Source organism: Carassius auratus, chromosome 43, assembly GCF_003368295.1.
Source record: "Carassius auratus strain Wakin chromosome 43, ASM336829v1, whole genome shotgun sequence".
Lineage (NCBI taxonomy): Eukaryota > Metazoa > Chordata > Actinopteri > Cypriniformes > Cyprinidae > Carassius > Carassius auratus.
In genome coordinates this window covers 10,168,758-10,457,115 of record NC_039285.1, presented here as the reverse complement: position 1 = coordinate 10,457,115, position 288,358 = coordinate 10,168,758, and the positions used below count along the sequence as shown (strand labels likewise).

Genomic DNA, 288,358 nt, shown 5'->3' with positions numbered 1-288,358 from the left:
AATCAGGAATACATGGCTCTACTCCAAAAATCAGAAGTTGTACAGAATGTACAGTATGCATGGAGGCAAAAAGCCTGTTGCTCGCCGAAAGAGCAACGGGAGTACATCTGTCAGAGGAAGTGATGAATGGAGAGGTCAGCAGCGAGTCACAGAATAACCTGCGGAAAAAGATTTACAAGCATCGGGACAATTTGGCACACAAAAGAGCGGTTGAGATTTCAGAGATGAAGGAAAAGGATGTGCTCCCAAACAAGGTAGTTGAAGTAAATGCTAATTTAATGCAAGAAACAGCTACGTCTTTCAGCTCTGCTTATATGGTGGCCAAGGAAAAAATGGCCTACAGAAAGCTCCCTGCTGTAACGTCCCTTCAAAAACCTAATGATGCAAACGTGGGAAATCAGACCATGTTTGTGCTTAAAAAATCAGACATATCGCCAGTGAATTGAGAGCTAAATTTGTTTAAAAAATAAAAGACCTGGGATCACGAATCAGTATCACGATATATGAGAGCACAGTTCATGGCCTGGCTTATATGATCATTTATGTGCAGTATGACATGAGAGGAACGGGGGAAGTGGATAATGTTTTTTTAGATATCGTTGAGCTTTCAGAAGGCACGGATGCCGAATCGATGTACAAAAGTTTGAGGAAAAGCTTGAGACAAGTGGGACTGGATGATGAGTTTCTGGGAAAAAATCTCATCTGCATTGCAACGGATGGAGCAGCGGTTGGCGGACTCATCACCAAACTCAAACAAGATTTCCCCAAAGTTCAGTCAATAGACTGTCTAGCTCACCGACTTGAGTAAGCTGTCAAAGACTCACTTAAGGAAGTAGCTGGATGTAACAAATTTGAGTTTATCTCAAAACTTTACGCCCTCTATAACCAGTCATCAAAAAATGCCCATTTGCTCCAGGAGGCAGCTACAAGTTTGAACATGCAAATCCTAAAAATAGGTCAAATCTTTACAATTTGTTGGGTGGCTAGTAGTTTTCGCACTGTGAAGGCAGTATGTAACGATTATCCTGCACTGGCGCACCAATTCAGAACAGCCATGGAAGACACATCTTGTGAATACAAACAACCCAAACAGCTCCCCAATGCCCCCCATCCACATGTTGTCACGTTTGGTGATAAAGAAAACATGGGAGAGATCCAAATGCGGGTGTGAAATTTTATTAAGGGCAAATCCAAAAGGGTAAACAGTCCAGGCAGGGTCAAAGAAAATCCAATGAACATAAAAACCAAAACAAGAAGACACGGGAAGAGCAGACTCTGTGAGGTATCACACATAAGACAAGGACTCCGTGACAAAGACTCAGACAGACCGGGTATTTATACACAGAAGGATAATGGGGAAACAGGAGACAGGTGGGGGAACAATCAATTAACTAAAACAAGGAGGAAGGTGACCAAATAAGGGAACAGGAAGTGATAAGATGACAGACACCGTGGGAACGGAGGACACCTAGTGGACACCCAGGGAACACAACCCAGATACTGTGACAGAACCCCCCCTCTATGGAGCGGCTTCCAGACGCTCCACGATAGACAACACAGAGACCAAGAGGGAGGCGGACAGGCGGAGGCTCAGGGGGAGGGACGGAGGGCCAGACTAACAGAGGGGAACAGAGACAGGAGTGAAGACACGCACGCCCCTGTGGTTGAGGCCGGAGTCCCCCAGGGCGGAGCAGCAGACCACCCAGTGACTTGACTTGACTCTGGAAATTCAACGGTGACCCGCCTTGTCTCTGGAAGGTCCCCGGTGACCAGCCCTGGCTCTGGAGGGTCATCGGTCACTGGCCCTGGCTCTGGAGGGTCATCGGTGACTGGCCCTGACTCTGGAGGGTCATCGGTGACTGGCCCTGACTCTGGAGGGTCCGCTGGCACCTGACTCGACTTTGGAGGGTCCGCTGGAACATGACTCGACTCGGGAGAGTCTGCTGGAACCTGACTCAACTCGGGAGGGTCATCGGTGACTGGCCCTGACTCTGGAGGGTCATCGGTGACTGGCCCTGACTCTGGAGGGTCCGCTGGCACCTGACTCGACTTTGGAGGGTCCGCTGGAACATGACTCGACTCGGGAGAGTCTGCTGGAACCTGACTCGACTCGGGAGGGTCCGCTGGAACCTGACTCGACTCTGGAGGGTCCACTGGAACCTGACTCGACTCTGGAGGGTCCGCTGGAACCTGACTCGACTCTGGAGGGTCCGCTGGAACCTGACTCGACTCTGAAGGGTCCTCTGGAATCTGACTCGACTCTGGAGGGTCCACTGGAACCTGACTCGACTCTGGAGGGTCAACTGGAACCTGACTCGACTCTGGAGAGTTCACTGGAACCTTACTCGACTCTGGAAGGTCAACAGGAACTAGCCCTGACTCTGGATGGTCAACGGTAACTAACCCTGACTCAGGAGGGTCCATGAACACCTGACTTGACTCAAGAGGGTGAACCGGGAACTGACTCAACTCTGGAAATTCAATGGGCACCTGACTTGACTTTGGACTGCCTGTGGAGATGTGAGACACCTCGGCTTCGGGCACCGCCTCCGGAACAGCAACGGACACCACCTCGGCATCGGGCACCACCTCAGCCTCCGGAACAGCATCGGGCACCTTCAGCATTGTTGCATCCCACTGAGCACGATGGTGAAGGTAATCGGTAAACCCCCAAAAGTCCAGGATCTCCAACCCCTTCATCTCCCATTGAGGCAAAGGATCATCCAGGCAATTTTTAACAAGTGTTTTAGTGCTGCATCATTGTAACCTAACCCAACTGCCAAAGTCCAAAACAATTGCGCCAGGCCACCCACCTCACTTCCCTTTTGACGAAGGGTGGTTAAGTTCCGGAATCTCCCCCTCCGTTCCTCCATGGTGGCTGGGGAACAGATTCTAAATCTCACACCGCTGGATCTAGGCATGACGGAGTCCTTCTGTCACGTTTGGTGATACAGAAAACACGGGAGAGATCCAAATGCGGGTGTGAGATTTTATTAAGGGCAAGTCCAAAAGGGTAAACAGTTCAGGCAGGGTCAAAACCAGAAAATCCAATGAACGTAAAAACGAAAACAAGAACACACGGGAAGAGCAGACTCTGGAAGGTATCACACATAAGACAAGGACTCCGTGACAAAGACTCAGACAGACCGGGTATTTATACACAGAAGGATAATGGGGAATCAGGAGACAGGTGGGGGAACAATCAATTAACTAAAACAAGGAGGAAGGTGACCAAATAAGAGAACAGGAAGTGATAAGATGATAGACACCGTGGGAACGGAGGACACCTAGTGGACACCCAGGGAACACAACCCAGACACTGTGACACATGTACTGGACCCCAACAAATTACCATGCAACCAGACATACTCAGATATGAGTCTGCAGATTCATACATATATAATTAAAATATCTAAATAAAATAAAATGACATCATCAATAAATAATAATAAAAAAAAATATTTAAAAAAATATATACACATATCCATTGCACACACAATTGGGTTACATAGACATGTTGATAGCTGCCGTGCCTTCTACAAAGGAGATAAAAGGCTGCCAGATTGTATAGAATTTTCTAGTGGACCCTCTTACAGTGTATCTAATTTTTTCTAAGTGAACATAACTCATAACCTCCCTAATCCATTGGCCATATGTTGGGGGGAGAGCATCTTTCCCTTTGAAAAGAATAAGCCTCCTAGCCAACAAAGAGCAGAAGGCCATCATATTTAGGTGGCGCCCAGAAAAGGTGGCATCTACTGGAGCCACACCAAACAATGATATCAAAGGAGATGGTTGTATTGTTCTTCCACATATTTCAGAGAATGCCTCAAAGATGGACTGCCAAAAATTATGCAGCTTAGGGCACAACCAAAACATGTGTAATAGTGTGGCAGGAGCCTGTCTGCACCGATCACACGTAGGATCAATACTCTTTTTAATTCTAGACAATCTATCTTTGGTCCAGTGAAGATGGTGCACTATTTTAAATTGAACCACAGCATATCTGAGGCATATAGAGGAAGAATAGATACGCTGTATAATTTTTTGCCAGGTTTCTTCTGAAATCATTTCATTTAGGTCTGTTTCCCATTTAATTCTAAGGCAATCAAGACTATTCAAGTTATACATATTGAGCAATGTATAAATTCTGCCTATTACTTGTTTTATGTTAACTTTACATTTTAAAATTGTTTCAAGCAGAGATTCAGAAGGCCTCAAAGGAAAACAGTCAGAATTAGATGCCACGAAACCTCTAAGCTGCAGATACCTGAAGAAATGTGATTTATGGAGACCATACTTCTGTTGCAATTGTATAAAGCTGGCAAAACTATTCCTAATGTAGAGGTCAGATAATGTACCTATCCCATTTCCTGCCCAAACACTAAAGTCTTCATCCATCATTGATGGGACAAACATACGATTCTTTATCAATGGTGCATCAAGTGAGAGATCAGTGAGATTAAAGGTCCTTCTAAACTGATTCCATGTTTTAACTGAATGGATAACAACTGGATTATTGGTGAAGGCTGAGATAGGCTTTTTTAAAGGTAGTTTGGAACATAATAAAGCTGCTGGGGAGGTAGAGCCAATGGATGCCCTCTCTAGCGCCATCCAATCAGTACTATTGACATCCGTGAAATCATTTCTCAACCAATACAGCAGTGCTCTCATATTAGCAGCCCAATGATAATACATAAAATTTGGAAGTGCCATACCACCCATTGCACGGGGCCTGTAATATATTTTTATTAATCCTGGGCTGCCTTTTATGCCATATAAAGGATTTAATCTGACTGTTTAAACTGGAAAAAAAAGATTTTGTTAGATAGAGAGGAAGACATTGAAACAAATATAAAAACTTATGGAGAATATTCATCTTAATCGTATTGATCCTCCCTCCTAAGGAAAGAGGCAGAGGGTCCCAACGCTCAAGGTCTTGTTTAAGGCTGCTTAAGAGGGGATGATAATTAGCCTTAAAAAGATCCTTGTGGTTATGTGTGACCCATATACCTAAATATTTAAAAATATCTAAATTTAAAAGGGGTTGACCCAAGATATGATCTATCTACAGAAGAAATAGGCATAAGTTCACTTTTCTGAAAGTTGACTTTATAGCCAGATATTTTTCCGAACTTTGTGAGTAGACTCGATAATTCAGGAAGCCTGGAGAGGGGATCCAATATGAATAATAACATGTCATCTGCATAAAGTTACACTTTATGCTCTGAACCCCCCTGGTGTATCCCCTTGATGGTGGGGCACTGCTTCAGGGCTAATGCTAGTGGCTCAAGTGCAACGGCAAACAAAAGTGGTGAAAGAGGATACCCCTGCCTTGTGCCCCGCTTCAGTTCAAAGTAGGTGAATAAGTTATTATTGGTGCGAATTGCAGCCACTGGGAGTGTGTATAGGAGTCTGATCCAGGAGATGAATTTAGGGCCAAAATGAAACGCTTCTAAAGTCTTGAAAAGATAGTCCCACTCCACCCTATCGAATGATTTTTCAGCATCGAGGGATAACATCACTTCAATATTGCCAGAATCATGTGGAGTGGGACAATATAGGATATTAAATAGATGCCTGATACGAAATAATAGAGGGGATAATATTTTCAAGACGACGCGCCAAAATCTTGGCAAGAATCTTTGCATCTGTATTCAGCAATGAAATAGGGCAGTACGAACCGCAATTGAGGGGATTTTTATCATTTTTAATTAATAGAGAGATTACTGCTGTAACGACAGATAAAAGAGGAGGAAGCAATTGCAGGCAATCAGATGTAGTTTATTGATAAAGAGTGTCCAGAGTGTTGGCAATGGCAAGGAAGGTCTACGGTGGCGTGAGAAGAGCGGGATGGTGAAGTCAGCGGTGCAGGTGAAGGTGGTCAATGGTTGGAACCAGGGACAGACCGGAACACTGACACGCGGACGACAACACGAATCCAAACCAGCACACAAACACGGAAGACGATAATCCAGCTAGTGCATGGAGACATAAGAGAGGATCTGACAACAGAGAGAGAGCGAGGTGAGTATAAGTAGCAGAGGTATGATGACGATCAGCTGGAGCGAGACAATCAACACCCAGGTGATGACAATCAACTAAACGAGCACATGGAGACAACGTAAGTACAAAAACAATAACAAAACATGACACGGAGGAAACACTGGATTTCCTACCGTGACAGTACCCTCTCCCCTAGGACGTCACCTGACGTTCCCAGCCTGCTTTACCTGTAGATTGTAATCATCTATAAGGTGGTGATCCAATATGTCCCGAGCAGGAACCCAGCTCCTCTCCTCCGGACCGTAACCTTCCCAATCCACCAAGTACTGAAAACCGCGTCCCCTCCGTCTAGAGTCCAGAATACGATTAACCAAATAGGTGGTTTCCCCATTAACGAGACGAGGCGGGGGGGGAACCGGAGCAGGCGGATTAAGACGGGAAGAAATCACCGATTTAATTTTGGAGACGTGGAACACGGGATGAATCCTCCTGTACGCCGGAGGAAGGCTAAGACGCACGGTAACCGGATTAATAATCTTGGTAATAGAAAACGGGCCAATAAATTTGGGAGCAAGTTTGTTAGAAACGGACCGCATAGGAATATTCTGGGTAGAAAGCCACACTCTTTGACCGACGACGTAACGGGGAGGCTTCGACCGGTGGCGATCGGCCTTAGCCTTGGTGCGCGACCTAGCCTGGAGCAGAGCTCTGCGAGCTCTGGTCCAGGTGCGGTGACACCTCTGGACTAATGCGTGTGCGGAGGGGACCGAAACCTCGGATTCCGTACTGACAAAATTAGGTGGTTGGTACCCTAAACTACACTTAAATGGAGACATGCCCGTAGATGACACTGGCAAAGAATTGTGTGCGTACTCCACAACTGAGAGTTGCTGACACCAGGACGAAGGATTATTGGAAACCAAACATCGCAAAACCCTCTCGACATCCTGATTGGCTCGTTCGGTTTGACCATTGCTCTGGGGATGGAACCCGGAAGAAAGACTAACAGTCGCTCCTAACAATTTACAAAACTCTCGCCAAAATTTGGACACAAATTGGGGACCCCTGTCAGAAACCACGTCTGTCGGGAGGCCATGTATGCGGAAGACGTGGTCAATGACAGCTACCGCTGTTTCCTTGGCTGAAGGTAATTTGGGCAAGGGAATAAAATGAGTCGCCTTCGAGAACCGGTCCACTACGGTTAAAATCACCGTATTGCCTTTAGAGGGCGGGAGGGCGGTGATAAAATCTAGCGAAATGTGGGACCAGGGTCTTGAAGGGACAGACAGCGGTAAGAGTAACCCATCTGGAGGTCGATTGGAAGTCTTACCAATAGCGCAAACTGAACAAGCCAAGACGAAATCGTGGACGTCACGAGCCATACCAGGCCACCAAAATCGTTGCTTGACCAGAAATCTAGTTCTACTAACCCCTGGGTGACAAGCAACACTGGAACAATGACCCCACTGGAGAACGTCTGACCGTAACCTCTCCGGCACAAACAATCGGTTCGGTGGGCAACGAGCCGGGGGCGTTACCCCTTCTAAGGCGGTCAACACCTTCGATTCGACCTCCCACCTGAGCGCGGAGATAATGATGGTCCCCGGTAAAATGGGCTCGGGAGTAGCAGTACGATCGGAACGCTCAAAAAGACGGGATAAAGCATCGGGTTTGATGTTTTTGGAACCCGGCCGGTAAGAAAGTGTAAAATCGAAACGACCGAAAAACAATGCCCACCGAGCCTGCCTGGAGTTAAGTCTTTTGGCGGTTCTAATGTATTCGAGATTCTTATGGTCCGTCCATACAATGAAAGGTACACCCGACCCTTCAAGCCAGTGACGCCATTCTTCCAGTGCAAGTTTGACTGCCAACAACTCTCGATTGCCAATGTCATAATTAACTTCTGCAGGAGATAAACGGTGAGAATAATACGCGCACGGATGCACCTTTCCGTCCGAGGATGCGCGTTGGGATAACACTGCTCCTACCCCCACCTCTGACGCGTCGACCTCCACTATGAATTGACGTGAGCGATCAGGGGTGACGAGAATGGGAGCTGAAACAAAGCAGCTTTTCAGTTTGGCAAACGCAGCCTCAACTGCGTCTGACCACCTGAACGTCAAACTAGGGGAGGTCAAGGCGGTCAGAGGAGCGGCTAGTTGGCTGAAATTGCGAATGAAACGCCGGTAAAAATTGGCGAACCCCAGAAATCTCTGCAGGGCCTTGCGAGACTCTGGGGATGGCCAATTTACCACAGCCTTAACCTTCTCAGGATCCATGCGAACACCCTCAGTCGAAATGATGTGTCCTAGAAAAGAAACAGACTGTGCATGAAAAACGCATTTCTCCGCCTTGACAAACAATCCATTCTCTAGCAACCGCAGAAGCACTCGTCGTACGTGTTGCACGTGTTCCTGGAGAGACGAAGAAAAGATCAATATGTCATCCAGGTAAACATATATGAACAGATCGACCATGTCTCGCAACACGTCATTAACGAGTGCTTGAAAGACTGCCGGCGAGTTGGTTAGCCCGAACGGCATAACGCAGTACTCAAAATGGCCTCTAGGGGTGTTAAAGGCAGTCTTCCACTCATCCCCCTCCCTGATGCGGACCAAATGATAAGCATTACGTAAGTCCAATTTAGTGAAAACGGACGCTCCCTGCAACCTCTCAAAAGCTGAAGACATAAGCGGCAAAGGATAGGTATTCTTTACCGTTATGTTGTTCAGCCCTCGGTAGTCAATGCAAGGTCGCAAGGATCCGTCCTTCTTTCCCACAAAAAAGAACCCCGCCCCCGCTGGAGAAGAGGAAGGGCGGATAAACCCCGTTGCTAGAGAACTGGATATATATTTCTCCATGGCCGCCGTCTCTGGAACAGACAAAGAATATAACTTGCCCTTAGGCGGAGAAGTACCTGGCAATAACTCTATCGCACAGTCATAGGGACGATGAGGAGGAAGAGAATCAGCACGAGACTTACTGAACACCTCCTTCAGGTCGTGGTACTCCGCGGGCACGCTAGCCAAATCCACTGCTTCCCCCTGAAACACAGACTCAGAAACATTAACACCAGCAGACAAAAGACAAGACAAATGACATTCCTCGCTCCAGCTAACCACAGATCCAAGGCGCCAATTGATACTGGGGTTGTGTTTCTGAAGCCAGGTGTGACCGAGAACGATGGGGGATGAAGGTGAGTCCGTAATGTAGAATGATATCTCCTCAGTATGATTGCCAGATGTGGTGAGGGAAACAGGTAAGGTGGTCTGAGTGATGACTGGTAGTCTGTGTCCATTGAGAGCAAAGGGTGCAATGGGGTGTTTGAGGGAGGTGAGAGGAATGTTAAGCTTACTAGCGAACTGGAAGTCCATGAAATTACCCTCTGCCCCAGAATCCAACAAGGCGTGATGCTCGAGTGCGTGGGTGGACCACCGTAGACTCACCGGAAGGAGTGTCGATGTAGATGAGGTCTTTCTGGCAGAGATCCCACCCGATAGTAGCCTCCGTCTTACTATCGGGCTTGGTCTTTTACCGGACAACGCTGGATGTGATGTTCTTGACTGCCGCAGTATAAACATAGTCCCAGGGATCTCCGCCTGATCCTCTCCTCCCGGGAGAGCCGAGCTCGCCCCACCTGCATGGGTTCAAGATCTCCCGGTGGGCTGACCGCAACATCTGAGCGCTGATACTGAGCCTCCGGTCTGTTCGCGAGAACTGCTCTCCCCCTCCGTCTGGTGGCTTGATCGAGTCGATTCTCCACTCTGATGGTTAGGTCAATCAGACTGTTGAGAGAAGTGGGGAGCTCGACGGCGCGGATCTCCTGTTGGATGCGGTCAGCCAACCCATGCAGGAAGTGATCCCACTGCGCCTCCTCGTTCCACTTACACTCCGCCGCCAGGGTGCGGAACTCAATCGAATAATCGGAAACGGACCTTTCCCCCTGACGTAGGTCCGTGAGAAGCCAAGCCGCTTCCCTCCCGGCGGCGGAGCGGTCGAAGACCCGTCTCATCTCTTCCGAAAGTGCGTGGAACGAGGCACAGCAGCTGTCTTGGTTCTCCCACACCGCCGTCCCCCAGAGGGCAGCCCTTCCCGTAAGTAGAGATAAGACGAATGCCACCTTCATTTCCTCGGTGTAGAACGTGCGGGGCTGCAGGGCGAAGTGCAGAGAACAATGAGACAGAAAAGATCGACAGAACTCTGGCTCACCCGCATATTTCTCCGGGATGGGGAGGCGTGGTTCGGGCTGGGAAATCCCCCCGGAGACGATCGGCGGTGTGGGTGGCGTGGGAGGCGCAGCGGGTGACGATTGTTGTTGTTGTTGCGTCTGGAGAACGAGCTCGGACACCTTCGTCACCATTGCTTGGAAGGCTCGACCCATCTCATCTATCGCCTTGTCTTGGCGATCCATACGACCCACAGCTCGTTGCAGAAATTCTTCGAGATGAGATGGGGAGCGATCGCCTGCTGCTTCCATGATGGTCAGATCCTACTGTAACGACAGATAAAAGAGGAGGAAGCAATTGCAGGCAATCAGATGTAGTTTATTGATAAAGAGTGTCCAGAGTGTTGGCAATGGCAAGGAAGGTCTACGGTGGCGTGAGAAGAGCGGGATGGTGAAGTCAGCGGTGCAGGTGAAGGTGGTCAATGGTTGGAACCAGGGACAGACCGGAACACTGACACGCGGACGACAACACGAATCCAAACCAGCACACAAACACGGAAGACGATAATCCAGCTAGTGCATGGAGACATAAGAGAGGATCTGACAACAGAGAGAGAGCGAGGTGAGTATAAGTAGCAGAGGTATGATGACGATCAGCTGGAGCGAGACAATCAACACCCAGGTGATGACAATCAACTAAACGAGCACATGGAGACAACGTAAGTACAAAAACAATAACAAAACATGACACGGAGGAAACACTGGATTTCCTACCGTGACAACTGCTTGACGTGTGGTTGGGGGCAAAGAGTTGTTGGCTAAAGATTCTTGATATACTAACAATAACAGAGGAGATAACTCCTCAGAAAACTTTTTGAAAAATTTGGTTGAGAAGCCATCTGGCCCTGGAGATTTGCCACTTTGCAAGGCACCGATTGCTGACACTATCTCCTTAACTGAGAGATCCCTTTCTAGTTCAGCTGAGAATTCTACACTTACAGAAGGCATTTTTAGGAATCTAAAAAAGTCTTCTAGGAGAACAGGATTGTTGGGCCCATCTGAAGTATATAACAATTGGTAGAATTTTCTGAAACAGGAATTTATTTTCTCATTATCAGTGCATTTTAGACCACATTCATCATTCATTTCAGGAATTGTTTGATTAGCAGTTCTTTGGCGCAACTGGTGAGAAAGTGCTCGGCCGGACTTTTCCCCATGTTCATAATGACCATGTCTTGATTTGGAAATAAGGTATTCAGCATGTCTGGTAGACAGGAGATCAAACTCTGTCTGAAATGACAAGCGTTTCTTAATTACATCTGCTGAAGCGGAATAACCATGCAGCCTGTCTAACTCCAATATCTCATCTGATAATTTTTTAATACGTTCAGTGTTGGCCCTTCCTTTATTTGCACAGTATGAAATAATTTGACACCTTAAATATGCATTTAGCGACTCCGAAACAGTAGATGACGACATCCCTGGGGTTTGGTTTATGTCTAGAAACACTTTAATTTCAGATGATATGAACTTAGTAAATTCATCTTCTAACAGAAGCAGAGGATTAAACCGCCATGCACAATATGTAGATTGCGTATCAGGAATGTACATTTTCATGATTAAGGGACCATGATCCGAGATGACCATATCCCCGTAATCACATTCTTTCCTGAGATGCAGAATTCTTTTATCCAGGAAAAAGTAATCAATACGTGAATACGTCTTATGCACCGGGGAAAAGTATGAGTACGCACTAGAGGTGGGGTTACGAAACCGCCACACATCCGCTTCACCATAGGTCTTCAGGAACCTGAATGGTGTGAGCTGACTTCGTCAGGGATGTCCTCTTAGAAATACTCCTATCTAAAAGAGGAGAAAGTACCGAGCATAAGATGATGTGATGATAGGTCTGGTAAATGAGAAAAAAAATTTGTGAAGAATGTAGAGTCATCCCAGATCGGGACATAAATACAGGCTAAAATAACTGGGAGCGAGTATAATTTTCCTACCACAATGTCATATCGCCCTGCAGAGTCAGATTGCACATGAGATGCCGTGAACTGTACTTTTTTAATTATCATAATAGCAACACCTCTAGCCTTTGAGCAAAAATTTGATTGATACACCTGGCCCGCCCATCCCCTAACCAAGCGAGAACTATCACAAGCACGTATATGGGTCTCTTGTAAGAATGCAATATCTGCACTGATCTGTTTTAAGTGTGAGAATACTTTTTTCAATTTCACTGGATGATTAAGTGATTTGACATTCCAGCTTATGAAGTTAACAGGGCAACCATCATAACCTCTTGTATTATTTATATTGGACATATTGTGTATACAGAGAGGTGAGCACCATATATGAAACCCAAAGACACAAGAACATAAAAAACAAACGTACACAAAAATAAAATAAAAGTCTGGCAAAGTAGCATCAGTTCGTAGATCGGTCCAGTAGTCCCACCCTCCCCCTCCCCTCCTCATCACACAAATGAACAAGGTGATCACAACAACCCTCAGAAAAAAATCCACACATTAAGTGCTTGTGGTTGGGAACGCTAAAGCCAAGCACTCGGGCTCCCGTCGAGCCTCCAACAAAAATAAAATAGAGATGGTAAAGTGTAGAGTAAAACAATTCAGTACCATGCTCGGTAAACTTATACATAAAATATATTTATCACACTGCGTATCAAGACTAAACTGCGTTAACTTCCTTAAATAACATTAAATCAGGTGTAAGACTCTTTACAGAAAGCCATCTATGACTGACATAATTAACCTAAAAAAAATGATCAGGAACAGAGGCAACGTGCCTTTCATTTTAGCTTGGGCTAAACCAAGCTGAACCAAAAAAGATAGTATGTCAGTCTATGGGCACATAGTTCAAGGTGGTCAACATTGGGACAGTATACAGAGAAAAGTAAACATTGTGTTGTGAACTTGTACCTCATGACATCTGGCATAGTAATATACACGTTTACCATACCCGTAGAACGTCAGAGGTATTATGCTCAGTTGAAAATATCAGTCTCATGAACATTCTGCGGCCTTCGTGGAAGGGAGAATATTCTTCTTGACATAAGTCATAGCTTTGTCCGGGTCAGTAAACTCCCTGTCCTCCCCTCTGTAGGTGACCTGAAAACCCGCTGGAAACAAAATCCCGTACCTGACTCCCTGTCGGTCGCGAAGCAGTTTCCTCACCTCTGTGAATGCAGCCAGAGCTTTAGCCACAGTTGCCGTGTAGTCCGGGAAGATGGTAATTGGTTCCCCGTTGAAACGAAGCAGACCCCGGGTGCGAGCGCATCGTAGTACCTGGACACAATCTTGGTAATAATGAAGCTTAGCAACGATGGCGCAAGGTTGTCTGCCCGGCTTCTTCGGCCCTAAGCTCTGGTGTGAGCGGTCGATTAACGGCTCTTTATCCAACTGTAGCACTTCAGATAGCAACTTTGATACAGAGGTTGTAGTACTGGACTCAGGAGTTTCGGGTACACCGATGATTCTTATGTTACATCTCCTCATCCGCCCTTCCATATCCTCACACTTCGATTTCAGTTCTGCCATTTCTGCCTGCATCTCACTCACAGAATTTTGTAAAGCAGCCACTTCATCTGACCAAGCTGACAGCCCCCCCCCCTACCTCCTTGATGCTAACTTTCACCTGGTCGATCTCAGACTTCAGTGCCGCGGTGTTATGTATTATCTCCGTTTTCACCTCCTTCAGCTCATTCTTGAGCATTTCGAAGTCGTCAGTGAGAGCATTTTTCAGCTCTGACTTTATCACCGCTGAGATGTCCGCTTTCAGAGAGAGAAGGATTTCTGATTTCAATACTTCTACGTCCATCTCACACGGCACAGGTGAGGGCAGGGTCGCTTTAGCTGGACTCTTGGCAGCACTCTGGTCCGAGGAGGTATTGGGCCTTGTTTTGGAGGTTTCATTATACTTAAATTTCTTCAGCCTCGTGTCCATCAAGGCCCCGCCGTGGACTTGTTCCACTATCCGATGGAGTTCAGTAATAATTCACTGTTTTACGGAAAGGAATACACCTTACGTTTTGGTTAAAATAGAGGTTCAACGGGAGCTCGCGTCAAACACAGCCTCACTCCATTGCGGCCAAGCCACGCCCGAAGCACAGGTTTTTTGGCTGATTTGACATGTATGAAGGATGTCCTGCGAGAAGTGCAAAATCTGTGGCTAAAACTGCAATGCAAACAAACATCTTTAGTTGATGCAAGTTGCCACATTCAGCAAACCATTGACGTTTTGACAGCCATGAAAGCAAGTGGAGGAAAATCCACACAAAAAGCCGAACAACGCATATCCACTGGCCTGTTCAAAGATGTTGAGCTTTCAGAGAGCAGGCCGAAGATAAACCGTCTTCAGTTCAATCAGTCTATTATCAACAGCCTAAAGAAGAGACTGCCCGAACAGGACCTTGTCCAGATGCTGAAATCGCTGGATAAACGCTTTTGGCCACAGCAACATAGCGCCCGTATCCTATATGGGGAAACTGAGGTTCGAGCATTGACAAAAACACTGGGAGAACCGGCCCGAGAGGCTGTTGAGGAGTTCCGGGACTTTAAATTGCAAAACAGAGCACTAGGGAAAACGCTTGTCAAACAGCAAGTCTGACTTAGTGTGAGAGGGGATTTTCTGCCGTGAATTCTACTGACAGCAAGTATCACAACAAGTTGCGTGAACAAAGCCTTTCCTCGCTTCTCTTCGTGGATCTGAATGGACCCCCTTTTGGAGCAATTTGACCCTTTGCCTTTTGTATCATCTTGGATTAAAGCCGGTCACCGACCCTCAATATCCTGGTTTACAGGATGGAAAGCAAATACAGAAGACCCCAGGCCTCTGTGGTCACTTCTGATTTAAGGTAAGAATCATGGAATTACTTACTTGTGAGGATTGGCTCTAATCCTATTTAATATTGATGTATTTTTTTATGATTGTTATGTGAGTTATTCTGTTTTTTTATCATGATATGCATGATGTAGGCCTAAGCGCGGTTGACCCAGAACCGTGGACAGAGCTGTTTGCCCTAACACTGACAACAATGACTGACGCTTGCGTTTTAAAGAAAATGGTTTACTAAGTAAACAATAGGCTTACTGTAAACCTATTGTTTTAAATGCCCTAACATGCACCAAAAGCGTTAAAGTCAGTCAGGGAGGATCGGAAAATAGGGCTCCCCCGAAAGCCACTTTGTAATTCGAACCCTGAGTGACGCTAACCCTATAACACTATAACTCTGCTGTAATGTATGTATTAACAGTGTCTGACATTGTAATGTAAATTAATTATTAAATTAAATTAACTTGGGATAGTGAGAATTTTTTTCGAGAGAGTTTATTTATTATAAGTACACTTATTTCTTTAAATGAGGTTTAAAGCAAGGCTGTAACGATGAATTTATCAACATTATTACTCCAGTTACTTCCATTATTACTTTGATGATTTAAGATTTATCGATGTTGGAAACAAAAGACAACAGTGTTTATTTTTTAAGACAACAAGTCACATAACAAGCCTAAACAGTGTTTATTCAAAATATACATATTGTACAATACACACTACTATGCAAAAGTCTGGGGTCTGTAAATTGTTTCTTCTTAAAAAAAAAAAGAATACTTTTATTCAGCAAGAATGTGTTAAATGGACAAAAAGTGATAGTAAATATGTATATTGTAAAAAAAAAAAAATTACTATTTTGAATGAATGCTGTTCCTCCACTTTATTCCCTTTCCCAAATTACCCTCATCCAAGGAGACAGCATTGACCGTAGATCACGTCTTTCGTTTACATGGCCTCCCGACAAACGTGGTTTCTGACAGGGGACCCCAGTTTGTGTCCAAATTTTGGCATGAGTTTTGTAGATTACTGGGAGCGACTGTAAGTCTGTCCTCAGGGTTTCATCCCCAGAGCAATGGTCAAACTGAGAGAGCCAACCAAGATTTGGAAAGGGTGTTGCAATGTCTGGTCTCCAAGAATCATTCCTCCTGGAGCCAACAACTGTCGATGGTGGAGTACGCCCACAATACATTACGTATATCAGCTACAGGGCTATCTCCGTTCGAATGTAGTGTAGGGTACCCCCGCTACTTCTGCTAATAATAAAGTAGCTTTGATACTGGATCCCAGCAATATATTACTTCAAAACAATGAGGTAAAATCCCTGTTTTTAAGTAATTAAACTGACACTCTTTTTTTCTTTTTCTTTTTTGTAAAAAAACAGATGCAGGTAATTCACAAACACATCGCTCTTTCATCACTTTCATCGCTCTCAAAATGGCTATATTTCTAACGTAAAAAACAGTTGACTAATATTAAATGAGTTGTAACTTCCATATCTTACATCGCTGTCTTTTAACGTTAAACTGATGCTTTTTGCACTGGAAATCGCTGTTAGACTGCTGAGGCAGAGCGCTGGATGAAAATATTGTCATCCTAACAAGAGCACTGCGTAATGGAGTGCAGCAGATCAGTGCAATAATTCTTTAATATTGGGGTGGGGGGTGTAGTTTGGCCACTATTTTAATTATTGGGGGGGGGGCTTGTCCCCCTCAATATCTATGGTGGACACGACCCTGGTTTAAAGCCTTCTACGCGCTGCACAATTTTAGCAATCCTATAAGATGTTGCTGGTCACACCGTGTGACATGGATCTAATAAGTTTGGGTACGAAATGCAAGTAGACTGTCAATAATGACACCTATTGACTCTTATGATGCATTCACACCAGATGTGAATGAAGCATTAAAAGCAAGTGATTTACGTGTTAAGTCAATGCAAAGACGTGAATAGACATCCTGTGGCGTGATTCGCGTGTATGTGGTGGCGCAAATGACACGGCATAACACGTGATTTGCTTGAGTTGAAAAATCATTGGCCAGAATTTTCATCGCATTAACCAATCAAGAGCTTGCTCTAGTAGTGACATGATTACGACGTAGCAGGCAGAGGCAAAATCCAAAACAACAATGGAGGAATTATATTTTATGTTTAACCACAAAAGAGACACCAGAGCCAGCGGCAAATGTCAGAATGACTAGACGAGTCAAAACTGCTCTTGTCAGTAACATGAGCACTGAACTCTCGCTGATCACGTAGAGCTGATCGTATACGAGATCGGTGAAACACATTTTTAAATAGGCGCTGTCTTTATAAATAAACCACATATTTCAGTTAAAAATAACTACATTGTCGCCTGAAATACTTTTAAAACTACATTTCATGACATGATAACAGTAATATTTTGAAAATGATCCGAATAAAGAATTGTGAACTGAGTTTCACGTACGAATGAAGCGAGTAAAATTCAATTAAAAATGTTCAACATTAATGAGAAATTGAACAGGTGTTCCTAATAATCCTTTAGGTGAGTATATATATATATATATATATATATATATATATATATATATATATATAAATTATTGGTAGGGTTAGGTTTAGGGGTAGGGATTAGGTTAATTCTATATTTTTGGACATTAATGTTAATGTAAGATGTTTATCCAGGAATATGTCTTACTTATGCAGCCTACCTGCCTCTGTCCTACGACAGTTTTCCGGCATCCCTCCTCCACCCCAACTCCTAATATATTTTCATCCCATATTAGGGATGTGGGAGTTATCGGGGTTTGGTCTCTATTCTGGGGCTGGAGTTCTCTGCCAGGATAGCATACCAAAATATGCTTACTCTTTGCTATCAGATTAAATGTAAAGGTGAACTCATGAAGTCTACGGGGCTAAAAGGGCCTATAGTTAAAGAAAAGCTTTTGTTTTTTAGCCAAAACATTTTATTTCATCACAATATACAACTTCTTTTAAATGGTCATCAAAAGATAATAATGCTCATTTGCAGCCAGATGGTGTAGTTACAGTGTCTACCAGCCAAACCTTGATGCCTTAGTAGAAACTGTTCATCTCAACAACAGAAACCAGGCCTCATCCAGCACTTTGAACTCAAACCTCAGACCCCAAATACTCTGCTTCCATCTCACTGCACCATCAGTGTCTCTGCTCTGAAGGTTTTCAATTAGTATAAATAGTTAATCTAAATGAACAATGCCTGATGTCTCTGGTTGAACCTCCTAATAAGTGTAATATGTTTTTACTGTTGCCCTTGAGCCAACTTGTATCAAATTATTGTTGGAAGGAACATCGATTAGCCAGAATTGAGGTGAAATATGACACTATGGTCACTCAGTGGAGGGTGTAATTTAACAGTCCTCTAAAGTGATATTAATATTTCAGTAGATTGTCAATGACCCATTCCCTGTTAAACACAAATGACCTATACTTTAGCTTTAGATTGAATGTACACAAACATCTCAATCATGAGTAAAAAAGGCCAGAACAGAACTAACAGAGTGGAACTATTATCATCACATGTCCTTTGTATTTCACACTTGATGTGCTCTCAGTATTAAATAAACAGCTTTCATTCCTTTTTGTTTCTTTGGTAAAAGTCTAAAAGCAATATAGCAGCCCATGTGTTGTGCTTTTAATATGAAGGCTGAGGTTTCATCTTCTGTGATGAATAAGAAGTCATATAGCTTTAGATCGATTGTGCTCACGCTGGCCATATGCTTGCATGTCATGATCAAATCATTTGTGGACATAATTGGGAAATTCTTTCTTCACCAATGCACTCTTGACTTTTTATGAAAAAAATAATTAAAATCTCATTACCACCAAATAACCTGTCACATCTTATAACATCCCATTCAAAATCACCTTTTAATATCTTTTTCATTATCTCTCTCAGCAATAATGGAGATGGAGAAAAGGGTCTCGAGTTTAATTTCAAGCACTTTGTCAACAACTGCTTAAGCTGTTTTTAGTTGTCTTAAGCTGTTATTTATATAATATATATATATATATACAGTCATGGCCAAAAATATCGGCACCTTTAAAGAAGGCTGTGAAAATTAATCTAAAATTTTTAGTCCTTTTGATCTTTTATTTAAATAATTCACAAAAATCTAACCTTTTAATTGGATAATATCATAATTATTTAAAATGGGGAGAAATATCATTATGAAATAAATGTTTTTCTCTAATACTCATTGGCCACAATTAACGGCACCGTTTTATTCAATACTTTTTGAAACCTTCATTTACCAGTTTAACAGCTCTAAATGTTCTCCTATAATGCCTGATGAGGTTAGAAAACACCTGACAAGAAATTAGAGACCATTCCTTCATCCAGAATCATTCCAGACCCTTTAGATTCACAGTCATGTTGGTGCTTCTTCTCTTCAGTTCACTCATCTCATTTTCTATAGGGTGCAGGTCAGAGGACTGGAATGGCCATAGCATAAGCTTGGTTATTGTGTCCAGTGACCCATTTGTTGTTTTTGAGGTTTGTGTTTGGATTATTCTATGGTTGGAAGATCTAAACATGGCCCATTATAAGATTTTTAAGAGAGTAAGTCATCAGTTGGTATTTGATAGAATCAAAAGTGCAATTTGTCTGATCAAGACGTCCAGGACCTCCAGCAGAAATATAGGGCCATAATAGCAGAAATTTTTCTTGAAACCCTTCCAAACAACATGTGGTGATGTAGGTACTGTTTGGCCATTTTTTTTAAGGTTTTCTGACCCCGAGACTCAACTATTTTCTGCAGTTCTCCAGCTGGGGTCTTTTGAGACTCTTTAGCCACTCAACTCTCCACACTTCACCATGCAATATATATATATATATATATATATATATATATATATATATATATATATATATATATATAAATATATATATATATATATATATATATATATATATATATATATCAAGTTTTTCCAGCAGAGAGCGGGAGGGGTGTCAGAATCGTGCTCAGAAGAAATCAGCAACATGATAATGGTAAATGGAGGGGAACTAAGGCTTTAATCACTGGAAGTACAGACATGATTTCATTTTTAAAGAAAGAAAGACACAGGAAAAATGTCACATTTCAGTGTAAACTCTGACTAAGGATTAATTTGCTGTCCACAGAAATCTTTGACCTAGCAAAGTTATTGCTTGGAATTTCATGTTCTTTAAGGCGAGACACTGCAGGTGAATAGGGATTTTTCTTTAAACATATTAACTTGAAACTTTACCAATAAATTAAATACATTATTATTAAAAAAAAATTTAATTGCAAGTTTCCTGACAAAACATGTTTGTGAACTTTTGTCATTTTTATAGTGTCCCTGTTAAAGAAGACACATTACCATATTCTGAAAATCAGCAAAAAACTGCATAATTTCATATTTACAGATTAAAAATTACACTTTTTTGTAACAGTAACTCATTAATCATTTTCCCCACAGCTATACTACATAAATGAATACATATATAGCCTGTATGTGACTTCTTTGTGTGGTTTTTATTATAGATAGAGATGCAATGAGAGGGGGACAAATCGAGGAGAAGTGTAGCAAAAAGAGGATAGGAGTAAGAGGTGGAGAGAGGAGAGGCCCCAACTTATTCTGCCATGCCTGCCTCATATGTTGGCCCTTCTTTAAGCTCTTGCTTGTGTCTTTTGACCTTCTTGTCTATGTCACAGCTCTTTCTTTTATATTTTGCACAAGCAAAGGGTCACAGAATCTGCTTTTACTATCCGAAGTTTGTCTGCACTTTTGATTGCACTAACCGTGACCTCTGTGGTCTCAAGCCACAATTTGTCCATAACAGATAACATGGCAGATATATATATATATATTTTGTAATGTTGATTTTTCTTCATTGTTACTACCTTATGCACTTCTAGTGTTTTGAGATGAAATATTTGACCTGGAAATTGTCTTTAATATATATTAGCAATGTTAATGTTGTGAGTTTCATCTTCTTTAATATTCATTTTTGTAATGTTGTTATTGTTTGTCTTTTCCTCATTGTTACTATGCATTAAAATGTTTTGAGATGGATAGAAATGTCATTGCTGTGTGAATTTAGTCTTTTTCAAAATTCATGTTTGAGTTTTTACAGTCATATACACTTCCATTTAAAGTAAAGTAAATATGCTTTAAAATTATAAGATGTGATTTTTGTTTAATTTAGTGTTACTAGCAAACACTAACAGCAATATACATTAGTGTTAGTATATTTGTAAGTATTAACTGTCCATACATTGCACTTGAAAAAGTTCAACTTTTTTTTTATCTCAAGCCTCTCCAGTCTCATCAACCCAGTATACAGTATGTCTCAAGCTGCTCCACTCCAACCAACCCAATCTCAAAGTACCTTTCAGCTAGGTCCACAAGCAGGTCTCCTACTTGAGCCTAGACTTCTAGCTCCTGAAATGTATGAAGGGAACCCAGAGACGTGCTGAGGGTTTATTACCTAGTGTACTGCTGCTTTTCAATTGCAGCCTAACAGTTTCCCTATAGAGAGTGAGCATGTATGACAACCCTTCTTGTAGGAGTAAATGGGATCAATGAGCCCTGAAAGCAGCATTCCATAGTGCCCTATCACTTGAATTATAGGATGAGCTGGCCTACAGAGACCCATCCCCTGATTTGGAGTCTCTGATCGATGTTGCCATCGAATTGAACTACCGCATCTGAGATAGTCAAGGTAAAAGTTGACTTGAGACTCGACTGCCCGAGATCCACACCTCCATTGGTTCTATGGACCCTTCCTCACTTATTGGGTGTTCTGAGGAGCCAATACAGCTAGAGAGGACCCAGTTATCACAGGCAGAGAGGGACAGGTGTATGATAGATAAGTGTTGCCTGTATTGCGATGAGTCGGGTCACTTCCAAGTCAACTGCCCAAAACTGGAGCGAAAAGGTATATCTTGCCCAATAAGAGGGGGCCTAGAATGAGTTTAATTACTTAACCCTAACAAGTAGCTTCTGGCCTTTTGACTTTATGCTGCCACATAGTTAAAGATTTAGCCTATCACTGACTGTTACCACATTGGATGGGAGGCCTCTAGTTTCTGGCCAGGTAAGTCAATGCACCACATTCCTCAACTTTCAAGTGGGTTCTCGTAGAGAATTATTTTATTTTTTTTCGTAATGAATTCTCCTGAGTTCCCTTTTATCCTTGGGTATCCTTTGCCAGTTCTGCATAATCCATGAATTGATTGGTCTTCCAATCATATAAGCGAGTGGGAGCCTAACTGATCTGTGTCTGGCTTTTCTCTTTGTGATTATCTTGAGTCACAATGAACTTTCCCAAAACTGCATCATGCATCTTTTCTTTCAGGTCACCCTGGAGTTACAAGAACTTTAAAGTTTAACTAGAAACGATTCTGTTGGCCCAGTATGCAGGTCAGATGTCAGAACATTTTTTGTCAGGCTGTTTTGTATGCACCCAGAATAAAGAAGCTAAGGCCAACCCTCAAGCTCTACTTCATCCTGTACCTATCCTGAGACATCCATGGTCTAACATTTTGTTGGACTTTGTTTCTGGACTTCCTAAATCACAAGGTAACATGGTCATTTTGGTGGTGGCAGACAGATTCTCTAAAGCATGTCATCTGATACCTCTGCCTAAGATCCCCACAGCTTGTCAGACAGCAGACCTCATGATGCAGCATGTCTTTAGGATCCATCGATTTCCTCAGGAAATGGTCTCTGATCAGGGGTCGCAATCCACTTCTTGGTTTTGGAAGGCTTTCGCTGTTTAATTGGAGCATCTATCTTCAATCTGTTGGTCAGACAGAACTAGGACATCGAGAAGATCCTCAGGTGCCTGGTCTCCAGTAATTAAAGGGGGGGGGGTGAAATGCTCGTTTTCACTCAATATCCTGTTAATCTTGAGTACCTATAGAGTAGTACTGCATCCTTCATAACTCCAAAAAGTCTTTAGTTTTATTATATTCATAAGAGAAAGATAGTCTGTACCGCTTTTTCCCGGAAAAACATGACCAGCTGGAGGCGTGACGTGTGGGCGGAGCTAAAGAATCACGAGCGCGAGTAGGCTTTTGCGTTGAGAGCGTTTGGAAGCTGTGACATTACCGTGAGGACAAAACCAACCAAAACAAACCATGGCTAACAGTCAGATTCAGTGTATATTTATGATCCAGAATCAGATCCAGAGGCTGAAATTTAACAAGAGCAGCATCAGCAACGACGTCTCTTTGGTATGTACTGAAACTGTATATATTTGCTTAGCGGTTTTGGAAAATGACTAAGTTCCACTTTTTCATCTTTTTTTTTTTTTTTTTTTTAAGCTGTACATGTGGAAAGTGCAGTTTGATGACAACATCGCATGTTGTTTACTTGATGTGCTTACGTGCCGATAGCTAAGTTAACAACACAGAGATATTTGAAGCAGTTTTACTCACCGCCTGTGGTTCCAACACACGATCGTGACCCTTTTTCGTTGGGACTGCATTATCCTTAAGAAATAAACGATGTGCAAATCCGGCGTTAAACTGGGCCTTGTTTGTAAAACAAGCATCTTCGAAATGCAGGGAACAAACAAAAACACTTGCACTACTCCGTTGATGCTCTGTAAAAATAAACTCCATCCACTGGTCCCTTAATGCTGTTTTTCTTTTGGTAATCTGTGCAGGGTTGTCTTGCCCTGGCAACCAAAAACACACTCCTTTTGTGACATTTCGCAACGCTCTCGCTCTGATCAGTGAATGTCTGTTGTTCTCTCAGTGCTCTGCTATACGGGAGCGCACGCTCTTCCGGCAGAAGTGCCCTTAGGACCCATATAAGGAAATTCCGCTCCTTCAAACGTCACACAGAGCCATACTCGAAAAAAACTTTCCGAAACTTGTGACAAACCGGAAGGAGTATTTTTGGAACAGAAATACTCCTTCAAACATACAACTTAATTTTTGAAACTTTGTCCATGTTTAGCATGGGAATCCAACTCTTTAACAGTGTAAAAAACTCAGTATGCATGAAATAGCATTTCACCCCCCCTTTAAAGCACCTGAAGCTCCCATCTGATCTGGGATGAGTTTTCTCAGAGCACACTACACATTCATTGTTGGGCAGGTCTCCATTTGAATATCAGGTTTACCCCACCTTTGTTTCTTGAGCACGAAATGTACCAAGTACCAGCCGCAACCCAATTAGTCCAGAGGTGGTTTCAGGCCTTGTCGAAAGCATGTACAGCCTCTGTAAGAGCGTTGCAACAGCAGCAGAAATAGACAAACCAGCACCGTAGAATCGGGCCAACACTACATCAGGGTCAGAGGGTGTGGTTGTCAACTAACTTGGGAGTCTCAAGAACTGGTACCCTTATTCATTCGTCCTTTTTAAGATCCTTAGGAGGATTAATCCTACCGACTGCTTCCACCCAGGTCTATGCACCCCCCACCCACCCTCACTTCACATTTCACATTTCACCTTTAAAGCCTTTTGTCTACTCTCCAATACCTAGTGGACTGAGTCCAATAACTATTGGAGGATTATAGTCCAGAGGAGCGGTCCTGGGTGCCAACTGGAGACATCTTGAATCCAAACCTTATCAGAGAATTAACCAATGGAATATCAGGAGCTATGTAAGTTTGGCAGTTTATTTGAGTTGTGTTCAATCCTGAGCCTACCCTTTAAGGATTATCTGAGTCATAGAAGTGCTATGTGTTGTTCCTCTGTTGGCATTTGGTTTACTTTGTTTTTGTTTTGCAAAGCTATGACTGCAAAGCTATGAGTTTTTTATTTGAAGACTGAGACCAAATAAAGAGTGTTTATATATATATATATATATATATATATATATATATATATATATATATATATATATATATATATAAACTATCTGGGACTCCTGGTTTACCTTTCTAGACAAGAGGTAGAGAAGTAGTATACTCTGATTGGAAGACCCAGGTTCAAGACCTACCTTGGACACTTTTGTTATGTTCTGTTTTGACAGTTCACCAGTAGTTGTTGAATTTCAGAGAAAACATGTAAAATCTGAATGTTTTTTGTAAATACAGTGGTCAAATGCTGTGTGGCCTCTTAATTTTCTGTGTAATTATAGCAGCAGTTCTCAGTTCCAGTCCTCACGCCCCCCTGCTCTGCACATTTTGTATATTTCTCTTATCGCTTCAGACGTTTGTTCTATTCAAACGTAAGTGCCCTGCGAAGTGGCCATCACAGCTGAATATCTGAATCAGGTATTAACAAAGAGAGACATACAAAATGTGCAGATCAGGGGGGCGCAAGGACTGAAATTGAGAACTGCTAAATTATAGCCACCTGACTAGTGACTGGTCTTTGTGTGAATATCCATAAAACTTATGAATTTATATAAGCAGTAGGCTATTTTAGAAAGAAAAGAAAATATATAAGGAGAATAAACTATGAATGTAATGCTATTGTGTGAATAATACATTATCATGTAATCAGTGCTACTGTATTCTGATTATTATGTTTTTTTTTAATTTTATATAATCTAATTACAAGTATTAAATTTTTGGAATCTGATTACGCAATCCAGAATACATGTAATCAGGTACTAACCAGTACTGTGCATTAATTGTACTTGAGCTTTTCATAAACAGCATCATATTTCTAGAAGGTTTTATGGTTTAGTCTGACTGACTCATATCCCTGTGAAGATGAGAGAAGTTTCTGAGGGGTTTAGTCATGCTGCTTGAATCTCCTCTCTGCCACAGTATGAGGTCAGGAATCTGTTTGATGTCTGCCTAGCCTATTTCAGGGAGAACCCTGATCAAAGTCAGTAAATGTGCAACTCTACCCCATTTTTGGCCTGTGCAGAGAGAGATGTATATGTCAACCTACTGTACCTGTGCATGCATCTTTCATCTGAAACTTTTTGTGGATTTGTAAAGCGAATTATGACAATATGTCGCAATTTTAACATCAATGTCAGTAAGTGATACATCTAGCAGATAATACATATAAGGTCAAACCACAATTTTATTTCTTCAGTTAAGGGGATAGTTTACCCAAAAAAGAAAATTCTGTCATTTGCTTTCTCTTATGTCTTCCCAAATCTGTATGACTTTATTTTGTGGAACAGATATTTAAATCAATAATACATAAGCAAATGATGTTGTACTCAGCTGATATTCCTTTGTATAATTACACCTCTGCGGTGATTATTCATGTTCCTAGAGGTGTCACTTATATTATGACACTGAATAAAAAAAATTGGTAATACAACTGGATGTAATGACTGAGCTATACTGACCAACTGTGTCATCTTCATTGTTGTGTTGATGGGGGATTAAAATTGTTTTGACATTCATTGTTTCTTCTTCACTGCAGCATGCAGATGCCCCGTCTGCCATTGTGCATGCCTCACTGTCCCCTTCCTTTCATCTGTGTGCATAATGGATGTCCATCTGTGAGACACTTATAAACAGAAGAAGGAGATGCAGATGTTAGCAGGACAATGCAGATGGCACACATCACTCTCGCCATCGTCGCATATCTGCCCTGCTGGCCCGCAGGCTGACCACATCAGATCAAAAACAGCATCTCTTTTTAGGTGAGGGTGCTTTTGAAAGTTTTGATTGAACTTGATTGTAGGGGTTTTTATTTTATAATATTCAAGATGGTTGATTATTGTTTATTTGCAAGCAGATTACAGATTAAATACATATGAATGCTTGTGCTGTTTGCACTAATAAATGAATTGCATTAATAATTACCATTGATTGTCAAAACAGGAATAGAAAATATTTTCCATTGCTAAACAGCTATCTATCTATATATCTATCTATCTATCTATCTATCTATCTAATAATAACAATAATAATAATTATAACCAATATAATTTTGAAACTCAAGTTTTCGATTTGGGTGAGCCCTAAACTTGAAACATGATGGAGAAGAGTACTGTAAAGTTTTATAAATTTTTACTCCTGCCATTAAAGTCATTTATATTTATGTATATAAATAACCATTTGATGCAAACTGTACACAGTGAAAATTGCATTTATTTGACTGAAATTTAGGAATCATCAGCCAGGTGAATATATAGATAGCGCAGTGAATGTTTATATGGTTACCAATGAATGTGACGCTAAATTTTTTCAAAACCTGTTGGATATTGACTTAATATCTTCTTTACCTTTTGGCTTTAGTGAGATTTCCAAAAGAAACAAACAAGAATGAACTTGTGAATGGGCAGTTTATTTATTTATTTATTTATTTATTTATTTTGAGTCATTCAGGCTACTGGCATTTTTCTTTACTTTTGTAGTATTACCTATTTTTATTTATTTATTTATTTATTTACACCTGCAATGTAGATTTTTGATTCTGAAGAAAACAAGTTAAAAACCACTAATTTAATATTTCATGTCTATATTACATTCACTTTAGTTTAACTAGTTTTTGAATTATGTTTTTGGCAAATAACATGTATTTCAGTCAAAGACTGGAATTTATGTAATTTGTGCAAAACTGTTTTATTGCTGTAGTACAAATAGGACCGTTTTGGTAGTGTTCTGTAAGGACGCATTGAGTAGAGTACAACATTTTCATTTGATTCAAAAGAGAAATGCTTATATGCAGTAAAAGGTCATATGAATTCAGGAACGAATGACAGTGACATCAGTTAAACTGTCAACATGTCAGCGGTAACCTTTTGGAAGAAAAATATGAAATTAGAAAATTGAGGAAATATTTCGGAGCAGCCAAGTATGCAATCATTGATCATTAATGAAGACCTTAAACTGTCCAGAGCTTTTAATTTGTAGGGGCCAGAGAGCAGCAGAGAGCATCTGTGGGAAGCAAATTGTTATTCACATCCACATGTTTGTTGAGAAATTGTTTGCATGATTTGATGTACTTTGAAAAGGTCGGTGTAGATACTGCTCACAGCAAATATAAAGTCAGGATACTGACAGGCACGTTTACAGTGATTTTAACAAATAGATGTATTTACCTTACAAATGACTTCACATCTGATGGATATGTGAAGATATTTGCAGGAAAACTCATTGGATTTAACTGAATTTCTACATAAATTGGTCACAAAAACAGACAAACACAGTCTGCTTAACCACTTAAAATGTACTGGAACCCATTTGTGATGGATAATAGCATTTCCCCAGCAGCGTACTGTCACACATTTGTGCTTTGAGAACAGTTTCACATCACCATCAAACTGAAAATTCAATTGGCTTTCACGTCGACCCAGAGAGGCAATGTTCCAGAGAGAATGAAAGACCATCTGTCTGCCAACTGAAGCTCAGCAGAAGTTGGGTGATGCAACAGGACAACATCCCAAAGCACAGTGAACCAGAATCGTTTGGAGAGGCCCAGTCACGTCTTGATGCTTGGCTTGAGCTCAAGAGAGAACTTCACACCAGATATCCCAAGAATGTTGCTGAAATTAAACTGTATCGTAAAAAGGTGCAAAAACTTCCACTATTTGTGGAGGTTATTACTGCCAAAGGGGGTTTAACAATTATTAAATCCAAGGTCTTTTCATGCTGAACTGTGAATGTTTAAATATAGTGTGTTCAATAAAGGCAGGAAGCATTACTGGTTGTGTTTTATTTAGTTGAGGCTGTCTGTGTTCCTGTAGCTCAAACAGTAGAGCACAGTGTGAGCATCAAAAGCGTTGTGGGTTTGATCTGTATAGGGAAATGTATGATGTGATCTGTTTAAAATACCTTAAAGCAGGGTTTCCTTAGGGTTCTGTGGTTCACAAACACTTAGGGGTTCGTAAGAGGCCTGCAAGTTCATCGGATTTGTGAGTTGATGAAAAGATGAAGAAATGTATTAAATAGTAAATAATATATATATATATATATATATATATATATATATATATATATATATATATATATATATATATATATATATATATATATATATATATATATATATAAATTGTTTACCTGTCATACTTAACCAACATCTGAAAAAATTTAAACATGCAAATATGTTGTTAAATTATTGAAATATGTTATCAATTTCACGCTTGGTTATTGTAAACAGCACACAAAGACAAAGGGACTCTAGGAAACAGTCTTTAATTCAATAATCCAACTCAGAAAACACCAGGAAATGTAAAAGAAAACACAAACAACAAGTGAAGACACAGAGCAAAGAACTAGGAAACACCAAGTTTAAATAACGAAAAGAACTCATGAAGAGATAATAAACAGAACAGGTTAATGGAAACAGTAGCTGTTCAACTCATGACTGGGAGATAGAACTGAACTAAATCAAAGTTTTTTTTTTTTTTTAATTGAAATAAATCATTGGTATTTTTGGAATCCTTGCCTTAGAGGGAATATTCAACCAAAATTTAAAAAGAAATTCTCATCTTTTACTCACTCTCAGGTTGTTGCAAACCTGTATGACATTGTTTTGTTTTTGTTTTTTTTTTGTTTTTTTTTAGATTTATTTATTTAAAGTTAATTGGAACCCAGTGATTTTCACTGTATAGAAGAAAACTATCAAATGTTCTTTTCCGTGACTAAAAGCTGAGAGTATTCATTTTCGGATGAACTCTTTAAATGCAGTGCCAGTATCTGCCAATCTATGTATGCATAAATCCAGGTAAATCTTGATAATATTTCTCTCTCTAAGCCACATTTGCTTTACACATCTGCTAACCAGCAACATGAAAGCTGCCTCACTAATAGTTTTTCAGTTCTGAAGGTCAAGTATATTTTTATTTTTGAATAAAATGCTGTCAACTGACCATTGCTTAAGAGCTTGTCAATTTTCTCTGTGTTAGGTTTGAGCTATCCGAGCATAATGATGGTTTCCTACTAATGTTGTTTTCATACAGAGCATATTACAAAGTGCTTAGATATGAAGATTGGCCACCAGGGATTGTTATGTTCTTTCATCACATCCCAGCCTCAGATCTTCCCCATGAGTTAACAACAGAGGAGTGTTATCTACCAAGGTCTGAGACATTCTCTGGCCCCCTATCAATAAAAGTGATGAACCATAATGAGCACCAAAAGTGTTGGTTGTGTACAACAGCTCATTATATTGAAATGACCTGGTAACACCACCACCACATGTATTCTGTGAGTGTCAGTCATTTATTGAAACTCTGGTATGCTGTGCATGACTTTCCATACATTAAATAAGAGAGACAGAGCAGCATGCACTACTCTGAGTATAGACTACAGCAGAGCAACTGGATCTCTTTTGCTAATGGATGTCCAGTTGTTGACATGCTAGGAGGTGTTGAAATTCTCTTCAATTTTGTGTGAAGCCGAGAGAACCTTTAAGCAAGGGTTTTCCACATTTGTCAATAAACCTGGTTCTGAAGAAATTAACACTCATTACGAAATGCAATTGCACTGTCTGTAAACAAGCTTCTCTTTTTCAGTGTATCTACTGAATCGGTTCTAAAATCACTGAACAATTTATTTGCTAATTGGATTGATTCTGTTGCAACTGTTTTTGACAAATGAGTGACAAAAAATTCAAAATTCAGATCTTAGGTGTCCAGGTAACAGATGGTACCCAAACTAAGTTAGTAATACTGAACTGCAGTACTGACTATTGAAAATGCAAATCATATTTAGGTCATTATTTGTGAACTAAATATAATTTAAAGTGTCCCTATTACACCATTTTTAGGGTATCTCCTACAATAGTCTTACATGCATGCAAGGTCAAAAAATGCTTTTCTCAAAATAGTTTTCTCAGAATATGCATTTAATATCACCTAATTTCCCAACTATTCTCAAACAATTTGTTCAAAGCAGTTATAAGATTCAGACTTTCTAAGCACCTAATTTCCTTGAGCATACTCTGCTCTGATTGGTCAGATGGCCCAGTCTGTTGTGATTGGTCTACCGCATTCATTGTGTGTCGAAAAAAATATACACCTATTTGCCATAGCTACATGTTTTGAGTGCTTAATAGAAAATATAAACATCTATTATTTATTATACTTACAGGTTGTGATTGAGTGGAGCCAGCTGGTCCAAATAAACTGGGTAATGAGCCATCTTTCAAGAGCAAGCATTTTGTGAATCCCAGGTTGAACCACCCCCCCGAGATTAGAGAAGCAGTCTTCGGTAAAATGACAGAAAAAAAAAAAAAGGAGTAGTACTGATGTGGTACAGTGGGAAAAAATCATTTTAACCACTGATTCTTTTCAGCCTTACCCTTTGCAGCGTAAATAAAACAAATTTATAGCGTATGGCACTGCATCTTTTCCACATGAAGTTAGCCACACAAACAAGCTACATTGTTTGAGGGCAGATCGAGTTGTTTGTGGACGGACAACGTTGAACAAAGGCCATCACGGAAGTGGGATTTGAATTACTGAAGACTCATTTAGGCTGTTCAGAGTCTATTCTTTCTTTTAGAAAACAATCAATTTATTTATTGTGCACTTTCGCTTTACAGCTTTGCAAATCGTTTACACTCACATACATTACACATTGCATGAAAGGCAATATTCGTAATGCCATAATAGAGGCACTTTAAAGGGGCAACCATTCTATGGCATTGTATATATGACTACAAAAAAAGTAAATTATGAAACACTGAAAATAAAATGGTATAGAAGCATTTTACTCAAAAATTGCTAACACATTTCACAAATAAATAATTTACAAAAAAAAAAAAAAATTATAAGAATCAGCAGCACAAGTTGAAGTTATAGCAGCTTCTCAGACCTTTTCATGTCCACTAGATTTTCACATTTTCTATATTTTCTGGTGTGTGCCCATGCAGAACTTACCATCATGATGCAAAGATGTTCTGAGTGGTTGTAATATGTTTCTATGCAGTTGCAAGGGTGTTTTGGCTGGTTGCTTGCAGACTCATGTCATAAAAAGCCTGCACTGCAAGATAGACTGTTCTATCATATTCTGGTCTAGATGTGACCAGTCCCTCTAAAAGTGTAAGCCTATAGGATTTTTTGTTTAATATTTAAAGGGTTTTGAAATAGTAATAGTGGTTTGACTATAACAAGTTAATCTCCCTGTTTATTTGTGGATCACAATCTATTTATTTTAAAGATGAACCAGTTCTAATCCCACATTTCTACAATCTTCTTGTCCAGCGATGTCAACTCAAGGATGCAAATTTCACGATTTTATTTATTTTTTATGTCCTTGTCCTTTCTTTCTCCAGGCATAGTTGCCAGTAGAACCATGTTGAAAATATCTGTGACTATTGTGTATGTCGGCTATGAAATTGGTTTGGATGCTGATAGGGTGGCAGCTCAACAATGGCCCAAAAGAAATCTGTGAAGTGTCATATTACAATTGAGATGGCTTTTGTTTCTACAGCTGCTTTATACTTTCCCGTCTGCTTAATTAGAAACACAGCCTAGGACAACTTCGCAGATATTCCCATTACAAAACATCATGTATTTTATTTCCGTTTGCTAATTAAAGAGGGCCAGTACAGTCTACTTAATTAAAATAATCTGTTCTGAAGTGTGAACTCTGCAAATAAAGCATATTGTGATTTTAAAGATGTTTGGTACAAGATTACAATATTTGTTTTAATTTTTAATTTTTGGCTCAGTCTGCCATATGTGACTTTTAGATGTCGTCAGTTCTGAAATGCAAATGCAGATTGGATGTGATTGTACAATCAGTTTGTTTATTCTGAATGAGTGCAGTTGCTGAAAGATCCTAAACAGCATTCTCAAAGCTGATATTCGGTGAATTTCAAGATGAATCGTGATATAATGACATGCAACCACAGAGGACCGGTCTGTTTGTTTCACTGCGTATCCTGCTTGAGCAAACTTTGTTGAAGGGTGGCAGAACTTTGAACTTTTGTGCTACTTCCAAGGACAGCCATATGCTCTCACATGAATATTAATCATTTCCCTGTGGGGTTTCATATTCTACTTTCCTGACATAGTTGTCACCAGCCGAATTCATCCCCACCCTTGATATCCCCTGTTAACTAAAGAAGGAAAAGCTTTCAGGAGGCCAGTGGGCAGTGCTGATAGTGGCTTGAGGGCTGGACCATGACGGGACCACAGGCGAGGCCTGAGACAGCCCTGTTCCACTTCGTGCCCTCAGATAATTCCAAGACATTTGACTTTGGAATGGATTTCACAGTTGAAGTATAGATTGGCTTACGCTTATAAAAGCATGGCAATCTCAAGCTTTTTTTCACTGCAGCCAATGGTTTAACAACTGTTTCCCTTCACAGGTTTGGGTACATGAACCATAATATCATGCTATTTCTTAAAGATTAAATAAATCATTACTTTGGAATATTTGCAGGAAATGGTGCAAATGTAGGGTAAGATGGAGAAATATGCTTTCCTGGGTTTTGGTCCTCTACCTTAAAGATAGTTCACCCAAAAAATTTAAATTCCATCATCATTTACTCACCCTTGTGTTGCACTAATGCCCTATGCTCTTCTTTCTTCTTCGTACCACAAAAGGACATTTATATTCATTCATAAAACCTTATACCTCCACTTATAATGAATAGATTAACAAATTTGACAAATTTGTGTAAGATGCTCCCATCAGAATTTGCACAAAAGGCACCAAGTGGAATGCTGTTATTTATTTTTTATATATGTATCTATATATTGTAATTAATGTGGTTATTATTCAGTAATTACATGAATTAAATATACATTTCCGACATTTACTCTATTTATTAAAACCTAATTGTATTCCTAATTGAATTCATAGTGTAGCTATCATGACATATCTTCAGTATATTCAATGTAAATATGTATATGTATATTCATGTAAATATTTGCGTGCCTGTATTTAAGACAATGAATAAATTTACCTTTCAGGCAAATCGCTTTTAATGTGATTCTGCTTTGTCTGTCATCAGTTATTTAATTATTCAACCAAACTGTCAAAACAATTTTAGATAGAATAGTTGATAAATTATTTTAAAAGTCATTTATACATTCTGTGAAAATTAACCTGAGGTGGGCTTCTTGCCCCAGTTATGAATAAATCTGCTTTTATGAATAAATAGTAACTTATTTATTTCCCTTAATAACACATTGGCTGATGCATCATCATCCTACATATACTGTATAAAAAATAAAATAAAAAAAATTCAGTGCATGCTAAAATATGTTAGATTTCTAAATGTTACAGTTTTAATGTAAATTCACATTGTTGTGAATCCAGCATTGTTATTATCACCATGCTGTCCCATGGAGCGTGCAATCAGTTTTACATCTCACAATTTCGTATTTGCAATGCATCATTAGATGCACCCTGACTGTTTACATGACACTCCACCCTAAAACGACTGCAATATGCAGCTCATATTAGGGCCGTTTTAGTGTGGAGTGTCAAGTAAATAGTAATCATTAGATTGGGATCATACAGCATGTTCCTGCTGGTTTGATTTATGATGGCCTTATTGCTGTTTGTGTCATTTTGTTTGCCTACATGATCGAGCTGTCAGACCCAGGCATGATGAAGAGCATGCAGTAGGTTGGACATATCTGCTGGGATTTCCACTGTCATGTTCAAAGAGCTTGTCTCTCTCAGAAACTGCTCAATGGTTTATTGCCTGCCTGCCTGTGAAATTAAATCTGGGGCAAAGACACACTCTTTCTGAGCATTAGGCCAACAGAAGTTTCCAAACAGTGATACAGTGCAACTGTCTGAGCTGCTAAAAACGAGTGGTGCTCTGGTATGTCTTCTGAAAAATAAATAAATCATAAATATTTACATACAGTATTGATAAGGATGATTTACTAAAATGGAACCATCAATGCCAATAAAGATCCTTTACTTTTAAGAGTGTAGGAAAACATACAACACACAAAACAGTCAGTTTAGCAGCAAGATGAACATAGTAATAAAATTACAGTTATACTAAGGTTTAAGTTCTCTGAAGTAGTCTAAACAAAAATTGAGAACTGAGCTAGATGGCACCAGATGTTTTCATAAAATATGAAAAAAAAAGAGAAAGCAAATGCACAGTAAAAGGGGACAGCCATTTGTAGTGGCATAAAAATCCATAGTCGACATTACTTAGCATTATAATCCCATGATGCAGCTCACTAACGGGTGTAAAACTGATACACAATTAATGGCTAGCCAGTTGAGAGTGCTGTAGGCATGATGTATTTTTGTAGGTCAAACCGCAGAAAGCAGTCAGCATTTTAGCAAGACCTGTGCAGATAATCAAGGGAAACCAATCAATAAAGGAAGTACAAAGTTAGACACAAGAAACAGGAGTCAAGTCAAGTAACCTTCATTTGTATAGCACTTTATATAATACAGATTGTGTCAAAGCAGCTTTACAGTGGCAAACAGGAAAATAGTAAGTCAATAATGCAAGAGGCAATAACAAACACAAATTTTTCAAGTTAAAGAGCCACACAGATGGGAAATCAAAAATTACCTGTATTACAGTGTATGATGTAGCTGTCCATCAGTGTAAACAATGTGCAAAGTAATTAAACCAAAAAGTACACGATTTATAAAGTTATTGGCTTCTAAAGTAAGGAGTCGACTCTGAATCGCTGAAACGAGTCGTTATAGATTTCAAATCTTTTGCCCATCTCTATGTACGTCACTAGAAACACTTTGCATAATAATCTCCGCCTACCGTCTCGGGAGAAACAGAACTCTGACCTGCCCCACCCCCCACACACAGACGCTCTGGTTGGTGTGATAGCATCGTGTCGAGGAGACAGTGTGTTTTTAATTGTAAAGGCAAGTTTGTTTTATTTTCACTGCCAAAGAATGAGATCAGAAGAACCAATGGCTAAAATTCATTTTTACCACAATAACAGAGCAGTACAACAAATCCCTTTTGTTGTGTTCACAACATTTCACTGATGACTGCTTTTCTAATCTCGGTGAGTACGGGATTTTCAAAGTGTTTGGCCATAAAAGAGGGTTCATTACCAAATTTATTTAGAACAACGAAAATCTCCGAATCACAACGCGAAGTATGATTATGAAGTTATGTGTCTGTTTTCTCCCAAGCGTCTTATCAGTATGTGTGCTGTCTTCAGCCTGTCTGCGCTGATCGTCATGTACAAACACCTCATTAAAATGAAGTGTAACTCCGTAAATACTAAACGAATTGACATGAGAGAGATATCTATAGAAAGCTTGACATGTCTACTTTAAAGCTAAACAAGTGCTGCCGAAAACAGATATTCTGTGATAAAGTAATCCATATGAAAACAACGCGATTTCCGTTTTTCACGTCTCCCTTCATTAGATCTAATGAGAGGAATAAGACATAATTCACCCCAAACAGATGCTAACGCATAGTTTACCGTGGAGGTGTGTGCGGAACAACCAATCAAACCTGACTATGTTAGTTGACCAATCAGAACACAGTATGCTACCGAAAGGTGGGGTTTAAGGAAACTGAATCTTTTGAACAGCTTCACGTAGTGTCTATGTAATCAGTCAAGCCTCCCCAACTAAGCAAACCAAAGGCAATAGTGGGAAGGAACCAAAACTCCATCTGTGACAGAAATGTAGTAAAAACATTGGGAGAAACCAGGCTCAGTCAGGGGGCCAGTTCTCCTCTGGCCAAGAAACCAGCATTGCATGGATTGATTCCAGGCTGCAACACAGGTCAGATTGTGCAGAGGACTCGTCTGGTGCTTGTGATCTTGTCATGTTGGCCATCTAGTTGATGCAGTTTTAGCAGTGAAACGAATGCGTCGGGTGTTATGGAAAGTGTTCCCGGTCCCTCTTGACCTAATTAATGCAGCCTAACAATCCTTTAACATATTTGAGTTATAGAAATGTGAAAGTGTGTTATGTGCCAGGTTAAAGAGATGGGTCTTTAATCTAGATTTAAACTGACAGCGTGTGGTTGCCTCCCGAACAATGCTAAGTAGATTGTTGCACTGTTTGGGCGCTAAATAGGAAAATTATCTGTCACCTGCAGTTGATTTTGATATTCTAGGTGTTACCAAATAGCCAGAGTTTTGAGATCACAGCAGACGTGAAGGACAATAATGCAATATGAGCTTGTTCAAGTATTGAGGATCTAAACCATCCAGGGCTTTATAATCAGTAAAATAGTATAGTTAAAAATAGTAAAATAGTATAATAGTAATCAACAAGATTTTAAAATGTACATGATGTTCAATAGAGAGCCAGTGCAGAGTTGATAGAACCGAGCTAACATAGTCGTACTTCATTGTTCTGGTAAGAAATCAGGGTGATGCTAACTTCCAGGCTGGCCTACAACAATACATCCTCACCACAGCGCTCTCAACCCATTTACTGTGACCCTGTCCCAAATCTCACCCTAAACACTTGCCGACCACACTTTCATCACTTAATGACACATTGACTGTCTGGTAGAGGTATACTGCAGAACTCACCTTAGTGCAGGTTCAGCAGAAGTGCATTAGTCCGAGAGTGGACATGAAGTGTGCCATTTGAGAAAAGGCCTATGAGTTTCGCATCCAAGAAATTCCTGCATCTCTCTAGAAGACGACATATGCAGCACTTCCGGCACATTCAGTGTCTTAATTCACTCACTGGGTTTTATTCATTTATTCAATTGACTATATTAGTAGAGTAATGTCGGATTCCGGATAAAGACCCATTTCAGACAAATTTGTGGACCCATTGATTTTTCTCTACTTCAGTTTACCTGAACAATCTTAGAAACAGAGCTGCTATGGACGATGATGAATATTAGTAAATCTCACCACTGCAAGACACTACAGACCAGTCTGAATCTACACTGTAAAAAATTTCTTGTTGTTTTTACAAAAACTTTTTGGCAGCTGTGGTTGCCAGAATAATTTTGTAAAAATACAGAAAACTGTAAACACATTTACGTCAAAAACTGTTAATTTTACAATATAAAGCTGTAATTTACAAACAAGAAAATGTGAATATAAACCAGTAAATTCAACAACACACAAAATTAAATCTGTTTTGTACCTTGAAAATACTGACAACCACCATAATAATAAAGATGGTACTGTATAAGAGAAAGCCACATGAAGTATCAAAGCTCATCACAAGTAGCTTCACCACAAGCAGAAGTATATATTAACATATAGAAGGTGCACATTTATGGAAACACAAAACACCATCATGGTAACACACGTGATACTTAAATAATGCAAAAAACTTTCATTAAGCAACAGAAGATGTAACATAAAGCTCAAATGTACATAACTGATAACAAGAACTATTTAAAAACATGATTATTTAAACAAAATACTTTCAAACGTGGAGTGTCACGCAGGGAATTCTGGGAATATCAGTTTACAGTTTTAGACTGTAAATTATACATTGATTTGTTCTTTTTTTACTTCTAAAAGCTGTATAATTAACAGAATTTTACTGTAAATTTACATTAAATGCTTTGTTAGATCTTTTACAGTTTTTCCCTGTATATAGTACGGGAACTTACTGTTAACCTATTATCAGTTTTTTTCCGTAGCATTTTTACAAAATTTTACAGTTAAAATTACACTTATTTTTTACAGTGTAGTATTTCCGAGATACTAGAAATAAAAACTATCCATTTGATCTCAAGTTGTGGCTACAAAAAAAGGAGAGATACATAAGGACTCCTTTAAATCTCTTTAAGATGCTATGAAGGAGCAACTGCAATAGCACTTTCCTCTGGGTGCACTCCCAAATGTGCTCTTCTCTGCAAAATCATGTTAATTATACCTACAAAGACTTCAGCTCTCCAAATACCTGTCGGCATGATGAAACAGCTTAGCAATTCTTACAAAATTTTAAAACAATTACAGACTCATACTCTTTTAAACAACTTCACATGAAGCCTTAAAGGAGTGTTCCTTTAAGTACAAACAAACATGGACTCATTTAAGCAAGCAATCTCTCCTTTCATCATTAAGGTTTGCATTTAATCAAAGGATTGTTCACCTTAAGTTGCTGGTCACCACTGATTTCCACAGTATGAAAAAAAAGAAATGAAAAAACACTATGCAAGTCAATGGAGAACAGAAACTGAAAGTGAACTATCCTTTTAAGTCTTAGTGGGTGATGGCAAAACTGCAGCAACAAAATCTAACTTCTCATCTGCCCAGAAAGTGTATCAGGAAGAGTGAGTATGAGAAATGGGAGGAGGGAGATAATTTAATGAATTGTGATGGCTACTTCAGCTCTAATTAATGTGTGTTTCTCCAAAAAATATATATATCTCGTCTACTATGTCATCAAACGTGGCTGAAGATCCAATGGAAAGGATCCTTGAAAGGCAGCCATCATTTTGTGTCCTTCATTCAGCTGAATTTGAAGAATCATACTGTATGTGACATAGCCATGTGCACTTACTAGACTGTCTCATTCTAGTGTTTAATGCAGAGGAGGACTCTAGCCTACAAGCCTCCACAGGATTGAACTAGATGCAGCCTCAGATGCAGCCTTTCCTTTAAGAAGCCCCTCTTCTCACTAGTAGCGGCTGTGCAGCATCATGTGGCTCTCTTACACACATTGCTGTCATGTGAGCTCCCCCTGCTGACCAGGAGTCTAACTGCAGCTAGTAGATCAACCATCAACATGCATCTATCTATCTTTGTACCACCTCCAGCTTGATTTTCTCCACTCCATAACTCACAACCATGTGCTCCTGCAGTTTTAATGCAGTCCATCTTTGCTGTTAAAACAATGCTTTATTTTATTAATGCCAGCCCCTTGTTTTATGTTTGAAAGAACTAAATCATTTAACACAAGCTGGGAACTTCACCATCCATTGGAAAGGAGAATCTGACCATCTAAATTGTGACAGCCACATAAGAATGATAAAAGCAGCCTTAATTTATTATGAGAATGACCTGAATATGTCATATTGGCAAGATTTGTCATAAAAGTCTATTATTCATAAGGAAAAATTGCAGTGACTTTTCAGGACACATCTCTGGGTCACTGAATGCATCACGGCAGATGCAAAGTGCAAAGGCTACATTCAAAAATAATTTAATTAGCAATGCTTGTCATCAGAGAAGAACATGGAATGAATCTCAGGTTAACATCAGCAATAGAGATTACATTGACTAAGCGATGCGTATAATTAAATTCCACCCAATTAATGAGATTTTTGCTGTCAGTCTAATTCAGTGCTGAAGTCTAAAGTGTTTATATTCTTTTTATTACAGAATATCTTGTGTTTGCAGATTCTAATTTTACTATATGTATTTTTAATCTGCACTTATGTTTCTTCCTTTGCACTGAGTGTTAGGAAGATCAAAGGTAGGCAAATATGGTATGAACTCATTCTTTTTGTAGATATTATAGAGCATTGTGTCTATATTACTGCCTGATTCAAATGATTTACAGTTTTCTAAAAAAATATCAAACATGAAAATGTGCAGAGCACAGCATAGCAAATTATTAATTTTCTAATATTTAAAAGATTTGGTAAGCAGAAAAGAATATTATGTGCATCTATTTTATTTTTCTTATTATATAAAAAAAATCAGACTAAAACTGACAGGCAATCAATCAATCAAATAAAGAAAGAAAAATAAAAAGTAATAAATAAATAATAAAGACAGAAAGAAAGAACACAGCCTCTGGACCAGAAATTTTATTAATGATGCTAAAATGATTACAAGCTGTGTTGAATTGATGCAGGAAATAGGTGTAAAAATATACGGCTCCTTAGATGCTGGTCAGTTAGAAGACAGTTTGTCAAATTAATACGCATTTCTTCAGTCTCAAGATGAATCGAGCTGACGTTCAAGAAACTGGCAGTTGTTCAAGTACACAGTTCATGTGCATCTTAAAGCCATTTAATAGATCAGCATGCTTGTGTTAAAATTCAGGCCTTATGCTCTCTCTGTCGTCTCTTGATTTATAATGCTGTAGTACTCAATTAAAACGCTAATGGTCATCACGATTGCTCGCTTTGCATTTAAATTTTCTTCTCAAATCATTCTTTTCTCACCTTCAAACTGTTTTCACTATCCATTATGAAGGAAACCACAGTAAAATACATCAGTCCTAGGTAGAATGTTATTCTTTATTTAACAAAAATGGTATGAAAAAAAAAGTGTACTAGTGTAAAAAAAAATAATAATAAATACAATTTCTGCATAATATATTTTTTAATCTTCTTTTGGTCTGGGGTTTCTCCTTCCCACACTGGCTTGCCACAATATATATATATATATATATATATATATATATATATATATATATATATATATATATATATATATATAATTAATAATATAACTATATATAATTTAAAAAGTATAATATGTACATAAATGTTCATTTTAATGTAAGCATCTTTACAATGCAAGTAAATAAAGTAATATGGTACTAAATACATGTCACTATAGGCTAAGCATGAAATGCAATACTCAAATTTATTAACATTCAATCCCTGCCCTGTCGCTCTGTCCACCAGGGGGTCCTTGTCTTGAAAAGGATAAAATCCCCTTGTTTGCCCTACAAAATAGAGGTACAAATTAAATATTAGAAAAGTGTTTTTGAAAACATACATTTTGAATACACTTTGAAATGATACTTTCAAAAGGAAGGACTGACTGCTGCGAGTTTTTATTTTACAGTGACCACTGGACCTTGAATAAATGTTTATTTCTTAAGCTAAGCTAGTGTGCAAAACATCTCCATTAGCTGTAGTCCTAAGCACATTATTTTTTATTTAATATAAAAGCAACTGCCTTTGCAGTGCGCTTTAACTTGCTCTAATGATCCTAATTATCCAATAATGACTTCACTGACCATTTGAATCCCATGTTTCGTCATCCCTTCCCACTGGGATTTTTGACTAGCCGATTGATCAAAAATAATTTCTGCTCTCCCTGCCTCTGATTATTTGTATGCAAAGCTTTTATCTTGAATGCCATCCCATCAGCTGTAATGATGTTGCAAAGTTAGGCAGTCAATTAGCCTCTGCAAGAATGAAATTAGACTGATGGGATGCCATGTTTGTGTAATGTATGCTAAGATTATGAAGTGGGTCACTGGTGTCTGTATCTATTGACACAGCCTGATTGGTGCTATTTTTAGTCATGGATCTGCATGCAAATTACAATGCTGAAAATGCTAATTAGACATGAGACCAAAATAAATATGAATTATAGATATTATTCATCCCAATAAGCAGGGCAGGATTTAAGGGGAATAGGGCCCCCTGGGATTGAGGTAATATTTGGGCCCTATACCACTACAATACCACTACAAATGCCCTCAGCTAAAGCATCATTATGGAGTAAAATAAAAAATATAAATATGCTTTGATGTTCATATATAGTACAATTAATTAGCAACATGTCTAGCCTAGTCAAAGTTTAGATGTAATATTAAATAGTCATTACAATACAATAAACAGGGTGTGTTCTCTCAGTTGAGAGATCAAAATCCTGAAAATACACGGAGAAGAGGTAATTATGACTTTGCTACAAAATCTGGTGCGGAGTTTTGCGCATCGTATATGTGTGTGTGTGTGTGTGTGTGTGTGTGAGCAAGAGAGAGAGAGAGAGAGAGAGAGAGAGAGAGAGAGAGAGAGAGAGAGAGAGAGACAGGGTCACACAGTGGAGTCAGCTGTCTTAACTGTCCGTAGTTTGTGTACTGTAAACACATACAATCTTCATCACTGTGTCTATCACGCCACTCTGTTCCCCTTTCGGGCTTGAACTAATGGTAAAACTAAGGATATAATTAACTGTCTTTACATTTATTTTGAAAGATGAAGCTTGCGATTATGGAAAGGGGTATTATATCATCTTCAGTCAATCACTACAAAATACACATAATGAGTGACTTACAGGCATCATTAAGGATTATGAAAATTTTGAGTATTTCACTGGAACTTGGTCTTCATTTCACCATTTGCAATTTTCTTTTTGTTTTACTTCTTTAAGTATTTATTTATGTTCAATGTCAATTGTCATTTATTAATGTATTCTGCTAATAACTGTTAGAGCACTGTCATTTTTGGTACAATTCACATGTCATTAAAAAATAAAAGTACCTAATTGACACGTTGTTGTTTTTATGTAAAACCCTAACAGACACTGCATGATATTGTAATACCAGGTAGATAGAGTTAAAAAAACAATATTAATAAATAATATATACAAGTAATATTAATAATGATATAAATATGTTAATATACTAATATTAATGAAAATAAAATATAATTCAAATGTTATTTATAACACCATTAAGCATCTAATTTCTAGTCTTACTTGATCTTAGTGCTGCGTTCGACACCATAGATCATGACATACTCATAGATAGATTACAAAACTATACAGGTATTCAAGGGAAGGCTCTAAGATGGTTTAGATCCTACCTGTCCGATCGCTACCATTTTGTTTACTTAAATGGGGTGTCATCTCATTTATCATCAGTAAAATATGGAGTGCCACAAGGATCCGTCCTAGGTCCCCTTCTATTTTCAATATACATGTTTCCCCTTGGTAATATTATTAGAAAATACGGAATTAGCTTCCACTGTTATGCTGATGATACTCAGCTATATATCTCAACGAGACCAGATGAAACTTCTAAATTATCTAAGCTAACAGAGTGTGTTAAAAATGTTAAAGATTGGATGACAAATAATTTTCTCCAATTAAATTCGGATAAGACAGGAATATTAATTATTGGACCAAAAAACACTACACAGAATCTTGTAGATTACAATCTGCAACTAGACGGATGTACTGTTACTTCCTCTACAGTCAGAAATCTGGGTGTTATATTAGACAGCAATTTGTCTTTTGAAAATCATATTTCCTATGTTACAAAAACTGCATACTTCCATCTTAGAAACATTGCCAAGCTATGAAACATGTTATCTGTTTCTGATGCAGAAAAGCTATTTCATGCATTCATGACCTCTAGACTGGACTATTGTAATGCACTTCTAGGTGGTTGTCCTGCTTCTTCAATAAACAAGCTACAGGTAGTCCAAAATTCAGCAGCTAGAGTCCTTACAAAGTCAAGAAAATATGATCATATTACCCCAATTTTACAGTTTCTGCACTGGCTACCAATTAAGTTCTGAATCAGTTACAAAGTATCATTACTTACCTATAAGGCCCTAAATGGTTTAGCTCCTGCGTACCTAACTAGCCTTATACCACGTTACAACCCATCACGCTCCCTAAGGTCACAAAATGCTGGACTTTTTGGTAGTTCCTAGGATAGCAAAGTCCACTAAAGGAGGTAGAGCTTTCTCACATTTGGCTCCCAAACTCTTGAATAGCCTTCCTGATAATTATGCAAAAAGTCATTTTCTCTGCGTGCTGTATGTAAAATGAGTGTTACCCTTCCTTTAATTGAAAAATATGATTCTCAATGCACACAAACTTCCCAGACTACTGAGTGCCTTGTTGGTTACAGTGTTTACCTCCTTTTTAATTATATTTTTTATTAAATATATTTTTTTTTATTTGTGCAAAAAACCTTTTTCATGAAAAGTATGTTTATTTTTCACGTTTATTTTACACATTGATTTTACACATTTATTCATCCATTTTCAAATGATTAAAATTTTCTTAAATAATAATAATATTAATAATAAATTATATCAGTTTTATATTGCCTCCCGGCCCCCTGCTTTCCAAGATATCGGCATCGACATCAGCTGTCAAAAAAACAATATCAGTCGATAACTTGTATAACCTGGGCTTAAACAGAGTTGAGAGCACCTCAGGCACATAACCCTGTCTTGGCTTGATTGGCAACCTTACTGTCATTAGTTCCAAATTCGAGACAGGAAGTACTGACTGACAATGCCTGCAGCTCACCCATTCGCTTGACCGAAGCTTAAGCCAAAAGGAGGGCAGTCTTAAATGACTTAGACCACGAGTCGGCCGAATGGAGTGACTCAAAGTGACTCAGGACTATGGATAAATCCCAGATCGGCACGGTCTGGGGACGAGGAGGATTCAGTCTCCTCCATTGCTCTTCAAGAACTTAATGACCAAGCCATTTCTGCCAACTAACTGGCCAGTTTTGAGGTAATGGTTCACTGCTATAGCTGCCACATAAACTTTGAGCGTAGACAGGACCGCCCATTGTCCAAACTATTGCAAAACAGTTAGCACATCACAAAAAAACGGGTCCAGGCTTCATGCTACACACCAGTCACAGAAGACTGACCATTTAAGAGCATAGAGCTGTCTCGAGGAAGGCGCTCTAGCCTCTAAACAGTATGTCTGCACCAAAGTTCAGACTGCCCGGCACATGAGCTGCTCTGATTGAGAGGAGTCTGCCCTGCGCCCAAAGTACGAGGTGTTGAGTCATCCTGTAAAGGGAACATGACCACCTTGGTGGTTGATATAGGCTACCACCGTCATGTTGTCTGACTGGACCGGAACATGATGCCCTTTTAAGGCTGGCAGGAATATTTTCAGGACCAAAAAAACGCCATCATTTCAAGGCAATTGATGAAGCTGCCACTCGTGGATATGCCAGTGTTCATCTTCAGTTCTCTCCTCACAGCAGTTCAGTCAGTGTACTGTTTGAGTAAATGAATTACTCCGGGATATTGGTTTGTTTGAACTCAGAGGGAGTGTCAGCCACATTAAAAAAAAGTTAACAGCTTAAGTCATTTGTGAATTAATGTGTATTAGAGATACGAACCGTTTAAAACGATTCAGTTCGATTTGGTGAACTGAATGATTCGTTCGCGAACCGGATATCCAGACTGCTTTGATTTGAACTCTCTCTCACAACAGGCACGGAAGAGAAGACAATGCTGAATAAAGTCATCGTTTTTGCTATTTTTGGTCCAAAATTTATTTTCGTTATTTTCGTTGCTTCAAAAAATTCTAACCGACCCTCTGATGTCACATGGACTACTTTGATGATGTTTTTCTTACCTTTCTGGACATTGACAGTATACCGTACACACATCTTCAATGAACTAACCCTTTAAGACACTTTTGATCAAATACATCAGACATTTGCTACACATTTGACTATCTCTATGTGTGTAAGTACAGATCATCTCCAGGCTGTAAATTGTATTACTATAATTAAAAACTGTATGAACTTATTTGATTTATTTTGATAAAATAGATTACTTCATGAAATATAATAATATTTGGGTAGCAAACTACAATTAGCTTCAAGCTAAACATGACAATTTATAAAACACTTTTACTTAAAAGTCACTATCAGTCACAACTGAGTGTTTGTAAAAAATTTCATACTGCATCCAATGTAGATTTTGGTCAAATGATGAGGCAGAAATATATTGTTAGTAATATTTTAGAAAAAAAAATTATGGGGTAGGTACACAATTAAAACTTCTGTGGGGCTGAGAAAAAGTAATGTAGTGTAACTAATTACTGTTGCCAGATAGTAATAAGTAATAAAATTACTTTTGAAAGGAGTAACTAACGAGTAATTAAATTTTTGGATTAACGAACCTAACTGTTTATGATATAAAAAAAAATAGCATTGAGCTATTCAATTAGCTTGTCAGCCTAAAAAACGCCTATAATGTATACAATTACACTGATACGCTACGTGTTTATGAGCCAGAGTGCGCCCCCTGTAGGAGAATTTAGATTATCAAAAACAATGTAATAGTCTACTAGCGCCTCAGTCGGCAGCGCGTGCGCTCAGCTGGGAGGCGTGTCAGCTTGTATGTAAACGATCAGCCTTTTCCACATGGTGACCGACGTTTGTGTTTTCTGTTAAGAAAAATCACACTATACGTATTGTAAACATAAACAGGTAATTAATTTTGATTCTGGAAATCGCTAAAGCCATTTGGTGACGGTCACACCACTTCATTGTCAGCTGTTTTTTTTCTTTAACGCTGGCTATAAAACATAGCCAGTTAGCATGCTAGCCTTACCCGGTGCGCTAGCGTTTTGCAATACTCTTACGTTAGCTGTAAATCTTAATATTGCATGCAGGTTGCACGAGCTTTTTAATGGACAGTCATTGAAGTGCGTTTATAAATGCAGTATAAATCAATAACAGAATTGATATGTTTGTGGTATTTAACGTTAGCCTGGCAGGTTTTAGCTACTTGGCTATCATTTCTTTTTCTTACTTTATTTTGTTACCGAGTAGATAAATATGCGTGTTATGCACTAATAATGTAAAGGTCAAGCGTTTCTACCATTCTTATATAGTTTTTATGTCATTTATGTAGCAAACATAATCCTCTTTTACTCAGAACCTGTTAAACTTTTTGTAACCAAGGTTAGTTAATCTGTAACCCAAAAACAACTTTCCCTTTAAGTGTTTGTATATTTTGTATATTTTGTGTTCAAGAACATATTTTATGTTTCACAAGTGTCATGTTTTATTGTATAGTTATTGTAGTACTTTACGTGAAGTAGGGAAATCCATAGAGTATAAAATAATTTAGCATAATGTATTTGGTATGGGTTTTCTAATGTTAAAATTTACTTTTCTGTAAATGTAAAGATGTACAAAATTCTGATTCAGAATGGTATTATATGTGGCAGTTAGTGTGGGTAGGTTGGTTGATTTGCACCTTCTGTGTCCCCTAGAAGCAGCCCTGCCCCGACGCGCCCCTACCCCAAGCGGAGCAGTCATGTGGCAGGAGGCCCGCAAACATGAGCGCAAACTGCGCGGGATGATGGTGGACTACAAGCGGCGTGGAGAGAGACGCAGACAGTACTATGAGAAAATCGTAAGTCGAAGAACAGAAGTCTGTGACTTGGACTGCACTTTCATTCTTTGTTTTTTGAGCACAGCTTAATCTTGGTCATGGATAGAAGTTTTAAATGAACAATCATGCATCATGCTTCTCTCATTCTGTGTAGAAAAAGGATCCAGCCCAGTTCCTGCAGGTACATGGCCAGGCATACAAAATCCATCTGGATTCAGCTGTAGCCCTGGCAGCTGAGAGTCCCGTCAACATGTATGTTACTAGCATATGGATCATCGATTTGGGAAGAAACCATGTTGTTTGTTAGCTTTGCTGTGCACAATGTATTATATATGAATATGGTTCTATGATACTAATTATTATTGGAAAGTAGAAGATAAGCATTTCTCATAAAAATATGCGCTATAAGTATAAGATGGTTGGCGCATGTTGAGTTCCTATATGCACAGTAAATTAACCCAAATTCAGTGCAGAGGCAGAGAGAAGTTCTGCACTGGTGTTTAATGAGCTGCTTCCATTGCTTCACTCTGAAACATGCAGTGCATATCATCTTTTAGTTTAAATCACAGCCTTTTGGCAATTTGATAATCGCGCCAAGCCATATCGCGATTTGGGGTTTATTTTGATTAATCGTCCTGGAAAGTTTGGAAAACTGTCACAACTTCATCCTTTGTCCTAACAGGATGCCTTGGCAAGGAGATACCAGCAACATGGTTGATAGGTTTGATGTCAGGGCACACCTGGACTACATCCCCACCTATACACCACCTCTCCTAAACACTACGTGAGTAGTCTGATCTTAATGCATCTGCCTTGTAGGAAAATATAAAATAATCAACTTGAGTATGCAAACAAACAAGTGTGGTTTAATTTTCCATCTGTTTTTTAGTTTAACCCTCTGGTATTCCTCCTTTAGGGAACAATATATATATATTTTTTTTTTACTATAGTTTATCCAATAGTATTTGTTCTGTAATATTTTGTTTAGAGGGCATTTCATGCTAGACAATATCCATCACTAAAATATGCACCATTTATTTCTATATCCAAATACAAATATTAAAAAATATAGATTTATTTTCAATTAATACATTGTTAAAAGTTAAAAATAGAGTAAATGCATTTAAAATCCAATGCATGGAAGGCAGATTAGTGCCATTTGGTAGGAGAAATACAGGAAATCATTTAATTCCATCATGGTGTAACAACTAAATGTCTGTGTAGCCCAATATATGTAGGCATGTATGTTCTCTAAATCCTTTATAAGAGTACTTGTTGATACAACTACATATTTTTATTAGATTTTGCATTTGAATATATATTTTTACATGATGAAATAAAAGAATGCTCTGTATTTATTAAATTTTCCATTCATATACTATATGTGGTTAATGGTGTTAACTTCTATTTTTGTGTTCACATAGCAAGTGCCATTAAAGTCACTGACTTTTGTGACATTCTGATGAAATAAAAAAATTCAGTCTAAAACACCTGAAGACCTACCAGGGGTTAAAGAGGCTTTGATAAAATTATGCTGAACTGGTTTCTGTTTTGTGTAAATTTTTGATTAACTTCATTGATTTGTATCGTAAAAAGCGCTCAAAAAAAAAAAACTTGAATTGTTTCTGTCACAGCACCACAGAGCAGGAATCAGAAGAGAGGAAGTGCAATTACGAGCGCTATAGAGGTCTGGTGCAGAATGACTTTGCGAACAGTGAGTTTCTTTAGATTTAATTCTGCCTTTTTTACTTTAACAGTTGTGATCCTTATAATATTACTGATAAATTTGAAAGAATCCACAAAAAATGTTCTTGTCCCATTATAGTCTCAGAGGAACAGTGTCTGTACCAGATCTATGTGGATGAACTCTACGGTGGCCTACAGAAACCAAATGAGGATGAGAAGAAAAAGTATGAACTTGTGCATCAGTACTTAAAACAAATGTGGATAAAAGTACATTCTGTTAGAAGGATCACATCACATTCTTTTTTTTTTCACTGTTAGACTCTCTGAGAAGAAAGCTCAGATCGGTTATACATATGAGGACACTACAGTGACTGAACCAGAAGAACAGATGGAGAAGGGAAATGAGGATGACTCAGAAAACAGCGAGTCTGAGGAAGACGAAGTCATCCCTGACATTGGTGTGTTTTTCATAAACTGCACACTTCCTGTTAGGATATTTCAGTTTAAAATTTAGGAACACTATAGATATGTCATTTAATTTAATATAGAAAGTAATACCCTTACAATATGTGTGTGAATGCTTTCCCAATTTGTAGATGTTGAGGTGGATGTAGATGAACTGAACCCAGAGCAGGTGACGGAGATTAACAAGATGGGCACCACTTATGGCATGGCAGAAGGGGACTTTGTGTGGTTTGTTCGCTGATTCTCTAACAAAATAAATGAAATGCAAACTTATCAGAGGAAATTCACCACTTGAGCATATTTGGAGAAGATATCTGAATAAATGCATTGTAATGATCTTGTACTTTTTTTTGACAGACACGAAGTGTAGATAAAATGCAGTTTTTCTTTATGTTAGGATGTTGAGGAAGGACAAGGAGGAAGTGGAGGCCATTAAGCATGCAAAAGCACTGGAGGCAGAGAAGGCCATGTACTCTGTATGGGCAGAATCTTTTCAACTTCCTCCCATGTATGCGTTTGATTATTAGTATTTGTAATAGTAATGTTGTTCTGGTTCCTTTAGGGCCGGCGGTCTCGCAGACAGCGGAGAGAGTTTAGAGAGAAGTATATGAAAGGCAGGCAGATCAGCCCACCCAGGTAACAGCCCATAAAATATAGCTACACATTTTGTGTTTGTCACTGACTACCCAATAATTAACTGGCATGTAAAATTTTGTGTTATTTGTGTGTGTGTGTATATATATATATATATATATATATATGTATGTGTGTGTGTGCGCGTGTGTGTGTGTGTGTGTGTGCGTGTGTAAATGTTATAATGTACACCAGTTGCACACATTATTGAAATTGATTAACTGAATTGAAAATAAATAGAAATTTATATTTTTGTACGTTTCAAAAACAGCTATGCCAGAAGAGACAGTCCTACATACGACCCCTACAAACGGTAAGTATTAATGGATTGATACTTGGCACATTAGTTTTGAATTTATAAATTGTCATATTACAGGGTTAGTTCACCCAAAAATGAAAATTAGCCCATAAATTACTCACCCCAAAGTCATCCTAGGTGTATATGGCTTTCTTCTTTCAGACGAATCCACAGTTATATTAAAAATTGTCTTTGATCTTTCAAGCTGCAGCATCGATCTATTTAAAAAGTGTCTTATGTTTTGAATATAGATATTTATCCTACAAAAAGAGAGATTGCCCAATATTGAGATTCTATCCAATATCTTTAAACTGATTTTCATGTTGCTGATATGAATCATTAAATGGCCAGTATTAAAAAGTCAAATAAAATATTTAACTGTTATTAGTGTTTTTAATTATTAGTTTTGAGTGTTAGAGGATGGCAAAGGTAATCTAAATGTCAAAATAGGATAAATGAACAGGCACAATACAGACTAAAAATTAAACAACTGAATGCACTACCTGACCAAATGTATTCATAAATTGATAAAGTGACACTAAAATACATTTATAATGTTACAAAAATTTTCTCTTTCGAATAAATTCTTTTTTTTCTATTCATCCTAAAAGTGGTTTCCATGAAAATATTAAGCAGCACAGCTGTTTTCATCATTGTTATTAATAAGAAATATTTATGGAGCACCAAATTAGCGTATTAGAATAATTGCTGAAGGATCATGTGACACTGAAGATTGGAGTAATGGCCCCAGACTTTTTAATAGTAGTGTACATCATGTATTAAAAATGTTTCTTACCACTCTTATTTTCCCTCCTTTTTGTCCCAGGCCAGAGTCAGACTCAAGTTCAGAGTCACGCTCTCGTTCTCGAACTCCAGGCAATGATAAGATCACTTTCATCACCAGCTTTGGGGGCAGTGATGATGAGGGAGCCTCAGCCACACAAGCCCCGCCTGCAGCTGCGTCAAGCCACACCTCCTCCAACACCGCAGGTCATAGCAGGGGCTCCCGGTCGGTAACTTCCCCTTTCTACTTTCTGGCTCATTAGTGGCTTTTTTCTTCATTTATTCATAAGCTTGTTCAGCTGTGATAACATGTAGCCAGTGTGCTAAGAGAACGGTCATAGGGTGAGCTTTAAAATTATTGGTGATCATTTAAAATAGATGGGAGACCAACCATGTGTTGCCCATTTAGTATTAGTTGATTAATTTTGATTCAGAGATAAAACCGGTGTGGAATAATTTACATTTTGACAGCTCTGCGATTAGATTAGGCTTGTATTGTCACATTAATACATTTTTGTAGTTTGCTCGTGATGACATAGCACATTGTGTATTTCTCTTAGCCGAAGACGTTCTTCCTCCAGTCACTCGTCTTTTTCCTCCCGCTCCTCTTCACACCGGTCCTCACGCTCATCCTCACGTTCCCGCCGGAGTCGTCATTCTCGTGGGGGCAGGGACCGGGACAACCGTTACTCCAGATCTCGCTCTCGCCGGCGGTCTGACTCCCGTTCACGGCAACGCAGTGGAGGCTCGAGGAGACGATACGACAGGACTAGGTCTCGTTCCACAGATCGGGGTAGAGACAGAAACCTGGAAAGAGACAGAGACCGGGACAGGGGGAGGCGCTACACAGGCCACAGACGAACCAGGCAAGAGAGCTTGCTAAAGAATTTCAAACCCTTGTTAAGAGCTTTCTTTTGTGAAATTGATTGGATGAAACACTCTCTCCATTAGGTCTCGCTCGCGTTCTCGTTCAGGTGATCGTTACCAGCGGCGGAGTCACAGCTCAGCATACAGGAGGGGCGGGAGCATCAGACAAAGCCCCTCCCACTCACCTGCAGTGAGCCGCAGCCTTTCCCCCTCCTCCCATTCTGCTCCACTTACACCTGCTTCTGCAGACAAACTGAGAAAGTAAGTGGCACCAAACCAGTAAGGACTATAGATAGACTTTACATAAAAAAGTCAGGGATGGGATTTTCCACCCAGAGAAATAAGACCCATGTATTTTCCATAAATTTTAGATAAATAAATTTGTGCCAAATGGGAGTCAAAATTGGCATTAGCAAGTAAATGCAACTGTTATTCGCCAGGTTGCTGTTTTTGCATTGGTTTTGAGAATGGGATATGGCCTAGTGCATTAATCAAATTGAAAAAATTATATTATTTATATTCATAAAACTCATGCAAACGTTAAAAGTTCATGCCAAGCCACGAGCTAAAGGGAGATGCTTGTAGAATTATATTAAAAGGCCCCTTACTTGCTAAAATTGTATGAACTATCATATGATATATGGCATGTATTAGATGTTGTCCAACATGTTTTTCAACAAGGTTTTGATTACGGTTGGGCACAAACATTTGAATATTCGATCTAAAATTAAAACACTATTCGAATTTTACTATGTGTTGCTTTGCTGGCTGATAATGCCATGAATCCATGATAAATCCTAGACATGCAAACTAGAAGTCAGTCATAATTAAGTGCACTGGGTGGCGCTGTGGAGCATGAATAACAAATTGATTTGTATTTGATCACACAATAAGTTTAGAATTACTCTGACCAAAATAAACTTACAAAATAGAATTACTTTTGATCAAATAAATCAGTGAAACTGATTTTATTATAATTTATTTTATTATAATTTATTATAAACTGAGTTAATATAATGGCACCACCATAATGAGAAATCACATGAAATCCATACACCAGTCGAGTGAGGAAATGCAGCTGTCCATCACTGCATTCACGACTGCAGGTAAAGCCAGCTGTACCCCGATTGAGCAAAGGAGAGCATCTGATAGAGAAATGATCCTGAGACACATGCTTCCTTTAAGTTTTCTCGAAGGAGAGTATTTTGAGAACAGAAAGCACAAAGCGCTGTAAGAAACGTTGTCTCTGTGGAACGTCTGTTCCTATTGTTAGCAGACTGAGGAGGCAGCTATCATGTGGATATTATTGTTGTACTGTAATTGGCATAGTCTGCTTTATTTTTTTTATTTTTTTTTTCAGTTTTTCCGGCTTGAGCTTGAATGCTTTTGTTCTTTATATATATATATATATATATATATATATATATATATATATATATATATATATATATATATTTTATTTATACATTTTTTATTAATTACAAAATTTTTACCTAAATTAAAATCTTGAGCTATCGTAATGTTGTAGAACATTGTTGTTTATGATGCCTAATCATAAGCTTGTTCAGAAAAGCCAAACAGTTGATTATTTAGCAAAAAAAAATCTCGTTAAATGTCATTTAAATAAATGAATATTCAAATATTTGTTTTTTCATGAGTCCAAATATTCGAATAGAGTATTTTTGAAAAATACCTATCCTTAGTTTTGATCTCGTCGATGCCGGGATAGAAACCAGGAGGAGACGCTACACAGGCCACAGATGAACCATGATGCAGTAGAGTTTATAGGGTTAAAAAGTATTCGTTTTCCAGTTTACCTCTGTAAATTATCGATATTATGTTTTTATTTCTTCTTCTCATTAATATTTGTCACATGCCTAAAAAGTGACAACTGACCAAAAATTCTGTATCATTTTTTTCTTCTTCCCTAGGCCTGAAAATCCGGGTGGTAAAGAGACTGGAGCTGCCAAAGTCAGTAAGAATTTGATGCATCTTAATTTTTTTGCTAAAGACTCCGCCTCCCTCACCCCTGACAGGCTGAAGCAGTTAACAGTCAAGCTGGGGCTCCTGCCCATCTCTTGGCTCCTCAGAGAACTTTTGTTCTCATTTTAGATGGGTTTTTGTTTATTTATTTTTATTGGCTGTACACTTGGTGATCAGCTGGCCACCTTTTTTTTTTTTTTTTTTTTTTTTTTAAGAATGAGGCAGGGAGTGACCAACTCTAGCTCTAAAGGAGCCAGATATTTCTGTGTGCTCTTCTTTGGAACTGCTGTAGATTTGTTTTCTATTTGAGGAAATGATACATGCACTTCTTATTTATCTAAGTATTATCTGAATGATGGGTTGTTGATGGACACCTGTGAATGAACGTGAACTGATGAAAGGAAAACATCAAAGGAATAAAGGTTCTTAGCAGGTTTGCTTAACAGTGAAACAGCTCAGGTGTTGCTTCTGCACTGGGCTTGTCAAGACAGGCAGAGCAACTTCATTCACACAAACACACCTGTGTAAGTCAATACAGATTGTCCTTGTGTGTAAAGGTTGAACAGCTTCAAGGCAGCACCTTCTGAAATGGCTACAGTAGCTCCCATTTTGTAACCGTTCCATCGAATTGATGTAGCTGACCTTGTGAGAAGAAGAGTGGACGTAGCCCTGTTCTGTTCTAAATGGATGCCCTCTTTTGTCTGTTCACATTTTGCACTTGTCATATACCTAAAATGCATCTATAATGGAAACATCTCAGGCATTTCTTTGAAACAGAAGCATGTGCTGCTGTTCAGCATGCAGCATATAAATGATCACTCTGATCCTTCTGCATTACATGACACAAGTTTAACCTAGTAAAATAGATTCCTTGCTGTCAGCTGCTATTCTTTGCAAAAACTTTTTTCTGTCCTACTTGTTCTAAAGTCTTTGTGTACATTGCAGCCCAAAATGACGCCACAAGAGAAGCTCAAACTCAAAATGCAGAAGGCTCTAAACAAGCAATGTGAGTTACTATTTCAGGCATCTATGAATAATCATCTTATTCCATATTTATGCTAGGCATGTAGAGTATATCGGTACCATATCAATTGGTAATTATTATTTTATTATATATATATTTATCAGTCAAAATTGGATATTTAATAGTGCATGCTCATTTCTGTCAGTTCTTATTTTTGGCATCAACTGCTGCTCAAAGGTTTTAAAAACACATTATTTTAGAACACTGATAAATGTAATCTTTAGCAAGTCTCAAAATAAAAAAAGTAAATTAGATTGGAATTGGAAAGTAATTAACACTTAATTTTTTTTGTTTACTGTCTCTTGCACAAAATGCATTAAGGTTTCCACAATAATTTGTATTTTTTGTTTTCAGCATTGATTGTTTCTTGAGCACTAAATCGGTATGATTTTTAAAGAATCTTGTGGCTGCTCAGCTTTGCCATTATAGTAATAAATTACAAGGTTTTTTTTTCTTTTATCTCTATAAACCGTCTTATCTCTGTTCCTGACGAATGTGAGCCCAGCACATTTACATGTACATGTATACAGTTAATGATCATATTAAGTTAAAGGCTTATTCTGTTCAACAGCTCTGATCACACTTCTTGTGCCGCCTTTGTTTGACCAAAAATACAGTCAAACAGTAAAAAAAATATATAATTTATTCCTGTGGTAGCAAAGCTGAATTTTCAGCAGCCTGCAGTAATAGCTTCAATAAATGGTCTTGAGTGTCAACCCGAACCTTCAGAAATCATTTTAATATGTTGATTTGTTGCTCAAGAAACGTATGTGCATCTTAATATTTTTGTGTAAACTGTACTTATTTCACATGATTCTTTGATGACTAGAATATTAATCTTATGTAGTATTTTAAAACCCTTTGATGTCACTTTTGGTCATGAAAATATTAATGTCTTTATTTTTACCGACCTCGGTTTACATCATTAGTGTACATAACTTTCCATAGCTGTCTATTTTATGGGAAAGACAAGTAAAATATAAAAGCCTGTTGACCCTGCCTCACCTTCTGCTTTCACCTTCATCAGCCAAGGCGGATAAGAGGGCAGCACAAGCCAAGATCCAGCAGCAAGAGCACAAGCGACAGGTACAAGTGTGGGTGTACGGTTGGTGTGTGTGGGTGATTGGGTGGGGTGATTCCAGGTAGTTATGAACTTTTAACGCTCTAGATATTTTTTTCCCCCTCCCATCACAGGAACGAGAAGGAGTTCTTCGTGCAATGGCAAGGAAAATACGCATGAAGTGAGTCCGAGCATGTATATGCACGTTCGTGTTGTGAGAACTGTCCTCTCAGTTTGTAAAGAAAAGGATACAGTTTGGTCATTGTTTGGTCTTGTAGGGAGCGGGAACAGCGCGAAAAAGAGAGAGATGAATGGGAGAGGCATTATGGACGTCAGAGTCTCTCGCCCTCCCCCAATGCCAAACACGGTGAGACTCCCACCAAAGAGCTAGTCCTGTTTTTATCCTCATAATGAAATGTGAATGGATTGAATTATGCTTTATTATTGACAGTGATTCTATAGATATACAGGCTGGTAACAATTAAGACACATGCAAAATCTAACCCATGAAGAAGATTCTAATCATAAATCTTGAACACCCCACAGGTCGAGACTACAGCTCATCCAGAAGGTATGCTGAAACCAGTCTGCACCAGGCACACTTGTCCATTACATCTAAACGTACTGTTGTTGAGGCTCATTTCAGTCATTTCTGTCTTCCTCAACAGGAGATCACGCTCAAGATCACGGAGTCCTCATTACCGGTACTGAGGCATCTGCCGAAAAACTGTCAGGCCACAAGACGTCAAACAGATGTTTCAGAAGTGAATGGGGACCATGATGGCAAGAGTTTACATAGTTTTTTGGGGAAAACAGTATCAATAAGATAAATTTCACTCACTTCTACATCTTCTAAAAGATGCAGTGGAAACAAAGTCATTTCTAAAATTAACACCATCATGCTCTGAGAACACTTTTCCTCTGCCATTCTTGATATTACACCGCAGGTTTGCCACAAATGATCTGAGCCACTAGGATTCTAATAAACTTTGCAGATTATTTTGAGTCGATCTGTTTAATTTTATGACATAAGATTAGGATGAACTTTATTCTTTCTCTTGTGTCCCCATTAAAGAGAGAGATTTTACCTCATTGTCTATAATGCCTCAAAGAGTGATGTGGAATTTCTTTCAAAGAAAATGTAGATTCAATGCCATAATCTTTTTCACTCGGCACTGTAAGTATCTGGTAGTTTTTATTGTAGTAGAAACAATCATCAGTGATCACAGATTTTGACATTGAAATAAAAAGGTAATCGATGATGAAAAATAACCTGGCTCCAGTGTTTTTTCCTCGTAGGTAGGAAAAAGCCGTTGCCTTCTGTAACCGCCAGATGGCGCGCTTCACCATTAGAATAACGCGTTTTGAATCAAAAATAATTATTTTGAATGGGCATTTGACCACTTTATACACGAAGACACATTTGAACAGTCCTCGCGTGGCTGCATCTGCCTGCACTATCCACAAAAGAGAAGCAAGTGTCTGAAAGTGAAGCGACAGTTACTTTGGGTTTCGAAAGAAGCCGGACAGCAAAACAAACACCTGTCTCAGTCGACCTCGATAAAGCCACTTCCTCTTTACCCACATCCTTAACCAACACATTTTATTGGTGTCAGAGCAGCAGCTGCGCGCCATCTAAGCGACTATTTACATAATTCTCCTATACGATAGATAGATAAGGAATAGACAGAGTTTGGATCATTTAAAGCGCTCCTGCTGATGCTGTTACCTAAGCGGAGTTGTTTAACGAGGTCAGCTATGATAAGACAGAGGGCTGATGAGGATGAGGAGGATGATGATGGGCGGGCTGAAGGGCTGGAGGCGTTGTTCGTGCCCTCCTCCTCCTGTAAGGCCAGCAGACAGTGTGAACTTGAACACTGACGGGCACGGCACTGAACGACAGTCACGTCACGCATCACTGCCGTTGTATGAGGTTTATAGTGTCCTCTTAGTTCTGGTGTAGTTTCAGAGGAGCTTCTCTCACTATGTCCAGACGTAAACTCGGTAGCAGACCGCAACACCTGAGCGCAATGCAAGGTAAACTGGATTTAAGAAAACTTTCTCCACTTTTAAAAGCTAAACCGCAATATATTTACGGAGAACCGAGTATGGATCATGAGGGAATGAGAGTAACGTTATGAGTGATCAGTAAGCGATAACGCGTGAACAATGTAACGTTAATCACTTTTCACGTGGTTTGTGGCTCTCTCCTGTGCGTGTAACGAACTTGACATTGAAGTTGAAATAATAACCTACCCTCACGTTTTTATCTGTTCGTGTTTCTGATTAGCGTTCAGTGTGTTATCAGTAGCCATTCTGTGTCAGATTTACATTTACAGGCTGTTTAAGAGATTTTACGGTTAAGTTTCTCAGACCGAGTTGGAGCAATAACATCGCACTTCCTTATTGCATCTTCACAATATCTCTGTTTTGTGTCGTCACTTTCATACCTTAACGTCAACTTCTTAATTTTTCCATTAGGTTTCATTTTATTTACACACGTTTTCTGACTGTACTGAACACGTTGTTTTACCCGTTGACAAGTGCGCTTCGTCTGAATATAATTTTGTTTATTCATATAAATATTTGATTGATAAACACAGTCACCTTAAAGCGTGTGCGTATACATATTGCTGTGAAATATTGTTTTGATGATGACAGGATCTTTTTGTTGTTTGTTTTATCTTCTCTAACTGTGGGCGGCTGTGCGTGCTTCACCTGACCACAAGACTTGAGTCTAGTTTAATGTGTGTGTTATTGTCCGAATCACTGTTCTTTGAGTTGGATTTGTTCAATGAATCGGTTGAGTGGAGGATTTCACTGAAAAGTAAGCAAGCTACTTTAAAAACCGAATAGCGGAAATATAAAAAAAAAAAAAAAAACTTTGAAAATTGAAATGTGATTGTAGCTATTTATCAACACTTATACGAAACGGTTGGATTTGCGTATTTAATCTTTTTTTAAACATAGGCTACTAAAAATGTTTAATTTTATATAAATAATTAAAAAAATAATAATTCTAGTATTGTTTATAATACAAAAATACAAATTACATTTACTTTCTAACTGACTTTGTTTTTATTAGCTAAATCGTGGCTAGTTGAACTGAGACACATTAAATCACAGTTAACATCCACATTAATACAAAACAATAATAAACCGCAACGTGTGCCTATTAATGGATTTCCCTCAGCGAGATGTTTTCACGTTATCACGTGGTCCTTGATAACCGCTAAACGCTCGAAAGAACCGAATCACTTAAATCAGTCGGACTTCCAGTTACTTGTGTGTGTGTGTGTGTGTGTGTGTGTGTGTGTGTGTGTGTGTGTGTGTGTGTGTGTGTGTGTGTGTGTGTGTGAAGAGCAGCCGCGCCTTTTGCGTGTCGGCACAAACAACCAGAGCTGCTGAAACAGGAAAGGTGACATTTTTGAGTAACCACTGGTGAAATCCTCCCTTCCCCGGGACTGTCTGTACCTGCATCGGCATGGACAGCCTAGCCCGGGCAGGTGGATCCAGTCCAGGCTGTAAGGTGTGTGTGTGTGTGTGTGTGCCCTGGAGTCCATGATCACAGCGGCACCCAGGCCAAAGGGCAAGTTCCTCTCTGAACTCGAAGTCTCTATACAGCCAAGTTAAAGGTGGTTGGAGTAGTAAACTAAAAGTGAAAGATGCAGTACAATTATGCACAATTGATCCACCTTTAGTGGCCATGATGCTGATTTATTACAGGATGAATGAAATGCAGCAACATTGCATCATTGTCTTTATTATTTGAAAGTAGCTATATTTTAATGTTTCTATGTCCATGAATTCATTTTAAAAGATTAATTTGATAAAAAGAAAATAATTCTCTGCGTGTATTTTTTGCAGCATTATTCTGTTTAAATGCACTTTTTGCAGAATATATGCAGCTTTTTTTGCCACCTTGCAGTGTAAAAATAGCATTGCTTTCACTAAAGTACAGCATATTAAAGTGACTTCCAGTTTAGAGACAGACACATTTTTTTAAAGTTTGTTTGCCCTCTCAAAGTAGTTTTTTTTTTTTTTTTTTTAATTTTTTTTAAGTCTTGTTTGCAAAATCCTGTTTGGCTCAGCTTTGGCCTGGCTTGATTTACATACTGAATCGCTCATTCGCCACAGCGGTTATGAGTGGTGTGAAAGACACCTTGTTTAGATCAGCAGACTTGTGAGTGTGGTAGGACGACTACAGTGCAATGTGCCTGATATATCAGCATGCACTAATGGGCGAATTGCTCAAGCGGGTCGGAGCTGCATCGCGCTGCTTCCTGTGCAAAGCAGACCTCGGTGGCAGAGACACAGGAAGTGGTCAGTATCTGCTGACCAGACAGAGCCGTGCTGATGATGACAGTTTAGCAGTACGCCGACGAATGCAGAGAACTGAAAGTAGCACATTAGAAGAGAAACGAGGCTTTTGCAAAGCCACTCACTTGGGTCATTTCAAGAGTTACAAGGGAGTCTCTGAACAAAGAGTGTGTTTGAAGCTTTTTTTTGTGTTGTTCCGCTCACAGACGCTCCGGATCCCACAGTTATCCCCGCCGACTCTTCGCCATCTCCAGAGCAGGTGCCTCAGACTGATGATGGAGGCCGTGACCTGTTGACATGTGGCCAGTGTGGTCAAGCCTTCCCATTGGCCCACATCCTCACCTTCATCCAGCACAAACAGGGCGGGTGCGGCACAACTAGAGCCAGGCCTCAGGTCCACACCCCTCCCTCTCCGGCCAATCGGACGCTGCGATTCGGCCAAGGAACGCAGGTGGAGGCGGGTTATGTGGAGCTCCGGCGTATGACAGACGAGAGATGGAAGGAAGAGCCAGGTGTGAGGGTGGAGGCCAACCAAGCTGGTGAGTTCTAGGTGCTAATTAGTGTCTTTTTTTTTTTTTTTTGTAAAACTGTCCCCTCATTTAACGACCTTGTCCCCAGTCCGGCTCATTAGGCTGTCGTTGCTGTGGCGCTGAGGGCTTGGTGAGTTCAAGAGTTAGAGATGCCGGGCCTAATTGTGTGGAAGAGATAGGTAGTTCTACTACACACATGAGCAAACGTACACTTATACATGCGCCCTGGGGGATGGCGGAAAGGCACCTGAGCACACCTGAGCATCTCCTTAGCTCTGTCTCTCAGGTGAAGTGGCCAGGTAAACATGGCACAGTCAGGTCACCAAACTGCACAACTCCCAGAGCTCTTGCACGCACACACACACACACACACACTTTCCTCAAAGCCCTCATTATTCCAGCAGTCAGTCTGAGCAGGTGCTGACATGGTGTTATTCCCAGAGTCCTCTGTGAATTGCTTCGGTCCTGTCCTCTTATGGCGCTATTCAAAATAGTCTCGAAATGTGATGTTTTTCCCTGTTGTTGACCTTGAGGTATGAATCTGTTGCCTGTGGAAGCACCGCAGCGTCTTAAAAATAAAGGTTTTTTTGCAAAGACTTCATAGAAGAACCATTGTGGGTTCCCAAAATAACCTTTCATTGAATATATTGTAACCGTTTGTTTACGCATCCTCATGCGGTCACAGGTCTATATGATTTTCAATCTTCAGATGAACGCAAACAATGACTTTTAGAGAACTAATCCATCTCTGTGAGTCTATGTAATGCAAGTGTAGATGAACGCTAAAGTCAACGTTACTAATACGAATACGAATCCAGTTAATGAATCAATGTCTTCTGAAGCAAAACAGTAGGTATGTGTGAAATAAAAACAAATAAATACTAATTAAAGAAAATGAAGTGTAAACTGTCACTTCCAGCCGACCGGTCAAATGCAGGTTTTAATAATTTAACATATTAGTAATCGAAATAGAAAATGAGTTTCTGTCGATGTTGAAGGTTCTTTGTGGAAGCAAAGATGGCAATAAAGAACCTTTATTTTTAAGAATGTAGAAGGACTGTGGTGAAACCTTGAATTCTTTTGACTTTTAGACAGGATGTTGGTGTGTGTGTGTCAAAGCTCCTTCAGTGTTTTTCAGTAGTTGGCCCTGAAGGGAATCGTCGGCCTGTGCAGGTGCTGGTGTTTCTCACCCTGATGTTATTGAACCATGACCTGAACTGCTTCCTCGTATGGGCAGGATGCTTTCACCCTACAGCATGAGCAAAGCAAACATTTATTAGTTTCTAAATACAGAGAGTTTATAGAGGCAAGCAAATGATTATGATTGATCGTTATCAACAAGACATCTATTTGCTTTCAGGTCACTCCCTCCTGTACGTACACATGTTTGTGCTTCCTTCCTCTTCGTGCTCTGCTTCCGTCAGTCCACATTTCTTGCTTCTCTGGGGTTCAGCCACTTTTGTGTTTTGTTGTTTTGTGTCTGTGTGTGAAGGTGTATGTTGCTGATAAAGGTGTCAGGGTTGAGAAGTGCAAAATATGCTAATGTGTTACTTCCTCACTGTCAACAGTCTTGGGTTATTATTGACGCAAAGATTTTGAGGCTTCAATGACAGGAGAATGAGAACGAGAGATGGGGTCTGATAAGGAACTGCCTGAAGAGTAAACGGTGTGCTTGATAGACAGTTCAAAATGAGTATGTGTTATTCGTGTAAGTGAATGATGACTTGTTTTAACGGACCGGTCAGGGTTGCCAGGTCTGTCGTATTTCTTGTTATTATCAGTGTTCAAAATGGTTGTTGAACCGCATTTATTTGAAATAGAAATATTGTACCAAAGTTCATCATAACCATAGAAAAAAAATAACCAATGTCATTTTTACCATGTGTAGTTTACTTGTTTTATGTGTATATAGATCTGTTATATTGGTACCATATCACTTATCTTTTGATATTAAACTTTGCTTTTAGTATATTAATAACCCATACTGGACACTCATATATACTTTAAAAACTCAAATAATTTAATAACTATTAAAAGTAATCTTTAGCAAATCTCTAAACAAGCTTGTATCGATTTAAAAAGAATTACAAATGTATTGGTTATTTTAAAAAAAACTGTATTTAAGTCATCCAATAAAACCGAAAAAACTAAAACAAATCTATAGGTGGTAAAGATTAAAAGTAGCCCAATTTTTGGCAAATCTTGGATACCTTTTTGTGCTGCTTGGGTGGATGAGGGCGTTTTGTGTGTATGTTGTATTTGCGCTTTCATTTTGACTCATCCAATGAAAATTCAGTTAGCCCACAACCCATGAGACAGGAGTGCGTGAGTGTGTGCTTATGTGTGGGTGTAGAGGTGACAGAGAGAGATTTTGGATACCACGGTGCCGTGGTTATGGATTACTGAATTAGTGTAGACAGTGTGTATCAATTGTCTTATTTTTATTTCCTCCAGCTTCTCTTAGCTCTTCATTTCATCTCTCTCTCTCTCTCTCTCTCTCTCTCTCTCTCTCTCTCTCTCTCTCTCTCTCTCTCTCTCTCCCTCTCCTTCTGTTCCCCAGAGAGAGTAGATTCTGCCTGCTGCTCGTTAGCGCTCTCAGCCAATCTGCATTTTTAATTAGCGGTTATTGCTTCTGCTTAATATGCAATTGCTACCCTGGGCCAAATGGGAATCCTTACAAAAAAGAGTGAGGGGAAGAATGAAAGCGAGAGAGGTTGGGTATTGTGTTTCACTTCAAGACCCTGAGACAAAAGCCCCCCTCCACCCTCCTCACACTCTCCACCCGAGGGAGAGATTTGGGAGCAGAAGGGGTGTTGTTTGGAGCGGGCCAAGGTGCAGTCACAGGGGCGATGATTTTTCTGTTGTTTTTCATGACCTGTGCAGCTATTTCTTTTTGTTTTTAAATTGAACACTTGTCGTCTTCCTTTCCCCTTTTTGTCCCTGTTTTAACCTCCGTCCCCAAGGCTCAGAGATCGACTTTTTGACTCCAGTTCTTCTCCAGGCACAGAGTACAAGAGAAGAGAATAGGAGAGGCTCTTTTTAATCTTCTTCTTTGCTCCCTCCCAATAAAATGCAGAAGGATTTTGACTTGAGGAGATGTAAAGAGGCTTACAGCACTCTGCTTTGAACCCTTTGTAAGAGAATGGAAAAAATGAAATGAATTTTCCTCACAGTTTTGGGATCCTCTTTGCAGACAGGCCCCATTTATCAAGGAGGCTGAGTCAGAACTAATTTGCATAAAACCTTCGTTTGCCCCGTTCTGCTAATTAGCAATTTGCAGCTTAATTGGCGAGCGGATCTCTGAAATGGAGACAAAGCTAACCATGTTTAAAAATATCACCAGAGCTGCTAAAGGAGCCCATCCGTGCTCATTTGCTTCTGTCTCAATCTTTCGCTCCGCAGTCATCCGGCTCTCCTGTGAGCACACCTTTAATCATGCAAGACTTCTGCTCAGGTCTGACTCAACACCGGCGCTATTACCAGCTCATTATTACTCTGACACCTGCAGGGGTTTGCGACATGCAGCTTTTCTAAAGAAAAATGGCCTGGGAAATTAGACAAATGACGAAAACGTGTTGTTGTGAGGTGATTCAGTAGGTCAGAATGATGAGTTTTTGTCACTTGTAGACTGTAGCATACTAGTAGGACTAGTTAGCAGGATGGAGATGTAACGTTAGATGATTAGCATGAAAACACGTCCAGGTCACATTTCATTTGAAAATGAGAAGGAAAAAAAAATGCATGAAAAATAATGAAGATTCATTCAAGATTCAACTCAAGTTCTCATAACCATAAAGTTACACAAAGTGTCACAATATAAAAAAATCTTAATGGTCCGAAAAATTGGCTACGTTTTCAGAACAAAACAAAATGTAAGTTCTACTTTCTGGTAACTCTACTACTTTTGGCGAAATGTACTGTTTGCAGCAGGAAGTCATATTCACCATGATTTCTCGTTCTTGAATACTTTATTGGACTGGTGAAAAATGACATTTATACACAAAATTTGATTGAAAACTACTATATAAATTAAACCATATAATCTCTAAGATGTCACCGAATTGAGCATGCATTGTATTTAGGTCATGTGACAACATGGTATGCTGAATGCAACAACAAATATTTCAAACAGCTACAGTTTAATTTTGTTTTTAGTATTGGGTATTATGCATTGTGAGTTGTGTAATATCCTGGAAGAAGCATGTTAGTATTCTTTTCTAATCATAACCTTGCATTGTACCTACCCTGTTTTCACATGTATTTGGGGGTTTACCTGTTTTGTTCCGCTTTCTGTAAATGATCGCCTGCAGACTTTTCTTTTTGATGTTTCATTTTCATGTCGTCATGGTGTTAGACATCTTTCCGGTGATACAGTTTGAGAAAGGCTTTGTTTGTCTGCATTTTGAATCTTCTGAATGTACTGCCATCTATAAAATGCCCTCTGTTTATATGTTCTAAGTAATTATAGCATGTAAATGTAGCTTTTAGGTTGTTTGACTAATAAATAAATTTTCTCTTTCTTTCTTCCTCTCCAAAACAGAAGAGCCCTCCATTTTCACCTGCCAGGTGTGTCAGTGTTTGTTCTCCAGTGCATGGACTCTCCTCCAGCATGCTCAGAATGCACATTCTCTCAACATTTACCAGGTGGAGGATGACACCATCACACAGACGTCTAAACCGGCAGCCATAATGGATCCACGTCACCTTGGTGCCACACTGGCCTCTGCGTTCCAGCCATCATCTCGGCGATCTACCCCCCTTCACAAGCCTCCACACAGCTCCAGCCATGCACCACGTGACCTGCAGGGCCTGAACTTCTCTATGTGTTTGCAGCGCCTGGCAGAGGTTAGCTGCAACAACGGCGGAGTAGTACCTTCCCCATCCCAGTCTCCACCGGCCGCTTCACCCTTTCCCCACTGTTCTCCACCACTCCACGCAGCCTTCTCCTGCGAGCTTTGCGGCCAAGGTTTTCAGTCTCTGCGCAGCCTGTCTGCGCACCGCCGCACACACGCCTGCGATAGGCCCTACCATTGTGGTGTGTGCCAGCTCACGTTCTCCCAAAGTGGCGAACTGGCACGACACATGAGGAGTCACCGCCGCCCTGCTGCTGGACAGGAAACTGATCCCAACTCTGCCAGCGCAGACGAGGACAGAAAACTTTCTGGACAAGGGGATAATGATATTTCCAGTGGTCATGGAACAAGTACAGAGGTTGGGAAGCCTTCAGGAGGTACTATCCTCATCCTGACATCTTCGCAATCCAGAGCTGTTGATCGCAATCTGCTGCGCTACTATCAGCATCCGAGAGAAGCAGATGAGGAGGGTCAAGGTGAACCGCAGCAGCCATCTCCCTATGGCAGCCCCTCAGAGGGCTCTCTGGAGAGCGGAGATACAGGTGGAAGTGGCGAGAGTGGGATAGCCAGCGGCAACTGCACACCAAAGCGTCCAGAACGGGAGGATCGCCCTCAAGGCGAATGGGACGGAGAGGTGGAGGCCGTGGAGATGGTCCAGGACTGGCAGGGGGAGAATGAAAGGAGGCAGGTCACCAGCGGAGGGGGCAAGAAGAAAAAAGAAGAGGCTTGCGAGTTCTGCGGGAAGTGTTTTCGCAACAGCAGCAACCTGACGGTCCACCGACGCAGCCACACGGGCGAAAGACCATACCGCTGTGGCCTCTGCAGCTACGCCTGTGCGCAAAGCAGTAAACTCACGCGTCACATGAAAACACATGGCGCCCGTGGGACCCGTGCCCCTTTTCAGTGCCACCTATGCTCCGTCCCGTTCACCGTCTATGCCACACTGGAGAAACACCTTAAGAAGGTGCATGGACTCACTCACGCCAATGGCGGCGCCTACAGTCAAGGCCCGATTGCTGATTACAACAGCCTCAACATCACAATGGAGGACGACTCTGTCCGTGAACAATCAGGAACACCCATCACCATGCTCACAGAATCAAATGCGGACCTATCAGAGCAGCACAAAGAGGATGACCCTGACATGAGGGTCAGCGATGATGAGCCACCTACCTCTGAGGAAACAGATAGCACGGTGGTGTTAGGTCAAACCGCAGTGTAAACTAGCATATGACCTCTACACGATACTCTGATCTTGACCTAAACCACCAAGCTTGATGATCTTTTGCCCGCAACCCAGTATGTACATCTTATCAAAAAACCGAGAGGACCTTTTTCAATTTCACCACAGTACTTAGAAATGCTGTAGGGTTGCAACGCTGAAACTGTCCGAAATTTGATCGATTTTCATATCGGTGCAAGTGCCTACTGTTAAATCCTTACATGCAATACTGGAAGACTTCTGAACCCTTTGGCCCAACCGTCATTGTCAAGGCACTTCGAACCCAGAATTGCGACTAGTAGAGCACTGTCAGAGTATATGGAGACGGTCGCGAGTCAACCTTTTATTGAGCCCAAAAGACAATCGTACAAAAAGACTGAACAACCTGCAGGTGATCTGCCAATGCGATTATGAATTCTACATTGCATTTATGAAGTGGACACCTTCGGATTACACTGTTGTGGCACTCTTCTGCAGAGCCTTAAAGGTTCATAGTTTATAAAAATCTAAATTGGGAATGGTCTACATCAGGGGTGTACAGTCCTGTTGCTGGAGGGCCGATGTCCTGCAGAGTTCGCCTCCAACTCCAATCAATCAAACACACACCTGAAAAAGCTAATCAGAGTCTTCAGGACCTTTACTAAAAGCTTTCAAGCAGTTTTGTTTGAGTAGGTCGAGCTAAACTCTACAAGAGATTGACCTTCCAGAAGCAGGATTGTATACCCTTGGTTAGTTTAATAGTGTGATCTGCACAAATGACAGAAGTCAGATTTGAGCTTGTGTTTTCCCAACTATCTGACAGGGTTTTTTGATACTGTATATTAAACAGGACTGATTGGGTCTGTGGCAATACATGTTCACTGTCACTTATTACTGTTAAAGAGAATTTGTTTGCCATTGAGAATGTCGGTGTGTAAATATATATTTTAGTTTGTGCTGACATTTTGTAACGCATTCCAAGAAAATGTATCACATATTTGTTAATATAGCCACTGCACAACAGATTTTTTTTCCTTGTATTTTGTGAGCCTGTTTAGTCTGTTTACAGACTATTGTTCTACTGCCGAGTACATAGAAATGCTATGATTTTTTTTTTTTTTTTTTTTTTGTCAGTGGTTTCTCCAGGTTGTGTTTTGTGGTCGTGTGAATGAAAAGCCTAATTTCTGATGAAAGACTGGCTAGGAAACAAAAGCACTGACCTTGTTGAGTGGTGGACCCTTTGAGAGAGCACTTCTGTATGTGTTAAAAAGACTTAAGAGACTGGATATATGATGAATCTATACAGGGAATGTTTGCGTTGTTACAGTTTTTTTTTATGATCATAACCATCAGGGAACTGTTATGTTACAGTTTATGTTTGTGTGGTAACAAATATGGTAGAAATGTATTAAAATGTAATAAGCATTTATTTTATTTTTTTTGTATTAACAAATGTGAAAATAGATGGGCATCCAGTTGTGTCCGTTTTTTCAGGGAGCAGCGAAAACAAAGCTCTTTTGTCCTCTTGTATATTATATTAATTCTGTTGATTGAAATGTCATGTATTATATGTGGTTTCTCCTAGAATTCCCTGTGTAGCTCACAACTTTGCGGTGTATTTTGTTTTTCTATGCCTATTTGTATGGTAATTAAAAAGACCGAGGCAAAGTCAGAGGGTGTGTGCGTGAGTATGTAAGAACCAGAAAGTGTGACTGCACGAACGGTGAAGTTGAACCTGCCACTACATGTCTCAGATCGCATCACGAATTCACAAGTATTTGCACAGATGAACCACTCTTCTCTAACGGCTATCGTTGAGTCATAGTCCGTTAGTAGTACAGTCATATCTGACTAAACTGCTGGGTCATTCAGGTTGGCCTTCAAAGACTAGGGTTTGATGGAACAGATGAGATTGTCAGGTACATTACGTGTCCAAAAGGTGAGATTATACATCTGGAGAGATGAGGAAGACCAAGCCTGAAAAGGAGTGCTGTGGCTGAAATTTGCAGGAACCTGAGGATATTGAGGAACCCGAGGGGGAGCGGAGTCATCTTAACAGTTCTCTTCTTTTTTTAGTGGGACAAAACCTTCACACTGGTATCTCTGGCCCCTCTAATGAGTGGGACGCTCTAAGATCCCTATATCTCATTAACAAGCTACCTTTTTAATGAGCTTTCGGCCTGGGCTGGGGGAGGTTGGATTGAAGGGACCATATGTAGCTCTCACCCCATCTCCAATTATCGCCATATCGGAGAACGGGAGAAAGATGGCGAAGCATAAGGGATGGGTCTGAAACTTAATTTACAACTCGGGTTGTTCAACTAAAATTCCCCAAACTCTGAATCACAGGTGATCGCCCTGGGACCTGCATCGCTTCTTCTCTATCAAAACCTTATACACCCACCCTAGCCACGCACCATTTGGTGGCCACACGGGCCCAATTACATAATGTAACACGAGCTTCTGCGAGCTAGACGAAAACATTCCCAGGTGCCCTTTGTCTCTTTTAGGCCACCTCTCTGCACCTTTTCTCAAAGACGTCACCCTTCTGAGCTGGGACTGGCCCGTGTTTCTCTTTACTGGCCAATCGCGGTGATGCATTCCTATCAGGGTGTGGTGAAGGGGGAACTGACCGCTCAAAACCTGCTGGTGCGTGTGGACTTTGAGATGTGTTTTGAGTTCGAGCACAAACCACAATAAATCCCCCACTTACGTAGCACTGCTACCTAGGTGCAAAGGGAAAGTTTGTGGTTTTAGGGTCTCAAGAAATCTATATCTGAACCTGCGCTGCTTCTCAGGGTGAGAAATGTCTAAATGCATCTAACCATAACCATGTTCATTATGAATGTGTTAATATGAATGTCTTCACAATGTTCTCCATACATTGACAGAAACATCTAAATCAGGCCGAGGACCATTTTTAGAGAGACAGGGCCAAACAGGGCACTGTTATATTGTGAAAAAAAAAAGATCTGTCTAATAACATGCATATAGTACCATATTACATAATGTGTTTATGTTTAATAAAATTACATAAAATTGCATTTGCATTAAAAATAATATTTTAATACATTAATATAAATATTAATAAATTTAAATGTTAAATTAAATTTAATTTAATTTAATTAAATTAAAATTTAATTTTGATGTAATTTTTATTATTATTTCTAAATGTTTTTTACATTTGTGTTATGAGGATTGCATATGTATAGAAATAATAGTTTATATCCATGATGATTTATCAGCTGTATTGATTATGGCAAGAGTACATTTATTTTGTTCAATTTCTCATTTAATTCTGCATATTTTTATTATTTACAAATCTTTTACCTTTGCGTTTTGGTGCTTAAACTGCATATACATTAAAATAGTATTTTTATCCATACTAATTTATCACCAGTTTTGTTTAGGGTAAGTAACATTCCTTCATTCATTTGTAAATGTTTATGTTTATTAAGTGAGTTATGATGATTAAACTGCATATGCATAAAACATATTTTTTGTGTATATTGATTTATCACCTCTATTAGAGTTAGGGTTTATTTTATTTCCTTATTTTATATTTTATATAAATATAAAAAAACAGCATTTAGCTAAACCTTTAAATTAATATTATTATTATTTTTTTTAATAGATACAATATTTTTTAGGCCCCCTGCAGTAGTGTAGCATATTCCCTCAGGTCATGGACCCGTGTGTTAACTGCCTGCAATCACTTTCCTTCATGGCAAGATCAAAAGATGCAAAACCAGTTCTCATGAAACATGATGTGAATAGTCAGACGGTTAGTGGTTTTCAGGCTGGTGCATTTACAGATAGTAGATCAGATCAGACGCACATCTGTAGACAATTAAATAGCTGCATATCATTGCATTATTAGGTGGGTTTTGCATGTACAGCCCTTTATGTGTACTAATAATGGTTATCTTTGCACTGTAGGCCAAGCTTAATAGAGACAGCATATATGAACATATGGCATATAATTATTCATTTGAAGAATTATTCAAAATACATTTTATTAAGAAGTGCCACTGAATTCCTCATCTTTATTGCTACAGGACCATTTCTGCTGTCATAGTATCAGTGAGACGGAGGGAAACGAGGGAGGGAATGTGCAAAGGAAGGTTGTGTGAATGAGATAAACCACAGAAAAGCTCTCTAGTGTTTCTTTATCCTCGCTCCCAAGCCTGCTTCCAATACCATCCTCCTCCTCCTCCTCTAGTAACGTCCCTCCTTTCTTCCGCAAAGACCACTGAGAGAAACTTGAACCCTAAAATTAACCCCCTGCTGCAGTGATGTGTTAGTGGCCTTGCATGGGAGAGGAAGACAACGGTCCAGCTGTCAATAAACAGTCTGTGTGGGACAAACAGGTGACAATTCCACAGTGCCATGGAGGGAGAAGCCACAAATATGGGTTTAAACATTACCCATCTCACCACAAAAAAACAGGGTGTTAATCCTGTTACGACTGATACTCCATAACGTTCCCAGCGGCTGTGGTGGAAGTGGTTTGGCATTTCATGTTTTCATTTCAGTGTGATCATTTCTAAAGCAAATTAAGCAGATGTTTTGATAGAATTATTTGATAGCTGTTTGAAGTAAACTGATTTTAAAGGACCAGTTTTCTCAAAAATGAAAACACAGTCATTACTCAACATCATGAACCAGTATGCTATTATATTTTCAGTGGAATTTTTTTGCAAATATATAGTTGAAAAGAAAAACTAAAACTTGAAAATCAGTGTTCTTTGGCCTACAACAGCAAACAAAGTGCACTCAGATTTTTGAACCTGAACATGAACTGAGAGAATGTATATACAGTCGTGGCAAAAGTTTTGGCAGGGAAATACATTTTTTTTTTTTTTTGCAAAGTTGCAACCTGATCAGATGCAATTTACTAAAAGCTTCATTGGCCAAAATACTCACAAAAATGTTACTGTTTTTTGATTCCGACACAACATGGCCAGCAAACATTAATTGACAAATCATATCGACCGCCCAATTTCTGTCCCCAGTTGCAAAGTCTTGTGTTTATGGTGTTTGTGCTTTTGTTGCTGAGGTGTTTTTTCGGTTCCCATACTGTACTCCCAAAAGGAGCATAGTCTGGGTGTTGTTTTTTTTCTCCTCACTTCCCTAATGTTATGCTGTATTTCTTCCTCAGTTCCCTGTCTTCGTGTTCTGTCTACCCCATTGTATGTATGTTGTGTATGTTATGGACAGGTTTAAGGCTAATTTCGCTGGTACTTGTGACTAGTGACAATAAAGGGCTACTACTACTACTATATCGGCAACACATGTGAAAGTGTGAATAAGTACTAGTCAGGTTAAATCACTATCATATTAATTAGACTGTAAGAGCAGACTGATTGCTATAAATGGAAGGAAGAAGCTCTTCCAATCATTGTGATCTTGTCAGCAATGGTTACCTCCATGAAACATGTGCAGCCATCATCGCTTTGCATCAAAATGGCCTCACATGCAAGGAAATTATTACAAAAAATATTGCACCTGAAAGAACAATTTACCAAATCATCAAGAACTTCAAGGAGAGAGGTTTGACTGCAGTGAAGAAGTCTTCAGGACGTCCCAGAGTGTCCAGAAGTGTCAGGACCATCTCCTCCTCATGTATCCAGCAGTGCAGAGCTTGCTCAGGAATGACAGCAGGTTGATGTGAGAGTGCCTGCGCACACAAGTGAGGACAAGACTTTTGGACAATGGCCTGGTTTCAAGAAGGGCAGCAAAGAAACACTGGAACACTGTACAAATTGTGAGTGAAAAAGGAATGGAATAATTTACAAATGTCATAAACTTAAATTTAATCACAATAGAATATAGACAACACATCAAATGTTGAAAGTGAGACATTTTGAAATGTCATGCCAAATATTGACTCATTTTATGAGAGCTACACATTCCAAAAAAGTTGGCACAACTAGCAATAAAAGGCCAGAAAAGTTAAATGTACATATAAAGAACAGCTGGAGGACCAACTGGCAACATGATTGGGTATAAACATAGCCTCTCAGAGTGGCAGTGTCTCTCAGAAGTCAAGATGGGCAGAGGATCACCGATTCCCCCAATGCTGCGGCGAAAAATAGTTGAGCAATATCCGAAAGAAGTTATCATCATCTAAAGTGCATAATATCATCCAAAGATTCAGAGAATCTGGAACAATCTCTGTGCGTAAGGGTCATACTGGATGCCCATGATCTTCGGGGCCTTAGACGACACTGCATCACATACAGGAATGCTACTGTAATGGAAATCACAGCATGGGCTCAGGAATAATTCCAGAAAACATTGTCGGTGAACAAAATCCACCGTGCCATTCGCTGTTGCCAGCTAAAACTCTATAGGTCAAAAAAGAAGCCATTTTCTCTGGGCCAAGGCTCATTTAAAATGGACTGTGGCAAAGTGGAAAACTGTTCTGTGGTCAGACGAATCAAAATGTGAAGTTCTTTTTGGAAAACTGGGACACCATGTCGTCCGGACTAAAGAGGACAAGGACAACCCACGTTGTTATCAGCGCTCAGTTCAGAAGCCTGCATCTCTGATGGGGTTGCATGAGTGCGTGTGGCATGGGCAGCTTACACATCTGGAAAGGCACCATCAATGCTGAAAGGTATATCCAAGCTCCAGAACAACATATGCTCCCATCTAGACGTCATTTCTTTCAGGGAAGACCTTGTATTTTCCAACATGACAATGCCAGACCACATACTGCATCAATTACAACATCATGGCTGCGTAGAAGAAGGATCCGGCTACTGAAATGGCCAGCCTGCAGTCCAGATCTTTCATCCATAGAAAACATTTGGCGCATCAAAAAGAAGAAGATGCTACAAAGAAGACCTACGAGAATTGAGCAACTAGAAGCCTGTGTTAGACAAGAATGGGACAACATTCCTATTCCTAAACTTGAGCAACTTGTCTCCTCAGTCCCCAGACATTTGTAGACTGTTATAAAAAGAAGAGGGGATGCCACACAGTGGTAAACATGGCCTTGTCCAAACTTTTTTGAGATGTGTTGATGCCATGAAGTTAAAAATCAATTTATTTTTCCCTTAAAATTATATACTTTCTCAGTTTAAACATTTGATATGTCATCTATGTTGTACTTTTAATAAAATATTGAAATTTGAAACTTCCACATCATTGCATTCTGTTTTTATTCAAAATTTGTGTAGTGTCCCAACTTTTTTTTGGAATTGGGTTTGTATTTAATTTTTTAATTTTTTTAATCTTTTTTTTTTTGTGTGTGTGTTTGTGAAATATTCCTTAAAACTAGAACCAGTAATGATTGGTCTATAGAATTAAGGATTATTATATTTATACAAGAAGTCTCTTCTGCTCACTATTTCAATGAACTAGAAACATTAATGATCAAATGATAAACTCATAGGGTTTAAAATAATATATAGATATTTCTTACCGGTATACTGTACTTCTGACTAAATAAATCCTTTCTTATTGGACTTTTTTAATGTAAAATATATACATTTTGGATACAGTGAAATGTGAAAAGTAACTGTATTCTACTTTAATATATTTTAAAATGTATTTTTTTTTCTGTGGTGCAAAGCTGAATTTTCAGCAGCTAGTACTCCAGTCTTCAGTGTTACATGATACTTCATAAATCCTTCTAAAATGCTGATTTGATGCTCAAGAAATATTTTGTATTAACACAAATATTTACATAGTTGAAGTTCTGGCACAAATGAGGCACAATAAGGTCAAATTAGCTAACAGGAAACCTGTGCAACACCTCTGCCTTCCCACATACATTTTCACACACACACATACAACAATTCTATGCCACTCCTTAATAACCTCCCAAACAAGCTGTATGTGATACTGAGAAAAGGGAGGGAGGAAATCGCACAGCACCTGGTGACCTCTACTCTCACACAATGTGCGAGATACAGGTCAAAACAGCCATCTGACGGCGAACAGACAGACTGGTTGAACTAGCCTTTACTCCAAAGAAGAGTTTGCGGGTTTCGTTGTCATGTTCCCAATGCTGTGACCAGTCCTGAGGGATCAACCCATACTTAGAGTTAACTGACTTGTCCTTCGCCCCTCAGAAAATAAAACCTTTTCAGTTTCTTGCACAGAATGCAGTGTATAAGAACATAGACTGGGAAAAGAAGGAAAGTCGTGTAGATGTGCATAATGCATAGTGTGCATTATGTGATTGAAAAGCATTTCCACACAAGTTCTTTCGTCATGTATGCGTTTAAATAAAGAAAGGGAGTAGTAGGGTGGCACAAATGTAAAGAGTTGGTTAAATAGAGTGCGACATATTGAGGCAGAATAGTTAAATAGCATGATACAGAGTAATTGTCTTTCTATTCTTGACCTCCCGACCTTCTTTCATCCCATTCTAATGCATCCTTGCATTGGCCACCGCAGCAGTGCCTGGGAACCTACTGGTGTTAATTGATGCCTGTGAGCAGATAGGCTCTGGGTTTGGGTTGTGGGAGCAGTAGGGGTCGTGGACGTGCCGGGAGTGTGATAATGTTCTGGGCGGGTCAGCGACCTTTGTCATTCCGACATAATCCGCTCTAACTGAAAGACCATATGTAGCCTACAGAACATGGGCATCAATAACAGAGTTAATCGTGAGCAGTCGTTCACATCCGTCTCATTATGAGCTGTGTTTATTTAGCCCCTGTAAGCTTGTCTGAATGTCTTTGGCAAAGCGTGGGCCGCTAGTGAAAGAAAGGCAAAGTTTCAAGGTCAGTTGGTTTGATTGGTACAAATGTGTTCATTTATGTTTATCTTCAGTTTAATCTTAATATCAATGCTTACTTTTGTGGCCAACCTTTAGTGTGTTTAAAAAGTTTCTAAAAATATATTTGATGTTTCATAATGCTGTGTGTGGTTTGGTTAGTGGAAAGAATAAAATCTGACAGAGCAGTTGGAATGACTAAATAAAATAAATATATTTTTATTAATAGTTTTGAATCTATGACTCCATCTTTACCCAGAAATAAACACTGCAGTGATTAATAAATATATTTTCTTAGTTATCTCGAAAACTCACCTGACTTGATTGAGGTAGCTGTCTTCGGTTTCTGACAATGCTGTCTGTCAAAACTCGTTCAAGAAATAAGTAAAGCGTCATTATATGTACAAAATTTTGTTATTACAAAATATCATTTGTTTTATCTACTTTTTACAGGATATTATCTGCAAGCAATGAGCATTTTTCGACCCTGTAGCTGTATTTTTTATAGAAAAGAGTGTCGTTGATAATCCAGTGAGTAAAACATAACTAGGAAGAAATTGGCGTTAGTGTGTTAATTTGATTGACAATCCATAACTGAGAAGTAGAGCTAAAACTGAGGTAGTGGCATCGCAGTGCCATCTAGTGCTGAGTTCACACACACACACACACACACAGCTACATATTATATACTAACAGATGTTGATTTTTGTTGAATTTAAATTCCATGGTGTATAAACGCAGAATATATATTTTTTACAGAACGTTAGCGATTCAGCAACACCTACATTATCTTCTTTTTTTCAGACAATTAAATAACAGATAATTAACTTAGGCTGTCTAAATATTAGCAGTAAGACTCGAGTAAGATTTAGATCGGTTAACGTTAGCCGTCCAGGACAGTTAGCCAGCTAGTCGGACATTATCAGACACGTCTCATGTTTCTACGCCTCCCAGGGGCAGTCAACTCGAGAGGGTGGGAATAGGATGGGATGTGCTGCTGCTCCAAACTTTTCTAAAGCTCAAAAACGTCAGCACAGGTTGGGACAGTACTACCACATCTGATCCTACCCACTGACCTAAATGTCTGAGTTAGGCTCCTTTGACAATCCGGTTAAATTCAAAGATCAAGACTATGACGTCCTGCTGCAGAAGTGCATCAAATCTGCAGTTCTGTTCTCAGACACGGTGTTCGCGGCGAACCAAAGCTCCCTCGGTATTCCTGTGGATCCTGACCCTAAAAAGGCAGTGAAGTGGCTGCGCCCAAAGGTAGCTTCATATATATCTTAACTTATTTTGTTGTTGTTTTGTTTTTTTGTTTTTTGTCATTAGCATTATTAGTTGCATATGGACTTTTTTTTACAGGTTTAGATTGCATACCGTGAATTTACAGCTAATTTAATTTATAAAAAATGCATAATAGCATTCACCAACAGTAATTTCTGACATGTGACAATTAGTTACTGTTTAATGAAAAAACGCATCAGAAGATGGAGTACTCAACAGGAAGAATTTTCATTGAACAGTGAACACTAGTAAGATTGCTTGACAGAATTAAAGGTGATGATGCACCTCAAATAAACATTAAAGCAAAAATTTTGCAAAAATTGGGGCATTTATTGATGTGAAGTTGGTCAATAACAATAACTGAAAGAAAGATTGTCCACACAAAAATTTAAATTCTGTCAAAATGTACTTTTACCAAACCTTTAAGCATTTCTTCCTAATGCTAAACAAAAAAGAAGATATTTTGTAGAATGTTTTCAGCCAAACAGTTCTAGCTCCTGTTGACTTCAATTGTATGCACAGAAAATACAATAGAAGTTGTTTAGATATTTTCAAATTATCATATTTCGTCTTCCACAGAAAAAAATAAATAAATAAAAAAAAGTCATACAAGTTTGAAATGACATGAGGGCGAGTAAATTATTTTTCATTTAATGGTGGATTATGACTTTAAGACAGAAATACCCTATACCTGTATATTTCTTGTACATATGCATGTGTTTTCCAATGTCATCAGTCCATCACATGTACTTGCAAATGGTTTTTGGGCTCACACCCATCTTCCTTCCCCAACTCTCCCCCGATTCAGGAAATCACAAGTAATGCTGTCTTTGTTGAGGGCACCATGGGCACCACCGATATCTGCCAGGGCCAGCTGGGTGAGTATACGCCCGTGTTAGCGCATGGTTGTTCATATTTTATGCCAGGATAATGGGATAACGCCTTACTGCACTTCTCAGAAACCAAATCACCCGAAAGCACCCTCAAGGCATGAGCGCTATCAGTGAAATAACTGTCTTTGGCAACGCTCCCACTCTTCCTCTCCTTATCATGCAGATGCCCTTCCCCCCCATCTTCTTCCTCCCAGATCTTCCTCATCATGCTTAATGTACCATCCCCATTCTGCCCCTGTAGCCGCGAGACACTGCGCTGATCTCAGAGCCTCCTGCAGAGTCCCTGCTGAGAGATGCAACATGGAGCCGCCGCAGGCCACTCACATCAAAAACACGACAAATGTACTAGAAACAGAGAGGGATGAAAGCAGAGGGAAGAAAGAGGGAGCGAGAGGTCGGATTGGCATCATCTGTACACCCCTCCCTCTCCCGCCCCCCATTTCCACCCACCTTAAGAATAACAATTATTGTGCACAGCGGGTATTGTTTTATTGCTTTGCCTTACCCCTCTTGCTCCCTCTCTACATATGCGTTGATTTGGTGTTGATGGAAAGTGTTTTTGTTGATGTGCAGTGTTGGCGAGATATTCAACGTTTACAGGCTCAGCTGTATTCTATAGTTTGCCGTTTCCCAACCTTTTTTGTCTTAGATACCCCCAAAGTCCCATGAGAAAGGGACAAGTACACTTTTATCAACACCAGACCATTAATCAAAAAGGTATACAATATTTCAAGTGAAATAATAATTTACATTAATAAGTCAATATGACGTGAAAGTCTTTGTTACAGAAATAGGTTTAAATCAATAATTTAAAAAAAATTTATCATCATTATTGCTGAATGAGTTAAGTGTTTTATTTACCATGCATTTTGATGCATGTGCCATAGCAAGGTACCCTTCACAATCTAAATATCCCCTAAAAGGTGCAGTATGATAATATATTTATATTTAATTTTCAGTTTATTCATTTACAGTTTGTATTTTTCCTAAATAACATGTAAAATATATGTACATATACATATATGGCAGATTCTTTTTTCAAAAGCATATTACATTTCAAAATTGATTTTATTAAAATTTAGGCCAGCTCACTCATTAGCCACTTTCCCATGTTAACCTTTGTAAATGAAAAAAAAATACTGTTGAGATGCCATCAACTCCAAAATACAGATAATCGCCAATAATCGAGAATCACTTTAAAATTCTGCACCGTTTTGTTAGTCTGCACAAAAGCGCTTTACTTTTAGTTTAATTGATGTGTCTTATATTTCGATGGCTGAACCCTGGAGTGGTCACATTTGTTTGGAAGCATATGTCAAAAGTGAAACACAAAACACACAAAAAAAACAGGAACACTGAAACACTCACACACACACTCACACACAAACATTCTTCTTCACACAGAACCCTTCATGCATCTCAAGTTTTTAAACACAAAATCACATTCTATATGACAGCCCTAACATATTTTTGCATTCCACTCCGCTGCTTTTCCATTGTTTTTCTATGTAAACATGCAAACTGACACATTTGATCATTGCGCTTGCATTTTTAACAGTGTCAGAACTTTATGACTCGCCTAATTCAGACTTGTTACATCAATGTGTCCAAACCTTGTATAGGCTCATACCGGCAGTATTTGTTCACATAAAGCATCAAAACTGTAATTTACCACAACTTCACATTCCAGCAAACTGCCAGACTGGATTTACCAGTATTTCCCAAAAGGTCCTGTTCACACATGATCTTTAAATGGTCATTTATCGTTAATTTTCTGCAAAGGGCTAACTTCCCTTTTTGAATCCCCCGAGGATACAATACCATTTAAGGGGTATCCCTCGATACTTGAGTTGAAATACCAAACAATATCCTTGTCACAGCAACATCTGGCTATCATTTATTGCGAAATCCAACATTTCAGACTTTTCTTGTGTTGGTGAAACACACATGCAAAGAACTTCAGACCTCTTGCATCAAAGCAAGCTCATGCTTTGCTTAAATCATGGAGTGTGCATTTGCCACTTAGGATTTGGATGGCCTCTCTAAATAATATATGAACATCGCAATGCATCACTAGAATAACAAACGCATGTAAATAATCTCATTTGAATGGAAATCTACCCAAATAATGCCTTATTCTTTGCACTTCAAGCAGAAATTTTAATCATTTGTTTTCAAGTGACTTTCCACATTAGCGTATCCAGCGGTCGGAAGATTAATTGGACGTATTCCATTGTAGAGCTCTGTTTGGTGTCATTCCTATGGGAGTTGCCTTGTTAAGTATGTTTTTATGAAGTGTTGTCACGCCGAATCCATTTGTGTTTCCCCCACACGAGGCAAACTGACAGCTGTTACCTGTTACAGAGGAATGTCACTGTGCGTGAGATAGACTGCGTGTCTCTTGCTTCTTCAAAGCCTGGATTTCCCCTTTGTGTTTGAGGCTGTGGTCTTCTGTCATAAATATTGATGGAAATGATGTGTTGTGTGACAGAGCCTGATGTCATTTCCTGCTGCAGGTAACTGCTGGCTGCTGGCGGCACTGTCCTGTCTCACCATGCACCCGACTCTGTTTGTGAAAGTGGTTCCATCTGGACAAAGCCTGAGTGAATCCTACGCTGGCATCTTTCGTTTTAGGGTAAGGGCGAACAGGAATCCTAGTTTAAAAACACGACACTTCTGAATTTAAGAGGTCATTCTTTAGAAATAATACAATATGTCATTTTTTTCATTCACAATTGCGGTTTAATCTTATATTAAACTGAAGATAGTTAAAATGTGTATAGAGAAATCATGAGAGAACCCATACACTTTCCATTTTTATAGTCCTAGTGGGGGTCTGTGAGCGAGTCGAATCCGTCCAGAATTGATATCCTCGTTCGAATGCCTTTAAATTATGCATCTGGATTTACTTCTAACTAGCGATGTAGTACGTCCAGGGGAATGGTAATTAGAATCAGTTGTGTTTGACCTTACCATCTCTAACAGCCGAGGCCTTTTCCAGAAACAGCTCCTGTCATCTTCCTTTTGTCCCTATGACATGTACGTCTGCATGCCCCTCCCCCTTTAAACACACACACATGCAAATTATCATAATTCAGCTGTCTGTTTTTCATTCACAGAGAGGGAACATTGCGTTTCTGTTTGTTCCCATGTTGTTTATTTGTTGCAGACCCCTTCAGAATCAGCTTTCACCCTCTAGCTATCATCCGCTCGGTCCACTAATGATCTGATTAAAACCATGCCGGTCGATTAAAGCCAACGTTTGGAATGACCACACCTCTTAAAATGATCTTGGAGTTGCAAACTCCCATGTATCAGTGCTTGCCTACACATATTCCACAATTACAAAAAAAAAAAAAAAAACTGATGACCAGAATAGTCTTTATTTTGTCCGCCTCTCAGGAATCCTGTCAGCCTTGTTATTCAGCAGGAACCACCAGAGGGATACACTTAAAAAAAGAAATCTGTGCTTATAGCCTGAAAAAAAAGTGAGGCTGAGGCACTGTGAGGCTCAAGACAAAATAAAAGTTAACTGATTTACTGAAATCAAATTCTATTTGTTTCAGAGAGTTCACCTTGACAAAGCGTGCACTACAACAAGCCACTACAGCTCTCGTGGCTTGTGTGTGTGGTTGCAAACTGAGGTTAAACTTCTGTGATAACAGCACAGTTAATTAAACAATCAAAATATATTTACACTGAAGAGCTCTTATGGAAGGACGCTCAGCGTTATGTAATTGTTATGCCATTCTCATCATATAATTTCCTTCTGCCTGCCATAGTATTACATTCAGAGGCTAAACAGGTATGTGCAACATGACTTGACCTGATCCAGGAGGGTTAGAGAGGACAGGAAAGAAAGAAGACACATCAAAAACTGATTGACAGGAGAGAAATGAGAATACAAGGAGGTAGAGGACTGTTGATTGGTGGACGATTCCTCAAATGTCTAAACTTGTTACTGTAGCCCAAGGAAATGGACACAGACACATGGACATACACATGGTGCTACCTGCCTGTCTGATATCACATAAATCTTTTGAATTCACATTTACGTTTTTTATTATTTTAATAATATATATTTGTTTAAAACCAAAACGTTCATCATTTAGACCTCCACAACTATCTTTCACAGTTTTCCGCTGTGTGTGTATGACTCTTAGGTAAATTAAAGTGCAATACCATTTGAAATAAATTAATACTTTTATTCGGCAAGCATGCATTCATTTGATCAAAAGTGGACATTTTTCTAATGGTTCAAAAGATTTCAATTTCAAATAAATGCTGTTCTTTTGAACTTTCTATTCATCAAACAATCCTAAAAAGAAAATGGTATATCATGGTTCCCACAAAAGTATTAGTCAGCACAACTGTTTTTAACAATGAAAATAAAAAGAAATGTTTCTTGAGCACCAAATCAACATTTTAAAATGATTAGACAGTATTTGCTGCTGAAAATTAAGTATGCCATCAAAAGAATCAATTATATATTTTTTAATCTAAGTAATACAGATTTGGTGAAAATAAGATATATATATATATATATATATATATATATATATATATATATATATATATATATATATATATATATATATATATATATGTACTGTATATAATAAAAGACTATAATTTTAACAAATCTTACCGAGTCAAATTATTTCCTACAAACTCTTTTTTACATGTTTTCATGCAATGTACATCAAGTGTACACCTTTAAAACAGAGGAGAGATATACTGGTCCAAATATTGCAGGCAGATACAGAACCGTAAATCAGTCCACTTTTTTGGGGTGCATTAACACCCAAATATGCTTGAACAGAGCAAATGTAACCCTGTTCTCTCTCTCTCTCTCTCTCTCTGTGTAGTTCTGGCAGTATGGTGAGTGGGTGGAGGTGGTAGTGGATGACAGGCTGCCTGTGAGAGAGGGCCGTCTGCTTTTCAGCTACTCTCGCACCACCAACGAGTTCTGGAGCGCATTGGTGGAGAAAGCTTATGCCAAGTCAGTTCCAGCATATGTGTCCTTGACTGTGTGGCATGTGTGTGACTGTTCATTAGTGACACCACTCACGTGAAGGCCATTGTTCCTTTGTGTTATTTAATTACTGATATTTTTGGGAAAAAACATCCAGTTGTGAAAAATGATCAAATGCCATTTACAGATGTAGAATAATTCATGTGGAATCAATTGAGGCCCATTGGTAATATTTCTGTGTCTGTCTGTCTGTTCTTAAAGGCTGATTGGTTCTTATGGCAGTCTGAAGGGGGGAATTATCTCAGAGGGAATGGAGGATTTTACGGGGGGCATTGCCTACTCCCTCCACGTGTCTTCTCGGCCCCCACGCATGCTCTGGAGAGCCATCACAGCTGCCCTGGCCAGGAGCAGTCTGCTCAGCTGCTTCATACAGGTATAGACTCATATTCACACAGGCACACACACACACACACTACCTTTGAAATTTTGGGGGTCAGATTTTCTCTTTTAGATTTTCTCTTTTAGTTTTAAAGAAACTAATACTTTAACACAGCAAGGATGCATCAAGTTAATCAAAAATTGACATTAAAGACATTTATAATATGACAAAACCTTCCTATTTTACTAACATTGGAAATAATAATAACCAGCATATTTGAATGATTTCTAAAGTATCATGAGATACTTAAGACTGGAGCAATGGCTTCTGAAACTTCAGAACTAAATTATGCTTTAAAATCTATTATAACAGTTGTTATAATATTTCAAAAATATTTCTGTTTCCACCTTTTACTTTCTAATGTGGCTTTAGTGAGCATGTAAGATGCATGCAATATAAAATATACACGACTTTTTTTACATATTTTAAACACAAATATGTGGTGTTTTGTGTGCAGGCTGCGAGTGTGAAGGAGATTGGCAGTGTGACTTCAGAGGGTCTTATCAAAGGTCATGCCTATGCCATCACTGATACAGATAAGGTATGAATGGAATACTAGTGATTTTAACAGCTTTTGGCAAACACCTCTGCATGTTAGTACCCTTGAGAGCCTAATATACACAGCATATGTTGTCACAAGCTGTGTGTGTGTGTGTGTAGGTCCAGAAGGCGTCTGAAGAGGTCCTGCTGCTGAGGCTGCGGAACCCATGGGGGTTTGTTGAGTACTGTGGACCCTGGAGTGACAAGTGAGAAAGACCTCAACAGCTCATTTTCTTACCATCTCAGAGTTGCATCTCAGCACTGCTTAAGACTGCACACTTGTGTCGGTGTGTGCAGGTGTCAGGACTGGGATTTTATAGATGATGCTCAGAAGGCCAGACTTGAGTTGGCCAAAGTTGAAGATGGAGAATTCTGGTAGGTAAATGTACACTGTACATAATTGTTCCTGATTTCCATAACTCACACAATCAGAGTCTTATCTTGGGACATACATAGTAACTTTATTGTTTGTATATGAAGACATTTCATGCCAGATCAATCACGAAAATAAAATGGCTTTAGTAGCTCTGCAGCATGCTAAAAATAGAAACAGGCTGCTCATCAACTGAAGACACAACTGGTGCTTCCAGTGTAGACAGCACCATTGATTTTATCATGGGAGTGATCTCACACACACACACACACACACACACACACACACACACACACACACTTCTCTATCACCGTCTCTCTCTATTGTTGAGCACTTGCCAAACAGGAATCAATTAAACGCCAAGAATTATATAACACTGCTCATACGACTACTAATAATAACTGCCACTGCAGTCAGCGCATCCCGTAATAGGCCATTTAGTTAAAGAAATAGTTCACCCGAAAATGAAAACTCTGTCATCTTTTCGTTTTTCCAAGGCTGCATGAGTTTTTTCTACTTCTGTTGAACACAAATGAATATATTTTGAAAAATGTAACCAAACAGTTACCATTCGTCGATTTCCATAGCTACTGTAAACTGTTTGGTTACCAGCATTCTTCAAAACATCTTCGTATGTGCTCGACAGGAGAAAGAAACTCATACGGGTTTGGAACAGCTGGAGAAAATGTTCATTTCTAGGTGAACTGTGCCCTTGAATCTGCCTGTGTCCGGACTTCATAAGCATTTGTGTTTTTTAGGATGGGAATAGAGGACTTTTGCCGGCTGTTTAATACAGTGGAAATGTGCAGTGTGAATCCGGACTCTATGTCGGGGGAGGCGAGTGATGACACGGACACCCCGTCCTGGACACTGAGCTCACATCAAGGCACCTGGGTCCCCATGTGCTCTGCTGGGGGCAGCCGTCGTTACCCAAGTAATTGCATGTTTGTTAACAAATATGTCTGATTTATATTATATGATATAACAATATTACGTGACATACAGCCAAGTATGGTGAGAATATGGTGTGCTCTGCATTTAACCCATCCAAAGTGCACACACACACAGCAGTGAACACACACACACACACACACACACACACACACACACACCCGGAGCAGTGGGCAGCCATTTATGCTGTGGGTCCCGGGGAGCAGTTGGGGGTTCGGTGCCTAGCTCAAGGGCACCTCAGTTGTGGTATTGCCAGCCCGAGACTTGAACCCACAACCTTAGGGTTAGGAGTCAAATTCTCTAACCATTAGGCCACAACTTCCCCCTTTCACTATTATAATATCATAATAATATAATAATTTAATATACAGTTCAAAAGATTTCCACAAAACTACTGTTCCAACAAGAAAATATAATACATTTAGGCAGTAATAAAGTAGAAGTATTTTTATTTTATTTTTCACAATTATTTATTTGCTTCCTTAGCGTGCTTCCTCATCACTAATTTTCAATGCCGCAGGATCTTTCTGGAAAAATCCTCAGTTCCAGATGATTCTGTCTGAGAAAGATGTGGATGAGCATGATTATGGAGAGGATGAGGAAGGGGAGGAAGGAGACGGAGAAGACGATGAAGAAGGTGTTGTGGTGGCTCCTGTGAGCAAGACTGAGAAACAGGGAGAGAAGAAGAAGAAGTGCACGGTCCTGGTGGAGCTTCTCCAGAAATACCGCAGACAAAAAGATAAAGTCCACTTTCTCTACATCGCATTTCACATCTACAAGGTGAGAAATTAGGACCCACATTTACATATCATATAAAACTGAGAGGTGCATTTAAGCCAGGCCTTTCATACTTTATGATCCAAAGTCATTAAATGAATCATTATTCTTGTATAGAGTGATGCAAATGAGTAATGGCTGCAGATAATTCAGCTTTGCCATCATATTATAAATTAAACTTTAAAATATGTTGATATAGAAAACAGTATCATATGCTATTTTAAATTATAATAATACTTCACAATATTACTGTTTTTACTGTATTTTAAATGTAATTAATGCAGCCTTTGTGAGTATAAGATACGTCTTACAAAGACATTTAAACAAAAATGTGTGTGTGTGTGTGCAGTATATACAAAAATATACAAAAAATCATATAGACACATACAAATAATGTCACATATGTTGTGTTTCGTGTGAAGGCTAATAAAAATATTTTAATAATAAAATAAAAATGATTAAATTAAAAATAATTTGAATGTGGGAGGGACAATGAAACAGTTAGCTCCATTTTCATCTTTGTAACTTTACCTTTTTTTATTTGTCTTATGCATATTTAAATGCTTCTTTTTATTGCAAATATATTAAGCCCTTTTTTCCTCTCTTGTCTAACCTCTTCATCCTCTTTTCCAGGTTCCCCTTGAGGTGAGCAGCTGAATGAATATCAGCTAGCAGCATTAAAATACAGATACACACTTATCGAAATCATTTCTTGATACATGACTCTATTAAAATACAAACACGCTTTCACATCTTCTCTCCCCTTAGCTGCAGGACAAACCAGGATCTCTGGACCAGCACTTCTTTTCCAACAACCGTTCAGTTGCTCGCTCTGGAAAGTACCGTAGCATCAGGAGCGTGTGGCGGAAGGTGCACCTGGAGCCTAGCAGTTATGTCATCGTAGCCTCCACCTACAGGCCCAACCAGCAGGGGGAGTTCTTCCTCCGTGTTTACACCAAAACCGGCAACATACAGGGGTACAAAGAATGAAAGACACCTCGTCTCTATCTGTTCTGCATTGTGATTTTGGCACAATGCTGTTTACAGTAAGTCTGTCCAGCGGTTAACCATATAAAAGTTTCAAATCTGCTTTATAGGTTCCAGGATTTCCCCTGCACCAACAACTACTCTGTGGTAAGACATACTGACTGAAATGAGAAAGAAGAACAACCGTCTGTGTGTATGTGTGTGTGTAAATACAGTATTTTATATTACTCTCACCATTAATGTGTGTGTGTGTGTTGTTCCATAGGTGGTAATGTCAAAGCCGGTCTTACCTGAGGATCTGTTCAGAGTGCAGAAGTGGTTTGATGAAAAGGCCGGATCAGTAAGCATCTCAGTCCCTTCCAGACACATTCTAGACTGATTTGTGGGCATCTGATGAATCGTTGAAGAAAGCAAACATCTCCAGATATGCGTTTATGTTTTTCACTTTCCAGGATGACAGAGTGAATGCTGTGCAGTTTATGAATCTGGTGAACTCAGGTCAGGGTGAACACATTTAGTACAAGCTGTCTGTCACCACACGGATTGTTCACACACAGCATTAATCAAACACACTTACTGTACCACAAGTGGCCACAAGGTGGAAGTATTGTGTAACTTCTCTTACAAGGTAGTTAAATCGGTGAGATCAATTCCAGCAGCATGTTGCTGTACATTCATATACTTGTATGCATTTAGAAAAAAAAAAGAACACTTTAAAAGTATAAATAAAAAAATTACTAGTGCTGCAGAAATAATGTTTATGTAATACATAATTGTTTATAATAAAATTATTTCCACATGACAGTAGCATTCATATCAGTAACCTAAAGCTTTATTTTTTTTTTCTTGAAAGGGGTCACCATGTCATAATACAGGACTCACTAAACGTTTGCTTTTTGTTCACACTTCTTTTTGCTTTAATTGTGTTTTAGTGTTGGAAAAAGAATATGAACTTCCTCTGGAGACCTGCAGACAGCTCATCTTTGGGGAAGATGTATCCTTTTCCCAGTAGCTATATACATACATATATATATATACACACACACACACACATTCAGTCATTTAGCAGACTCTTTTTATCCAAAGCGACTTACAAATGAGGAAAATAGAAGCAATCAAGACCAACAAAAGGGCAATAATATTTAAGAGAGACAAGTCTTGGTTAGCCTAACTCAGTAGACTTAACAAGTTATATATATATATATATATATATATATATTTATATGTATGTATGTATATATATATATATATATATATATATATATATATATATATATGTATGTATGTATGTATATATGTATTTTATGTATATATATATATGTATATATACATACATATATATATATATGTGTGTGTGTGTGTGTGTGTGTGTGTTTGTGTGTGTTTGTATATGTATATAGGAACTTTTTTATATATATAAAAATAAATCAAGTCAAAAGAATAGAACAAGAATAGAGAATGATAGTGTTAGAGGGACATTTTTTATAATAAATAAATAGAAAATAAGAAGATAGATTTGAAAAAGAATAGGGAATGCTAGTGTAAGAAGCTTTTTTTTTTTTTAAGAAGACCAATAGTAAGAATAGAGAGTGCAAGCGTTAGTGGGTCAAGTGTTTTTTTTTTTTTTTTTTTTTTACTTTCTTAGAATTAGAATAGAGAGTGCTAGAGTGAGAGGGTCAAATGAAGATGGAAGAGATGCGCTTTTAGCCATTTCTTTAAGATGGCTAAGGACTCAGCTGCTCGGATCGAGTTGGGCAAGTCATTCCACCAGGAGGGAACAGTTTGTGTAAAAGTCTGTGGAAGTGATTTTGGGCCTCTTTGGGATGGGATCAATCATACTATTTCACACGGAACAATAAAATACATGTATATTTTTCTAACATTCTTGGTTGATGTTCTTAACGGCTGTGTGTAGACTGGGGGCAGAGGCCGTCTGAACAGAGCTCAAGCAGAGAAGCTGCTCACCTCCCTGCGCAATCTGCAGGTATCTTAGTTCTCATGCGTGAAAAGGTCACTCTCAGCTTTGGCACAGTGTTAGAAAGAGCAGTGAGGACACTGATCTGTGACAGTTATCAGGTTGTGTTAGGCTACATGGAGCGCGTCTTGCACAAACCGAAAGACCTTGGAATGTTGTTGTTTATCCTGTTTATGAACTCATTTGCCTCAGCGCTCTGTGCCTGTGTCGTATCAGAGCTAAATCCCAAACACTGGCTTCCTTTCAAGAAAACAAGGAGAAAGTACTGTTTGATATCACAATTCATAACTCTCTTCCTCCGCAGTCTGTCTTTTTCCAGTTTGATGAGGATTCATCAGGAACCATGAGTCCGTTCGAACTCAGTTTGGCTCTGAATGCTGCAGGTGATCACATATGTACACAAACACCACACCCTGTGTTAATATACAAAAAGCCTCCTCTGAGGCAACCACATGTCCTCCCCCACTGCTGTCTGTGTCTGCCCTCAGGTGTGGAGTGTGACAATGTTGTGCTACAGCTGTTGTGGGAGAGGTTTGGCGCTGGTGAACAATACCTGCCTTTCTGTGGCTTTGTGTCTTGTGTTGCCAGACTGCAGGTGCTCTTTGGTAAGTCCATAACCAGAGAGTTCTTCCAATCCATTTTCGCAACACTATCCTTATTTAGCAATGTGAATGTCCGAGACTTCTGATTCATTAGCCTCTGTATGTATTAGAAGAATAACAAAATATCCAAACTTCCATTCTTCATTAGGTTCACAAAACGCATACCAACTAAATTTTTATAGTCGTTTTAACTTATTCGGCATCAGGACAAATTTGTTTCTGGAATGATTCCTAATTTGAAATGCAGCATACACTACTTCCGAGGTTTCGGGATGCATATTAATAAATGTTTCTCGAGTAGCAAATCTGCATATTAGAATGATTTCTGAAGGATTGTGTGATACTGATAATTAATACTGGCTACCGAGAATTCATCTTTGCTGTCACGAGTGTAAATGACATTTTCAAATATATTCAAATAGAAAACCGTTCTTTTGAATTGCAGAAATGTTTCACAGTATTAATTGTGGCCTAAGTTAGCAAATAGGCTTCTTTTAAAAAAAAATTATATCTTACCAACCCCATACTGTTGAAGGGTAGAGTGTGTTCCTTTATAATATATAAACTCAGTGGTCATTTTATTAGCTACACCTGTTTAATATCCAAACAGCCAATCATGCAGCAGCAATTCAACGCATTAAACCATTCACACATTTAAATAACAATTAGTCGTCTTTCAATCCAGAAGTCGGAATGAGGAAGAAATATGATCTAAGTGACTTTGACCATAAAACTAATTTTAGTGCAAGACAGAATGGTTTTAATTTCACACAATCTGCTGATCTTCTGGGATTTTTGTGCACAATAGTCTGTATAAATCGGCAGAGAATGCTGTAAACACACACACACACACACACACACACACCCACACACATCCAGTGAGTAGCAGTGCTGTGGACAAAAATGCCTTGTTATTCAGAGAGGTCAGAGCAGAGTGACCAGACAGGTTCAAATGTATGGGAAGGTGACAGTTACTGAAATGCGCTGTGCAGAAGAGCCCCTCTGGACACACAGCATGTCAGATGTTGCAGAAGACGTGCTACAGCTGCAGCAGGCCACGGGTTCCACTCCTGTCAGCCAAAAATAGGACACTGAGGTTACAGTGGGCACAAACTCAGCAAAACTTGCTAGTAGAAGACTGGAAAAACATTGCCTGGTCTAAGAAGTCCATTTCCTCTGTGACATGCAGATGAAGGGGTCAGAGTCTTTTATAGACAGTGTGAATCCATGGATCCATCCTAAATCGTTGTGAGGAAAATAACACGCATCATTTAAAAGCTCAAAGGATTAGTTCACTCAGAAATGAACATTTTCTGAAAATGTATGCACCCTCAGGCCATCTAGATGAGTTTGTTTCAAACAGCTAATTAAAACATCACAATAATTCATTGTTAATAGCTTGGAGTGTTTATAATAAATAAATCACTTAAGACATTTTTAACTTCAAACCATTGCTTCCTGCTGAAATATGAGACCACTATCCATAATATTGTTTCCTCCAGTAAAAAGAAAAAGAGGTCTAATCTGAATCAGGAGAGAAATATGCACAGATCAAGCACAATTTATTAGTGAAAACAGTTTTAAACAAATCTATTGGTAGAGTTTGATGTGAGAGAACAACAGGAGCGTGGGGATTTTCACTGGAGAAAGTGTTACTGGGGATTTTGGCCTTAAAGTTAAAGTTAAAATGCCTTGAAGATGAATTTGTTCCTTAGATCTTAGATCTGCTTCTAGTGTGAAGGTAAAGATAATTGCGTAGCACTGCATCTCATCATGCTGTTTACTGGCATGCCTAAAAGCTGTCGAGGTGTTCATGCCATCATTAACATAGATGTGAGAGTCTGTAAACATGTTAACTGGAAGGATTCAGCTTGCCAATTGTTTCTCCTCAGATCTTTTTGAGTCGGAGACCAACCCCGAGTTGAAGGACAAGGGCATCAATGCTGTAAGATCTTGTTTGTCAAAATCAGCTCATTTATTTCAATCTCTTCCACAGCCATCTCTGAATTCCCTCCGATTGATGTTCAAATGAATAACACTTATTAAAATTATCACTGCCTGTCTAGCTATAGTCTAGAGAACTTTGATATAAGTGTCTTCCAGATTAAAGTCAATAAAAGTACCAGAAACAAGAACTCTTATTTTAAATGTATATTAATAATATTAAAATCAGTCATAAATAATTAGCTAAATAAATCAGCAGAAATTAAAAAGCCACAAAAATTCCTTCATGTAAAAGCTGTATTACTTTATTTCATCTTTAGAATGCAAAGATGATACTTTGAGAAATGTTTTGAATATGAAAGTGCATGGTCACCAAAATAGTCGCACACGTTTGAATCAACATAAGTGTGAATGAATGATGAAAGAATTTAGTTTTTCGGGATAACTGTCAATTTCTGGTTGTGTTTATCTATACCATGAATGTATAATATGAGGGTATATTTATTAATAATGTGCACAGCATGTTTCCTGAATCATTTCTCTGGTCTTTGTGCAGTGGCTCCTGAAGCTGTTGGCTGTGTGAGCCTGTCCAGACCCGACACCTCAGCGGGACAGACCTGCTAGGCCAAGACCACTCTGACGTCATCCACCTGAGCCTACGTCTCCTACATCTCCCCCTCTTCTATCTCATTTGTGATCTGCGGACCTTTGTCCTGCAGTTACATCCACCCACTCACCGCTCCATCAGTTGGGGTCTATGACCGTGTAGGTCATTACTGCCTGGATACAAAACAGCATTTCGCATTTCATCCCCCTCGGCCCACCCTAACATAATGTGTATGTGTATTTGCATTCATAATAAGCAAAACATGTGAGATATTTTAACAGGAATATTTTACTCGTAAATGACCATTCTGTTATCTTTTACTCACTCCCACGTCATTCCGAACCCACATGACTTTATTTCTTCTGTGGAGCGCAAAAGAAGATACTTAGCAGGATGCCCAAGCTGCTGTTTTAATGAAAGTCAATGGAGACCAGGGACAGTCGTGATCACCGTTCACTTTTATTGTAAGGAAAAGAGAAGCTCGGACATTCTTCTTAATATCTTCTTTAAAGTGATTTGGATTTGAAATCAAGGTAAATGATGAAAAGAATGTGTTTAAATCTATATTTTAAACCAATTACCCACATTTACCCATGTCAATTTAATGTTAAGTTAGTGTGATTTAGTGCCAGCAAATTTGATATGTGATTACTCAAAATATCATGCAATTAATTGGATTCAAATTTTGAGTCATTGATTGCTTTAATTATTGGTGAGGCATTATACAGTCATAGATTTTGAACAGTCATATCTGCTTTCATATGCTTTTAGAAGACGAGCAGGACTGTTGACTGTTGATGCATTTAAACCAGAGGATCGTTATTATGCTTGTAACAAGGAGCCTAATTGCATTTTTTTCTTTTTTCATACAGCATGAGTTGTACTTCCTCTTCTACCGTTTTCCCTCTTAGGAACATTTATGCATCTCTGCTCCGTCTTTAAAAGTTGAGAATGTTTTTTACCTCCAAATATAAAAGTACAAGTCATAATCTTTCATCACGGGGCATTTCTATATTAATTTTTATCTGTGCGTATACCTACACCTCCACACACATACACACACACTCACACACACACACTCACACACACACATTGTTCAGGGAGCAAGATAGTAGCTGTGGGTATTAAAAGCGATGTCTCAGCAGCCCTGCACGCACCGGCTCTATTCTTATCGCTCTGACGCCACGCACAGCGTCATCACGCCATCGCTCCCTCCTCCGCTACGCTCTCCCTGCATCCCTCCCTCCAGCTCTCTCTAGTAACTGTCTCATTCTCACAATCTGCTTCCTCCTCGTTGCGTACCTTGCGCTCGCTCACTCACACATGCGTGTATGCTTGCTCACACACACACACGCGCTCTTGTCCTCTCTCCCGCTGCTCCTATTAATAGAAACCTTTGCTCACACAATGCTTCCTCTCTGCTGTAAGGTGACCGAACAGAGGTTGCCCCCAGCAACAGTCCAAGCGCCTCTGGAAATGACAAGAAAAAGCATGCACGCACGTCCGTCATTACTCTCTCAATCACTTCCTCTTCCATAATTTTCCCAGGTACATCTTGTACTTTTTATTCCATGATCCCTAAGTGTATTCGCTTCTCTAAAAGCTACTCTTGACTCGGTTATCTCTGTCCGCCTGTCTTGCTTTCTTTCTGTGAAGTGAGCCAGAATAATTGTCCAAAAATACTAGGATCCATTAGCATTTCTATTCATCAATCTGGCAGAAGATTCCCAGAACTATGCAATTTGAAATCTGCCGTCTCAAATCTAAAAAACAATTTGAAATCTGCCATCCTTGCTCATGGGCGCTCAGTTCAGTTACTTGTTTTGGACCAATTACTTGAACCCCAAATGTCTTGTGGCTAAACACTCTTGACTTGATTAGCTGAGGGCAACACAAGAAAGCTCACAGTCCCAAATCCTTTGGAGTAGGCATGAAAATCAGCAGAGAACAATATGTCCATTTTATGCTTCTAAAAGCTTTCCAGGAAAAAAAAAACAGGCACAGGTAAAAATTTTTGTTTTACCATTTGCTCCAATAGCAAAATTTCTACACTACAGAGATCGGTTACGTTGGTCAGAAGAGAGAAAGAAGTCAAATTTGCCATCTCTTCTTCAGCCGTTGTATTAAAAAGCAGCATTAACCATTTTTTTTCTGTAATTTGCCAATCATTTATAGCGTAATAAATGTACATTAATAAAAAAAAATGAAAATATAAAAATTGCTAGATTTACAATGCTTATAACTCATCACAGTTTGCAAAAAGGGTTCATTATTAAGTGGCATCTTCTAACAAACATTCTTGCATTTAAATAATATATATGTTTTGTCCACCAATATAAAACTTAAAATTTACAATTACACTCGGGACACTAGGAATCAAATAAAACCCATGAAAGTTCAGTTTTCTTTGAAGTAAAAATACTGAATAGCCACAAAATACGTACTTTGCCACCAAATACATACCATTCTAAAGCACTCATAATGTTTTATCAGTGATTTGGCTTAAAATAGAAGTATTGAATTACCCCCCCCCCCCCCCCACCAAAAAAAAACAAAAAAAAAAACAGAGGGTTAGTGTTTACCTGTGGATAGAATGAAAGTGTCTGCCAAAAACACAGCAGACCAAGGTTATTCACACAGACCCAGTAGCTTCCTAACACATTTTGCACTTGGCTTATAAATAGGCAAGAACTATTCCTTTGCTTGTTTTTGGTGTTGTTATTCAGTTGGGAATTCATTTGTTGTGATATAATAACATAATAATAACAATATTACGTAGAATAATTATTAAGCATAAAAATGAGCTTCTCCCTTTTCGATGAGGTGTGAAATCTGTCTCTGACTGGCGTTTTTAAAACCTTTTTCTGCTGCCATTTTTCAATCAAATGTTCACTCCAATCAGATAACGCATATTTGTTTGGAAAGAAATAGGTATCAATTAAAAAGTTTGCCCAACTGAATGAGTACAAGCCAAGATGACAGAAATATCAAAAATGTGTGCAGTTTCCTTTCTGAGAAACATGGACTAAAATAACTGAGAAAGAATTGGGTTTCTGGCAGATAGAACATTTACTTTGAATATAATTACTAAGGAGGAAATAGGCACAGCAGCTTGCCGAACATGTGTTTGTGTGACATAGACTGATTCAGAATTGCAGGGTTGAATGAATAAATTCCTCCAACCTTTTCTCCACCTCCCTCCATCTGTGTTCATGTTATCATTATTTTCTCCATCACCCCCCGCTTCATTCCCCCATTGATCCCATTGGTGCGCCGCTGTGACATGTTTTGCCTTTCATTTCTTGCCGACACTCGGTCATTTGGTACAGTTCTACGGGGGTGGCACACAGGAATAGCTCCAGAGTTGTAGAGCAGCGTGTGTGGGAGCGTTTTCCAGAGTGGAAGCTCCTTAAGGAAGGTGCCTTTTTTAAGCAGACTGCCTAGATGCATTTTTAGAACTGGCTGGAGAACACAATTCTACTGAAATTGATGTCACAGGATGTATTTATAGATATTTACATGAAGTATTTCATGGATTTACAGGGCAATTGAGCCAAAGGGTGGCTGTCTCTGAATGTCTCCATCCTGAGAATGTGCATCAGTCAGACGGTCGTTTTAACGCAAAATAGTTGTACTATAAATGAAGAGAGCATTTGGGAGTCAGTGCTTACGAACAACATCAATATGGGTAATATGTCAACTTTTTGGGTGTGAGTGCATCACACATTGACTAATGCATCACTCAAACTGCATTTGACTGTTTGCCCCCACACTGACTACTTAGTTAAATGTGTTCACTTTTACGTCAACCCATTAAGTGCTGACGCATTAATGAAACGGGTGAAATTATTCGTCATGTTTTTATAAAAATCCACACTGATAAATTGCCAGGAGGTGACATGTTGGGCAGGAGGAAAAGAGTCAAATGGTTATATGATATCAAAGTAATAGGCTGCTAATCAGAAGGAAGGTTTCTCCTCAGAGCCATGTTATAGTTGCTAACTTACATCTTCTGGATTTATTGAATAACAACTACCATATTGCTTGTATTTGCACGGTTAAAGGTGTTTTAATGCTATATAATTATAGACTGAAGTCTCTTTAGTTCAGTATAGTGACACAAGTGCGGTGTTGCCTGCATTGCTCAGTTATTTAGACCATATGCATGTGTCCAGTAGAACTTTATCTAGAAATTCTGCCCGTTCATGGTAGGATTGCTGTTGCTGTTGTTGTTGTCCTACAGCATATTTCAAATTGACAAGTTTAAATGCTTAATATGAAACATCAAAGAAGCTTCAAATCACAGAGGCTCAAATCTCGATAACTAAAATTCCATATCTAATCACTAGTAAATATCGGTAACACTTTATAATAACTGCACACTATTAATCATTAATTAAGCATTAGTAAACAGATAATTCATAATTTATAAAGCATTAATAGACCGTAATAAGCAGTTTATAAATACAGATATAAATGCTTTATTCTTGATTTAAAAGCATATCTATGATGTGTTTAATAATTGTATTTTCATACTTCATTCATGGTCAATTTATCATTTCTCAATGAAGTATAGCATTATTTACAAACCAGTTATTTAGGAGTTGCCAGTGATTCATAAGATCACAAGAAATGTAGTAAATTCAGGTAGTTATAAAGCATTTAGTAGTGGTCAGTAAACTATTTATGTGAGCTCATCTAAAGTGAGGACTAGTTATGCCTTGTAAAGCATTTATAAAGGATATTTAAAGGCTCAGTTATCTTCTAAACAAAAAACGGAAAGAAACACCACACAGTGATACAGAACATAGAAATATTAACAGCCTTTAAATCTCATTTGTAAAAGCTTTCCAAGGCATAAATAGTCCTCACTTTAAATGAGCTCACAAAAATAGTTAACTAACAACTACATTTGTTTTATAACTACCTGAATTAACCCTGAATTACAGTAGAAATACATGTTAATAAACCATTTATTAACACTATAAGTAACTATTACTATATGTCTGAATAAAAAGATGAATGCACATTTAAATAGTTTATTAATCATTTACTTACAATTTCTAAGTGATCTTATGAACCATTGACAACTCCTTAATAATTGGTGTGTAAATAATGCTATACTTAATTTAGAAATGATAAATTTATCTTTAATAAAATATGAAAAAAGAATTATCAAATAGATTATTGATATGCTTTTAAATCAGGTATAAAGCATTTATATCTGTATTTTTAAACTGCTTATAAATGTCTATTAATGCTTTATAAATGATGAATTAACTGTTTCCTTATGCTTAACTAATGATTAATAGCATGCAGTTATTATAAAGTGTTACCTAAATATCTCCCAGGCTTTTGTCTTAGTAATAAAGAAACTAAAACCTTTGTTACCCTATGCAGCTAGTTCTATCTGAACAAATGCTTAAAATTTCACCTCAGACTTTGTGATTTACTCAGCTGTTTTCTCTCAAGTTTATAACCGCTCCTGCGTAATTAAAATATGGGATTATGCGATCTCTCTCGATGTGAGAATCAGTCTGGGACATTTACTACAGTTATACAGTATACTGTTTTATATTTGGATCCAAGGCACTTTGCTTAAAGAAATAGTCCATGCAAAAATGAAAAGCCTGTTATTATTTATTCCAAAACTATCTGTTTCTTCTGTTTAATGCTAAGAATATATTTAAAAGAAGAACACTGGGAAAACAAAGCTATGCCACCTTGACCTTAGCTCTTGTTTTATGTTACACAGAAGAAGGAAAATCATACAGATTAAATAAATAAGTACATGTAGTTTGTAGTAGTACACTGGCTGCATTTAGCTGCAGATTAATTAACACAGTTAATTTAATATATTAAGTTACTAATGATTCATTTTGTGATTTCTGAAGTTATGTTCTGTCTTCCAGATCTTTATGTTCTTCTGTGAAAACAATATTTATTTAGTTTAGATTAGAATGATGATTACATTATAATAATAATGAATATATTAATAATATTAATAAAAACAGAGATATTAATAAAAATAACTTATTCTTTTAAATCATCCAGTGATTCCTCCTAGGAAGTTTGTGTGGGGTTAAGAACCACTGCTGTAGTCTGAGACAGCTGTTACTTTGTTACAAAATTTACCTGCATGATGCCAAATTCCAGTGAATTGGCCATATTCAGCTTTCAGAGACACGTTTCATCACTCTGTGGACTGTTGTTGAAGTGGAGACCATGTTCAATCTGCTACAAATGAAAACGGGGCCGTGAGGGACAAATGTTCAGTCCGTTTAATATGTAGGTGTAACCCACAGTCCGTTTTCATTTGTCAAATGAAACATGAACTATCCTTTAAAGTCTATTTTTCTCCCACAGTGCTGTTTTTAGTTTAAACTCTTTCTTTTTCAATTACAGTATGTTAAAGCATATAGTCCTAAATGAAATCCAGTATTACATGAGTTAAAAGAAACACTTTTTGTAACAGCAACCTTAAACTCTTACCTCAATTACCAATAAATGGCAATCTCGCGAGTGAAAACAAGGTTCATCTAGACTCGACCGTGGGAGAGCGGTGGGGGGAGGTGATGACGGAGAAGAAGAGTGGCACACGGGGGGGTAGGGGGAGTCAGAAAGGGACAGTTTGTCTTTCACCTGACGTGTGCAGTGTGCACAGACAGCACTCCTGTAGCCCCCTTCCTCCTATCTCCATCATTCTCTCCCACCTGCTCATTCAATCTCTCTTGCCTCACAGCCTCCCGCATAAAAATAGGGCAACTGTTGCATAAGCATTGGAGGAGTGGGGGAGATGGATGCGAAGATCAGGAGAGAGAATGTGGGGGTTGAAAGAAAGAATAGCTGGAGACTGATAGAAATGCAGAGAGGAGGTAGAGAAAGAGTGCAATCTCTCTCTCTCTCTGATCCAGTGCTGTGTCTCTCTGTCTGGCATGAGGCCTACAGAAAGTAGGCTACGTTTGACGCGCTTGAGGTTTACGCTGTCTGAGTCACGCTACGCTGCTGAATACTAAACTCATTGCATTTCAGTAATGCTTTAGCCCGCCGAATTGCACAGTCTTACATGGAACAAAATGGCAATTCATGTTCACAATGGAGTGCCAGTGAGAGCTGGATTCAGACAGACAATTGGTAATGGTGAATCTAAATTACGGTGTGACGTTCTCAGCAGATTTGACTTTAAAAAGTCAGTCCTGTTCAGGCACTTTTCAGTGTTTATTTTCTAAAAACACCTTCCTGCTCTCTGATTTTGATCGGAATGCGAACAAACGAACACTGATCAAAAACAGCACACTGTTTCCTTTTCCTTCACAGTTTCCTCGACTGCTCAGTGACATTATCCTGACAGGAAATCGTGAATGTAATGGAGTAAATGAATTAAAGTCTTGTCCGTCACTGGTCTGCGGTCTAATATTGGGCAATATAGTCATTGAAAATACTTGACTATGTAGGTCAGGGTCACCCAGACCTCGCTGCTACATTTGGGATGTTTATAAAAAACCAAACATTGACATAGAACCATTTTAGGTTCACTGAAATACCTTTCAGGGAACAGTTCTTAAAATAACTTTCTTAGTGAGAAGAGCATTTTAATCATCTTTACAACCATTTTCCACTAAATAACCTTTTGTGAATGGTTCTTCATGGAACCACAGATGCCAGTAAATAATAGTATTTCAAATATTAGATCATGGGTTTGTTCTTCAGCTTTACTAAACAGTCTTACGTTTGTGCTTTCAACCACATGGGATTTGATAGCAGCAAGTTGAAATCCAGTTTCTCTGAACAAGTTTACAGGAAAAATAGCGCAGATGCAGGGGAGCCAATCACAAGGCTCTGTTTCGGACAAAAATGTAAATTCCACAGCTTCTCTCTCACATTTCTTCAGCGCAGACAGACGTACACGTGTGGCGAACCCGGATGAGAGCAATGACCTCATGCTGTCTGCCCCTCCAGATGTTTCCAGACATGACTGAGAGTTTCCCCATTTATGAGACAAATGAAAAAGGGAGAGTGGAAGAGACTAGTTTCTTGATGAACAAAGCTGATATAAATTACAGGTATCCAAAAGAATTAAACCTAAAATCCTACTACAAGGAAGGCAGGAATGTTAAATGTTTAATGTATGTTGAAGCTTGCTAGCAGTTACCATAGTTTTGAAGTTGTTTAAACTGGTGTTGGCTAGTTTAATAGGGTCTCCCTGTCAGGCCGAGCTGGAAATCTGAAAGTGACCAAAACCCCTCTGAATCTAGGTGGCCTCAGCAAACTTTGAAGAGAGTCACAAGATGACTTAAAATCATTCAGAATAATTTGTTTTTAAGGTTTTTATTCATGATTCATGTTTCTAATTCAAAGTGCAGCAAACTCATTTAAAATCATAATCATCATCATTATTATTAAGGTTAAGAGAATACTTTGTCTGCTGTTTTCATTGTCTTTAACATTATCCTGCCAAGGGAGCACGGGTGAAAATGAACCAGTTTGGCTAAATCTGACACACATTTTTCTTTTTTTGTATTATTAATGTGTGTAATTGTTCCTTATTAAATAAATAAAAATAAGACAAGATAAAAAATAACACCCTCAACCATTTGTTTGGGGTTTCAATGAATCAGGATTGCCAAAGCCTAGATAAACCTAGATATATCAGGAAGGCTAATTCTAGCACAAATTAAACACCAAATACATTTTTATAAAGATTATACATTTTTCTAGCTATGCCAAGTTCTAAAATATTTTATTAGTTTATTAGAGTAGAAACGGAGTAAAAATATTTTTCAAAATCCTTATCCAGTAAATTACAAACATCTGGAGAAGACATATAAATTAATTGGTTTAAACAAGAAAGGGTTGAGAACCACTGCTTAAAGAGCCAGCTCGCAAACCACCGAAGACCACAATTTTTTTCTTTTCAGTAGGATAACATTCAAGATTTGAGTTCATATTCACAACAGAGACGTATGCAAGACTATTTCCTTAATCATTCAGTTTATGCTTTATAAGGCAAGTATTGTTTTTTAGGCAACTAAAATGTTCGCCTCGTAGCCAAAGTCTGTGTAAACAAACCTCTGTGTTAATGGAGGTTACAGCAGCAGCAAAGTCACTTTCAGTTCAACACTTTGTAACTCGGTGCATCAGTGTGCAAACACGGCAGTCCAAGTCCAAAGAGTAAAGAAATCAACTTTGAAGTTTATGCAGTGAAGGTCCATAGGAATAAAACAGAAGCAATACAAGCCAAATTCACATTGATTGTGCAGTTTGACGAGGCTGCTAATTTTGAGTTCTGGTGCTGGGAAGAAGAAGTTATGCAACAGCAAGAAGGGTGTCAATAACACAGAGCTATTGTGGGACGGGCCTAGCTGTTGCCTGGTTACAAATATTTTGGGCAGGGAACCAAGCAAACATGTCCCGCCTCTCCAGGAAACAAGACACTCTCGTGATTGCTGCAGGGGTTCAAGCTGTACAAAGCCCAGAGAGACGAAAACAGAGAGTCGGGTAAACAAAACATACAGTACTCCCCTCCATTATGGAACTTTTTTTGGGAAGCACGGCAGCAAGGGTTAATTAAAAAAATGAACAAACAATCCAAAGCAAACAATATGGCTCTGAAGTAGTGCCAAAACTGAGCTTTATTTTTGCATAAAGCCAAATGAATGCATGAGAACAACCAAAAGCGAGGGGCGAAGTTGGGCAGTTTGAACAAATGCAAATGAACATATTTTCCTATTCACTGTTCTGCCAACACACAAACTGCAGCAACAGCAGTCTCCTAAGAAACAACAATATATTTAATGATCATCACAGTAAATGCTCCTGGCAAGTTAGTTCATGATTACTGGACATATCATTATGCTAAATGACCTGCCTATTTACTTACTTAACTACTAAAACTCTTAAAAATAATGCATTTCATTTCTACATGTGTATAACAGCTAATATGTTTAAATAAATTTGCATAGGTGTAAATATATATATATATATATATATATATATATATATATATATATATATATATATATATATATATTAAAATATATATATACATTAAAATATATATATAACACATTAAAACATATAGGCTAATTTTTATTTATTTTTTTCAGCAAAGCAATTGACACATTAATATATAGGAAACCTAAACCTAGGCTGCCTCATAGCTTTGACCTTGTATGCTTTCCTGCTTAAGCTGTTCTCGAAAAAGGCCATTATTTCACATTTCCATTTCTGTATTATCATAATTCCTGTGTTTTGAAACTCCTATTATTATGGACTCATCATACAGGGTCAAAGGGCATGATTAATTATTTTCTTTAATTTCCTAATTAACTGCAATAAACTGTCATCAACAATTTTATGTTAATTGTAGATACATGGATGCAAGATGCAATTAGTTATCCTGTAGATGTTTCTGAAGCAGTTTACTTGTACTAAAAAAGAATAGGATCCTATCAACATACAGAAGTCCTTGGAAACAGATCAAAGACTGCTTATATATAAAGATAAGTGCACTGAATTTCACTTTACAACAAAAAAGTGCATTGTTGCAACATGTAGTACACACTAGCTTAATAATGCATTAAATATGACAAAATATCATATATATATATATATATATATATATATATATATATATATATATATATATATATATACCACTGTTAGTTAATACAATAATGTTTTGTGCACTGAATTATACCTGAATTTCCTGCTATGTAAGCAAAAAGTTTAAATTATTTAAAAAATCGAAAATAAAACGTATTCTTTATCCTCGTAGTTTTAGGAACCTTAATCTTGGTTTGATATGAGTGAGTTGTTTTTTTACAACATGAACAACTTTAAAACAAAGTAAAGTTAAATAGGTACTTCAACTATTTGCGAAACAAAAATTACTTAACAGAAACAGTCGAATTAGTTTGCAAGAGTTGTGTAAAAGTTAAAGAAAGAAGTACAACTTTCGATTTCGATTTTCTAGCAGCCTGTCGTTGCTTACAAGACTCCAAGAGACTACAATAAACTATCCGACAGACTATACACATGTCGAGCACTCGTTCTCTTTAATCGAGCATACAAACGTGATTTTGATACAGTGCACTGTTTAATGTACTTTTTAGCAACATAACAGCTAACGTTATATTTACACAGTCATGTCGGACGATTAGCATTCTGGCTACACGGCTAATGGGACTTAGGCTACTGAAAAAAATAAATGGAACTAAAGTAAGTCTTCCTGTGGTCTAAATACTAAAAAGAAAAAAACACTCGCCTCTAAAGACCTCATTAAAGAATGTAAACACACGCTCGCGCACACGAAGAGCACTTTCCCTCGTCTGTGAAACCTCACGGACTACATGAAACCACTTTCCCGCCCCTTTAAGTGTTACCACGGAAACCGGTTGCTACGCAGCGAAAACAAAAAAGTACCAATCGTCGTGACGTCCTTGCGTCAGACGTGCAGGAACGGCGTTTCCACGGCGACGAGACGTTGTATACACACGCAGGGCTGGTCGTAAACGTCGCGGGGTTGTTTGCTTTCAGAATCCGTCTAGTCTGTTTTGCATTAAACCACAAGAAGTGCAACGGTTAGAAGACGTTTGTTTGCTATCGTATTGTTTCCCTTCGTCCGTGCATTTCTTGACTAAAATGTAAATGTTATGGTGCAGATTAACGGAACTTAAAGAGACACTTCACCCAAAATAAAAAGTCATAATTGACTCACATTTATGTTGTTCCAAACATGCACGCATTTCTTTCTACCGTTAAACAAAAAGAGAGTGTTGGTGGCTGACAGCCTTAGTCACCATTCACTTTCACTATGTTCAAAGACTGTCATTCTGTCTAACATGAAACATTAAGAAAAAAAAGTGATGTAGGGTTGACTCGTCAGTCATTTTTTCTTAGCTAAATTACATCATAAACTAACATATGAAACATGCATTAACCAGACCGACTGATGCCCCTCAAACACCTGCCACACTGTATTAAAGCGAAATATAGATATTTTCCCCTATCTATCTTATCTCTAAGCGTCCCACATATAGTTTCTCTGACGTAACCGTCGTGTTTTAATGTTCTGGTGGGTACTGGTGAAATGTTTGCAGCACACAGAACAGAAGTACTCCGCATTAGTCATTCCGGTTCAGTCGTTAATGTCTGCCGCTGGACACGGCGTGCTCCGCCGGTGACGTTCAAGCGCTGCTGACTAATTCTTGTTATCCCCATTCTTCCCCACCGTCGAGGAGTACCAACACCGGCGTATGTTTTAATCTCGCCATATTTAACTTTCCGAATGAATTTGAATTTTACCTTGATAACGAGCAGCCACACTCATTTCCTTGCACGCAGAAATGAATCACGTTTGTTCCTACATGAAGTGTATGTGACAGTAGCCTGTGTGACACACGCTGTGACTCCCGTCACTGCAGCCCACTGTCCGACTTGGAACTTGCAGGCTACATAGCTTCTTGTAAATGGGTATCAAGCCTTAACAATGAGCGCTTTGTTTTGCTGAGTGCGAAACTGACACATTCCGTTGATCGTAGTATACATGCATTTCAATAATTTTAAGCATTTGGTTTAGTATTTATACTGAGTAAGTGATTGTCTTAAAACTGGCATTTAATAAACAGCATATCTTTCTTTGAATATAGCAACGCTGATCCGACAGTGACGAATGTGGTAAGCAGATTTATGTAACACAAATAATAATAACAAAGAATTAGATGCATAGTTCCCAAACTTACCCACAATAGACAACGGTAATGTAGGCTAAATCTCTGCTCCGACCGGTTCTCAAGACAGTTCGCGTTCGAGGGAAGCTCCAGTGTTTAAGGGATTCCGTGGGGCGTGTCGATGAGAAAGTTTACAGTGGAGTCAAAACAGCTAAAAGCGGGTTTCCCTCCTGTGCTTAACCGCTACCTCAGCAAACATACTTCAATCAGCTTTACGCATTGCTCTTGTGTTTTCTCCTAGTCTGTATTTGTACACATTTCTGCACTATATAAGTGCACTATAATTAAAAACATAAATCCCGTTGCCTTCATGTTTTTAAATAAAACTTGTCAAAGTTAAATCATGCAATGCACTTTATCCACCACTTTTAATGTAATTAATGAAAAATAAATAAACTTGAACACGATTCTTTATTTGTTTATTATTATCCTGTTTAAATCTGGTGTTTCAATCTCTTGACTTCGATAATTTTATTAAAAGAGAACCTTTTTTAGAGAATGATATAGAGTGACATAAAAATAGCATAAAGCTTAATACTGTTAAGCGTAACACATTTTTTGACGTAAATATATTTGCAAACCGTGTCGTTTCTAAATATTGTCCGTGAAAACCATGTAACAATTAAAAATATCTCGTGGAAGTAGTAGTAAACGTACCTATTCTTGACCGCGATCGAGCTGTCTCTTTCTGTGGGTGAGGGAATCCCTTACACGTCATATTGCTTGGATACCGAAAACAAAAACAGTGCTTTTGGACCATATATGGGCACCTACGTCAGCGGAACACCAGTAAGAGGAGGAGCCAGGACTCCCTACTTTACAATGCGTTCTCAGGCTTCATTCACAAGACGCTGCTGCCGACACACCGAACAACCTTCTACTCTTGTTTGTAACAAACACATTCCGGATTATATTTTATGGATTTATAAATGCACATTTCACGGATTGCACCAAGGCCTGGGAAGTGTTATTCAAAAAGAGATTGGATTTTAGAAGTTTCCTCCAGCAGGGAACTGGATTAATGTCTTAATGCAACTGTTTTGGAAAGAGACTAAGGGCATCTTGACGAAGACTCCAAATAAAACTTGTTACGGTAAGTGACTTTAATATAATATATATATTTTTAAATGTAATGCATCCACTTTTCTCTTTTTACGGAGCATTACGGGTTACAAACGTAAGCGAATAGTTGATGTCCTGACGAAAAAGCGTTTCATGTGACATCTGTTGGGTGACAGGTGACAACCCGTTCTCGCCGGGCACAGTAGGTGTTTCGGCTTCTCTCGGCTCCACCGGGGAGATGTTTCAGGGGTTCCCCGGAGACCCCGACACCGGCTCCCGTGGAAGCTCATCTCCTTCTCTTGAATCTCAGTACCTGTCGTCCGTGGAATCCTTCGGGAGTCCGCCCACCACTAGCGCACCGCAAGTAAGTCACAGTATTTATTTATTCACATTTTCACATCGTGTTTGTCCGTGCAAAGAAACGTTTTGCTAAACAGCGCGGCAGCTGCGAGGTTTGCTTGTTTCTGTTTGAGAAGCGGAGCGACGTTGCTGGGGGAATGCATTTGAATTCGTTCGAGTGTGTTTTGAGGTGTGTAAAGTCGGAATAGAATTCAATAGAATACTGACAAGTCAGCATGCCCGCGTAATCAGGCGGTTAGCAACGTGGTGGGTTTACAGCACGTCGCGAAACAGATGACAAAGCTGTGGAACTCTCCGACGTTCTCGCACGAAGCTCCGCCCTCTGCTCAGTGCTGCTGCTCTCGCTTCTCAGACTTCTGCGTGACGTCAATGCGTTCTATTTTGGAGTGTTACGTTGCGTTGCTAAGGGGAACACCGGGGGTGTGACGGGGGCGGAGGAACAGGGACGGGAGGGGGGATTCGAGGACGCTTATTGGCTACGGCGTACAGCGTGCGCCTTTGCCTAACACGCTTTTAAATGAATATTAATGAAACATGGAACTCACACTGGCATCACTGGGCCTTTTTTTGTTTTGTTTTCTAAAAAAAGTAACCCTACAAATATAGATTTTTCTTCTAAATATGTTTTAATAGCTATGTACAGATTGGTAAAACGTAAAATGTATTGTGTACTTGTATTTGGACACCCATTTGTTGTTAATTTGTTGGAATTTTTTTAAAACAGAGTGAAAACATTAAATTCTGATAAGAATCCATGTCTTTTTCATATTTTTTGCTGCTTTTCATTATCCTTACTCTTTTTTTCTGTTTCATTAGTCTGTTATTTTACATGGAGGAAGATACAGCTTTACAGCAAGTGGTATTTTACTATCATTGATATATTATTACAGCCTTATAAATACACACAAAAAGCCTTAATAAAATGTTAATTTCAGTTTTTGTTTTAATTTTATTTATAGTTTTAGTAATTTTGTTGTGTGTTTTTGTTATTTTTATAGATTTTTCTGTCTGTATAGTTTTTATTTATTTATCAGTTCCAGTTTGTTTCACTTGAGTTTTTGTCGTTACTTCAAGTTGAAGGGATAGTTCACCAAAACTTTTGTTGTTATTTACTCTCCCTCATGTCATTCCAAACCCATATGAGCTTCTTTCTTATGTTGAAAATAAAATAAGATATTTTGAAGAATCAAACAATTTTGGTCCCCATTATCTCCCATAGATTGGAAACAAAATACTGTGGAAGTCAATGGCTGATAACACACATTCTTCAAAATATCTTCTTTCAGAAGATATAAACGTATACAGGTTTTGGAACCACATGACAGAATGTTAATTTGTGTAAAATATCCCCTTAGACTGAAAAAAAATGAGATTTTTTTTTTTTTTTTTTTTTTTGTATATATCATTTTATTTCACTCAACTATAATTTAGCTTCAAGTAACAAAATGGTTTTAGTTAGCTTTTATAGCTTTGTTTACAGCAAGCAAATGGGGCCCATAGTTATATACTGTTTATGTTTTTGGTTTCCAGGAGTGTGTATCAACCACTGGCGTGGTAGGGGTGGGTGGAGGGTCGACCGGCAGCGGGGCAGGGGTGGACATGCCCAGCTCATTTGTGCCCACAGTGACGGCCATCACCACCAGCCAGGATCTGCAGTGGATGGTGCAGCCCACTCTCATCTCCTCCGTTGCACCAGGGCAAAGCGGCACAGGCTCCAGCACCATGACGCAGCCTGTTGCTTTGGATCCTTATGACCTGCCAGGCACAAGCTTTTCATCTGGTGGAGGCTTCACCCCACCAAGCTCTGATACTCCTGGCCCAGTGAGACAATCTCGGAGCCGTCGCCGTGCACGGGATGAAACAGTGAGTGAGGACCATGACAGCATGGTTAGTCATTTAACATTTTGATAAAAAAAAAAAAAAAATCAAATGTAAAAACTAAATTTTTTCTGTTCCCAGCTGACAGCTGAGGAGGAGGAGAAGAGACGTGTTAGACGAGAGAGAAATAAACTGGCTGCCGCTAAGTGTAGGAACCGACGGCGTGAGCTCACAGACAGGTTACAGTCGGTGAGCGATGCTGTACTCACATATAATTACACTTGTTACATTACAATATTTCATCCATAATAACAGATGAATGCAAAGGCATCATAATTACTGGATTAATAACATGCCAATCTGCTCATAACAATCATTTTTAGAATGATATTTTGTAAATGATTCCAACACACACATATGCATTATGCTGCACTGCAATTAGAACAAAGAGTGTAAACCCACCGTAATTATACTGTGGGAATTGAGTTCGCAATTAAGAAAATGGCATTTTCTCCAAGTTTATTTTGTTGTTGCTCTGTGAAACTATAGCAACATGCATTTTCGAAGTAGCTCTGTGCCTGAACAACTATGATAAAAGGAAACCCTTGTTTTTGTCCTCATTTCATGTGATCATATAATCTCTATCCCCTTGTGTCCTCCTCTTGTCTCTCCAACCTAAGGAGACAGACATTTTGGAGGAGGAGAAGGCCGAGCTTGAGGCTGAAATATCGGAGCTGCAAAAGGAGAAGGAGCGCCTGGAGTTCGTCCTGGTCGCCCACCAACCCGGTTGCAAAATTCCCTATCACCAGGACCAGCCCCCCGCGCCGCTGCCGCTGCCACTGCCGCAGACGTCCCAGCAGATGCCTTCTGTCTCCGTGGTGGGTTTGACTGTGAAGGAGGACACTTTCTACCTGCCGCCTGCCTACTCGTCCCACCACCACCACCACGTCCCGGTTTCACAGCCCACGCAGACACAGCCGGCCCCAGCACAACAGCAGCAAGGGATGATGCAGGAGGTAGCCTTTTCTAGTTCTTTCTATGGGCAGGGCCAGCCGGCGCCGGACGGCCCGTGCCTTGTTGCCGACGGTGGCGGTAACCCTGACGCCGGCAGCTACATCCCCTCATACACATCTTCATTTGTGTTCACCTACCCAGAGGGAGCCTGCGGTGCCAGCGCTAACCAGCGAACCAGCAGTAGCGATCAGTCCTCTGATTCCCTGAACTCACCCTCGCTTCTTGCACTTTGAGAGCTCTGCTTCTCTCTGCCTCTGCTTGCCTTTTGACAGCAACACATGCACACATACAAATTCAGACATTAGGTATAACATCAGACGTTGTACTGATGTTTTAGATTAAAGCCTTTCGATTTGAAACCGAGGCCCAGATGCGTTAGCGTCTGAGTGACTTCATCAAATGATGTAAGTGTATATTAATTCACAATGAATTCAGGCTTAATATCAAGATGAGTCAGTAGCCCATGCACACACACATACACACTTAAATTGTCATAGACATTCAAATCCGTTTGACGTAACAAAAAGAGCACATCAGCGCACTCCCCCTTGCTTTGATCTTTTCTCGTTCTGGCTTACATTGGTGTATCATCTCCCTCCTTCTCTCTCTATCCATGCCAGGTGCCTGCTGTGTATTTGTCTAAGCAAAAAAGGGGGCACAGAACTGCTTTGTGGGTTTGGTTTTTCGTTTCGGGCGTCCTTGCTACCCTTTCTTTCTCCATCCAGTTCATCCACACCTCTTCCTGTGACAAAAGGACATGACCACACACTCTATAGTACCTATCTGTCTTTTTATTTTCTCCCTCTGTTGTCCATCTCCACATCTGTTTCTCCTCTCTCCTGTCTCTATGTACCTATGGTTCTCTCTGAAGTCTTCGGCCCCTGAGAGCCCGTTGGACCCTGAAAACCCGTGGAACCTTGAGTGAGTGCCAGCCCACACTCCGACACCACAAATACCCTTCGCACGGACCGGCCCACGGTGGAACCTCAAAACGAGCAGACATTTCAAAATACCGAAAACCAACCAGCTTCAGCACGCAGATCAAATGCCATCTCAGATGCCACCACACTGGCTAAAGGAACGGGACTCTTTATTTCTCCTCAGCATCGAGGATTTGATTTTGGATGAGTGGAGGCACACTGGCTAGACTTTGGCAAGGCCAGCGGAGGAGTTTTGGAGAGCCCTTGTAATGTGGAGGTAGGAGATGGCGAGAGTATTCACAAGACCATGCTCTACCTGTCATCTCCCGCTGGTCCCCTGAGAGCTTTCACAGTGTTCAACCTTTCCCCTTTCTCCAGGTGTTTGTTTGTTTGTTTCATTCTGTGTTTCAATGATAGTATTAACTCTGTTCTCAAAAGTGGCTTATCTGATGATAACATAAAATGTGTTTGAAGAGCATTTTAATGAGCAACCAAAAAAAAAAAAAAAAAAAAAAAGGACAACCTCTTGGTTTTGGATGAGTGGCCTCTGTGCTTCTAAAAGTCCTTGACATAGTCCTTGAGTTGTGGATGTGGTTAAGCACAGCTCTAGGCTTTGATTGTGAATGGAAGTCACAGAGTACTACATCTCCAGTTGATTTCTTTCTTTAAGGGGGTTGTTGTTGATGATTAAAATGGAAAAAAAAAAGCACAAATGCCAGCTGTGGACGGAAGGAACACGAAACGGTTGCCGACCTAAAGGACGGGATGTGCTTCTGAATATGAACCGTTTACTTTCCTGTGAATGTTTTTGATGTTTTGAGTTACTGATTTTTCATGATGCTTTTTCTCTTTTGCTCTTGATTGTGCCGTTGCTGCCAAATGGAAGAATTTTGTGGGGCTGTTAGCTGCTCCTTCTATCTGTTACTGTTGTCTTACTGCAGTTATCACGGATATTGTTATTATGGTTATTATTATTATTTCATAGTTATCTCATGTTGGCAACTAAAAAGGCATGTGGTGCACTATGAACATTTTCTATGGCTAAAACTATATATATAAAATATATATAAATATATATTATGTATGCATACATATGTTTAGTGTGTATATATATATATATATATATATATATATATATATATATACATACAATGATTGTAATGTAATGTTGAAAATGTTATTTTTGTCAATGAGAAGAGAAGGGAGAGCTTGATGCACTTGGTTTTGTTTTAAACATAGATATTTTTCTAAAAGAACAAAAAATACATATTATAATAAACAATAACAGCACACCTTTTCATTAATATGAAAAGCATTGTCACTGCCTTTCATTGTAATATGTATGATGACTGTATTGAAACTGTGGTGCATATAGTGACATATGTATCACAGATTTGTGCTGTGCTTGATTTGTCAATGAGGTTGGTTCCACAGCCCTTGTTCATCAACCCCTGTGGACAAAACACACTGGACACACGTATCTATAAATGCTTCAATAAATCAATAAATATGCTAAAGAAAAAAAAGACGATATGAATTGAGTGTCTCAATGTATTCTAGATGAACATCTGATATTCAGCTGTGTTTCTCAAGCAGTGGAGTTGCATTGATTAACCATGTCCAGTGTGTGCTGTCTGCCCTTTGGCTTTTATGTGTGTGTGATATTCAGGGCTTGATGGACAACTTTCAACCAGACCCTTATTAATTCATGTTACGGACATGAGCAGAATATTATGCATGTCGACGTCATACACAGAAGGGAAGTATTTTACAATTAGATGAGGTCTATTGTTCTTATTAACTTTGGCTTCATTGTGTGGAGTATTTGATGGGGTGGAAATGATCATATTTGTACAGTTGTTTAAATCGAAATGCCTTTAAATTTATATACACAGGTGCACCGTTGTCTTGTTGGTTGAATTTAAACCCAGACCATTAAATTTTAAGCTGAAAATGGAGACATATGCATGAGCTCTTTCCAACAGAGCCATTTGATGAAATTACGTTCTCATTTAGCATTTTAAACTGAATTAAGGCATCTCAAACAATGACGTTCTGATATTAGAAACAGTACCATGCTCAATTACATTGATATCAATTCAACATTTCTTCAGAATGCTTCATGGTGTGTCACAACAGTTTTATGTTGTTTCAATTTTTCAGCTGTTGGTGGTGCTTTTGTTACTCCTAAGCCAAAACCTTTTGTTACTGTATCTGATTCTGATAGGATAGCATAAGGAGATGTTGGTTAAATGATACAGTATCAGTGACTCTGTGGTCTTCCACTTTGCAAAAACTTGTTTAGATTGAGCTGCACAGTGGTGTTCTAGCTATGATCGTCCTGGGTATTTTCAAATTCACAGCACTTTCAGTAGACACAGTGGAATGCAATATATCATATACTTTAGGAGAAGCATGTAGCAAATCAACTGAATCGTATGACACAAGTTGCTCCTTATGCTACAGTGGCACAGAATTGAGACAATTTGTTTTGTCTTTCCAGTTTACTTTACGTATGATTTACTCTGCTGAGACCTCAGTGATGGGATGGTTATGCATTATTACGATGTAAAATGTTAGTAGCCTACCTCTCGGGCTTCATTGTGAGCGTCATTTGATAGGTGAACTGTTTCACTTTCTAATGCTCATTTGAAGATTGCCTTCAGTATAAAATGAGTGAAATATTAGCGAACTTAGACTAATGTTACAAACCTCTTGTGCAAAAAACTGAAAAGAAAGAGGGCTGACCTGTTTCTTGCACGTTTTTTTTGCTTTGTTTGAAGGGAAATGAAAGTTAGGTTTCAGAAATGATATGGTGCTTTTTCAATACTGTTTGTCTTTGTATATTCTTGATGAAGAGCGCCGATGAGAGATTTGTCTGGGAGATTTGATGTTATGAGTTTAGGACACTCCTGATTTTAGAGTGCTTTCCTTGCCATGACTGCTCCAAGTTCTCATACAGAACAGCATACTTAATACATACTGAAGAACCCTTGTGAATTATATAATCTGCCGTTCTGCATAATTTCTCTTTTCTCCCTTTCTCCATTTAATTTCACTTTGTGCTATTCTAGCCCTTTAATGAATGGGGAAGGACATTTCATATTGTTACATAAACTGTGAAATCTTGGTGTACTGTCCTATCTTATATCTTTGTATGACGTCCAATTTTTCTTGTAAAGGAAATGTCTACAAAATAAACATATACACAAAGCGTTACTATCTGTTCTTTTACAAAAAAAAAAAAAAAAAAAAAACTTTCATCTGTAAAGTCTGTAAGAAATTTAGCCCAGTGTACTTTGTTAATATGAAGGAATTTTGTGCATTTATATTTTTGGATACATTGTATTGTGTTGTCCTGAAAATTACCTGGATCTTTTTATTTTTCCCACTCTTTTCTTTTTAGAAATCTCAGTAGAAAAAGTAAAAATCTATGAAAATAAATAATTATGCATATATATATATATATATATATATATATATATATATATATATATATATATATAGGTGTTATGATCCCAATATTCAGCACTGTTTAGCCGCACCATAGAACATTTTCTCCTTCGCTCTGATTTTGGTTCAGCAAGAATCCAGGATCAAGGCCTAATAATCCATGTCCGTGGTTCTTGCCTCAATACCTAATAATCGGTTGTGAATTTACAATTGCTTTATGTGTGACTGGGGATCCATAAGAAAAAGGATTATTATGGTAAGATGGATAGATGAAGATGGTACAATTCTTCGCTGCAGTCATCGGGTGGGGATCCTTGATGTTTTGATGATATGTTATGCTGTATATTATCTTTCATGGATGTTGCCAGTGAAACACCTTATCCGATGTCCATCAGTTCCCAGTTTCTGTGCGAACTTTAGCCTGGATGAAAGATGTCTTTTGTTAAGGTGATGTTGCCAATGTCCTTTGGTGTTTCCACTAGGGCAACACATCATCATTTGTGTAGCCCAGCCTCATTGGGTTTTTTGCAAGACACCCTCAACCGAGGCAGGCCCACCACTGGCTGATCAGACCAGGGTGTGTGTCATACCTTGCACAAGCATGATCATATTTGTCTAAAAGACTGAAATCCTATGACACGCAATTAGGGGACATTAAATTAAGGTGACCCTGATTTCGCAAAGTACAACATGTTCCTGGATAAACATCCTTGTCGATCCTGGAACAGCATTCCAATTAACCAATCAGAACTGAGGGATAACTTTTCAGGAAATATCTGTTTTAGGCTTAAGTTCAGGGTTAGGTACTTCTGCACACTTGTTAATCAGCTATCATTTCACACTGATTTTAGGAATAAATTTTGAGTAGGGTTAGGTTTATGGGTAGGGATTGGGTTTAGTCTATATTTTTGGACAGTAATGCTGATCCAGGGTCCTCAGAAGATCTTGATCCAGGAACATGTCTTACTTGACAAAATCACGGCGACCATGAAATTAATTAGATTTTGCCGCCCTCTATTGGATAAAATACAAATAGCATGTTGCATTATACAATTAGCCAGACCTTAAATTAAAACGTATTTTCACAAAAAATAAAAATAAAAAAAAAAATATGAAGGAAACCAAAAGACAATATTATCATCATTTGTCTACCCTGATATTGTTATAAGGCCGTAAGAAAAGGCATAATGTCACTATTCACGTGTATACATCAGTTTTCCATATAATAAAAGGTGAACGAGGGTGTCATTGATAATTCCGTTTAATAACATAAGTCCAATTGTTTTATTCCATGTATTTACACACAAACGGACCCACCGGAGCAAACAGAACGTTGAATAAAACATGTTTTGGAGTCAGTGATTGCTCGGTTCAATCGGAACAGTCAAGTTGTTCCGATGACGGAGGGGATGTGACGTCACAATATTTCCTCAACGCGTCGGTTTTTCCCTGGGAAGATGGCGACCGTTACAGCAGGTAAGAGACACAAATGACCATTATGTATGGAATATGGTCATTGTAGAGGTCCGCAAAGACGCTTAAATCAACATTTAACAGCTTGTGGTGGGAAATTCAGAGGAGAATGTCGTGCGGAGGTTAAGATATGTTATTCACGAAAAGATAAAGCGCAGTACTGAGGCGCGGTTCAATAAAAACAGGCCAAGCAAGATCTCGTTATAACAACATTGTTGCTGATATGCTATTTATATCACACAGACGTGCTTTCATATATCATATTAGCGATTAAAGGGACATATTTTTATGTTAAAAGTCTTACTGTGTGTGCACCTGTTTATATAACGTTAGCATTCTCTAATATGATTGTGTGGCAGAAAGTGTTATCCAAAAACTTTATTTAAAAACAAACAAACAAAAAATTTTAATTACCAAAACTAGTTTGCTGCACTAAACAAGTCTGGTCAGGTTGGTCTGTTGACTGATTTAAGCTGTGAGGCCAGTTTGCTGATCTGCTGAACTTGACCAGTCTCTGAGATCAACTTAGATCAGCAAAACATTTTAGGTGGTTAGTGTTTTCTCAGAAATGTAACTGTAATAAACAGTTAATAATATTGTATTCTCTAGTGTGCACTAGACTGCACTAAGACTGAAGTACTGAACACTGCATGTTAAACCAATTAATCCTAAATGGAAATAAACCTTTAGGCATCTTAAGGTTTAGTTTTCTCTTGTAAATTCATTTTATTTGTATCCATTCAGTTCTGTTCAGCCTGTTAACAGTCTTGAGCAGAAGAATTCAGTTACTGACACAAGCTTTAAATATCACACTCATGCAGCTGTTCTAGTTGACCATGTTCTCTCACTTTTTGTTTCTATATCAACAGATAAAATTATGATCTTGCCCATAATGTGTGTAACATTGCTGACAGCTTTAATTTTAGTCACATTTTTCTTCTCAAAATGTATGATATTTATCAGCGTGCATATAATCACTGTTTTCTTTGCTGCTTTAGCTACCTCAGAATGGATCCAGTTCTTCAAAGATGCTGGGATCCCTGCTGGACTGGCTGTCAACTACGCAGTGTCATTTGTTGATAACAGGTAAAAACAAATCATAAGCCGCTTTTCCACTGTCGGGCCAGTGCTACTGTAAAAAAAACAGACATACTTCTTTGAAGTTAACGTCACACAACCCCAGCATTTCACCAGCGAGGGGAAAATGAATGAAAACTGTTGTAAAATTTTTAAAAACTTAACAGAAATTGATGTTTGTTCCTTACATAAAGACTTAAAACTTCAACATAGTTTATTTGATTTACTATTAAAACATTTATTTCACACAAAATTAATAAATTTGTATATGATTTATCTAAGTTCATAATCATAACGTGTTCTTCTCATAGCAATTGTTAGTGCAGCTATTAGGACCACGTATAATACATTTCTGCCTCAGACGGTGATCAGAATTCCCATCGGGTCGCAATTGTACGTTAACTCAGACCTGTTTGGATTCATCAATCAGAATGATTTAATTCCAAATTGAACAAAAGGTGTCCATGTAAATGAAGCCACTTTAGTGAACCTGTTCAAATAGACATGAGCTTGTTCAGTACTGAATCGATCTCGAATTGCTTATGTGTGCTCTACTTGCTGGATGTTTTCTCACCATTTTGAACAGTCAAAATCTGGCCTTCTCTGAAATGTGAACAAACAACATTCTGAACAAAAGCTTACTCCTGTACAGCACAACTGGATGCTGTTAAAGCATCAACGACTTTTCTCTTTTCAGGATTCAGAAAAGCATGCTCATGGACCTCAGTAAGGAAATAATGATGGATTTAGGAATCACAGTCATCGGGGACATCATAGCCATTCTCAAACATGCAAAGCATGTGTATAGACAGGTGAGTGCAAATGTTCATTTCTAGTATATGGGTATGTATAATTAAATAATTAATGATTATATTTCAACCACAGATTGGATTAAAAATTATTTTCAAATGTATTTCCTATTTTAACACAATTTGTATTTTCTGTGCAATTTACATGTTTGCAGATAATTTAACTCGCTTATTCTTTTTAATTCACTTTTATTGTAGGAATTTCATTCAGAAATTATCTTGCATCCTATGGCATACCCTGTCTCTCTTTCGGTACACTATAAAACTAAATCCATACAATTACAGCCCGATGAACAACACCAATAATAATAACAACACAGACAGATAAATACATTATTAACTGCAGTACTTCACAGTGAACACTTTCACATTTATTATATTATATAATGTAAATTTACATTATATTATATAATATAAAACTAAATTAGTTAAATTCAATAGTTTTTGCTATGTTGTTAATTGTAATCTATAGTAATGTGTAAGTAATAGGGCTCCCTATATAGTTTACAGAAATAGCAAAGATAAATTTTTTATCTTTAAGAAAATGTAATTCTAATTGAATTTATTTAAAGACAGAGCATCACTTCATTTAATTTTGAAGCGGATTTGTTATAAATGTTAGCATTCATTAAAGTTTATTTATCCATAATGATATATTAAGACATAACTGACTGTGTTTAATGATGCATCATAAACAATTTTTGAAATTTGAGAAGTGATTCTGCATCTCCTGTGATGCATCAAAGCCACCTGAATTAAAGCTCACCACTCAAATGAATGCATGGCTCAGTCAAACTGTACGTAATGTGTGCATGTCTGCAATACAATTATGAAAATTATTCCTTCACAAATAAGTCTCTCAATAAGTAAAACTGGTTGTCTATTATTATAGATACACAAGATTTGAATTCTTTTCAAAATAATGTAAACATGATTATCTTTTAAAATAAATTTTCCTGATTTAAAAAGGTACACTTGTAAGAAATGAGCAGTGGTTGGGACAGACTTGCAGTATCATCTTCACTTAAAAAGACACAATCTAGTCCTGTTTATGTGAAATAAGCCTACTCCCAAGCAGCTTTGAGCTAACAGACCTGTTAGAGTTGCAATGACAGCAACTCTGGGATGAGCTTTGAAGAACCTTACAATCCTGGATAATGTCAAATCGTCAACAATAAAATCACACTAATTGAGTAATCCACATACGAAGAACGGACCCCTCGTCTGTAGATACTGGTATCAGCATTTGTTGATCATTAGAGGTTTTGTCTTGCATGCATACCCATGCATTGGCATGCTTCATTATTTGAAATGTGAAATAATGATCTTTTATCATCTTAATGCAGGGTATGTGTAAAATGACAACTGAGGCCATTTCGTCTGGACAGACTAGTGTACAGGCTGAACTGAGACGTACTGCTAACACTCGTAAGTATCTTGAGTATTAAGTTGTTTAGCATATATATGAATTTTGTACCATGTGTCCTTAATTGAGAGTTTCCCTGCAGTTCTTGTGCTGGTTGCTTATACAGGGAGTGATTTATCTTTGAGTGGGCTGAAGCTGTAGCTCTGGTAATGTTCATGTTCCCCTGACAGCTGCCACACGCATGATTGCCAATGCTTTGAGCCGGGACTCCCCACCAAATACGCCTGCCCGGCACCCAGACAACCGGATTTCAGTAACAGTCTCCAACGCCAGTGCTAAAACAGGTACATGTGATTAGGTTTACAAGTAGTGATGTCATGTTTTTTTTACTAAATGCAAATGCTAGTCATACTGTTGTAAATTTTTTTGGGGTTGGTAAGTATTTTGTTTTGTATTTTAATATATTTGAAAATGTGTTTAATTCCTGTGATGAAGCTCCAGCAGCCATTACTCGAGAGTCACATGATCATTCTAATATGCCTATTTGGTGCTCAATAAACATTTCTTCTTATTGTTATTATCAATATTTTTATTAAAAATGTAATAGATGTTTTTTCAGGGTTCTTTGATGGATAGAAAGGAACCGAACAGTTATTATTTGAAATAGAAACAGTAAATACTTAACACATAGAATGTAGAAGTATTTACTGACTCCAAACTTTTGAACGGTAGAATACATGTTTGGATTAACTATTTCTTTAAATGGAACAGGATGATTTAAAGGGCCCCTATTATGCCCCTTTTTACAAGATGTAATACAAGTCTCGTGTCGTCAGAATGTGTCTGTGAAGTTTCAGCTCAAAACATCCAACAGATCATTTATTATCTTATTTAGAAAATGCCTATGTTGAGTGGAAGCAGAATGTTTTCATACATGTATCTTTAAATGCAAATGAGCTACTGCTCCCCGCCCACTTTTCCAGAATATGGCTGTGCCTTTAGAGCTCGTACCTCAAATACTCGGCATAAAAACATCTGTTTGGTTTTGATTAATATGTCTATCGCGCTGAAATCGTGCCCTTTAAAGCCATTTCAGCCATGTCTGTTGAGACTGATTTGTTTTAATGAGGATTAATGAATAAAGAGTAGGTGGATTTTTATCATTGTAGGGTGGTTGTGTTCACACACTGCCAACACACATTTATGCCCAAACACCATGTTAAAGTGGGTTTTGCATAATATGTGTCTTTTTAAAACTTCCTCTTTTTTCACCCTCTTACAGTGCCCAGCAAGCCAGCAGATGAAAATGGGTTGCAAGTGAAGCGGCGGAAAGTCACAAGAGAAATCGAGGGGAAATATGTCATTAACATGCCAAAAGGCACAACAGCTCGCACTCGGCGCATCCTGGCACAGCAGGCCAAAAAAGGTGCCCTAAGATTGTATATTTATTGAGTGTTCAAGCATATATTATATCGCTGTAATTTGAACTAGTTTGATAAAACAAACTTTCTTTGCCACAGCTAAGGTTTTAAAGCGTACTTCAGTGTTTGATAGACTTGGGGCAGAGTCTAAGGCAGACACCACCTCAGCCAATAAGGTGAGAAACTGTATTGTATTGATTTTGTCCATCAGATAAACAAGAAAGCAGAAACCCAGACATTAAGAATTGTTTACTCTTTATTACACACAGTATCGTTTAATGACTCTGTAACACAACAGTAACATTCATTTCGATAATATCTGTTTTATAGATCATTGATTCCTACATGTACTATAGTCAACTCTTGTTTGTTGATAATGCATTATCTAATTTAGTTTATTTATTCCACTTTAAATGTTATAAATGGATTAGTATATGTAGAAATTAACATAAGCCAAAATGAATAAATGCTGTAAGAAATATTATTCTTTGTTCATGATTCCTAATCCTGATTTTTCACATCACTGCCTTCCTGGCTTTTTTTTTTTTTCATGTAGCAGCCAACAGGTGTGTTTAGCCGACTGGGTAAAGCAGAGGAAGATGTAGAGGGTGGAGAAAAGACTGATGGTGTTACAGAAGCGTTCGAGGACCATGACAGCGACGGAGAGGGCTCAGTGCTGCAGTATGCTGGCGTCCTCAAACGACCCCTGCCCACTTCTAACAAAGAGACTGTAACCTCCAAATCAAAACCCTTCACTCTGCGTCGACTAGGTGCAAAGTACAAACTCCCCTCATCTGAAGGCACACCACCAATCTCCTCTACTTCCTTCTCCAACCAGGAGGGGACACCCAAATTGGGTGTACTGCAGAGATTAGGCAAGGTCCCATCAGTCAACCCTACCTCCTCGACCCCACTAGTCAGTCAGCCTGCAGACACCCAGGACAGTCGCGTTACGAGTAGCAGAAGCAAAGCCCAGGGCAGCTTTGCTCTGGCCAGCTCTAAGGTCAGTAGTAGCACAGGTGACACTCACGGGGCTCAGATGGATGCTGGGGCAGTCAGTGTATTCAAGAGACTGGGTGCCCGGAAAACCTAATGCTCAAAAAACTGAAAGGGCACCACTGTTTTATTCAGCTTGCCCCTTTTATAACTTAAAACCCACCTGAATTTCCATTTGAGTGAGTGGAGAAACTCTAGGACCACCCTTGATGGATTGGGAAGACGAAATGCTGTACCTCATGGACTGTAATAAGTTGATGATATTAGGGGGAAAAAATGGACAGCTGCAATATGTTTTAGATGTCAGTGTGGACATAACTTTTGTTCTTATGTTTGGTTATAGGAATCATGCTCTATCCTGCTTTCCTAATTTTATAGCTACCCTACTGTGCCCCTGTGAGTGGAACAGTTTCCAGATTAAATAGGGTTGTAATTAAGTTTTTTAATGCATGGTGCCCAGCATTAAATGCTCAGTCAAAAAATGTTAAAAGATTTTCCCATTACAGTTGCCAAAAGACATTGGTGAAAGAATTTGATATGTTTACCAAAAACATTCCTCAGTGAAGTAAGCACATGATCAATGATCACCCCCCAGTTTATAAAGGGATAGTTCACCCAAAACTGAAAATTCTGTGATCATACAATCACCCTCATGTCATTCCAAAAATGTATGATTTTCTTTCTTCTGTAGAAAACAAAATAAAGTTTTTTGTTTGTTTTTTGATTAAATAAAAGTAACCGAAATGATTTGGTTGTCAATTCTTCAACCTATTTTTTTGTTCTGCAGAAAAAAAAATGTCACCGTTTTGGACAAAAGGGCGCATAAATGGTGACTCTTAATTTTTGGGTGAACTATCCCTTTCACTTGAAGGATCTTTATAATAAAGAAAAAGCATTTTAATGGCTTCAAACTGCACACATGAGCATTACCATTAATACACCTTGACCTGCGGTCACATAAAATAACATTTAACATATATTTATAATGAAAAAAATAAAATAATAAAAACATACAATCTACTCCCTTTTCCTGCAACTGTGTAAACCTTCAGCTTTAAAGTTTGTGTTCTTTTTATTCAGCTAAGACTAAGAGGTCATATCATTTCTTCAGTTGGTGACAAGTCTTCACAATAGGAATTTGCACGTCTGAGTTGACCAAAAAATTTGACTTTTGAACAACCCAAAATGCAAAAATTATTTGCATGAGCTTGCACTTCAGGTCTCCCGCACTCACATGCATGTGAATGAAATTGAAAAGTGTTGCGTGACCGCCCCTTTATGACCACAGCTGTTACCTTGCTTGAAGACAAAATTGCAATCACAATCCATGTTTTAAAGTCCCTGGTCTCAAATTTCCAATGGAAATCTGTGTTGTTAATCTGTGTTACTTGGACTAACAGGGCAAATATAGCATTGGTGATACTGTTGCCAATCAACAGACGTGGAGGTGGACCCTCGTGTATTCGAAACGTTTTCACACCTTTATACTATTCACTACAGTTACCATTTATCTTTGTCATAATAGGAATTCACCAAAACTTTGTTTTTTGTCGTGTTTCAAGTTTCTTTTTATAGGCATTATAATTTGAAGCATCTCAAATGCAGAATGGTTTTTTATTGCTTTTTTATGTTTAAGAAATATAAAGGAAGATAAAACATTTTAACTGTTTAAGTTTATTAAATCTTGATTAAGATTATTTGTCTTGGGACTAAATTGAATATAAAAAGATAAAACAGAAAAATCTTGAATTGTTTTGTTTATGAATTTTATAAAATTGTAAATGAAATGCATTTTTGTTAACGTATAACAACTGGCTTTTGGAGCATATTCTAGTTATATTTTAAATTGAATTAAAATGTCAAATTTTATTTAGCTATGTTTTATCACGTTTATAGTTATAATTACAACCCTATGAGTTTTGCATTGAAAAATGCAAACTAATCTGCACTTCCATCTCTACATAAAGAGGTTTTAAAGAGATGGTCGTTCTTTCATTTATGTGGTTGTGTAGCAGAACACTAGCAAGTTGATGAATAAGGCTCTGCAATCATTTGTATGAACCACCAGCATTAATATCCTGCTTTACAATTGTGTTTTTACTGCATAATTAGTTTGATAAAGAAGGTCCCTATTGAGAGATAATGAAGTGATTTTAGTTTTTATTTGAAACTGATTTGAGCTGCCTTTAATGCACGCTCTAGTAGATGATGCAGATGGTGAGGACTACATAAGCTCTTATGTCTCTAGTGTTGCAGTACACTGAGCAATTTGTAAAAGGACTTCAGCAGTTCATCACTGTTCAACATTTGTCTCTTAATGCTGACTCAGTTTTTCGGTAGGCTGTGTTTTTCTCAGTTTTTCCACTAATTTAGTCTAGATATGTATCTGCATTACAATGTATAACTACACCAAAAAAGGTTATTTGTCTTTTTATGTTCTTATCAACTTAAGACACTTCTGGATAACACCATGAGTTTCTATTTATGACCTGTTTCTTAACAAACCTGCCTGGTCAGCCTTTAAATGAATGATCTCTTTAGCTTCAGCAGACTTCCAGGAATAGTTCACCCCCCAAAAAATAACATTTGCAGAAAATATACAACAATGCAGCGTTTAACTAGACGTTAATTGATGGACTGGAGTCGTGTGGATTATTTGTGGAATTTTGTGATGTTTATATCAGTTGTTTTGACACTCATTCTGATGGCACCCATTCACTACAGTGGATCCACTGGTGAGCAAGTAATGTAATGCTAAATATTTCCAAATCTGTTCCGATGAAGAAAAAATTATCTACATCTTGGATGGCCTGTGGGTGAGTCCGTTTTAAGCAAATTAATTTTTTCAAGTTTTAGCTCTGGGAAAATTAATCATTCAAGCTCCCAGGGAGACTATTTCCACTTTGATCTGGAAGCTAATTTAAGGACACATTTCACATGCTTCATGCATGTCTTTTTGTCCTGTCCTGGTCTCAGCTGATTTGAACTAGCAGAACTTTGTGAACCAGCAAAAATAAAATAAAATAATAAAATCAGTTACCAGTTTGTCATATCATCTCAAAGGGGGTAAGATTATTTTTTTTTTTTACCTAGTAGCTGATCAACCAGCTAATTGCCATCTTAGACCTGCTACGATGTTCCAAAACACATCTACCAGATAAGCTGAATTTCCCCAAAGGAATTCCACACAGTGTTGCACAATTGCGTAATGACGTAAAGATGACCAGCCTTTGCGTTTTTTATTCATATTTGGCTTTACTGTGTTTGAAGATTTATCGCTCCTCTTTAATGTAAATCGTGATCCACTAGCAGCATTGAAATCGTCTCACGATTGATTTCTTCCCATAATGCCACGCGTTAGTGCTCGCTGGCGCTGTCTGTGGTGCTGAAGCTGCTTTCGCCGGCGGCAAGAGACCTTGCTCCAGCATCACCTCTGTGCAAAGGCGTGCTGGTCACTGAGAGACAACCGCGATCACCTATTTGTTTATGTTTTTTTAGTCTCTGTTAACGCGTTATAATAATCGGGAATCTTTAGTGTTGAATTAAGATCCTCTAGTATCCGTTCGCGCTTGTGTTTTTCGGCTCCCGTTTGGCTCGCATCCTTTATGCACAGCACGCTGCTCCAGCCCTTAAAGAGAACACAGGCATCCGTGTTGGAACAGCATGGCTTCCTGAGTGAGATGGAAGCGAAGCAGCACTCGATCAAGAGCTTAAAAAGCTATCCGGAGGCTGGGGGCCGGAGTCTGGCGGCGGCAGCGGGTGGGGACGTCGGCGGCGGAGGTGGAGGGTATCGCGTCGGAGGCGCGGAGATGGAGATGGAGGCGAAAATACAGAAAGCGATCGACTTCAAACTGGAGGGTCACCGGTGCTACAAGGAGAAAAAAATCCGGGAAGCAATTGGGAAATATCACAGGGCGCTACTGCAGTTGAAAGGGATCCATGTCGTCGATGGGACCACCGGTTCCGAGGTGAACCTCCTGAACCAAGCCGCGGCCAAGCTGACAGAAGAGCAGCAGCGAGCGGTGGAGAGCACCGAGATCGAATGCTACGACAGCCTGACAGGTGAGACCGAGGAAACAGCCGAAAGCTTCTATAAACAGTTACAACAAATATCTGGTTCAAGTTTGTAGTAAACCCGAAAGAGAATAAGCGCGTTCGCGACGGATTCTATCAGGAATTAGTTTGGGTTGATTTTTCAATATCTGTTTTTTTTTTATAAAAAAAAAAAAAACTACAACAAATGTTAGATTTGTAATGCACATGAACTAATTTAATTGTTGTATTTGTAGTCTTTGTAGAAATGTGTTAGCTTGTTTTAAAACACAACAGCTTCAAAATTGAAGCTTATGGGAATATTAAACACGAAGCAAACAAAATCATGATATGGCTTCTAAATCATAGTCTAATGAGTATCATTTTATTATGGCTCTATGTAGTCAATACAATCTTTTATTGCATTTTCAGTCTTTAAATTGCAAACCCTATGTGATTATAGACCAATTGTTTCCCAAATGCCATTTGACATAAACACTGTTAGTTTAGTTGTATATAACAGGGGATAACATAAAAAAGGATCACAGATGCCAGCTGTGTTTGCTCACTGGAAGAATATTGGTTAATACTCATGCACATCTGCTTGATCTGGATGGGGGTGATGCCTGGTGTTCATGGCCCTTGATGTCTCTGGTGGTCTCACACGGTGGTCGATTTGAGGTTTGGCTTGAATGTCACAAATGTGGCAAACACTTCAGGCCCTCTGGGGGAAGCATTAAGGCGTGAAAGAGAGAAAATTTAAAATTTCACCCACAACCACTGCAAAATTTCCATTTGTTTGAGTTCCTTCTCACAGTCACCTTCCTTTGTTTGTCCTCCTGCAGTCATGATGATGAGGGTGAGCTGGAAATATATAGAGAACTTATATAAATGCCTACATAAAATGCATTTTATATTTACATACAGTGTTTAGGGCCTCTGAGGGTTCAGATGCATGTAGGATGCAGAAGGAGTTTTGAGTGTCATCCAGCTTTTGTCAAATGTACTTTCTTTTAAAAAGAGACGTGAGATTGCGAGCTGTTGTCATGGTTTGTATGTCTTGAAATTTCTCCTACTTTATTTGGATGACTTTAGATGTCATGTGCAATATATTTAATGGTAATTTCTCATCTGGTGATGTATTGTCACAGTACAATCCTTGATCCATAATACAACTGATTTTAGATGCAAAAAACTGCTTGCTGTAAGGTGCCTACATGGCCTTGTGTTTTCAACAATCACATGACATTGGGGGCGGGGGTCAGTAGAATACCCTTACTGTGCAATCTGCAAATCTGAATGATGCTGTGTGTGTGTGTGTGTGTGTGTGTGTGTGTGTGTGTGTGTGTGTGTGTGTGTGTGTGTGTGTGTGTGTGTGAAATAAAGTGCCTTCTAAACTGGGTTTGTTCTGACAAGGCCAGGCCTTCCATCTGTATTGTTCAACTTCAGCCAGCCACAGCAACTTCTGCAGCACTCTTTTACAAAGCCTGCTGAGTCGTCTCTAGCAAACACACCAAGTCTTGGCTCAGCAAGGTGTCATAAGTTAGACTTGACAGGTCCAAGAGACCATACAATACGCTACGTCTGAAGCTAAACTGAAAGAGGAAGATATCAAACCATGAAACGGCTGAGCAAAGAGATATTATGAGAGCTAGCTTGCAAGGAAATATAGGCAAAAACCTTTTGTATTGTTTAAATGATAAACAAAAATCAAGAAATACACATGACAAGTACAATTACCTAATTGTGTCTGAACAGCAAGAAGATGAATAGTGTATTTGCCATCCTTATTCATAATACCATGTCTCAGCGGTGCATTTCCAAGAGGACAGGACAGCATTTCAAAGTGGGTTATGCCTACATCGGTTGAAACTTTTTTTGGTAGTGCAGTTATGCAAGATACAGAGAAACTCTTTTCAGCACACACCTACACTAGCTGTTGGTTACTTTTTAACCTTGCATACCCTGTCATAAAACGGAAGATGGAAAAAATGAATAGTAATGTACACAGTATCATATAGCTTTTAGTTTACATCTACTCCCCAAACAGTATTCATTAGACTAACATGCTCTTCAGTAGTGTATGGTGGGAAGAGTGTGTGCGTTTGTTTAATGTGTTGTGATTTATATCAGCACCACAGTTCATTCGAGGCAGTGCCATATATAAGCGCTCAAACTGTGAGCTTGTGAAATCACTGTGAAATGGAATCAACACTATGTAATTTTAGCACATTTCAAGCTGTATTATCAGAGATAGCTTGGACAATAATACTAATGCAAACAGAATGAAGCTGTTTGGATATGCTATTTATTTTTGCATTACTCACAAACCCAGCTCTTGAGCTTTTATCAAGCTCATGTTTCGACACATTTTCATTTCAATCTGTATTCTTATCATGTTTCAAGTAAAATAAAATAAATCAATCAAAGCATATTTAAAAAAGATAGATTTCCTTGAAAAGCCAAATTGCATAAGTTTGGATTCAGTTATATTAAAATAAGTCTCTTACGCTCACAAGACATCAATTATTTGATCAAAATACAGTAAAAACTATAATGTTATGAAATGAAATTATAATTTAAAATATTTTTTTTCTTTTTTTTTAAATATTTATAATAAAACGTAATTTATTATATTAATGGCCAAGCTGAATTTTCAGCAGCCATTACTCCGGTCTCAAGTTTCACATGATTCTTTAGAAATGATTTATATGCTGTTTATTATTATCATTAAACTCTTGTGGCCACGAGTTTAATGCGTAAACAAACCTATAATTGTATTTATGCCCATGTGTGATGATAAATGAGCGTGTTGTGTTTTCATTTAGAAATGAAACAACATGAATGATTAATTCCTCAGTGAAACACTATAGTATTTATTATTATGGTCTATTAATTAGCCAAAATAAAATGAAATATATATTAATTTAAAATGAATTCCATCAAAAATTCCAGTCAGCATAATCAAAGCTTTATTGACATGTCCAGCATTTACAGTAGGCTATTATTAACAAAAAATGAAGCAAAAAATGTATATAAACAAATATTAAATAAAACCAATAATAATAGTCTAATGATAATAATAATAATATACACATATTATGGGAAAAAGATGACCAGTTAATGGACTTACAAGACTTTAGGATGGATACAAATGTTTTCTTGGAGTTTCTGATGTTTTCTATTTTATATTATGCATTTTATGTAACATTAATTTATGATAAACTCCACTTGAATGCTGACTATCGCACATAATAAAGTCTGATAGCCAAGGCATTATGGTTAATATAAAAATAATATTAAGTTAAATAAAGTTAAAATAAAAAAACAAACAAACAGAAAAAATATCTTCTTTATCAAAGTGATTTAGCCATCATACGGACAAAATTTAAAGCACAATCAATAATTATAATAAAAAAAGTACTATGCACCCATTTGTAAGGAAGGTTGTAAATTAACTAATTTTAATAATAAACTCTAGCCAATGTTGTCACATCACGTGTCAAAAGAACGAACAACCCAAAGACCCGAAAGATGAACTAATCAATTCTCTTTCCGGCTCAAGACTGCATTGGTTTAGTGTATGGGTCTGTCACGTGATTAAGGAAAGAATCAGAAACCCGATAGACCCGAACTATGAACTTATCAATTCTCTTTCCGGCTCAGACTACATTGGATTAACGTTTGGGGCTCTCACATGATTAAGGAACGAGTCAAAAACCAGAGAGGCCCGACAATGAACTACCGTATTTTCTGGACTATAAGTCACACTTTTTTTCATAGTTTGGCTGGTCCTGTGACTTATAGCCAGGTGTGACTTATTTATCAAAATTAATTTGACACGAACCGAGAGAAATGAACCAAAAGAAAACATTACCATCTACAGCCGCGAGAGGGCGCTCTATGCTGCTCAGTGCTCCTGTAGTCTACCACTGAGCAGCATAGAGCGCCCTCTCATGGCTGTAGACAGTAATGTTTTCTCTTGGTTCTTGGTTCTAAATGAATGCAACTTATAGTCCAGTGCGACTTATATATGTTTTTTTCCTCATCATTATGTATTTTTGGACTGATGCGACTTATACTCAGGTGCGACTTGTAGTCCAAAAAGTACAGTAATCAATTCTCTTTCCGGCTCAAGACTGCATTGACTGACAGGTGAATTACTACTGAGGAACAGAACCAATATAACATTGCGCATGCGCGACTGAATGAATCACCCCCCAGATGACTTGTTCTTCCCGAGTCACATTAAAGATTCGTTCAAAATGAACGAATCGTTCAAGAATGACACATCACTAATAAGGATGTGATATTTGAAGATATTTGCAGTAAAATATCCAAAAACCACTAGGCTAGTGTTATATATTTTGTCCAGCTGATTACTTAACAATATCGCTAATATTTTCAACTACTATGGTAAATCATGAGAAAATTCCCATTCTAAACAGTGACACTGGGCAGTGCAGTCGCCTGTCAATGACGTTAGTTACCCTTTGTTACCGCCTTTACTGACATAGAAACCACATGACATGGACAAACGCGGAAGTAGCTTCGCGGCAAACATCAACTAGAAAGAGATGCCGATCTCGCTTGTGTTTTACTCGACAGGTGAGTTTTTTTTATTCGTATCTTTACAGAAAACGTATGCTATTATAACAATCAACAATCAACGGGGCATCGTGTCTCTAGACCCGCGCGAGGACGTGTCTGATCCATAGTCTGATCGCATCTTTGCATTGACTTTGTATGTAATCTACTCGCGCAAATCGTTGAACTCACATTAAATCCATGATTTATCTTTCCGTCTGATTGATTGCCATCAGCGGATGGGTAGAAGTCACCAAATCCCATCATTCCACACTCATTCTTAGCATCATAAAACCACGCGATTGTTATTGTTTTGGTAGTGCACTCTCTAGTGGCAGGTCCTACAACCTGTACCTTTAATATCTCGTGGCCACAACGTATTATCACGTTCCTACTAGTTATGTTGTGGCCACGACACTAAGTGAATCGATCTTAGTTTCAGTGGAGGGACTGAGAGCTCTCGGACTAAATCTAAAATATCTTAAATTGTGTTCGAAGATAAATTGATGTCTTACTGTTTGAAACACATGAGGGTGAGTTATTAATGACATAATTTTGGTTATTGGGTGAACGATCCCTTTAATGGTGTGCTTCATATTTTTTATTATTATTACTTTTTAAATATAAATGCTAGATAGTTCTTGTTAACACAAGGCTTGGGGGAAATCAGGTGAATCATATGTCTATATAACACTTGTTGACCTTATGTTCTCTCATTACACTAGCCAGTGACAGTCAATGAATTCCTCAACCCTGATGTCCAATTAGGCCATATTAAAATGAAATCAAGACCTTCTCTCTTTAACTTTTCTCTCTCTCTCCAAGAGCCCTGGCTGACTCTGGAGTGTCCAGATAGGGGTTGCATTACATTCATCAACTCAAGGAAACGTTCTTATCACAGTCCCAAGAGCCAAATGCTTAAAAAGGAAAAAGATATTAAGGACGTTTTTCACTCTCTGTCCAGAAGACTTGCTGATGTGCTTTAGTTTTGAATAAAAGGTGAAGAGTAGAAGAAGCGTGATGGACGAGGTGTCTTTGTTAATTATCGTGGTGGTTGGCCATCAGAGGCAGCTGGTGCCAGGTCCGCAGATGGCATGGCATCACCATAGGGTTCCTCTGGGCACAAGCTTTACTTACTGTACAGTACACTGTATTATGTTATAGCACTCTGCCACGGCCTGAGGAGATGGAGGAGAAAATGAGAGAGATCATAAAGTACTGGATCAGAGGAGGTCTGGCAGCGTGTATGTGTGTGTGTCTGTGGATATGCGGAGAGAATGCATGTCTGCTTACATTTTCTATGTCTGTAGAACCTGAACATGTTTTTCATGGTAAGAAGATGTGGAAAGGCCACCAAAGCCAAGAATTCATCCATAAGAACTGCAGTCACTGCAATAAAGGCAGTTAGGGGAGGAATAGGAGCACTTTAGTCAACCTCGGCTAATATTAAAATGTGTAATTTTGCTGGCTTGCTTTGAAAGCATATTTCTAGATTTGTTGTTTTTGTTTGCTTGTCCAAAACAAGATACTGACCAGAAAACGTTGACTTCAGAAGAGCAAAATTTAATTTATGTAGATAAATAAGCAATCAGTGGGCTTCTGGCAACTTTATTTGAATGATCTGACCTGATCTTGATGTCAGATAGCTGATATTTGAGTTTTGACATCACAGAGATGAGCTCTGCTACTCAGTCTATGGAATAATTATTAATTAGTATTGAAGGATAATATCAAAAATATCTGAGTGAAATAAAACTGGCTTGATATTATATCTAAATGGCAAATCAGTGTGGAACGTCCACAGACCACACAACTAAAAATCAAGGTGAAGAATATTATAAATAATACAATTTCACTTTGTGGTCTAGTAAGGTTACATCAGCACAAGCTAATAATCATTAATGTGCTCAGCCTTAATATGTAGTGACATCACAAGCAGCTCATCTTTGGCGAGAGACTGTTATATGAATAAATAAGCAATATTCAATACAAAAACAGGCAATGTGTTATGATGCTGAGTCATGTACTGATGCCTGTTTGCAAGAGGGAGAGAGGAAGGCTACCCCGGTGCATCAACACAATCTCTCGAAGGGCCACTTAAGATTTCTCTTGACCTGAAACACTTCTGTGCAAAGGATTTATTGTAAACAGTTTAGTGGCGTGATGTAGAAGCTGCCATAGTGCCTGAAATTAAAGAGATAGTTCAAAAAGAAAGAAAGAAAGAAAATTCTCTCATCCTCAACAACATTTTTTCTCGGTGATGATCCATTTTAATCTGGAATGCTTTTTCTTATGCAGTGCCGTTGTTTTGGGGGAAGCTCTGCACCTGAAAGTCCTGCATGTGTGCTTGCACAAGTTTATGTGTGAATGCGTTTTAAATAGAGTAGGTTAGAGCTCCGGATGGTTGAAGTGATGTTTACAGCAGCACACAGCTCCAGATGCAGCCTTTGTGTGCAGGATTTAAAATGAAAACCCTGGAAAAGTCTGGTGTTGCATTCTTATTCCAGCGAGAAACAGGCTGTTCCTAAAAAAATGAAGAAATGTATGCTGGAACTGGTGTGGGTGAATTAATGGTTGATGTAAAAAATCTTTTGATATCAGAACAAAAAAAGAAAGATCTATTTTTATTCTCTATAATCATTTATTCACCCTCGTTGTATAGTTTTCAAAGTTGTATACCTGTTTTTCCTCTGATTTTATTAGCTTTACAGTACAATTCTACGGTTTGCTATTTTCCATGCAATTACAATGAGTAACTGGGCTTCAAAAAGGATTATAATCAAATAAATAAATCATATAAGTGGTTCATACAAAAGATTTAGGTAATATAACAACTTAAATTTCAGTCCGTTTCTTATAAAAAAAAAAAAAAAAAAAAAAAATAATCTTATGGCTTCAGAAGACTTGGAATATAGTGGATGATTCACAAAGACAACTTTTGCGATATTGTTATACTAATTTATGTTCTTTTTGAAGCTTAAATGCTTCCGTCCTCATTTACTATGAATGCATGTAGAACACAACCCAATCTTATGAAAGTTTGTTTTTGTGCTTTGGCACATTGTTGCAATTTGGTTGATTTGAGTTGTATGAAAACATACAATTTTTATTAAAAAAAAAAATGTCCACCCCTAAATCTAACCTTCAGTGGTTGGTGCAAGCAGATTGTATGAAATCATACAAATTAGATTGCACAAATTCATGTGAAATTGTCACCAGTTCTCCAAAACATAAAATAGTATAGTTACAATTTTCCATGAGAGGATGTTGGGGTCAAACAGCATCTTCCCAACCTACACTACCTTTTGCATTCCATGAGGTGAGGACCAGTAGTGCCAAAAATAACAAAATTGGGTGAACTATTCTTTCAGTGTATAAAGTTGCTGTGGTCTATAGCTGTTTTCAGTGGACTTGACAAGATGTCACTCACTGTAATCCAAACTGCCAAGTGCATTGTAGCACCAAGAATATTCATTGGAAGCTGGTCAGCATGATGTTCCTGAGAACTTCTCTATTAATTCTTAGATATGTCACCTCAACAAAACATTTACAGAAAAACAGCCATTTATTTGTACTTGAGTCTACGTAGCAGTGAACATACAGGATGGTTATAGTTCCTGCCGCTTGAATTGTCAACAGTGTTGTTAACAGAAGTGTAATTATGCTGTTTTAGTGAAGGATCCGATGTTCACCTGCTCAGACGAAAAGCAAAAGCTGTTGTCGTCTGGTTGTGTTTGTCCTCTGAGTGTGAGATGTGCACGACCGCTGTGGGGGAGGGGGGCATGGTTGTTGTTACCGCTGATGCACCATTGGCCATTTCTAGGATGCAGAGTCATTCAGGGACAGTCGGCACTATGGGCCAGCAACACAACACTTACCGCCTGGAGATGTCCAAGTGAAAACCTCCCTGTGATCTACTTCAAAAGATGCATATTAGTACCTATAGTGTACATATTAAAAAACTAAATTGTGCTTACAGACATAGCACCTTTTGAAATGGTACTGCCTTTGTTTGTTTTTTTGTATGTGTATATATATATATATATATATATATATATATATATATATATATATATATATATATATATATATATATATATATATATATAAAATTAATACTGGTATCATCTTTTTTTTTTTTTTTTTTTTTTTTACCAGTGATGGGGGAGAAAACTAATAATAAAACATACTTCAAGAATAATATATATATATTATTTTTATGTTGAAGACTTTTAAGTTGAAGTCCTTTGTAGTTTTATTTTTGATTAGTTTCCTGTGATTCCCAGATGTGTCTTGTTTTTCACCTGACCCTTGTGTATATAGCCCTTGTGTTTGAGCCGTTCTCTGGTGTTGTTCCTTCATGGATGTCTCATAAGCAGCCCCAGGTCTGTTCCTCGTTTCCTGGTTCTTGTATTGTTTTGTATTTTTGCCATTATTTTAATAATTACTGTGCACCTGGATCCTACTCTCTCACCCATCTTTGCATTTATAAAAAATTTATTTATATTTATAATATATATTAATATTTTCGCAAAAATCCTGATTAAGATTTTCATTTGATTTTTTTCAAATAAATTAATTTGTATTATTTATTTTTATTTTTGCATTATTTCATATTATTTTGCAGTGTACAAAATGTTGTACAACCCCCAGACTTGAGCACTTTAAGCATTTTGGAAAGGTTTATCCCCCCAAAAAAACATTATAAAGGAAAAATATTAAGTAACATCTCTAAGGATCCATATCATCTAGCTCTTTCCACTGTTATGCATATTCATCAAGTCTCTGTTAATGCCCGTGTCTATGTGGAGTAACATCAGTGATGTTTCCATACAGTCATAATGGTTTACTGAAACCTTGGCTGCTAAGTGCATCGCTTAAGGGCTCCAACGGCTGCAGTCTGCTCATCATCCTCTAGACTCAGCATCAAAATTCTATCACGGAATATATATATATATATATATATATATATATATATATATATATATATATATATATATATACTCACATAAAGGATTATTAGAATACTTGTTCAATTTCTCATTAATGCAATTATCTAATCAACCAATCACATGGCAGTTGCTTCAATGCATTTAGAGGTGTGATCCTGGTCAGGAAAATCTCCTGAACTCCAAACTGAATGTCAGAATGGGAAAGAAAGGTGATTTAAGCAACTTTGGGCGTGGCATGGTTGGTGGCAGACGGGCCGGTGTGAGTATTTCACAATCTGCTCAGTTACTGGGATTTTCACGCACAACAATTTCTAGGGTTTAAAAAGAATGGTGTGAAAAGGGAAAAACATCCAGTATGTGGCAGTCCTGTGGGCGAAAATGCCTTGCTGATGCTAGAGGTCAGAGGAGAATGGGCTGACTGATTCAAGCTGATTGAAGAGCAACTTTGACTGAAAAAATCCCCCGTTACAACCGAGGAATGCAGCAAAGCATTTGAGAAGCTACAACAGCAGAAGACCCCACAGGGTACCACTCATCTCCACTACAAATAGGAAACAGAAGCTACAATTTGCACGAGCTCACCAAAATTGGACAGTTGAAGACTAAAAAAATGTTGCCTGGTTTGATGAGTCTCGATTTCTGTTGAGACATTCAGATGGTAGAGTCAGAATTTGGTGTAAACAAAATGAGAACATGGATCCATCATGCCTTGTTACCACTGTGCAGGCTGCTGGTGGTGGTGTAATGGTGTGGGGGATGTTTTCTTGGCACACTTTAGAACTCCTTAGTGCCAATTGGGCATCGTTTAAATGCCACGGCCTACCTGAGCATTGTTTCTGACCATGACCATCCCTTTATGACCACTATGTACCCATCCTCTGATGGCTACTTCAAGCAGGATAATAGACCATGTCACAAACCTCGAATCATTTCAAATTGGTTTCTTGAACATGACATTGAGTTCACTGTACTAAAATGGTCCCCACAGTCACCAGATCTCAACCCAATAGAGCATCTTTGGGATGTGGTGGAACGGGAGCTTCATGCGCTGGATGTGCATCCCACAAATCTCCATCAACTGCAAGATGTTATACTATCAATATGGGCCAACATTTCTAAAGAATGCTTTCAGCACCTTGTTGAATCAATGGCATGTAGAATTAAGGCAGTTCTGAAGGCGAAAGGAGGTCAAACACAGTATTAGTACGGTGTTCCTAATAATCCTTTAGTGAGTGTATATATGTACTGTATATGAACAATCACTGCACATTTTAAACCACAGGCAAGTGATCAAGTGTCCATACAGAGATGGTTTGATTACTGTTAGCATGTGCGTATGGTGTTTGAGGGCATTATGGGAGAGAGCTGCAGGGATACCCCATTAATATTTCATCCTCTCCTCTGAAACATGCTCAACGGTTCACTCTCTACTGAGGTTCTGCAGCTTGCAAGCAGGTCTGACTGAGTAATCTAGCCTTTTTCTCTCCGCAATCCATGTTGCACTGTGGGTAATCCATGCAGATAGGACCGTGAACATTGATGACTGTGAGGGAAGAAGAGGGAAACATTGCAGTCTGTACATTGTCTGGTGCAGCATTAGATCAGAGGCAAGTTCCTTTTTTATTTATAATTAAGATGGAGAACACATTCTTAGCATTTTCACATGCCCCAATGGGCAAAAAATTGTATACACCCCTGTGGAGAATATGAGTCATCAATATTTTGGTCAATTTTCCAGAGCGGTAAAAGACTATTTAATGCAAACACCTGCAAAATGTGTATTTTGTCAACTAGAGATGTCAATAGTTGCAGTGATTTTCTGTGAAATAAGGATCTTAGATGGTTGTTTTTTTCTTATTAGGTTTAAAAACTGCGAAGTCATATATGCTGTCAGCTCCCCTGGCATACATGTGCATAGTGTGGTGAACAAGGCTGTTGTTCTGTGATTACAGATGGTCAGAGGGAGAGACAAGAGGGGGAAGGGGGTGGTAAGCAAAATATGGTGAGTGGGCCTCATCAAGTCCCTTTAATAAACAGCTCAGTGTTCATAGCATGACTGCAGGCTTCACCATCACCCACTCCAGCAATCAGTATCACTTCAGTCTTCAGTCCTTCCAAACCCCACCCCTTCTGGGAGAAAAAGTGAAAGTGATGTGACATTCAGCCAAGTATGGTGACCCATACTCAGAATTTGTGCTCTGCATTTAACCCATCCAAAGTGGACACACACAGAGCAGTGAACACACACACTGTGAACACACATCCGGAGCAGTGGGCAGCCATTTATGCTGCAGCGCCCGGGGAGCAGTTGGGGGTTCGTTGCCTTGCTCAAGGGCACCTAAGTCAAGGTATTGAAGGTGGAGAGAGAACTGTACCCCCCACCCACAATTCCTGCCGGCCCGGGACTCGAACTCACAACCTTTCGATTGGGAGTCCGACTCTCTAACCATTAGGCACAACACAGACTGGCAACTCTGATTAAGTGATTGTTAAGGTATAAGCTTCAGTTTTGATAAAAAATAAAAATAAAAATCACGTTCATTTACTATGCTAATTATAGGTAGAGAACCACATTACCCATAATACTGAATACAGCTCCACCAATCAGAGAAGTTATTGCTAACATGGAAATGTGAACAGCAACAACAACAACAACAAAAAAAAACTTTGCAAAACTGAAGCGTTGCATATGATACAATGAGTCTCTCTACCCTCTCTTTTTATTTATTTATTTAATTCGTTTTTGTTTGTTTGTTATATGTTACATTTTACATATTGTATTTTATACTTAAAATCAACTGACTTTGGGTTGTTTTACCGTAATGCTTTATCTGCCTTGTACACTTGTGTTCTTATCCAATTTTCATATACTTTTTTTTTGCTTCAAAGCATAATTTCGTCCCCTTGGAATTATAAGGTTCTATCGGACATTTTTTTTTTTTTTTTTTTTTTAATTGAGTTATTCACATATTCTTATTCTATGTCAACGTATATACATTATGTGATAGATGTGTACATTATGGGACTTTTTATTTAAAAAACAATAAGGTTCTATCTACACTAATTGATTTTGATCATGATGTAAAACCCTATATTGAGGAATCTTTTGAAAGCGTTAATGAAGAAATGAATGGAACTACAGCTGCATTCTGTTCTAGTTGGGATTTATTCTGAATTTGCAAAATTATAATATATATGATATATTCCGATTACACTGTATAGACTACAACAGCTGAGTTCCAGAAGTAACAATCCTATTCATTTTCTCCACAGCTTAATTGATTTTTAATGATAATGTAAAAAAAAAAAAAGTCAGACCTACTATGAGCTCCAAGGATTGGAGCATACTTTTTTTTTTTTTTTTTTTTTAACCTCTATTGGAAAAATGTATTGAAACAAATACTTCCAGAACCAAGGCCACTGAAAAAGTGGGCGAGCATTGTTGTAAAACATCTGGTTGATTATACACTCACTATTTATTTGCTTTTCATAGAGCCTTGATGCTGTCTCAGAAACAGATGTGATTTCTCAGGACACCTGTTTCAGTGAAATCTGTCAGGTACTATGCCTGTTTTGCATGGAACGTATTACATTCATGGAAAATGGAAATAGTATAAGAACAAAGACAAAAACTGTGATAAGGAAGATGAATGAAAATTTGTAGATGAATGAAGAAGGGTAAAGTGATGTCACAGATAAAAACTTGGAACGGAAATGAAATTCGGTCAATATGAATAGGTCATTTACTCCTAATCAGAAATAGTGAGCTAAAGATGAGAAGCTGGGAGGGGAGGAGGGAGGGAGGGATGGGTAGAAAGAGAGCTGTTAAGTCTCGGGGCCTCGTGATTTAGGGCTGCCTTCCTCTTAACGTCCTTCAAGCCACAGTGCGCTGACTGACAAGGCCATTATTAACAGTCTTCAGAGCAGGGGAGAGAAACTAGCATTTAGCAATAACTAATGTTTGAATTATACATGTGAGCTCAGGGTCCCTCAGCCTTGTTAAATAAGACTGAAAACCATCTCAAGCACATCCGCTGCTAAACTATTCAGAGACAAGCTATTGTCACCTTTAAAGCAGTTTGTTACAGCTTGCTGTTGGAGGGTGATATGTTTTGTTCGCTAAGGGCTGAGCGACTACCTTATTAAAAACTTCATGAAGAGGAAAGCTTATACTGCTGTTTTATATGATATTGATTTAATGTGACAAAATGAGTAAACAAACAAATGCATCATGCTAAATTGAATAACATGAGTCATGTGTTTATCATTGCACTGTAAACTGTGAACATATTACCACGTAATGTCATATGGTTGCTTATGCTGACTAGATGAAACTAGATAAACTAGATCCCTAAATCACATTGAGAGGAGGATGGGGTTGGGTGTTATGTAGTACTAAAACTTCCTTTTCTTTTTCTTTTTTTACAAGTACTTCTGGAAATTCACGAGTTGGAATTTGAATTGAAAGGATAGAAACCTGTCTGTCTGTCTGTCTGTCTGTCTGTCTGTCTGTCTATTGTTCATTTGTTTGTCTGTTCTATCTGTCTGTCTGTCTAGTAGAGTCAAATTTCAAAGTTTGTTTCTTGTTCAGAATAGGGGTGTGCAATATCACGGTTTTTGATCTCACACATTCTATCAGTTGCAGTTCTAGCATCTCCTACTCAATATACTGTAAAATGCCACATACATTCACTTCAAATCTTAACTTAGCGGTTGAATTACAAACATGGGAGACGCAATCACAAAAGGACATTATTTGCATGTGCTTTAAAGCCTTGGCGGTTAAACATTGAATTTGTGTGCTGTTCTGACATGCGCTTTGTTGACTTTGATAAAAATACTACGGAAGCCTGATTTTTCAAAGTAACTTTTACAGTGGATATAGAAAAGACCCCCCCCCCCCCCACACACACACAAATAATCACATTTTGTGGTACATTGATGAAAGACAGGTGATTTTTTTTTGTTTTATCCAGCTGTATTTACTCATTGCAGCTTATAACATCCAAGTAAAAGATATACCACTAACATGTTATATAAAAAACAAGAAAAAACCCTGTTTGTGTTCACACCAAACGCGAATAAAGCATCAAATTAACTTCACAACAGATGCGAATTCGCGTCATGGGGGGGGCTTCACGGAGTTCACAGAGCATTTTCAACCGCCATTTTTATTCTGATAATTTTCTAAATATTACTGTTATTGTGTCATGAAATGTAGTTTTAAAAATATTTCAGGCGCCTTTTAATAAAAAGTATTAAACGTTCCTTTGCAATGACTTAACTTCGAACTCATTCGCGCCAGATGCTCTATTCGCGTTTGGTGTGAACACAGCATAAGAATGAAACGTTTTGTTTCTTAAAGCTACAAAAATCCTTCACTCAACAGCAGTGTGTGATTTTGAATTAGTCTTTTGTTGTTTGATTAATAAGCACACAGTCACAGCAGGAAAATATTCCACCATCACTTTAAGATCCGCACGGATGTAATTTACTGTTACACGGTTATTTTCATTCTCAACTCTTTATGTTAATTTATTACTTGACGGACGAAGGTATACATAATTAATCACTAAGCGCTGCATTTTGACACATTTTTGCATGTATTTGATCATTTAGGCATGCACCTTGAGCTAAAAGATTATTTTCATGTCTTCCTAAGTAGCAGCGCAAGTTCTCTTTCACGCTTTTAAAAACATGAATAAATACACTTCTATAAATCAAGCACGTCCCATTTTCCAAAAGTCACAGTACATGATTTTAATGATTTGCAAGTGAAATCTGGTTTTTATGGAGGAATGAAAGCACAGTGCTGCAAAAGGGGGCAGTATAGTGCGCAATAATCATTTGTGACCCTGGACCACAAAACCACTAAGTTTCTTAAGTGTCAATTTTTCAAAAATTGCGACCTAAGCCACTTAAGACTGGTTTTGTTGTCCAGGGTCACATTTTATCTCGATAATTGTATTTTCATAATCATTGGAGGCCGAAATCGAAAAACATTTTTTGATTAATTGCACAGCCCTACAATCAACTCTACCGTGTTCGACTCCACTGAGCAGTCTCTTGGGGTAGTAAGAGACAAAAGGATCACTTTAGAATCATTCTCTTTCCTACTACTTGTTTCCCTTCTGTTTTCAGTTTTCATAACCAATTATTATTATGTGTTTTCAAATCCCTGCTATCACTATCACTCGCAAACCACACATCACACACTGTAGGCAGCGCAATCCTAACAACCTGCGCATTTTGCCTATGACAATGATACACCTGCAGTACTCTCCAATAGTTTATCTTTTTCCTCTTTGTCTGACTGCAAGAAGTGGAGGTACTGGTCTGCTTATTTCTAATGATTGGAAATGTAATCCTTTACCATCTCAATGGCTCATTTGAATCCATTTTATAGTAATTTATAGACCCTCGGGACCACTAGGTAACTTCATGGAAGAATTAGATGTGCTGCTCTAAACCTTTCCTGAGCATGGTAGTCCCCTAGTTATGCTTGGAGACTTCAGCATCCACTTAGATAAACCACAGGCTGCAGACTTCCACACTATGCTTGCCTCTTTTGATCTTAAATGAGTGTTAACTATGGCTTCTCACAAATCAGACAACCAACTGGACCTTATTTACACATGATACTGCTCAATTGATCTTGTTCTTGTTACTCCACTGCACACCTCTGATCACTTCCTTCTCACTCTTAGCCTCAACATAGTTCCTGTCACAACACATTTTCCCAGTCCATCCATGTGCACCTGTCTCAATCCAACTCATGTCACACTTCATGACATCCCATGAAACTTCAAAAAGCAGTTCCTTTCAACTGTGATGCAAAGGTGCAAGTCACATTTGCTGCACTTCATGCGGAAGATAACCCTGCATCCAGGGTATTTGTACCTCCCTTTCTTCTCCATGACAGGCCGACTCTGCACTCATTTCCCTTTCTATAAAATATAGCTGTATTCATTTTCTTAAAAGAAGACATAATTTTGTTATTTATACATAAATACAACTTGTGACGAGTGGGGCGGGGCCGAGGGACGTGGGAACCGTAATAAGGCCGGTGGAATGATTGGGAAGCGACACCTGTTCAACCCACCGGTCTTGAGTCCCACGGAGGAGATGGAGGGATATAAAACCGGAGTGACGACAGTGACGGAGGAGAGAGGACCAGGCCTGGGCTTTATTTTATGTTTTGGTTTTTATTTGTGCGCAGACCGTTATTTCAGACCGGTCTCCCTTCTACCTTTCATTGCAAAAACACTTGAACAAGTTGTGTTCAACCAAGTCTCTGCCTTTGTCACACAGAGCGACCTCCTGGACAGCAACCAATATGGCTTCAGAAGTGGGCAATCAACCTTGCTCTCAGCTGTTGAACCCCTAGGACTGGCAAGAGCGGCTTCCAGATCTTCTATACTTATCTTGCTGGATCTGTATTCTGCTTTTGATACATTGAACCACCAGATCCTCCTGTCAACCCTGTTGGCAAAGGGCATCTCAGGAACCGCATGCCAGTGGTTTGAGTCAGATAGGTCCTTCAAGGTATGTTGGAGGTGAGGTGTCCACGTCGCAACATCTAGCTACTGGGGTGCCTCAGGGCTCAGTTCTTGGACCACTTCTTTTCTCTGTCTAGGTGGCATCACTAGTTTGTCATTCAGAAACATGGCTTTTCATATCACTGCTATGCTGATGAGAGTCAGCTCTCACCTCTCATTTCATCCTGATGATCCAACAATAGCTGCTCGCATCTCAGCATGTCTAATAAACATTTATTGTTTGATGATGGACCATCACCTTCAACTCAACCTGGCTAAGACAGAACTGCTTGTAGTTTCAACAAACCCATCATTTTATCAACATTTCACCATTCAGTTAGGCTCAGCAACCATAACTCCTTTCAAAAACAACTAGAAACCTTGGAGTTGTGATTGATGATAAGCTGGATTTCTCAGACCACATTGATAAAACTTGCCCGGTCCTGCAGATTTTCTTTTTACAACATTGGGAAGATAAGGCCCTTTTTTCCAGAACATGCTGCACAACCTCAAGCTCTTGTTCTGTCCAGGCTGCACTATTGCAGTGCAGTCACAAAAAATTCAAGGCATTAATGTTTGCCTACAAAACCACCATTGGTTTACCACCATTCTGCACCCCTTTACCTAAATTCATTACTTCAGAGTTATATGCCCTAGAAGATTGCGTTCTGCAAGTGAACGGCACATTATTGTGCCATCTCAAAGAGGCACAAAATCACTTTCACTGACTCTTTCATTAACTATTCCCTCCTTTGGAATGACCTGCCCAACTCAATCCAAGCATAGTCCTTAGCCATCTTCAATAAATGACTAAAACACATCTGTTACATCTTTATTTGACCCTCTTACTCTTCTAGAACTTTCTATTCTATGTTAATTCTACTTTATTTATCTTCTTTTTATATATAAAAAACACTACTTTCTATTTTTTCTATTCTATCTGCTTGTTTTTCTTTGTGTGTGTGTGTGTGTGTGTATAAACATATATATTATATAAACCTTGCGTGTACTACATTGCTCTAACCAAGACTTGTCATTTGCACTTACATATTGTTGCTCTTTTGTTAGTTTTGATTGCTTCTGTTGTCCCATTTGTTCTATTGCTTTGGATAAAAGCATCTGCTAAATGACTAAATGTAAATGTACATTATGTGTGTTTGTAATATGCATCTTTGTTCTTATTTATAATAACAAAGATAAAATAATGACAAAGATTTTTTATCTTTGCTCACTTTGGCCTAAATATCTGCCATTTCTTTTTTTAATTATATGTTGTTACCTAAGGCTTGTTTTTAAAATATGAAAATGAGTTTGGCTGTACTGCTCAGACAGCTTGCAAAGTAGTAAAACCAACATGACGACGATTCGTGATAACATTGTGAATAATATGATATTTTTGCCATATCACCCACCTCTCATTCAGAATAATATACGGTATGATGAGGTCAGTGTGCGGGTGAGTAAGGGAGGAGAGGTGTCATATAGACCGATGGGTCCCTGCATCAACCATTAAGCATCAAGAGAACTAATTACCATCAGAGTGACAGGAGAGTAATCACCACAAACCAACACCACTTTAAATTAGCTCCACTTCCCTACCTGACGCTGTCTGCCCTGCACCTGTCAGAAGAGCAGCACCCGTGAGAGAGCTAAAGGGACAGAAAAATAGCACAGAGAGGGGAGAGAAGATGATAAGGAGGGCAGAAAGGGGAGAGGGAGTGATCCAGTCCACTGAAGATGGATGTTCCTAGAGGAGGGCGTTTGAAATCGTTTGCCCTCAAGTTCTCACTCCCTCTGCCTCGCCTTTCTGCTATTCTGTGCGCTTCATAAACAATTATCCTCTCTCTTCCAGGTTTGCTAATTCCTCTTCCTTTCTAACATTTGTATCTGGTAGCTTTTCTGAGAGAAGAGAAAAAAAACCTTTTTTTTTTTTTTTTTATGTGAAGGTGTAAATATGAGGGGAATTCTGAACATTTGCTAGTCACACCTACCTATTGCTTGTCATCTCTCCCACACACACACACACACACACACAACAGCTGTCCCTGCACCTGTTCAGTTTTAGGATAACTATCCAGTGATCTCCAAAATCATCTTAAAGGGATAGTTCTCCCAAAAATAAACATTATGCCACTATTTTAGTCAACTTCCTTTTGTTCCAAACCACTATGACTTTATAACTTCTGTGGAACTTAAAAAAAGATTCTTAGAAGAATGTTCACACTGCTCTTCTTCATATAATGAAAGTGAATAGAGTGAGTTATGCTGAGCTCCAAAAAGATACTGTTAAAGTAATCCATATGATGTGCTATTTATTTCAAGAAAGCTTACAGAAAGCCAATGCAGTTGGTTGCCTTGTCTCATAACAGACTGAAGTTTGAATATGCAAATGATAGTTTACCCAAAAACATGAATATGGAATGAAAACTTTTTTGGATTCGTTTGGGTTCTTTGCACAAAAATCAATCTTTTGAAAACTAATGAACCATGAAAAAGAACTGACACGTTTCTGTCAATACATAGCAGAGCAGATTTGTTGTGCTCTTAGCTTCATCAAGGGTGACAAATCAAAAAAAAAAAAAAAAGCCCCCTTATCTCAAGATGGACCCTGTTAGTCTCTGCCCTGCTCCGATGACCAGCTCTGGCTTTCTATGTGCTCTCAGCAGTTATGATCTCATATAACTATGATGCAGCATAAAGTGCATTGGGTCCATTAATATGTGATGGCATCATTATTACCCTCATAGAGCCACTCAGCAGACACTTAAGTGCAGTATCCACAATGCCACACCTTATCCATTTGTGTGATGAATCAGTCTGTAGGATTTGTGTGTGTTTGTGCGTGTGCATCCGTCAGAGTGTTGTGGAAAGAGAGAAAGGCCCAGAGAGAAAGATCAGGATATCACAAGAGTTAGGAGCCATTAGACCATTATTGCCTGAAACTGAATACACTGAGAGCTTGCCAGGGTTCCAGTTGCCCAGAATGAAGATGGACAGGACGCTCAATGAGCGTGAGGGTGGTGTGCTGAAAGGCAGTTTCTCTCTCTCCCGTCCCAGGCCAAATGAGACGGGCCAACCCAGTTAAACACACAAAACCAGAGATCACAGTTAAGATGCATGAAATGACTTCAGGAGATGAATCTATCAATAAATTGCTGTATTGTCTTAGAGGGAAAGTCAATACAAATCAAACGCCACATGTTGTTGTATTGCAGAACAATTCTTCTATTTATAAGGGGCTTTTTGTGTTCTGAAATTTTAGACAGTGTTATCTTGTGAGTATTTTATTGGGGAAAGGGAGAAAAGAGAAACCGGAGGGAAATTATAACAAATGAAAAAGGCTGCATGAGATGAAGCCTTTACAAAACTCTAGTCTGAATGAAATTCCAGCTTTAACGAACTAGTTTAGATTCAATGTTTCCTCTCACAGCTTTTCATTTGTCATCTAATCATCGTTTATCTCTCTTCTGCTCTTGTTAGTTGGTCCCTGTCTTTATAACCTTCACTATGTTGGGTTTTTTTCTCTTCCTTTCCTCCACTGACTATATGTCTGACTAAACAGCTGTTTGAGCAGCAGTCTGCAGATGTTTGCTTTAGTTCGTCTCTGTACAGCAGCACACAGCCTTCCTTTTATCAGTGATCTCAGCTTTCTGGTTTTTATGTCGTCATTCTCCCAGCATGCCCACAAACCAAAGGGCTTTGATAATGATGAGGAATACAAAGGTTTCTGGTTGTCTTTGATGGTTGACAGTTTTTCATGCAGTACGCAGTTTGTTCTCATCATGTTCCTCCAGAATTCCTTTCTGTTTGTCGAGATAATATTGTACAAAAACAATCATTATTTAATATTGTTTATATATCTGTCTTAGCATATATATAGCTGTTGGTAGATTTTGGAACCGTCACAAGGGAAACTACCTTTTCTGTTAATCGGCCAGTTTGTTATATAACTTTATTAATCATCCTGGCACATATATTGTTCTGTCACTCATTTTTCATTTATTTGTGATTTTTTACAGATGGTTGTGTTCATTTACTGCCATTTGGACACTTTGAATGCTGTGCAGAATGTGTGTGGGGAGAAATTTTCTTGGAGAGTTTGAATTTGTGGTGGACTGATCTTTTTTTCGTTGTCCTGCCTTGTGCTGATACCCCTGACTCATGACTTCCACAGAGGTGTAAGCAACAGGCCAAGTGATGGTTGGAGGCACGTAATAGGAACAGATAGAGGGAGGATGTCAGTATAAAGCAGCAGCTTTTGTCAGTATATGTGGTAGTCAGCAGCCTTTCAACATTGACCTTGGCAGGAGTCAGGCCTCTGCCAGTCAGACCGGGCCATGATTGGTGCCGCACTGAGGCAGTAAACAGGTATTGAACGAGCTCAAATTTAGAAAATACAGTGGGCTCACAGATTTTCACTGTGGTTTCACTTTATTTTGATGTTTGATGATGGTAAGAATTAAGAGTTGGATTTAAACAACCTAAACAGCATATATAAATACAGAGCATATAAATACAAATCCATTAAATAACAGAATTAAATAAAATATAATTACAAATTTTATATAATAAATATTAATATATTTATTTACAGTACCATTCAGCATGTTTTTTTTTTATTTGTTTTATTAATACTTAAAAGTACAGACATTGACAATGTAAAAAAAAAAAAAACAAAACAAAAAAAACAGATTCATTAAAAATAATCCCGAAAAAAAATGTAGCATGGTTTCCACGAAAATATTAAGGAGCACAACTTTGAAATGAGCACCATATCAGTATATTAGAACGATTGAATGACTGGAATAATGGCCAGCTTTGCCTTCACATTTTTCAAATATATTAACATAGAAACCAGTTATTTTAAAGTGTTATAATATTTTACAATATTGCTGCTTTACTGGATTTTTTATTAAATAAATAAATGTAGTATTGGTGAGTTTAAGTGATAAAAAAAAGAAACTCTTACCAACCTTACACTCTTACTTCATTCCTTCATTCAGCCGGAGCATGAAAATGTAAGAGTTGAATTCAGATCATTATTAGAAAACTGCAGAGAAGTGAGCTTATGCAAGAGCTTAAATGATGAATTGAACTGCAGACAGGCCTAAATGCTTGAAGATTCCAGCCATACACCACAACCAGTGAGCTCAAATTGAAATATAAAATTGAGTTTCCCAGCCCCTGCCATCAGTGGCCAGCCATGTCATCTGTTTTTGGAATAAATAACCCTGATTGGACGAGGGCTTGACAACACGCATCAGCTGCCTAGCAGGCACCTCAGTAATTCATTTGCTGTGCATCTGTTCTTTCAGGGCCAATGCATCTAATTAGCAGCAGCTTTTTTTAAACCATATTTAATGAATTCAATTAATATTAAAAATGGAATTATAAAATTTTCATATTATAATCTGTCTTTAGCCATTATATTTCAAAATCCTGTTTTCTGTTTGGTCAAAGTGGAAGTATTATAGCATCATACAGTCATGTGTTTCTCATAAACTAATTTAAATCTAAATGTGCATGTTAAATAAATGTTATACTGTATATATATACGTATGTATGTATATATATATATATATATATATATATATATATATATATATATATATATATATATATATATATATATATACGTATATATATATATATATATATATACGTATATATATATATATATACGTATATATATATATATATATATATATATATATATATATATATGTATATATATATATATATATATATACACACACACACACACACACACACACACACACACCTTTAAACATTAATCTCCTTTTTTTTTTCGATAAAGCATGCACATTTCAGACGCATCCAACACTTTTAAGCAGCAGTTTTAGATTAGGATGTGTCTCATTTGGTTTATTTTCTCATTAGACAGCAGATAAAACCATTACTTCATCTGTGTCAATGAGCCTAGAGTGGCTAAAAGATGCAATTAGGCCTTCACTTTGTGCTAATGTGGTTATCCGAGACCAATAGCATCAAAAACTGCTGCTCTCAGACCTTCAGTGCAACTGATGACCGCGAGAAAACACACTGTCCCTTTTTCTACTTTAGCAATCAGACCAGGGTTTTGTAGACCAGTATGTCTATTTTTACTCCCTTCTCCCTAGCTGTTCATTGATTTATTCATTTTAGCAGTTTTATTGTTTTGTCCTGTCCTGTCCTTTTAACCATACTAATTCCCCTCCTTCTCTTTCTCTTTTCTCTTTATAGCATGCTTGCTGCAGTCGGAGCTGGTGAATTATGAGCGGGTTAAGGAATACTGTTTGAAGGTACTCGGACACCAGCAGGATCACTTTAAGGCCATGTACCGTGCTGGGATTGCCTTCTACCACCTGGGAGACTACGAGTGTGCCCTGCTTTACCTACGCGATGCTAAGTGCCGTGAACCCACAGGTGGGCTTTATGATCACTTTAATAGAGTAGTGCTTCTCTAATGATTTTACATTGGATCCAAGAAGTGAGTCAACATTTAGCATTTAGAGCATGTCTAAATTAAAAATTCTGTCATACTGACTGATAACCAGAGCTCATGCATCCCTATAGCTTATCATGCAAAAGTAATTAGAAATGCCCTTAAAATCAAACTGAAATTTATTAACAGGCACAATATTAATATACTGTGACAGTTGAATTTGCTCCAAAATATCTATGACCCAGTGTTATTTAAGTGCTATTTATGTACATTTATAGTATTTCAGAATTTTCCTGAATGTCCTTTTATTTTTATTTTAGTTTTAGTTTGTGTATTATTTATATTATTATATTGCTATGTGCAAATAGTTTATTTATATTTCTATATAGCTTTAATTTATTTTTATTTCAGTTTTAGTTTTAGTAATTAATTTTCAATGTCATTAATTCATTCATTAATTCAATTAATGGCAAAATGTCTAATTATTGTTTCGGTTTATATATATATATATATATATATATATATATATATATATATATATATATATAGACTGTTTTTAATAGCTTTAGATTTAGTTAACAAAAACAACACTACTGCGATTCACCTGTAAACACACACACACACACACACACACACACACACACACACACACACACATATATATATATATATATATATATATATATATATATATATAAAGCATTTATGTTAAGCTGATGTGTTTGTTTGCCTACTGAAGCAAGGTTTAGTTTTATTTAGTCTTATGCTGATTTTCTGTGGTATATCCTCTCTCTGTCCAGACACAAACGTGCTGCGATACATCCAGCTGACGGAGATGAAGATGAGTAAGACCGGTCACCAGGTGCGTGAGAGTGGGAAAGAGTCATTGGGTTAATTCGGCCCGACCCCCCCTCCATGCCACACCCTAAGCCTGATAGAAAACCTCTCTACTCTAGTCTTTCCCCTTTTTCTCACCATTGATCCCTTGGACAACCAGGATACATGCGCTGTGCCCCTCTCTGAAAGCGGACTCAAACTGGCACAGCTACAGCACAGCTCCCCGCAACTGTCTTTTCTCGCTCTGAGATCTCTCTGTCCCTTTAAATCCAACGACCCCGGTGCTTTTCATTTCCCAGGTATTGAGAATTCGACTGCTGAACAGAGAAGACGAAGACGAAAAAAAGAAGAAATGCTGTCTTGTAATGAAATAAGCAATGGGGGTCTGACATTACAATTTAAAATCACATGATGGATATTAAAGCGTGTATAAATGAAAAGCATGGGTGGCAGAATTGAATATGTAGGTATAGAACAGAGTGAAAGCACACATATCAAAGCCACACAGCTACTTAAGCGCAGGTGATGAAGGTCAATGATAAGGCTAGTGACCTTTGAACTCACTCGGATCCATTGAGAAGCACTCTCTCTGCTTAATACAGAAGAGAAGCAGAGAGGTCACCATTCAGTTCACGCTTACCTGCCAATGCCTCTTACTTTCTGCCTCCTTTTTCTCTCTCTTGAATTTGGGCATATCTCAACATAATTTCTGAACTGTTTCAATTCAAGGGCTAATTCAGTTGTTTGTAATTTGTCCTTAGATATCGATTTTGTTTTGCCTCTCGGTTTGCTGTACTATAGTGGTTTGAGCAAGTTGTTACCTTTCCCTTTACAACATCCTCCGTACTGATGTTAGCAGATGTTTTGTGAACCTTGTTGTCCATTTCTTTGTATAGGACTGTCACATAGCCACCCCCCACCCACCCCCACCCAAAAGAGAAGAGCGCATCCTGATGATGTCACGATGGTTATGCAGCCTGTTGGAATATTATTAACTAATGGAGCCATATTAAAAACTCTTATGTTTCTACAAGAAACGGGATGAACAACATCTGAAGAGCTAAGAGGTCTGCTAAACGTAATATGTCTACCAAAAAAGATCAGGGTTACAAAACACTGGTAACTCTGAGAATTGTAGTTTTGACAACCATTAATTAAGTGTCACGCGTTTGTCCTCTTCTTAGTGTTATGCTTTTTTTGTGCTTTGCTATGGAAACTGATGATGTTTTGTTCATTGAGGCAACATCTCCAGCGGATTCATTTGAATGTGGAGAAGTCTTTGACACCACATGTCATTCTGAGTCTAGTTTGGATTAATGGCTTTGAGGAGATGAGGACAGACAGATGAAATTATCCATCTGCCCTAATATAAGACAGATTTAATTGTGTCAGTGGGACGCTGGGGATGATGTGCCATGGTTTCAAATGTGAAGACGCACTGATGAGATTCAGAACGCATGGCGGGCCATACAACCCCATCTCTTTGTTTCCAGTGACACTTGAGGAAACTGAGGAATATGTCGATAAAATAAGGTGCATTCAGTTATTTGTTCTTAATTAAATTGTTTTATATATAATATACTTACAGGGAGTGAAACATTTGGACTCCCATGCAGTCAAGACTCTAGTCATATCTTCTGATTTATTCCACATGGAGCGGGATGCCCTATCATGGGGCTTCTATGTCTTAAGACAACAATTTGTCTTACAATAATAATTATTAGTTCATTATTATATAGTACTTTGAAGTGCTCAATGCAGAAATGAATGAAAATGGAGTGAACAGAAATGAATACAAAAACTTCATACATCCACACCAGTAGGTGTCAGCATATACTTCTCTTGGGGTGAAAAAATATCTTGTAAAACGCAAAAACTTTTTGAGTGCGCTTTTTAAAGCAACACTGTAAATGTTGTGGCTCTAACAGTTAATAAACAGAACTGCACGCATCCCTCGGAAGAACATTCTAACCGGAGCTACTTCTCCAAGTTTATGTCTATGGCGATTCACGCGGGTCTGTGTTACTCTGCAGCGGTGACGACCCGAACAGGATACAATAGTCCAAAAATAATCACTTATTATAAATGTACCGTAGTGATTTAGGATAAGAAACAAATCCGGTTCGGTAGATTCATTTATGATTTACTCGCTCATTATATACATTTTGTTAATTTTGAACAAAGTTACATAGTGTTGCTTTAATGCTCAAAACAACTCTAGATTATGTTGTAATGAATAGATTGGCCGGAGAAATCAAGTCTCTTTACTGTACTATTCTAATACAGTCTCGTGAGATAACATAACTATTTTATGAGGTGCCGTTTTTGCTTGAATTTGCAAAGTTTGTTTACAAAAATGTAAGCATAAAGGTCCATCCCTAAACCCACCCAAAACCTAACCTTCAATGGGACGTAAGATGATAGTATGAAAATGTACAAACAAGGTTACATGAATTAGACACCAAGAAGTAAAATAGTTTGGAGTTGCCATGAGAGTGTGTTGGCTGTTTGACGCTTCCCTCTTTTCCAGCTCTATCTCTTGTCTCTGTTTTGTGACAGTTCTCTCTCCACCTTACCTTCGATATGTTCTTTTGATTTCTGTAAATGGTAAAGGTCAGATTGTCTATAACAGAGCCATGCTGACAATACTGATGTCCTGTAAAGGATCTCGGTCATCACTGCTTCTTTCAGCTGTGGTCCATATGTCCCCATGTGCTGGATCTCTTTCTACACAGATGGAGAAACATCAAATCTGACTGTTGTCTAAAGACAACATCAAAAGCACAAACTGGTTCATGGACAAGCAGATAAACTTAATGTACTTTTTCTTGGATGTCACTTGAGGTATGTGTTTGTTGAATGTCAAAGTAGACTTGTGCGGTTTTAAAGACATTAAAATGGTTGTCGAAAGCTTTACTTTATTAAATTGTTTTTTGTCGATATGTGAGAGAGCAAAAGAGAAGGATAACTAAAGGATATTTATGGAAAAATATATTTAACATTTGTGAGAGGCAGCTTTATACCTGTGTATACTGTATGATCAGTTTTCCTCTTGTATCTTGGCTTGTTTGTGATGTCTTAGCCTTGTTTTTGTCTGATTGGCAGTCTGAGGATTGAGGGTTTGCCCTTTGACCTCCAGAAAGAAAGGTCATCCGGGGTGGGTCTGGAGAGAATGGCAAGGGATTTTGCGTATGAGGAAGAAGGGGTGAGGGTACCCTACTGTCCTGAAAGAGAGAGACAAATCCACTGTTTTTTTTTTCGGTTTTCTTGCCTGTTCTGGAGAGAGAGAGACTTTGACCCTCTGGTTGTTCTGGTTATAATGTTAATGCATTACTGCGGTCATTCATTGCTTCTTTGGGAAGTCCTGTACATACTTCCGCCAGATATTACAAGACCTGCCGACTGGTTATGTTTACCTGCAAGTTCAGGAATGCACTATTGATTGCTAATTGAAGTCTACAAATAAAGTTTAAAAAGAGAAACTATATTATTGTTTGATTTTTTTATGCAAAACCAACCATTTATAGAAGAAACACAAAGCCCCTACAACAACCAACTCTAATTAAACAAAACTGAACCAAAATAATCAAGGTGTTAAGATTCTCAAGAAACGTCCAGGAAAGTCTTCGCACATGACATGCCATTCTAACTTTGGTGCTCAAGTTAAAATGAGTTCTTTAAAAAAATTACATTTTGTGCTTGCTATAGTGACTCATGCACTCATGAGCTTTGCTGAAATGTTTGGATGCACAAAAGCATAAAAAAATGGCTCCTTACACAAAACTATCAGATGGATTAAAAGGGTCACAATATGGTGCATGAGTCATGTTGAATGTATGGCTTTTAATAATATACATTTCAGAGCTTGATAACCCCTGCCCAATCACTGTATGTTGATGTATTGTATGTAAAAGTACTTTTGTGTTCCACGGAAGAAGGAGAATCATTCAGGTTTGGAACAACACGAGGGTGAGTAAACGATGCCAGGATGTTCATGTTTGGGTGAACTATTCATTTAATGTGCAAACAGTTGCAGTGTTGCATCCGTACCCATTATGTTTCTCTCTTCACAACACTGAGCACCAGAAGCCAGGCATCCAGAGATTCAGTGTTTGTTCCAATCCTCCACAGATTTAATGGAACCACCGGGCTCTCCCTCCTCCGTCTCTTTCCTCCATCTCTCTCAGTGGGACACAGTGTGTATGTCACCGCTGACTACCTTCCATAATGTCATCCAGGGTTGTGAATGCAAAAGGGGAGAGAAAAACACAAAAACACTCACACTTGAATAAAAAAAAAGAAAAAGAAAAAAAAAGAAAGAAGATAAATGATGGGGAAGAAAGTCTAAGACGCAATTAAAGAGCAGGGCAAAATAATAAATCGCATAATTTTAAACTTACAAAATCATTTGTAATATCAGAAAGGATGATGATTAGTTTGGGGTGGCCAATTTCTATTTTAGGAATGAGAAGGCAAAAGTGAAGAATTTGTTGAATGGAAAATATACAATGCTTAAAACTAAATAATTAAATCATCAGAGAAAAGGGTAAAGTATGTATATTTGGAGGTCAAAATATGATCGTATGAGTGTGTAGTTCTTCTGACACACTCCCTCATATGTCCACCATCTTCCCTTTATTTCTTTGTTGTTGCTTTTTATAGCATTGCCATGGAAGTGAAGTGTGGTTGCTAAGCAACTGGCTGGCGTCTGGAAGCATAGGGTTGTGGCTAGAGGGGATACAGCTACGGCTGGAAAGTCACAATGTTCTACACCTAACGTTACCACTTACAATAATCCAAATACCGCATTATTATTAATAATTATTATTTATTATTATTATTATATATTTTTTTAGCATTTACAGCCTTTATCGAGCAATTTGAGGGGATATATATTTAATTTTTTTGTTGTTGTTTTAAAATTATCACATACAAAACCTTTCCCCCCTTCCATATACTTATTTGTCTCCTGGAGAGGAGTATATCAGTGTGGTGTCTTCTCATTGTCCTCAGAGAACAATCGCTGATGTAAACAGAGCAGTTTCTGTGAGCGCGCGCGCACGTGCACGGTGGAGCCAGATATGCTTCTTTGCTTATGTCATGCTATAGCTATGCTCTGAAAGCTAAATTATAAAATGTTTTTTGGGGTTTACTTTGAGAGTTTGTGACACTATTTTTATTTTATAAAATAATAAAAAAAAGAAAAGAAAGCGGAAGTGATTGTAAAGCTGTTGTTTTTGTGCTGGCGTTAACGTAAAAGCACAAAACAACAGTCACTCTAGGAATCCATTGCGTCATAATTATTCAATTTGCACCGCGGGACTTTGTCGACATCTAGTGTTCTATTTTTGTTATTATTATTTTGTAATAAATCGGTGTTGGTTTATTGTTTATTATGGGAATAAAATAAAGGATAGTGTTTAAATAATTTAAAATTTGAGGATGTGAGATATGAATGTAACAAATCCTCACCACGACAGATTTGCAATAAGACTGCTATCAGTAAAAAGTCCAATTTAGCCGTGGACTGACTTTCTTTTATTTTTAAAACATTATAATTAAAAGCTTATACATAAATGCATTAAATTATTTATGTAAAATAAATAACTCGGCTGGAAAGAAGTGCAACTGAAAATTATTTAAAATAATAATAATAGTTATTGTTGCATCTTTTAACAGGATCTTGTGTAATTATAAAAACACAGCACAAGATTTGACAAAAAAAAAACAATTGAAACCAACATATTACTGCTTGTAACAATTATTTTAATAAATACTCTTAGTGTTCCCTCACACAGGAAATAAGGGGGTGGGTTTATTCAACCCCTGCACACAGAATGACCCCATAAAAATGATAACAATAAGAACACAAAACCACATGCGCGCGCGCACACACACACACAAACTCACATACAGGCATACTCATTGGTGGACAGTCAAAAAATAAATACTGTCTACTACCAGGTTTAACAGTTCAGCACAACGAATTTGACAACCCTCCAGTGTGCATTTCTCAGCACCATTCAGTCCGCCAAATGAACATCCTGTATTTCCTGCACAAGTGTAACGTCATCAAAGATCTCATCACGTCTCTTTCCATGTGCCCTGACATGACAGTCTCCTTCAGAATGCTCTCTGTGGTGTCTCTTCAGTTGAATTGTTCAGTAGGTGGAGGAAGAACATCACTTAAGGAGGTAAGCAAGTGTCTTTCTGGTACAGAAGAAAAAACAGGTAGTACATGTTTGCCTTTTATTGCCAATTGTTACAAAAACCCCAATTTTCCCATTTCTCAGAGGCTTTTCAGAAGAGAGGAGGAATAAATGCTTTCCACTTGAAACACTAGAACTAGAGTGAGTGGCTTACTCATCCAGTTTTAGTCTGATTGACATGCACAGCAAGAAGCACTTTCCATGAATAGGGTACAAAAAAGCTTAACCTTCAGAAATGATTCAATTAAATATTTTATTCATTTCCAGTAAGATTTGAAACTTCTTACCAATATTTGGGACATGTACACTATCGTTCGTCAATTTGGGGCAGGACACATTTCAAATTTCGTTTCGTTTTCCCTGTATTTGATCAAATTAATTCAGCCTCGGTGTTCATAAGAGACTTCGTTCAAGAATATACAGTATACAAATATATTTCCAACTCCAAAATTTTTGAACAATAGTGTAGAATTGATTTGGGATCTCTAAATAGAGTTTAAAACCAGGGTTCGGCTGATTTTGTTATTTGTTTGCAATAAACATTAAAATAAAATACAACATTTAAGAAAAGAAGTGTGTTGCTAATGGAGCTAGCAATAGGGGCTAGATATGGTGAGTCGTAGTTACTTCCCATGCACTTATCTCCCATAAACTAAAGACAAATATTTTAAGATGATATTTCTTTAATAGCGTAGGTAACAGTTGAAAGCTGTGCCGGTCAAAATGCAGTCATCACTCCAATTTGTGGAAACATTGAGAACATGCAAGTAGGTTTTTCTGCTTAAATGTATTAAATCATGCAGGGTTATGCACAAACTGTGAGACAAGACTTTTGTAGTCATTAAATTATATCAATAAACAACAATGAATTGAATGTCAGTTTATATGTGTTATATGTATAATGTGTATATGTTTTGAATGTACAGTATATGTATAATTTATCATTATATATCTGAAGTGGGACAGGCCAAAATTACCATTTTAGGTTAATTCATGATGAGTTAAAAAAAAAAACATGAGATTTATGCCTCTAATGGTTTAAAAAAACAAAAACAAAGAAGTGTACCCTATCATTGGAAAGTGCCAAGTACCTCCACACATGGAGAGAAAGCATCTCCTCGTTTATACTGCTCTCACATTCTGATTAGGTCATGCAGAGAGTAGTTTGAGATGAGTATGTTAGGTTTTTCCCCCAAAAAAGAAAAATATTAAATTCTTATGGTACACCTATTTTTATATTGTATCAATATATTAAAATGAATGCAACTCGGAAAAGAGCTCCCTGTTTCATTGCAATTAACTGCATACACAATTCTCCTGAATGTAAATACAGAAAGCATCACTGAACTTTACAATGTACACACTGGAGGGGATGAAAAATATATAAAAAAAAAAAAAATAATAATAATAATAATAATTTTTCTTCCAGGCCAAAAAAACTGGTTATACCCATGGAGACCATGATGAAGAAGAAGAGGCGAGAGAGACTTGCCCTATGATAATATGGATATGGACAAACAAGGAATGTCACAGACCTACAGTAGTTAGACTGCCCTCTCCTGCTCACTAACAGGCCACTGTTTAACCAACCGATCGCAGCCGTTATAAGGCCCATTAAACTCCCAGAGAATGAGTCATTTCGGACAGGCTGAGATACACAAAATCAAGGTCATTTATCTCTTAACCGGTCCAGGAGGCGTCTGTCTAGCTACTGCAGAGGGCAGCTTCTCCATTAGAGCTGCCAGAGAACGTGGTCTGATGGGATCACGGGGCAAACTGTGGGGGAAACCTCTTACAACGGCCACAGAGTGCTGTTTAGGGTGCACCAGACGGTGGGGTGTCTGTCTTTCTATGAGTAATGTTGACCACATAGAGTGGCCTGTGGGTGTTTTCCGCACAGGGGGGTGGTGTTGTCCTGGGTCTGGCCTTCCATGTCCATGTCGAGAAGGCTTTTATGGACGATTCCCACTCCAGCGCTCACTCCGCTGTCACCCGAGCCCAGCGGACTGTCACAGCTGCTACCTGGAGACGAACTGAGCGTCTGGGACAGAGATGATAGTTTCCAGGGGTCCGGACGTACCCGAGCCGGGGTTGGTCGGGGGCGAGGAGCGAACTCGAGGGTTTTGGGACGCTCGAGTGTGCCTGTATGGCTGTCTGGCTCTGGCACGGGGATGGGAGGAGGAGGTTTGCGGCGATGGGCTGTGGGGTAGACCAGAGACGGGTCAGGCAGGCGTGGAATGTCGAGAGCTTCACGGGAACCTGCAGGAGAACACGTGATCGACATGAAGTGACATTATAATACAAGTTAAAGAAATGTTAAATAAATTATTAAATGATTAAATCATGTTTTCAGAGATATGAGAGACTGTATTTTGAGCCATGTAAAAAAAATATAAATAAATATATATATATATATATATATATATATATATATATATATACACATATATATATATATATATATATATATATATATATATATATATATATATATATACATATATATATATTTATATATATATACATACATATATATATATATATATATATATATATACACATATATATATATATATATATATATATATATATATATATATACACACACACACACACACACACCGTATTATAACTATAAGTCGCACCTAAGTATAAGTTATGACGAGGAAAAAAGTCACATTTATTTAGAACCAAGAAAACATTACCGTCTAAGCTGCTCACTGCGCCCTCTCGTGGCTGTAGACGGTAATGTTTTCTCTTGGTTCAATTCTCAAATTAATTTTGATAAATAAGTCGCTCCTGACTATAAGTCGCAGGACCAGCCAAACTATGAAAAAAAGTGCGACTTATAGTCCGTAAAATACGGTATATATATTATGCACAATTAAATATTACATATACTGAAATACAGCAAAAAGAATAAAGAAAAAAAAGTATTAATAACACTTATGAGAATCACTTCTGAGAATAATGAGAAATGCTAAATAAATTCATTCTCATTGCTGTAATAAGAAACAAATCATGTATTATTTTAAATAATTTAAACATCTATGTTATATTTAATAAATATATAAATATTTGATATATATATATATATATATATATATATATATATATATATATATATATATATATATATATACACATAGTATTAAATGTTATATATACTGTAATATACATCAATAAAATATTGTTTGAAAAATTACTACTGAGCATAATGGGAATTACAAAAAAGTTAAGACAAATATTAGTCATTTTAATTAATGCCTTTATGAAAAATATTATAGAAACGACTGCAAAAAATAATTCTCATTAATGTAAAATGAAACAAATGACATAACTGTTTAAATATTTTAAGCAACATATAATATAGTTATAAAATATAGATTTATTTAAACTTCTTTTGTAATCCCATTTATCTTACATATATATATATATATATATATATATATATATATATATATATATATATATATATATATATATATATATATAAAATATTATTTATTTAAATAAATCTTATTGGTTCTAAAATATTGTCTTTATGTACGCATTCCTCTAAAGCAAAAATGAAGTAAATATTTTATATAATATTTTCACATTTTTTCAAAGTACTTACACATCATAGAAGTATACTTTAAGTTATATTTTATACAAAATAAAACACATAGGGTCTCATTCATGAAACACGAGCAGAACGAATTTTTGTGTAAATCACGTGTAAAGTGGTTTTGGCGTAAATGTTCGGATTCATAAAAACGTTCGTATTTTCCAAATGTTAGTTGGTACGAAAGAAATCTACACCTGCTCCCAGCCACGCGTAAATAGTGCGTTTAACGTCTGAACGTTTTGCTCATTAATACGGATGCATTTTAATTCACCTTAATCGGGTACATATTTACACAGCATTTTGAAAATAATATTATATATATTAATTACATACGGTTTTCCTTTTAACTTTTTTTATGAGAGCCAGTAATAGGATCTGTAATATGCTGCCAAACTTCCTTTTTTAGGACCTGATACGCCACTAGTACGCTTGAAAATAAAATGTGGTGTTTTGAATGAACTTCAATAAAACTTCAATTTCTGCAGCTGAGAAATGTTTCTTTTTCAGTCGCTTTTGAGAAGACGTTGAAATCCTTCGTTTGGTGTCATAATATGATGCTCATATATAGTTGTCAGTCGGATTTAATAGGCGGGATTTATGGTAATTGAGAATGAGCGTGCACGCGCGTCCCATTTACGACTGATTGGAATTCATTAACACACACACACATTTCACTATCACATCTGACGGTTACGAAGTTTTTGTGAATCAGGAGAAGAGTTTTCGGGAAGTTCTCTTTACGCGCAAATCACTCAGATATTTACTCGTATATTTACGAATGTTTCATGAATGAGACCCATTATTTTTAAATGTTAACGTAAATGTTTTGACAGAAATTCTCCTAATAGCAAACAGTATTTAAAGTAAAATGTTGTACCTGTATATGGTGTAATGGTCGGGGCTGGTGTGGGGATGAAGGGCATGCTCCCATCAGAAGGGGTGCGTCGATGCCCCACGACCGTCTGTGCTCGAGGACGGATGGCCCCATCAGAGGGTGTGCGGCGGTGCCCACGGTTTAAAGCCATAGTTGCAGAGACGTGGGTGGGTGTGAGGGACTGATTGGGCTCTCGTTTGAAACTCTCGGCCCTCAGGTCCAACAGAGGGTTTAATGACGGTGCAAGAGAGACCACCGGGGGAGCGCTACTAGGGGTCGGGGCAAAGTCATCAGGATCAGAGGGCAACAGGGACTTGGTGGAGTTGCAGTCAGAGAGGGAGGACAAAGAGAGGAGGGTAACAGAAGGAGACGGGTCCATGCTGGGCAGGATGGAGTCGGGATGGCGGTTGTGGGACAGGGAGAGTGACAGTGTGCGGCTGGGTGGAGAGGTGCTGCGTCTAAATCGACCCGTGCGCTGAAACAAACCCTCCTTCTTCTTTCTCTGCTCCTCTCGCGGGTCCTGCTCGTCTTGACTCATCTGAACACATATGAATGAATAATGTCACATCAGTTCAACAATAAGGTCATACAATATAACATATAGCAATAAATCTAATGAGAATTACTACAACAACAACAAAAACACGTCAAAAACATGTTCTTTATGCAAAATAAATATTCTATTTTAATTTCTGGTGCTGAACATGTTTTTATAACATTCACTTTTATTTTGTAACATTCACTAATTTTAAAGAAAGAAAATATGAAAGTACTAGTAGTAGTATATAAAAATGTAGCTACTCACATATGGAAGCCCAAATAATTCAAACGATTAATTCATTACTTAATATATAATGATTATATTTATTGTGAAACTATTTTAATATTCAATTACAAATATGAATTCACATAAGTATTACAATGAATTGTTACATGTATAATAATTACATAGTAATAATCATTATTTGTAGTCTTGTTTATGAAATACATTCATTATCAAAATCCTATGAAGACTCTTTTCTTCTGTTTCTTACTTTCTTTTCCACTTTCTCAGTCTCTCATGATGTGTACCTGTTGTCGTCCCAGCTGGAAGATGTCGGAGCCCAGGCCCACAGCGGCCAGTACAGAGGCACAGCCCAGCAGCAGCAGGTCACTCTTTTTCCTCTGGATGCTGCGCCGAACTGAATCCTGTGAGCCTATTCCCGGCCCTGAACCCAGCTCCTCCATCGCTCCGTTACTGCCCAGGTCAGGAGCCAGGCCTCCTGGGGAACCGTCGTCACACTCACTGTGCTCCTCTACACAGAAAACAAAAGAAGAAATCAAGAGAAACAGATCAGTTGATATCAGGATTAATCTGTTTCATTATACTGCGGGTCTATGAGCATGTGATTTAGACTCACCCATTTCATTTAGGCTTGAGAATCCAGCTGACATCGGAGCATGTTTTGGGGACTTCCCCAGATTTGGAGCGCTGGACGACCACACCTTACCCTCCCCGAGTGACTTTAACCTATTCACAAAGGGGGCTGGATCAGCTTTGATTACATTTCATTTTAAAATCTATTTAATTATATATATTTCACACACACACACACACACACACACACACACACACACACACACACACTCACACACATATATATAATATATGTATTTATGTATGTATGTGTGTATGTGTGTGTGTGTGTGTATATATATATATATATATATATTTCTGCTAATCTGAATTATTTTAACTTTAAAATTGCTTATAATTGTCTTCAGTGTTTAGAAACTAAATTTTGTATACTTAAAAATAATAATAATAAATAAAAAACATAAGTGGACTTCTAAAGAAATATTCAAATTAAATTAAATTACATTTACATTACATTTATTCATTAAAATTAAAATTGCAATATAAAAAAAATTGTTAAATAAATAAAAACTCTTTGAGATGTGTATATTTTGGTGTACCTGTCCTCTCCACCGACTCTCTCCCGCTGATGTGTGGAGCTGGGCCCCCATGTTCGGCCCTTCTTCTTGGTCCCTAGATCCTCTTTCTTACACACTGCCGTCCGGCCCCACGTCCTCCTTCCATCACTGGGTGTCACTGGACCACACAGCAATACAAAATATTCAATATTATCTTTAGCTTTACTACTACAAACTCAACATAAAGTATGGATTACATAGAAAGACAAGTATGTAAGCTAAGACGGTCTCGATGCACTTCACAGACACATTCAGCTCTTTAAGTGGTATTGATTGTTGGCACGTGGCAGTGCAGGGACACATCGGTGTGAACTACTTCAGCAGTGTACTCTGGTCCTTGTTTATTCTCCTATATAAAAGCGAAACATTCAGGTATTGACTCACAGCGTATGGCTCTGAGGCGAGGGATGACCCCTGGGCTGGCCGGAGGAGTGGTGCTTTCACTACCCTGCCCTTTCCTCTTGTCCACACTGGGGGACGCTTGCACTGTGATCTTATGCTCAAAACCTAAAACAGACAGTTTGCATTTCCATTGTATGATAAAAACATTTTACTGGACTATAACACTGATTTGATTTGGGGGGGGGGGGTCCTTTGAATATAAATGTACAGCAATATTGTGAAATATTATTATTGTTGTTGTGATTTGAATACAGTAAAAACAGTAATATTGTGAAATTGAATTACAATTAAAATAACTACTTTCTAATATATTTTATGATGTAATTTATTCCTGTGACGCAAAGCTGAATTTTCAGCATCATTACTCCAGTCTTCAGTGTCACACGATCCTTCAGAAATCATTCTAATATTCTGATTTGGCGCTCGATTATTATCACTTCTCAATTATTAATAAAGGTTCTTATTATTATCAATGTTGAACAATTCTCAAAGCCGCTTAACATTCTTTGGATTCTTTGATAAGCAGAAAATAAAAAGCAGCATTATTATTTTATTTAAAATAAAATCTTTTTTTTAAATGAAACGTCTTTACTGTCACTTTTGATTTTAAATGCATCCCTGCTGCTTAAATGCATCCCCCACATGAAGCATTGATGGATTAGTTTCCACAAAATATGAAGCAGCAGATATAATAAAAATGTTTCTTGAGTAGCAAATCAGCTTGATCAGCTTAAAAAAATCCATTAAAATAGGTAAGTCATTTGAAATTAAATTTCACAATATTACTGTTTAAACTGTGTTCAAACCACACCACACACACACACACACACACACACACATATATATATATATATAAAGAAGAACAACATTAAAGAATCCTAATTATTCCAGACTTTTGTGTGGCAGTGTATGTTTTTATTCCACCCACCGGATGGCAGACTGATGCAGTTGCTGTCCCTGCCAAGTTTGAGCAGTCTGCTCTTTTTGAAGTGGCCTTTGCGTTTTTTGACGTGTGGTTTCTCTTGATACATCTGATGGATGATGATGTTGAGCTCTCTCTCCACGATGTCGATCTCTCTCTCGGCGAGCTCCTGCTCACGCCTCCTCAGGTGCTCCTCTTGCTCCCTCTGCTCCTCAGCTGCCCGCGCCAGAGCTTCCTCCCAGGACCGCAACTCCTAATGAACAGGCCATTATTTAGACCGCTAATCCACTGAGCCTACAAGTTATTGTTTATAATATTGCAGCTAGTGTAATTTCCCTAAGCGTAGGTGATTCAATTTTCCCACACATTATGCTCTCTTTTGTTTATTGTGCAATTTGTATATTGGTTCACAATACTTGTGTAAACAGTCTGTAGTCTTAATCATCTAATCTGTACTCTATTACATCCTTAAAATATAAAATATTTATCATTAAATGTACAATACCGGGTCAAGATTTTTTTTCATGTTATTTTATTCAGGAAGGACGTATTCAATTGATCAAAGGTGACAGTCAAATCTTTTACACTGTTTAAAAAAGTCTTCAGATTTCAAATAAATGCTGTTCTTTCGAACTTTCTATTCATCAAAGAATACTGAGAAAAACAAACATAGATAATAATAAGAAATGTTCTTGAGCACCAAATAAGCATTTGAGAAAGATTTCTGAAAGATGATGTCATTTTCAAATATTACTTTCAATGTTTTATTATTATTATTATTATTATTTTATATTCACATGAGAGTGAATATATATATATATATATATATTTTTTATATTACTGTTTTTTACTGTATTTTGATCAAATAAATGCAGCATCTGGCAAGCATAAGAGACAAAATTAAAAATTTCTACAATCCTCAAACCTTTCAAATCAAGTATACTTCATAAAACAACTAATAAAGTATTTTTTTATTTGTATTCATTTTATTATTCTTTTTCAATTTTAAAAATATATAATTGAAAAAGATAATTTGCTATTTTTTAAAAAGTTACTGTATTATTGAAGTTATTACATTTAAAAAAAATGTTTAAAAACTAAATTAACAAGACTTCAATGTTTTTGAGTTTATAGTATATTAATATCAATTATAATCATAATCAATTATTCATATGGTAAAATATGTAAAATATATGGTATTATTGTACTGGTTGACAATATAGGGTAAATGGTGATCCATATTCATTGTATAAATGGGTTTTAATTTAAACAGAATATATATAAATTTGACAATTTTTCAGAAGTTCGCCACATGCCTCTCTTATTTTCTCCTCCTGAGATGTGTTAAATATTAAACAAACATCAATTTATGTCCCTAACCTTCTCTTTTGCTCGTAGTTCATCAAACATCTGCTGGATCTCCAGCCTCCAGTCTTCCTGCAGGGAATGGAAAGACTCGAGGGGCATCTGGAACATGGCTGATTGCTCAATGTCCACCAGCCTTTTCAAAATACTCCCAAAAGAAGGACGTCCATGTGGGTTAGGACACCAACACTCTACACACACAGAGAGAAAGAGAGAGAGAAAGAGAGATGATGTAATATCTCACAGGTCAATGTTTCATGTGGCTCGACCGTAACTGTTCTTGCCTTCCAGCAGCTGTGCGAAGGCCTCAGGGCAGGTGGAGGGGACGGGAAGGGTCAGCTTGTTCATAGCAACTCCATAGGCCACAGCCAAAGCATCGATTTCACGGTATGGCACCTCACCAGTTAGCAGCTCCCAGAGTAACACTCCAAAACTGACATGAAAAAGACCATAATCAGCCATAAAACCTCACATTTGGCCGCGAAAGATAGTCCAGAGGAGGACGGAAGCTCACCTCCACACGTCGCTGCTTTTGGAGAATAGGGACAGCTTGATGACCTCTGGAGCCATCCAGGCATACGTGCCCGCGGCGCTCATCTTCGTGGTGCGATGCCATTCCCGAGCAAGGCCGAAGTCTGTGATCTTCAGAGTCTTCCCGCTCAGGTCGTCTCTCTCCACAGGCTCCAGAATCAGAACTGAGGGAGGGGGGTGAAACGAAGAACAGAGAAATATGAAGCCAAAGCGGGTTGGAGACAACTGGAGTGAATCTTGGCTCTTTGTTGATATTTCTGAATAATGAATAGTGGAAACAATAACAACGTCTGCATGCAGTATCTAGTAATTAGTCTCAGTGGTGCTCATCAGAAGTCAGACCAGATTATTTGGCACACGGAAGCTTTACACAAAGATGGCAAACAATATCCTTGATTTGCACTTCAGATAAAAGCGAAGCGCAAACATAGGTCACACAACGAGTCACATGACAGCGATACACGTGAGAACCAGTGAAGTAAACCACACAAAACTGCATCTACAGATCATATTAGATCAGAATATCAAATACATTTTTTAGACTTTGTAATCATTTCGCATCAGATGATGTCGATTCATGTAACAGTAATTCATTTCTGGGGCATTATATGGATTTAAAGAGATGGGTTATTTTTCTAAAATGTTAGAATTTTCATCTAAAGAAAGAAAGCATACAGATTTTGGACAGCATGAGAGTCAGTAAATAATAAGTGTATTTTCATTTTTAGGTAGAATAACCCTATAAAGGACATGCGTCCATTCCAACTCTATTCACTACAAATTAATGTCACAGAAGAAACTACTCCGATTATGCCAACATAGACAGATTGCTTGTCCTAAAAAACCCTTAACCAAAGGATGAAATTCTTTCCAATAACCAAAATAAATCTAACTGACCCCACTTTTCTGAATCGATACTGGAATGAATGCAATGAATGGAACAATGTAAATCATTCACAATAAGACCATGTATTAAGAAAGTAAACCAGGTTAAATTTTAATTTAATGGTCTCAGCAAAATTAAGACTTCTTGATTCTTACAGGGAGTTGAAGCTCTCAACTCTATAAAATATTTAACTGCCAGTATCCTGTGTGCAGGCAACAGAGGCCTAAAAAGTAACTTTGACTTTCACCTAACTGAATGCACACTCATCTATACGCTAATCTGTACACAACACAAACATCTGTTCATCACAAGTGACATCACAACACATGACAAGCTTTAACTGTACACACATACACATAATAGGTGGCAGATAGCTGCATGGGGAGAACAATGTCAATATTTCACAGAAGTGGCATTAGACGACACACCGATCCTGCTATTGTTATCCATGAATTCAGATCTGTGTTCACTGAAACTACCAAGATCTACACAGTTTATTAGACCAAGAATTATAGAAGTCAATAAGTACATAAGACAAAAAAAGGTTGGAAAACACTGGTCTAAGCCAAACTGTCACATTACACAGCTGCCATTAAGACTTAAAGGGGTCATCTGATGTTGCTAAAAAGAACATTATGTTGTGTATTTGGTGTATTTAGGGATATGCCGGTATAAAATATTCCTGTTACGATTAATTGCTCATGCTTTTATCACGGTAAACGGTATTATCACGGTATTGAAATTTAGTACAAGATTTCTATGTCATGTTGTAGTCCAGATTAAAATAGCCTTTTAAAACGTAATACTTAAGTATTTGGCACTGTGATGAACATCATAGCAAATACTCAAATCTGATTGGCTATTTAGAATTATTAAATATCTTTCAGAAAGTAGTCCAGCTGGTTTATTTGTGGTGTTTAAAGGGTAAGGACTGAATAATTTGTAATATATAATTATTCACGGTATTTAGAAGTGCCCACGATAACAATATTGTGTATATTCATTACCGTGATATATCTCATTACCGAATACCGGCACAAGTCTAGGTGTAATGCATTATGTTTATGTGTTTTAAGGTTTAAAAAAAAGCACATAATTTTCCACATAATGTACATTATTTTTGCTCCGCTATGCCCGCCTGCTGAAACGCGTAAATTTTTACAAAGCTCATTGTTAGGAAAAAACGAGGTGTGCTCTGATTGGCCAGCTATCCAGTGCGGAAATGTTACGCCCCTTAACAAACTGTGATGCATGTCCTGGTGCGACGAGACAAGACAAAACTAATAAAACCATTACAAATGAGGCATTTGTTGCATCCAGTGCAATGGAGTATAATGATTTATACTGTGTTTTTATGCGTTACATAAACATAAAACCATGTCTGCATTTGTGATCGGAGAAGTGACAAACAACAAGCGCTACTCTACACTGCTCAAAACTCGTGTTTGAATCACCAGTGGCAAATTATTTAATATGAAAACATACTTACAGACTGGGAGTCAGAAGCCCCAGACTGTCCTTGCAAAGTTGGAATTTACCTATTTTATAGAAACAGACACTGGCATTGTAGGCTACTCTCACAGGAAACAGTCCTCATCCTAAAATGCGCTGCACACATCTGAATATTTGGGATGAACGGTTCTGGAACAGTGTTGAAATACAACTTAACCACTGATTTCTAGTTGTGTCCTCTTTTGGAAGGCCAAACAAAGTAGTTTCGCTTTCCCAACGAAACACACAGCGTCTCCACAACATGGTAGTGTCGGCAACAGCGAGAATAAAAGTTACGCCTTCTTTCTTTGCGTGAATACATTTGGGGGGGTGTTAGAACGAGCCGTTTTAGGTAGGTGTGGTGGATTTTTTATTTTTATAAAGAATATATTTTTGGATTTGAGACTCTAGATTTTGCAACTTTACAGATCTTCTTTATGCACCGAGAGCTTGTAACACTCCAAAGAGAAAGGAAAACTTGAAATCCAATCATACCCCTTTAAACGAGCTCAACTAGACTTTCTGTCTAGCTCATATTTACAAACATGAGTCACACTGGACGGAAGAAACTCACAAATAATTCAATGTGAACTATAGCTTTCTTTACAGTATACTTCATATTTGTGTGTGTGTGTGTGTGTGTGTGTGTGTGTGTATTACATTTATGTATAAATATTGTATGTGAGGTGTACTGTATGAGAGAGTGATGCTAGTCTGTGGTGCCCTGTTCTTTCCCTCCTCCCTGTATTTCCTCCTGTGTTTCCGTATGCGGGCAGGCTATGGAAATGTTTGGAGTGTCAATAGTCAGCTGGACTGGTTTGAGTGGGGTGGGGACGGGTGGAGTGCAGCCTGCTATTCCATTATCACCACACATATGCAAAAGGGAGCAGAGAGAGAGAGAGAGAGACAGGAAGAGAACACAGCTGAGTTTCTGTTTGACCAGCACATCACAAGCTCAGACTGAACAGGTGGAACCTTTCTCTTTCACATCCATTAAACAAACTAATACATTCAAAATGCTGTGTCACTTATTAATATAATATAATATAATCATATTATAGAATATGATATACAGAATTTTATATTATATAAATATAACTTAAGAACTAGATGAATGTTATTTTGCAACATTTTGTCCATGAAAATAAACTATGATTATTTTTTTGAATTGTTTCTACTTACTTTTTATTAAATAACAAAGATTAAATTTAGTTTTGTCTATATGTATTTACAATATATAGATGACAGTATATGGGGGAAGATAACACAGAAAATGTCAATAAAACCAAACTCCCTTTTAATCGAAAAATAGAAAAACTAAAAGTGAAAGCAATTAGCTCACATTATGAAAGACGCCTTAACTGATCAATTCCTGGAATATCAGATGAAAAAGATGACAAATTATAGCAAAAACGCTGGATGTAAATGAAGACAAAACGAGGCTAAACTTACTGAAAAGACAAACGAAAAACCTTTCGGTGGAACAAGAAAAAAATATACATAACATATTCAAGGCACGGCTGCTATTATTGTACAAGCTAGTATTGACAGTTTTGCTTCTAAACTAAATTTTATTGTTTTAGCGGATGTTCAGATCTATGAACTGTACACAAAATTAATGAATAAAAAGAAAACATGTAGATAAAATAGTAAAATAAAAAAGAGAGAGCTAGTGTTGGAGGGTCATTTAAAAAAAAAAAAAATAATAATAATATATAAAAGAATAGCTGTTAATTAATGCGCCAACCAACTGTAACTAATGCGATCTTATTGTAAAGTATTACCAATATTTTTAAGTGAATTTGTTAAGCTATGATTTGATATTTCCCTGCCGCATCTCTAACTGTGTAAGTGTGTGTGTGTATGTGTGTGTGTGTGCATATGTTTCTGCCTTTGGTGTGAGGGGAGATTAGGAGAATAGGAGATGGCTGCTCACAGTGTTAATAAGGCTTTGTTATATGGCCATGTCACCCTGAGGAACAGTTGCCACCAGAGGGTTATGAGAGGGTGTGTGTGTGTGTGTGTGTGCATGTCACAGAGAAAGAATATATAGTGTGAATTGTGTGATTGTGTGAATATATGTGTGGAGAGAGAGGGCTTTCATGAGAGTGAAGAATGAAGGACAACATTCGTTGAACATGGTTGAACAAGCGAGGGGTTAGTCAGTGATGGTAAAGGTCTGTGTGTGTGTGTGTGTGTGTGTGTGTGTGTTTGTGTTAGGGTTAGGTTAGGGTTAGGGTTAGGGTTAGGGTATATGTGCACATTAGATCCAATTAACTTCTGTTGCATCTCTTCACTAAAGGCTACTGCAGGCCATTCAGGGCATGCATGGAAGTGTGTGTTTATGTGTTGGGATAATATATGAGAGGACAGTCATACAGGTTTTACAACTAGCAACTATCTAACATCAAACACTCGCAAATCAACCACTGTATTCACAGGACATTAACCATAACTCCCATTCAGAACATATTTATATTTACATATTTACACTTTATTCACAATCTGGCGTCAGATGAACCAACTTGATTCTGATTCTGGTCAATTGCTACATCCCACAGTTTGTGTGTGTATATATATATATTGTTTGTTTACTTACGTAGCCAGTTATTGGCCTTAACTTCCCTACCGCAATGATCAAATACTTCTGTCTTCCACAGAATTACACACTCTGGACCCCCAACTGGCATTAACTACAACCTAATTAGCATTTCCTTTATATACATCTCCATCTGCAGCTAGTTTAACCTAAGCCTGATAATGATTAAGTGCAGCATGGTGTCAGGGCACACACATCTGTCACGCTGCAACCCTTGTTTAACTGTTTGGCATTACAACAAGCACTTTGACCCTTGACCCTTCATGATCCGATTGTACACTTGACCATTTGTCTCTTCAGCAATCCATGAGATCGACTTTACCAAGCAGTTTAGTCAAGAGTCAAGAGGGTGATAAAAATATTTGAACAGTCACCGATTTATAATTAGCCAATAAAGAAATTATTGTGCTTATTGCTTTTATCATAGTGTGTGTATGTGTGTGTGTTTACCATGGAAATAAGCATTTTATAATATTAGAGAAATCACTCAAGATTGGCACAGTCCTAAAATAGTCCAAGAAAGAGACAACTATCTCTGAAACACGTTTGATCACAGACACAGTGCAGTCCTCTTCGTCTCCCTAAAGCTCACTGAAATGGTCTGTGTCCCAATTACTCGCTGAGTCGCACTCTCTTTCATATCTTCTAATCTGAAGGCATGAATTCTCCCCTCAGTGCCATATATAGTGCACACTCAGTAGGGAGCATAAAGGGTGAAATGAAACGGTCCCCTGAAGGCAGGAACAGCTGGGACTGTGGCTGAAATCAGGATCTTCCATCCCCCAATGCTACCTGCTGCTTCAGCCCAGGTACACTACATTACACTACATTACACTGCTGAGAGAGATTTTTTACGGTCCCTCATGCTGACATAGCAGTTTGAATCCTTCGTTTTGTATTTCTCAGGGTGTTCCTATTTTCAGACCTGCATCTATAGAAAAAAGGGGTAGGAAATGTATCAGATATTTGCAATGATTTTGCTGGTGATATAAAACACAGCAACATTGTGAATATTACAGTCAGGCATTATTGTGCACTTTTATTTGGCCATTAATTTTCCTGAAGGCTAATTTTTAGATCTTTAATTAAAAAAAATGCTGCGATTCATTTCTGTCAATCATTTCAGACCGTAAAAAAATTAATAAATTCACAACTGGTTTAAGGATTCATTTGCATCATCACTCAAAAATGTTCACCAAGGCATTTTTTATTTTTCCGTAAAACATATGCAAGTGCAATTTTTATCATGTTGTTTATATTGCTACATAAAAATGAAAACGAATACTCTTCCTTTTGTTTATTATGTGAAAACTGTAGAAAATATTGATCATTAACTAGATTCAGTGTTTTACATTCAACTTGTACATTTCATCTGCCTACAATGGCTGTTTGGTTACAATTATAGTTCTTATGATAAAAATAAAAACATCATTCCACACCATTTAAGAGAAAATAAATAAGACATCAAGTATCATTAAAAGGAACAAAAATGTTGAGATTTTTTTGCAATGTCACCCTACCCAAAATAGAAGGTCTAAATACTCAGCTTTCAAAATATATTACCTAAAAAAAACATATATACATATTTCTGGACTAGCATTCTTATAGTTGATTTTAGCTTAGTAACCTACAAAGCCATCAAAGCAGAATTTCACTGAAAAGGTTATTGACTAAGAAATGCTGGTGGCAAGCATGACTGTGGACCAATCAGCAGAGTCATGACTAAGCTGGGCGGGGCTTGTTTTGACCAATCACTGAGTGTGGCCCCCTTCTCCTCCCTATCCTCAGCAGTCTCTGGGAGACTGCATTTCCTCTTTATCACTGTGTCCTACAGACAATCCCTCTCATCCCCCTCTCCCTCTCCTTCTCTCCATCTCTCTCTCTCGCCCTGCCTACCTCCCTCCATTCCTGTATGAATCAGATTCCAGCTGTCGCCTGCCGAGGCATCCATTCTTACTCTCAACCATAGGGGGAAAGAGAAAGAGAGAGGGATGATGATGGGAATGGGTTAACAGAGAATAAAGGAAAGAGACAAGGACAAGAGCAATTGGGGCATATCATCAGTGTGTGTGTGTGTGTTTGCATAAGTATGTATTTGTATTCTCGTGGCTTTGTGTGCTTTATATGTGGGAGTGCTAAACATAGGGAGTGACGTGGATATTTCAGACAGCAAGCATCAGAAAAAGGCAGCAAAAGAAAGAAAATAAGAGAGGTGGATATATATAAACATGAAAGAAGGACTAAAGAGGAGCTATATATAGAAGTCAGTTTGGGCTTGATGGTGTCTAATAAGACACTCATCATCCTGATGGTCCCATTCATTTCATAAAGCCATGTTTGAAAGTGCACTTTTGCAGTGGCTTCAGTGTATTGTATGTGGTTATTTTGTCTCTAACATAAACTACAAGACTTTAGTCTGACACAAAAATCTCCAGAATTAAATGTTAAAATTAGAGATCGTAAATACATAATATAACCAGTGTATGCTGAATCAATAACTGATTCACAACAAATGATTTTAAGTGAATCAAAAAATTTGATATAAAAGTAAATTAAATGTTGGCTCATTTTCTTTTTTCTTTTTGTATTGTTTAATATGTAGTGAAAGTTTGTAGACTGTATGCCACTTCTATAAAGACGTCATTAAAACATCTGTCAATGCGCTTCGTTAATGGAGTTGTTAAAGAATCAGAATCGATCAGAGCAATCGCATTACTTCCCCATTCCCATCCCTAGCAAAGTGCTCACTAACACACCAGAAAGAAAGAAACCATCCATTTAAATGTGTGCAGGGCTTCTGTCTAGCAGAGTGTGCTTGGTTTTACAAAGACCTGGTGTCACTGATACCTTGGGTTGGCTGCAGAAGCAACACCAACGGCTCAGTGAGCTTTAATCAGTTCCAGCACGGCACAATGTTGCCCTCCAGGAGAGATATTATTATGGCTTTGTACCCATACGATCTTCTGCAAGGTGACTTTCCGTCATTAGATGCTGCCGCTTTGTTGCCTGTGCTTTTAAAGAGTCCTTGAGGTCCTGCATTCTTGATTAGAGTCAAATTTCTGCCTCTATTCGAATGTCAATATTAGACTGGCTGTAATGTCTATAGATAACAGCGTCATTAGAACCTGTGCTAGACATGCATTGAATTTAGGGACATTTGGAATGCAAACCACCAACCAGGAACTGCATGAAAATTTGCCTGAATAGGGACAAGAGAACCGCAGTCGAACTCTACAACAGGGTCATTCCTTCCATTTCAATGTTTAATCCTCTCCAAACACTAGCACTCAACTTTATTATATTTCCACATATCAATAGTTTATTTCAAGTAACACATAAGGAGTTTGAATTGTTACTGACTTTCTCTTCAGTTGATGTAGTGTTTACTGAGTTGTAGTAATAAGACACCAGTGGTGGTAACTGCACAGCCTCCCTCTCCCATAGGGTTAAATGTACCTGCCGATGCCAGCTTTTCCTGTGTCAGCTGTGCTGCTGTCAGGCTTCTTTGAGGTAAATGTCACCTGAGGCACATGCAAAGAGACACTCCATGACAAAAGGAGCACCTGACAGTCTGCAAAGCACCTGCCTGCCAGAGCTACGCAACTTATCTGTATGTTGTCACACTTGTTGTTTCTTGGCTGTTCTTAAATAATTAAAGCATTGTGTTGAAGTCAAACTGAACACACCATCTGACAGCTTTACATGTTAACAACTTTTCTTATATATATATATATATATATAAACTGTATTTACCATAAAGGTTAAGTGGTTGCTGCACTACACATTATACTAAATTACAAAAATAATGTCTGTTTTCAAACAGGTTTCCCAAACACTCCCCGACAGCCACGCCCAAAACAAACTCCATTTGTTCAGTAACTACTTTTTTTCTATTTTTTGAAGGGATGTGCCCCCGATCTACCTAAATGTGTCTATCTTTGTGCAAATTATTCGTGGTGCAGCTTCGCCAACAGAAAAATTAGTATAAGGTTTTTTTAGTGAATCTTTGCAAATCGTCTTTCCTAATAATGTGCTAATTAGCAAGTTTTCATGATTTTAACCAAACTATGTTACAGACTTTTCATTAAGACCCTAAAGAATCATATCAACTTGTAGAAAATGGGCATCCGATATCCCCTTTAACATTCCACCTGGAAACCATGGAAGAAGAAAGCCGTCGTTTTTACAACTGTGATAATGAGAGTTTATCAGGATCAACTATATTCTGGATTTTCAAAAGTATGTGAAATATGTAAAGTTTGGGGGATAGACTCTTTAAAATAAGTTCAAGAGTTTTACACACCGGAGGGATATTTCCATGCCCCTATACATGACGCGGCACAATGCGAGACATGTTTGGTTGCTTTACCTGTCAGTTATATGGCCTCTTGGGTGGTCCTTGGCCATTCAAAGCGGCCAAGGTTCCCAGACCCTCTGCCGTCAGTCTGAAGGTCAGGCTACGCAACACTATTTGACAATAGTCAATGGAAACCAAAATAATTAACCCACTGAGGGCTGTATTCAAAAATCACAACAAAAATCAAAGACTGAAATTACAGGCTGATCGAGTGTGCATGAATTTTATCAACGCAACTTATAATGTAAGTCAGTGTATGACCCCCACATGCCTGTATACACTTCCAAAAGCACCTAGGCATGCTGCTGATGAGACTGCATATAGTGTCCTGAAGGATCTCCTGCCAGACCTGAATCAGGGCATTAGTGAGCTCCTGGACAGTCTGTGGTTCTACTTGGCTGATTCGGATGCTCCAATATAGAATGCCAAAGAGGATCCCAATTAGATTCAGGTTTGGGGAACATGAGGGCCAGTCAATGGCATCAATGTCTTCATCATCCAGAATCTGCCTATACACTCTGGCCACACAAGGCCAGACATTGTCGTTCACCAGGTGGAACCCAGGGCCCACTTCACCAGTATGAAGTTAGACAATAGCTGTAAGGATATCATCCCGGTACCTAACAGCAGGGAGGGTACTGTTGGCTATAAATAAATATATAAATAAAAAATACTAACTTATCTAAACAGCCAACTGATACTTATTTTTATATAAAAAAACATTTACAGAAATAACTGCACTAATTACTTTCAAATGCACTAATGTTTTTCTCTTCTCATCTCTAATGCTTCTCTCTTGTGCATTATATATACAGTAGGCAGTTTTAAATATAGGCCCATTTAAAAATAAAATATACTTAATACAAAACAAAAATGTAACAAGGATTAATTTATAAGAAAATTTGGAGCATGTTTGGTAATCTTCTTTGCAAACAAGCATCAATACAAAACGTATGAAGGGCCATTTGATATCTGTTTGATCCTCTTTTTCAAAAATAACTGCACAATGCTACTTTTAATGCATTCATCCAAAATTTGCTAAATTCTCAGACTTTCTATATTATATTGCAAAGTCCATTTTTACGACTGGATTCCAAGATTCTGTAATTTGTTTCAAACATCCAACATAAAAGACCCACACAAAACGAGAAAAAAAAAATAGAGCTGCACAATCTGCAATTTTCTTGGCTGATTCAGATTTAAAGTGTGTCCCTGCCGTCACTCATTTTTGTTGGTTCCTAGAACTATAATTGCCAGCATATACAAACAAAAATCTACTTTTTTTCATTGCAATTTTTTATCATTTCTTCAGCGAAATGAGCAAAAACAAAACCTAAGGTTTACTTTGGCCTTAGACAAATTACAAATTGCAAAACTTTGTGTCTTCTTCACTCATAGTGAAGAACTTCCAATGCGAAAACATGTTTACATGCAGATGTGAGGCTGACCGGCTGGTCTTCAATCTGGGATGATCATGCAAAAAATCGTCTGATTCAGGTCCCTGGACGGTCGATAGGTGCATCTCTAGAAATTAATATACAGTGGGAACAGAAAATAATAACACCCTTTGTTCCTTTACATCCTGAAATGAAGATGGACATAGTTTTTGTTTTATCCAGCTGTATTTACTCCAACTTATAATATCCAAGTGAAAGATATAACACCAACATGTCAAAAAAAAAAAAAAAAAATCAGAATCACTGAGAAAAGGATCACCTCGTGTTTTTTGGTCAAACCACATTTTGCTTTAATTACAGCCTTTAGTCTGTTGGGATATAAAACATAAACTGTGTCAGTCTTCATTTGAGGCTGCAAAACAACAAAATGAGATTATTTTAAAGGGTGGGGGGTGATTCTTTTATATACAAACTGATTATATGTATATTGCAATTAGGGCAATTAGACTTACGCGTTAATTGAGATTAATTAATTACACAAAAAATAACGCGTTAACTAAGATTAATTAATTACAGAAAAAAAATTCCCACATTTTTAATAACTTATTTTTGCACCGCGGAACGTTTCTCACTGGATGAGTTTCGGCGGGACCGATTATACTGGAGCACCAACTAGCGTTCACATATCACCGCAGCAGCACATCGAGCCTCAATTATCACCTCAACGCAAAACATATAGCAGCTAGCGTGGACTTTACACTTTATGTTGAACTATGTATTATTTTGTTGGTGCAACAGTTTATGTTGAACTCTTTATTGTTTTGGCCAAGGTTATTGAGAGTTGGACTTAGTATGTTATGGCCTCTGAAGCAACAGAGAGATGTTTTCTAATAGTCAGTGTTTCCAATGTTCTGAATGTAATTGACAGTATTGTGTTTTACTTAAAAAAAAACACTTTACAGAAGGTTCCAGCACCTATAAGCTTCCTGAATTTCTGAAATGTACTATTTCTAAATGGTTTCTAAATATGCTATTGCTACACTTCATGGCAAAAAATTGCACTGGTCTGCTAGACTTGGTTGAACAAAAAGAAACAATATTTTGTTGCTTACGTATTCAGTCATTATTCAATGGTATACCTAAAATTATTTATTTGAAATTTATTTGAAATTACTTCTCACTGTTCTCAGGTCAAATATTTATATGCGATTAAAATGCGATTAATTTCGATTAATTAATTACAAAGCCTCTAATTAATTAGATTAATTTTTTGAATCGAGTCCCGGCCCTAATTGCAATATCATCACGTTTCTGAGAATTTTTATTATCATTGAGCTGAAAAAAGTAGACAAATGTGGCCTGATTTACCATTATTCACTCTATATTCTCTGAGAAAATAAACCTTTTTTACATCATTGGTCACTGGGATTGGTTAATGAAAACATTTCTGCTGTGTAATGATCTGTTAACAGGACACTCTAATAAAACCTGTTGTAGGAAGGCTGTGCCTTGCTCCCTTCTGCCTTGTTTTCAGTGCTCCAACAATAGACGAGCACCACCGATGGGCATTGTGCCAAAGATCTCTGACACTCGGCCATGCCAGTGCGTTCTGTGTACAGAGCTATAGTGGCTGCCTGTGTTGTCACATTTGCATGTATTGTTCAGTATGCTTTGCAAGGGTATGTGAACTACAGCACTACACATTGTGTCTTTCCCACCATATCCTTGACATGCTCTATGATTTGTAATGTGACGGACATGGATGTGTAGTATACTGTCTGTGTTTACTGTGCCATAGTAACACCTGTAAACACTTCTGCAAGTGTAAATGTGTGTATATTAGCTGTGTGGGCATGTCTTACTTTGATTATTGACTCGTAGCTGCTGCAGTCCATAGTAAATGTGTGTGTGTGTGTATGGTGCATTATAGTGTATGCTCAGTTTGGGTGTGGATAAGCACTTTGTGTTTTCTTTGCTTTGGATCACGTGAGCTCTGGGACAAACCTTGGACTCTTACTCTGTAAATAGAAAACAACGGAGAAATTATCATGCCTGTAAAAAAAGTGTCTAGTTATGTATTGAAGGATTAGTTCACTTTCCAATTAAAATTTAGTCCATAGTGGACTTCATGGCTACCAAACGGTTGAAGGTCAAAATTACAGTTTCAGTGCATCTTTAAAAGGGCTCTACACTATACTAGACAAAGAATAAGGGTCTTATCTAGCGAAACGATCGGTCATAAAAAAAAAAAATATATATATATATATATATACCTCAAATAGTCGACTATTTGATGCTTCAATTCGAGGAGCCTGATTCAACTACCAATCTCACAGTCGAATATTCGCGGGAATATGATTATGCCATTCTGACTATATGTGATCGCTCAAATTTCACATAGAACTTGCGTTTTCTCCCAATAAGTTAATATGAAGCCTATTATGATAAAGCATGAATAAGAATCTGAAAAGAAAGAAGCTTCAAATAAATAATTTAGTATAATAATAAAGTGAATAAATCCAACCACCCCTACGTTGCACTTTCCATAATCCGTGACCGACAGAGGAGCATTTAGGCGCATCGCAGTGCAAGGTGAGCATTTTTGTTTATAAAGCATATACAAATTTGGATTTTTTTTTTGTTTTTGTTTTTTATGACCGATCATTTCGCTAGATAAGACCCTTATTCCATGTCTAGTATCGTGTAGAGCCCTTTTAAAGCTGCACTAACACTGTAATTTTGACCTTCAACCGTTTGGTAGCCATTGAACTCCACTATAAGGAGAATAATCCTGAAATGTTTTCATCAAAAACCTAAAATCTATTTTCGACTGAAGAAAGACAGATGTAAACATCTTGGATGACATGGGGTTGAGGAAATTATGAGGAAATTTTAATTAAAAAAGTGAACTAATCCTTTAACTAGAAAAGTTTTGTTAACACTTTAGTATAGGGTCCAATTCACACTAATAACTAGTTGCTTATTAGCATGTCTATTATTAGCATATTGGCAGAGATGTATAGTAACGAAGTAGAACTACTTCACTACTGTACTTAAGTACTAAAAGGCGGTATCTGTACTTTACTAGAGTATTATTTTTTTCTCCTACTTCCACTTTCGCTGAGTTTAATACTTTTACTCCGATATTTTTTTATGTGCTGCATAGTTACTCATTACAATTATAAAAATGTTACGAATCATTCCATTATAAATCCACATTACCACTGCCAGAACTGTAGATGGCAGGTTTGATGAAGATGGCACATCATTGAGCGAATCAAGCGAGACTGCGCGTGCTGACTGAACTGCTGTGAAGAGAGAGATGAACACCGAGCCGAGCCAGATAATGACTCGTTCACGAGTCAAGAACCGGTTGCATCGGTTCTCTGGGGGATCACCAGTAGTTCTTTCTGACAGTTCGATTCAATAAACCAGTTGAAGAAAACAGTTCACCGATTCTTTTGCGCTCGACGTAATGGCGTCGTCATTGGCGTTGACTGCAAGCCTCCAAGCCTTCGGTTTACCTGGGCTCATAACGTAGCACAGAATTCGGTTCACGAATCGGACGCGTCTGACAGAAACGGTTCTTGACTCGTGAACGAGTCAGTCTGTTGTTCGTTATCTGGCTCGGCTCGGTGTTCATCTTCAGTTCTCTATTCACATCAGTTCAGTCAGTGTACTGTGTGAGTAAATTAAATACTCCGGGATATTGGTTTGTTTTAACTCAGAGGGAGTGTTAGACACATTAAAAAAGTTAACAGCTTAAGTCATTTGTGGATTAATGCGTATTGGAGACGCGAACCGTTTAAAACGATTCAGTTCGATTTGGTGAACTGGTTCAAAAAGATCCGGTTACATTAAATGATTCGTTCGCGAACCGGATATCAAAAACTGCTTTGTTTTTAACTGTCTTACAACAGAAACGGAAGAGAAGACAATGCTGAATAAAGTCGTAGTTTTTGCTATTTTTGGACCAAAATGTATTTTTGATGCTTCAAAATATTCTAACGAACCCTCTGATGTCACACTACTTTGATTATGTTTTTCTTACCTTTCTGGACATGGACAGTATACCGTACACACCGCTTCAATGGAGGGACTGAGAGCTCTCAGACTAAATCTAAAATATATTAAACCGTGTTCCAAAAATAAACTGAGGTCTTATGGGTTTGAAACAACATGAGGGTAAGTGACATAGCAAATTGGGCAAACTAACCCTGTAACCGTTTTTTGTTTACAAAAAGTTAATCAAAGGAACTGTGATTGTCCTTTAGGTTAATCATTTGAAATAGTAAAAACAATATGTTCAAACTTTTGACTACTTTCTTCAATAACTACATAACACAATACTTGTACTTTTACTTTCAGTACTTGAGTAGTAAATTTTAAAAAAAGACTACTTGCAATACTTAAGTACAAAAATTTTTGAATACTTTAGTATTTCTACTTAAGTGTGGTGCTTAAAGAGCACTTCAACTTCTACTCAAGTCACTTTTTTGATAGAGCACTTGTACTTTTACTCAAGTATGGGTCTCTAGTACTTTATACATCTCTGCATATTGGCTATTTGTTAGTGCTTATAAACTACATATAATGCATGACATCCATAATCCTACCCAATACCCTAAACTTAACAACTATTAATAAGCAGCAAATAAGGGGTTAATTGAGGCAAAAGGCATAGTTAATGGTTAGTTAATAGTGAGAATTGGACCCTAAAATAAAGTGTGACTGAAGTTTTAAAGATACTGTCATATGAGGGCTATAGTCTTCAGTTCATTAACCAAGACCATCCAGACTACTCTTTATTGACTCTTTATTGATTTTGTAATGTAAATCAATGGGAAATGTGAAGTTATGTATTTATTGAAAACATTTATAATTTCCCCCTAAAATAAACAATATTAATATATTTTCCAAACCATGCAAGGAACCCTTTAAAGATAAACTGTAGATTGCAGTGTTAAAATTTCGGCATGAAAAGGAAATTGCAGTAGTTTTTGTTCTGTCCTACTGTAATGTATATCCAAATGAAATGGCTCCTTGAACTAGAAAACTAGGGTTTTGGTTGTGTCAATCATTTGTTGACTGGATGGAGGCAGATCTGAATGTGAACATGTATTTGACTGTTTAAAAAAAAAGTGTTGGGGTAAATGATTGGAGAAGCCTGGCTTACCAAAGAGAAGTCTAAAACCTCACTGGCAGATTGAGTGGAGACATTTTGATTAAACTTTACAAGATCAAAAATTACAAAAAATAAAATTAAACATTCATGGGTGAATTGTTCACAATAAGATTAATAACGTATTTGAAAAATCGAGAGGGTGAACTTACAAAAATCATTGAATTGTCGATTATTCCCTTGAAATTGTAATAGCGATTATTAATTACGTTTATCACAGTTTACATTGAATAATGTTTATATCACTGTTTCATGCAACTGCATGCACTAAGTGAAATTTTTTTGTGCTTTTCTATTGTATTAAGCCTCAAATATCAAATATACATCGGATTGGTTTGTTATTTAAATTATTTAAAAAAGTAGTTAATTAAAACTAAAACAATGGAAAACCCCTTAAGATAACACGTAGAAAGAAATAAAATGTATCTTAAGCACGTAGAATAACATAAGTGGTCGATTTATTGCCGCTTTGAACGATTGCGTAATTGTGGCCTCCATAATTGTAATCGTAATTAGACCTTGGTGAACTTGCCATTTCACGCCAATTTTAGTACTGATTAATTTAACCTATAACACCTTAGAGTGTAAGTTTGTTCCTAACAGAAAAACCAGAAACAGAACAAAATGTCAGCAAATGGGACATATTTCACAATTAAATGCATGAGAAAAATTCGATACCAATATTCACGCCTGCATAGAGATGCTGTTGAGCGTAGAGTGCAGTGAGTGTGTGCAGAGCCACAGACGAGCAAATATATCAAGCACACTTTCCTAGAATCTCTGGGAAATTCAGTTAATTGCGGAGTTGCTTCACTGGACGTTTCAATAAAAAAAGAAAAATGATTCACAGACTTCCTAGTGAGGACACAGGAGAAATTGATGTCTATTACTTTTCACCTAAATGCAATCAGAACAAGAATGTAAGTCAAATCTAATGCAAATGATAAAATAAAAGTTACTGTTATTGAATTACTTGAAAAATAAAGAGTAATTCTCTACATAGAATTGGGATTTTACTGATAATAATAATAATAATGTGATTTAAAATGCAATAAATAAATCTGAAGGATTGCTGTGCTTGTTTGTAGGGCTGCAAAATTGGATGATTACACATTAATATGACTTCAAAAATATACATTATTATTATTTTATTGGGATTATTATTATTACAAAAAATGTATTATTAATCAAAATGAATATATTATTAATTATACTATTGTTAATAATAATATTAACAAAACAAGATTACTGTTGTAATATTTCACAGTATGATAAAACATTTAGTTCTTAAGAAAAATATAATAATAATAATTGTTTACAATACAGCTGTTAACTCTCTTAAATCATTCATTTCCAAACCTTAAACATTCAAGCTTTTATTTTGGCGGAAATCCGCAAGGAGCCATTTAAAGCTTCTCTTTTGTTGACAAAAGCCTGATAACCCAAGGGCAGTAAAATAAGAGCTCTTAGCCAATACTTTGTAATACATAAAAAAAAAAACCTCTACTACCCTCAACTTATCAGTCCCGCTTTACTGTACTTGGAAAGTATGGCTTAACTAAATACATGTAGCGATTCTCAAACTCATATCATTATTGGTTCATAATGATTAACACATAAAAGGCTGGATAAATGACTCATGGTCACTAACCAGAGTGCAGACAATGCAATAAGTCCATAGCCCCACTTTTACCACCATCCCCGTCTGACTCATTCCAATCGGTGGGAAAGGAACGCATCCTATTACTTATTAATGGATCACCTAAAATTGTGGATGACATTTGTGCATTTCATGAATGCAGGGTGTTGTCTTAAAAGGCAGGAAATGGCTTTGTGAAACTGTCAGGGATCTTTTGAAAAGTTTTATACAGAGTCTGTGTAAAAGAGGTAGTAAAAACAAAAAACACTGTTAAAATGCCAATTTAACATACATTTCAGCCACAGTTAGAAAAGTGAATAGTTTGTGATTTAATGTCATGTGCAAGTGCATATATCCATTTGACAGATGTTCCAAAGTGACTTAAAAGTCATTTAATGTGTATTTTTATGGGGGTTCTCTAACACTGCCATTGTTAGTACCATAGTCTACAAATTAAGCTATTTAAAATAAAGACATAACTACAGAAATTCATCTGTCATTTGTGACAAATTAGTCCCTTTACCCTGTACCCTGCTGACCCACCACTGCCCTTTTCTCCCCCTGCGTGAGTTCAGACCCTGGGGCTTTTCCAGGACATACACACACGTAGCCATACATAGATACACATCCCTTATTATTTTCCCCTGTATCCATCTGAACTCTTGTGGTCCAGATGCTCATTTTCTCGTATCCACCCTTCCCCAGTCAGGCGACTGACTCCTGTCATAGTCAAGCCATCTCTGTTTTGGGTACACGATAAAGGGGTACTTGTTGTGTTCCCAGCCTCTCTCTTGCTCGATCTCTCTATAATTCATTTTCTCTACACCTACTGATAAAACACTATTTGAACAATCTAATTTGACACCTTTACAGGCAGTTCACATGGTAAGATGGCATGGACATCACGCAGCCAATAACTGAACTGTACTCTCTAAAATCAATTTTAAAGAACAGCAATGTCAGGTAATTAGGGGTGCTTTCACACTTGGTTTGCTTGCCATGATTGCTCCCCCCTTCCCCTGCTCCCGCTGGACTGCGTTCAAATGATATTATTTGGGTCCGAACCGCAGTTCGTTTGTGTCATCAAGCCAGCAGCTGTTCACCCTGTTGCTTAGTAAAGGCAGTGCAAGAGAAGGTGGCAAATGTGCATAACATTACTCTCTCTCCTTTTATAAATTTACGTTTTTGAACCGTTCTTTTTGTTTAGAAAGCTTCGGTACATAACGGCACTTGCGTCTGTCTTAGGAATGTACTGCAAATGATCTGAAGAACACTGAAGGCGAACAGAAATGAGATATACAGCTCACTGCTTGCAGCGCATCAGTCACACTTGTCAGTCACACATGAACCGTACTCCAGAGCACCCTTTTTAAGTGAATTCGGGTATGGTTTGCAGGTGCGCACCCGAGTTCGGAAGACAGCGTTCACATCATCCAAACGAACCGAACTCTGACGTCAATCAAACCCAGAAGCACACCAAAAGTGCTAGTGTGAAAGCACCCTAGAAGTCCAAAGCAATCATAACCCTAGTAGGTGTGCATATTACATAAAACGGTTTGTTAAGATGTGTGGAGGCCTTAAAAATGCTGGACTGCACTTTTATGTCCACTGTTGAGTAATTAAAGGTGTCCTGTAATTGAAGTTCAGTTGACAGTTCTGTGCCAATCTTAACTGGCTACTAGTAACCTAACTAGTAGTTAATCTATATGAGCTTTTTCAATGCTTAATAATGATTTAGACTTTGTCATAGACTGATATAATGCCCATATAGCTGATATATTACAATTATTTAAACAAAGATACAGTAAAACTATTAATATTGTTGAATATGATAACTATTTAAAATGACCGTTTTCATTATATTTCAACAATCTGAATATATTTTAAAATGGAATTTATTCCAGTGATGGCAAGGCTGATTTTACAGCAGCCATTATTCCAGTCTTCATTGTCATATGATCTTGATGATCATGTGACACTGTTTAAACAGCTCGATTACTAGGAAGTTCAAAAGAACAGCATTTATATTAAGTTTTTTTTTTTTTTTGTAACAATGTAGAAGTCTTCACTGACACTTTTGATCAATTAAATGCATCCTTGCTGAATAAATGTAACAATTTATTTAGAATAATACAATATTACGCAAAAAAAAAAAAAAACCCAGCTATAAACTGATGTAGATAATCTCAGTATTGTCAAATATCTTCTGATTAATGTGTCTGACTCATATATCGGTCTGTCACAGCCTTTACGATTAGTATGTATTTAGTTTATATATAAACCTAATATTGAAGTTTAGTGTAGAGCAATAAATTGGCTTCATTTTGTTGAAAACAAGTACTGAACATGTGCCACAACAATTTGATAGCACCAAACAGAGTGCGTTAGCCATTAGCCATCAGCCATTATTGTGTTCCAGTAAAGACCTGCCTGAGGAGTGTGTCAGGGGAAGGTGATCAGGGGTTTAGCGTTACTTTCAGCTGAGTCACCCTGCCAGTTGATCCCCATTTCTCTTTTGTTTTTGCCAGCGTGTGGGCCATTTTTGATAACGGTAACTTAAGTCCAGTGTGTGAGCTCAGTTAGCAACATGGACTGACCATCGACTTCAGCCTATCAACTCACACACACAGAGTGACATCACTTTAAAGGAGGTCACAGTAATCAGATTATCCTAGTTATTCAGATGCACTGACAACCAGCAACCCAAGTATGTTCAAATTAGCCCCCCCAGGCAACATGAGGGAGAGGCAGCTATTACGGTAATTTTGGTATGGTAATGTAAAAGTGCTTGTCCCTGACTCCTTATTTCATTCTTTTTAATATGATACATTTTCAAATACCCACTGATTTGCATCAATTCCAAGCGGCTACTTTATTTCGACTGCTAAAATATAAAGACCGGAGATACATTTCCTGACAAATGCTGACGCTAGTAAAGGAATGCAACTATTGGTGCACTTAAAGGGTTACTATGCCATACACACAATCCCACTGTAGTGTGTTGTTGAGCGGGGACTGTACTGTGGGGGAGGGGGATGTCTAGGTGCAATAGAGGGGAGCTGGGAAGAGGCTGGAGGGCTTGGAATCCGCCTCTGTTGCCACGGCAGCTGTGCCAATCTCCAAGTACGCCTACAGTTTGAAGAGGATACCTGAGCTCAGAGCCCCTGGATAACGAGAAGCAGTGAAACTCTAAACTCTGACAGCTAATGTTTTCACCCCTCCTGTGTCTACAGGCAGAAGATAAACATGCATCCCATCTCTGGGAGAGGGAGCAGCACTGGGATGACTGTTTTCATGGATTTGACAAGGACAGGGATTAGCAGACTTTGCTAAATCTTCTCTCAAGTGTCTGTCAAGCTCTGCTACTGCGAAAAAATGCAAATGCCGAACCCTTAGTGTCTGGTGTGCAGTGTTCCTTTTCCCAAGTGCGTCCATACTCATCCATTCAGCTACTCTCTTCTTTCTGCCCACAACAACTCCAACTGCGCTTAGCAGCAAATGGCACAAATGACCAAAAATAGCCTAGCGCTTCCAGAGCAGAGTAGCTCTCCTTAAGAAGAGGAAGCAATGCTATGAGCAAGAAAACTATGTTTCCAAGTCCACACACAACATCCATTCCTTTTATTCCATCCCTACAGTAGCCCCGCCTGTGCCTAACCCATAATGTAATGCAAAATTATACATCTGATGCACTGCATTTCTGATGGGACTGTATCAGACATGCCAGAAGTGTCCCAAAGGCATGCAACCTTAATCAATATGTTGATACGTATGAATAGGTGTTGGTGTTGAGTGCATCAGAACACTCTGAGAATTTTTTTTTTTTACATATATTGTACCTTTAGGGGTACATCAGCTTGTTACTGGGGCTGTACCCTAAAAGGTTCATATCAGTACCTTAAGGGTAGAAAATTACTACTCAAAAGGTATTAATATCAACCTTTCAGGCACACATAAGGTGCAAAGTTGTCCCTTTAAGGGTACTGACCCAGTGACAAGTTGCTGTACCCATAAAGGTACAATTTCTGCTGTGAACAATAAAGAAACGTGACTCACTGTTGTTGGATTTGAGGTCTCGATGGATGATTGGCACAAAGGTCTGGTTGTGCAAGTAGTCCATTCCCATTGCAACCTGCACGGCCCAATTCACCAGTACCCGAGGAGGCACCTTCTTCCCAGCAAGTGCCCGGTTAAGTGCACCACCACGGGCATATTCCATAACCAGGCAAAGATTTGGCTCCCGCAGGCAAACACCTCGAAGAGAGATGATGTTGCGGTGTCGGAGCATCCAGAAGAGTCTGGCCTCCTGCCTCACATTCTCTGCTGTAGCACTGATGTCCTCGTCTAGGTCCTGACGAGCTGCTTTAACAGCTACTTCCTCACCACGCCACACACCCTTGTACACCTTTCCAAAGCCTCCAGCACCAATCACCTCCTCCAAGCACAGCTCTGAGAAATCAATCTCCAGTGGTGACTCCCCACCGACCAGACCTTCCGGAGGCAATGCTGGATAGCTGGTATCCCGTCTGGTCACATAATTACTAGGGAATATGCCCACCTTGTCCAGGATCTTGCCAGTCCACCAACCCTCATCTCCAGACACTTTAGAGTCCTTGGAGAGCACCTCCAGTAGGTCGCCACGTCGCAAGGTCAGCTCCTCATCTGCTGTGGCCTCATAATCAAAGACAGCCATCCAGTACACGTTACTGCCTTCATGATGATGAGAAAGATGGGATTCTGGGGAGCCCACTGAGGAGGAAAATGTACAGGAGTTCTGGCTGCTGCTGTTCTGTGTCAGGCAGGGTACTGAGTTTGCATTTGATTGTAGGGCAGGGGGAACTGGGGGTCCACAGGAACCTCCGCTGCTGGTGCATGGTAGCGGGGCAGCACTGCCTCCAGCTCCACTCTGTCTCATATATGGGTCCATCACTGAGTGTTCAGGTCAGCGATGTGGTCTTAAAAGCTGGAGGAGGCCCTCTGTCAACTTGCGCACATTATCCATGCAGAACCCATCTACTGAGCAAAGGCATTCTTGATGAGGAAAGAAATCAATAAATAAAGTTTCTGCTGAGCTGCCCCTGCTCTGTCCTCAACGACTGCTTGGATTGTCCACAGCACACTTTGTGGTTGTCTTAACATTTATAGAGCCATTTCAGTCAGTCAATGTGAGATCTAATATGCTCTAATATGACTAAGAAAATGACACTGAAAATGGTTTTGGAGTGTGAACCAAGTTTTTCCTAGAGAAACCAAAGTCCTGGAGATTAGGTGAGAATATCCAGATCACCAAGCCTTGAGAATCTTATCTTTTTGGTTGCTTGATGCAGCTTGGGCTTTTCCATCAGAAAAATCACTGAAGGCCTTGGAGACTGCTTGCTTGATTTGTCTTTTTAACAACAGAATCCACAAGTAAACAAATCTTGCTGAAGATAAAACAGTATCTAGATGGGTCTTCTAATAATGTGTCTTACATCACATGTCATGTTCTAGTTGGGGTTAAGTTCTAATAGCTTGCACTGGAATGTTATTCCATCCAAGTCTGATCCATGTAAAACTCTCATATTTGTAAACGTATATGATCGATGCTACTCTTGTTCTTGTTTTTGTTTTGTTTTTTGCAATTTGGATTTTAATGAATATTCATATACTTAAAGACAAACATGCGCAGGCTTAAGGCATCCTCAGACATTCAGCTCTGATAGGCTCACATAGATGGCACCAGCTCGCGATCTCAAAACCTCCACAATTATTTGCACATTCGCAATAGTCACCGAGTTTCTCTTGTGTTGTATAAACCGGGCACATCACGAATGCTATAAGACAGTTAAAGCAAAGCGCGCGTCCATTTTAAGACGAGAATCAAAACACAGAGCTGGCAGAGCCGTGGTTGTCAATAGCATTAATCGACATATAATGTACGCCACATATTTATCGCTTTGCATATCAAGAAAGGCATTTATTTGACCTATTAATATTTCATCGACAAACGTTACCACAGCTACCTAAACGTCTACTGTTTGCAGTTTAATCCACGTCACAAGCCAAATCGACTGTCGGTTCGTGTTATTTCTATGAACTGCATGTGCAAGTGCTTTCTTCGATCATTTTGTCCTCATCGTCCACGATTGTCATTTTAACAATAGACATTTTATTGTCACAAAGAGCAGTTAATTCATAAAGCTGGAGTCAGTTGAAACGTATGACAAGCGAAACTTCGGCTCGGTATTATGAAACAGCGATACTGAGATCGTTTCTATGAAGAACGAGAGTGATGCGGATAGCTTGCATAAAGATGACTTTTATCCAGGTCGCAGCGATTAGGTGACGAAATTCTCCATAATGTGTTTATGTTGCCCAAATAAAAGCCAACACAAGATGTGTCCACCATCTTTACAACAACAACAACAACAATAACAATAATAATAATAATATCCACCCAATTCCTGCGACAATATTTCTTAGAATCCAGAGATCAGTTGTCAAGTATTCATGCGTTCATCCAGTTAAAACAACCGGGTTTCTGAATTCGGATGTATGTTTGTGGTTGCCTGGATCGTTCACCGCACATCACAACATCCACACATCTCGTCGCATGGGCGTATCATAACGCTGAAATATTCCCGTTTGCTGTAGCTACACATCATCAAATTCCGCTGAAGGATGCTCTTGTAATCGTTCTCCCAGCTGGGTCAGTTAGTCGTCCTGTCGTTCATCTGAATCGAATCGGTTCTTTCCCTGTTTCCTTTCCCTGGGAGAAAAGACGATCTATTCCATGGACCAGGCTGTCAACTCCTACGGCTGACTTTGTATCCAAATACACCGGCTGGACTGGGGGTGGAAGACAGTAGGGCATTCTGGGAAATGTAGTTTACAGTGTATACAAAGTGACTTTGACCTATTAGGATCAGTTTATATAAGACAACATAATATGATATAGCCTACCTACTAGCAACAGTATAAACTGTAACTTTATAATATGTTATATTATTACAATTTAACATCACTGTTTTCTATATTAATGTTTTAAAGCGTAATTGCAAAGCTTCATTTTCATCAGCTATTATTAATTCGTTCTTCAGTGTCACATGATCCTTCAGATATCATTCTAATAAGCTGATTTGGTGCTCAACTATAATCAATTAGGCTATTATTGACACTCAGTTATAAACCATGGCTCTTATTATCAGTGTTTTGATGTATTGAGAATTGCTGTATATAGTATATCATGGAAATGTTTCACCAAATCAGCTTATATGAATGATTTCTAAAGGATCGTGTGAAAATGTCTGGAGTAATTGCTGCTGAAAATTCAGATCAGCCATCACCAGAATATGTATGTACATCATTTCAGTCTCACACAATTGATGATAATAAACACAGCCATGCTAGATCATACTTACATTTAAATTCAGTTTCACTTTCACCCTTAATTACATACAATTACATATTTATATTAATTGGAAGACCTCTTTTATTACCCTGAAGCATAAAATGATGATTTTATGGTGGAATGATGGGTTTAATTCAGTCACTTGCTCTTCTTGAAACTCTGTACATTCGGATCTCTAATTTATCATTAGGTAAAGATGTACACTTTATCATTTTTATTGTCATATATTCAGGTAGATGGAAATAGAGTTCAGTGAAACGGCAGACCCTGCACAACATGTACAATATGGAGAACAGCTTTGCTCCATTAGGTCATACTGCCCCCTGGTGAGATTCTGGATCACTTCAATGGCTTCAGCTTTTCTTTTTGGCTTCTTGTAGTCATTCCATAAGGTCCTGTTCTCTAGTACACATTCTGTCTGTTATCCGGCTAAGTTGATTTTGGTTGAGCTTTTCAGAATTGAGCACAGAAGATCCCAGTCCCATTTACCTGCTCTTAAAAACCTGTTTAAATGTTTAATACCTGTTGCATGTCGGTGAATATTGACATCACACATTGCTCTTTTGTGTTTTCATGGAGATGCAAATTCACTGGGCCATTTTAAATATTTTTTGCTTATGGAAATTCACACACATTTTTAAGGCTGGCACATTTAAAAGTGCATCTCAATTTAAATGGTTTCTGATCATGCACTTTTTGTGTGTGTCAGAATCCACAAATACAGGTCCTTTTTTTTCAAAGCATCAGGACACTTTTTGTTGAGAGACCTATGTTTTTTTATTAACTATTATCAAAACTATAGTACAAAACTAGCTTGTTTAAAAACATGCTGCACAACAAATCTTAGTTTTTTTTATCTATCTTTTTGATTAATAACATTTACAACAGTGTAAGGACATAGGGAAGCCTAAACAACCTAGCTAAATGTACAAAGATCAAAAACATTATTTGCCAAGTTACAAGCTGCAAAGAATTTACATAAATGTTGTTAAAAATCTGTTAACAAATATTAAAATATAAAAGAAATAAAAACAATTAAAAGTACATAAATAAATAGGCTGATGACAGATGACAAATGAGGAGTTTCAAAGTATTCTAATAAAGGTCCAGTATTATTGTAATAGAAGAGGGTGTCATGTGTATTGTTACAAGAGTGACCACAAGGGTGTGCTATGTACTACTCAAAAAATCTAATCTGAGTTGTGCTATAGATAGACGTGGTATCTAAATTTGTGACATACCATAGAGCCCCCCTTCCTCCACCACCCCCTAAAAAAAAAGATTTTCTTTGCAAGCGAAAAATCCTCTGTTGCACGTACAATGTGTGTGCGCTGGTTGCAGAAATGCTTTGAAATCCCAGAAAAAATGTGACACTGCAGTCTGACGTCATGCAATCGCATCATATCACATTTATTTGAATGGAAATTGTGCTCATTGTGCTGCACAGTACAATGCCCAGTAAAGTCATCTACACATTTAAATTACATTATATTCACTGCAGTAGTTAATGCGTCGTATTAGCTGTTTGGATGCCAGTGGCTTTAGTATTGTAACCATATGACAGATGGTTATGAAATATGGAAATGAAAAGGAAAATGTACCATATAGGTTTTTCTATTATTCTAACAGAAATCTTATATTTATAATGCAAAGAGGAGGAGTTTAAATCCCAATTTTACATATTTCCAGACATTCGTTTTTATTTTGCCTCTCTATCAAAAAGAAAAACTCAGGAAGATTTTAAGTTATTTTATTTGTATTTATACCGTCTGTAAAGCTGTGAATTAAATGATAAAACTATAGTATATCATTGTCCACGTTACATTGCGGAATTCGCTCTCTTTCATACATTACTACGGACACTTGTGAATGCATCAGCGCGCATGCGCAGTGCCGTGTGTGTGCGCGTGTGTGTGAGCGCGCAGCAGCCGGGCGTCGTGGTTTCGGTTGGCTGGGAGGAAGAGGAATAACGAATGTGGAGCCAAGAAGAATTCCTCGTTGGCGAACGACTCTGGGGCGAGGAGCAACAATATCCACAGGATTTCTGAAACGTTTTTACGGACTACACATGTCTCCATAGGGAACATTTAGGGAAGTTTTCCCCTTCACGCCTTCCCGGGTCGGATAAGGTAAGAGACGTTTACCGGGGATAATTAGTTTTTACAATAAGGTTTAAATCAACAGTGCGAAGTGGCGAGTACAACTCGGAAGCCTTTGGACAGGTTTCAGATTTGTCATGTTTCGTTATAACATACACGAAGACATACTGGGAAAAGGTGGAATTTATGAATCAAGTACTGGTCATTACGCAGGATATGGGCTCAATGTATATTTTCATTAAGTGAAAAACGTTAGCAAATATATACGCTTCAGTCTTTCCTGATCAGTAAGCGCGCATGCGTCAGCACTATGTAGTTTTTACTCACCTGAACTAAGGCCTTGCAGCAATAGTGAGACTAAACGTTTCACACAATAGAAGATTGCTGCTTTCTCGTAAAGTTTCAGCACATGGAGAATCCTTGGAAAACCCAGTGGAAATGCTGCTAGGCAATATATATATATATATGTCTACAAATGTTGTTTTTTTTGTAGCATGAATTACCTATTTCGTGTGAGTTGTAAGTTTTTTGTTAGTTTGTTTTTTTACATTTTTGCATTATCTGGATATATACATTATGTATCATTGGTAATAGCGGAAGCCTTTTGAAATTTAAAAGTCTGAAATTTAATCTTCGCAGTCTTAATAACAGCAGGTGGTTTATGTGTTGTTTTTGGATTAAATTAATAGATCATCCACATTATTATTCTGTAATAATTAAAGAGCCAGTAAGATGACAATTCTAAGCTTCCTATCACTGTTTATAAGTCCTTGTACATTAGGTTTAAATCCATCCAAGGTTAAAAAACATTGTCATTTTGTCAAAATATCATTTTAAAATTACCTCAATTTTCAGAGATCCCCAAATGGTTCGCGCGAAGCTGTTCAAAAGATTCAGTTTCCTTAAAACCCACCTTTCGGTAGCATACTGTATTCTGATTGGTCAACTAACATAGTCAGTTTTGATTGGTTGTTCCGCACACACCTCCACGGTAAACAATGCGTTAGCATCTGTTTGGGGTGAATTATTCCTTATTCCTCTCACCGCGAAGCAAACTGTAAAATAAAAAACGTGAACAGTCTCGCTGCCATTTCTTCTGTATGGGTGTATTCAAGCCTCGCGCTTCAGTTTGAATCTGAATAGCGTGTTCAGCACAGGGGCGTGGTCACATTCGATATAACGAAGGGAGACATGAAAAACAGACATCACATTGTTTTCATATTGATTACTTTATCACAGAATATCTGTTTACGGCAGCAATTGTTTAGTTTTAAAGTAGACATGTCAAGCTTTCTATAGATATCTCTCTCATGTCTCTTCGTTGAGTATTCACGGAGTTACACTTCATTTTAATGAGTGTTTGTACATGACGATGAGCGCAGACATCACACATACTGATAAGACACTCGGGAGAAAACAGACACATAACTTCAAAACCATACTTCGCGTTGTGATTCGGAGATGCTCGTTGGTCTAAATAAAGCTGGTAATGAACCCTCTTTTATGGCCAAACGATTTGAAAATCCTGCTGTACTCACGAGATTAGAAAAGCAGTCATCAGTGAAATGTTGTGAACACAACAAAAGGGATTCGTTGTACTGCTCTGTTATTGTGGTAAAAATGAATTTTAGCCATTGGTTCTTCTGATCTCATTCTTTGGCAGTGAAAATAAAACAAACTTGCCTTTACAATTAAAAACACTGTCTCCTCGACATGATGCTATCACACCAACCAGAGCATCTCTGTGTGGGGGGTGGGGCAGGTCAGAGTTCCGTTTCTCCCAACACGGTAGGCGGAGATTATTATGCAAAGTGTTCCTAGTGACGTACATAGAGATGGGCAAAAGATTTGAAATCTATAACGACTCGTTTCAGTGATTCAGAGTCGACTCCTTACTTTAGAAGCCAATAACTTTATAAATCGTGTACTTTTTGGTTTAATTATTTGCACATTGTTTACACTGATGGACAGCTACATCATACACTGTAATACAGGTAATTTTTGATTTCCCATCTGTGTGGCTCTTAAATTTACTATTACTGTTTGACAGGGTTTTTATTATTATTATTATTATTATTATTATGGAATACAAAAGTTGTAGAATAATTTCTTCAGTCATTTGCTTTAATCCTGTGAAGCCATATGTAAAATATTGATCAGTCACAATCTAATAATTTTTTAAAAGGAACAGTTTATTCACTTTTAATTCTAAACAACAAAAACAACAACATTTGGTCTGCTCGTGTTTTATTTTATTATTATTTTTTTAACCATGTTCGATGCCTTAGAACATTCTGATAGCTTGTAGTGTAAATCAACAGGATATTTACAGCAAAGCAGACATAAAATGCATATGAACATCAGCTGTCATTCTTTATCACCCAATAAAATGTAAAAAGATAATATTGAATTGCTTAGTTTTATGATCAAAGTAGTTTTAACTTCGGAGGCCAAAACATGTAATGTCATGCAATGAAATTACAATGGAGTATAAATAAACATTAAAAAAAAAAGTTTTTAAATCATATTTGATAGTTTTTAACGTGACCCCCCCCCCCCAAGAATCTTGTTGAAATTTATTAAATATGATTCATTAGGCTTCATAGGGTTAATTTTTAACTAGGGTTAACATTTTTACTTAGTCATATAGGTTTGTATCAACAGGGTGCGAGTAAATTGATATCATTTATGTAGTAATTTTCATTTTCGGATGAACTGTCCCTTTAAGGGCTTTGTTATGAATATTATTAACTCCACTGCAGGTCATGCACTGATGTGGAGCTGTATAATTAAAAATCAGCATATGTTTTAGGGGAAGTCAGACTGCATAGCCAGCGCACACACCACGCCACCACATTAAACAATATAAAATTAGAGAACCAGACTGCCGTGCCTGGAATTTAGAGGTTTTATTTTAGTAACTTCCTCTCTGAGGCTAATTCAATCACATGAATGTATCTGATACCAGTCATACTCGCCAAATTCAGTTCTCATGGTCTGTGTGTCAGAGAACAGTGAGGGACTTTTTTCTGGACAGTCACAGATGTGGACATCAGTCACTGCCGCCGTTGACACAAAAACTGTCCTAAACTTGGAGCTGATTCTTCTTTAAGGTAATAACGCAAGACAAAATGTGTTTTTGTGAAGAAGCTGAATGCTGTTGTAAATCTCAGTAACTGCGTCCATGTGTAAGGCTGAACTGTAGTTGTCTGTAACGTGCCCTGGAAAGTAGCAGCGTATCTGTGTGTGGAGGAATAGCTGGAGTTCTTGGGGATTCTTAAGTTCTTTTTCCATCAGCCAACCAGAAAAGCCACTTAAACTCACAAGCACTGCCTTTTGCATTCTGCTGGTAAGTTATTGATAGGTTGAGGGTTTTGAATAGACAAACTCAGCTGAGAGTAGGCCTGGATTGTCTGAGGGATTTGCATTTTGTCATTTGAGTCTTGTAGGTCTTTTTAAGACTGTGGTTGCAAATACAAAACAGATTGTTTGTAAGTGTCTCATTGTTATCAGGTGAAGAGAGAAATGAACAACTCGTGGGCTAAGAAACGTCTTTTAAAGCTCTAAGGATACATCATTCTGAAAAATGTTTGAGCGACATTGAGGTCAAGTAATTTAAACCATAAATGGTTTATTTCATGTAGGGCAAGAGTGAGTTATGAATGTTATATCTTTATTATCACATTGCACTACATACCTTTCATATTGGTCAACAGTGTAGTCAGACAAAATGGTTTTTAAGAATTTCTAAATGGAAAGTCATTTTGTGAGTCATTTAATTGGGCTGGACATGCTGTAAATGACCAGTATGAGCAACAAAAGTGGAAATGTGTAAAACTGACATGTAATAACTGCATACTAATGTCATCACAGAGTTTATATTCTCTCTGGGTTACATTCTCGGGTAGGTTATTAGTGTCACTGACATTACTACCTGCTTCCATGGCATCCTTTAACTGGGCCAGAAATATCCCTAAAGCTGCTCAATTTTCTTATTTCTCTGACTCTCTCTGCTCTCTCTTTCTGCCTGTTTGGCCAGAGTAAATATAGCCTGTTTGGTTTTTTTGCTAGAGGATAAACACAGATGTCGAATCGGACTGTTTGCAACTGCAGACTCACCCCAACAGTTTCTCTTCGAGATATAGAAAATGACAGAAAACGAATAATAGTCACTGAGAAAATGCACGATAATATCTTAAATAAATCACCAGGAAAAGCTTAATGTGATTAGGTCTGACTGTATCATTATAGTTTGCCCGGCATTTGTCAAGTCCGAGTTAATAGAGTAACTTTGAAGAGTTTAATCACTGTAATAGTGTGCAAGGTAGTTAAATATTGCATTAGTAATCGCACATTAACTAGGAAGCTATTTGCATCGTTAAGAGAAAACTGGCCTTTCCGCTTGTTTTGCTCACTTATATTGAGCACTAAAACTGACAGCACTGTAATATGATATGGTACAGGATAGCATAGGTTTTATTTGTGTGATTGTACAGCTTCTCAACCGAAAGGCAACTAGTGGTACTGTGTCATGACTTATTGACATGTCTTTTCTTGAGAAGGTGTCATTTGTGAGAACGATTTCCACACCGTGTCAGTCGAAGTCAGCAGGCTGCCATGCTGTTTTTACACCTGTTTCAGTTCAGCCTCTCCACCTGCTCCGCTCCAGAACCAGAGAGACCTGATTGACGAGAGATCCCACAGAGTCGAGGGAGTTTGAGCGCAGAACAAAACACGTCTTTGATATTGCCCTCCCCCCCCACCCCATTTAGAAACAAGTCACATTCATAACAGAATAACAGAAAGCTGAAACCTAAATCTGTCATGCATTCCTGAAGTGAAATCTAGGGTAAAGTTTAAAAACAAAATAAAATGGGGGAAAAATAATGCAATCCATGTAGGAATTTTGTCTGGACTGTCGCATAATATGTGTGACATTTTTCATTGGTAGAGTTTGTTTATGTATTTAAAAAATATTGGGATGCACTGATAGAAGAATACATTTAATGGTGGCTTTAATCAGTGTGATTAGATTACCTATATTATAAATGTACACGTTGGATTTTTTTATTCTTTTTTAATAATAATAAGAAGAAGAAACAAGTTCGCAATTTATGCAATTTATAATTAATAATTGAGTTTTTTTTTGGGGGGGGGGGTGTTAAAGAAAAGGAGTGAATGGATTTTTGTCATTGTAGGGTGGTTGTGTTCACACTGCTAAGACACTTTTATATGCAAACACCATCTAAAAGTAAATTTGGCATCCGGTGTCCCCTTAAAATGTAGTACAGATTTATAATGTCTGCATTTGTTGGTTATCAGACATGATATGTTATTGGCCATAATTTCCATATCAGTGCATTTTCAGATACCGTAGAAAAGAAAAAGCTTCGCTTATTGAGTTAGAGGAAATATATTTGACAGAGAAACCCTGAATCCCTAATAAAAATGTTTTTCTATGTGCTGTAATAGTAAAGAAAAGCTTTTAAATGTCTTAGATGTCTTCTGATTTCTTAAACATCTCGCCTGGAACCATTGTTGGATGTGGGAGTGCTTGGGAGATCTGAGAAGGAAATTGACTTTACCAGTAAGTGTCTCAAAAGGGAAAAGGCTCTTTGTTTTATAGAGGATCTCCATTAAATGAATGACACCAGATGTTTCTGACCCACACAGTTGTGGAAGAAAGCCATTCATTGTCCCAGGAGAACTCCTTGTTCACAACTTTCTGTTCTTAAGGAATTTCCTATTGATCTGGCCGAGCAATTTATTCCTCTCTCTCTGGAGAGACGGAGAGGAAGAGAGACATCGAGAGGAAACTGTCAGAGCGAGCAGGGGATCCTCGAGAGCATGTCAGCGGAGACGAGGGAGGAAGTGTTGATGAATGGATGCAGACTGTCTCGAATGTGTCCGGTGCCGTTTCTTCTAACACTTCCTGCAGTCTTAAACCAAACACACTTTCTGACTGAGATGCAGACTTTATAGACCCCATCAAGTGGGCCGTTTTGTTGCATCTTCCTCCATCTGCCTCTTATTGAGGGAAGTGTGGTAGTTGGTTGTGCGTCATGCTGGTTCTTTCTAGTGCAGCGTTGAAGAGGAGGGGACCTCGGACAGGAAATGAGGGAGAAGCAAGGAGATGACAGGCCCATGAATCACCCCCACTTTGAGGAGACGGGTCACATCAAACACACACAGTGCGTTAAAATGCCTCATGTTGCCTAAGCGAACATCAGAGGAAACGCTTTCACTCCCATGTAATCTGACTCATTCATATATTGCCAAGAATTCAGTCCACTTTAAGAATTCAATGCTTTTATGAAGTGAAACCTGCACTGTTTAAAATCAGGTTACTACTTTACCAAAACTACTGTTTAATTGACTACATTTTACAATGCTATTTTAGTCTCTCTACTTTAAAATGACAGTTATAATTCTGAATGTGTTTAGTATGTTCTTTGTGATTATTAGTTAAATTTACCAGCAATTTATGTGTGAAAATTGTTCCAAAGTAAATCCTAAACCAATTGTTTTTGCATTTCAGTTTTTCATGCTACCACCAATAGGTATTTCTTTGCCGTAAAATATACATTTAAGTTACTAATATATACTAGGGTTAAATAAAGTACAAAGGTATACTGCCCCAGCGGCAGCTTTTTTACCTTGTTTTTTGTTTTTTAAAGTGTCCTGTTTCAGACAAGTGTCCAGGGTTTAGTTTTAAATTCGAGTAAGATTCTTTTGAGCTTCTTTAAACACTTGTGTTGTGAATATTTCTTTTTCTCAGAAAGCTCTCACTTGCCTCCTTCGAGAGCCCTGATGTGGTCAGAGCTCGAGGGCCGCACTATTTTATCCGCTCTGTGTAGTCTGCACACACCCACACACATGTGCCTACACTCGTTTAAGTAGCCTACATATTCCTGCATTCACTCGGTCTTTGGCCTGCAATACCTTTCATATTTTGACATCATTTTTATAGAGGTGTTACACAGTATAGCCATATCAGTGATGGTTTATTTGGTGACTTCTCTCTAATCTGTTAAATTGTGGTCAGATATTGTAATACTTTCTTGATTAGTCTGTCCTGTATCATTATCCAGTGATTTAGTGTTTGGGCTCCGATCCAGAGATCCGATGACTACCTGCTCAAGGTTCAGTGTTGAAGGATACTTTCCTGTTGCCAACATTTCCTCATACTCTATTCTACATTTCGTAACAATGTAATTGTCTTTTCTGTCACTTTTGATCAATTTAATGTGTCCTTGCTGTTACTTTCTTTGGAAATCTTATTGACTGCACACTTTTAAATGCTTTATGGACATTAATATATGACTGGAACAATAGCTCAAGTGATAATTTGTCTGTGTAAAATCTGAACAATTTGAAGTCACACTCACAGACCTAGATAATGCGATTGCAGATCGGCTTCGTCAAGCATGTATACTCATTATCACACTACAGTTTGCCTCAGTGGTTGCATTTAACCCTTCAAATGTTCAATTATACTATTATATATACTTGGACAGACAGATGAAGAAGACTGTAGCCCAACTGTGCAAAAACCTGCTATAACTGCATGTTAAAGTACATGTGTTGTAAGCCATTGTGGAGAGATTTACCTATTCATAAGTTCCTGATTAAGCTCTAGCTTTAAGTGTTCATGCCCACAGTGACCATATAAACTGAATTATGGTCTGTGGGTGAGTGTTTCTCAAATTTGAGAAGGATAACTCATACTGACGCTGCTTCCAGGACCACTTCAAAGATGTTAACGTTGGCGTACTTAACAGTACCTTGCCTCATGCAACCCTTAGAAATGGTTGCTCACAACGAGATGTTTCTGCAGAGCAGAGCTGCCCTCCTTCTGTCAGCACATGGATTGTGGCTCAGACAAAGCTGCAGATTGTCTCCAAAGAGCTGGAGTGCCAGGCTTGGGGTTAATACTGACGCTCGTGCCAGAAGTACCAAGGGCCTTGTCCTCTCTCCACTGTTAACGACTGGAATTTCTTGAAAGGAAGTTGTGTATGTGCTTTCACGTGTGCCCGTGCGATTGTGTGTGTAAGTCCTGCAACTGTACAGTCATTGTTTTTATTCTAATTGAGTTCAGCATGGAGTCATTCCCAGAATGCTATTTAGTAAGTTTTCATCGCATGCCTTTATCCATTACAAAATTCAATTTGGTGAAAGGGCAAAGAGTTTCATGATTTGGTACTGTTGCAGAAGTCATTGCGTGCAGACTGAGTGTCACAGATCATCTATAAGCCGGCCCACAAAGAATGTCCGCAGTTTTCCACACAATTCAAATGCCTGAAGTTCAGGTTCTAAACTCAAATAGTTTTGCACTCAGCTAGTTACTTTTGGTTTTGATTATTTGTTTAAGGATATCAGGAAGGTGTTCATCCACCTGTTATGTTTTGTAAAATCTGTTTTTATAACAACAATGACAAGTGAAAATTATTTTCAGTCATAATTGTAATCTTTGGTATAACCAGGCATGACATACCGGTCAAACGTGTTTGATGTTTAATATAAACTCAAGGCACCTTTCCACTCTCTCTGCTGTTTGCAGATAGTTGTTCATTTTGCCCAAGTGACTGTCATTGTCTGTCAAGCATATTTCATTGCATTGTAATAATTGTACTTGTTTGAGAAATTTGCGTATTTGCTGATGCTAATTTAATTGTAGATAGGGATGCATGGAAATTACAATTCTGGGCCAAAACAGAAACCGAAAATTCTGGATGCACTTGACCGAAAACCAAAAAAATTACTTTTTTTTTTTACTAAATAGTTTAAATAATAAATAATAAAATATTTTAAAGTCCCACAAAGCTATTATTTTCAGAGCATAGTGGGGAGCAGATTAGTGAACGGTGGACAGTAGCATTATTTCACTAGCGTCGCCCACAGTAGCGCTGTTGCAAACAGGAGCAAGTATTCTACATAGAAATTTCCTGTGGGCACATTATGCAATTCAATGGAATTGAATTGAGCAATTCAATGGAATGCACATTGACAGAGCGGATTATTGAGTGGGGTATCACACCGCGCAGTGACGGTGGCTAAACGTAGATTGATACCTGCAAGCTGAACACTGCTGGGTGGAGCGGCCCACCATATTTTGGCAGATTTTTTTGATTCTGCCCAAAAAAATTATGCCATTTTCGGCGACTGAAAATTCAGTGCATTCCTAATTGTAGAATTAGCCAAAGAAGTTGGTGTGACAAAAGAAAAAAACAATCAACCCCTAGTGTCAGTCGCACAGAACTTTCAAAGTGGTCGTGAAGCAACCCTTATGCTCCTCTTATTCACCATTATAAAATAAATGTATCTGATCAACACACCTCTACAAAAAAAAAAAAACACAAAAATTTATAATTTCTTCTCTGATGCTCTTAGAATACATCACATATGGTCAAGCCAAAAAAGTTAAATGCCACAAATATTTAAATGTGCCTGAAGCTTAAATTAGATCCAAAAATCTGCATATGCAAATGATTAGAACTCAGTTCCTGTAGTACTCTCCGTTGCAAATGAGCAAATTTCCAAAGGCTGCTTTAGCATATGTGGAGTGGATTTTTCCTCCAGTGAGATTAAAACCAAGCCACGGACAAAATCTCCCGTTGCTCGCTGCTGGTTCGACAATAAAGCTTTATGTTGTATGGCATTGTGTGCGGTTAGAAAAATGATGCAACTTGTATTTATCTCCAAATATTTAAGTCAGTGAGAGCAGATTTGAAATGCTGGTGGCATTTTTTTTTTTTTTTTACCAACTTAGTTGTTTATCCCACCATGGGTTTTTGTCTTATGCTGTACAGCACAATGTCTGTGGGGAGTAGAAAGCTATTCGCCATCATTATCTGCCACACAAACACAGATGCTCGCTACGTAGAGTGAAATTAAAGAGTAATGACAGTTTGGTGTTGACTGTTGTGTTCCTGTATCTCAGGAGAGTTACACTACACACCCCTACAGAGAGAGAGAGAGAGAGAGAGAGAGACAGGGAAATGGCCTGTTTTCTCTGAAGAACAGTTGAGCTCTTATCATCGTGGGAGAGGTAGAGATGGACCGATTAGGGGTAAGAGATTGCCAGACCCTCAGACAGCGAGAGAAAAAGGAAAAAGTGAGGGAAGATCCAAAAGCAATGAAAGGATTAGGTGCACCTCTGTTTGGTTTTTGTGTGTCCTGATTCTGGTTCACACCATGATGACGTAGCTTTCAGATGACCGATTCCTCAGCTTTAGTCTGCTACTCTTTAGTGTATCTCTTTCTTTTCCTGTGTTGATTTTATCAGACTGACATAGTTACACGTTTTGGTCACACTAGCATAAAGAAATTCCCCGAGAGGCTAGATTGTCTCGTAGTGATTCAGAGGACTTTGTGGGCTGTGTGAGAGCGAGAGATTGATAGGGGTTTTCTAAAACAAAGCAGCCTCTTTCTCATGAACGAGGTCGGGGTTATAAATTAGCCTGCGTGAGAGAGAGAGGCTTTGGCCACAGCCGTCGGCCGTGTTTTATTCTCCCACAGTCAACGAGGATGAGCCATCGTCACTTTTCCTCCCCTGTCCGCACGCTTTGAGCGATGCTGGGAATGTAAAGTGGGCTGAACTATGCCTTATGAATTCCTGCACAGATCAGCAGTATAAACATACACACGGTCACGCTCATGTAGGGGTGCGCCTTTCAACTGGTTCCCACGTCTCAATCTCCCAGGAATGTTACTAAGGCCTATGGTGAGTGTTTAGATGCATCTTTTTGTGTGTTCTCTTTTCTTTACCTTTATTCCTCTTTAGTCCATTGGCAGCATCCGTTGCATCTTTACCGAATGAAATATAGAAACAAAGCACTGTTTTACTGTCACCCGGTGCTGAGATCTGTGGAAATGACAAAACGCTCGCTCAGATGGGATCTTTGAGTACACACCCTTTGAAAACACACATTAGAGAAGCAGTATGAGTTGAAACGGAGATAAGGCCTGTTTTATCACTGAAACTCCTGGCAAGAAACTTTATGACCTCATCGTCTTCATTGCGGGAGCCCCTATCAGCAGTTCAATAGTATCTGTCCTATGGCACCCTTGTTCCCCGTCGAGCAATGAGGTTGTTATCCGTTTCAGACTGCTGACCGGACTTGAGTTGCAATAAACTATTTTGCTCATGACTTTGGCATCCGAATAAGTTTCAGTTGCGTCTTACTAGGGCGCCACAATTATTTGAAATTAAATCGCAAACTCAATAAATCGCGATTTGGCCGAAGCTGCGATTGCCGTGCGTATCTTTCAGTGAAGCACGGTTCTGTGATCAGCAGTAAATATCCATCAAAAGGCCAGAGGGCACTCAAAGAAGAAATCATTAATCGCGGTAGCTGAATAAACAGAAGATTTACCTGCTTTCATTGAATAAACATGTCTAATAAGCACACGACTACGGCAATATGTTTTATCTTATTTTATCTGAGTTCTCATTAGAATTTTCATCATAATAAAGTATATCTATAATGAAATGCTAATCGCCATAGCTTAGAATACAATTAAATATTGTGTGCCTTAATTATTCTGTTTAAGATGCCACATCTACATACAGAAGGATTTATTTCAAACACTCGACTGACGTTATAAATTGAGTTTGGAGAAAACGTTATTAAATGGGGTATCTTCACATGCTCTCAGATGGGGCAGCATTTACTACACAGTGCCGTAGTTCACTGAGAAGATACGCTGTCATTATCGCGAACGATTTCGTCGATTTCATAATCCTACAATTGTATCATCTGCAGGCCTACTTCTTACAGTATGTATGACCTGATGACTGACAATTGACACTGCCATTGTTATTTTTGTATTTGTTTATATACTATTATAGTATTTATTATAGTATTTTTATATTTTCAGATTTCAGTTTTATTAATTATTTTAATTAATTGTATGTGCTTTTGTAACTTTTTTTTAAATATTTCTATTAAGACTTTACTTTTATTTTTAGTACTTCTGTAGCTTAATGATTTAATTTGTTAATTTAATTTGCTGTTCTTTTGAACTTTCTATTCATCAAATAAATATTATTCGTTTTTTAATATTTTTTAGGGGATGCACGATAAATATCGCCTGATATAAATATGATTGTAATTTGGCACAGCTTGTCAGTGAACAAGGGCTCTGTGTTGTAAATCAGACATGTGTAGAGATTTACCGCTGATTACAGAACCGGCATTACTGGCAAGATATTTATCGTGCATCCCTAATATTTTTTGTAAGGTAATAAGAAAGTAAAACAGAGAAACATAAGGAGAAGGCAATAGGAAGGAAGGGAGACAAAAAAAGTGGTTTGTGTGTGTGTGTGTGTGTGTGTGTGTTCCCACGTGGCTCCTAAAGTCACAAAGCTCTATTCTAGAGGGTAAGTGGAAAGACAGTTACTCAAAACTAACAACCTTTAAGTAACACAAACTGCCTCTCCAACTGAGCTTCCTCCAAATGTTTTCTATTCTCTGCAGCACACACTGATGGCTGTGTTCAGTCTTCAAACGCTCACTGTCATGGGTCTTCAGTGGTCATAAAGCTCCTTGCCTAGGTGCAGCTTCCTGGAAAATATAAACGTCATTAGCTTCTATTTTCCTGTTTTAGTGTTGCTCATTTCAAGTGTTTTAAATATACCTTTGCAATCAATACCATTCATACTAACACTTTATGATCATCTTAATGCAGCTTTACTGAATATAAAACAATGTCTTTAAGAACATTCATACAGAGGCCAAACTTTTGAACGGTAGTGTACTTGACTGATGGTGCTACAAGCTACTTCAAAGAATAGTCCGCTGTACTGTGAAACTTTTTGCTAGCTCTCTTCCTCCTCTCCTCCTTCAAAACAAACATCACACACAGAACTGCAGCCACACCTTGTTGCTTTACATCTGTCCGTCAGTGCTGCTTTTGTTTGGAGGACTGAACCTACTGGAGTCCATTCACATCTGCCACAAAACTCCTGTTATGTCACGCTGGGTCCGGGAGAAAGAGGGACTCACAAGGGTCTTTGCTTTTAGGATCAAGTTCATATTCGAACACTGAACCACTGCAAGTAAAACAGTTGCAGGTGTAGTTCTGCTTCAGACACAGTCAGTCGTTAGTTTGCCTCGCCGTTGCGCTACCTGTCCCGCTCAGACTGTTTTCTAATGTGCGGCCTTGGCGGCTAACAATATAACACTGTGCTCTCATGTTACTGCTGTGCAGCGTGAGAAAGGGACATTATGAGAAGTTTGCTGTAGACCTCAGCCAGAAGCAATTAAACTGTTTATGAAGCAATAACTGAAGTATTAGTTTTAGCCTTGCTATTTATTTTGTGATGCACACACTAATGTGCACTGTTGATTGAGTCCAGTGTCCACTCAGACAATCAAATACTGTATTAGAAGATTTGAAAAGCATATAGTGTTTTAAGCAAGGATGGACACACACAGGAAGTTGAGCTCACTCTCTAGACAGGCCTTTGCGCCTCTGTAGACTTGTCGCCTGGAGTGGCCTCACACTGTGTGTACTAACTAGGTGCGACACACAAAGTGTCGAGCGTCACATATACTCCATGTTAATCTGAGTTTTGTTCTAATTGCTACCCTTGTGATGCATCAAGGTGCGCTCAAGGGTGGACTTAACCTTCAGCCTTCGTATCCTAGGCTCTTTTCCTAGTATGGAAGGTCGACTTTAAATGAGCCAATTAATTCCTGATGGAAGAGCAATATGCATAATGGATGGATAAAATACTATCTAATGGCACACAGTATAATTTCAAGAGCAAACACATTAAATATATGTGTGTTTGTGTGTGTGTATATATATATATATATATATATATATATATATATATATATATATATATATATATATATATATATATATATATATGTATATGTATGTTGGGCGATATGGCCATTTTTCAAATCGTCATATCGTCAGCCTGTGAGATCGACGATACACAATATTATCATGCATGGGTGGAGCAAGAGAGAGACTCTTTGTTTTTGTCATAGCAGAACTATTTGGTGTTTTAAACTGCGCAGGTGCGCGCGAGAGAGCCTATGGAATCACCAATAGTCAAAAAAAATTGTTTTTTTTAAACATACTGAACATAAACTAATGTTAAATTTAAAAATACTGTATTTAAAACAGCTAGTTCATATATAGTCAGACGCAATGGTCATATCACACGTCCTGTGACAAATCTGCCGCATCCGTGCATGGAAGTTATCAGTCTAAATGTTCTGCAAAATCAGTCAACGGTGAAAATCAATAGTAGATTTCATTTAAAATCCATTAACAGTTAATATTTATTATTAATATTATTATTTAATACATTAATAGGACAATGAGCCTAATATTGTATGGACTTTCGACAGAAATCTGCTTACGTCGATATCTCTGACTATCGACGATACACTATTCTACCGTCTGTCGGCACAACCCTAATACAAATACGGTTTTAGTGTGTAAATGTGTGTATGTGAATATATATATATATATATATATATATATATATATATATATATATATATATATATATATAAAATGTGTGTGTAAATGTCTTTATTGGCACTTTTGATTAGGGATGCACTGAAATTTCGGCCACCGAAAATTTTCGGCCGAAAATGGCCTTTTCGGTTTTCGGCCGATAGACTTTTATCACCGAAACAACACGGCCGAAATGTTGTGATGACGCAAACAGAAACCGCGACGTGCACCTGCATAGCGCAGACAACGAGCTCCACGCAACATTCACTTAACACCAGTGAGAACATTCTCTCTCTTCGTATTCCTTTATTCGCAGCACTAAAGCGTCTCCTAACAAAGAGATTAAGACGGACCACGAAGTAAAAACAAAGAAAAGTACAGTCTTATAGAGTCAGTTAGCACACGTCTCACTGAGATCTTTTCGGATCCTCTGCACTTCATCGCGAATGTGCTTGATCCGCGTTATAAAGACCATTACTTGGATGCGGAAATAAGGCAGCGCGCACGAGAAAAGATCCAGGCCGCGCTGGATGCGGAGAACCCGCGTGGAGACGGAGAAGCGCCAAGCGCAGGAGACAGATCAGAGCGCAGAAAAAAAGACTGGTCTTTGCACCAGATGAGTGGCATGCACCCTCGTTGTCCAGTGGAATTCTGCAAGAAAGTGCCTCAAATAATAATAATATGTTGGCTATTTTGTTATTAGGCTACTATATATATAAACACACACACACACACACACAAACATACATACATAATATCAGATTGTAGCCGTATTTATGCTAGATTTCTGCTTTAATTTGATAAAAATGTTTATTTATGCCCTGGCCCTATTTAAATACACTCTCTCAAATATGGCTCAAATGTCAGGCAGATGACAAGCTCAACTGCTCAACAGCTAGATGGTTATCTGTCTGAAGTCCCCATCCCCAGAAGTGATAACAGTCTTGCCAACTGGAGAAGTAATGCACTTTCTAGTCCTACAGAGAAAAATTTCAAATGCACTTCACCTAAATGCACTTTGTTTTTTATGAGAGAACAGTTCATTTTAAAACGTTTCTGCAGGCCAGCAGGCCTGTACATTATTATTAAATATACACATGAGTGGGATAAATTTTTAGTTTTAATTTTATTTTATACTGTGCATTGTTGCAATGTGCTTAATAAATATTTGCATCATTTGTAATTGTGTATTTTTATGTTTTTTTTTTTAAAATAAGTTATGTAATTGTAATTATCTTTGAAACTTTAATATTAATTTATACAATTGCAATGTCTTAATTTTAGTAAAGTTAGTACACAGTCATAGCAATAAATGCAATGGTACTAATAATTGGCATAATTTCTTTCGGTGTTTCGGTTTCGGTTTTCGGCCTTGGTTTTCTCTTTTTCGGTTTTCGGTTTCGGCCAAGAATTTTCATTTCGGTGCATCCCTACTTTTGATTGATGTGTCCTTAACAACATTTTATATATATATATATATATATATATATATATATATATATATATGTAAGACCTCACTGACCACACGCCGACTCTTAAACACTTGTGTATGTCAAATTACTATTAAAATGTGTTGTGCATGCCATTTCATGTTGACCTCTGTCAGCTTGCTAACCAAGGCTGCATTAATCTGATCAAAAATATAGTAAGAATAGTTATATTTTGAAGTATTATTACGATCTAAAATACATTTTCTATTTTAGGTTTATAAATTAAATATATGACTTATCTCTAACAATAGAGACAGTCAAATGCTTTAATACTTTTTCTGTCTACACAATTGCAGGGTCACTGAACTTTAAATATAAAAATACAATAAATATCCTAGGCTTTGTTCAGACACGAAGCAATTTGTTGCATGTCTGACTAAAAAATCTTGCCACAGCATTTGTGCTTAAGATTGAGATATACAGTAATGCCGTGGACGATGTCTCATGCCCCTCATGAGTTCAGCACCTCACAGAGTCATGAGCATGTCACAGTACACAAAAATGTCCAGTTTTCCATCATCTCTTTCCACAATGATAGCTACTCTCCTCTCATAACTAGTCATTACTATGGCAACCAAATAGATAGGCTACTGATTTTCTAAATGATAGGGTGTATAGTAATTCCTAAAGATTATATTTTTTTACATTTGGTGCCGTATATGAAGAAAGTACATTTTAAAGCTTTGCCTTTAGTTATAAATTAGTTTGGGTCATTGATTAGGTTTTTGTTTAGCCAGAGAAGACAAAAAAGAGGGGAAGAGGAATCATTCCAGCTGTGTGTAAAAACCACAACACCTGGGATAAAGGAAGTGAGCGAGCATGTGTGGATCTCATACGCCGTGATGTTTTCAGACCCCAGCCGCATTATAAAAGGGTCTTTGATGCAGACAGAGGCAGGGCAGAGCTTTAGGTGTGTGTGTGTGTGTGTGTGTGTGTGTGTGAGATTAGGAGGAAGAGGGTGTACTTTAACCCATTTAGTACTGGGCGCTTGCCAGATTTAGTAGCTTAGTCGACTAATCCCCTTCCTCTTGCCATTTTCTTACCAACAAGTGTCCATACTTGTGTGTTTGTGTGCATGTGTTTGTATACTTCTGAAGAGGGGATGTGAGAGAGCTGGGAACCGTATTCACCTCCTCCATTGATTGTTTACTGGCTGTAAAACATGTTGACGGGTTCCCTGATGGGATTTGAAAAGTTTCACTGGACAGCTACTGACTCAGCTTTCGTTCTGTAATGTTCCCTGTATTTTCTCTACTTCTCTTTCTCTTTTTTGTTTTAGTTTTGGAGCTACTGAGGGGATTTCCATTTTATTCTTAGCCACAGTAATAAAGTGCTTCTGCGAGCTAGGTTACATAAAAAATAAAAATAAAAACAGCAGTTTTATCAGTGAAAATGGCTATAGAGATGGTGTTTTTATGGTGAGTTGAGTTGAAACCCAAAAATGGGTTGCAGATTCTAATAATCAAATAATTTAATATTCTAAATATAAAAGGAGAGGAAATGAGAATGCACAGTTAAATATTGAAAAAGAACTAACTGGATGAAAATTGTGCCTATAATTGATATGTTATTGATAAATATTATGCATTAATATGTAATACGTTCATTAATAATGATAAGAAATGTTTTTGAGCCCCATATCAGCATATTAAAATGATTTCTGAAGGATCATGTGACACTGAAGACTAGAGTAATGGCTGCTGAAAATTCAGCTTCACCATCATCATAATACACATTGCACTTTATATAATTGAATACAATGTATTGTTAAATACATATATTAATAAATGTAGGGTAATTTGTTTATTTTAAATTGCATTGATTCCTTACAGTATTACTGTTTTTGCTGTGTTTGATCAAATAAATCCATGGTGATCTTTGAAAGAGATTTCTTTGAAAACATGAAACTCTATAGAACTGTAGTGCAGTAATATTCATCATAATATTTGCAGCCCTGCATTAAACGGTGTTTCCATTTACTTTTTCTTGGCATTAAATTACCCTTTCAAGAAAGTCCCTATTTGTATGCTCACCATTCCCACTGTTCTTCTTCACAGTACTGTGTGTTAGACTAACCATGATTAAGAGAACTAATGTAATGTTGTGTTTTTTAATCTGGTTCCATCTGAACTTTAATGGCAGATCTGCATTTGAAGTGGTTTGGCGTGTTTGCGTCTGCTTGGCTCGCTGAAGGCTGGATGCTCTCTGTCTGAGCCGCGGCTCTGTCACGTTGCCTTACGGCTCAGCGCTGTAGAAACCGGGTCAAGTAACTCACTCTGTAGCTCTTCCTTTCTCTCCCCGTCCTTCCTCTTTCTCCTCCACCACCAGGGCAAAATGTCTGTGAATAATCTGCAGAGATTTATAATTAACCACAGATGAATCAGACAGAAATCAGAAGGAAAAAGCTTGTTGGCTGGATGAACTATTGGATTAAGTGATATTAAACATAGGATTTGTTCACTCAAAAATTAAAATTATCGTTGTCTACTCATCCAAAAACGCTACTTTGCTTTTTTCTGTGAAGGTAAAGATGAAATTTGTCAGTGAATACTTGTGTAAATTTGTTATCTTTCTCACAGAAAGTTACACATTCATTGTATTGAATGGAAGAGAGTGCTAAGAAAAATATTAAAAATGATTTTTTTTTTTGTGATAAACGAAAAAAAGTACATCAAATGGGTTTGGAACCTGAGTAAATGATGGCAGAAATTTCATTTGTTGGGTGAACTTTTCCTTTAAACTTAACTGTACACATTTCGATTGTGTTGAACTTTCCATGTTTAGTCACATTTAGGGTTGCAAAGTGGCGGAAAATTTATGGTAAATTTCCCGGAAACTTTCCATGGGAACTTAACTTTTTTTACTGGAATTACTGTATAAACACATTTTGGTATTTACTAGTTAAAATTAAATCCCATAAATTAAAGATATTTATAATATCAAAACTTATTTGTAGTCGTAGGTGACTACAGGGGTGTGTGTTTGTGTGAGGGTCATTTTTAGACTTTTTTTTAGAATTGTATTATTATCTCAACTAAATGTTTGTTCCAGTCTATGGTTTGTTCAGTCAGTGTATTTGTTTTTACAATGCTACAGTCTAATTTAGTTTCACAGTATATTACAGACAGCACAAGGATATTTTAAACTATTTTATGTAATATTCATGTAATTTACAGTAATACTTACTAAGATGGACATTTTGATATTTTGTGTGCAGGATTCAAGAAATGATTTGTTCATGTTATGGAGGAAAGCACAGTCCATAAAGGGGGTGTGGCCTCAATAGCCCTGGAGTAAATAGTGTGCATGTGATTGAACAGAAATTGCATTCAATCAGATTGTTTTAACCAAGATTATGCTGCTAGATTTTTTTCTTAACTATATTTATGTCCTAGCAATTCTAGCAATTTTGCAAATTTCCAGTTAATTCCCATATATTCCCATGGAAAGTTTTTAGTCTTGAAAATTCACGGAATTTTGCAACCCTACATTTTGTCACATTTGTCTCTAGTTATGGGTGACACTTTGTTGTGGCTGCTCGTGATATGACTATTGTGTGCTTGAGAAAGTTGTCAGATCTGTAACAATCAACAAGCGTACCTGTCAAACATTGAACACAGTGATGGAGCATCAGATGACTGTAATGACCATTTCTAACATAATAACAGGCATTTATGAACATTCCTCTTAAAGCTTCATGGCATGATCACCAGCTGGAATGCCCCTGATATCCACTCCATCTCATATTTCTGTCACCTGAGTTTTGGACTTCATTTCCCATAATCATTTGCCTGGACTCATTAGCACTCATTGTTTGCACCTGTGTCTCATTAGCATTGTTAGTTCACCCTATATAATCGTAGTTCTCATTGGCATTCATTGCATAGTCTTGTATGTGTTCACAACGGCATTTCTAAGCATTGTATCCTGGTCTCTCTTGTGTCTTGGTTCTTGACTTTTTGTCTGTTGATCTGGATTGCACTGTTTGCTTCATCCCTGAAATCTGTCGTTGTTTGAATTGCCCGTGTTATGACCATTGCCTGTTTTTGGATTACGTTTGTGGATTACTCCTTTAATAAATACTGTGTCTGGATTAGGAATGCATCGATCCAATACTCGGGATCGGTACCAACTACGATCCTGGCATTTTCTGTGGATTGGGTATCGGACAGACAAGACCGATCAAAATCTGATACAGTGTGTATGCTATTCTGTTATTTTTGAGCTCCACGAAAGGCACAAAAACACTATAAAGCACCAAAATGTTTTCAAGAACACATTTCAAGTGTTCTGAAGCTGTTCCAGAGTTCAATGTGAGGTACAGATTAATATTGAAGTTATTAAATTCAGTTCACATAAACTCTTCTTTCAGCTGTCTGTCATCCTCCATTCAGTGTTCAGACTGCGTGTCGCGTTCGGGTACAATCAAAACATTGAGACTCTCTTCAAGAGCGCACAGTAACTGAGGTTTATAACTGGTCAAAGAAAAGGCTAATTAAACTAACGCACAGATTTAATAGACTACTTATCTCTTCTTTTTGTACTAGTGATGTCTGGTTCACGAACGAATCGTTTGATTTGTCTGGCTCTTCTTCACCAAATAGGACTGAATCGTTTGAACTGGTTCACGTCTCCAGTAAGCATTAATCCACAATTTATTTACATTTTTAACCTGGCCAACACTCCCTCTGAGTCTAAATCAACCATTATCGCGGAGTAATTCATTTACTCAAACAGTACAGTGAACTGTTGTGAAGAGAGAACTGAAGATGAACACGAGCCGGGCAGCTTTCTCTGTGGACTCGTAGGGCTGCGCAGCCTGCACACTGTGACTCCGTGTTGTTTCAAGCTCATCATTCTGCGCACAGGATGCCCATAAGCGCTCTGTTGCGCTCTATGTTGGCACCTTCAGTATTATAAGATTTTCTGCAAAATCAAAAATCATTAATAGTCTTTCTTGTTCTGTCCTATCTATGATATGTTTCTGTCTTTATTACTGTGCTATAGATTTAAAAGAAAGGTCTTTTAAATGTTTTACCAGATTTGAGACTTAATCACTTTTATTTGTAAATAAAATATCTCAATAGATTTGATAATTATTTTGCCCCCGTGATTTTTCTAGAATCTGTGCAGTTTCATGACACTTCTGTACATTTTAAAAAGAAATGGCAGTCGTGTTTTGTAACAACGGTGTTATTTTAGTATAATTTATATAGTATTTAATAGTATTTTAAATTAGCTTTTTTATTTTCAAGTAAATTTGTGCTTTTTAATTTTTTTAGTAATTCAAAAAATAATTATAGTTTACCTAAAAATTAAAATTTGCTAAATGTATTCAGGCCATCTTAAGAAGTAGAGTTTGTTTCCGGATCTGAACAGATTTGGAGAAATTTAGCTTGCACCACCAGTAGACTCTCTGAAGTGAAGGGATGCCGTCAGAATGAGAATCCAAACACCTGAAAAAACAAGTAAACATATATCCTAATGTCTTTCCCCTGTTTTTATTTAACATCAGAATCCAAGTCCAAAATGTTTAAATCTGTTCTTAACAGTTTTCATAAGTAAACAGTGAGTAATCTGTGCATATTTCTCTCCTGATACAGACGAGATGACTTTTTCATGGGAGAAAGCAATGTTATGGATAGAGGACATGCATTTTAGCTGGAAGCAATGGTTTGATGGAAAAAAATTCTTAATGAAAAATGTGTTAGATGTGAAAATTGATGGTAAATTTATCCTAATCTTTTCCAATGAAGAAACAAACTCTGCTTCCTCTTTGGTGGCATAAGGGTAAATCATTTTCAGCGTTTAATCTTTGGGTGAACTATTCCTTTAAAGAACTTAAACTTAAAAACATATTTAATTTTATTTTTTATCTTATATTTTTATTCTAATATAGCTTTATTTCTACAAACGCAAAGTTTTTGTTTAAATTAACAGTAGCACTGTTCAGAACTAAATAAATCAGTGGTGTATATGGCATGGTCTGGGGCCCTCTCAAGGGCCGCACGCTGAATCCCTGTCTGAATCCGTTTCTGTATGTGCACACAGCACCTGGCATTGACCTGGGCAAATCAGTAAGGGCAGGGCTGGGCAAACCGGTTGCCATCTGGACTTTTACATATGAGCCACTGTCCTCCAAGCCTTAAAAAGAGCCATAAGAAACAGGGTCCAGAAGTCACAAGAGAACAGCTAGATGACGTGGCTGAACTTCACCAACAGGATGCCAACCTAAACCTATAATGCACCCTAGATTAACACAACAAAGCACTACTGTAAAAGCTTTTACCTTCTTGCATTTAGGCCAGAAATGCTGAAAACAGCAGAGTGGTGTTGAGGGCGGGGTCTGCGTTAGATTGTCAGTGTTTCTGTGGCGCTAAAAGCTCAGATGCAGATACACTCTGTACAGCGTCACCGTCGGGATTCTGCTTGCTCGCATTCATTGTTTGTTTTTGTGAGTGTATGGCTTCGAACAATAAATGCCCCAGGAATCTGGAACATGTGCGGACAGATGATGGTCTGAGAAAGCTTTTTGTGCCCCCCGACCAAAGTTGAATGGAACTGCTTTCCTTCAGTTATGTCTCTTGTTCATTTGCAGATTGTAGATTAAGATGCTCTCTTCATTTAAACAGCATGATGGGAAGTACTAGTTTGTCATTCCAATTTAATATCAGTTCACATATATGTACTGTGCACTAACAGTGGGCTTTGCAGGATTTTTTTGTAAAGTCAGTAGCACTGGCTGGCTTGCTGGGGAAACAGACAGTTGGTTCTGGTTTCCAGTACCTCTCCCCTCGGCTTTAATTGTTTGCAGGAGCTGCAGTTCATTACAGTGCTAACAGCAAACTGCTAACAGCTTCGGCCAAGGCCACCCAGTGGGCTTACAGCTTCCCTTTTTCCCACTCTGTCCATCTGGCAGAAAAAGGAGTAAGAGATTGAGGGGGAGTTAGATTACAACATATCTCAAAGGGATGTGGAGGCCCGTAAATGTACGCTGTCGAACTTAACTGCTGACCGAGTGGGTATGCTCCATGACTCAAACGCATGAACGCTCTTATTTGTCCCCTGTGGAATGTGCACTTAATCTGAGGAATGACAAAAATATTGGTCCTTTGTGATTGTGACCATAGAGCTGGTTTAATATGGATCGCTAACACTCTGTTTAGTATTTACCATTAAACTGAATTTTTGTCTTTGGTTTCCTGTGCACAGACATGTCGAGACTTGTACGGGATTGTGGGTGGGGTGTAACACTCTGCTCGACATCATCGAAGACCACATCAGTCACTTACCAGACAAATGTCTGTGTTTTAGACTGTGTGTTTTGGCTGGGGAAATGTATGCATGCTGGTGTTTTATTGCAGGGCAAACATTACACGTCCAGAAACGGGCTTCAGGAATGTGACGTACAGGAGAGTGGGGATACACTCAGCAGTCATTGGATTACAACACAAACACACACAGGCCGGGAGGAGCCCAGGGCATGAATAATTCAGCCACTGTCGGTGATTATAGCGGTCCACTGCTGTTTCTGCAGTTCAGCCGTGTTACTGATCGCCATGCAGCGCCATGCCTGTGCGGTCACCCCGCATAAATACTGCAAGACCTTTTGCTTAGTACGCCATATGAAGACCAGAACACTATACGCTTGTTATACATTATGACATGAAGAAAGGTTTGGCGGTCATGTGTCGATTTTTGTTCCTGCAAGCGTGTAGACTTTAGCGAGAATCAATGTACACTGATAAAATGGCTAAAAGAGCAGTTATATTGGGTTGGATTTGTGCCTGTGTGTGTTTAATGGCGTGAATAAAAAGAAGAGGAAGATTAACCAGGGATATAGTATTCCTGTAGTAGTCTGGACTATTTTAGTTCTTTAGTACTTAGACTGTTCAGCAATAGCCTAAATATGCAGATATAGTCAGAATAAGATAAATATGTACATATAAAGTGAAATACATTACTCTAGTCTTCAGTGTAAAATGATCCTTCAATGTTGAAAACAGTTGCGCTGCTTCATATTTTTGTGGAAACCGTAATCAATGATACTTTGCTCAATAGGAAGTTCAAAAAACAGCATTGTTTGAAATAGAGATTTTGAAACATGATAAGTGTCTTTACTGTCAATTTGCATTCTTGCCAAATAAAAGTACACTTTTTTTTATTTTTATAAAATTTTACTGACCCCAAACATTTGAAAAGTCTAGTTGAAACAGATTATGCAGTTATGCATGTTTTTTATTATTGCATGCATAATAATAAAAACTGTATTATGCCACATTGATATCCTCACTGTCACAAGACCTCATCACTTTGGATTCATCAAGATAGAAATAAATTAAAAAAAAAATGTGTTTTTAATCCAATTTTATGTAAAACGGCAGACTATTGGAAGTCTGGTCAAACAAAATGAGTTAAGGATGATGTTGAAAATCATTCATGAGCAATGTTACTTCTGGTTCATTTTTAACTCTGGAAATGTCAAGTGCATTGCATTGTGGGGTTTTGTATTCCATGCAGTGTGCTGTATACCGCACATTTTGGCAAATATAGGTCATGTGGGTATTCTGGTTGAAACTTTGCATGCTGTGCACAGTATCCTTACTAGATGCTGCAGTAAATAGTGTGAAGAAGAGTAGGATGATATTCTGAACACTGTTTTCTCTTATTCTGTTCTTCAGATGTTGGCCTCTTCTACAGGCAAACATCCTCCAAATTGGGAAAAGTGAAGAAAATAACATTTCTGAACTTGTACATTTTGAGTGAGTTAGTCATTCTCTTTCCACCTAAATATTTTGAGACATTCTTAATTATTTTCCTCTGCGGTGTTGTCTCTCTCTTGACTCACGGTGGCTTTTAGCTGGGTCTCAAAACACAAGCTGATCCTAAAAAGCCACACAACTGACAATAAGGGCCTGAAAACTAGAAATGTAATGATTCACTTGTGTAAGAGAAGAGCATCAGATTTCTCACTTAGTGCAGGTTTTCCTCAACATGCTTTATCTTTTATCTCCAGCTGTCTAAATAATAACATGTTTTTGACATCTTTTGATTTTAAAGAATAATTGTTCTACCCTTAGATCTTGATTCCTTGTTTACTGAGGCGTGACTGACCTTTGTCTGGAGCAGTTTTTTTTTTTTAGTCATGGCAGATTCCTTTGCAATGTTTTTAGCCAACTGATGTAGTTGTTTTCTTTTGAACTTTTCTGTTATGAGTGTTGAGGAAAATCAAATGTTAGAGCTGAATGTGTGCTTGGAAACAATCACAAACAAGACACAGACTCCCTTGGGTCCTGAACTGGGAACAGAATGAAATTCCCTCTTCTAGTTAACATGGATCACAAAGCCCTTCTCTCTCTCTCTCTCTCTCTCTCTCTCTCTCTCTCTCTCTCTCTCTCTCTCTCATCTCATTGTTAGAGTGTGTGACTCAGAGAAAGGCGTTGTTTCATTTGGAATAGAGTGACCGTATTATCTCTATCACTGGATCCATCGTTCTCAGTGCTGGCTTCTGCTTTATCTGGTTCTCATGACAGCTCTGAAAAGGCCTTTCCCACAAAGAGCCACTCTTAAGATCTCTACAACAGAGAAAGTGATCTGGGGCATCTTTGGAGACTGATCTGCTGGTGAAAGCACAAGAGCTCTATAGACTTGCACATTTTCATACATGCAGATGCGCTTGAGTTCTCTCGCATTTTCTCTATTCACAAATGCAGCGCTTCATAGTTCTTTGTTTGAAAAGAGGGAGAAGCGCAGACAGAATAGGAACTGTGTCAGAGACTCTTTTGTTTTCGACTACAGTAACCCTCCTCCTCTTCTCTAATTCCTCATGACCCATGCTGTTGTGTGCTTGGTGATGTTGGTTTGTTGGGGTTAGAGAAAGTTCAGTTCATGAGTTTGGACCACATACTAGCTTTGTCTGATCGAGAAAATTAGCATGGAAATGATCATATACACTTAACACATGAGTGTCTTTGCCTTTTATACGTAATGCATGTGTGTCAAGTGGCATCACTCAACATGTTTCAATGCAAATCTTTTTGCAAAAGGAGCTGACACCAGAAGTATTTGGAAAATCTAGGTGGACAAATACAAATATGAGAGACCAGAGACCTTTTGTGCTCATGTAAATGAGTTATTGTTCAATCAGCTCTATTGCATTCCTTCCGATCATAGCAGCCTAATTCATGAGTTACTAGATTAAGTTATTAATCTCAGTTTATCTGAAAGCGTTTCCTCTGAGGGTTAGGTACATCTGTGTTTGTTTATAAAAACAAGAACCATATGATGTGCAGTTAAGCTCCAGAAACAAACATCTGTGTCAATCACGTAGAAGTTTTAATACCAAACAAAGCAAAAACTGCCAATATTATTCTGCCAATAGTTTACCAAAATTTGTTCGTAAATGGCTAGTTATTAGTGTTATTAATAGTACTTATTCAATATAATTGTTTTATTATTATTAAAATAATATTAAAGCTGCAGTAGGTAACTTTTGTAAAAATATATTTTTTACATATTTGTTAAACCTGTCATTATGTCCTGACAGTAGAATATGAAAATCAATCTCCTCTGGCTCCTGTTGCCATTTGCAGAAATACATCCGCTCCCGGTAAAAAACAACCAATCAGAGCTGCGGTCCGTAACTTTGTTTGTGTTCAAAATGTAGAAAAATGAACATAATAAGCGAGTACACCATGAATCCATTTTCCAAACCGTGTTTTTAGCTTGTCCTGAATCACTAGGGTGCACCTATAACAAGTGTTTATATTCGGACTATTTTAGATTGCTTCTGGGGTACCGCGGCGGAGTAACCCAGTACCTTTGTGATTCTTCATAGACATAAACAGAGAGAAGTAGTTCCGGCTACAATGTTCTTCCGCAAGACGCAAGCAGTTCTGTTTATTAACCGCTAGAGCGTCAAAAGTTCCCTACTGCAGCTTTAACTGATTGTTATTGTTATTGTTACTGATATTATTATTAAGTAGTGTTTATATTATTAATAATAATAATGTAGAATCAAGTGTTTTTCTGCAAAGTAATGTTTAACCTAAATAAGATAACTGTTGTCTGTTTATGAATATTGTTCATAAACAGCACAATTTGACTTTTTTCGTGTTATTATTAGTTAATATTAAAAAAATTTACTATGATAATTGTTATTAATAACAACAACAATACATTATGATAATAAAAAAATATAATATCTAATAAATAAAAAATGTCTGCCATGTGATAGTTGAGATAATTGAGAAAAGGAATTTTAATCTTTGATTGACCCGATGTTAATCCGAAGTGAGTGTCTATCCTAGGGTAGGGTTTTAATTTTTTTTTTTTTTTAGCTAAAACTGGAAGGGGAGCTTTAGCATTCCCTCATGAATGTTCACTCTAGCCTGGCCTGTAAAGCCTCATCTGTGCCCTATCGGATGTTGTTTGTCCTCGTCACTAGGTCCATCGGTTCTTGTTAGGCTGTCTGCAGTGTGCTACAGTTACTGGTTATGTCTTCAGCCCCTCATGGCACAGCTCTCATCATACACATTCATTATGTGATGACACACTTGATCAAAGGGCAGGATGAATTGTCCCCCAAATGACCCTCCATGGACCCCTGTGCTGTGTCTCACCTAGCTAAATGTTAGTCACAGCATGTCCCTTCAGGGATCAGCTGAGGATCTGTGTTAAACTAGATGCATGTCTGGATCTGGTTAATTCATTAATTGATCCAGTTAATTAATTTCACAAATGAGCACAACTTTTATGAATTTCTCCTGATCTCACAATAGACTTCTAGTTATCAGTTTGAATCATTCGAATGAAGTGTTCAGTAAATGAACAAAACAAACTGTATTTTTTGTGGTTTCAATTTCTCATTTGAAGTTTAAATGCATTAATGAGGGTTTGAACTGTTTGTACACTTGAGGTGGACAGCATTCAAAAACAGTATCGTCTAGGAATACTGAATAGTACCTAGTGTTGACAGCTCAGTAATTGGAAACAAGTGAATATCCAGTACTTCCTGTGACCCGTATTTTACACAGTAGTTATGTGTGCCAACTAGAGAGCAGAATGTTGTGTGTGTGTGCAGTCGTGTATGTTTACCCTCTCGGGAGAGGGACGTAGCTCTAGCAGCTGTGGGGATGTAATTCAGTCCTGTATGCTGTCATCATTATCAGGACTCCTGGGGTTGTTGGCATAGTCATAGAAGTTTGCCAACAGAGAGAATGAGAGAAGGGACTTAGTTTTGTGTATTATATTCTATTAAAAATATTTTGTATAATATCAAATAATGTCAAATAATAGAGATAAGGGGAATGGAAAGAACAAGGGAAAGTTTGTAAGGAAATAAAAGTGTGGGGGATGTGTAGAATTCTAGAGGAGATGAGTGGTGTTCTCTGGCTTGAGAAGGGTTGGAGGCAGACAGCTGGAGGAAGTGGCCTGAATCCCTGCATTCCTGCTTTGGGTCAAACATGAGACTGAGAGACTCTGCCAGATCCCCGGTTCCTGGAGGATCGCTTTAAACAAAAGGTCTGTTTCTGAAAGCATGTGTACATTGCTTTTTAAAACACCGTGGAGTTGATGCACATCATACTTGGATCATTCAAAGAATGTCAGTATGTGCGAATCAAAACGCTTGATAATCTCACTTTATATCGTTATAGTATAGTGGCCTCACTTAAGTGACATGTTTGGAGTCAGTAAAATGAAATCATGTATATATTTAGCAAGGATGCATTAAATTGATCCAAAGAGACTATTAAAATGTGAAAATCTTTTAACAAAACAGATTTTTAATTACCGTATTTTCCGGACTATAAGTTGCGCTTTTTTTCATAGTTTGGCTGGTACTGCGACTTATAGTCAGGTGCGACTTATTTATCAAAATTAATTTGACATGAACCGAGAGAAATACCCTCTCGCGGCTGTAGACGGTAATGTTTTCTCTTGGTTCTTGGTTCTAAATAAATGCGACTTATAGTCCAGTGCGACTTATATATGTTTTTTTCCTCATCGTGACGTATTTTTGGACTGATGCGACTTATAGTCAGGTGCGACTTATAGTCCGAAAAATACGGTAAAATAAAAAATTAGCACTAGCAGACATTAGTAGATTATGTTCATAGTTAATGTCATTAATTACTACTGTGGAATGTGCTGATCCACTAAAAAATGGAGCCAATGTAAATATAAAATGTATATATATAATGTATACTGCTGTAAATATTTGCATTGGCAGTTGGAAAATCCGTAGTGTCTACTTAATTTACTAATATTGAAGGGCACCATGATGGGGTCACTGGGTCATTGTTTGTCCTTTTTAGTTCATAAGCTACCAAAAATGAAACCTTTAAGTTGTATGCCTTATATTATCACAAAGAAGCTGTTTTAATGGCTTCCTAAGCCTTCGCTTTGACTGTGACCCCTTGTTGAGCATAAGTCTGGAGGAAAAAAAGGAAACTGCCAGGAATTATTATTAGCGTCTCTCTTCACTTAGACTTGGTTGACATCTCCCACTGTTGCATAATTTCTAGAATTTCTTAGAACTGAAGGATAGTGATTAGTCATCAGGCGTAATAGATGGAAATTACCTCTTTGGCAGCTCTCCTACTGATTGTCATTGAGAGATCTTTTTAAAGCAGTCGATGTGTGTGCGACGGCTGGTCTGTGCTCTGAGTTGGGCTTTTATGTAATCTCCGATTTCTCAAGGGCTTTCGACTGCACTGCATTTTAAGAAGCGCCATCAACACGTGAATCGAAACGCTGTTTACCCCAACACGAGAAGTGAGTGAGATATGTACAGCTCTTACAGTGAGATCAGACGGGCGAGAATGAATGTGCATGCCAACATCAGATGAGGCCTCACATGACTGCCGTGATGGAGACACAGTAGTGTGTGTTTCTGAGTGTTTACAGTATGATTCCAGCAGCGGTGTGGGCTTTATCGTGGCTCTGTGAATTTAGGATTGGGGTGTAAGAGATGAGATCATGCTGAGAGATTGATTCTCAGAAAACCATGAATAGCTTTTTGTTGTCTCTGTGAGTTTGAAGTGATGCGCTTATTCTAAAATCATATATGAAATGAGATCTTGACTCGGCGGCATGTAAAGGCTGTTGTTATGTGTATGTTGTTGCAGTTGTTGCCATACTGAGACTCCGAGGGAGTCTGAAGCCCTTCCATATGAAAGATGCATTACTGTGCCCCTCTTCTCGTTCAACAGTCACTTTTTTAATATACATTTTGTCCAGTGACGCATTGAATTTTAGTAAAAGAAAATATAGACTGAATTTTTTGTCCTAACATTCTGGTTCCGGTCGGAGTAGATTGGAGGGCCAAAACCACTGACTAAAACAATGTTTAATTAGTGCTTCTCACATCTGTTTTGGCCACTCGATGTGGAAAAGCTACAATCTGTAAACACCAAAAAAGAATGCTTAAGTAGCTATATGTAAAAAAATAACTTGAGAACATGAAACAAACCCGAACAGCAAACTGATTTCAGTTTCCCATTTACCCAACATAATAGGGGTATAACAGTACAGTGGAGAACAAAAAATAGAGAACAACCTAAAATGTCCTTATTTCTAGGCAACCGTTTACTTCTGTTTGAAGTTATCAAGAGTAGAAGGGCAGGTTTTTAAGCAAATTGCATAAATGAATTGTGTGTTATGAAGCACAGTATAAAAACTTAAATATTTTAAAAAGAACTCTGATCAAAATTAGAGAACACTAACAGATACCTCTGGTGTTTACGGATAATTACTAGTGTTAATCTGCCACCTGGTGCTAATTTCCTTTAATTATATGACAAACCCTATTTAACTAGGAGCATTCCTCCAATTTTCACTGAGATTGCAAGATGAACAAAGTTATGGCTAAGAAACCCATTACAGTTACTGAACTGTGGAGGATACTGGAGGAAGAATCCACCAAGATCACGCCAGCACAGTGTGAGAAACACAGGAGCCTCTACACTTCCTCATTTCTGCAACCCTCCAACATTTTAGTTGTAATCTTCTTTGGTGCTACAGTGGTTAATGTTCTCTCATTTTGATCACTGTGTTTTCAATTAAGTAAAAGTTTTTGATGAAATGCCTTTGTTATTTTGTCAATGTTAGTAGAAGAGTGGTATACCTACAACTAAAATTCCTTCAAATTTTGAGAGACGAAGATTAACTATTTCAGAAAAAATCTGTTATTTATAGATTGTTCTCAAATGTTTAACCCCAGTGTATATAAAAGGTCAAACTTTTAGGCCTCTGTTTCTAAATTTGTTTTAATACATTAAAAAGAAAATAAATTAATTAATAAAATACAATATTTAAAAATGTAATTATCTATAGTCAGGTATAGAGGGTAAGCATAACTAATTCTGTATTTTATCTAAGCAGAATTTAACACTAAGTAAATTTAACATTTTAATGAACAGTACTTGTTGTTAACTGTTTATCACGTCTTAGAGGTAATAATTAAAAACTTATTAAAATAACTAATTTACTGCAGTTTCAGTAAAAAAAAATCATTTTGGTGCATCACTAATTTTGTCCTTCTGCTCAGGTTTCTTTTCCCTGCCTCTCATAATATTGCAGGAAGAGCGAAAGGCATGGCCTACCAACCCTTTGTGGTGCTTCCTTTGAATGTCAACCTATGTTTGCACACAAGCACTGTCTTTTCTGTCACTGTTTTAAAGGATGCATTGAAAGAAGTGAGGTCCCCTCAGCCCTCTGCAGTCTTCCCAAACGCAGCATTTCAAATTTTCATTTAGCAGCCGATCTACTCGGCTCTACTGTAAGCTCACTGCTATTTGTCCAAATTGATGGAAAAATCTCTCTATCATTTACATGCATCCCTCTGCCTCGTTCTCTGTTCCAGCGAAGGCTGTCAGCGGGCCCTCTATTCTGTTACAGTTGCGTCTCAATGTCAGGATGTTGTGTTTCCACTGTCATCCTTCCAACAGTTGTAATTCTCAGCTGTTGAATTTGAAGTAATACTGGGAAACTGTCCTCAAAAGCCTCGCAGAGTGATTTTAATGTTTTTAGGGCAGCAACCCAGAAAAAATCTGACAGTAGAACTAATTAAGAGGAGAACAGTTGAGCCGAGGAGACATTACATCATGCAGATAGTGCTTGGAGGCAGATAGGGCTCTGTTTGAGAGAATAACTCCTTGAGAGGATCTGCTGTATGTGCATTTAGAGTCTCACTCATTTACAGAAACCTTCGGAAGTTATAGAGACTGAAATAGTCACACTAATAGCAACTTTTTACTATATTCATGCGGCTCAGATGGAATAATCCTCCTCATCTCAAACTTTGAAGTTTCTTGCAGCGGCAGCGCCTGCAGTGTCTTCCCAGCTGCTGTCCCACTAATGATATATGTAAAACAGGAATTTTTAATCTGTTATGAGGAATTTTAATATGACTATTTTGCATATTTTATTTATTTTGATATGTGCGTATATATATTGGCTATTTAGCTTTTTGTTTAGCCTCAGGCTGTTTGCAGTTACACACTTTTTTTTTCCAATGCATTGTGTTCTGTCCCAGTCCAACACCAAAATGAGTCTCATGTAAAGACATTCATACGGTCAGATGAACCTAAACCCTAATTATACAGGACTTCCGCAGGTCCAGTTAGTTGACTATTCGTAGAAGGAAACCACCAACCAATTGTTTTTAAAAACGTAGTTTTGTATAGTGTTGTCACGGTACCAAAATTTGTGAAACCAGTGAAAATCCACGGTTCTCGGTACCAATTTCAGGTCCAAAGCAAAACACAAAAATATGTTTAAAATATGCTAATAAAAAAAAACACACACACACTTTTTATCACTAAAAATGAAACCAATGCCATTCTTTATACTTATTTACAATTGTGTTAAAAGTTTTTCTACAAGTAATATAATTGTGAAAAACTATAAAAAGTTTCACCCAAATTTAATGTCTTTTAATTAATTAAATTTAAACATTTTATTTTTGCGAGGTAAAGGGGATTTGCTATTAAAATTAAAACATGGGAGAAATATTGTGTGATTTATTTCTTTAAAAAAAAGTTAACTGTAGTAGCAGTATCACATACATTCTACTAAATAATAGTAATATTTCTAGCACAATGCCTTTATGTAAAATTTAACTTTTATTTTGAAGGGTTGCCGTGAATAGCTTTAAATTGACACTGGTTTTTCTCAAATGAAATGGTAAAATGCTTGTGAAGTGACTCAGAACAGTTCTGGTGATGTTGTTTATGTATTTATGTCCTCATTGAGACGGCAGATGCTGAAATTACTGCAAGCGTCACGCGCTTCAGTCTGTGTAGTAAACAAACCCGCAAGTCTCTGCCATTCATTCATTCATGCAGGATTCATATTTCAACCAACTTTTGCATCCTAACATTTACAGAAACTGGTCCAAATGGAGATTTGTTTTGATAAATTTTTGCTAACTTTGACAAATTCCGTGACTTTTCATATTAAAATATAAGTTTCATTTTCATGACTGGATTTTGAGATTCCTTCCTGCTTCGCGGAAATCATAGCGCTGTAAACATCAAGAACCAGGTTGACCGGGTCCTCGGTACCACTGGTACTTAAAGAAACCTGGTACCGTGACATCTTCATTTTTTTTGTACCGACTTGGTACCGAAGTACCGGGTTTTTTGACAACACTAGTTTTGTACGTCCTTACATGGCATAAACAAGCATGCATATTTTTCCTGTAGGGCCTGTTCACTGAATGCTGTCTGTGTTTGTAACCTCAAAATACCCTTTCTCTGCCCACTGCCTTGGTGTGCTGTATTTTGATTCTTGGCAGGCCTAATTGGATGAAGTGGAGCATGCTGTAATGTGTTGTCATGGTGAAGCAGCGCTGGACTGTAATGTGATTTGCTGTAGTGGCAATCAGGACTGTAAATTCTCACCGATGGAATCGGGAGCGCGTCAGACACCCAGTGTGAACTAAACGATCCAGAGCAGGTACACAGCGTTGCCAGCCGATATCCGCTGGCATACACTTCACCTCCACACAAACAGTCGGGAGAGGAACTAGAGCTGAACTGATCAGTATTGATGGGCGGGAATCTGTCGGGCCATAATGTTTGCACCCGCAGGAAATGTTTGTGTGCCGGAGTGTGTTTCTTTCTGTCTCTTCTGAATACCATTGTGTGTGTGTGTGTGTGTGTGTGTGTGTATAACAGGTCAGGAACACACACATGCTTTCTATCTTCCCCTCCAAATCAGCATGCGTCTATGCAGGCGACGTCTGTGTGCAATAGATAAACCCGAAATTCATGAGCTGTGAATCAGGCTTAGGCTGCCTTTGATGTCCCTTACTACGAGGAGACATTGTAAAGCCTTCCGTATTTGTGTGTGTGTGTGTGTGTGTGTGTGAAGAGCGAGCTGTATTAGTAGTAAGTAATGCAAGAGCAGCAGCTGTCAGGTCGTACCCATCAGCTTTGCTTTGACTCTATTGTCTGAGGAGACGGTGGGTAGATGCCTGCGGCTGGCAGTGCCACACGTGCCTCATCTGCTGTTATTTCACACATGGCTGTTGGATCGCAACTCATGCACTGTATTTCATAATATCAGGCTCATTATTTTGACATGTGCCATTTTATTTTCTTTAACTGCTGTGTTTCTCTTTCTGAAGCTCAAAAAGGCTTGCTGACACACATGTGTAACACACAATGATAGCTCGTATTGTTACTTTGGTGAGCGGCAGTTTCTATTGCAGCAGGTAGTAACAATGTTAACATCTCGCTCTTCTTTCTTTGACAGATCACTCCGTCTTCTGGCAGCTTGGTGACGCCCACAAAAGGAACGGACTGACTGTAACTCATGGCTTACTTATTGCTGGGACTTTCTCTGGTAAAATATTAACTCACGTATGACTTAAAGCTAGGAATTCACCGTATTGCATTAGACTCTAAATTGCCTCATCTTAATGTCTGTGTTTTAACTTAGTGAGCTCCCTACTCAGATGCCATTATTGAGCAGTTTGATGTGTATGATTAAACATGATTCATTTCAGACTCCAAATATATCTCGTGGGAATGTTTGAGCATCATAGGCATGCTGGAACATTATATTTGTTGACCCTAAAAGCTTACCTAGGCAACAATTTTGATGCTGAATCGTAGACAAGTTGAAACATTCAAGCTGACATGTTCAGATTCAAGTTCAAAACCTAGTAACATTATTCTAGTAAGTTTACTGCCTAGATAGCATTTCTGAGTAGGGCTGTGCGATATGGACAAAAAAAAATATTGCGTAGCTTGTCAGTGATCTACGGCTCTGTGCAGGTGATGGGGATTTAGCGGTAATCACGGAACCAGATTTACTGACTAGCTGCGCATGATAATATTGTTAGATATATCGCCCAGCCCTAGGATTTCCTTTGCTCTTACGCGCGTGTCTCTCCTCTCTCTAAAACTGTGTCCTGTGCACTTACAACTCTCTCTATGCTCATGCGCTAGATATTAATTATTTTCGCTGTGGGAGGTCATGGCCATGGAAAATCGTGCTATAAAGCAATTTAGAAATTGTGCACGCTCAAATCGTGATTTTATGACAATTTCGATTAATCACACTTCCTATTTCTGAGCGTCCTTGGCATGTTGGAATGTTCACTAAAACATGTTTGATACAACATGTTCGATTTTACACTGAAAATTAGTCACTGAGGTGACTACTTAGTGAATTTTTTTACATTGTCAGTGAATTGTTCAATTGTTCAGCAAAACATGTTTGATTCAGATTTGGGATGTTCACTTTGAAATGTTTGATTCAATATTTTTGATTTGACAGTTGAGACCTGGTGAGCTAGATGACATGAGCTAGAGAGCTGACGATCTAGACAGCATTTTTGGAGCATCATGAGGCAAATTATAATGTTCAGTTAAACATGATTTATTTGACCCCTACTTCTTTAATGTTTTTTTTGAGTACCATAGACATGTTGGAACGATATAGCCTGCATGTTTATTTCAGTGTGTTTGGCTTCAAAATATAGCGACTTCAATAACCAGAGGCCATTTTTGAGCATCATAGACATTTTTGAACATTTGATCTGACATGTTTGTATGCTGACTACATAGCTAGGCAACATATTTTAACATAATATACATTATCTATGTATTATCAACCTTGTAACACTGGCATGTTAGAATTATTCAGTTCAACATACAGGTGCATCTCAATAAATCAGAATGTTGTGGAAAAGTTTAAGTAATTCAACTCAAAATGTGAAACTCGTGTATTAAATAAATTCAATGCGCACAGACTGAAGTAGTTTAAGTCTTTGAGTCTCTCACGCCCCACCTTGGAGATCTTCAGCCTGCAGCCTCATCTTGTTTCGATAATTGATTTGTTCGTCTGGTGTGTGGGCTGACCTTTTTTTTCTCTGCCGTGATGTGTGTTTGTGTGGAAAAACATTCATTAATCTTAGGTATTCCAATATTTAATAACAGATTGTTAAATTCGAAAGTTTCAGCTGTGTTATTCAATGAGGTAACATGAACTAAGACTTTTTTTAACAAAGATTAATAATTTCTGTAGCAAATGTAGCTTTTTGCTATTGTGAATGTTAATGGTGAACTAAAGAGATTTTATTGTAAAGTGATACCGATTGGTCTTTATAGTTCTTTTGCACTTTAATCTATGTCAAACTTTTAACTTTATTTTTCTGTATTGCTTTATTGTGTTTAAATGTTCAGTTATTTTTGTTATAAGAAAAAAGTTGTTTAACCTTTTATATAATGTATTATGAATACTTTTTAAAACTAAATTTCAAAACCGTGATAATGTGTATATTGTGATAAAAGCATTAGCAATTAACTGCAACAGGAAAATTTGATACCGGCATATTCCTAGTGTTGTGTGATAATGGCACATCTCTCAATGAAATGAACAATGCGTGACTATGCTGTGTATACTGCTGTGTTTAGGAGCCCTGAGGGCAAACTGGTGTTTCAAGTTTTTTTTGTCCTTAAGCGGAATTCACTTCCTCCTCCTCTCATTTGTTCTTGTTCAGCTTCTGGATTCTTCTGAAAAACCAGAGATTCTGGTTTCCTGGCCAATCAAGTTTGTATACTGCCAGCTTGACGTAAACTTGATCAGGTGTTTTAAATGGCTTACAAGGTCATGTGGGTATTGCTTGGATAGTTGAATAAATGGGTCAGTATTTAATTCTATCGCCATCAGGTACAATGTGGATAGTTGCCACCTTTATTTATAAAGCTACTAGGGCTGTTTTTTTATCTAATTAATTGCATGATGTGGTGATTAATTAATCTAATTAATCGCACATCACATTTTGAGAAATCCCTCTGAAAAGATCATTTAAAGTCATTGTTGTGCAAAGCATCAAACAGAGATTATAAAAAATAGGTTCAGCAAGAAATATTTTGTTTGATAAAATTTATTACATATATTCTTTTGGACCAACTGAGTAAATGGTGGCAGATTTGTCATTTTTGGTTGGGTGAACTATAACTTTAATAATTTATTTTCTTAATTTTAGTACTATTACTATGAAAATATTAAATTATTTCTTTAATGAAATGATACTCTAAATAATAAAAAACTTTATTCATTCATTTGATTTGTTCAAATGGCTGATTCATTCAGGAGTGAAGGAAATGGTTCTTTATGAATGGTTCATTGAATCATTTGCTTGTTCAATTTGAAGCGTCATCACCATCAGACCGATCGGTGTGTGACATCCAAGAACCACAAGAGCTTTAGAGAGCAGATGACTCCTTGTGGTTTTGCATCGCTCTCACGGTACTTTGATGTCAAACACTGATCGGTCTATGCTGCACCACTTTAAATCCAACTCGACTATGGCCAATGGTTCAACGTGCCAAATGTTTCAACAAAATTCGTTCAAAACATGGATTAAGAAATGAAATGCCGCTGTGGGTTGCTCGGGGATGAACAGTTCTGATTTGCCTTTATATTTTGGTTGGCAAAATTTAGCAAAACAGACAACACTGTGTCCAAAATAACACAATATTAACTTCTTAATGAACTGTTGTATAAGATGAGTATCACATTTGCACTCGTATGATATTGCACTTAGCCTACTACTCGTGTGATATTTCTAAACTATGTGATGTAAATATGAGACACAATTTCAAACGGGCTTATTTGCCCATATCTTGAATTTTAGGGACATTTTCTAGGCTCCATAACACAGTAAGTTGTGCCAGTTGGGCAAGTGCATTAAATGCATTAATAATTTTTAATGCTTTATTTTTATCCATAATTAATTAATCTATTTAATGCGTTAAATTACCAGTCCTAAAAAAATACTAATCCTGATTGTTTTGGCCATGTGCTTAGACACTCAGATTACTCATGTTCTCTTGCTTTGACTGTCATATTCACAAACCTGAACACCTGTGCACTATTTGATCACAAGCCAGCCAGATGGCATACATGGGCATTTCCTAGTAACCCGCTGGCCTCCTGAGATCACTATTTTCTGCTGTTTGTATGACAGAATCGGCTACTATTACAGATGGGTCAGGGCCTTTGTTGGATTTGTTACTCTAAAAATGTCATTTATAATGTTATTACTGAAAACTTATATATATATAATAGTAATTAGTTACACTGCTAGTTACTGCAAAAAATTATATTATTACTGTACCTAGTTACTGCCCAAAACTGGTCAGGGCATCCAACTAGTTGGTTCATGACATTGACGTTAATATCATAGACAGGGCTCCAACTGTGACTAAAACGATCGCATTTGCGACCAAAAATATGAAATTGCAAATAAAGTTTTTGTTGAGATTGCCACTGGCAACTATGCCTATGTATTTACATTTCATAACTTCAAATTTGCATGTAATGCCTTTTTTCCTGATTGTTTTGCGATCATATCATTTGCTATGCTGGCGTATTAATCTGAGACGTTGCATATCAAAAATTTAGTGGAAAAAAGAGTTTCAAACAGTCCTCATCAGGTTATCTACAAGATGGATTAAAATGCTGATAAAGTCAAGAAAAAAGATGAGACATAAACACAACAGTATGATTGAAATGTAAAAAAAAAAAAGATGACCCCTTTAATATGAATAATTAGATATTACATATAATTTGTTAGTGAAACTAAGAGTTGCATGTTTTATTGACGCAAATGAGTAGTGGTGATATTTATTTTGTACAACATTTGCCACTGCTTTTTAGCACTTGATTAGAAGCTCCACAAAATTAAATTGTGTCATCTCTTAAAGAGACTACTGAACAGATCTTTCTGGCGTGTTCACACCTCAGGAACCGGGAATTAATTGAGTTCTAAGAATGCATTTTGGGTGGAACTAAATGAACTTCTACTTTAGAGGATTGTCTAACAAAGCACAATAGGAACTACAATTGAAAATTTAAGTGCAATTGACAAAACAACACCCATATAACACAGAACAGTATTAAAAGTGGTACAAGACATAAATATACAGAAAGATAATGTTAACGCCATTTATTTGTCAGATCTACATCTACATTCCATCTTCGTTATCACGAATCCCATTACACACAACAAAACACAGCTCCGATCACAGCACCCTCATTTCTTGCCATTGCTGAATGCCATTATTATATGATGTCATTGCCGGCCAGCTTGTGTCTCTTCAGAGTTCCTACTGGCAGTGTGAATGCAACCAGGAAAATGGTCGTGGTAGGAGAACATTTACTGTAGTTCTTGGTGAAAGTCCCTAATGTTTGATTCAACACATTCAGTTGGATTTTGAATGTTCAGTTTAAAGGGTTTGATTCAATATGTTCGGTTTGGTTTGACACTCAATGATAACTTTGATAACCCACTGGCTAGTCTAATATTGTAAACATGCAGAATGTGTATCTGTTTGTTCTTCTAACTTCCACCATGTGGCGCATGCACACACAACCTTTCCATAATCTATCATTCAGATTTACATATGTTCTCTCTGCTTTATTGATTTGCTTTCACTCACACCATGGATTTTATGCACCTTTGACCTTCACTGCTTATCTTCGTGAATTAAAGGATCATGACCAGCCCCTGACTGCACACATGAAGCAAATGCAGGTCAAATACACAGCCTCATGAAACAGTAACATCCTTCCTGTCTTCACTATGTCCCTCAGGTTTCATTCCCTATGTTACAAGCTTTCTTCTGTCCTTCACACCCAGTCAAATAAACCCTAACAGGGCAGATCAAACATGCGTCCCCTGTCCTCCACTGCACGTCTATTCTTTTTGAACACTGGCCAGCTGCTATAGCCAGGGGGTACATGTCTGACACCCCAAAAACAATGTGACACCAAATCGATGGAGGAAGCGAGCTGTGTTGTGATTGACAGATGCTGTCCTGGCAGTCCACGATAGGTATACGCTGAGTCACTGGGTTTTTATGTGTGAGAGGAGTGAGTGTGAGTTAAAACCCCAGGGCACACAAACCATCCAGACCCTGTCTTTCGGAGAGACCCAAGTTAGTTGAGGCATTATGGTGTCTTCACATCAACCCGGATTAACTCCATTAAGATTATAGAATTGAAATCACTACTGGTTAAATGTAATCATGTGTGTGTGTGTGTGTGTGTGGTCTCAGTTTGAAGTAGCAGAATCGGAGCTAATTACCATGTGAGCAATTAAAAACAGTTTGAAGTCTTTCATATCTGGCACTTGGTGTCGGCTTGCTTCCCAGGAGTGTGTTAGTTGAAAGTCTGCATACTCACACTTATTCACACATTTCATTATTGCTTTTCCCAGTTCAGGGATGTGGCATCAGCCAAACGTTGGGGGAGGTTTCCGCACAGACTCGCCTTGAAGTTCTTGTACATTCATTTGAAACAAAAAGCCACCTTCAGTGCAGCTCTGTGGCCGCGCTCCACAGTGCATTTGAACTCACTGACTGTTGCCAATAGCATAGCTGAGAGCAAACACTGTGAATGACTGCATGCACTGTTTGTAATGAAACTGTGTTTGTAGTTCTAAATGCGATTGTTTTGAAGTAAGATACATTTAATGAATTAGCAATGTATCATTGTAATTTAATAGCAAAGAGATAAACATATAATGTACACTACAGATCTGAAGCGTTGTTGCAGTTATAACTGACAAAATCGTTGAAATCTATTGGAATCAATGAAACATCATTTTCAGTACATTTGAAGAACGATATTTATATGTGGCACATGTAGTGCGTTCCAAATCAGTCAATGAGGTTGTGTAATAGTTGGTATGATGCCTTAGGTGGCAGCTGCCTATGCTGGCAGTAGACATTCATGTCTTAAACTGAGACAGACCTTGAAATGAAGAGTATAGCTTTGCGTATTTTGACCGGTACTTGGATTTCTAAACAATGGCATTGAAAGGAACCCTCTTGATGTACGGACAGACATATAATACGTTGCCATTACTGTACTTCACAAATAAAGAGACAATCTATGGATGTGTAATCTAATATTTGGATGGATAAAGTGTGACTGAGAGAGAGAGATGGGGAGAGACAATAAAAAGGGAGATAACGTAAAGTTACACGGAGGAACAGGCGATGCTGAGTGGCTTTTTCATTGAGTCAGCGAAGCCTGATTCAATCTGACTTTCATATTAAAGCGAGTCACTGGGATTCAGAATCCCTCTTGCTCTCCTGCCCGGATTCCTTCACCACAAAGCCTGTCAGATTTCCCCTCTTCCAGCTCCTCTGTTTGCTCGGCTCCTGCCCCTGCCGAGTATCTTGTCTTTTTGAGTTTGTCTTGTCCTTTGACTTTCTGTCAGTTTTGTTTTGTCTTTTGTTCACAGCAAGGGATGAAGCATGTGGAGAGACCCAGGAACTCGAGGGGCTTTTCTCTCTGTCACAAAGTTTGAGTGTCTCGTTTAAAATCTAGAGTTTATTGCAATCCTATGCTTCACCATTCTCCGTTAAGCCTGTAAAACAGTCTGCCTCATTATACACTCAGCAGCTCCCGTCAGTAATCCAGCACCGAGTCCTTATGTAACCTTTTGTATGCAGCTGAATGTGGGCAGAATCTTAATCTTACATTCTAAGTCAGCTATCTCTCAGATAATTGGATGCTTTACCTTGTTGACCCAACGTCTCCATCTGTCATACTTGTCAGGGTTTTCATGGCTGCTAAATCAGTCAGCACCTTTCAGAGAAGCAAGGTGTGCGGTGATGTACTGTAGGTGTTAACTTAATATTTACTTTGCTAGTTAACACCTTTCAGATTTTGGGTTTGCTCCTTTACATCCACAAATCAAGATTACACTGAGTGACTATTAGGCAACGATATTGAAGGGCCAACTGCTAGGTAGCATGTTCAACTAGATTTTATAATTATTTGCTTAGAGGTTTTGGTAAATGCTTCTGTTGATTGTATATTTACACAGTTCATCTTTATATACCATCAGTATAGACACTGAGGAGAGGAGAAATTAATTTGTGGTGCTTAGAAAAGTAATATTTCTGGCTTTAATACAGAATATCTGCCAGGAAGAGGAATCGAGATTAGCCTCAAAAGAGTATGAGGAATCCACATCTGAAATCTTCTCACCTCACTTCCTCTCTTTCCTACCAGTCTGTTTTTTTCTTCTCTGTTTTCCATCCTAGTCCTCCTTTCTTATTTTAGTTTCAGTCATCTTTTTTCTGCATTTTCCTCTCAAAACTGCTATTCCCTTGAGCAAAATAGCATCACAATATTAGAAAAAAGGTTTACGAGTGGTAGTGATTCCAAAGTGCTCAGAGTAAGTCGTAGGTAAGGAAAGCAAAACGATCCCAAACTCAAAAATCACAAAAGAATGTTTTTCAATTGTTGTATACAAGTAACCGGGTGAAATGAATCATACCAAATGTCTCTTTGTTTTGTTTTTTGCCTTTTGCAGGTCTATGATTTAAGTGGCCTTTGAGCTTCCAGGTTGGTCCAGAAGGATTAGGAAAGGTGAGTCCTTTCCTACCAAAAAAAAAATGGGAGGAAGAAGCAACAGCATTGTGGAGCTTGTCCATCTCTCCTTCCTCTAACTGAACACCAGCAATCTTGATCCAGGATGCCCTCTACCCTGCGACCCGTGCCCTCATTTTTGGCCCTGAGACTACAGTGGGCTCCATAAACATGTATAGAGACACAGGGATGTGTGCCACCCCTCTCTCTCAACCTCTTCCTCCACCCCACCTCCGTCTACCCCTCCATAATGGCCACTCTTCCATGGGCGATCCAGCCCTGTCCCGTGTCTCCGTGCCTAAAATGGGAGTTCGGGCTCGGATTGCAGAGTGGCCTCCTCGCAGGGCACTTTCACGAGAATCGCTCCTTGAAAATGGCCAGGGCAGTCATCCGGATGACCTCAACAGTGAGGATGGGCTTACACATGGAAATGTGACCAGGTTACCACAGGGAGGTACAAGAGACAGTGACTTCCTTGAATCAAGTCAAACGAGGGCTCCAGGCACACCACCGACCTTTCGGACCTCTGGATTTGCTCTACTCCGACAGCGCTCCAACAGTGAGATTACATTAAGTGAGCAAGATGAAACAGAGGTCGAAGGCCGAATGTTCCGGGAATATGGCAGTACATCTTCCATCAATGTACAGGCTGTTTCTGATCAAAGCTTCTTTGACATGCTCAACCAGTTCCAAAAGGAGCGACCAGACCAACGTAGCACAGCCCCCGCCAAGCTTGAAGAGCTGCTTGGTGCTTCTTTAGAAGGACCCCCTTCACACGCCTTCTTGTCGACACCACGGCCCGATGACCGCCCAGAAAATCGTGTACGCAAAAAGAGTGGTGGCACGGAGTCGTCTCTTGGCACCTCCTCCTTATTCCGCAAACTCCGCAGCTCCAGCCGGGGAGAAACAGAGACTCCAAGAGGTGACTCGGATGACACACGACTCCCCGAAACATTGTCTTCCAAACCCTGGGTATGTGTGCGGAGTTTTGCCCACTTTGACGCTCAGAGCGTTCTGTTTGATTTGCACGATGCGGCAGCTCGTCGGAGTTACGCTGCCCAGCGGCGGAACACAGCCACCGGAGCTTCAGCTGCTTCTACAGCTGCTGTTTCTTTGGCAGTTTCTAGAGCTATTGCTCTGGGGGGAGTGGAGCCCAGCTTCTCCAGCACTGATGACCTCAGTGTCAGGGACCTATCGGAAGGATCAACCCCAGGACTGGAACATTCAGAGCAGGGTGGTTCTGCTAGCATTAACCCCAACTCTCAGCAACAGCTGTTGCTGTGCTGCCCGCACTTCATCAATGAGACCGGAAGCTACAGGGAACGTAATGTCAGCTTCCTGAGCTCATGGGCCGAGCGAGGAGAGGCTGGCATTGTGGAGCCCCTGCTTCGTCCACGTTGCAGTAATGCCAGTGTGTCCAAACTTGAAGTGCCACCAGAGGTTCAAGCCACCAGGTTGGAGAGACTGCAGCAACACTGCATCGAGCACGTTGACCTGGGTGCCAGATACTACCATGAGCACTTCTATGGGAAAGGTAGGACATTTCTGATTTATATGTAGATAAAGGAAACTGTTTGTCAGTAATTTGTTTTGGGCAGGTCAACTACATACATCAGAATATGCAATGCATCAGCATATCATAATTGGATTGTTTGCAGGATCAATTTCAATCTCCCTTGCGTGGTTTACCTCATTTATGTTCAATGCAGCACCTCATTGAGGGGTTTATGTATGAACCTGCCCCACCCTCAATTATCCTCCTGTATTTAATGGTTTCCCTTCACTTAGGCTCATTACAGGACAGGTCTTTGGGATTTACACTCTTAGAAAAATTCTGTAGACCCAGGCTCTACCTGCAGTCCATCCTTTGGAAGAGATTATCAAAGCACGCCAAAATTATCAGTGCTTCTCACTATAAGCCAACAGAAGCACAAAATGGAGCTGAAGCTACTTTCCTGCCACACATCTGCCTCCCAAATGTTAATCTCGCTAAAGGTTTTGCTTTCAAAAACCCTACAATGTCTAAAAATAGCATGTTCGTCACCTCTTAGCCACATTAGATAAATCCTTGCAGACGAGAGGTTATCTGAATGCTCTAATTAGTTGTCTGTGTTTATTAAGTAGAGTTTGTGAGATAAAGGTTACCATTCCAGATGTAATCTCCGTCATCTAGAAGTGGGTTTTCGGTGACCATGCTGCAAATCAGAAAGGGCATGCAGACTGGTTTTTATATTTTTAGATCTTAACTTACAACATAAGCTAAGCAACAGTGTAAAATGCAACCATCTTAGCACGGGTATTTTGGTGCACATAAAAATGTCCCATATAAAAGTTCTTGAAGGTGAAGTGTGAAGGTGAAAATCAACCTATGATTGGCTTACTTCCAACTTACTTTCTTGTAAGATAGGAAAAGAGAAAGTATTTTACTTTTTAAAATTACACTTTTCACCTTTAAGCCATGCTTTTCATCATGGTCTGTTTTTCTCATTTGAGTGTTAAATGTTTAAGTTAATGAGGAAGGATTCCAGGCCACCAAGGTATTTTTCCTTGTGGCGCCAATTAATTGTCGTTATCGGTTTTCTTCATTTTCCAGTGTAGCAGCACCTTGTTTTAGATAGTGAAATGCCTCTGCTTTGTCAGTGAGCCACTGAAGCAGTGTGCATGGATGTGTGTTGGGGTGCCAGCCATACAGCGGTTCTGACTTGGCATTCCTCGGTCAGGAAGGGCAACACTCTGCGTAGTATCAAAATCTTTGCTGCGTTATTAAAAAGCCCGTATCTGCATGCTCCCGAGACTTATAATTCTCTCAACTCAAGTTTCCTGAGCTTTCAGTATCCTCACAAAATAACCGAACTCATATCCTGTGCTAAGGAAAACTGGATGACAGATTAAGGAAACATCAGTCCAAATGGCAACAGGAAATTAAGACTGGGAAATTTTAAGATATCCCAATCACTTGCTTATTCTAATGTAGTATTTTTGCACCCTGCTATAATCAGATCATATAATAGTAAATCATATAATCAAATATAGGAAAACAGATTAGCTGAGATGTGTTGTTTTTCATGCAAAAAATAAAATAAACATAGTGCAACATGCAGTCACTTTCGTGGATGAATCACATGATTACTGTGGTCCTTTTTTAAATTGTAGTCAAATCAGACCAAAATGGCCACAGGAGACAACCACCTGGATTGTGAACTTGAATCACTTCCTCTGTTAGACACCGATTACTCTTTCATGTATAAACCACATGCCATGTTCAGCTTCTCAGCTTTTTTTCAGCATTACTGTGTAATGGTTATCTTTTGAAAGCAATGATAAAGTCCCAAACCAAAAAGATTATTTAAACTTCAAATATCTGACTCTGTATATCATTTATGAATGTGTTGACATAAACCGTAAATTCACAACCCATTTTAGAGTTCTGTTGTTAATCCATTTTTTCAATTAAGAACGTGTTCTTAAAAAATAGTATAGTTATTGTTTAGCAAGATTCACGAATTCAGGTCTTAGAGGTCTATATCCTCCGCTGCCAAAAGCTGTAGGAGACACAGGAGAATGATAACTTCCTTTATTCTCAAGCATGTGCAATATTGTATTAGTGGCTTTGTCTATGGTTTTCTATTCGATTTGAATGTTCACAGTACCCACAGGAAGTTCTATAGCCACCGTGACCTAGATTTGTAGAGCTTCCCTTACAAATCCCTCCTTTGTCCCGTGTCCTTCCCTCCATCTCTCATCCATCATATCAACTTCCACTAAACTCCTATCCATTGTCTTCACCTCATTAATTATTTTCTTCTCATTTTCTGTATTAATGGCATTAATCTGTCTTTTTTTATATCCTCTCTCTGTTTTCATTCATCCATCTCTCTCTCTCTCTGCCCTCACAGAGCACTGGAACTACTTTGGTAACGATGAGAAGCTGGGGCCCGTGGCTCTTAGCATTCGAAGAGAGAAACTGGATGATACCAAAGATTTAAAGGACCAGTACCAGTACCGCATCATCTTTCGCACTAATGAGGTGTGTATGACACAGATATTTGTGAAAATGAAATGAATTAGACCTGGATCAGACAGGGGCTCAGCTCACTTAAACCCATGACAAGACGATTCATTTACCCACAAACATAGTCTCCCTGGGCTTCTCTGGCCACTTTAAGCCATCTTTTTGTGCATAATATTTAAGCATTTTGTAGTCTGATCTTACTGCAATCTGATTAAATTTGTGGCTTGAGAAAGGTTGAAAAATTAACAAAACAATTTTCAGTATCTCTTTTATGTTACACTGGGGGTTTTAATGTAGTTACACTGAAGTTGCAAATAAATTGAGCATTTTTGTGCCTTGCATGCAAGACATTTCTATAAAGGCCATGCAGTCATTTTTGCTTAATAATGGTGTGTTTGAAAAGTGCTGAGTTGGTATGACTGCTGCTCTGCTGGGTTTAGTCAGATTACATGGCTGCCTGGACACATCAAACTCACCCACTCGGTTTATTCACATTCACACATCGTCATTATTCTCACTGTAGATGTGCTCCTAACTCGTTTCGAAATAGCCTTGAATGTGTAAACTGGTTCAAGAGCGTTATATTAGTCAGAGGTTCGAGCTGAATGATTGAATGGGTGGCTGTCCATGTGACCAGTCATATGACGTCATAAGATGTGTGACCTATAGCACAAGAAACCAGAAACACAAGCCTCAAAAAAACAAATATTTTAAGTATTCCAGGATTTCCACCTGTTTGTACTCATTTTACAATAGCTAATGGCTTTAGCATCAGCGTGTGTGAGGTTGTCAGTTTGTGAGATGCTGCAAGGCAGTGAATCAGGGAGCAGTGGGGAAAGGATGCCACACAGTGGGCACTTCTAGCCACCATTTTTCAACCATTCATTATCATTCTCATGCTCTTGTCACATGCTCTCAGAGGATATTTCAGCAGTCATATGATGGCATTTGATGTTGTGTGTGTGTGTGTGTGTTTGTCTGTGTGCTTCTCCCCACATGGTTTCCTGTGGCTGCTGCAGCTGGTCACGCTACGAGGAGCGATCCTGGAGGACTCCATTCTGTCCACAGCAAAGCACGGAACGCTTCGTGGTTTGCCTTTAAAGGAGGTTCTGGAGTATGTGCTGCCAGAACTCAGCGTGTCCTGTTTGCGAATGGCCCTCAGCACACAAAAGGTCACGGAGCAGCTTCTTAAACTGGACGAGCAGGGGGTGAGTAAAGGATGACCCATGGGACTGATGAAAGTGTCAAAAGTCTAGCTTTAAGTTCTTTAATAGTTCCCCAAAAATGAAAATAGCAGAGTGACTCTGTGACTCTGCCACTGTGTGTGTCCTATAGCTCAGTCAGAAACACAAAGTGGGCATCCTACTGTGTCGAGCGGGACAGAGCACTGAGGAGGAGATGTACAACAATGAAGAGGCTACGCCAGCCTTCACCGCCTTCCTCGAGCTGCTGGGAGAAACTGTGTGTCTGAGGGGTTTCAACAAATATGCTGCCCAGCTAGACACCAAAAGTGAGCAAGGCTTTCTGTCTCTCTTACACATGTCCTAAAAAGGCTCAGCAAGATAAAGTGTCAAGCAATAAATCGCATCTCTTCTATGCTAATCAGAGTTCCAGTCCTAACCCACCGTGACCATCAAAAGCGTAGTGTGTAAATCCATTTTGACGGTTTCTTTGTTACATTTGAGGCATCACATCGGGTAGCTCAATGAATGCACAGTGAAATTTTAAAATCTTGCTCAGGACGGCTCAAATTAACATACTGTAATTCCATGTGGTAGCACAGAAATTACACACTGCTCTGTTTCATTTAACATTTTCAATGCTCATATCACACACACACATACAAACACACACATATTTACTTGGCTATCTAAATGGCCTTCCATAGACCACCACTGTTTTTATATACAGCTGGTTATAAATATAACCTAACCTTACAGAAAAGTTTCTGCATTTTTACTATATATATATATATATATATATATATATATATATATATATATATATATATATATATATATATATATATATATATATATATATATGAGAGTATAATTTAAATCAGACTAGATAACAGCTCTGCTGTTGTTTACACACACTCCGTATCCAAAATCATATTAAATTAAATTTAAAATTTAAATTTATGCATTTAGCAGACACTTTTATCCAAAGCGACTTACAGTGCATTCAGGCCTTCAATTTTTACCTATCATGTGTTCCCGGGGAATCGAACCCACAACCTTGCTCTACCACTTGAGCTACAGGAACATATCATATGTCTAATCTTGATAGACAATGTATGCTGTAAAATAATGTACATTAGTATCCAAATGTCTGTGATAACTAATAATAAGGCTTCTGTTTTGCATTTTTCTGATATAAATGTTATAATTATTACAAATTATAACCATGACTATTTAAGTAAAAAGTTGAATTAACACAATACAATTAATACATTTCATAAAACCTGATGATCATGTTCTCCAGTGTGTTTATTTTTGTATAAATATACTTTCATACATATACATACACACACACATACCGTATTTTTCGTAAAATAAGTCGCACCTGAGTAGAAGTCACATCAGTCCAAAAATACGTCATGATGAGGAAAAAAACATATATAAGTCGCACTGGACTATAAATCGCATTTATTTAGAACCAAGAACCAAGAGAAAACATTACCGTTTACAGCCGCGAGAGGGCGCTCTACGCTTCTCAGTGTATAGACTACAGGAGCACTGAGCAGCATAGAGCGCCCTCTCGCGGCTGGAGACGGTAATGTTTTCTCTTGGTTCATTTCTCTTGGTTCATGTCAAATCAATTTTGATAAATAAGTTGCACCTGACTATAAGTCGCAGGACCAGCAAAACTATGAAAAAAAGTGTGACTTATAGTCCGAAAAATACGGTACATTATTTTTACGGTACATTGACATTGTTACTGTGCATTGGCTTTATAATTATTAATATTCATGTGTTTGTTTAACAGCGGACTCAACTGGAACACACTCCCTGTATACAACCTACCAGGACTACGAGATCATGTTTCACGTGTCCACCATGCTTCCATACATGCCCAATAATCCTCAACAGGTAAGACACACACACACACATGCACGTCAGTACATCCAAGAGCCTGTATAGAACCGACATGACCCAACTTATCCTGACACATCCCTCCCCCCCCTCCCGCCTGGACAGAATGTCTTACACATTGTTCACATGCTATTCATGTTCTTTGCTCATATTCAGAGTGTGTTTGTGGTGGGCACTGCATGTGGCAGACGTAGTAGCAAAGAAACATCTGGAATGCTAGTAAATTTTATAGAGTGGCAGCAGTAAATCCTGTGGAAATTCAGCAGCTCTTTTTTCAAACAGCACAAATGGCCACAGCTTCTGGATGTCCACTCTCAGAGTCTAATTTTTTGTTTTGTTTTGTGGTTATGAAGGAATTGCTCTTGCTCTTTCTTTTTCAGTTTTGTTATTGTCAAGTTCTCCCGCTGTTTTTATATTCACTGGTGTATGAATCAGAGCAGGGTGTGGTTTTCTACTGATTTCAGTACTGTTGATTACGTTCCAGTATTGTGGCATCTTCTACCCTCAGGAAGTTTCATGTGCATGCATATGCGTCAACAACAAAATATTTGTTGAAAACACACTTAAAGGCAACCTGACTTGGCATTTTCACCTTTAACTTGCATAGTGTGATGTGCCTCTTAGTTAAATAGAGTATTAAGATATAAATAATGTTGGGAAAGGCTTATTTATAAAAAAAAAAATTTAACGTCTTTTTAGTTACGTTTTAATTGCTAATCATTATTGCTGTTATTTTTATTTATCACATTGTTTTATTTAATTTTAATTTTTTGTTTTTTTTTGTTTTGTAGAACTTTGAATATAACAAAGGCATATTACAGTCCTTGCAGTCCACATTAAAACACTTTTTTTTAATTATTATTATTTGGCTTTTGTTTTGCTGCCTGTGCTGATATGGTTATATCAGCAACAAAGAAAACTACTTCTACAGAGGAAGAAAATAATTTTTTGCCATTATAAAATGTTCATAATTTAGACCAGGGACATATATTATTTGTATCATATGATTTAATATAAATAGAATATTTCAAAATTATTACTTTTGCAGCACAATGAAAAGTGAAAGTGTGAAAGTGACGTGACATTCAGCCAAGTATGATGACCCTTACAGAGAATTTGTGCTCTGCATTTAACCCATCCAGAGTGCACACACACAGACCCTGAACACACACACACACACACACACACACACACACACACCCGGAGCAGTAGGTAGCCATTTATGCTTCGGCGCCCGGGGAGCAGTTGAGGTTCAGTGTCTTGCTCAAGGGCACCTCAGTGGTGGTATTGCCGGCCCGAGATTCGAACCCAAAACCCTAGGATAGGAGTCAAACTCTCTTACCACTAGGCCACAACGTCCCTTCACAATTTGGTTATGCAGAAATTACACAACTTTAAGTAAAATCTGATCTTCTCCCCCTTTCAGATGACCTGCAGAGGGCAGTCTTTATCTGTCAGAAAATTCTCTGTTTTTAAAGCACACACACAAAGAAATCAGCCCCTCACATGGGAGGGTGATGTAGTGATTAAGGTGAGGTAGAATAGGATGTCAGGCTGTAGAATAGTTTCAGGCTACAGGAGTGTACCCATCAGGACTCATTATAGGGGATGGGAGGACCATGCCAGCATTCAAGAAAGACCAGTGTTTCCATGGTTTTTCTTTTGAGTGTTGTTGAAATGTAAGATAGATTATATAACTGATGCTCTCACACTGTTGTGAACGGGTGGGCAGCCTCTATTGCTCTGACTCAGATTGGAGACATAGAGATGCTCCTAATGTCACTGTCTGTTTTTAAATATAGATTAAATGTAGTTGTAAACATCGGTTCTCAGCATCTCTGCTGTCAGCCCTCTTCAAATGAGTTCATTTAACTCACTGAACATCTTGCCCTGATCACAGTTTAGAATAGACTATTAAACTCCATACTACATAACAGCCGAGAATAGCACTCCGGAGTGTTTTCAGATGTCTTTTTGCATTAAACTGCATTGATATTCCTCTGACAATCTGGTTAGGGTTTGAACTAAACTACTAATCCTTAGTATTAACCTTCTGCAGTTAACTCGTCCTGAACCAATTAACATACAGACTCTATTTAAATGCTTTATATGTTTCAGCTTTCATTTCAGATGCAGGTGTGTAGGTGATTCATGTGTTAGCTTTCTTTTTAATCATTTGAAAACTTTAAGAATTCAAGAATTCCCATTACCATTGTATTTGAAATATAATATACGCCACTATTCAAAAGTTTGGACTCGGTTTGATTTGATTTGATTTTTCCTTTTTTAAATGGTAAAACTTTTGTAACATTATAAATGTCTGTACTGCCACTCTCCTTGAATATAATGCATGCATGCTGAACTACAAACTGACGTCAAACTTTCGAATGGCTATGTAATATAACTCTTAAAATAAAGTATGTGAAGGACTCAACTCACTCAAATGGTTCCAACAGTGTTCCAGAAGAACCATTAGTTGCTAAGCTAACAGTCAACTTATCAGGCACAAAGCGGGACACATTTCTGGGTCCAGCTTAAGAAGCATAAAAATACAGGAGCACACAAAAAAAAATAGGTAACACTGTTTTTAATTTGATTGTTGTGTAGCAGTTTTAGGTATGGAATGAATTGGTATATTTGTAATCAAGGTAACACTTGTTAACTATTAACTACAACATTTCTCTCAATAAATTTTTAATTTGCTGCTTATTAATAGTTAGGTTTAGGTATTAGGTAAGATTAGGGATGTAGAATAAGGTCAAGTAGAATAAGACATTAATATGTTCTCAATTAGCACTAATACATGGCTAATATTCTAGTAATATGCATGCTAATAAGCAACTTATAGGTGTTACCTATTCTAAATTGTTAGCGTAATCAACATTTCTGTAGCTTTTTCTGCCATTTTGGATCTTGGATATATGCTTTCTTTGAGCTTGCTGCAATACATTCTGAGATTGCTTTCCATATTAAGGATATATTTAAAGCTGCCGTGAATTTGGTTAAATTGAGGTATGTAGAATGCAGAATATTTATGCTGGCTAACCATTTGGAACTCTTAGAGAGCACATTTGTTGAATCTAATTGTTGTGACAGTGACAAAGTGGCTCAGATGCATCATTTCATTTACTAATTTAATAAAGCCAGAGAAGCTAAAACCTAAGATTATCTAAAACCGAAATACTATACATTTGCTACATTTGCGCACACTGTTATTTCCTACAGGAAATGTAATTCTAGCACAACTTGATCTTTTTACAACATTAGTCCATTTTATTGCATGTGTTTTAGTGGCTTTCTCACAGATTGGTGCTGCAGTGCTGTTAGCAGGCTTTTTCACACCTCTGTGTCTCTCACCACAGAAATCATTGTGCTTCTATGAAGATACTTCTGCCAGTTTCCTTTTTTCTGTGTCCTTCAGCAGAACACTCTCTTTCTCTCTCTGTCACTCACTTACTCTCTCTCCCTCTCCTACTCTTTCGCCCCTTGCAGCCTTGCTTTTATATCTTTTGCTGGTAGATTGTGTGCATTAAACAGTAACATACACCGAAGGACAGACCTGAGCCATATCTAGTAGGAACCATAATATCATAGAGAACTATGAGTGGGCTCTTGGACTCGGACTAGTAAGTGACCACCTATTCTTATCTCACTACAAAGTGCATCACATAAAAGTCTCATGTCTCTTTCAAAGGTGGTTCTCTAAGCTATTAAAAAAATAGACAGCTGGGGTTGCCAGACCTTTAATGTAAATAATAATGTAGTAGCCTTTTAAGTTTTATCAGGTTAACTAAAATTTAAAGTGAACAAAATGTATTTTTCATTAAATGATATAATGATAATATAGCAAAGTCCTATTTTTGAAATGTCCTATTAGACCTATTACTGTTTATCACCGCATTTAGTAATGGAACTTTCTGCCAATTAATCGTAGCATTTTTAGTCTTTCACTTTTAAAAGTACAATCATTTTTAACAGTCAACTTCACAAATCCAGTGAGCATGTTTTCATCAGAAGTACTCACTGTATCAGCCCGGGACCTTGTAAATATGACTTCATGAAAAACCCTGTGTCCTCACTTCCACCATAAATTCAGCCAATCAGAGTAGAGCTCGTCAGATCTTTTCAGTTCTTCGTCCAACATGCATCAGACAGTCGGTGAATGTGGCCAGTCTGAAAGAATCCACCTAGCAGCCGTCTAGAACACCTAGCAACCACATAACCATCGACAACAACTCAGAACACCTTAGCAACATCTAAGGTTGTCTACAACATTGTTTCAACATTTCCTCAAAGTAAAAATATACAGTGTTTTTGTCGTTGTTTGTTCTTTTGCATCGAGATTCTGATTTGCTCTTCCTTTCGTTTCTCTGACAGCTCCTGAGGAAGAGGCACATAGGAAATGATATAGTCACGATTATATTCCAGGAGCCGGGAGCCCTTCCCTTCACTCCACAGAATATTCGCTCTCACTTCCAGCACGTGTTCGTCATTGTCCGTGTGCACAACCCTTGCTCTGACAACACCTGCTACAGGTTGGCCTTGTTTCCATGGCAACCTTTGCTAAGAACAGCATTGCACGTTGGCCTGATTACTGAGATATGTTGTGAACATGTAGTTCAGTGAGGAAAAACTCTGCTGGGATTGGTTGAAAAAAAGTAATTGGCTCTTTTTTCCTATAGTGTGGCAGTGACCCGCATGAAGGACGTGCCTCCATTTGGTCCGCCGCTACCTTCAAGTGGATTGACGTTCCGTGACCCAGCTGCCTTCCGCGCTTTCCTGCTGGCCAAGATCATAAATGCAGAGAACGCTGCGCACAAATCAGAGAAGTTCCATGCCATGGCAACCCGCACACGCCAAGGATACCTGCGGGACCTGGCGGAGAACTGCGTTTCCACTACGCCACTGGACACGGCTGGCAAGCTGAACAATCTCATCTCTCTGGCCTCCAAACGCAAGGAACGCATCCGGGCACGCGAAGCTGCGGAAATGGGTGCCTTAGGGGCGCTTGTTTGGCGTGTACTTGCGCAGGACTTCAGTGGCGGAGGCGCCGAGCTTCCTTGTGCTCTAGCCATCTCCAACGAGTACATTGTCCTGGCGGACTGCTCCACCAAAGAGGTGATATTTAACTGTTTCTGTGCTGATGTGATTGGTTGGACAGCAGAGAGACTTGCACTGAAGATTTTCTATGGTAGAGGAGACCACGTTGCCTTACGGGTACCAGAGGGCAGTGCACAAGATATCAGAGAGGTTGTGCAGAGACTTAAGGTAAGGTACTGATACAACATGCATGGACAGTCAGTTCATTGGTTTGCATTATGGGATATGTCATTTAAAGTCAGTCTGTCTCCTTGCAGGCATTGACTATAGGTTGTGAGACGGTTGATATGACGTTACGACGTAATGGTTTGGGCCAGCTTGGTTTCCATGTGCGTTTGGACGGAACTGTGTCCGAAGTGGAGGAATACGGCTTCGCTTGGCAGGCAGGGCTCCGGCAGGGTAGCCGGTTGGTAGAAATCTGCAAGGTGGCCGCTGTGACACTCTCCCACGAGCAGATGATCGACCTACTGCGGACTTCGGTCACCGTAAAAGTGGTCATTATTCCACCTTTTGAAGAGGGAAGGGCCCGCAGGTGAGTCTTTTGGGAAATTGCATTTTCTTTGAGTTTGCAACCATTTTGAAACCATTTGCTGTTTGAGAAATCAGATGCTGTCTGTCAGCTATTTTGAATTTAATCTTAGTCCTGTGTCAAATGTAATTTTTAGTTTTAATCATATTTAGTCAACTTGTCCTGTTTTAGTCGACTAAATGTCATTTATAGTCAGGTGCAACTTATTTATAAAAATTTATTTGACATGAACCAAGAGAAATGAACCAATAGAAAACATTACTGTCTCCAGCCACGAGAGGGCTTCAGTGTAGACTACAGGAGCACTGAGCAGCATAGAGTGCCCTCTTGCGGCTGTAGATGGTAATGTTTTCTCTTGGTGCTTGGTTCTAAATAAATGCGACTTATAGTCCAGTGCGACTTATATATGTTTTTTTCCTCATCATGACGTATTTTTGGACTGATGCGACTTATACTCAGGTGCGACTTATAGTCCGAAAAATACGGTACACATTTTCGTCAGATTTTCTTTTTACTGTATAATGGTTAAAATGATGAAAATAAGTATTATTTTGCTAAATTTTAATTGCTGAATGTTGTCATTTGGGAAATAGATTTTTACATTTCATCAGAAGCTGCTCTTTCGTTTTCATTGGGAAAAAAACCTAACTTTCGCCATAGCATTTGTTAACGAAATTAACACTAGTTGGGTTTCAGCCAACTTCCTCACAATACTGTAAATGTCACAAGACATGCATCATGATTTATTACATTTACATTTATGCATTTAGCAGATGCTTTTATCCAAAGCGACTTACAGTGCATTCAGTGCATTACATTTTTTTTTACCAATATGTGTGCTCCCTGGGAATTGAACCCACGACCCTTTGCGCTGCTTATGCAATGGTCTACCACTGAGTTACAAGAACAGAAGCCAAATCTGAAGTGGCACATATGTTATATAGACAAAGAAGAATGATAGTAGCAGTGTGCAGAGCATTACACACTTACACGGTTGGTTCTTAAGCATATGTCAGATTTTTGGTAAGTGTATGAACTATAAAGATCTTGACCAGTTTGCTCGGGTATCTTTGATTAAGGGTTGGAGCTAAACTCTGCAAGGCCAGATTTGAGGAACCTTAAGGCGGGCATACACGGTGCGAATTCGGATGGTCGGAAGATCGTATGTCCACGCACACGGCATGAGTGAGTTTATCTGAAAATCGTACGGACGAGATGATATACAACACGATTTTACAACCTGCGAATTCCAGAAGCAATCGCACAAAGTTGATAGACACATTCGACTTGAAGCAGCGCTGCACACACAGAAGGATCACTGTATGACATTACCGCGAGAGCGATAAGAGAGCACACATATACAACGCATTCGAATCGCTCTCGCGGTACTTTGATGTCATACAGGTGATCATTCTGTGAAGCGCTGCTTCAAGTGGAACGCGCCTAATATAACTGCTCTCCCTCTCTCATAAATGCAAATAAAATATTGATACGAGCCGTTTCCTACACGTACAGGTTATTTTTCAGCAATAGGAAACCAGGACGTTTGGTTACCCTGTGTGTGTGTTCTTGTATATGGTTTATAAATATCTGAAATGGGTATTAAAATGTAAACATGGTTTGTGATGACAATTACTGTGCCCTCGTAAACCAAATGACTTTAAAAAATACTATACGGTGTTTAATAGAAATTTTAAACATGCATTTTTCGTGATGGATAGAGGTAGTGTATGGGGATATACAGTATAGAATACCGTTACGTCTATGGAGAGTCCCTGTAAACTACATATGCGTGTGTGAGCGAAAGAGGGAGAGAGAGAGAGAACTAAAAAGGCATTGGAATACGTTGCTAGAAACATCATACAGCGCTTGCTGTTCCTGACAGACTTCAGCTGCCGTCTTCGTCTTTCTTCTTCTGTGGTTTTCCTAGTTCGTGATTGGTCAACTTCAGATAAGTCAACAAATCGGCTCGTTCAACCGCACAAATGGCACGAATTCAAACCGATAGCTCACGAACTTTTTAGACATGTTTAAAAATGATCGGGAGGTCGGGAAGTGCTCGTAAGCCACTCTGCTCGGCTCGTAATTCATCGCAAATGATACGAGCCGCGACCATACGAGAATACGCGATTTCCACACGATTGAAAAAAATCGCATGCGAACTCGTACGACAGCAAAAATCGCACCGTGTACGCCCGCCTTTAGTGTAGCATCTTTAAGTTGATTTAGAAAAGGACATGTCTGACACTGAATTAAGCTGTCTTAATTCAACTTATGAACTACAGATCCACTATATATGAACCATATCATTATACTAGATTTTTTTTTATGTTTTGGTATTGGCTCAAATTGGATGTTTAAATACTTATTTCCCATATTTTTACATTTTACTTTGGCTTCATCTAACATTTACTTGAAAGTAATCTTTAAAGCTAATAAATTTAGCAAATCTCAAAATGAATATCCATTTTTCATACTGCGCATTAATATTGTGATGGCAACATTTACTGGCATTTAAAACGATTGGTTTTAGATTTCTGTTTTATTTCTAATTTATTTACACAAAACCGTATCAGTTTTTAAATCAGCTGTTTATCAGTTATCAGCCATAACATGAAATGTAAAGCAAGATAAGGTAACACTTTACAATAAGGTTCATTAGTGAACATGAACTAGGCATGAACAATACTTCTACAGAATTTATTGATTTTAGTTCATGTTAAATTCAAAATTTACTAATGGATTATAAAAATAAATAAAAAATCCCAAACTGTCTTTGTTAACATTAGTTAATGCACTGTAAACTAACATGAACAAACATGAATAAATAGTGTAACAAGTTTATAGTTTATACATTATTGTATTACCTTATTGTGAAGTGTTACCAAATATAATTATGGAAGCAAAATAATAATAGAAACATTGATCCAAGCATAAAGCATTGTTGCAAACCGTTATAAACACAATGGTGATGCATTAAGAGGTTTCCAATTTTAAAAAAAAACATGGTCCTGCAGGTCAGAACCACAAATCATTTCTCATATGTATTTCATTTGTATATTTTTTTTATACCCTGTTCCTGTACATACTTTGACAAACAGTTTTAATTGGTTTATTTAAAATAAAAATTGAGCGATACATAACACCATACTATTGTTCTTGCAGTATTTATTTTCTTTTTTTCATTTTATATACTACAAATTCGCTTATAAATCAGTTTAAGGTGTGATTGTTTGGACATTTGCTGGGAAGGAAATGTAGAGATTGGACCTCTTGGAACTTTAATTGAATACCACTGCAGAGGAGATTTCGATCAGAATGTTAGATAGCTCGTGACTCCATTAAATTCATTCCGCTTTGATAAATTATTAATGGAGAACACCATAAAAGACTGTCGGACTCCAGCCTGTCTCATAGTCTAGAGAAAAGAGCGTCGACGGCTTCCTTCATTCGGTGCACTGCAGCCTAAGATTTTCCAGAGAGCATCAAATCTGTTAGGTCTGTTTAAAAAAATGACAGATCTACAATTACAGTGCAGCCCAGGTAAATTCCTTTGAAAAAGACTTAAAACATCAAATATAAATCCCGTCAGTGTTTTCCACTTTCACAGACTAGACGTTCTCTGACAGATGAAGGCAGGAACCTCAACTCAGCGATAGTCTTTCTGTACAGAAAACAAACCGCAGATTTAAGCTTAAAGTCTGGGCAGCAGCACATTTCGGATCTGACAGGGCTGTTGTTGTTGTTGTTGTTTTTTTGCACTTTGCACCCCTCTGGAGACCCATTCTTGTTTTGGAAAGATTAATGACGAGCCTCGTTGCAGAATTAATGCTGCTTGTTATAAACGCCCGTCGGCTGGAACCCCTCTGACATAATTCAACCATTCAGTTTCACTGTTATACAAATGTGATACAAAAACACTACATGTATCTTCATACAAGAGGGGAAAAGCTTTTATTTCTCGCACTCGTACCTCCTCTTTGTCTGATGCAACACTCACACAAACACACACACACACACACACACACAGGCACTCACCAGATTTTGAGAACGTTGGCAGACGCCTCAGTTCTCGGGGGAACAGTGAGTGGGAGTGTTAGAGAGAGAGAGAGAGAGAGAGAGGGACAGAGAGAAAGAGAGTGTTAGAAGAGAAGAGGAGAGAGGGATGGAAGAGTTTACTAATGAAAACAGTGATTATGTGAAGCCTCAGTTTTGCTGCATCGAAAAGGTATGTTTGCAGGCACATCTAAACTTACTATTTTGGCCTTCAAAATCAACATGCAAATGTAATATGTATATTCTTAATGCACATTGTGTTGCACATCGCATGTTTGACAGTTTAGCGTCGCACGACTCAGAACTTTATTCGGAGTGGCTGCTGTTAGGGGCTAATTACTCAGCAGCGTGTTAGCGGGACATGTTCGCCGTTGTGGTTAAACTCCCTCGCGCACACATGCATCCCAGCACCTCCCACCCACACCGCGCCGTGGAACGAAAGAGCGTGCTAATTGCATGCTTCGACATGCTTGTCTTTCCGTCATTCCCTCTCTTTTGTTTACCCTCCTCTGTTTGTATCTCTTTTCCTCTCAGTGGTCCAGCCTCTGTTTGTCGAGGAGTGCCAGGGGAGCAGACTGCATGAGACTAAAGCCTGGAATCTGTGAAAAAGGGGCTAAAAATAAATAAATAAAGGGGTTTTAATTAAGGAATATGATGCTGACAGGGAACGGGCAGCGTGTTTAGAATGCAAGGAAAGAATATAAAGACCGTAGATGCTGAGGCATGTCTGTGCGCCTCCTCGCTTGGAAACAAAGTGGGAGGAACACCCCTCCTCCTTTTTCTCTCTCCATCTCACCCTCCCTCTTTCTGGTTGCTCTTGTTATCAGAGTGAAAGAGAGGATTGGATGGGTGGAGAGCAGAAATCTCTGTGTGTGTCCGGTTGTCAGGGCTCGTTTGTACTTCAGCTGTCAGTCAGAGCCTCATGGCGCTACCGCGGACATCCGATACAACAGTCTAGTCTACACTCGGAGGTTAGTGATGGGCTTGGAGACAAAGAGAGGATGGATGGGAAACACTGGAACTCAATGTACTGTATTACAACAATGAATGACACAGGAATGAAAATACTTGGACCTGGTGAAGGTGTTGGATGGATAGATGGATGGATGGCAGTAAAAGAGGAGTGGTGAAGAGTGATGAAGAGGAAGATGTGCTCATGTATTTCAGGCTCTGGGTTTTTCTAGCCTTTGTCCAAGCTTGGTTTTAGGAAGCGTTTATGTGTGCTGAGGACTTATGTACTGTAGTATTTTTTTCAAGTGAATCACAATGTACAGTAGAATTCAAAAGTCTAAGACCACATTGAAAAAAATTTGATTTTTTCAAAATGTTCATTTAATCCTAGAAAAATGAAATGTGTAAGATTTGGGTTACACTTTATTTTAAGGGTGTCCTTGTGTATGTTTTCATTTAAGAACTGAGTAATATAAATTCCCAACATGTACTTGCTATAGGGTTAGGATTAGGCTTAGTTGCATGTAATTACGCATATTCTACTATTATTACTGTAGTAAGTACATGTAATGTGTAACAAGGACACTGTAAAATAGTTTTACCAAGATTTCTTTTAAGATTTGTACTTAAAATTGTGTATGTTCTGGAGCCTTGCAAAACATGAGGAAAAAATAGGTTTGTTTATTAATTGGTTCCTTCGTTTTAGCTGAATCGTGGACATTTAGTCTCCAATCATTTGGTCCTCTTAAACCCCTCCCCTTTCTAACAATCGATCAAATGTTCGCATTCAGATCTTCCTCCATCCAATCAACAACAGATGGATAAATCACTGCTACTTTCTCTGCTTTGTTTTCATCGTGACTTTTAATTGTGGCCATGATTCAATGAGATAAAGGGAACAAATTCGTAAAACGACTCCACAATCTAACGATTAGAACGCGATCATCGGCTTTTACATAAACGGCTGCTGTTATCATAACAAAAGGAGCCAAGCAAAAACACAAAGTGAATTTAATTGCTCATTTAAAATGCTATGCTAATGAAAGATGTAAATGTGACAATAAACAATGTAAATGGTAACATTTTTATTAGTGGTCTCAGGCTTCTTTGTAGGTGGCAGGTTTAAATAAACATGAGTTTTACCAGTACAGTTGATAGTTAGTATTAAGTTAACATCTATACATTCTCAGCGTGTCGGTGTAGTCAGTCTGGGCTAGTTTACGTGTCCTCGTGGTCTTCAGAAGAGACTTTGTTGCTGTATTAGACAGCAGTGCTGTGGAGTCTGCTGTTTTCCACTCTCCCCCTCCTCCTCTCGCTCTCCTCCTTCCTTTTGTCTTGTTTTTGGCTTTCTGACTCTCGGTTTGTCTGTCTTTTTCTCACTCCCTGTGGATGGAGAGATGATAATAGCAGCATACAATAAAGATGATGATGTATGAAATATAGATGTCAATGGGCAGAAGGTGCTACTGGAGTAAAGGTTGGAATATCAGGTGAATTTTGGGGGCTTTGGTTATTTTTTGGAGGTGTCTGGATGTCTAGGATAGCAGTGCTTTAATGGACTTCCTGTTTTTGCCACCATACACTACGGGTAAGATTTTTTTTTTTTTGTTTATAAATTTTTTTTAAAAAGCCTCTTATGCTAGAGGCTTTGATGCATTGATTTGATCAATAAACACTAATATTGTGAAATCATATGACTGTTTCTGTTGTAGTGTATTTTAAAATGTAATTTATTCCTGTGATGTCAGAGCTGAATTTCCAGCTATCTACTATGATTTCTGACCTTTTTTTTTTTTTTTTTTTGAAACAGGTGCGTTTTTTTCTCGATTTTTTTTATGAAAAGATGGCTCCAAAAATAGTATTTACTTGAAAAATTCGTTTTTTTATTATTATTATTAACATTATAGATGTTTTTATTTTCACTTTTGTTCAATTGAATGCATCTTTGCTGAATTAAAGAACTGACCCTAAACTTTTGAAACTGTACCGATGAAGTTTTTAATGATTTAATCAGGAAATGTGCTGACCCTCTCTGCTGACAAACTAAATAGGGGTAGATGAGTCTGATAAAGTTGATGTTTAGAAGAAAGACAGTTACCTTGACTTCAGTCCTTGTGTGAAAGTGCTGACACTCTGACACAGAGTGGGTTTGGGTTTCTCATCATCATCAGAAAGCAGAGACCCAGAGGGATTCTGCCGCTGATGAGAGCGTTCCAGCATTCAGTAGGGGTTAGTGGACTGGTCAACAGGGATTTGGGACTAATCTGCCAGTGAACCAGACACCCAAATTACTGCAGAACCATTCTTTTGAAACATCCCTTAAAATCTGTAACCTTTAACACAGGATGAAGAGTTTTGGTCTGGCACTAGGGCTTTAAATCAGTCATAATCAACCTAGTCTCACATAGCCAGACTTTTGACTTGAGAAAAGCCATCTGATCCTCATTTCAGCTTGTTCCGTATTAAGATCTGCCTGTTTAGACAGGAAAGACTGACTTGCTAAATGACCAACCACAAAAATTGCTTTTGCTATCTAAAATGCAAAACTTAATAAAACAGCGTGGATATGTGTAATAATAATAATGATGTATTGCAAATAAAATCACTGTTGTGTAAGGGTTCCCAGAGGTTTTAATATATTTATAATATAATAAATATAATAAATAATAATTAATATAAACATTTATTTTAAAAGATTTAAGACCCACCAAACATTTGGAGAGTAGTGTATACACTTTATACACTGTGTGTGTGTGTGTGTGTGTGTGTGTGTGTGTTTAATTATGAACTGATAACGGTTTCAGAGTACTTGGTTATTTACATATTCAAAAATGAATAATGTATGGAATGATTGTGTTTGTAGGGGCTGTACAGAGGAGTACAAGATGAAGATGATGGAGCAGAAGGGAGAAGCGGAGCCAGTGGCTGCAGGTTATCGTGCTGGGCAGCAAACCCAAGTGTGGCGCTGGGACAGCCCCCCTGGTACACACAGCTCTGCTCAGCGCTGGACCCCCAGCGGACCCCCACCAGTTCCCAGCCGTACACACAAAGCTCTGGTCCCCATTCCATACAGAGAGGCCCAACACATCTCTTCAAAACGGTGAGACATTTGGACATATAGTTCAAATCTCAGGGACACTTAACTATTGGCCAGGTCTTTTGGCTTTGTTTTTCTTCTCACTTGCTTTTTCCGTCTCCTGTCCTTCCCACAGGCCTGTCAGTTACCCAGAGAACCATTACAGTGTGTCTCCTCTTAGCGGGGACAGAGGGATGCCATACAGAAACCCCTCAGCTAGTTTCTCCAGTCCAGGCTCTGGGTTCAGCTCCGCTGCACTGGGGGTGCCGGGACTCAGCGGACCCTTTATCCACTACAAAACCACTCGAGACGGGTCAGTTGATTTGTTTTTTTTTAAGCATTTGGCATCAGTACATTGTAAAACTTTCCCCTAACTGACTTGTCTGTTGTTTTAGTTCAGAATATAAGAATTCTAATGCACTAAAATTCATAGATGAGCCATTCATCGGCAACTAGAGCTAATTTCTGTATTTTCTTCAGCATTTTGACTATATATAGATATATACTCAGATTCTAGTCTAAGAAAGCCTGTCAGGGTTTTCATTCTGAATGGATTTCCTTTGTGATAATGACTGAATAATTGTACATTCTCCCACTTGTTACACAGCTATTGATGGAATAAATAAATAAACAATTGAACGTAGTAAAGTGGCTGTTCATGATGTGTAAGGAGTGACTAACACAGAACAAACGCAAGATGCAGAGCATGCATGGAATTGAAAAAATGCTAATTATAGAGATGCGTTTTTTAAATGTTCAACTCCTTTTAACTTGAGCACTGCATTTTTAAGAATGACTCGTGTGCAGTGGTCAATCACGTCTATCTGTCTAGCACATGTAGAAAAACAACGGAAAGCAGCACAGAGGAATGCAGAAACTGTGTAAATGGCCCCTGAGAGTTCAGAGAAACTCATCTGACAAGATGCAATGAACTTCCCAGCTCTGTTTGCTGTCAGAGACATTATTGACGAATCTGTATAGCTTTCATTTAATGTAAAACTATGGGGAACTGATACAGCAGAAGCTGTAAATGCTGGTGAGGATAGAAATGAACATCTTCAGGCGCTGTTTACCGTCATGAGTGGGTGTGTCTGATGGGGAAATGAGAGGCATGTATCAGCTAGACCTAGACTGCTGCTGATTCACAAGAATATTATGTGTTTGTTTATGATTGTATGTGTGTATAAAGCAGAGCTCATGGCACGGTTAGCTGGCCTGTTCAACCAGAGGAGCTTGCTGGGAATGTTTGGGGGGTTTTGAAGTTAACATACACTGTATTTTTCACAATAAGACAAGGAACAAGAATAATCATGTTATCGTCTTTGTATTTTTCCCTTTTTTAGTGTTTACTAGTCACATGCATTCATATTTAATGTAATTAAAAATGGGTCATTGATTAGCATATCCTGGTTGTTCTGCATCTAATTAGGACTCGACCCCATCCTCACGAAAAACACCTCAAATATTTATAGAGCACACAAAGGGCTTTATTAGCAAGATAATTCAGATGATTGTGCTTCTGAACCATAAACCAATATGGGAACCTGTTTGTTTGCACATATTTCACTAGTCTTGTAGCGAACATTTAGTCTGTGCAAGTTCATCTACAGAAATAAGTAGTCTTCATAATCTTTAGTCAACACTTGAAAATTTGCTTCCTTTCTGGAATGGTGCTCATTTTTCTGCTGACATCAGTTTTACAGCAAGAGGCAGAACAATCTTAGCCCTTCTTCTCCAACCTTCAGTTTTCTGCCAGCTAGAGATTATGAGGAGTTGAGCTAAATTCAATTCATTATTCTCTAATAATGTTTCACTTGGAAATACATTTTTATACTAAAGTCAGTTGCAAGTTCCAGCTCCCGCAGTGTTTAAAGTTTCCCTTGAATGTGTCGACAGTTTAAAGTGCATTCGAGCGTTATAAAGAGATGTTGGGGTACTGTGTGAGTCTGTCAGTATTCACACTGACGCTGCTTATGATGGTGATTCAGAGAGATCTGCTAATGTGTGCTATTATTAGTCCCATCAGATGAAGTCATACATCATAACTCAAACCCACAAGGTGACAAGTGACAGAACACTTGGGTTGCAACAGACTCTGGATTCAGTGTGGCATGTTGTGTATGATGCAGACTTTGCTGTGTCATACCAAATACAATGTTTGGATTATCTGCTTTTAAAGTCAGCAGGAAATGAAAATTGACCCTACTTTCTAAATGGATGTTGTATCTTGTTGTGAACAATTCATCCGTGCATATTTCTCTCTTTTTTTTTTTTTAATTTTATTTGACCTTGAAGGTTTAATCAGAATATCACAGCGACGAACGAACCCTTTCCACGATCCATTAAATTCTGATGACTAAAATAACATCCCTTGTTATCTGTGAACTGTATTTCATGTTAACTGCTCTAAGCATTTTCCACTGGTTTGCTAACTCTAACCACATGTCCTTCTTCTAAAACACCGCTCTCCAGTGAAATGCCGGCCAGCCTAAACCGAGTGGTCAGAATTTAGCTGGTTAACATGGTATAGTAAGTTGAATAAGACTATATTTAATAAGATGTTAATATTTGTGTGTGTGTAGGTTTGGGTCAGTCCAGCGGTCTCTCCAGCCGTTTGATCCACACGTTACTGTCGATGTCTCGAGTGGAGAATCATCATCTGGCTTCACAAGCCAAGAAAGCACGATGGAGCGCAACAAGTCAGGTAAGCAAACACACATAATACAGATACTATTATGAAGAACAAAAACTGCTGTACTGTAAATGTGTTTTGTGTACCGCCCCATTACTGAGTGAACTCTGCCCTCTGCTGGAAACACTGAAAACATTGACTGCTTCACAAAAACCTCTGGGTTTCACTGGTGATCACTGGCCATCCTTCATGCATAAATTGAGTTTTTTGGGAAATATTTCCTAACTGAAATAAAAATGAGTTTTAGCTGAAGTACTACAATGAAACTAAAACTTAAGAAAAATAAATTAACGCTAAATAAATACTATTTAAAAAATGTAAATAAAAAATGACCAAAGCAAAAAACTACTAAAACTAAATTTAAATGAAATCTCAAAATAAAAAAATAAAAGTTCATTGAAAATATAAATAAATACTTTAATAGTCTGAAATAATACTAAAATAATACAGAGTCTGATATAGAAACACAACAAACATATGAAGAGTGTGAAACTCTCACAAAATATGGGGCTGACAAACAGGTAGAAAGTGACTGGAAGCAGTTCATTTTGAATGAGTCACTGATTCGTCCAATGACTAGGCAATGTGTTCGGTAACACAAAATTTAGACAAGGTTAACAAAAGTGATCCATCTCCTGTTAAATCTAAAGTCAGGTTAAGGCAAGATTGAATTTGTCTTTAGAAGTAGGGCTGCACAGTTATATCGTAACTTTAACTTATCTAATGTAACTAGCACAATAACTTATCGTAACAGACTTTATCCCATATGCGTTTGTGTGTTGTACAGAGCAACTGTGGCATCTTCCTGCTTCATCACGAGGCGTGACAGTGGGCTCAGCTCCGAGAAGACAGACTCGACAGGACGGTGCAGGGAAGGACTCTCCAAACCGCCACTCGAAGGTAAGAGGTCATCCTCATCATCAAGTATTGTCATGCGGCCCTTGTGCACTAATCACTCTTCCTCCTGCTCTCTCTCAGGGTGAGGCACACTATTCCAGTCACTCCAGCAGTAACACGCTCTCCAGCAATGCTTCCAGCAGTCACAGCGACGAGCGCTGGTTTGACAGCGTGGGAGGTGGGGTTTCCGGTGCCCTGAGTGACCCCTCAGACCCCGACCCTGACCCCATGGGCAAGGGAGGGTCCAGTGACAGTGGCATCGATGCATCTCTTTACACACCAAGTCCTAACACTAAAGGAGCCAAACCTAGCCGAAGCCTAGCAGGAACCCCACATAAACCTCTGCATGGCTCTGCGACATACAGCGGCTTGCAGGAGCTGTCCGGAGCGGGAGGGTGGGCGGCAGGAGAGGGTCACCGCAGGGAGTCGTCACCCGTCATTGCATCAGCCAATCAAAGCAAGAACTATCGCACACGCACATTCCCCCCTCCTGGATCAGCTAACGTCGACAACTTCAAACCAAGGTATTGTGTTTATATCCGTGTTTAAAAGTTTGGGGTCAGTATGTTTTTTTTTTTGTTTTTTTTTGTAAGAAATAAATAGTTTTATTTAACAAGGATGCATTAATTAATCAAAAGTGACAGTAAATACATTTATAATGTAACAAAAGATTATTATTTTAAATAAATGCTGTTCTTTTGAACTTTCTATTCATCAAAGAATAAAAAAAAAATTACAGTTTACGCATTAAAACAGTTTTAACACTGATATTAATAAGACATATTTTTTGAACACCAAATGAAAATATCAGAATGTTTTCTGAAGGATCATGTGACACTGAGGACTGGAGTAATGATGCTGAAAATTCAGCTTTACCTTCACAGGAAAAAAATTACTGGAAAAAAACGTAAAAAAAAAAAAAAAAAAAAGTTTTGTCTTTTACCAATAAATGCAGTTTCGATTAAACATTAGAGACTTTTAAAAACATTACAAAAATCATACTGATATCAAACTTTTGAATGTGTCACTTTATAAACATAGCAAAGCACAACACACATATGGGATAATTCAGGTCTGATTGACATTATTATGCCTAATGTTATAAATGTGTTTTTCAGTGCTGATGATTCAGCATAATCCTGACATACCTGCATATGAATTGTGTGTATTTTTTTTTCTGGGATTTAGGACCTGCTATACCCCTCAAGGGTACAAGACCCCTGCTGTGGCCGATAAACCCAGGCCTTTCAGATCTTCAACGGTCACACCCACATCAGGCTTTGGCCAGCTGTCAAGCTCCGCCCCCAAGTCATTTAGTAAAAGCAAGAGTACATGGCAACAGGAGGAGAACAGCACAGCACCCAGCACCACCTCCACTGACAGCAACGGCAACAAGTGTGTTTTTGTCAAATGTACTTCACATTTACGAGAAGGCTGATGGATTCTGAAATCGATGCATGACATCTGAATCTTGCTCCTGATTATTATGTGTGCTTTCAGGCAGGTGGATACGAACAGTAAGAATGTGTTCGGACAGCCCCGGTTACGTGCCTCTCTGAGGGACCTGCGCTCACCACGCAGATCGCACAAGAGCACTGTCGAGGACGACTTGAAAAAGCTCATCATCATGGACAACCCTGCCGAGACACCATCACGGGATGCGGTCAGCATGCACGAACAACCCTAAACTTAGTCAGAAAATGCTTATTCACATGACAATCTATCCAACTCATCTGTGCATTGTGTGTTTGTGCTGCTCTACAGTCTCCTCATCGGACCTTGCAACGCACCTTCTCAGATGAGAGTCTGTGCAGTGGACGGAGAGATTCTAGTTATGCAAGCACGCCTCTTTTTGAAGGACAAGTGCCGCCCAGTGACCTTCTCTTCACCTGCACGCTGCCTACTCGCCGCCACAACACCAATCATGGAGCCCTCATTCCTAGTAAGAAAGGTAGGTGACATTTGCGTGTCACAGTCAGCTGGTAAGCTCTTACTCTTATCTGCTAATAGCTTTGTTTTTCCAGTACCGTTGTCTGCATCAGAATTATCTCTAACTGAGGTGAGGGATAAGGTTCCTCCTCTCAGAAGACTGGACCCTGGACTCATGCCGCTTCCTGACACTGCCTGTGGTCTAGAGTGGTCCAGCTTAGTTAATGCGGCCAAAGCGTATGAAGGTATGAATCCGACACGTCTGATTCTAAAGTCAAACTAAGATACTTGAAGTTATGGGAGCCCATTTTATGTTTTGGTTAATCATAATAATTATATAATAAAGTACATCCATAAAAATTGTGAAGTCGATAATTCTCTTTTTTTTCCCATCGTGACTAATGTATTTTTATTTCACAATTTAAATTTTGACATGTTATATCATAATTCAGACTTTATCTCAATATCAATATCTCAATATCAATATCAACTTTGTCTCATAATGTTTACATTTTAAGTCATCATTTTGAATATTTATCGCATAATTGCAACTTTTGGTCACACAATTCTCTACTTTTTAGTCATGATTATAATTTACCAAAGCATGATTTTTTTTTTCTCATGTGGCAGAAATTTACTTCCTTATAAAGCGGATTTCATACTTTCTCCTAAGCTGATTTAATATACATTGACTATAAGGAAGACATTTGTAGGAAGAATCCTCTGAAGAGTATAAACACTGTGACTCTGTATGGTTTTCCTTTAAGTTTTTTTTTTTTTTGTTCTTAAACAATCCCATTTATAAGTATAAAAAGGCTGTAAGTATAAAGTACAAAGGCTATGTAGTATAAAATTATCGTAATCTGAATGATTAAATCTGTGTTTTTTTTTTTTCAGTGCAAAGAGCTGTTTCTTTATTCTCATTGTCTGAGTCTCATGCGGGCGGCAGTGAGTTAAGACCGGTCATCAGCCCGGTGCATTTCCACACGCCACAGACTCCTCGCACCACTCCTACTTTCAGCAGGTAAGAAACACACATACCCCTGTACTGTAGCAAGGTACAACTAAATGAACTGCTTTACGTTTTTCAGGTAGGTATAACAGTAATATTCAGGTACAAAAATACCACAGAAATTGAATAATCTATTTAACTTTACAATAACAATGGTTAGTTTTCAATGTATAAATAAACATTAATGACAGACAGCAGCAGGTTTATTTAGGTTGCTGTCTCTTTAAGACCTCATGCATGGATCTACACATAAGAAACTGTTTACATTCACTTAATAGTCTATATATACTGACCATGTTTAGTATAAATCGACTGTTTAGGTCAATACTCAAAGACAAGCATTTTGACATAATTTTGTATGTATTTGTCCATTTATGCACAACACTACTTCATTTTGTAGTCGCGCGGGAGTACTGAATTGAGCACTTGAATGTTTTAAATCGTAAGACTCAAAATAAAATGAAACTGATACATTTTGTCATCTGTCCTGAGTGTCTTTCATGCTGAAATATTTGCTGGAATTTCCCGTATTACAAGTGCGGAAATAGCTGGAATCAGTCAAATTATGAATATCATTTATATTCTAGGATACTGGTTTTCATTTGGTTTTAATTTGTGCCTATTGCAGTGAAGAGGTTCCTAATGACCTGTCTGGGCGACTGTATCATCTGGAAGTCATGCTGAAACAGCTGAACAGTGATCTGGAAAAAGTGAGTTTCACTGAATAAACCTGACCAGTGCAGCACAGGTCCGCGAGGGACGCGGGTTTTGAGTCATTTTGTTGCCGAGTATACAAACACAAAGTAGTTGGTTACATGAAAATGTTAATTTAAGTTTAAATTAAGTTGAAATATGACACACTAAAGTTACCAGGTTTCTTTTTATCACTTTGTGTTTTCTTTCCACCATAAAAGCGAGTCCTTGTCCAGTGGGGTGTGTGAAAAAGCATATCAATAGAGCGCTGCAGGGATGATGTGTTTTTGTTGGCCAACCCAGTAGTTGACATCATACTGGTTCCTTCAACAAAAAACCAGTATCATTTTTCCATTGGCTTTTGCGACGTTGCAGAAAAAAACAACAACAACAAAGTGACAAATAAGGTTTATGATTCTTTCACAAATTAACATAACTTTGATTAATTTTGAAGCCTAAATAAAAAGCCAAAGTTAACTGTTTCAGGGGTCGTTTACACGACAACATTTTCAGCCAAAAATAGGAAACTTTTAATGCGTTTCGCCTGTTCGTTTACATGGCAGCAGCATTTTGAGAACTGAGAATACATATTTTGCCACCGTTGTCAATTCCGTGTTAAACAACCAATACGGGAATCTTTCAAAACGTATTGCACGTGTGTAGTACGTGTTGGGTATGTAGACATGTGCAGTACGTGTTGATTTTAAAGGCAAGTGCGAACAAAAATACACAACAATGGTGGAGTACATTGTACTGTTGTTGCTGCTCACGAGTTTGCTAATGCTTCTTCAGCAAAGTGTTGATTTACTTCACCAGTATTACAACCAACAGCAGAGACGTATCATATACATCATATAATCATCACTTCCCTACAAGGTGACAGCGCCAACTACTGGCCTGGCATGCATAATACAGCATTTTGGCGGATATGTGTAAACGCAAATCGTTTTGAAAACATTGTGGTGTATATGTGAAAATTTGTAAAAACGATAGGGAAAAACCTTTCAGTTTTTGACTACATCGTTGTGGTGTAAACGTAGCATCTCTTTATTTAAAAATCGACACATTGGCAAGCTTGAGTTTAGTGATCTCCGGTGCAAGTGGGGCATTATTGGTGTACTCTGGTTGTGGAATAAATGTGAAAATACCTCCTGCAGCACTTATAATGGCACATTGGATTTCACACATATCCACTGTGGCACCCAATTCACTTTTAAAAGCGAGATTTAAGAGAAGAATTCAGTAGAAATACATACCTACAACATCATAATCCATTATATCCCAAATAAAATCCATTTGTGAAGTCTAAATATTGTTTTATAGTGGATTAGTTGGTGCAGAACAAGTACTGGAGTAGCTGATGACATTATTGTAATTGTGCTTCTCTCTTCCCTCATCTGTTCCCTCCTATCCCACCCTCTCAGGAGAAAAAGGACAAGGTAGTGTTGTTAGCAGAGATGGCTAATCTAAGGCAGAACAACCAGCGTCTGCAGGAGGAATCGCACTCAGCCAGTGAACAGCTCCGCAAGTTCAGTAAAATCCTATCCTCCACCATGCCCGAAAGGAAATGACTGTTCCCTTTCATTTGAGAGACGATGAGAGGAGATCTTCACGTACCTGCACTTTGCCTAATATGGCACGTTAAATGCCAACAGCTAATTTAATTCCCAGTCTCTTATCATCCAGTACATCCACCATACTGTCAGCTTTATGAAAGTGTGACGGAGGGAAACCGAAAGAGGTGACGTGGGTCTGCCTGATGACTTGAGACTTCACAGCTTTAACTTAAAGCCGGTACAGAAGTACAAATGTCTATTTTTAAACAAACGAACGAGCTATCTCCTCATCTGATCGAACTACTTTCGGAACTATTTTCTCGTAGATTTATTTTTGATACTCGGCGAGTCGACACTAAGCTTGAGAGACGCTAGACGTCAGAGAGGCCTATTTACTGCACAGTCAGCTCAACAGCCAAAACAAAAAAAGCAACCGAAAATCGACACTTGAGCCACGTGAGAGATCCTACCTTTCCCAACACGTTGCGAGAAATCACGGTACTGTAATTGTGAGAAAAAGTACAGTGCCCTGGGAAATATTTCACTGTAAAGTGTAATTCTACATCGCATAATCATGTGCAGGTACATTAAAAGCTATTGCATTCATATTTATAGTGGCAGTTGTTCAAACCATCCTCATCTCAGCTGATTTATCATCCAACCGACTGAAATTCTGCAATAATGATCTTCGCTTCTCCAGAGATGGAGAACCGCCACCACTACTAAAACTGTGATGTAACACCCAAGTCTTTGATCGTTTCCTCTGTGCGTGGACAGTGCCATGTGACAGGAAATGCCACTTGCTCTCTTATGTATGGTTTTGGCATTGCACTGTGTGTAAACTTGGGCTGCTCTGTCAGATTTCGACACTGTATATGCATATGCAAAGAAACCCTGGTCAGCGGTGTTCCATACAGACTCTATTTTTCTATCTGTATTTAGTTCAGGTTTATCAGGTGAAACGACTGTTGGCAATAGACGGCCGTTTTCAACTTCTAGAAAGATCGCCGTGTTTACATACTAAGACGATCCGCGAAGTACTCGGTTATGCGCTCTGGAAAATCTTCAAGAGGAAGCGGAATAACAGTCAGGCCGGCTCGAACATGGTCTATCATGTACCCTGTGTTACTCTACATGTCTGCCTTAAAGTGGTCAGCTGTGACCAGTGATGTGACTCATATCAGCTCTCTCCATCCCTTTAACCTGATGTGACTGGAAAACGAAATCTCCTCCTCTCTCAGGACCCGTAAGCTGCCCTCTCAATGACCTGATCTACTCGTCTCTGACCTGTCTATCCACCTGAAAACAGAAGCACTGCAACAGTCGGTTGACTTAATTGTATTTGTCATCATAGCTATAAGTGAAAATATAATGTTTCTGCTCTGCTCAGATACACAAAAACAACTATATACAGTACATGCCTATTACAGTAACGAGCATCGTTTATTTATGGGGTGGGAGATACAAGTAAGACCTGACATCATTCATTGCAGTTGTTTAGTAGTGTTATTGTACATATAGTGATTTTATACAGCTTTGAACAGCAGATTGCATAACATGTTCTCCCCTCAACAAATTATGAGGAAAAAAGGAATAGTCCACATAAAAATGTCATTTATTCCCCCTCATGTTGTTCTAATCCTGTATGACTTTATTTCTTCTATGGAACATAAAAGAAACTATTTTGAAGAACGTTGGCAACTAAACAATTTTGGTTTCTTCAATGACTTCTATTGTATTCTTTTCATTTCCACAGAAGAAAGCAAGTCATACAGGTTTGGAAGAGCACGAGTAAATGGGAATAAAAGTACATGGAAGCTTTTATTTATACATCGTCATTTTGGACTTGTAAATCCAAATGGTCATATTATGATAAGCTCATTCGCCCCACTGTTTCAGATTTACTTTTTAGTTGTTTAGTTCTGCAGATTAATTTAAATAAATGTGTACTGTTTTATCAGAATCTCATCTCATTGCTGTGACTACGAGAGGTTTTTCTTGTTTATGAAGTGGGAGGTTTTGCTGACTCTTGGTGTCTCACTCAGTTCTGGGTTACTGGGTGTCATATCTACACCATGGATTGTCTTATGATTTCTGTTTGTATGTTTGTGTGAAAGTTGGGTGGAGGTGTTTTTATTGCGTTTTAGTTCTTTTTTATTTTAAAAAGGTAAATATGAGAAATATACTTGTGAAAACATCTGTGCATCTGTGTTGCGCATTCTTAAGTCACGTCAAATTATATAGTCCAGCTGTAATATTTGAAGGTTTATTTTTTATGTGTAATATTTTGACTATTTATTTTGATTTTTTTTTTCTTGTTCTTTTTTTATACAGAAAGTCAAATTCACAGTGAAAATTACAAGGCCTACAGATTTAGTAACATTATTGGAGGGTACTGAGTTGATGTATTTTTTATTTTGTACTTTATATTTTGTTTGATTCATATTTTGTACAAAGCTGATTTTATCCTTTTCTTTTTGAAGAAACGTCATTGTAATTCATCTTTTTGTCTCTGTTTCCATTCGCTTCATGCATGAAACAGTGGCTCTAATGTCTCGATTAACTATTGATAACTGATCAATCTTTCAGTTTCTTTTGGGGATGTTGTATCAATGAGTGTACATTTAATATGTGTAAATTATGTTTTCATTATTTTATAAAAAATATATTAAAATATTTCATAATGATTACATTCTTGACCATTATTTTATTTGCCTAATATTTTTTGCTACACTGGAAGAGCAAAGTTTTACAAATTTCAACTTGTTAGTAATAAGCACATTCTATTGTTGTTAAGCCAATTAATTCTTGACAAGGTCAAACTAAAAAGAGTGGGCTTTTATTGTGGCCAGCCTAAGGCACAACTATGCAATAATCATGCTGTCTAATCAGCATCTTTATATTCCACATCTGTGAGGTGGATGGATTATCTCAGCAAAGGAGAAGTGCTCACTAACACAGATTTAGACAGATTTGTGAACAATATCTGAGAGAAATAGGCCTTTTGTGTACACAAGTCAAAAAATATTAAATGCCAAGGAGAAGAAATATAAAAAAATAAACAAAATAAAATACATTTTAAGAGAAAACCTAAAAATAGAAAGAGTTGAGGCAGTTCTGATATGAAATTGGGAGACTATATTCCACATCTTGGGGCCAACAACAGAAAAAGCACAATCACCTCTGTTTTTGAGATGTGCCCTGGGAACTTGCAATAAACCAGAATCAGCAGATCTTGAGTGCTAGACTTGACTGCATGTAACAAACCAGATAGGTACTGTGGAGCCTGATTATAAAGAGGTTTACAGACAAACAGTAACATTTTCAAATCAGTTCTATATTTGACTGGCAGTTAATGCAATGAGAAACTGGTGTGATAGACTCCTGTTTGTGCTTCACACAAAGAAACAGAGCTGCTGCATTCTGAACCAACTGCGGATGAGAAACACATGAATGAGGAGCACCGATATGAGTTACAGTAATCTAATTGAGACGTTACAAAAGCATGCCTAACCATTTCAAACTTCTTTAGAGATAAAAAAATGTATGGAGTCAATTTAATGCCAATATGTGCAAAAGAAGTTTTGCAAAAGTTAAAGTTTTGCAAATTAAATTTTGTATGAAGTACTGAGAAAAAAATGTGCTTTTTGCAACCAAAAATAAAGAATTGCAAAATATAAATGAGGCAATGATTTTGAGATACATATTTTTCATGGCCATATCTACTAATTTATTTTAACACTGCATTTATTTTGCATTTCAGTCAAGATTGAGTTTGCGATATCATTTTCCCCCTTTGCGCTTCACGTTTCTGCACATCTCACTTTCTGGCACTGTTTAAACATAGCCCGAGACGCAGCTCACTGATCCAGGTACTGGTGCATTCCAGATGGGATATATCGCCCTCCGAAGGGCACTTTGGTGTGAAAACAGTCATGGCCGCCATATTAAAGGGTCGTTTCAAACCGAAGTGCTCAACTGGCCACTTCAAAGAGTCCTTCGGAATTAAGGGTTTTGAAGGGTACAACTGATGGACACTTCTGGCTCCCATGATCCTTTGCACAGATTCTTTGAATGATGACGGAGCCTCTGTGATGATGACACAGAAGGGCACTTCAAGAAACAGTTGTTTGGTCCCCCACACCCTTCAACCCTTCGAAGCTTTCTCTCCAGAGGGTAAACCTTTTGAAGGGATTAGGGTGTTTGGAATGGAACGCAGGGACCATCATAAGCAGAGGCATGTAGGTGGATCATTTCCTTTTATTCACTAGCATTAAAACAGGCATGTTTATTAAATCAAATGTGAACATTACGGAGCGCTGAACATTCTCCTGCACTGTCTGTTTCATTCATACTCGAAGCTGGAGGGCGCTCAGAAAGTCCAAAATGGACTCAGAAGTAGTAATAACTTTTGAAGTGCAGGAAATCCCTTATATGGACAAAGGCATCCAGCAATGCTGTAGCTAAGCTGAATAACAAGCATAGACCATAAAAATGATTGCGTCTGACAACATGTGTGTTTTCCAAGTCTTCTCCAGGTAATAAATTATAAAAAAGTATATGAAGGATACAGCGCTAACTGATACAGCATTTATTACAGTAACTACAGAAGATATAAAATATATTATATGCCTTATTCTGTGATTAAAAATGCAAAACGTGTTTGTAATATGTAAACCAATCATAACCATAAAATTGTCATTAGAAAAATATATATAAAAATATTTTAGAATACAAATTATTGGTTATTGTCCAGCACTATATTTTATTTCTTAGCCATTTAAAAATTATACAAGGTTTTATTCTGTCAACTAGACAAACATACATGAATAATAATAATTTATTTGTAGAATAATTATTACATTTGACATTTCTGCCCCCCTCACTTCATTATTGCTATGCCTCTGCCCCGTAACATTACTGAATATAAAACCTTAGCTGTTTTCTGTGCTATCTTCATTTTTGGGATCAAACAGGTTTTGTGGCTCCACGTGAATTTTACTCTGTGGGAAAGGGGCCAAAATGGCTCTTCTGATGTTGAATGTTGCAGACCCTGACATAGGATTTAGAACAAATTTTATGTAAAGGAAATATAACTGTTATAAATAAAACAATGTTTTAAATTGTTATCAAATTATATTTGTGATGAATTAATACATCAATTACAAAATTATTTTGCAATATTTTCTATTTGATGCTATCTTTGTCGTCCCACTTTAGAAAAGGATGTTTCAAAAGTGGGACAGCATGTTTTGACTAATGTGGGACAGTCAAATATGCTGTGTTATTCAACTGATAAAAAGTGCATTAAAAAGGTTAAATGCCATACATGTCATTTTGTAAATTTTGGGCCTTACAATGCAGCAATATTATTTGTTTTATGATCCAGATTCACAATTTAGCGACTAGAGGGTTTACATTTTTGACTTCCTTACATGATTATTATTTTTCTAAATAATAAAATAATCAATTATTTTAAATAATTTCTGTAAAAAAAAATACAGGTCCTTCTCAAAAAGTTAGCAGTGGAGCAGTCTGGAGTAGTGGACTGAGTCTGGAGTAGAAACATCCAGATCCACCGTGCACAGGCGTGTGCAGGAAATGGGCTACAGAGAAGCAGCACTGGACTGTTGCTCAGTGGTCCAAAGTACTTTTTTCGGATGAAAGCAAATTTTGCATGTCATTCGGAAATCAAGGTGCCAGAGTCTGGAGGAAGACTGGGGAGAAGGAAATGCCAAAATGCCTGAATGTCAAGTACCCACAGTCAGTGATGGTCTGGGGTGCCATGTCAGCTGCTGGTGTTGGTCCACTGTGTTTTATCAAGGGCAGGGTCAATGCAGCTAGTTATCAGGAGATTTTGGAGCACTTCATGCTTCCATCTGCTGAAAAGCTTTATGGAGATGAAGATTTCGTTTTTCAGCACGACCTGGCACCTGCTCACGGTGCCAAAACCACTGGTAAATGGTTTCTGACCATGGCATTACTGTGCTCAATTGGCCTGCCAACTCTCCTGACCTGAACCCCATAGAGAATCTGTGGGATATTGTGAAGAGAAAGTTGAGAGACGCAAGACCCAACACTGTGGATGAGCTTAAGGCCGCTATCGAAGTATCCTGGGCCTCCAGAACACCTCAGCAGTGCCACAGGCTGATTGCCTCCATGCCATGCCGCATTGAAGCAGTCATTTTTCTGCAAAAGGATTCCCGACCAAGTATTGAGTGCATAACTGAACATAATTTGAAGGTTGACTTTTTTTTGTATTAAAACACTTTTCTTTTATTGGTCGGATGAAATATACTAATTTTTTGAGATAGGAATTCGGGGTTTTCATGAGCTGTATGCCAAAATCATCAGTATTAAAACAATAAAAGACCTGAAATATTTCAGTTGGTGTGCAATGAATCTAAAATATATGAAAGTTTAATTTTTATCATTACATTATGGAAAATAATGAACTTTTTCACAATATGCTAATTTTTTGAGAAGGACCTGTATAATGTTTTTTTTTTTTTTTTTTACTTATGAAGACAAGAAGACATCTATATTATATATCAGTGGACTTGACCACCGCAAAAGTGTTAATATTAATTTTAACATCTGTATTTTTCAACTGAGAAGACCTGGACGATTTTAGAAATGAAATAAAATTATAAAGCCGTTTTCCCCAGTAACAATTAAATTAAAACAACGTCCAACATCAATTAGAGAAAGAATGAAGCATGTTTTATTTGATCATAGTTCCGTGTTTAAATCAAGGAAATACAGCTACTGGTTCACTGTGTCAAAGCCCCGACCCACACACCACACACACACATCACACCCCTCACACAGCTTCCGTTCAGAGTTCATTTACTTGGGAACTGGTTCACTGTGTCACAGCCCTCTCGGACTCGCGGAAGGGGGTGCTTTTAAGGTGCACACTTTTCATCTTGATATTAAGTTTGAAAAGAATTTAGTTTGCTGTGAAATCTTCCCTTAATTTGTCTTCCAAGTAAATATAAGAGAAACTATGATATAAGCAAACAGCAAAAAGCGCCTGTCCCTTTAAGATGACAAGCTACCTCAGCCAGTCTGACATCACCATGGCGGAAGCGCAGTCAAAAGAGGCTGCAGCAGACGGTACACCCCCATTACAAGCCTTAATAAAGAAGAAATTAGAAAAGGACTCATCGCTTTTGTTAGATCGCCGTGCACTAGTATTCTGAACTTCTAGCGACGTCAGATGCGTGACCGATGATGAGAGACTAACTGATCTCGGCGGTGACTGACTTTCTGGGTCGAGTAGCTGAAGTCCAGAGCCAGTGTTGACGGAGTTCATTCAGTGTTTGCGTGATTATTAGACTCGGCTTACTGGCTCCAGACTGAAGGACGAAAACATTGTTAGCGCATTTTTTTATATATTTGCTCTTGGAAGTTGTAAATCTATTAAAGACGTTCCTTGTGGTCACTAAGTTCTGTAACAAGGTAAAATCGCTTTATTTAATATAAAATGTGAAGTTTTGAACTGGAAAAGTGATGTTGGTAGAGTAAAAGTCACTGGTTATTAAATGAGTGTTTTATACAGTACGGTGACAATAGCGATAGTGGACAAAGCTGGCCGTTTAAAGTACTGACGTGTCCTTTGGCGTGCGGTCAGTGCCAAATCTGGAGGGAAACGCCTGTCGCCGTTCCCCCCAGCTTCATTAACCGGGTGTCAGCCGCCAACGCCACGTCAGAATGTCAAAAGCCGGCCGAAGATACAAAGCTTTGCACGGCAATAACGGGCACGCGCTGACAGGATGCGACCCGCTGAGAGGGGCGCGCGTGCGCGTGCTGCTGCTGTGTCTCTGCGGCGCGCTCTCGCTGGCGATGATCCTTGCGCTGTATCTGTCTGCAGAGCCCTCCAGCAGCCTCCAGCCTCATGCTGCACATCTCATCAGGGACAGGGTGAGCTGACATTGAGCTGAAATGCATTTCCGGTTATATAACAATTCTGTCTTACTGAAAGTCTTGTTTGACCAAAATAAAAATCTGTCATTATTTTGATATGTAATTCCATCCTTATGACTGACTGTATAGCAAGGTTATTATTGTTAAATAAAACTATTAAAAGATTTTTTTAATTGAAATTAAGCTTATAGAAAGAAAGAAAACCGTAACCTAAACGAAAAATGTTGTTGTGGAAACTTTAGATTAAATAACTTTAAATTGAAGCACAGAACTTATTAACTGGAATTAAACTAAACTTAAACAGAAATAATCATAAAATAAATGTAAATCTTAAATTAAACCTAAATAGTAATTTAAGAAAGGGGAATTAAAAGATACTAAAATTAAATGTAACGGAAAATGCAGAAATAAAAGCTGCAAAAATTGGGGGCAGTTGTGGCCTAATGGTTAAGTCATGGGTTCGAGTCTTGGTTCCAGCAGGGGTTGTATGTGAGGGGAATGAATGACCAGCAAGTGAGGTGAGACCCTTGAGCAAGGTACAGAACCCCTTACTGCTCCCTGGGCAATGCCGCAAAAAAACGCCTGCCCACTGCTTCCAGTGTGTGTTCACGGTGTGTGTGTGTGTGTGTTTGTTCACTTCTCACTGCTGTGTGTGATAAGATAAATATGATCATATACTCACCTCTTCCTTTCTGTATTCTTTCTGCAGAATGCTCATAAGCCACAAAAACACTCTGTGGCACAAATAAAGAAGTTTGCAGCACAGGTGGACGGGCATCGGCTCTGGGAGACTCACCTGCGGCCGCTGCTAATCGAACGCGTTCCCGGGACTGCAGGAAGTCAGACCGTACGGCAGGTGATGCCTCACCCGGAACAATACATGTCCTACTACTACTGAAACATCTTCATTCACAGATCAATAAACTCCATGACCCTAGACCAAAGTCCTAATATATTGTACATTGTTTCCTATTTATCAAGATATACAAGTAATAACATTGCTTTCTCTTTTTTATTGTTTTGTAAGTAGTTAAGTAAAACATACTCTAAGTTAAGTAAGTAGTTCACCCAAAAATTAAAAGTTGCCAAAAAAAAAAAAAAAAAAAAAAACTCTCCTGCAGGACTTACAATTTTTTTTTTACAATGTTTTTTTACATTTTAAAAGATTTGGAGAAATTACATCACTTGGTCACCAATGGATCCTCTGCAATGAATGGGTGCCGCCAGAATGAGAGTTCAAACAGTCGATGAAAACATGACAGAAATCCAGAAGTAATCGACATGACTCCAGTTAATTAATTAACATCTTGTGGTTTATTGTTATGTTTTTATCAGCTGTTTGAACTCTCATTCTGACGGCACCCATTCACTGCAAAAGATCCATTGTTGTGCAAGTGATGTAATAAAAAAAAAATTTCTGCTAAACATGTAGTGACGGTCAAAAGTTCTCTCACTTCTTCCGACTGCAGCATATCTTGTCCCAGCTGGGTTCGCTGTCCGCAGGATGGACGCTGGAAGAGGATTCCTTCGTTTCATCCACCCCGAAGGGTAAAGTGACCTTCACCAATGTGCTAGCAGTTCTGGACCCCACGGCTCCTCGCAGACTGCTTCTAGCATGCCACCATGACTCAAAGATCTTACCCACACACCCTAAAAACCCCAGGCGGGTGTTTGTGGGTGCCAGTGATTCAGCCATACCCTGTGCTATGATCTTGGAGCTGGCCACTGCTCTGGACACACAGCTTAAAGCTCTAAAACTGCAGGTAAATCACAGTCATGAGGAAAAGGGTGAAGACGTCGCATATTTAACAAGAATTGGCTTCATCACACAGTGCTGAATCAAGCCTAAAGTGTGGGCACATCATTATGAGTCAGAGAGAGATGGAGCTGGTTTGAAATAATGTCCAAACACATAACAGATTACCTGTATGCTCTCTGTCTGCAGAGGTCTGCTGTGACATTGCAGTTGGTGTTTTTTGATGGAGAGGAGGCGTTTGAGGAATGGACAGAATCAGACTCTCTCTACGGTTCTCGTCATCTGGCTGAACTTATGGCCCGTACTCCCCACCCTTCTGGATCCACCACAAGCACTCTTCTCCAGGCAGTGGTGAGGTTGTGTGTACTTGGATCAGTCCGGTTGATTTTTCATATATTTTTAAAGACTGAGAGGTTTTTAGCTCGGGGTATCTGCAGGTAGCAGCATGTCATATGTAATACTTTTTAATACCCTTTTCAAGATGTTTCAGATATTTTAAGACCTCCTCATAACTTTGATTCATCATTCAAAACTGGTTCAATTCCATTGATTCAGTTTATTATTTAACTCTGATACATCAGCTACAAAAAAAAAAAAAAAAATATATATATATATAAAAACACCAAAATATGTTATATAAATGTTTTTAATGAAAGCAAAAAAAATCTGATATTTGACTATTTTAGCTGTATTTTATTATTGTTATTTTTAGTATTACTTTACAGTATAATAGTAATCTTACAGTAATAATTGATTTTTTTAATTGTAATTTTATTTTAATTAATCAGCGTAGAACTGAGAAAAAAAATCTATATTATAAACTGATTTATAATTTATTAGAATAACATTTAAACATGAATTTAGATTTTATAGTATTTTGATAACAATCATTTTATTACATTTTATTTAATTACATTATTTTATTTATAAAATGTATTTGTTACCTTAAAGTAGTAAATTATTTTAATGTAAATTTTATTACAATTATTTGTCACAGTAGACCTGAAGAGTTAAAACAAAAAATATTTACTGGTAAATTGATTTTATTCTTTTTATATTTTTAATGACGTGTGAATCCCCTGTTGTTTTAATGTTGAAACTCTTATTTTCTTCCAGGATCTGTTAGTCCTGCTGGACCTGCTCGGTGGCCCAGAACCGTTGATTGTCAATCACTTTGATAACACAGCCAGATGGTTCGACCGACTGATCGCTGCAGGTAGAAGTAAAAAAAGACCAGGCTTAGGTTGCAGCCTAAAAATGCACGAGGATTGCATTCAGAATCCCTGACTGTTTCTCTTTCAGAGAAGAGACTCCACAAACAGGGTTTGTTGACATCTCACCCATCAGAACAGAGTTACTTCAGGAAGGATTTTTATCTTGGTCCCGTGCAGGATGACCACATTCCATTTTTAAACAGAGGTCAGTGAACAGTCAGAAAACATATGCTACTATTTATTTTTTATTTTTTTACACATTTCATAATTTTTACTTCTGAACCAGGTGTACCCGTGCTTCACTTGATCCCCACACCATTTCCTGTCTTCTGGCACACGCTGGATGATGCGGAGGAGAGGATGCACAGGCCCACGGTAGAAAACCTAACTAGAATCCTGGCCATCTTCGTGGCTGAGTACCTGAGCCTCTAATCATGCTATAATGATCATCCTACAGCCGACGATCACAGCACATGACCGTGTGTTCAGTGCAGCTGAATGTGTGATGTAGGAGCTGATGATGATGATAATAACAGAGCCATAGATCAGAATAACCAAAGAAACACCCAGCATAATGATGTGTTTATTTGGAATGTGAATGTACATGCTGAAGATATTCATATATTTTTCTGCTGAAAAGAGCCATAAGTCGTAATAGGCCAAACGTTACTGCAGCTGTATGAGCCCTTATGTCATTCTTAAAGAGACTGTTAATTTTGTGGTAAAACTTCACATTTGACTTTGAAGTGGAATTCAGAGTAAGGTTTGTTTAATGATTACATTCATTATTCATCATTTGCACGGTATGTGCTGATGAACTGCATTTTAAATGCCGTTGCATTCAGGCTGTGTTCGGGAAAAGGCAGTGATGGTGCACTTTACAAGCAGGTCAGTACGCAAGACACTGAGAGACAAATGTTTTAAGAATCTGTGAGTAGCATTTCATGTGAACTGAGAGAGATCTTCTTTTTTTCTTTTTCTTTTTTTTTTTTTTTTACATTTCTCAGTCATTGAGCTGTCACCATTTCGAACCTAAAGACCTTGTCAAGGGTCTGATGGAAATTCATAATAAACTCAAGGAAACTCTGGATTTGTTTGTCTTTAATTTTGCGTAAGTATAGAAGACAGTCAATTACAGCCAATTTAAAGTCTGCTGACGTGTTGATATGTTACTCTTTGGGGCTGCAAGAAGTCATGGTGAAATGGAAGTAGAGGTCTGTCTTTTCTACTGTATTGAGATGCATGTCCAAGTTAAACGGATTCCTGAAAAAGGGGGAAAAAAGTAGTTCAAATCAGCTGTAATAAAGGATGGGGTTTTGAGAACAAAATAATTGGAAGAGCTTGGCACACACCAGCGTTATGACATGATTAAAAATGACGTACATTTTTTACAAAATGAAACCTGCATGGATATATAATTCACAATAAGATCAATAACATGCAATTAGAAAACAGGTAGAGTGAATTTTAATTTCAAGCTGACTTAAAAAAAAAAAATAATAATAAGACTATGCAAAGAGAGGATGTGACTTATTTATAGCAATGGAAGATGCAGCAGCATTATAAGCTGTCAAATTATGAAAAAAAAGGAAGATATGTTGGCATTTTCCATTCAAACTATAGTTCCACATGTGGAATATAATTGCTTTACTGAAATGTAGTATGCACTGAAGTACAGATGTAAGCGTGCAAATCAAACTTCACAAACATTACCAAAAAAAAAAAAAAAGGCCTTGATGGTATTTGCTGCCAGCTGAACTGATCAAGATTGACTTTGTTAAAGGTGATTTGAGCGATTTCAGCTATTTTGCTAACTTCTGCCAGACTGTCAAATATGTCTGAAAACACAACTTGCTTAGGAGGCAAAAAAAAAAAAAAAAAAAAAGCACTGGCCTATTCCACTGATTCTTTTATGCTAGGGCTCACTGCTGTGACTTATAAAGTTTTTTGACCTGTATTCCACTGCATCAGTTTCAGTAGTGTGTTGGTCCCAGGTGACGTAGAGGGGACGTGTGGGGAGAGAGCTGCTGGGAGCAGGAGAAGAGTGTGCTGGGACTCGCCGGCGGTGAGAGTTCCTCATCAGAGCTCAGGAACGCTCCTGCTGATGTCCTGCTGGAACACAGGAATAACTCCGATATCAGATCTGAAATATGCCATACTGGGGTCAAACATGAATATGTAAATGGATTATTGAAGTTAGAGATTCTGAATCCTTTGGTTTGTGACATCCAGCAGAGGGCAGCATCGAGACAGTGAAGGAAGACAATACAACGCGACTGCTTTTCTTTCTAACAGGCTCTGACCATCTAAAGCGGTGGTTCTCAACCATTTGGAGAAGATTTTGTACTCCAAATTCTATTAAAACATTTTAGATTTTGGCATAGAAATATGTATATTCATTATAAGAAATGCCAATGAAGCTATATTTTATTAATTTACAACACTTTTCCAGGCCTGAAAAAAAAAAAAAAAAAACTAATTTAACGCTCGTTTTGTCATATTTTGGATCATTTGACGTCATCCTGAAGTCACCTGGTTGAGAACCACTTATCTAAAGCCAAACATTTCATAGGGCTTAAAAAAGTAAGGGTAAATAAAGATTATTACAGTATGTTTTACAAGAAAATGCTCTGTCAGTCTACTTCAAAATATCAAAATGTTACTTGCTGTTTCTTATTTGTGAAATGTATTGTTCTGAGTCAGCATTGTTCACTGTGTTCCAGCAGGAATTTAATGTTGTTCCCCTGGTGCCTGTAGAGTGAAGGAGCATCTCTTACCCCTGACGGCTGGCCGCAGCTCTGTCCCGCTGTCGACGGTTCTTGAACCAGTTGCTGACTTGTGTGGCAGTGAGTCCAGTGGCTGCAGCCAAATCTCGTTTCTCTCGCAGCGAGGGGTACGGCTTTCTGCAGTAGCACTCTCGCAATACACTGCGAGACCTTTCCTGCGAGCAGAGGATGCAACCGAAAACTCTTGAAAACTCTCCCAAAACATTGTTTTGAGACTTAACACACAATCAGATAAATCAGCACTCACTGATCCATTTACATCAAGGACTTTGCATTTTTAAAACTTAATGTACTACAACAGATTTAAACACCTTGAAGCAGTAGCTGGTCTCCTCTCCATCCCAGATGGTACGAGGAAGAGGGAACTTGTGGCGGATTCGGTACTTCCCCACGGCCCCAAGAGGGTGGCCCCTCTGTAATTCAGCCTCCTTGTAGTGAGCCTGGAGCCAGAGCTGCTGGAGCAGAGGGTGACTGCGCGGGGAGAACACGTTCCCTTCTAACAAGGCGTAGAGCTCAGCGAAACGACAGTGGTGGAAGGCGACCGCAGCCCGCGCTTTCAGCACGCTCTCTTGACTGTGGGCCATTCCCAGATACACATTGGAAGGTAAAGAGCATAAGAACGAGGACAAGCGATCCATGCTTTCACTCTGGAGAAGAACCTCACAAACACACGCCACCTGTTCTGGGGAGAAGCCCATCGCCATGATGGGAACAAGGACTGTATAAGGTCCCACACGGGGTGACAAGGAATTGGTCTGCAAAACAAGTTGTAAATCATCCAACCATGTTCCTAAACGTCCACTCAAGGGATCCAGAGGACAACTGAGGACAATCCGTTTCAAAGCCAAGAGTTGAACGGCAAGCTTCACAAGAATACCGAAACCTGCAGAAGTGTGCAAAACCAAAGTAATGTAGAAACTCAGGTAAAGGGAATCTTACAATAGCCTTTTTGTTCTCCAGTGATGTGCTAGCCAATAATTACAGCCAATGAGTGTATCAGCTTTTTTGTTTTAAGAGGTTCTACCTATTCCTGCCACAAAGACCCGCCCAGACAACTTGGTACATGCAGGTAATCGGAGAGCATGGGGGTTAAAAAAAACAGACAGGCCCCAACACAGACGTACACAAACCTTTCAGACTAAGTGTTGTTTGTTTTTGTATCAATTACCTGGGGAAGATGTCAGGTGCACAAAGGAGCTGATTTAAATATGAAGCCAATGTGATTTCCTAATCAAATCATGGGGCAGGATTTGTTAGACAATTTGGTTAGAGTTGGCATTGCACAAATATACGTATATAGCATATAAGGTTGTAAAGATATGGCAGAGGACCACAGGTGAATAAAAGATTTTTAGATGTACTGAGATAATTCAAACAAGAAGCATTCAGATGGCATTTTATATGTTTATTACATATCACAACGTGGAATATAAAAAATAAAATAACTATTAGAGACAAGACACGCCTCTATAAAAAGAGATGTTTACAATAATGACAAAAACTCCCTTTACTAAATAATAAAATGACTGGGGGGGGGGGGGTCAAGGGTGTACTCTTTGGTTTAATTAGCTGCATACTTTTTATGTTTGTACATGAAAAGTGAAGAGAAATTATTAAAAAGTGAACAGAGCAAATATAACTACTGAATAAAATACATGTGCATTAATATAGTAATCATTACATTCTGGAGTAATATTAATACTCAGGGACAAACACACACACACACACACACACACACACACATTCCCTTACTTTACAAAAAACAGTTAAAAAATTGTCCAGGTGCTTGAAATAAGAACAAGAAGGAAAAACTTTGGATAGTCAATGCAACAAGTCCTATGTAACATAAATGTGAAAAATACAAAAACTACACATTGCAAAAGCAGAAAATGGAGTGTAAACCTAAGCTAGAATGAGGGAAAGAGCTTTAAGGTTGAATCACCCCAAAATGATTGATAAATGCATTAAATATTGTATAAAAAAAAAAAAAACAGGGAGACAATTACACTTTAGGCTAGAGTTTACTACTAGAAGGTGACTACTAAGCACCAGTCAAAATCTCACAGGCCAAATATTCCACAAAAGCCTTATTGAACAGTTGCATGGTTAAAAAAAAAAAAAATAGCACCACATTTTGAAGGCTCATTAAAAAAAATGTAAATGCTTCATGAATAAAAACAATAAAATGTGCAAAATATACAGAGGTGTGCTCTGCAATAAGGAAATCAGTCTGGTGGTGATAATGACCTGTGTTGAAAAAGACATACTTGTAGCTTTGACTCACCTAGACCTAATTGCATTTGATTAAGTATTAAGTGGGGGAGAGGCAAAAACGGACGTTTCCTGGAGCTATGTGGAAATTTTCCAATTAAAACAATTGATTTTGAAATATAAAAAGACAAGATAAACAGGATTTTAAAAAAAAGGAGTTCACTGTATATGTACATGGTGGATTTGTAGTGTAAGAAGCGGCTGATTTTAACAGTAAACAAATCTCAAGGTTCATGTGGAAAAGTTGCATAGACAAATATTCAGTACTTCAATTCCCTTCAAACACTCAAGCCTGTAGGTTTATACACAGTTTTATGGTAATGAGCTGTAATGCTTGGGTAAGCTCAATGGTTTTATCTAAGGAAACCAATGTCAATTATCTATCATATTACAAAATATAGGATATCCATGGCCGGTTTAGTGCAGGGGTAGGCAAGTTCGGTCCTAGAGAGCCGCAGTCCTGCACAGTTCAGCTCCAACCCGGTTGTGTTTGATTAGGGTTGAAGCTGAACTCTGCAGGTCTGCGGCTCTCTAGGACCGAACTTGCCTACCCCTGGTTTAGTGTGCTATCATAAGTTTATGCCGCAAGATAATGTATACATGGAATATAAAACAACATAGAGTGCTTCACAGAGTGTAATGTTCAAAATCCAAGTGAACTGCCATTTATAAATCTGACACATGCACCGTCTGCTCACCTATAAAAGGTACTTAAGGCAACTGAAATGTTAAAGCAAAATACAATTGAAACGGCACCTAGACTGAGCAGTGAGGATGCATTATAGCCAATGTAGTTGTCACAGACACATTTAAAGGTTAATTTGTCTCATCTTCCACCCAATGTTGCGAGTTCTTATTTCCTTTTCCCAGCGCAGGGTGCTGTTGGTGCATCTAGTATCTTTATAACCACCTGTACAGGCTGTCTGACAAAATGCTCCCAGTGCGTAGCTCGTGTTCAGACTCATTGCATTCTTAGATTGAGCTGACCCATTTCACTCCAAGACACCAGTTTTGTGACCAGCATAAACATGTACCTCTATTATATTGTCTCTAGGAGGGAAACCCTAATATGACTTGTTTCTCTTCTTTAAAGATAAAAGTACTTGTCAAGAGTCATTTAATCTATAAAACTGAAAAGTAACAATAATGTAAGGCACAAAAGAAGGCATTCCCACATGCTCTTCACTCCCAGATAAAATAATCTTGATTGCCTCTGACATATTAGTGTCTTTTAGCCACTTAAGGAGTCATGTAAGCCCTTGTAACATACATCAAGCTCTGCGTTTCATCAAAAACCAATGTAGATACAACCTTAGATTCCTGGAGGTGAATACTGGTTACACTAAAGTTCTCTGTGAAAAAAATGACAGTGCCTTTTAACCTCTATAGTCATGACCTTGCTGAATATGTAGTTTTCACAACTGAATTCCATATATAAAAGAGAGGTTCTTTTCTATAACTCCATTATTAGGTTGAATACTTCCACTACGCAATGGGTTGGAGTGGGGAAAGACTCCAAACCTCGGAGGTCATAAATCATTGCAAGCAACTCTTGCAGGTTGAGGTTTAACACTAACTGCATCTAGAAGGTTGTCAAAAGAACTGGCTATTACAAACCCAGATCATCATCCACAGGGACAGACTGCAGTTGTGTAAGAATTTTCGAGTCCCCATCCATGTCCTCCACCTCATCCAGCTGAGAATCTCTCTCCACATCTTCGCCTGGAGGAGGAGTGCCCAACAGGAGGGACTCTCCGCCTGGCAAGCCCAACAAAGCAGGGACCTCTGAAAGATCTCCTTTCCCACGTATGTCAAATAATGTCAGACCAGCAGAGGAGGAGAGCGGGACAGGGCTCCAGACTGGCTGGGAGAGGTGTGGGCCAGTTGTCACACCGCTACATATTGGACTGAGTGGTAGCATGCTATCAGGGCTAAGGGTTTGCTGGGATTGTAGGACACTTGTAGGAGTGGGAGTGCTGGAAGAGTCTGGGGTGTTAGGAGAGGCTCCTGGTGTTAGGTTGGCAATTGTCCCTGGCTCAGGGCTGCAGTAAAGTGTAGAGGAGCCAACAAACCCCAAAGGAGATGACTGTAGTGAATTTGAGGTTTGAGCAGTGAGTGAAGCTGCTGGTTGATTCTCAAGTGGATGCATAGCAGAGGGTTGAGGATCAAGGGTACTGTTGCTTGAGACCAAACTGTCTGGGACGGACTTGACAGGCATGCTGGTGAACTGGATGCCTGCTGGGATAGTGAGGATGAGTTTGCCATTTTGAACACTTAAGATAGGGCCGCTCCCAATGCCACCTGCAAGTAGGATGTTGCCTGGATACAAAAAAAGAATAAATACATCTGAATTCAGAACAAAACAAACAACTGTTTTCCACTGCTAGTTCTAGAAATGATTTTTGTGACCTACCTGGAGAGGCAGAAGGTAGCTGAATCACCCCAGAGTTGATAAGCTGAACACCTGGGATGGAACCAGTAGGGACACTCTGAGGAGGACCTATTGGGCTAAGGCATATTGGTCCCTGGGCAACACTGAATCCTGTTCCAGATCCAGATGTCAGAATCTGGAAAGCACCTCCATGGGATGGAATGGAAAGGGATGGAGTTGCTGGGACCACCTGAGGGAAGGACAGGGTTCCTGTTGGAGTTCCTGCAATGGATGACACAGGCATAAGTTGAGGCAGTGACAGGGGGACCAGCTGAGGTTGGCTTGAGTCTTTGGTTTGGGATATGGGCACAACTTGAGTCGGGGAGGAGATGGGAATGACTTGTGTTCCCATGGAGGTCTGTATCTGTGGAAGGGTGGCTGAAATAGATTCGTCTCCTAGCTGAGGTGTAAGCATTTGTGTAACTTGCCCATCAGCCATCTGGGGTAGTGATAAAGCACTACTGGTGCTTAGTGTGGTCAAGCCGTTTTGGGGCTGTGTTTGCAAAAGTCTTGGACCGATGTGCAAGGTCTGTGTCTGATATTGAGGAATGGGGACTTGGGGTAACTGTGAATTCACTGGGGAGACTGGAACAAGCTGGGGGCAAGATGACACGGTGGCCCCAGATGGATGCTGCATCAGTTGAGAAACTGGAACGCCCTGTATTGATGGAACTACCTGGGGTAAAGACAGCACCTGAGGGCTAGAGATGGAGCTGCGATTTGGTGACTGAGACTCGCCTTTTCCTAATCCAACAAGTTCAGTTGGCTGTGTGGGCTGTAGTGGCACCATGGGACTGGAGATGACTGAACTCATGGAGCCAACTGTTGATGCAGGAAAACTATTGGGGGCCAGTGCCATTGAAGGAAGAGACGTGGAAGAGATGACAGAAGTAGAGATGGTGGGCGAGGACATTAAGTTTGTAGGCAGTGACTGAGTGTTATCTGAATTCTTCAAAGCCTCTGGAAGACTGATGAAATCCAATGGAGAGACGTTGCTGCTGGCTGTTTTTGCATCCTCGCTAAGCGAGAGAGGTATTGTGCTAGTTAAACTGGCTTGTGGATTCAGAACCACAGTGGGCAGACTGCCATGGGCCTCTATATCATTGATGCCCCGTTCATCTTTGGAGATTACTTGAGCCCCATTTAGTAGAAATGGTGAATTAGCTGAAACAGGACTAAGAGTGACTGTGTGGCCATCACTCAGTGTCAACCCATTGATGATGACCCCTGTCCCTGCCCCCGAGAGTATAGGGCTCCCATTGAGTAGCAGTGGGTGAGAGCTTGTAAGGAATCCCCCAGTGCTGTTGAGAATAAGCTGACCAGTACTGCAAGGAGCACCAGTGTAAGATATAAGGGAAGCATTGGAGCTGCCTGTCTCTTGAGCAGAAGGTTTGTCAGCAATATCCTCCAGATCTCCTTTGCTGGCTTCATCTTCTGTGCTGTGGTTTCCATCAGATTCACTAAAGAAAAGACAGAAACATTACATTTGGTCAAACGGCCTACATGTAGTTTACATGAATGTCTACCATCAATTAGCAATCATCCAAAACTTTTTGATAGCTGTATCAATAGAGGAGAAAGCTAAATTATTTAAAGACCAGACCCAGTGAAGCTTGTGGTTCAACTGAAACCAGCCAACTTGCATTGCATATGGTCACTGACACTCTTCTGTGTGTGCACTTGTAAGACACACTCATAGTAGTTGCAGACATTAAGATTCATTCATTTTATAAATCAACGTGCAAAAGTCACCATGTGCAAGTGCTTCAATGATCAAATTAAAAAATAAAAAGAGTGGATTCACATATATACAACAGTTGCTGAATGTTATTCTAACATCTGATGCAGAATGTTTTAGAAATGTATTTTAGAACAGTTTTCACATAAATCACATATTTGCTGATGAAAATACACATAATAGGCATATGCACAACATTTTATTAGGATTTTAGTAGGGAATAAGCATAACTGATATCATAGTAACATAATTTTATATATAATATTTTTTTCTGAGGGCAGCCAATTCAAGTTGCACTGAAGGAATTTTCTTTTAATGTATCTAGTTAATTAAATAGAAATGGGAAACACACACACACACACACACACACATAACAAGACTGCAAATAAACTAATGCACTCAGAATTTTGTCTAATTATTATACTTAGTGTGGCCTTCCTCTCCAAGTACTTTGTGGAACAACTGTAAGTAAACTTAGATCTTAATGCCTCATCTCTCTCTCTCAACCATGTCCTCTCTGTCCTGAGATTTAACTATCCATTGACTACAGAAGGACATTGTAGTTCAGGAAACTCGAGCCACTCCAGGCGCCCCATCTCACATTTCACAACAAAGCAACATGCTTTCAGTCTTGTTTTCTAAGATCTCCTTGTCATTTTTACCTTTGAGACACTTCATTTAGCAATTATAATGCAAGGGAACTTTTTCCAAATATATATAGAAAAAAAAACACATATGTACCACCCATCTGTGTTCAAACTAAAAAAAAAAATCCTAGTATTTTCAATGGTTTATTAAATACAACAATCTATCATCTGTTGCAAACTAGGCCTTATGAAGAGTAATTACAGTAAGAGAATGTAACAACCTCCGTCAGACAGGGCAATCTGTTCAGATGTCAGGTTTTGTTGTTTACACCCTCGTTCTAGTGTAAACCTCGCACACAATAGCGGTTTGTTTACTGCTCTCTTGTCTCAGTTTGGCTCAAGAATGTTTCTCTCGGCCCTGAGACTTTATATACTTGATCGAAATACAATGTGCTACCTCTTGCTGTTGGTACCGGACGGAGTCCGGTCTCTCTGTCGGCGATTCTTGAACCAGTTGCTGACTTGAGTCAAAGAAAGTCCGGTGACTTTGGCTAAATTCTTCTTCTCGACCGGAGTGGGATACCTGTTGATTTTGTAACATTCCTTCAGAGCGTTGCGCGACTTCTCCTTGAAGCAGTACACCGTCTCCTCTCCGTCCCAAATGGTTTTGGGCAAAGGAAACTTTTTGCGCAGTCGATATTTGTCCACGGCGCCTAGACTGCGACCCCGGGACCTCTCAGCCTCCTTGTAGCGCGCCTTCAAGTAGAGGTCTTGAAGGAACCCATGGTTACTCGGGTGGAAGTCATGACTGTCCAGGATGGCGTACAACTCATTGAATTCCTCCCGGTGGAAAGCGACCAGAGCCTGGGCCTTCAGTAGGGTCTCGTTGCCACGTAGCAGATCGGCCGAAGGAGGGATGGTGGCGAGGAATCTCCACAGGCGATCCACATTACCCGCTTGCAGGAGCGCTTCGCACAGACACGCGACCTGATCGGTGGAAAAACTGAGCGCCGAGTTCTGGAAGCTTTGGAGCAGCTGTTCCGAAACTTCGTCCGGATCCGTCTCCTCTTTCACTTTGGCTTCATCTTGCGTGGACTGCTTTGGGTCGTTTTCAGTTTGTTCTGAGGACTCCAAAGACAAGGAAGCCATTTTTATTGTAACTTTTTTCCTTCAAGTTCCTCCTCCCTCCCCTTCTATGTCTCTCTCCCATTCTCCCGTAGGCGAGTGAGCGCTGCTGCAGTGAGGCGTCACGCCCCTGCATTTCATCCACCTCCCCCATCTAGACATCCACCACAGGCCTGCTACATTTCAACCTGGCTCCTTCATCACCATTGTGCAATCCTTTACCCCAAACCACATTTGTTTCACATTGAGAAACAAACAATAAAAAAAAAAAAGTTTTGTTATTGTACGTATTTGCATACAACTGCTTTCTAATTCACGTATGGACATGAAGAATTACACAACAAATGAAATGAATCATATCTAAATCATTTTAGATAATTTCATCAATACTTTTATTTTTTATACATACATTTTTTCCATCTAGCAAAATATTTTACTAGTTATATGGAAATTGTCATGCAATGGTAAAAACTAATACTGGGATTGTGTATTTCTATCTATCTATCTATCTATCTATCTATCTATCTATCTATCTATCTATCTATCTATCTATCTATCTATCTATCTACAGGCCTACTGAACACCCTTCATATTATGCATTGAAACTGACTGGACTAAACCCATGTATTTGATAAGTTTGAGCAGGCCTTTTATTTATTTTATTTTATTTTTGGACATAAACCATATTTGATATTCCATTATTGGTTTGGTTTAGTGTGTCAGTAAAATAATTCGCCTGGAACAACAGATGTTGTTAGATGTCGGCAGTAATTTAATGAAACCAACGTGTGTGTGTGTGCATGTTTTTTTATACTGGTAGTGGGGACTTAAATTGAGGTCCCCATGGGTACAGAAGCTTATAAATCATACAGACTTATTTTTTTTAGATTATAAAAATGCACAAAATTTCTGTGAGGGGTAGGTTTATGTGTAGGGCTGGTGTAGGGTGATAGAAAATAGTTTGTACTGTACATTATGAAAAAAAAAAAATTACGCTGGAGTCCGCACAAGGACAGTGAATCAGAGGTGGGTGGGTGTGTGTTTTGAAACTTTGCATGCTGAATGGACATAGAGGGTAATGGTTTAAATATGAAAGAGGACACGCATACCTGGAAGCAGAAGGACAGAATGAGATGAAGCAGAACTCTGTACCCCATATATCATATCTTTACAAGTATATAAACTTTTCTTGGGGGAAAGTGGGAGATCTGTCTGTAGTCTGTCACCCCCTTCCTCTCTATCCTCTCAGCCCATAATCCCTAATCCTTTGATCTTTTGCCTGTACGCACTTGCCTTTTAACATAACCAGTCATGTTTTGCAGTCAATACATCTACAAATGAGTAGCAGTTTTCAGACTCACTTCATTTGCCACTGCAGAGACACCGTTAAATGTGCCTTGGTTTTTGAGCTATAGGCTCTTCCTGTTTTATATATTTGTATACACTCTAGCTAATGTGTATTTTAAATTATATCAGCTTTGAAGGTATTTGAGCAAAAGGGGTCCAATAGGTCCAATTAACTAACGTGAAAATATAGAGAGAAAAAGAGAAAGGGTCAGTGCACTGCTTTATATATGAACTTGTCACTGTTTTACTGTCATGTATGTCGCAGTTCCAATAACTAGTAGTTTTTTATCTGGTAGCCTACTAGTAATTATATTTAGGTGGTGATGAGGAACTTTTAAAATAGGTTACTATCTATTCCTATTTCCTATTTGTGAGACACGTCGTTTCTAGTAGGCTATATATATCCCAAACTATTATATTAATATTTGTCTTACCAATTACAAATAAATTTTTATTTTCATATGTAAAACTAGTCCGTT

General features: G+C 38.4%; 11 protein-coding genes and 1 long non-coding RNA gene across 22 annotated transcripts; 9 read left to right on the top strand and 3 right to left on the bottom strand.

The window, feature by feature from the left end:
• Window positions 1-24,149: 24,149 nt before the first annotated feature.
• On the top strand, window positions 24,150-28,594 carry LOC113061272 (uncharacterized). 3 transcript variants are annotated; one of them, XR_003278335.1, is made up of 3 exons: window positions 24,150-24,633; window positions 26,366-26,588; window positions 28,248-28,594. It is a non-coding gene; the product is annotated as an uncharacterized LOC113061272 (long non-coding RNA). The 3 variants fall into 3 exon arrangements; XR_003278334.1 differs by having other exon boundaries at window positions 28,197-28,594; XR_003278333.1 differs by having other exon boundaries at window positions 27,805-28,594.
• Window positions 28,595-46,572: 17,978 nt separating this feature from the next.
• LOC113061676 (CLK4-associating serine/arginine rich protein-like) lies at window positions 46,573-57,682 on the top strand. Of its 3 annotated transcripts, none has more exons than XM_026230995.1 (21): window positions 46,573-46,698; window positions 47,493-47,632; window positions 47,766-47,863; window positions 48,294-48,395; window positions 49,246-49,325; window positions 49,437-49,521; window positions 49,616-49,755; window positions 49,894-49,990; window positions 50,160-50,238; window positions 50,325-50,398; window positions 50,667-50,708; window positions 51,520-51,702; window positions 52,037-52,342; window positions 52,428-52,604; window positions 54,275-54,314; window positions 55,272-55,332; window positions 56,378-56,436; window positions 56,545-56,591; window positions 56,689-56,777; window positions 56,957-56,981; window positions 57,079-57,682. In XM_026230995.1, the coding sequence occupies exons 2-21, from the start codon at window positions 47,534-47,536 to the stop codon at window positions 57,119-57,121; spliced, it is 1,926 nt and encodes a 641-aa protein (XP_026086780.1). In that variant the 5' UTR covers window positions 46,573-46,698; window positions 47,493-47,533; the 3' UTR covers window positions 57,122-57,682. The 3 variants fall into 3 exon arrangements, 2 of the variants coding, with proteins under 2 accessions (XP_026086780.1, XP_026086779.1); XR_003278410.1 differs by having other exon boundaries at window positions 46,575-46,698; window positions 47,490-47,632; window positions 54,275-54,318; XM_026230994.1 differs by having other exon boundaries at window positions 46,575-46,698; window positions 47,490-47,632.
• A 427-nt stretch (window positions 57,683-58,109) lies between these two features.
• Window positions 58,110-68,986, top strand: LOC113061675 (B-cell lymphoma/leukemia 11B-like). Its single transcript, XM_026230993.1, has 3 exons — window positions 58,110-58,447; window positions 60,937-61,269; window positions 65,801-68,986. The coding sequence occupies exons 1-3, from the start codon at window positions 58,396-58,398 to the stop codon at window positions 67,333-67,335; spliced, it is 1,920 nt and encodes a 639-aa protein (XP_026086778.1). The 5' UTR covers window positions 58,110-58,395; the 3' UTR covers window positions 67,336-68,986.
• Window positions 68,987-76,991: 8,005 nt separating this feature from the next.
• capn12 (calpain 12) lies at window positions 76,992-95,593 on the top strand. The gene is made up of 21 exons (XM_026230987.1): window positions 76,992-77,311; window positions 78,138-78,207; window positions 80,739-80,857; window positions 83,091-83,224; window positions 83,459-83,630; window positions 84,094-84,177; window positions 84,297-84,382; window positions 84,474-84,551; window positions 85,308-85,483; window positions 86,021-86,280; window positions 86,911-86,922; window positions 87,046-87,254; window positions 87,375-87,411; window positions 87,530-87,604; window positions 87,717-87,762; window positions 88,197-88,258; window positions 89,180-89,248; window positions 89,544-89,622; window positions 89,728-89,844; window positions 91,734-91,786; window positions 92,342-95,593. The coding sequence occupies exons 1-21, from the start codon at window positions 77,126-77,128 to the stop codon at window positions 92,366-92,368; spliced, it is 2,151 nt and encodes a 716-aa protein (XP_026086772.1). The 5' UTR covers window positions 76,992-77,125; the 3' UTR covers window positions 92,369-95,593.
• A 10,362-nt stretch (window positions 95,594-105,955) lies between these two features.
• fosb (FBJ murine osteosarcoma viral oncogene homolog B) lies at window positions 105,956-112,194 on the top strand. 5 transcript variants are annotated; one of them, XM_026230990.1, is made up of 6 exons: window positions 105,956-106,216; window positions 106,362-106,549; window positions 108,076-108,432; window positions 108,505-108,612; window positions 109,044-109,379; window positions 109,519-112,194. In XM_026230990.1, exons 1-6 carry the CDS (start codon window positions 106,153-106,155, stop codon window positions 109,582-109,584), a joined length of 1,119 nt encoding a protein of 372 aa, XP_026086775.1. In that variant the 5' UTR covers window positions 105,956-106,152; the 3' UTR covers window positions 109,585-112,194. The 5 variants fall into 5 exon arrangements, with proteins under 5 accessions (XP_026086775.1, XP_026086777.1, XP_026086776.1 ...); XM_026230992.1 differs by having other exon boundaries at window positions 105,957-106,216; window positions 108,076-108,408; XM_026230991.1 differs by having other exon boundaries at window positions 105,957-106,216; window positions 110,249-112,194.
• Window positions 112,195-115,139: 2,945 nt separating this feature from the next.
• On the top strand, window positions 115,140-121,912 carry c43h19orf47 (chromosome 43 C19orf47 homolog). The gene is made up of 8 exons (XM_026230985.1): window positions 115,140-115,226; window positions 116,222-116,309; window positions 116,998-117,112; window positions 118,456-118,537; window positions 118,706-118,819; window positions 119,758-119,901; window positions 119,996-120,072; window positions 120,453-121,912. Exons 1-8 carry the CDS (start codon window positions 115,208-115,210, stop codon window positions 120,987-120,989), a joined length of 1,176 nt encoding a protein of 391 aa, XP_026086770.1. The 5' UTR covers window positions 115,140-115,207; the 3' UTR covers window positions 120,990-121,912.
• A 2,143-nt stretch (window positions 121,913-124,055) lies between these two features.
• On the top strand, window positions 124,056-151,078 carry LOC113061671 (tetratricopeptide repeat protein 9A-like). The gene is made up of 3 exons (XM_026230984.1): window positions 124,056-124,954; window positions 148,245-148,427; window positions 149,247-151,078. Exons 1-3 carry the CDS (start codon window positions 124,498-124,500, stop codon window positions 149,339-149,341), a joined length of 735 nt encoding a protein of 244 aa, XP_026086769.1. The 5' UTR covers window positions 124,056-124,497; the 3' UTR covers window positions 149,342-151,078.
• Window positions 151,079-155,032: 3,954 nt separating this feature from the next.
• Window positions 155,033-189,538, bottom strand: LOC113061670 (mitogen-activated protein kinase kinase kinase 10). Its single transcript, XM_026230983.1, has 11 exons — window positions 186,778-189,538; window positions 165,154-165,334; window positions 164,924-165,072; window positions 164,655-164,830; window positions 163,281-163,527; window positions 162,335-162,457; window positions 161,933-162,068; window positions 161,377-161,486; window positions 161,048-161,271; window positions 159,980-160,514; window positions 155,033-157,751 (listed from the first exon to the last, which is right to left on the bottom strand). The coding sequence occupies exons 1-11, from the start codon at window positions 187,646-187,648 to the stop codon at window positions 157,342-157,344; spliced, it is 3,162 nt and encodes a 1,053-aa protein (XP_026086768.1). The 5' UTR covers window positions 187,649-189,538; the 3' UTR covers window positions 155,033-157,341.
• A 2,478-nt stretch (window positions 189,539-192,016) lies between these two features.
• sipa1l3 (signal-induced proliferation-associated 1 like 3) lies at window positions 192,017-267,383 on the top strand. Of its 2 annotated transcripts, none has more exons than XM_026230981.1 (22): window positions 192,017-192,240; window positions 226,947-227,036; window positions 235,039-236,628; window positions 238,991-239,121; window positions 240,126-240,314; window positions 240,442-240,616; window positions 242,098-242,201; window positions 246,582-246,739; window positions 246,887-247,472; window positions 247,562-247,836; window positions 255,704-255,940; window positions 256,053-256,229; window positions 258,499-258,620; window positions 259,396-259,508; window positions 259,587-260,029; window positions 260,694-260,900; window positions 261,006-261,168; window positions 261,270-261,456; window positions 261,530-261,679; window positions 262,332-262,458; window positions 263,075-263,156; window positions 264,564-267,383. In XM_026230981.1, the coding sequence occupies exons 3-22, from the start codon at window positions 235,266-235,268 to the stop codon at window positions 264,708-264,710; spliced, it is 5,136 nt and encodes a 1,711-aa protein (XP_026086766.1). In that variant the 5' UTR covers window positions 192,017-192,240; window positions 226,947-227,036; window positions 235,039-235,265; the 3' UTR covers window positions 264,711-267,383. The 2 variants fall into 2 exon arrangements, with proteins under 2 accessions (XP_026086766.1, XP_026086767.1); XM_026230982.1 differs by lacking the exon at window positions 192,017-192,240 and adding an exon at window positions 226,011-226,145.
• Window positions 267,384-271,751: 4,368 nt separating this feature from the next.
• qpctla (glutaminyl-peptide cyclotransferase-like a) lies at window positions 271,752-276,682 on the top strand. The gene is made up of 7 exons (XM_026230978.1): window positions 271,752-272,621; window positions 273,334-273,480; window positions 274,094-274,387; window positions 274,570-274,731; window positions 275,497-275,596; window positions 275,683-275,799; window positions 275,881-276,682. The coding sequence occupies exons 1-7, from the start codon at window positions 272,412-272,414 to the stop codon at window positions 276,024-276,026; spliced, it is 1,176 nt and encodes a 391-aa protein (XP_026086763.1). The 5' UTR covers window positions 271,752-272,411; the 3' UTR covers window positions 276,027-276,682.
• LOC113061667 (homeobox protein six1) lies at window positions 276,160-279,635 on the bottom strand. Of its 2 annotated transcripts, none has more exons than XM_026230979.1 (4): window positions 278,692-279,635; window positions 278,372-278,535; window positions 277,547-277,706; window positions 276,160-276,857 (listed from the first exon to the last, which is right to left on the bottom strand). In XM_026230979.1, exons 1-3 carry the CDS (start codon window positions 279,082-279,084, stop codon window positions 277,568-277,570), a joined length of 696 nt encoding a protein of 231 aa, XP_026086764.1. In that variant the 5' UTR covers window positions 279,085-279,635; the 3' UTR covers window positions 276,160-276,857; window positions 277,547-277,567. The 2 variants fall into 2 exon arrangements, with proteins under 2 accessions (XP_026086764.1, XP_026086765.1); XM_026230980.1 differs by having other exon boundaries at window positions 277,547-277,703.
• A 135-nt stretch (window positions 279,636-279,770) lies between these two features.
• Window positions 279,771-286,764, bottom strand: six5 (SIX homeobox 5). The gene is made up of 3 exons (XM_026230977.1): window positions 285,865-286,764; window positions 283,065-284,542; window positions 279,771-282,970 (listed from the first exon to the last, which is right to left on the bottom strand). Exons 1-3 carry the CDS (start codon window positions 286,554-286,556, stop codon window positions 282,261-282,263), a joined length of 2,880 nt encoding a protein of 959 aa, XP_026086762.1. The 5' UTR covers window positions 286,557-286,764; the 3' UTR covers window positions 279,771-282,260.
• Window positions 286,765-288,358: the final 1,594 nt, after the last annotated feature.

Bases quoted from the DNA above. Each gene is read 5' to 3' on its own strand.
- LOC113061676 (XM_026230995.1), top strand. From the start codon at position 47,534: ATGTGGCAGGAGGCCCGCAAACATGAGCGCAAACTGCGCGGGATGATG. The intron at 50,239-50,324 runs GTATGGGCAGAA...TGGTTCCTTTAG, and splicing joins CAGAGAAGGCCATGTACTCT to GGCCGGCGGTCTCGCAGACA. The intron at 52,605-54,274 runs GTAAGTGGCACC...CTTCTTCCCTAG, and splicing joins TCTGCAGACAAACTGAGAAA to GCCTGAAAATCCGGGTGGTA.
- LOC113061675 (XM_026230993.1), top strand. From the start codon at position 58,396: ATGTCCAGACGTAAACTCGGTAGCAGACCGCAACACCTGAGCGCAATG. The intron at 58,448-60,936 runs GTAAACTGGATT...TTCCGCTCACAG, and splicing joins ACACCTGAGCGCAATGCAAG to ACGCTCCGGATCCCACAGTT. The intron at 61,270-65,800 runs GTGAGTTCTAGG...TCTCCAAAACAG, and splicing joins GGTGGAGGCCAACCAAGCTG to AAGAGCCCTCCATTTTCACC.
- capn12 (XM_026230987.1), top strand. From the start codon at position 77,126: ATGTCTGAGTTAGGCTCCTTTGACAATCCGGTTAAATTCAAAGATCAA. The intron at 83,225-83,458 runs GTCAGTTCCAGC...CTGTTCTTAAAG, and splicing joins GTGGAGAAAGCTTATGCCAA to GCTGATTGGTTCTTATGGCA. The intron at 87,763-88,196 runs GTCAGGGTGAAC...ATTGTGTTTTAG, and splicing joins TATGAATCTGGTGAACTCAG to TGTTGGAAAAAGAATATGAA.
- fosb (XM_026230988.1), top strand. From the start codon at position 106,153: ATGCAACTGTTTTGGAAAGAGACTAAGGGCATCTTGACGAAGACTCCA. The intron at 106,217-106,361 runs GTAAGTGACTTT...GTTGGGTGACAG, and splicing joins TCCAAATAAAACTTGTTACG to GTGACAACCCGTTCTCGCCG. The intron at 108,613-109,043 runs GTGAGCGATGCT...CTCCAACCTAAG, and splicing joins TCACAGACAGGTTACAGTCG to GAGACAGACATTTTGGAGGA.
- c43h19orf47 (XM_026230985.1), top strand. The intron at 117,113-118,455 runs GTGAGTGCAAAT...ATCTTAATGCAG, and splicing joins CAAAGCATGTGTATAGACAG to GGTATGTGTAAAATGACAAC. The intron at 120,073-120,452 runs GTGAGAAACTGT...TTTTTCATGTAG, and splicing joins ACACCACCTCAGCCAATAAG to CAGCCAACAGGTGTGTTTAG.
- LOC113061671 (XM_026230984.1), top strand. From the start codon at position 124,498: ATGCACAGCACGCTGCTCCAGCCCTTAAAGAGAACACAGGCATCCGTG. The intron at 124,955-148,244 runs GTGAGACCGAGG...TTCTCTTTATAG, and splicing joins ATGCTACGACAGCCTGACAG to CATGCTTGCTGCAGTCGGAG. The intron at 148,428-149,246 runs GTGGGCTTTATG...CTCTCTGTCCAG, and splicing joins TAAGTGCCGTGAACCCACAG to ACACAAACGTGCTGCGATAC.
- LOC113061670 (XM_026230983.1), bottom strand. From the start codon at position 187,648: ATGGACCCATATATGAGACAGAGTGGAGCTGGAGGCAGTGCTGCCCCG. The intron at 165,073-165,153 runs GTGAGCTTCCGT...TTTTCATGTCAG, and splicing joins AAAAGCAGCGACGTGTGGAG to TTTTGGAGTGTTACTCTGGG. The intron at 162,458-163,280 runs GTGGGTGGAATA...TGTCTGTTTTAG, and splicing joins CTGCATCAGTCTGCCATCCG to GTTTTGAGCATAAGATCACA.
- sipa1l3 (XM_026230981.1), top strand. From the start codon at position 235,266: ATGTATAGAGACACAGGGATGTGTGCCACCCCTCTCTCTCAACCTCTT. The intron at 239,122-240,125 runs GTGTGTATGACA...TGGCTGCTGCAG, and splicing joins TCATCTTTCGCACTAATGAG to CTGGTCACGCTACGAGGAGC. The intron at 262,459-263,074 runs GTAAGAAACACA...TGCCTATTGCAG, and splicing joins ACCACTCCTACTTTCAGCAG to TGAAGAGGTTCCTAATGACC.
- qpctla (XM_026230978.1), top strand. From the start codon at position 272,412: ATGTCAAAAGCCGGCCGAAGATACAAAGCTTTGCACGGCAATAACGGG. The intron at 272,622-273,333 runs GTGAGCTGACAT...TTCTTTCTGCAG, and splicing joins CACATCTCATCAGGGACAGG to AATGCTCATAAGCCACAAAA. The intron at 274,388-274,569 runs GTAAATCACAGT...CTCTGTCTGCAG, and splicing joins TTAAAGCTCTAAAACTGCAG to AGGTCTGCTGTGACATTGCA.
- LOC113061667 (XM_026230979.1), bottom strand. From the start codon at position 279,084: ATGGCGATGGGCTTCTCCCCAGAACAGGTGGCGTGTGTTTGTGAGGTT. The intron at 278,536-278,691 runs GTGTTTAAATCT...CTCTGCTCGCAG, and splicing joins AGACCAGCTACTGCTTCAAG to GAAAGGTCTCGCAGTGTATT. The intron at 277,707-278,371 runs GTAAGAGATGCT...CCTGTGTTCCAG, and splicing joins GCTGCGGCCAGCCGTCAGGG to CAGGACATCAGCAGGAGCGT.
- six5 (XM_026230977.1), bottom strand. From the start codon at position 286,556: ATGGCTTCCTTGTCTTTGGAGTCCTCAGAACAAACTGAAAACGACCCA. The intron at 284,543-285,864 runs GTAGCACATTGT...TCTTTTCTTTAG, and splicing joins TCCGGTACCAACAGCAAGAG to TGAATCTGATGGAAACCACA. The intron at 282,971-283,064 runs GTAGGTCACAAA...TTTTGTATCCAG, and splicing joins GCTACCTTCTGCCTCTCCAG to GCAACATCCTACTTGCAGGT.